General features: G+C 43.3%; 9 protein-coding genes and 1 long non-coding RNA gene across 31 annotated transcripts; 4 read left to right on the top strand and 6 right to left on the bottom strand.

The window, feature by feature from the left end:
- The first annotated feature begins 21,639 nt into the window (after window positions 1-21,639).
- On the top strand, window positions 21,640-26,177 carry gzf1 (GDNF-inducible zinc finger protein 1). 2 transcript variants are annotated; one of them, XM_037086212.1, is made up of 8 exons: window positions 21,640-21,783; window positions 22,347-23,383; window positions 23,503-23,686; window positions 23,823-23,992; window positions 24,192-24,286; window positions 24,454-24,621; window positions 24,789-24,946; window positions 25,118-26,177. In XM_037086212.1, exons 2-8 carry the CDS (start codon window positions 22,362-22,364, stop codon window positions 25,892-25,894), a joined length of 2,574 nt encoding a protein of 857 aa, XP_036942107.1. In that variant the 5' UTR covers window positions 21,640-21,783; window positions 22,347-22,361; the 3' UTR covers window positions 25,895-26,177. The 2 variants fall into 2 exon arrangements, with proteins under 2 accessions (XP_036942107.1, XP_036942108.1); XM_037086213.1 differs by lacking the exon at window positions 21,640-21,783 and adding an exon at window positions 21,814-22,259.
- A 1,284-nt stretch (window positions 26,178-27,461) lies between these two features.
- napbb (N-ethylmaleimide-sensitive factor attachment protein, beta b) lies at window positions 27,462-35,887 on the bottom strand. The gene is made up of 11 exons (XM_037086214.1): window positions 35,672-35,887; window positions 33,980-34,059; window positions 33,613-33,729; window positions 32,778-32,824; window positions 32,241-32,318; window positions 32,058-32,113; window positions 30,644-30,728; window positions 30,450-30,554; window positions 30,298-30,366; window positions 30,137-30,187; window positions 27,462-28,824 (listed from the first exon to the last, which is right to left on the bottom strand). Exons 1-11 carry the CDS (start codon window positions 35,770-35,772, stop codon window positions 28,723-28,725), a joined length of 891 nt encoding a protein of 296 aa, XP_036942109.1. The 5' UTR covers window positions 35,773-35,887; the 3' UTR covers window positions 27,462-28,722.
- A 2,515-nt stretch (window positions 35,888-38,402) lies between these two features.
- Window positions 38,403-43,663, top strand: LOC119012280. The gene is made up of 2 exons (XR_005072436.1): window positions 38,403-38,623; window positions 43,244-43,663. It is a non-coding gene; the product is annotated as an uncharacterized LOC119012280 (long non-coding RNA).
- Window positions 43,664-46,598: 2,935 nt separating this feature from the next.
- Window positions 46,599-60,522, bottom strand: gpcpd1 (glycerophosphocholine phosphodiesterase 1). 4 transcript variants are annotated; one of them, XM_037085932.1, is made up of 20 exons: window positions 60,455-60,522; window positions 58,686-58,775; window positions 58,328-58,418; window positions 58,086-58,170; window positions 56,273-56,348; window positions 55,436-55,477; window positions 54,979-55,102; window positions 54,517-54,754; window positions 54,214-54,376; window positions 53,981-54,110; window positions 53,843-53,897; window positions 53,664-53,756; window positions 53,391-53,468; window positions 53,159-53,198; window positions 52,926-52,984; window positions 52,716-52,781; window positions 52,464-52,600; window positions 51,937-52,072; window positions 51,137-51,297; window positions 46,599-48,082 (listed from the first exon to the last, which is right to left on the bottom strand). In XM_037085932.1, exons 2-20 carry the CDS (start codon window positions 58,732-58,734, stop codon window positions 47,896-47,898), a joined length of 2,010 nt encoding a protein of 669 aa, XP_036941827.1. In that variant the 5' UTR covers window positions 58,735-58,775; window positions 60,455-60,522; the 3' UTR covers window positions 46,599-47,895. The 4 variants fall into 4 exon arrangements, with proteins under 4 accessions (XP_036941827.1, XP_036941826.1, XP_036941828.1 ...); XM_037085931.1 differs by lacking the exon at window positions 60,455-60,522 and adding an exon at window positions 59,056-59,357; XM_037085933.1 differs by lacking the exon at window positions 60,455-60,522 and adding an exon at window positions 58,930-58,991.
- A 5,362-nt stretch (window positions 60,523-65,884) lies between these two features.
- LOC119011978 (solute carrier family 23 member 1-like) lies at window positions 65,885-72,164 on the bottom strand. The gene is made up of 12 exons (XM_037085412.1): window positions 72,031-72,164; window positions 71,075-71,221; window positions 70,627-70,784; window positions 69,843-70,002; window positions 69,456-69,637; window positions 69,096-69,216; window positions 68,824-68,980; window positions 68,090-68,343; window positions 67,781-67,945; window positions 67,588-67,696; window positions 67,298-67,393; window positions 65,885-67,090 (listed from the first exon to the last, which is right to left on the bottom strand). Exons 1-12 carry the CDS (start codon window positions 72,142-72,144, stop codon window positions 66,828-66,830), a joined length of 1,926 nt encoding a protein of 641 aa, XP_036941307.1. The 5' UTR covers window positions 72,145-72,164; the 3' UTR covers window positions 65,885-66,827.
- Window positions 72,165-82,958: 10,794 nt separating this feature from the next.
- On the top strand, window positions 82,959-89,031 carry chgb (chromogranin B). Of its 2 annotated transcripts, none has more exons than XM_037087119.1 (7): window positions 82,959-83,582; window positions 83,781-83,827; window positions 83,927-84,017; window positions 84,383-86,375; window positions 86,562-86,661; window positions 86,879-86,989; window positions 88,598-89,031. In XM_037087119.1, exons 1-7 carry the CDS (start codon window positions 83,537-83,539, stop codon window positions 88,676-88,678), a joined length of 2,469 nt encoding a protein of 822 aa, XP_036943014.1. In that variant the 5' UTR covers window positions 82,959-83,536; the 3' UTR covers window positions 88,679-89,031. The 2 variants fall into 2 exon arrangements, with proteins under 2 accessions (XP_036943014.1, XP_036943013.1); XM_037087118.1 differs by having other exon boundaries at window positions 82,961-83,582; window positions 83,778-83,827.
- A 61-nt stretch (window positions 89,032-89,092) lies between these two features.
- Window positions 89,093-95,471, bottom strand: trmt6 (tRNA methyltransferase 6). Its single transcript, XM_037087121.1, has 12 exons — window positions 95,158-95,471; window positions 94,738-94,865; window positions 94,441-94,550; window positions 93,800-93,891; window positions 93,611-93,694; window positions 93,393-93,517; window positions 93,123-93,293; window positions 92,640-92,812; window positions 92,397-92,482; window positions 91,592-91,694; window positions 91,136-91,222; window positions 89,093-89,752 (listed from the first exon to the last, which is right to left on the bottom strand). The coding sequence occupies exons 1-12, from the start codon at window positions 95,262-95,264 to the stop codon at window positions 89,591-89,593; spliced, it is 1,428 nt and encodes a 475-aa protein (XP_036943016.1). The 5' UTR covers window positions 95,265-95,471; the 3' UTR covers window positions 89,093-89,590.
- A 2,257-nt stretch (window positions 95,472-97,728) lies between these two features.
- fermt1 (fermitin family member 1) lies at window positions 97,729-107,912 on the bottom strand. 3 transcript variants are annotated; one of them, XM_037087393.1, is made up of 17 exons: window positions 107,774-107,910; window positions 106,936-107,017; window positions 105,810-105,965; window positions 104,933-105,030; window positions 104,138-104,273; window positions 103,863-103,997; window positions 101,942-102,125; window positions 101,720-101,822; window positions 101,476-101,583; window positions 100,207-100,338; window positions 100,004-100,053; window positions 99,577-99,701; window positions 99,169-99,275; window positions 98,835-99,059; window positions 98,598-98,722; window positions 98,338-98,479; window positions 98,066-98,239 (listed from the first exon to the last, which is right to left on the bottom strand). In XM_037087393.1, the coding sequence occupies exons 3-17, from the start codon at window positions 105,958-105,960 to the stop codon at window positions 98,066-98,068; spliced, it is 1,995 nt and encodes a 664-aa protein (XP_036943288.1). In that variant the 5' UTR covers window positions 105,961-105,965; window positions 106,936-107,017; window positions 107,774-107,910. The 3 variants fall into 3 exon arrangements, with proteins under 3 accessions (XP_036943291.1, XP_036943288.1, XP_036943290.1); XM_037087395.1 differs by lacking the exon at window positions 106,936-107,017 and having other exon boundaries at window positions 107,774-107,912; XM_037087396.1 differs by lacking the exons at window positions 106,936-107,017; window positions 107,774-107,910 and having other exon boundaries at window positions 97,729-98,239; window positions 105,810-105,960.
- On the top strand, window positions 107,488-283,740 carry LOC119013046 (1-phosphatidylinositol 4,5-bisphosphate phosphodiesterase beta-1). Of its 15 annotated transcripts, XM_037087387.1 has the most exons (39): window positions 107,910-108,048; window positions 109,649-109,743; window positions 110,921-110,965; window positions 113,600-113,742; window positions 159,343-159,740; window positions 159,838-159,880; window positions 171,955-172,032; window positions 205,094-205,162; window positions 235,387-235,527; window positions 236,069-236,148; window positions 238,484-238,537; window positions 241,086-241,161; window positions 242,844-242,944; window positions 243,664-243,830; window positions 249,113-249,259; window positions 250,550-250,707; window positions 253,648-253,730; window positions 253,971-254,055; window positions 257,738-257,912; window positions 259,456-259,542; window positions 259,980-260,050; window positions 260,353-260,449; window positions 260,620-260,704; window positions 261,318-261,442; window positions 261,637-261,791; window positions 261,904-262,068; window positions 262,918-263,017; window positions 263,213-263,317; window positions 263,424-263,539; window positions 265,832-265,970; window positions 266,509-266,562; window positions 267,036-267,255; window positions 267,950-268,118; window positions 269,639-269,715; window positions 269,815-269,904; window positions 270,044-270,101; window positions 270,285-270,371; window positions 271,180-271,269; window positions 283,285-283,740. In XM_037087387.1, the coding sequence occupies exons 6-39, from the start codon at window positions 159,878-159,880 to the stop codon at window positions 283,507-283,509; spliced, it is 3,732 nt and encodes a 1,243-aa protein (XP_036943282.1). In that variant the 5' UTR covers window positions 107,910-108,048; window positions 109,649-109,743; window positions 110,921-110,965; window positions 113,600-113,742; window positions 159,343-159,740; window positions 159,838-159,877; the 3' UTR covers window positions 283,510-283,740. The 15 variants fall into 15 exon arrangements, 14 of the variants coding, with proteins under 14 accessions (XP_036943280.1, XP_036943279.1, XP_036943277.1 ...); XM_037087390.1 differs by lacking the exons at window positions 159,343-159,740; window positions 159,838-159,880 and adding an exon at window positions 130,252-130,361; XM_037087392.1 differs by lacking the exons at window positions 113,600-113,742; window positions 159,343-159,740; window positions 159,838-159,880 and adding an exon at window positions 130,252-130,361.
- On the bottom strand, window positions 130,972-137,427 carry bmp2b (bone morphogenetic protein 2b). Its single transcript, XM_037087397.1, has 3 exons — window positions 136,924-137,427; window positions 135,546-135,913; window positions 130,972-132,295 (listed from the first exon to the last, which is right to left on the bottom strand). The coding sequence occupies exons 2-3, from the start codon at window positions 135,898-135,900 to the stop codon at window positions 131,376-131,378; spliced, it is 1,275 nt and encodes a 424-aa protein (XP_036943292.1). The 5' UTR covers window positions 135,901-135,913; window positions 136,924-137,427; the 3' UTR covers window positions 130,972-131,375.
- Window positions 283,741-288,358: the final 4,618 nt, after the last annotated feature.

Here is a 288,358-nt window from a genome sequence, read left to right as displayed (position 1 = left end):
GCTAACAGATAACAATCTGTGCACATGATTTATGGAAGTGTTTGCAAATTGAAATCCGAATCCTAAATATCAACCTCTAGCCATCGGCCTGCTCTCCTTCATCACTGCCATCTTATCAGCTTTGTCTTCCCCCTCCCGAGTTGAGTGACTGTGTTTTGCATACGGCCAGCAGGTTTTTGCATGTGGGCCACATTATTGTCACCTTGCTGAATTGCATTACGGAAAGTGAGTGAAGGAGACTCTAGAGAGCTGAGGAAAAAAAAAAAAAAAAGGAAAAGAAAAGGAGAGACGGGGCGACAATCTTCTCCAGGCAGGTGTGAATTCAATCTGCGCTCACTAAGGGGGGAGTTTCTGTCCTGCACTCCTGTGAATTAGCCTCCAGACTTGAGCGAGCTCGTGTCTCGCAGCGCAGAGTTCAGTGTGTGCAGAATGCGTCGCCCTTTAGCTTCATTTTTTTTTTTTTTTTTTTACCACAGCATAGATTAATCATAGTTCTATCTGATTCTCTGCTAATAAAGCCTCAGGGCAGAAGTGCGCTATTTCTTGAACTAATTAAGAGCAGAAGTTGCTGTTCTGGCTAAATTTTAGGAGATTGTAATGCTCAGTGAATCCTTGCTGAGAAAAACTACAATATGCGTGTGTGTGTGTTTTTTTGTTTTTTTTCCTCTCCAAGCCTCTGAAGTCATGTGGGATGTTGGCCTAGTTTGAGCAAAATCGAGTCAGCATATCAATGTGTGTGTGCAAGCGTAGACGTTTATTAGGACAAGGTCTCGTTTTGGAGAGTCAGGTGTCACATTTCAGGCACTGAGAGTTAAACTTCTCGGTGCTTTGTGGGCTGAGAGCATTAGAAATAACTTCAAATTGAATAACATATATTTTCTTATCTCTGGTGTTATCTAGCCATGCGGTTTTTGCTTTGTTTGTCGAGGTTTCTTGGAGGCAGGCCATTGTTTTTTGTGGGGCCCATTATCCTGATAGACTGGAAAAAGCCCATTTATCTGACTGCCCTTTACACCGAAAAACAAAACCTCACCGCGCCGAAGACACATTGTCCTGAAAACACAAGCACTTTCTTGAGGTTTTTTTTTTTTTTTGTAGTTTTCCTAAATATGTGTAATTGGGAGCGCAGGAAGAATACAAGTATGTGACAAGGTGATGGTAGGTTAGGTTTAAGCACCAATACTACTAAGTTGAACTGAAGTTGACCAAGGACCATCAGTCAGAACTCAACATCTTGGCACCAAAAATCCTGCCAAACCTTCTCTGTGTGTGTAGAATAGTTGTTACCATGCACAGATACTGTGAAGTCAAAGACCAAAGTTCTGCACTTAGGTAACGTGCTAACAATTAACTGAGTTTTGTTAAGTTCTGTTTGCTGACAAGTGCTAAAGAACATGCCTGAAAGCCCAGGAACAAGCTGACTATGCAAACCTTTTGATCGGGTTTTTTTTTCGAGTATCTTGTTACAGTTTTGAGGAACCGGTATGAGCTAGCTCGAAAACCGGGATACCTCAGCATCTGAGCACATTTCTGACAGGCTTCTGTAATGTCTCGGATGAGAGATGAGCGGCTCAGATGTCGAGCAATCAAGACACTCCACAGCGCAGATGATTAGAGGCACGTACACTGTAATGAGGGATATAAATAACCAGACACATCTGCATGGGTGAACACTCCTGGAGGTAAGGAAATAATATGTTTTCTTGTAAAACGGAGTAGATTTTACGATAGCCTGCTCCAGATTTCCATTAGCCAGATTCAGACCCCAGTTTTTAAGCCCGATTATGTGTGAAAAGTCCAAGTTAATAATAGTCCAAATGTGAAAGCGTGAAAGGGCAGCGAGTCTGCTTACAGTATGTGGATTTTGCTTGGGTGGCACTCCTCATATAGGCTGCAGGACCGGAGCACATATAATCAATAGGGCCCGGCTCAAATCGCCGTGATCCGAGCATGAAAGCTTTGAGTGGCAGAGAGCGAGGGAGACGTATGTGACAGCCCGCCCAGCTCCGGGAAGATGCTGAGGGAGAAATGGCAGCATCAGCAGTGGCATACAGAAAAGAAAACTGTACCCATCCGCCCGTCCACATCCACTGAAAAGCAGCTTCGAATGGACTGCGAGATCCATGTTTTGGGGGGGGGCAGAGGGACGGAGCGACGGGAGTTCGACTTGTAGACAAAGAGGAAGACGGTGAGACAGAAGTTGGACGGTAAAGAGAAAGACAGTCACCGCCGGTCTCAGCTGGAGTTATTGATGTTCAATTGACTTCGGAACATCTGCGAGCCCATTTGGCTGTGTTAATTACACACCACTAATTTAACTCACGCTCGGCGGCGGAGACGAGGGGAGGAGACGCTCGCTGAACTGCGGAACACTGTGTCCTGACTTCTACTTTATCTTCTGCTCAACCTGCCTGGCGATGACGCTCTCAGCCACTGTACGTCTCCATGGTAATTATGCAGCCTTGTTGCGTGGTTAACTGCTCCAAAGCCTGGAAATATTATCTACCTACTTAGGCAGAAATCCAGCACTAATATGTTGCCTTTCAGTGGAGATTACGCAGTGGGACTGTCACTGTAACTACAGCGAAGGTTGTGAGATAAGTTGCGAGGACCTTGGGTGACCTCTCCAGCCACGCCATGGTGCTTTTTCTTTTTTTAAATCCAAGCCCCAAAAGTACATTTACACATGATTGGCTCATTTAGTATTTCCTCCACGCTGGCGCTGCAAATACGTGAAGTTGTATTAAACATGGGGTTATTACATTTAATATTACCAAAATCTATTTTTAATGGGATTCCCAAAAAACCCCTCTCACATGTGTTAATCAATGAATTAAGTGCTGGCGCTGCCACAGCAACGAGAAGCGCAACCGCTCAGAGACAAAACACATCGGCAAAAAAAATCTCAACTACACAAACAGCCCCGAAACTGTGTGTTGAGTTGAATGATGAAATCTGAACCCCCGAACGAAACGGCATCCATAGAGAGAGACGTGTCGGGCATCCTGATTGGTTATATAAGAAGAGCATACAGGGAGAGCAAGTGCACACACACTCATACAGACCCTAGAGGCCTGTGTTTGCCTTTCCTGTAATCTGAGCTTCCGTTCTCTGAAGAATGATGTAACTGAACGCCAGCCCCAAACCGAGCGGGAGAGCCAGCCAGCCAGCCAGCCAGACACGCTGAAAGGTTGCGTGTCTGCATGTATGTGTTCACTCTTTATATCTCTTTACATCACTTGTGTCACCATTTCCTTTCTAATTGCAAAAGGGAGTGGTTAGACAGTGGAGTTATTTTCTTTCTCTTTCTTTTTTTTCTTCCTTTTGCCTCAGCAGATTTCGCTGCAGTAAACATGATCTTTTATTGCATCACGTTGCCCTGCAGATACTTTTACAAGGTCACCAAGATGTGGCAATGGACCAAGGCACACACACGGCTCCTGTAGCACTAAATCTTTGACTGGTTTGCAGGCTGTTAATGCGAGTATTTTGGAGCCGAGTAAACACTGACTTGTCCCTAATCTCCACTCCTTTTCTTCCCGCAACTCGCGTCCTGTGCTTTTTGTCTCCGGCGAGTGTTCCTTGCTAACCACTTATGAGTCACCGTGCAGGGCTCTCCTCGAGCAGGAGGGCCAAGTGCCTCTAAACCCTCTTCCTGCCTCCTGCTTCGGCATCACCAGCAGGAAGCGGGAGGCCGCCGCAGAGAGAAAGTGAATGTTAATTTCTTACAAATGCACTTCCGGACACTTTTCCTCTGCGTCCGGCCTCCAAATGGCTTTTCCATCTTCCAGACATGACAGCCACCTAAGATATTAATAAAAAATGATTTAAAAAGGGGGAATGTTTGAAAGGGAAAGAGGAAATGAACTGTCCAAAAAGTCCTGCACTCAGTCAGTGAAACATATGGCTCATGGCTTACACACACACTGTATGATATGTTGCAACATAAGCATGTTGTGCAAAAGAAAGGGGGCTCGTGTTTTTTCGTTTTTTGTTGTTTTTTTTCTTCTCCTCCTGATGTTGAAATAGGTCAGGGGTTCTTTTTGTACTTTGTAACGCCGCACATCATGCCGAGCGGGTTGCCACACAAGTTACAAGTATCTGTGTCTACATGAGTGCGTGTGCTTGTTTTCGCCTCCATGTGACCTATTTGCTGATCGACCACAGTGTTCCCCGCTCTGCCGGGGTTTCCATGCCAACGCAGCCAGTGGCAAGACAAAAGATGAGGACTCACTCGGTCCAAGAGACCACCGCTTCAGTCTGCTGCTCCTGTTATCTCGCATGTTTTCTGAAACTGATACTGTACACGGAGAGATATAAAAGAGAAGAGCTGGAAGGTATTTCATCAGATATACGCCAGCCGCCGCCACCGTCCTGTCATGTCATGTGAGCTAAAGTCACCTGACTGTTATGTTCCAGATATGGACATTATTTAACACTGTTAAAAGTGGATCATTACTGTTTTGTTTGAATGCAGCTTTCCAGTGTTAAATGTAATTTTTAGCAAGTTTACATTCATGCTACTACCAGTGAAAGTGGCAGGAGCTGGACGTTTAAAGCATTTTGTCATTTTAAGCAAACTATTTGAACAGATTACATCTACTCCTTTTAGCTATGGCAACTGTTCCTGAACCTGTGATAGAGTAAGACATCGAGAAGAAGATGCAAAGACAAGGATAAACTACCCTATGAAGGAATTGATTTCAACTGTTTTTTCGTACTTTTAGCCATACATTGGATGTAGCATTAAAACTTGTTTTTGCGTCTCTGCTGCCACCATCTTGCTCCAGAGTTAGCTGTTACTTTCAAATTAATTGAGAAAATTCTACATGAAATCACATCATGACAGTCATTTTACATGCAAAAAGAAGAAGGAAAGATTATGTAATTACGCTTTTACATTAAAATACACTTTTTTGATATTGCCTGTATCGAAAATACATACAGCATGCGCTTGTCTGTGTGAGCTAACATGGGTCAGCTGTCAAATATGGATGAAGGAAAATGCAGTAAAGCTTAAAGTGTAGTTTAATTAGTAAAGCTTTCCACTACTACACCCTGGTTGGGATCCTTCACTGTGTGGATATTGCTCCATTGCTGTGTATCTATCTGTCTATCTGTCGCTGTGCAATTAACACAGCTCCAGTTTCGTGGCAGATGTGGAGGTGTGTGAACTGATCAGGAGTGGAAACATGCAAAGTACAAAAAAAAAAATAAAAAATTAATTATGCTGATTAAAATTGAGTAAAGTGGGTAGAGAACAAATGATGAGTGAAAAGACAATTGATACACTGCACCAAGTCCACGTCTCAGGAAGAATACAAAATGCTGTATCGGGTAAACGTTAAAGTCCATAAGTTGTGTTTACGTGTTCATTCCTCAGTGTGTGTAATTAACACTCATCGTCAGGGATAAAGAAAGAGATACACTTTTTTTATTTACACACCTGATTGCTAACACACTCTCTCCATTTTGATATAGATGCACACGGACGTCAGGTGCAAAATGGTTCCTTGTTTTGGTTCCTGTCATTGTAACTCGTGGGAAAGTGATAGTGTCCGCTACTTTGGTGACACGGCAATATTGTTCTGCCTAAACGAAAGCACCTTGCCAAGCTCCTGCGTGTCAGCTGAGCAAACAGGCTCGTTCACCGCGACGGTAAGTAAGGCTGAAGTAATGCACTCACATAAAACAGCAGAGGGAGAATAACAGTTGAAAGGCGGAAACTGTATTTAACAGCCCTCTGAATGAATGAGTAAAGAAATGCCACAGCAGCTGCGTTTAGTGATACTGCGGGAGAGAACTTTCCACTTCATTCATCAGCAGTGAAAGAGGAAGAGCGAGTGAGTGAGTGTGTGAGTGAGTGAAGGAAAAAAGGGGGAAAGACAAAAATAAAACGAGAAAGAGATACGGGTTTGATGAATGAGAAGGGCGAGCAAAAGGGGAATTAGTAAGAAAAGGAGAAAAACAAGAGAGAGCACTGCGAAAACAGAAAGAAGGGGAGAGGAGGGGCTGGAGTGAAGGGAACAAAGGAGGGAGAGCGTGATGTTTGGAGAGACAGTCGGGAGAGTGAGTCGAGTTCAGACTTTCAAAGAGATGCAGTGCCTGACTAATTTGCCAGCGCTGAGACCTCAACCAACCAAAGCCAATTTACGCAGCTCAAGGTGACCCTAGGGAGAGCAAATCAGTGTGTGTGTGTGTGTGTGTGTGCGCGCGTGTGTCCTACAGAGACGGAGTGTTCCCCCCCTCCTTTACTTTTTTTTTTTGATAAATCCTAATCAGTGCCGCTGTGAACAAACAACTGCTGCCTTCACCTATCAAAATGCCACACGTGGGCATCCTGACACACACACACACACACACACACACACACACACACACACACACACACACACGCCTGCATCCTCATCACAGGGGGAAGATTAATGATCTCGCTGTTGTCTCTTCTTGATAACTGCCTCATCATCAGCCAAGCATCCCACCCCGCTGATCAATCATCTTAATGTAAAGAGAAAGACTCTGGCTGCTTTAACCACAGCCTCATTCATCTGGTGATCGCTCATTACGGCTCCTGTGAGGTCCCCCCGTGAATGCCACGATGTAGACCGCCTATCCACAACAGCTCGCTGATTGGCCTTTATTGACCTTTAATGATTCTTGGTGAACGTAATCAAACTCGAAAGTCGTTGCAATTTGTCCTGACGCTTAATTTGTAAGTCTTTTTATTGCCCCGTGTATCTTGTATTAAATGCACAGTATGTCACTTCTGCTGGACTCTCTGTCAGAACAAAAGACGTGAGCATCGTGTGATCATTGGAGTTATGTTTGTTGAATAGGTTTAATGATTTAACTCTCAAAAAAGACATCAACCTTCTCTCTGTTTCTGTTTTAGCTCCTGACTCTTTAAGACCCCTCCTCCCGAATGCCCAGTCTGCTCTGATTGGTCAGCTCACACACGCCTACATTAGCAAAACGGCAGCTGTGCTAAATCAATTATCAAGCGCCCAAACTAGCCGCTAGGCTTAAATTACGTAAGTGTGTGACACGATGACGCAATGCGATGTCACAAAGTCACGGTATTAAAGGCGGGGCTAGTGAGGAGGCGTTTTGGGAGCAGTGATTTCTGTGGGAAAGAGGAGCTTCTGTTAGTGTGAACCTAACTTTATAAATCTTTTAATGCACAAAAATTATTCATGTTACATTTGCACTTGTCTTCCTCCCTCACTGATGTAGCACCACCAGGCAGATTTCTATTGGATGAACATTGTTCAAAACATCAGATAATATTTAAGAAAACATCTCAACAAACCACATAACAAAGGTCCAGTCGTTCTAAAACATTCTAATCTTACATGTCATGTCTTTAATGCCTTCTGTACAGCACCCTGAACCGCCTCGTCTGAAGTTTTTATAGTCCGCTGTGCAAATCTCTCAGTTTATTGGGAACTTGCGTCTTCATCAGAAGCAGTTCCATGACAGCTGCAAAGCTGGGTGATCAAAATGAATCCCCTCACAATGCTAACTCCGTCAGAAAATCAAGGATGTTTCTCAGCAGACACAAAACACTTTTGAATAATAGACAAAGATGCAGATTTGGAGCCGCTGGAATATCCGTGTGGCCCTCCGAGCCTTCTGATGTCTTTGATTAAGTCCTCTCTGCTGCAGAATGTTGCACTCGCCCGCTTTGAAGGTACAGACATATCTGACAAGGAAATAATGAGATCACTTCAATCACATCTGTGCATAAACGCAGATGCTTGCATCCGTGTTGCATTACGCCTTTCATATTGTTTCAGCCGGGCTGATAAGAGTGTGAGTTCGGGGGGGCGTGTGGCGTGGAGCGAGGAACGCTCTCCAGCATGTTGGATTAATGGAGTCAACAATTCCCTGTGGCATCTCTCTGATTGTGCACACACTGACTCGCCCCACTCTACACGAAGATAAACAAAAACAGCTCAAAGCAAGACGTCTACATATAGCACACACACACACACACACACACACATATATATACTGTATACGTGCACACTTGCGTATGCTCGTATACACACTTGTAAACATAGCACGTGTGTCATTAGTTATTTGATTTGATTAATGCGTGCACGTCCATACACGTCCATATGGATGTGCACACACAAGATCTGTTGTGAAAGTGTATGCTTAGAGCAAGGGAGTGAAAGAGGGAGATACTGGCAATGCTGGCACACACACACACACACACACACACACACACACACACACACACACACACACACACACACACACACACTGTCTCTCACACACAGACACAGTTTTTTTTTCTTAATGCAGGGTGAATCACCAACCTGCCAGTCTTACTCGGGGTCTCCATCCGGATGAGTCATCCCTCATCAAACGGTGGCCCTGTAGGAAAATCAACACACTCCCATTCACACATCCACTCACACTGCCAATAGTATAAACAATACCAAACATAGACGCACATGCACGCACACATGCATGCACTCACACGCCGCACTCACACACAAAGGGCTTTCCCTTTTCTGTATGCTTGTCAGGGATTTCGTAACACATGTAATGCACTGTCGGGGAGGGAAGCCCCTTGCAGATGAATGTGACTGTACGTGTGTGTGCGTGTGTGCGTGTGTGTGTGTGCATTAAGAGAAAGATCACATGCTCCGTGTGATGACTCATACACAGGCTGGTTTGCCAGGGAGCGGCTGGCTGGTTGGAAGCAGTTAGGCAGGAAACTCATCAGCTATGCACCGCTGAGCTCAAGACTCCGCTGAGATTCATGCAAGACTCTCTGACTTTCTTGTTAAACTGATGTTTGATTTGCAGTTGGCCGCAAAATAGCCGCCTTAACATGTTACATGCTGTTCTGTTATGGGAGCCGCCCCACACTTTGCAATCAGTGACTTTAACAGCCAGTTTCACACCTCATTAGTTCATTTAATGCATTGGAAGATGGATACAGATGGTTTTGGAGAGACCCTGAATGCGTGCCACCACGCCGGCCCTTTTTCCATTAGGTCAAGGTCGTGAAGCCATTTTCATCCCTATTATTTTTTTTGCATCGTGGCTCTTTGATATAAACAGGTGCAAAGATAGGTTGGCTCGAAGATGAATGGAAAACCAAAGGAGTTCCCGTATCGAACCGTAACTATTAACGTTTTAGCCCTGAACACATTCTAACAACATCTTTGCTCCAGCAACAAATAAATAAATAAATCAGGCAAATTCAGACTTTTCAAGGTCACAACGACAGGTGCGTGCTAAGATTGCACACATGAAAGAGACAGGTGGCGTTCAGGCTTCGCAATTAAAGGCGCTACACCGAGATATTCACATGACTAATTTTCTCACCAGATTAATGTAAGAAAACAGGATGTTTACCTTGACTGAGGATGACGATTTCTGAGAAGAATTGGGTCACATGTGGCAATGAACCTTTTTTTAATCCTTTTTTTCTTTTCTTACTGTACTGAAAGGGGCTGCTGATCTTCCTGTACAAACAGCTTGAAAAGGCAGATAGTGAACCGAATAAAAGGCAGCTTGAAAAATCACAGCTAACATGTTTATCCCTGAGCATGCCACCATGAAGCAAAGCCAGGGAGACCAACCAGAGTCCAAGCAGCGGTGCTCTCTTCATCACAGAAACCAGGAGTTTAATAAGAACGGGTTGAAATTTGGATGCTTGCAAGACTGAGGATAGCATCTACATACTGCCTTATGTTACACCTAGTATACCTATAGAAGACTGCAAATGCGGCACACACAGGAGCCATTGAAGTCCTTGAGAATCATTATCATTGGAAGCGCATGATCTAAAAGTGAGGAGGAGGAGGAGGAGGAGGAGGAGGAGGAGGAGGAGGAGGAGGAGGAGGAGGAGGAGGAGGAGGAGGAGGTGGAGGGACGGTGCTGCAACAGAGGGATTGTAATGATTAAAGGCATCACATGTCTCAAACATGTTTTCATTCTCCATCTATCTATAGATCCATATGTGGAATGTAGAGTGTACCATGTGTAGTAAATGCCAGTTTAAAGAGGTGGGGGGGGAGAAACAAGGGAGAAGTGTGTGCTGGTGTGAGAGCACCATGACAAGGTGCCAGAAGAAAGGCTTTGATGAAACAGCCGTAGGAAATGGCAGGAGAGCGATAAGACAGCGGGTCACTCGTCACTTTGTTCTAACGTGCACCCCGGAGTGTGTGTGTGTGTGTGTGTGTGTGTGTGTGTGTGTGCGTGTGATTGTGTGTCCCTCACGGGCCCCCCTACCCTTAACTCAAATTGAAATCACCTGCCGTGCACCTGAAACATCTCTGGCACACACTCCCACATCTCGCCACTCCCCACAGATCCTCGCCTCCTTACAAAGTTTGGCATTCTCCTCCACATCAGTCATCTCTCCTCTCTCTCTCCCCGAGCAGCGCCGAGGATGCCGCTCTGACTTTCCATAAGGCTCCAGATTTTGACATCTGGTGGCCTAGATAAGCTGGAAAGGCACTGAGCACATCAGCTGATCTGTGAGACTAAAGGGCGATTAAAGCGCATAATCTACCTGGTACGTAATGAGGGGGAACGGCCCCGGATCACAAGGGCGGACGGACACAAAGATAACCACTCGGGAAACGAGGACTGCGTGGTGTGGTGGTGCACATCTGTCATGTTATGAAAAAGTCAGAAGAGCAAAAAAAAAAACCCTTTGTGTCCCCGGAACACTTCTGTGCATGCTTGCTATAAATACATGTGTGCATGTGTATGTGAAGTTGTGTGTGCCCAGCCTATCAGCCTGTGTGTGTGTGTGTGTGTGTGTGTGTGTGTGTGTGTGTGTATCATTTTGTTCCCTCCCCTTTTTTGTGCCAGATGCAACAACAACAAAAATAAATAAATAAATAAATAAATAAAAATGATGTGGATGAGTCATCGCCTCGTGGTGTAGAATATTAGTGATCTGTGTGGCCCTGATGAAGAGCGAATGTGGAGACAGACAGGCAGACACACGGACGAGAACCCCGTGGAAACAGTCTGCAACAATGCTGCTCGGTTGCCATGGCGACCCGGCTCTGCCACAGGATCGGCCGGGAACATAACGTTTTTTTTCTCTAATGAGGCAAACTAGATCATTCCGTCCATCTACCTGTGTACCTAGTAGTCTTTCTGCCGTGCCTCGTGCCTTTTATCACTCACGCAACACACAGGAAGGCAGAGGGGGGAGGAGGAGGAGGAGGAGGAGGGAGGGAGGGAGGCGAGGTTATGACTGCAGCTCGTGTATTTACTTTGTGCAGTGCTGAGGGGGTAAATTGCTTCTCTGTGCTCTGATGTGAGACTCGCTAGACAAATGTGAAAAAGATTGCCTTCCCTAACTTACTGATTTTTGCAGCGCCAATGTCAAGGTGACCCCGCACTTCTTCTGCCGCCGCTTTACAAACATGCGTGCCTGTGTACCGTGTACGACTAATGACGAGACTTCAGTAGTCTCTAAACATGATGATCTTTTTTTTTTTGTTTGGATACCAGACATCATATCAAACTACTTAAAAAGACATAATAAAACTATAAAAAATATAAATAGAGTGTGAAAAATTAGACAAAACAAAGTGCATCAGCACACCGAGGCAGCTGCGATGGCGCCGTCTTAGCGATTCCACATATCTGTAGCAGCGCAGCATAGTTTACATGTCGGTGTAAGCAGCTAATCTGTACAGCTCTGACAGTGCTGGTATCTGTGTTGTTAATATTATGGACAGTCTGTACTCGACTGGAGGCACACAGAGTGCACAGATGGCTTCTTAAGGGAGGTCAAGTACTTTCCTTGATCTTGTGTTTTTGTCGCAAGTCACTGCGACATTCTGTATCATGTCAATGTAATCTGTCATTAAACTGCAAGCAAAGTTATTTTGAAGGGTCATTTTCTTTTTTTTTTTTGTAACTGACTGGCTAAGTTGGATTGTGGGTAATGTAGGTGCCAGGTATTAGGCCTTAAAAGTACAAATATCATCAGTGGAGCCTCATCACTTAAACAAAAGCTACGTAAAACATTCAGGAGAAGGAAGATTTATTTGCCATGAGGAGTGCTAATGTGTTATATCTTCTGTGGTTCTGAAAGGAACAGTGTAAAGTCTGACAACATAGCTTGAACAAAACAAATCACATGTCCCTGTGTCCTGAATGCACCATCGAAGGGAAGTTAAAGTAACTTTGACAAGAAAATAAAGTCAAACAAATGTTCAGCGTGAATGATTTCTGTTTCAATGAAGTTTCAAGCTGCTGCTAAATGACTTTCACAGCGCTGGTGAAATGGAAACCAGTGACTTCCTGTAAGATGGGAGATCGAAATTCAGCAGTAAAATGAAGAATTCGCAAATCATAGTTAATAAGCTGAGACCCACAAAGCCGCCGGTGTGGTGCTTTAAACGTGTTTGTGCACAGCTCGGCTGTCCTCTCCGGGGCCTGAACGTCTAATGGTGGGAGATGATCTCACCATCATGCCTACGATGAATGGTGGATCATTCAATTACAGAGCAACACAATGAATCATTCTCCTCCTCTCTGACAATCTCCTCCACACTCCACTCATCTGACACTGCCAAACCGCAGAAGATGGCCCTGTTATCATCATAATGTGGATAAACAGTGACAGTTGTCTCAGACGGAAGGCCATTTAGATGGCAGCGGATCAAATGAGAGCTGATTATGGAATAAGTGACACATCAGTGTCTGTAGCGAGGCTTACAGTCAGGATATAAAGAGATTGCGGCCCTGATGAGATGCCAGAGCCCCCTGACAAAAAATTCCACGCCAGCCTGGACGGAATGAAATTAGTGAACTGGAGCTTGGGTCCCGTGACTTCACTCAGCTGACAGAAAGAGAGACGCTCCAACATTTCCGTTTGTGAGGGACGTTGTTCCCATCTCGTCCTCTCGCCCCCCAGTGTCTATCGCCCTCACACACTCGCATACTTGTCTTGTTCCACAGCAAATGTGTCAGTCATGGGTTTCATCGTCTGAGCCGCCTGTCAGATCCTCCCCTCCCCCCCAGTCCACCACCACCGCCACCACCAGCAGCGGCCTCTTCCCTCTCTCTTCTCTCCATTTTTGGGCATTTTCAAAAAGGATGTTGAAGGAAAGCGGAGCTCACACAAAAGGAAAGCAAAGCTGTGTTTCTTGGGATTATCGGGATTGTGTGGTGATCCACAAAGAGTCGAAAGCGGAGGGGGGTCAGCGCTCAAGATCTTACTTTAAAGGCTCGGATCCTCGGAAACTGTACCTCCCTCAGTTCCTCACTCAGCACGAGACAGCACGGAGACTTTCTCTGAAGCTAATAACGGTGTCTGCACAAACCAAACAAGCCTGTGTATTAGAATGTTATATAAAGAATTAAGCTGTGATGAGAATAATTAAAAGAAACAGTCCAGCCTCCTACTATACGTCTACAAGCGGGCTACATTACATGAGTGGAGCCAGTTGGCTGTATGGTTAGGCTTCATTTCACATAGGTATTTTCATGTCTGTGGTCTCCTCCACTTCTGGGACACCACCCAAAGAAAACGGACAAATCCAGTACGGGGAACACAGACCTTTGGGAGGCAACCCCGGAGTTAATTTGACACTGTATATTTGACAACCGGTTGCATATTTGAAAAACAATCTGTCTTGAGCCGTTGTGTCAACAAGCTGAAACCGAGCAGCAGGGTGCAGTGTTTCTCGAGAACTATTTGTGGTTTATTTTACTGGGAGAGTCTTTCTTCTTCTTCTTCTTCTTCCTCTTCTTCTCCTTCTTCTCTGCTGTTAAAGCGTCACTCCAAAGCACTGCTAAGAGAAACCCTGTCAAAAGCTCCTGTCGCAGCAAGTGATTGACTCAGTTCAAGGCCAGATGGACTAGCAGAGTGTTCGGCATGCCAAGAGGCCCCTATAAGTGTAAAGTGGTAATAAAATATAATAAGGAAAGTCCCACATGGCTGCACGAGGCATTTTAATTACACACAACGGCCATCGCGAGTCCCTTTACACTCGTATATTAACATTTCTTTAAGGAAGTTTAGATTCATGAAATCACTTCAGGCCTCCAGATAAACAGGGTTATTTTAAACAGACCCAAGGTCAGTATTTAGCTCAGGGTATGGATGTAGTGTAAGTTATAAGAGAATGAAAAAGTTAACTGTAAATTGTAATCGACATGGAGCCAATCACATGTTAAAATTTGGAATTCACCTGTAAAGAAGCATTGATTTCATTTTTTGTTTCTACACTTCTGATCCACATGTGATGATAGACATTTAAAGGTTCTCTGTAGAGTTTAAGTCCACTGAACTGGTCTGTGCTTTGTTTGTTCCTCACATATGCTTATTAGGACGAGGTAGGCGAGAAAGCCGCCAAGCCACTGACCTCAGTTCAGGACTGTGTTTCAACAATTGTAAGTGTGACACCGCTGGATATTTGTAAAGGAAACCTCTGTAAAATTTCCAGCCGCGTATGGGGGCAACCTTAACCGGATATTCTTGGAAGAGGAGTTGGGACGTGTCCTGCCAGGTTTGTGTCAACAAAAGAAGTTATTTTATCCCAACACATGATCTAACCAAGTTGTTTTTGTGCTTGAAAACCTAACCAGACCGTAAGCAAGTTTCAACAACAACAGTTACTTGGGTTGCTGAGAAGACCGTGAAAGATCAAGGTTTCAAAGTCAACAAAAAGTAAATGTTTTATGAGGAAATGTATTCAACAGTCTGTTCCACGTCAAGGACACACATAATGTGTCTTGGTGAGAAAATGAGTGTAAACTGAAGTTTCAAGAAAGCTCCACAGATACCTCGGTTTGCTGTTTCTTTCAAGTCAAGACGAGTGAAGTCAGATTTCTTTCATGAAGCCCGAAAACCCAAATAACAAATTTGCCTCAAAGGGCTTTAGAGTATATGAAACCTACCATCCCTAGACTGTCAGTTTAGATTACATACAATTCAAAAATAATGGGAGGAAAAGGAAGAAGCATGCTCCATTACAAGATCCAAAGTTTTTGAGCATCATTTTCCAACAAACTCTGTACGACTGTGACTGATGGTCAGACTCGTGAGACTCAGGATCGCGGCTTTAATTGGGCAAGACTTTGTTTTCCTCCATTAACTCACGGATATGAGAGGATGACTGGTCGCACTGGCGTCGTTTCAGCCAGCCAAGGCCTCTGTGATTACACAAGTGCTGGACCTCTGCCATGTTACACAACCGGGAGAATAGGTGAACCCAGAGGAGCAGGGTTAACCTGGCTGCAGCCGGTGCAGTCCCTTCAATATGAGAGTCAACTGACTGTGACTCACTCTGTGGGAGGGTGGGGATCAGTCTCTTTCATTTACTGTTACTGAACCATCTGATTTGAAATGGATCTTCAGTGATGACAACTTATTTTTCCTCCTGAATGTTACATGTTCAGATGGCCTGTTGACCCCTGGTGGGAGGGAACGTGTGTGTGTGTGCAGTTGCAAAGCACCCAGACACCGCCTATGCTGATCCCAGCATGTGTTTCCTGTATGGGAATACTCGGAGTAGTGCAGTATGCTTACAGTCAGTGTGTGTGTGTGTGTGTGTGTGTGTGTGTGTGTGTGTGCCTGGGCGAGCATGAGGGAGACAGAAAAGGAAGAGAGAGACAGAACGAGGGAGAGAGCGAAGGCATATCCAAGGGGATCAAACCTAAACCACAGGATATTTCTGACCTTGAGGGCGAGCGGGTACGGCGGGGAGGGGAGGGTGTGGAGGGGGGGGGAGAGGAAAGAGGGGAGGAAGAGAAAAAAAAAAGAGAGGAAAACTGAGGGGAAGGAACAAAGAGATGGAGCGAGAGGAGCGGAGTCTTTGGAGGGCAGCTGGAAATCCTCCAGAATCCTCTGCTCTAACCAACCATAAAATTCCAACCGAAGCCACGAAACCAGTATGAATCTGACGAGGGTGCCTGCTGCCCATAATGGCTGTGTGTGTGTGTGTTCGTGTGTCTCTGTGGTGTGCGCACATTTACTCTTGTGTGCGAGCGCCATATGTGATTAAAGGGTCCGAAGCAGAGGGGAGGCCAGGAGGCAGACGAGTGATGCAATCCTCGGGAAGCGAAAGGAGAGGACACGAGGGCGGCAGGAAGGAAGGGAGGGAAGAGAGGAAGGAGGAATTGTTGCTTCTGGGGATCCAGCTCTCCAGGAATGTGCTGACGGTCAAGTCCCACACAGTCGGGGAGAAAGAGCGTTGCATTCTGGGAGGATCTGCGGAGGTGACACCACCTGTTTTAGTGCGCTGCTGATTGCAAACGGATGACAAACTCACACGTTATAAAGGGATAGACTTTGTGAGTCATTGTTGTAATTTTTCGGAGGCACAACAATCCCTCTCCGTGTGCAAACGGGTCTCTCTCACTGCAGGCTGAAGGCCCGAATCCACCCGCACACAGCAGCCGTGGAGATCTATTTCGGTGCGAGCTACACAATGTCCACAAGCACCCACACAGGCTCAGTGGGTAAGGTGATTGGTAAGCCTGGGCAAATAGTCTATTTATGAGCATGGCAAGAGTGGGTGGCTGTCCTTGAGCTGGTTTGTCTGCCGTCTGAAGTGCTAAGTGCTGTATACAGTTACAATAGATAGAACATGCACAAGGACAAGTGAAGGTGGGGAAGGGGTGAGGGAGGGAGGGTGAGTGCGGGAGAGCAATGGGAATAGAGATGGTGAGTCAGAGGCCATTTGGAAAGTAATTTCATCGCTGAATGCTGTATATCTTTTCATCAATGAAAGGAAAGTATTTTCCGAACCAAGGAGAGGTAAACATCACCGTTCGGTGAAACGGAGCCTATCTGAGTGGGTGACGACAGATACCATTCAGAGGCTATTATTGCACTCTATTATTTCACGTAGGTGCAGTTATTTGTCAGGATACACTGCAGGGGAAGAAGTTTAAAACAAGACGAAGAGTCTGCAGCTCTGCTGGCTGCTGTGTGAGCCTCTGCTGGCTCATGCTGACGACGCTAACCTGCAGATACTTGGCGAGTATTATGTTTAGCATTGACACTGTCTTGTTTAGCATGTAAACATGCTAACATTTGCTGACTGGTTTTGCAAGTATTTGATCACAAACCAAATTATTGGACAAATTCCAAGTTTAAAAGGTGCAACATGTCAGAATTGGTCAAACTTCAAGCAAATAGGGGACATCATATCACCAGGGTAGCCTAAATGCTGCTAGCCATATGCTAAAAAAAAATGCTAAAAAGGAGTTTTGATGATGTTTACAACCAGATTAATGCTTTTTGAGGTACACAGTACGCTCAGAGCTAGCAGGGTAGCATGCTAACTTCAGTACAGATCCATCAACACACACTACAGAGACCTGACTGTTTTCTCCCTTCAGATTCTGTTTTTTAACTGAAATTGTTACATATTGCAGCTTTAACTTGATGCTAGTGCTGGAAGACATCCTCAGAGTCATTTGGATTCACCCCCTTGTCAACATGATATCAGTTACTATATTTCAGCCTGTGCCAAAGCAGGTAAACTGACGTGCCCAATCGTTACACAGAAACCCTCTGGACAGGTGCCCTCACAGGTGGCAGGTGACTGAAGCAACAGTCTATCTGTTACCATCTATCACAGGCTAATCAACAGCAGGTATATCAAACTCTTACAGGAGCCGGTCAAGAGAAGAGCAAAGACATCTCTTCCATCAAGAAAAAAAGCCCTCAGTGCCATTCTTTGCTCTTCTTCCAATGAAATACACTCGCTAGTTCTCATTTACCTGATGCTATAGCAGCTATGTTAACTTCTTGAGGAGCCGCCATGGTTGTTTTCCAACGAACAGTCACTTATTTCATTGGCTGTCATACTTAATCAGTCAAACTTTATTCGTAAAGCACTTTTCATACATCACAGTGACACAAAGTGCATCACACAATGAGAAAACACACACGTACACACATACACAGTAAGCAATAAGAAGAGGAACTTATGAACTGAGGAAGCGCTATCTTGGGCTAAACACATAAATAAAACACAGTCATTAATAAAATACAGAGACAACACATGATTAATACTTAATAAAAAAATAACCTGAGACCACCAGCCGGAACATCCCCACCCAGAAACCACTCCAAACATAACACCACCCGCTTCAACACAGACGACGACACAGGTCCAACAATCTGTACGAGAAGCCAAATCCCAGAAAAACTAAACATGAATCTCTGGGTATCCCAACATCCGGCACGCCCACCAAGCCATCACAGCCCCCACAAGTCAGCTCGAAACCCGCCGAGCCAGTGGCACCTCAGTATGACCAAAAAGGTGATTCTCCAAAACTCAGTCTTTTGGTTAATAAGATCTTAAGAGGGTCTTAAAAGCATTTAATTCGCAGATATCCTGTAAAGCGGTGGACCAACTGACCAGCAGAGCCATGTTGCTGACACGTTTCATCTTTAAACAATATATTGGACTCATATGCTCAAGCGTGAGGCTGCGTCCTTCTGCATACTGTAATTTCTCATCGGTCCTCGCCAAGAACCCCCAAGACTCAACATTACGGCACGAAGAGTCTTCTGCAATTACTGTGAATCATTGGTTTCTTATGTCTCGATGCTACATTGAGGTTTTAGGGGTTCCGCTGATATTCTGGACGGGCTGAATGTGGTGTGGCCTCCCGCCAGTGAAAAGGGGAAAGAAAAGGGCAAAGAAGGGAGAGAGCAGCCAGGCTGAAGTGTTTGGAGAGACTACCACAGACAGGTCTGGACTGCTGTGCGTACGCTGGCAAAGCAACCTTGGCCTCGACACGACTGCACAAACATGTACAATATTTGACTCCTGCCCAATTTCCTCCTTTAGATAAACACGGGTGGAGAGTCACATCCATTTGCTCAAACAACTAAAAACCAACTCCCACAAAACTCTCTGTGTGTCCCAGTGTCAAAGCAGAAACATGCCATTGATAAAAAAAAAAAAGAAAAAAGAAGAAATAAGTATGGATGTTGCAACACAATGAAGTAAATTCATGAAACATGTTTTGTGTTAAGGGAGTTCACTGACTGGAGGGGAAGAGACATGACCGCAGAGAACTGAGTCGGTCTGGTTTGCGATCGGTCTGGCATCAGCTGTGTGGTTAGACGGGCAAGCACAAAGAGAATGCTGCGGTTATTCTTGGACCACCGATGTCCGCACTTCCATGTAATGTTCTGGTGTTTACCAATCGCTGGTTCAGTTCATCTGCTGGGATTATGAGTCAGGCCTGTAAAGGAGCTGTGGAAGAGGTCCTGCAGGGACACCGTCTTACCCTCGCTGCATCCAAATTAAAGTGTTTGTACGACTCCAGCACACAAAAACCGAGGCCAGCGCACAGCCACCACCACCACCACCGAACTCCTGAATTCTCCTGTGTTTTTCTACGGTGTGTGTGTGTGTGTGTGCTCTGTAGCCTCAAATTAAAATCGTCCCCTTGGCTTTGAGGTTTTTTTTTTTTTTTTCCCCCTCTCACACAGTGCACACATTGTCGTGTTGTTTGTGCGCTGCGGAACGTCAGCGCAGATATTTTCGGTTGTGTGGAGGAGTCTGCGCCATAGCAGAGCAAACACGAGGCCAGAATGTTTTGTTTGCTGAGCCCCGTCACCTTTCAGCGAGCGTTTGCACCTCGTCTCCCGCACTGGCAACCTGACGATGTATCTGTGGGAATTTAATTTGTTACTCACCGGACAGCCCCGTGATGCAGCTGGCTATCGAGCACGCTCGGCGACATCTGAACCCTTGACTGCAGTTTTACATGACATCTGCTTTCTCTATCCCCAGCTCAACTGTGTGACCTTCGAATTATTCTGAGAAAAAGAAAAGCCCTGGAGCCACTTGAAAAGTCAGCCAGTATCACTGATGAGAGTAGATTAAAATGGCATGTTTCTGAAATGACTCTTTGACCTTTTGTTACATCAGCGATACAGCATGTGTTCTTCCCCTTGATTACACCACCAGTGATGAGATGTGGAAACCTCAAATGTCTGACAAAAGCATCCTATGACAACACCGAAAACCCACAGCTTTGGTTTAATATTTGCCATCAACGTGACTACAACCCGAAACTGCTAAACTCTGAAATATCATTTCAGTTTTTGTGAACGGCCAACTTGAAACAAAAAAAAAAAAAAAAAAACACCTCTCCACTAACTGCACAGTAGTCTCCATCCTTGTTAAAAGCTGCACTAATGGCGACATTCAGAGAATTAATTTGCACATTGTAATTCACTTCTCCATTAAACTCTAGGCTTATTGTCATGGTAATGCTTGGCACCATATTAATATCTATGCAAATACTTTTGATTCCCATGAGCACACGTACGGATCATTACATCTGAAGAAGTGGCGTGCCCTCAATATAGACATGAGTCAGGAAGGACCAGTTGTATGTAAAGTGACATCTATAAATTGGCAATGACTGTGTGTGTATGTGTGCATGTGTGTGTGTGTGTGTGTGTGTCTGTGTGGCAGAGTGGCAGTGTAACGTAATAGAAGCCAGATGAACACAGTGTTCCAGGTCAGAGCTGAAGTGAAGTCTGCACAGCTTTGCTCCAGAGCGGCATGAGTCACCGGAACAGAGCAGATTGCTAGCTTGCAGAATTCATTAAGACAAATGTAAGGTATATGGATTTCCTCTGGAAGAAAAAAGAAAAAGAAGAAGAAGAAAAAAAAAACCCTTGGCAGCTGCAGAACAGCACCCCAGTGAATCCTCAAGTAGCTTTCCATACACCTTTGGAATGACAGCACTCTTTCAGCACACCGTGCACATGATTTATGCCAGCTGGAATGTAAATGAATTAGCCGGAATCCTTCAGTGCGTTGGCCTATCTTGTATTATTTTTGGAGCCATTCTCACACAACTGCAACAGATTATTCCCTGGCTACTAAACATTTATGCTTTAAGCGGCTGGTTGGATACACAACGAGTGGATCTGCCGTGTAAAACTATATCTCAGAGTGAGAACAGGCTGTGTGGGAACTGATATGCTGGAGAAAATGCTAATGTGGCTGTTAAAGATGCAGACTGAACTGCTTTTTAATCAAACAGCAGCAGTTTGTATGATGTCACGTCTCTCTGTGCAATGGCGCCCCCGTGAGGTCAAGAGGCGGTAATGCACCAACAAACACCATGTTAAGTTACTACCAGTTTTTGAGTTACGGTAAACTCATAACTTCACTAAAACGCTGTTTAAAATTAAGCAATAATGTTGCTTTACATTCCACTTCATTTTGAGTTATTTTTACAAAGTTTAGTCACACTTATTTTGCAAGTTAACCGGAAATTAAGCATTTTAACCGTCAGTTAAAATCATATAACAGCAGAGACAGTGAATGCAACACGATATTACATTATCCTATAGAGGTTACTTCGGCACTTTGTTGAAAGTAACTAAAAAGTAATGTCATAAGTAATGCATAACTGGTTTAAATATATATATTTGTAATCCATATTTTAGAAAATGACAGTGGAACTTGCATTGATTTGGAGATCAGCTAACAGCTAACAGCTAGCTAAATTAGCTTTTACAGTAAAACTACAAACGCCTCAGGGGAACCGTTTAAAATGTACGAGCCGCTGTTTATCAGTTACAGTCAATAAAACTGCTAAACTGACCTCGGAGCAGCGGGTGCCGTGTCCACTTTCCACCGTTTAAGCGCCGCCATGGATGCAAAACCGATCCCGGATCAGCCATCTCGACACCGGATGTCGGCAAGTAAAAAGACAAGTGCCGTCTTCTACAGGAAATACCCTCCGCTGTACGGAGCATTTGTGAAGGGCTGCCATTTTAGCGACCTTACGGTAAGAAAACTTGCTCCGTGTTGATGTCTTGTTATCGGGCTGCCATACGTTCACTCACACACGGTGCTCGGTGCGCTGTAGGTTCAACGTATCGCCCAAATCAACCCCGTTTGTTTAGTGCGAACAGTTGATGTTAGCTAACGCAGCCATCGCGGCTGTGATGCTAGCGTGTTAGCCGTGAACATTACCGGGGCGAAAAGGCGCACAAATATAACGCTAGTGTTGTTGTAGTCGTGGCAGAAATACTTTATACAGGGCGTTGGGAGGGTTTCTGATTCACTTTATATCAAGAGGATAAGTTATTTTAATAAATTCACCCAGCTTTAGCTTAATATTAGCTATTTCAAGCAAATGTTATCAGGGTTAGCTCTTGTGCGACGTTCACTGACCTAGAATTAGCCCCAGTGATGATGAAGAAGAAGATGATGATGATGATGATGCTTAAGAGCCACAAACTGGGTCTTCTCCTAAATACAGTACGATCACTTTTAAGAGACAGCATGAGTGTGTTAATAAATTCAAGCAGAAGTCAATATTCCCCCATTTTTTTGTGTTTTTTACAGTAGCACAAATGAGTCATGGGGGTCCAAGTCATCCAGCTCACCTCTGATTCCCACCATGAAAACCTCCTGGCCTCTCTGCACAAGCTCAGGCTGCAGGGCCACCTCAGTGATGTCACGGTGCAGGTGGACTACCAGGGAGACATGCAGGAGTTTCAGGCCCACCAGGTGATGCTCGCAGCGTCCAGTGGTTATTTCAAGAAGATCCTTCTCTCCCAGGATGCCGCCCGAGACAAATTGTCGCTCTCAAATATGCCCTCCAATGATTTCTCCAGGTTTTTGGAATTTATCTACACTGGCAGGGTTGAAGTCGCCAGAGACAAGATTGGTGATGTCCTTCAGGCAGCACAGTTTCTGGACTGTGAGGACCTGGCGGAGGTGTGCGGTAGGGCCATGAGTGCCGGCATCCTACAAAATCCTGCAAAGAAAACGTCTGAATCGAAGGTTGTCAGTAAAGATGACTTGTACACTGCCACGAAAGAAAAAAGGACCAAAGGGAAGAAGCAGCCTAAAAGCCTAGTTCTTAAGAGGCAACTCTCTCCCCAGAGCTCTGATAAAGAAGTCATCTCAAAGAGATGTAAGACGAAGAACACTGTGAAGGATAAAAAGAGACAAGGGGGAAAGATGTTAAAACTGAGCCTGGCTGGCAGTAAAGTCCTCCAGCGGCGTCTGGATCCTAAAAAAGAGGATTTTAACAATGAAAACCAAGTTAGCAATGTAGACACAGATGAGAATGAGTGCAGGACTGAAGCTGAGGCTCAGCCAGAGAATCAGGAAGAGAAAGGAAGTGAGTCATTGACGGGAATGCTGATCTCTGATGATTGGGACGGTGAGGGGGATGAGCAGAGTAATGATGCCAGAGACGCCTTGTTGTTATCTCTGGACGAGGAGGAGGAGGATCGCGACAACGATGATGGAGATGAAGACGATGACGAGGGAGAGTCCAAGGACACAATGAAAAGGACATCCAGGGCCCAGTTCCAGTGTAATAAGTGCCAGCGGACCTTCCACTATGAGAGAAGCTACTTAAAGCACATCAGGTAGGAAACATAAGTGCTTCTGGGTTTAATGTATTGATTGATACCTGCAGGGGGGGGAGCACTTAGCGCCCTTAGCATGTTCTGATATTGCTGTAACCTGTCAATGCTCTCTCGGCCAGCACGTACCATGGAGTGAAAGCAGATGTCATCTATCGCTGCGAGACCTGCCAGCAGACCTTCGCTAACCGCAACAACCTGAAGATCCACGAGAAACACGTCCACAGTACTGAGAGGCTCTTCACCTGCGACTCCTGCACGAAGACCTTCAAACGGAAAAAGGATGTTGTCCGCCATCAAAGACAGGTGAGGAGGATTAACGAAATCCCACCCACCTCCATGTACAGTATCATTGCCACGATGAAATACACGAAACTATGCCTGAATAAACACCTCCTGGATGATTTTTCCTGACACGATGATTTGTGCTGCTGCTTCTCAGGTGCATGAACGTAACAATCTGCGACACGTCTGCTCTGATTGTGGAAAGTCACTCAGCTCTAAAACCGCGCTGTCATTGCATGAAAGGACGCACACGGGCGCTAAGCCTTTCGAGTGCACCGACTGTGGAGCCCGATTTACCCAGAACTCTGCCCTCAAGATGCACCGCAGGTAGGGAGCTCAGTGATGATGGCTGCTCAAATCATCCTGTTTTAGATGCTCGAGAAAAGCAGGATTGTAACCGAGAGGTGACTGGGTTTAATCTTTAATCCCGCTTTACTGTGACAAATACCTGGTTCTTAGCCTAACATACTAATAACATATGTTTATGTATGAACAGATGTAAACTAGTCTGCCTTACTATGTGTAGGACTCACACAGGAGAGAAGCCATTCGCATGTGACGAGTGCGACGCCCGGTTCACCCAGAAGCACATGTTGGCCTATCATAAGCGATCACACACAGGTAAAATATTAAAATGAAAACATAACTTTTTAGATTTCAGACCTCGTCCATCATGTCCCTGATGATAATAATGTTAAAAAAGAAGGTTTTATACAGCGGGCTTTGAAGATGAGCTTATCTACACATACCAGACCGAAAGCAACAATGTTGTTCCGTTGCTGTTTTAGGAGAAAAGCCGTTCATGTGTGAAGCGTGTGGGAAGAGCTTTGCATCCAAAGAATACCTGAGACACCACTCAAACATCCACACCGGGTCCAGGCCGTACAAGTGCGAACAATGTGGCCGAGGCTTCGCTCAGAGGAATTCCCTCCACCAGCATTTAAAAATACACACAGGTAATTCAGTAAATCATTGACATGATCGCTTCTGCTAATTCAGAGGTATCTTATAAACTTTTACAGCTGAGGAACCGCTTTTCTTCCCTTCAGTTCTCCTCTGTTCACGTCCAAATCGTACCTGTGTGTTATGCGGCGTTTCATTGTTTCCCCTCTGTGATTGTTAGGTGAGCGTCCGTACTGCTGTAAAGATTGCGACAAGCAGTTCACCCAGCTCAACGCCCTCCAGAGGCACCAGCGCATCCACACCGGGGAGAAACCCTACATGTGTGGCCTCTGCAGACGCACCTTCACAGACAAGTCCACCCTTCGTAGGCACACGATGGTGAGCAGTGCATATATGACTGTAGTGACAGTATCAGACAGGGTAGTTTCAGTTGCATGGGTACACTGTTGAGTTACGATATAAGCTTTTGGATAGTAAAGTTTAAAGTTTTTAATGTCTTTTGACACATTAGACTGCTGTGGAAATAACTTGAGCTCTTCTCACATTCAGATTCATGACTCAGACGCTCCCTGGAAAACCTATCTTGTGGTGTTGGAGGGAAATGTGGAGGACAAGAAACCTAAAACCCCCAACAAGGGAAAAAATGAAAAAACAGGAGCAGGGGAGAAAAAGAGCACTACGAGGAAAAGTGGTGGTTCTGCTGCTGCTGGTGGTGCTGCTGGTGCTGGTGGTGCTGCTGGTGCTGGTGGTACTGATGGTACTGATGGTACTGATGCTGCTGGCAGTCCTGCAGTCCTGTCGGGTGAGCCCGTCACTATCCCCTCTGAATGGGCCGCTCATGGGGCCATTGCTCTGGTCAGCCACGGCTCCCTTGGAGAGATTACTGTCATCCACACCGAGATGCCACCTGGTACCCAGATCCAGCCCATTGGGGCCAGTGTCATCTCCTTAGACGGCTCAGCCATCCCATTCTCCATTCCAGTGTCCATGGCTCAGCCTATCCCCTTGACCTCTGAAGCGTCCACCATCTCTCTGTCTGTACCCAGTCTCTCAGTTCCTGTTTCTGATGGCGCGCTGGCGTCAGTCTCGGCGATCCCAACGGTTTCTACATCATCCGTGCTGGAAGCTGCAGCCTCACAGACCATTTTGGCTCCAGTCTCAGAGACCAAAGCCACTTCTGAGACTGAGATTTTGCCGCCTGATATTAAGACTGTGATTGTCGGTGATGATGTTTCTAGAAAAGAAGGAACAGCTGCTGGACAGCAGAGAACAGAAGACAGCCCATTAGCTAAATCTGAAGGGGCTGAAGCTCCAGACGTTGTGTAGAAAATGCATGTGAACACATATCATTTCTTCTGAGTGTAGGAAATTTAAAATCACATCTGACTCATTTTATTTTGGCATTAGCAGTTTCTGAATGTGTTCTGACCATGTGGTGTTTCATCTTTATCATGATCTAAAGTCCAGTGTTTTATTAACAGACTTGGATTTGATGATGAGTGTTTGTCAGACTCGTTTCAAATGTCAAGGTATTTATTAAAAAATCCCAACAAATTGCTTGCGTTTTAGTCATATGCTTTTGAGACATAAGGCATTAATGAGATAGTAGGCATAGATAATTAATGAAATAATAATGTGAATGTCTGAAACGGCAAATTGCAGCACGTTATATTGATGCAAATGTAATTTGTGAGTTTGACTGTTGATTTGTTACATATAATGCCAAAGATCACATCAGGGTAAATAAATATCAGCCATCTGTTCCGCCTACATCACACAGTATACTGGAGGAGCTGCAGCTTTATGCTCTGTAGGTTGGTCTAGGAGCCTTGGCAGGACTCACTGGCAGCTGCAGAACAGCTCCCCAATAAATCCTCAAGTAGCTTTCCATTCACCTTTGTAATGGCAGCATATTTTTTTGCACACTGCGTCTAATGATTTACGGTGAGCTGAATGTAAATGCAGTAGCTTAAATCCTTCAAAATTCTGGCACATGTTCCCGCCTTGGAGCCGTTTCCACACCACAGATGTGTTTTAAACTGTGTTGTTGTTCTGCAGGTACTCGCATAGAATCATTTTATAAGGCTGCATCTCATCATAAAACTTAATTAAAATAATTGGGCTGTTCACATTTATCATGGCTGGTGAAAACAAAACTTAAATGTTGCCATCAAAACAATATTGTCATTTTGGACATTTGTTAATAGCTTGGCTGACTACATTGTGATAGTATATGTGAATGAGAAAGGAAATGCATACTAAACATTGTAGACACTTAAGTAATGTCAGGAGTAGGTTACTATACACTGTAACAGATGACTAATAAAGTTGATTTATTTTGACACATAAAATGAATGGAAAAGACAGATAAAGGTATATAAATTAATTTGATCGTATATCAATACATTGTATTCAGTAGTCTTATAAGTAAAACTCCCAAAATTGTATCTTCAGTGCATTTTGGTGCACAATGGTGTAACAACAAACTTATGATAAAAAGGTTCAGCTAGCCAACTTAGCTACCGATTTTTCACTTCTGGAATAATTAAGGTAACACATGTGATGGGCTAAAGAACATCTATGCACAGTCTTGCAGAGATACCTAATGAAGTTAGCATGCTATCTAGCTAGCTAGGGGACTACAGTCATGTATGTACAGCATACAGTTAGTAGTAAGTGGTGACATGCTGCCCCCTGTTTGTTTAAAGTATAAATTCAACAGGTGGCTAAATTTGCACCTTAATGTGGATGGGAATTCTCCACTACTGGGTAGATGAGCAGTACTGGAATATTACCCTTTGGAGGTGTGAATGTAATAAATGTTCGACCTAAAAGCCTAAAGCGGTTAGGCGGCAGGCTGGCTATCATGAAAATGTACGATTATGGACCAAAAAGAAGATTTAACGGCAGATGGATGAATATTAACTAAGGTCAATGGCAGGACGGCACAGCTGGGATATAACATCTTTATTATTGTCCATTCGCACAAGCATACAGATCATATCCAAGGTCCATTGTCATTCCACCTGGAAGAAGCTGGATACGCGGGGCGACTGACCCTTTTGTAAAAACTTTGGTCTGGCTCACACTAGTGAATGTAACACAACACTGAACTATTCACAATGACATGCTTAGCGACTGGCCATTAGGAAGGCGCACTGCGGCAGTTGACCTTCAATGATGGAGTTCACATCACGACACGGCACGAGATGAGCGACTAATGATGCACATTACCCTCAAAGATTACATCCCTGGAAATAAGGAGTAAGGGCCTCCATCTCAGTGCTTCTGATTCAAAAGTACGTTTCCCACAGGCAAACTATAAATCACAGCTTACAGATTCAAACATTCAAAGTATTATTACATCAACGAACCCTAAAGCAACAAATACTCCTAAAGTAAAGTCAGAATGAATGTGTACGTCTGCGATCAGATGCAAATGTTTAACAGTCTACACTTTGTTTGTGCATATCATTGCCCTTCTTCAAGAAGAGTCTCTCCCCGTTGGTGATGAAATGCAAACAAAATCACTTTTTTTTGTTGCTCTAATAACTTTAGTTTTAAGAACAATCATGACCTTGATCCGTTGCCTTCTCTTCTACTCCAACAGATAAAAAAAAAAAAAAAAAAAATCAAGATAATGTTACAATCCTGAAATCCATACACACCATGAAAATCGTATGTACAAGAGAAACCGAAACATTTAAATAATCTGAATAATTAATAATAAACTCAGATAAAAAAAACAAGCCGCAAATGACTAGGAACAAGCGTTGTACAAAACATGCAGTGCTTGTCGTCAATACTAACATCAGTTTCAATACAATATACCGCTCTGAAATCCCTCCAGGACAGATTTCAGCTGAAAAGGTATGCAGCAATCCTCTGGACAGAGGTGAGGGCGAGAGCATTTACATTCTGACTAGATCCAGATAGGCTCGTAAGGAAAGCAAAGATAGTACTCGGACAGTGTAGCAGTGAGCAGTGGAATATTCAAAATCGTCAGCGGACACTCATCTCCAGATGCTATACACAGTGAGAGGAGTGAAAGAGAGAGTGTGTGGGTGTGAGTGTGCGAGTGTGTGTGTGTGTGTGAAAGCATGCGTGATGGATTTGTCTCTCCGTTGCTGCACTTCCAGCCCTTTGGGTTTCTTTCATTTCAGATCCCCTTCATCACCCTGGATGGTCTTTTTGATGCGCAGCAGGAGGGTTGTGTGCCACTGGTCCAGGCGTGAGATGGAGTCGAACTCTTTTACCTGCAGGCGGGCGAAGGGACAAGAAGACGTGTATTTTTTTTTGTTTTTTTAATCCCCCAAATTACATTTTGAAGGTTATGCTCATTTATCTTAATTTGTTACACATTGCTGGTTATTCCCAGGGGGACTTTATACAACATACAGTTCCTTTCCTACCACCAGCATCAGTTAATATTGTGATTTATGCTTTGATTCCTGATCTCGCAAGACCTGCTGTAATAACATCTCTTCCCTCTTTAAACACTACAACTGACAAATGTGAAGAACTGGGACATTTAACTCATGATCGCCTCGATCAACCAGCATAAATCCAAAAAAAAGGATCAACAACAAGCTCTACTCTTTCAGCCTAATTCCTTTTGTTCACCTGATTCATTGACAGGCTCATGTACCCAGATGGGAACTTTCTAGCTGCTTCCCTGAGCTGATACACATCGTAAAACTGTTTGCTCTGGGATTTCCATTCTTGAGCTGTTTACACAAAGACAACACATCAGCTCAGAGTTCAGCATCCGCACTATAACCACAGAGACAAAAACAGTTTTTTAAAAAAAAAAAAAAAACCCTAAACATCCAATCTGTCGTTGCTCAGTAAGCAACTGTCACCAGAAACAACAAACACATTAAAATAAACCGTACTGGATCTGCAGAGCGTGATCTATGTGAGATGATCTCATTTCCCACCATCAGACCACTCTTCCTCTGATCCTGAAGCGATTCAGAAAAATGTTCTAACCACTCCACTAAAGATCATCTGACAAAATAAACCAAATCACTTTCCACCCTGTCCACCATCCTGCTGCTGTAACAAAGGACTGCAAACAGCCCAACCTATAATCACCAAATTTAAACAATATAAGCACAGAGAACTGGGAAGGAACTGAGAGAAACCAATTTTTTTTGGCAGTTTTCTCTGGGTAGTAGTTCTTGAAATATAAAGGAAAGCCATCATCTCAGACAATAAACTCTTCCACAACAATGAACCAACACCTTTGCTGTACAAAAAGCTACTGTGCAGCCACTCATGAGATAGAAAGACACACCAGTCTCTGTGCGCTCCTCTGACATAAAAACTGCAATGAGCACAAAAAAAGGAAACTCTTTCCTCTTAGCTGACTTTGAGTTAACTTTGAAAAATCTTTCAGGAGCTCAGCTAAATTTTCAGTTATGCATTCCAGTCTGTACCAGTGTGACACAAACAGACAGTCCTGAGAGACTGACTGGAAACCTGAGATCCAGCCTTCCACTTCCCTGAACACACGAGGGACCCAACAAAACTACAAGGGCTGAAGCAGTGAGACTCCTGACTTACTGCTTCTGTGAAAGCCTCGCTGTTCTGTTCCTCATGAGCCTCAAGAAGTTTCTGTTGAGACAAAACAAAACAAAAAAAAAGTGGGTTATTCATAGAGACTGAACAGATTAAAGTGGAAAAGTAAACCATCAGACTCCTCAGAGTTCTTCACATCGAGTTACCTTCAACAGCTTGCATTCTCGAGAGTCTGAGAAAGCCGGGAACATCTCCTCATATTTTTCAACTGCGATCTGTGGAGAGACGACGAGTTAAAATTCTACCGCCATTCCCACGACCCAAATCCTGGGACTGAACCACGGAGGTATAAACTTGCCTTAGCGTTGAGCTCGTCGACAATGAAGTGACAGAGGGAGGCTTTGAAGAAGTACTCCTTGGCGCTGTATTTCAGCAAGGGGTTGTCCATCGTGTTGGCTCCAACCTAAATGAATCATACGAAATGTATCAGAAATGTCAAGTGCTGATAGAGGAAAGGTAAGCATGGATGCACCACATACAGGTAGGACACACCTGCTCGTAGATCTCGATGGCCTTCTGGTACTGCTCCAGCTGAGCACAGTAAGCCCCCACCTTCAGCAGACACTTGTTGGCAGAACTAAGGACACAACAACACATTTAGTATAACAAACTATGAGAGCTACATATTTTGAGTGTTTTATATCCATTATTAATCAGTTCAGTTCACTAGAATGTGACATTAAATAATGAAATGGTGAATCAAGAATGGAGCAGAGATCTGAGCACAGCAGATGTTTAGACTTGTCATAGTAGGAAAAGCAAAGGGTGCAAAGCTAACAACATTAACAATGGCGCTCTTTTATACAGGAGTCCTGGTGAGTCATGAAGGTGTGGCCAGGATCCAGAAACTGAAACAGCCGCTGGAAATCTAAATCAGCCATCGTTAACTTTATTAGTTTCACCTGTGACATGTCAAAATGTCTTCTGTGAAAACTGACCTATTGTTCAGAGTACAACTCTTGAGTCACACTGAGGGTCTGCAGAGCTTTGTAAGAGTAAATTTCAAGAGCGTTTAAAGTACCTAATCCAGACATATATAAAATTAAACATTAAAGTTTTGTCAGGTCATGCATGACTTAACCTGCATATTAGTTTCTTAGCTGATGCCGCCTTGAACGCACAAGACAGAGATAACTACGACAAACTTATTTTCAAATAAATTCACATTCCAACTTAACATTAAAAAAATTCCCATCAAGGTTTGACTATTTTTTAAATGCCGCAACTCTGAGCTGCCATGAAAGACAAGGTCTCTGAAATCAATTCAAAAACCTGGTAAATGTCGCCTCGCTAATCAAGGCAGCACACTCGTGTAATTATCCAGACAGGCCTGTTTCCACTGCAGATATTTTGACATGTCATAGCAGGGAAACTCAGGTGTTATTAATAAACGATAATGAGCGCAATCCATGTTGTCAGTTATGGGCCCCAGGTGTTCTGCATGCTGGTGCATGTACATACACTTATTAGTGACAGCTGTGCTTTCCTTGTTATTAAAGTCAAAATAAAATAAAAAAAATAAAAAAAACAGCTTCTCTGACAAGAGCGTTTCTGATTGTGTTTTGTAAGAGCCATACTGAGATTGGAATAGAAGCTCTGCAACATTGTTGTCAAGTGTTAACATGACACAAGAACATTATCTACAAGAAGTAGAGAAGTACAAATCTGTGTACTGTAGTTAAACATGTATTTCACTGGAAGATAATTCCTCATATCAATAATACTATTGTGAGTGACTAATTTAAGGTACCAATCCATTCTTTCTCTTAAAATATGCAGTCTTAGAGCTATACAGTAAGGGTCAGGGTGCACACACACAACTTCACGCTTTGAAGATCACAGAGCTGAAAAAGACTGATAATAGTGGAGTATTTTATGACAGTAAAAGAAACCGTAAGAACAGTACCTGTTGGACTCTTCTCCTTTGTAGTAGTCTGCTGCTTGTTCATAATGTGCAATAGCCTTTACAAGAGAAAAACAACAAATACTGTTGTATGCAGCTCAAACAAACATACCCTGAAGTGTTCAAATTTATAATCGTTATTACTGGTGTTAGCAGACTGTGTGAGCTCTGAGCGTGTCATATTACCTTTTCGATATCCACCAGCTCAGCCTCGTAGATCTCTGCGATACTGATGTGGTGTTTGGCTGCGATGGTGAATCTTCCCTGGAGGAGTAGGAGGAGGAGGAGGAGAAATCATTACTAACTGGATCCATCCACAGATGCCTCTCAAGTCAATGACAGTGCTGTGCTACATCGTCAGTGCAGAGAGGCGAGGTCACGCTGCTGCCTGTGGCTTCACGTCTACAAGGTTTAAGCTTTTGAAATTAATCCTCGCCACAAGGAATAACAAATAGGCAATTTGATCAAAGGCTCAGCATTACATAGACAAACTTGTGGGCTACGAATATGTTGATATGGGCCTGAACATAAAATCTGGGTGAGTCTACATTAATGTGGATCAAGACTTTCCATTTATCTAGATGATGGGATATCCAGAGCTAATACTGTGAGTCAGAGGAAGCCACAACAAACACTTCTCCGCCAATAAACATGAAAAATGATACAGCCAAATGTGCTGTTGTGGATCAGAACACAGATGGACACGTTCTACGTTCATCTTACCATGTCTGTGTAAATATCGACGGCGGCATTTAAACACTTGATTGCCTCTTTTGGCAGCATGAAGGGAAGAGGATGGAATAGTTAGACACGTTAGCTCAAATCTAACAGAACCTCATTCTGCATCAGTCTACATGCTGAGTTATTTCAACAGGGTGAGACCAGATGAAGAATTCAATCGTACGTTGCATGCAGTCCGGCGTTAGTATGAGCAGTACAATACAACATGTAATAACAAACAAGCAAGACTCTCCTGTTTCTTGGCAAAAAAAACCAAAACACATGAGCAAGCTACCATCCCCCAGACCTATGTCAAAAATCTATATTTAGGAGAATATTAAATGAACCACAGAGAGGACAAAGAGCACCATAAATCAACTAAGGGTAAATGCCATGCAATTCAAGGGCAATAACAATAGCAGTACATTACAATGCACTACAACTCTTAAAAAAACAGGCTCAGAGAGGTAGAGACTCGGTTATAAACTGCCCTGATTTGCTGTAAAAAATAATTTGATTATGTTCTGATGAAAAATACTCTGGAATAAATATATATGAAGGTTGGACTAGTTTCCTGTTAGAGGACATGTCCCGTGTGTATTTCCACATTGCTAGATGTGGAAGTCAACTTTACTACAAACAGTGTTCATGAAAACTTTTGTAATCAAGTCGTGGAATGTGATAAATGACAACAATAACGCTCCTTTGAGTGCTACAGTGAAGTCAACATGTCACAACTTAAACAGTGCAAATATTGAGTTATAAAAGAGAAAGGCATGCACTACACTGTGAGGTTTGAGATTAGGTTTTAACTTAATTAGCTACCACACAGTCTTACCATTAGGGTCAGACTTCTTGTAGGCATTTCCTGCATCGATGAAGCTGGTGGCGCAGTCATGTTTGTTCTGCAGCTGCATATGGAGACGTGCTGCCTTGCAAAACGCACTTCCAGCAGCTGAAGACAGACAGGGGATAATAGAAGCACTGAAACCTACATTTACACACACATCCTCTACACTTTGCATTTAGCTTACACTCTGATTTATGCACATAATGGCACCTGTTTTTACCCACGGCACCCTCACAAGTGCTGCGCTGTGCAGTGATAGTGCCAAAAAAGAAAAAACGACACATAATCCTACAGCTGCTAAAGTGTGTTGAAATTGATATGTTTGTTATCTTTAGTAGAAAAGAGCTTATCGCACCGCTCCAGTTCTTGGCCATCTTGAACATGTTGGCAGCTCTGCAGTACATCTCACATGCTTCTTCCACTTTGTGATGTCCTCTAGCCAAAGCAGGGAAACAAAAAGACAACAGATGCACATAAATAAATATATTTTCAAACAGGCTCCATGACAAAAATCATAAGTCTGACCTACGTATCAAATACATTATGCCTCAATGGCACAACAGGGTTATAAACTGTGGTGCCAAGATGTTTGTTGATGAAGGTTCTCATCCCTCCAGGTTTTCCTAGATGTTTTTGCATTTCCCAGGGAGATGAAATGCAGGACTGGCTTATATAAATCCCTCTACACGGGCACTATAGATCTCCCTCCATGATTGACAAGTAGTGGACCCCTGGGAGCTCCCTGTAGTTGTAATAATACTCTGGCCATTCAATCATGGCAGAGGATTACATCACTGCCCGGTCACCTCAGAGTCAGTAGCATAAAGCCTGCCAAGAGTTATCGCACGCAAGAACTGCCGACTTGTAACATCTGGGGGTCACCTCGACAGAGCTGTGGGAAAAAAGACTGAGTCACTGCGACTGCTGATGGCTTTTTTTTGTATTTTGGGCCTATTCAAACACAGCCTTCCATGCTCTAACCCTAACCCGACCTTTTGTTTAGCTTTCATCATTATATTGCTCTGTATTATGTGGTTACTGTATCATTTCAGTTTCCGAAAGGCAGCAGCTGGCAAATAAAAACAAACAAACAAACAAGTGTTGTGGGGGCGATATAAGATAAAGCCTGGAAATATAAATGCTGGTGTTTTACTGCATATGTAGCCTTGTAAAATACATTAAGCGTTATAATCATAAAACTAGGATTTTTTTCCTGACTGTAATTGCACCATCATAATATATAATCGCCGCATCCTGAGTCTGTATTTCACAGCATTTAATCAGACTGTAGAGTCAATAAATATCTGAAATCTTAATTTGAAAGAAACTGAGGCTGGGTATGCCTGCTAAATCCTTCAGCGAGATTCTTAGCATAGAGGTTTTTCCTCATCCTTCATCCTCTCAGAGACTTCTGGTCTATTTGTTTTGGGGATTAACTCTGGTGTTGATGCGTGCACTGATGAAAGTTACCATGATTGCTGAACTAGGTCATAAACACGCCTGGGTTAAACGCGATAATGTCATGGTCAGTGCCCTGGGGATTATAACGTTATGTCTGAAGAGAGTGTATGTGTTGGGTGCTTTTTCACACAAACTGGTGGTTCTTTGGTGTAGAAATAAATTCCTGGAGATACAATGAGATGCCACCTGAAACAAACCAACTGTTCAGACAATATAGCAACACACATTGGCATATATGTCACCAAACAAAAGTAAACATCTTGAGTAGATAAGACAGTGCAGATATCTCCTTAGTTAGCTAAATACAATCTACTGCGTAGCTCTCAAGCTAACGCTAGGAGAGAGTCGTGATCTGCTGGCTTGTTTACAATGATAATGACAGCTAACTTAGCTAGCTGATATACAGGAATTAATACAGGTGATGTCACGTGTCGTCTCCCTCCGAGCTAACCAAACTTCAACAATGTCCCGCTAGTTCACATTAATAACAAACTGAATGGTCTACATGGAAACAGGCTGCGTGCCAACTTTGCTGCTGACAGTTACGCTTGCTAGCTGTTTGTTCTTTGGTGCAATGCTGTCTTACCCTCCAAACATCCCTCCCAAAAAGGAGCCAGAGGACTTGACTTTTTTGTCAGCGTCGGCCATTAGCTGAATGGCTTCCTTCTCTTTCCCAGAGTTGTCCATTGTTTCGCTTTATGTGTGAAGGGAATTCAAAGCAAGGCAGAAAATACCCGCAGAGGATTCCGCTGTGTACAGTGAGGATTACTGTCGATGGGTTTATTTAGCGTGGGCGTGCACCAGTTAGTGGCTTAGGCGAGCCCCGTTGCATGGCGGGAGTTTGAGTTCTGTAGGTAACAGATGCGGGGCGGCTTCGACCCAAAATAAACTACAACTCCCGGTGAGACGTGAAGCTTTTTTGTACGCCGTGTTACGTAATAACTGACGGAGACTCGCGAACACATATTTATATTTTCATTTATTTTCTGACATTACATTTTACATTGTGAAATCAATTTTTATGTTTGCTTCGCCATATAGAAAAAAAAACTATATATTTATATCATTAAAATCCCAAAGAAGCTACATAGTCAGTGTACTTTGTTTGTTTGTACAGCAGAGGGCGGTAAAACACCAACGTAACTGACCCGGAAGTCTCTTGCAGGGACCTGCTGCCTTCATTTTGGGGCCACGCTTTCCCTTCAATATTTAAATAAAAAATAGTTGAGCCAGCTTTAAATTGCATATTTCTTTTCACATCACTACGGGAATTGCGCAAAAGTTGTATAAAAAAACCCTTTTAAATAGTTATTCATTGTAAACACTTAAAGTAGCTTTAACAGGAGGAGCACTGGTGTCACTAAATACATTTTTGAGGAATTTGGCATATCATAGATGATGTGTATAATATTATTGTTTATAGTAGAGTTTGCTATATATATATATATATATATATATATATATATATATATATATATATATATATATATATATATATATATATATATATACAGTGTGTATATCTTACTTTCTATTTATGTTTTGTACAGAGTGTTTTTTTGCAGACCCACCACTGCTGTAACAAAATAATTTCACAGTCTGGGATCAATAAAGTGATTCTATTCTATTCTATTCTATACATATTGAAGAGAAAGATTCTCAACACTGTATAATACAGACTAAGATTATTATCATTATTTATAACTGATCAGATTATTATGTCACTGACCTCATGCAATTCCCATGATTGACTCAGAATCAGGATCAGAATGAAAACTACTTTGTGGTCCTTTGAACCAGCAAAATAGTCCCGCCCACATATTTTCTGACGAATCCAGGTGGTCCGCGCCAAAAGGGGCGGTTTCCCGCGTGAAATTAGGGCATTTCCCTCCAAAAATATAGTTGCCTATATTAATGGCAGACAGAGCTTCACTCAGAGCAGCCCTTCTCAGAGGACACGAACACGGTAAGTAAAATATTCTGTACGAATCTGCTTTATGTGCACAGTTGCCTGCTCAGTTCAGGTGTATTCATGTCTGTGTGGGAGCTAATCAGTTACTACCTACAGATCTCAGGTAATAAGCCCAGGTGATGTTCCTGCATATATCAGTGAGCTCCACATAGTAACTACCTTAATGCCTTAAGCCCTGTAAGTTCTACATATGTGCATGCTAAAATGGAGCCAGCCTCTCTCTCATGTAGATGAGATTTGTTTTTGCCTCAAATGTTTCTGAAATAACTCTGAATAGGAGGCTGAAAATGTCTAATTTAACTTTTAAGCATTAAGGTAAATTCAACTGGAACGTAATCCTCCTAACTACATGCAATTAAATCCGCGATGGACATTATGTTTTGCTAGGTGCACCAAACCTCCATTGTGATTGTGTCTGTTTTTTCTCTGCCGTGTTTATCAGATGAATAATGCACAGTTAATTCAACTTTGGTCACTATCTCAAAACAAGTCGGTATTTTTGGTAAAGTCGGCATGAAACTTTTAAACGTATGTATTCTTTAGAACGCAATGTAATCTTGTTAGCTAACCTCTGCTGATCAGTTCAAGTGAGTGCCATGCTATGTTATGTTAGCTAGCTTACTTTAGAGTTGTTGGAGATGCACTGCACGGTTTGGGGAACATGTTAGCAGCGGCTCAGCTGCCTTTATTAACGGGTTAGGACACATGAACCGGGTACTGACACTATAACGAGCTTATAAATCAGCCTGAGTCATTTAATCGTCGTGTTTTTACAGACAGGTTTGCATGTTAGCTAACGTGTGTGTCTGTTGGAGAGTGCTAGCATGACGCCATTATCGTGCTGTGTAATGTTAGCTTGTTAATACTAGCATCGTTACAGCTGAATAAATGACTACAGCACCGTTAGCTAGCAGGCCTCATGTGTTGTGTTTAATAATGTCTCAGTATGTTAGTATGTCAGCATCTAGAAGGTCATTTTAAGCAGCTAAAGTAGTTTATACACACAATATGCAGCCTCATTGCAGCCTGCACAGAATGTATGCAGTGTGTTTGTCTCAGTTCTTGTTTAATGTATTATTCAAATCACTGCACTGACTCTCTGTGTGTCAAAAGATAGACTTTAAAATCCTATTACTCGTGTGTAAAGCACTAAATGTTCTCAGGACTTAATACATTTGGTTTACTTTTGGTTTACTTTTAAAACGCACATTTATTAAAATCAGATTATAGTAGATTTTACAGTGCAGAGTGACGTGAAACTCCTGAAGTGATGCCATGCACGTTTACAGACTGCTATATCATTCTTTATTACGAAATGATAATCCTGTAAGAAATCCCCTTTTTGCCGGATGTGTCTGTGATCTGATTACATCTGTTTTTTTTTTCTGTTACAATCAGAATATATATGTATACACACACACACACACGCATGTAGTTGTCATGTCATACTAAAGTACTTCCTCCTCTCTCCAGGTGAACAGTGGGACTTGTCTTCAGCTTCAGGTGGATCAGCTCTGACCTGTATGGTGATCAGACCCGGAGAGGAGAGACACCTGGTCTAACAAGGTCAGTGCAATGGAGGTGCCAACATTAAAGGCAGAAAGTGTGAGATTTGTAAATTGCTGTTCATTAATATTCTGGGATCAGTAAATGTTTCTAGAGGTTAGTCGAGTCTCATTCTCAGGTCGTTGAATACCGACAGTTTGTGTTGGCAGAAGCCACTACAGTGTCACTGCTTGGACACTAGTCTCTCTCCCTCTTTTTCTGTTTGGCCTTTAAAAAAAACTAATTAAAAAGGCAAACAAATTTGCAAATAAGCGATGTACAGGTAACTTCAATTGGAAATAAAAAAGGAAGTAAAAGTAGTTTTTTAAATGTGTTTTACTAAGTGCTATATTGTAGGCAACAGGCCTTGTTTCAGTTCAACACGTTGAAGGTTTTGTTTACTGTGAGGAAATATAAACAGTATGTCTGTTTAGAATGCCTGCATTTATTTGATCACATTTATATATGATATAAATGATACATTTATATTTTATTTAACATGTATATCTACACTGTTCAGCCCCAACATTAAAACAACTGACAAGTGAAGTGAGCATTGATCATCTTGTTACAATCAAATGTTCTGCTGGGAAACTTTGAGTTCTGTCATTTCTGTGGATTCTCTTTGACAAACACCAGCCACCCAAACACCGTTGCAGACCAACAACACCCCCTCATGGCAAAGAACCCAAGGCTTCAAACTGGCCTCCTCATTCTCCAGATCCCAATCCAGTTGAGCATCTGTTGGATGCGCCAGAACCAACTACCATTCATGTTGGGGCCCCCATGGATGGTTCTTGGCTCAGACTGCATCCCATGGAAGCTCAATTGGATTGAGATCTGGGGAGTCTGGCGACCAGGTTGACACCTTGAGCTCTTTCCCAAGTTTCTCGGGTCGTTCCTGAGCAGTTTTTGCAGCAATGCATGCGCGTTGTCCTGCTGGGGGGGCACTGCCACCAAGGAGTGCTGCTGCCATGAGGGGGTGTACTTGTTCTGCAGCTGTGTTTGTGTGAATGTTGTTTGTCAAAGAGACATCCACATGAATGCTAGGACTCATGGCTTCACAACCGAACATGGCATTGGAACACAATGATCCATGTTATTTATTTCACCTGTCATTGGTTCTAATGTTGTGTCTCTCAGTGTATACACATGTTAAATACTTTATGAAAGTAAAACGAAATCTGTGTTAAATACTTCTACTTCCTTTGAACCCTGTGGGTTTTGAGCTGGGACTTACACATCTTAAATGAACAGCTTCATTTATGTAGATTCAACATTAACATTAGCCTCGGCCTATTCCTAGCAGGTCACGAATAAGGATCGTTTTCAGTTTCTGACGTGCAACTGTGCAGTTGCGAAGTTTTTGGTTTAGAAGCAGTTCTTGTTGTCTCATTCATGGTAGAGGTGCAGCAAACTGAGCTACAGACGCCAGCAGAGTGACCGGCGACATATTAATCACTGGTGGCCTGTGTAAGGTTTCTCTTGAGCGGTTGTTAGTTTGTCTACTTCCTTCTGAGTGTATAAACTATGTGGAGCAGAGCCTGGTGTTAACATTGGTGTTGTTATTCACAATAGAAGTGCAGCAAATTGAGAGCTAGCAGCAGAACTGAGCAGATACGTGTTGTTTTGGAGGCCTTGTTGTATAGACCTTTGTAGGGACAAAAGTTCAGTAATAGCAGTCCAGTTGTTAGTGGCCTGCCAGGCAATCCTGGTGTTATTATTGTAAGTTATAGGTTAACCTGACCGGACTTCAGCTATCTTCAATGGCAAATGCCCGAGTGCTGTCCATCGGAGCTGTAAGCAGTGGTTTCCATGAATGGCAGTAGTCAGGCCTTTGATCAGCCACTGGTATTGGTAATAGCGTATCTTACGAGCCCTTGTGCGATCCCGCCAACTTACAGGTCCCTCATGTTCAGACACCTATGGTTGGTAGAAGCGTGCCCAAAGTGTGCGTGTTTAGTTTGGGCCTCGGCCTGGCTAGGGACATGCTCAGGGCCACGGTAGAAGCTAGCCTGACGCCACTAAAGCGGCTTGGATCTCTGCCCTCATCTGTCCATGACGATTCCCCTCGCGAGTTCAGTGTGTATGGACGCGATGCCTTTGCTTGAAGATAATGTTGAACTCTGGTATAAAACAAAATTAAAACAATTGCAGGAATTCATTTTCATTGCAATTGTGTGAAACAGCATCCTGCTTGATAACACCAAGCAGAGATCATTACAAAGCTGTTACAGGGCCCTCGGCCTTACTGCCCAGTAGGCCACTAATAATGATCCAATTGTGCTGTGGTGAGGTTTTTCATTTGGAGGCAGTTGTTGTGGTCTTGTTCATGGTAAAAGTGCAGCGAACTGATAGCTAAAAACAGTTCGAGCGGTCGTTAGTTTGTCTGTGTCCTTCTGCTTGTATTGAAGGTTTGTTTTCAGTTCAGGTACATCTCCACTTGCGTGTGAAAATGTGCGTTCAGATAGTGCTTGATAAGTTTATGAAGCCTTTGGAGTTGTTGTCTTGCGAACTGATAGCTACAAACGATTCAAGCGTGCAAATGTGTGTTCAGAGAGTGCTTGATAAGCTTTATGAAGCCTTTGAGGTTGTTGTCTTGTGAACTGATAGTTACAAACAGCTTGAGTGGTTATTAGTTTGTCTGCATCCTTCTGAGTGTATTGAAGGTTTGTTTTCAGTTCAGGTACATCTCCACTCGTGTGTGCAAATGTGTGTTCAGTGAGTGCTTGATAAGCTGTATGAAGCCTTGGAAGTTGTTTTGCTGGAGAAACATTGTGGCATAAAGCTTTTCAGGCTAACAGTGTTAGCTAAACAATGTTGAGCGCAGTAAGCTACGGCAACCAGTTCACCACCGTAGAGTCGTCTGCTAGGCAAACCTTGTTAGACTCGTGTGAACCGACCAACCAGAGCAGACTTAGGCCCCAATTCAAAACCCAGAGGGATTCAAGGAGTATTTTTACAGCTAACAATATACGAAATGTATGTGAAAATCTAAGTCTTCTCACTGTGAACAACTCGACTCTCTGTGAGTCCTGTTAATAACCCACAAAGTGCGTTATTTGACAACCTGAGAATGAGACTCAAAAATCTGCTGTCTTTCTGCAGAATTGTTTTATGAGTATGTCAACATCACGCAGTAAATCAATTGATTAATAATTGTCCTCCATAATGCAGGACACTGGCTTGTCTCACATTTCCTCTCTAAGGTCTCAACTTTCTGCTTTTAATGCTGGATAACTTAATCTATAATAATACGTCATGTTTACTCAGCGAATATTTAATATTGATTATATGACTCTGCAAAGTAACTAGTAACTAAAGCTGTTAGACAAAGTGCAGTTAAGGTATGAATAATATAGTTAAAAACTCAATGTATTCAAAATATTAAAAGTATTTAACATGTATATCTACTCTGTTCAGCCAAAACATTAAAACAACTGACAAGTGAAGTGAGCATTGATCATCTTGTTACAATCAAATGTTCTGCTGGGAAACTTTGAGTTTTGTCATTTCTGTGGATTCTCTTTGACAAACACCAGCCACCCAAACACCGTTCAGACCAACAACACCCCCTCATGGCAAAGAACCCAAGGCTTCAAACTGGCCTCCTCATTCTCCAGATCCCAATCCAGTTGAGCATCTATGGGATGTGCCAGAACCAACTACCATTCATGTTGGGGCCCCCATGGATGGTTCTTGGCTCAGACTGCATCCCATGGAAGCTCAATTGGATTGAGATCTGGGGAGTCTGGAGGTCAGGTTGACACCTTGAGCTCTTTCCCAAGTTTCTCGGGTCGTTCCTGAGCAGTTTTTGCAGCAATGCATGCGCGTTGTCCTGCTGGGGGGGCACTGCCACCAAGGAGTGCTGCTGCCATGAGGGGGTGTACTTGTTCTGCAGCTGTGTTTGTGTGAATGTTGTTTGTCAAAGAGACATCCACATGAATGCTAGGACTCATGGCTTCACAGCCGAACATGACATTGGAACACAATGATCCATGTTATTTATTTCACCTGTCATTGGTTCCAATGTTGTGTCTCTCAGTGTATACACATGTTAAATGCTTTTTTACAGATAAACTCAAACCTCCACAATCACACAAAATCTCCACAAAGAGACTCAAACCTCCACAAATAGACACAAAATCTCCACAAATAGACACAAAATCTCCACAAAGAGACTCAAAACCTCCACAAATATACATAAACTTCCACAAATACACAAAAAACTTCCACAAATACACAAAAAACCTCCACAATGACACACAAAACCTCCACAAATACACACAAAACCTCCACAAATACACAAAAAACCTCCACAATGACACACAAAACCTCCACAAATACACACAAAATCTCCACAGAGACTAAAACCTCCACAAATATACACAAACCTCCACAATCACACACAAAACCTCCACAAATACACACAAAATCTCTTCAAAGCAACTCAAAACCTCCACAAATACACACAAACTTCCACAAATACACAAAAAACCTCCACAATGACACACACAATCTCTACAAACCTCCATAAATACACAAAACCTCCACAAATTCACAAAACACTTCCACAAAATCCCCACAAAACCTGCACAAAGAGGCGTGAAACTACCACTGCTCTTGTTTCTCATCTTGCAGGCGATGGACGGTTGAAAGGACGAATCACCGAGACGAACAAGACGAGCCAAACAACGGAGACGACGTGTGGGCGGAGGGAACAGTCTGCTGAGGACGAGCTGGACGATGGTTTCCTGAACTGAATCCTGATTTCCTGTAATCAAGTTTTGTGGACTGACATGTTGTCTGGCTGGTGCTCGGCCCAGGACAGGAAGGCTCTGCAGCAGGTGATCCATCCTTCCACAGAACATCACTGACAGAGGAGAGGAGGTGAGGTGTCTGCTCAGAGATCGAAGAATACTGAAAAAGACTAAAAGAACCAGAAGTAACTGCTGACGTAGCTTCTGCCCCTCAGACTGTGAGACTCTGAATATCCTCAACAATATAGACTGCTTTGGTTTCTGTCTGTCTGTGATGAAACATTAAATGAGTCAAACTTAATTTACAAGCCTGGTGTTGTCTAATGTTTTCTGTCAGATCGGTAGGAAATGTTGTGCTGCTCACAAACAGACTCACACTCTCAGCTGTATAGACTTCAAACACAAGAGCACAGACACGTGAAAAATAGTAATCAAGCATTGAACTAATTGTTCAATGAATATAGGCATTAATACAAGAAAGTATTAGTCTAAAATAGACTAAATTACAAAGTTTTCAGTATTATTATTATAAATGTATCATTATTTGATGTTTTATTGTGTATTAAAATGAAGAATTATAAATGAAAATATTACTCAGTTGATAAATATTCTACATTAAAAAGGGATTTACAGTTTAAAACATTATTTTTTTTAATTGCAGAAGACAAATAAATAGCTGGATTCACAAACTGAATGAAGAATACAGATTTTATTATTTGTGATGTATATTTATGTAAAGCAGTTAGAATGACCTCGTGTCTGAATGGTGCTACTGTACATCAGGAAACTTGCCTCAGGTTTTATTTGTTTGAAGATATTTAAATCTTCAGGGAGAAGAAGCTGGTCCTGACACTGTAATGTGTTTTTACAGACAGGTTTGCATGTTTGCTAACGTGTGTGTCTGTTGGATAGTGTTAGCATGACGTCATTATCATGTTCTCTTCCTGTCGGCTGTTCTCACTTCCACTGTCCTGGGAACTGCATCCTTCCTCCTGCTCCACTGATGGAGTCCTAGTGATTGTTGATGTTATAGGAAGTGACCACTGTGCGACCTCCCAGGCCTGTAGCTTTGGAGAGATTCATCTGACTGGCGATAAAGTGAGGTGCGTCTTTGCTGATGGAGCCATTACCAACAGGTTCTCTTAGCCAAGGCCCACTTTCTGTTTGGGGCAGCTGAAGGACACAAACAAGAGCAGGGATGGTTGAGGAAAAGCTGCCAGTGTAAACAAGACATTTTAGTGTTACTTTTGTGTCCCTTTTTTCCACAAATCCAAAGTGGCGACCCTATTTGTACAACAGAGGGCAGTAAAACAGTTCAACTGACCCGGAAGTCTCTTGTACGGCACCAGTGCCTTCATTTTGAGGCCAGACTTTCCCTTTGAAAGAATTGAGCCAGCTTTTTAGGTTGACACTCAACGCAAGTACATTGCACATATTTCACCGTTGTTAAAAAAGCCTTTATTAAATACAGTTATTCACTATAAACACTTAAACTATCATATTTCATTAAATATGATACATACTGAAGAGTAAGTTTCTCAACAATACAAACACACCAGTTAAAACAATTAAAATGTAATAATTGTGCAGTTCTTGCTTTTGATGTTTTTAAAGTTGCAGTATGTACAAAACGATCAGGTCACCAGGTAAGCAGCTAACTGCTGCTGTTAGCTAACTTGTTCACTTAGCCATGCAGCTAGCATTCAAGCTCAGAGTTTAGAGCACCAGGGAAGTGCTGGTGTTTACACCTGCTAGCACAGGAGTGTTGAACCCAGGCAGACTGGATCTAACTGGTTGGTCACACCTATTCCTGCCATGACAAGTCTGTGGTAAAACCAGTCTCTGCATACTTTTACCTGTTACAGTCTAATGGGCCAGGTGTAACTAAGAACAATAACATGGGGGCTTTCCTATTAGGTGTGCATGTGCCAGGGCATTCTATAACAAGTAAATGTATGGCAATGAAAAAGGTGTTTCCAACCTAACTTTAATCAGACATGGTCTCCAAATAGGCAGAGAGATCTTTAACCTAATTAATGATGTATAAACACTGGTGTAGTATGAACTTCATGTTATGTAATTTTGCAGGATCAGGTGTAATAAAAATAATTAAAAAGTGATAAGCTGGTTATTCATTAATGGTGATTCATCATTTCTTCAACCCTGCATCTGCCAAAGGTTTTCTTTGCTTTTCTTTGTCCTCAGCATACAATAACTCGGGCTAATGTAAATGAAGAGACTGATCACTGATTAATCCATTTCAAGATTCATGCTGATAAGAACTTCTCAGGACAATAACCATCAGATAAGATGGTGCCTGCTATTACTGAGTGTACGTATGTTATCTTATTAATCATTGACAGGTGGTTACACTGCTGTGCCAGCGGTGTTACATCGAATTCAGTGCATTTATATCTGCAGGGCAGAGCTGACTTAATTTATGCCATGTCACCTTATTTTACAGCCTTATGTAAGATGGGCACACACACACGTTTGAATGTAACCAAACATACTGTAGCTTGAACTCTACAACTATTATATTATTTTAACCAACATTAATTAAGCTGTCAGTTCTAATGTTTGATTCGTCGACAAAATCAGTCTCATAGGTCAAACTGGATTACCACAAAAGGCAAGGATTAAGAGAAAAATGTGCTTACATAATAAAATAACATCATAACAAAACAAGGCATCATCTGCTTGTGGCTACACCCTTAAGTCACTGACAAGTTTGTGTTGATTGTCTAACCGAATAGAAACACTTTGTACTAATTTCACACTGGCTCATCTTTGGTCATCTTGTTTAAAAAATACTACTACTACTACTTAAAGTAAACATAAAATGGCTCCTTACATCTTACCAGGTGTAATCCAAATCTCTGGAAACCCAGCGGTCAAATTGATTAGAAAAGACATTACTGACACACTTAACTGTGGCTGCCACGCTAAAAGTGTTCACATGCACCCCATACGAAGTATATACACACACTCGACTGTGCCTTGAGGTTGTAAATATTGCAGTTTCTATGGGCAACCTTCAGATACTTCTGTGTAACAGACTTTTATTTGAAAGGTCAGGTTTTGTCCAACAATGTACTGAAAAGCAAAACCTGTTGTGTTCACAGACTCCTCCCAAAACACTTGATAAGCTAGATGAGCCTGCAGCAAAACAAAATGTGGAAAGGGCAACTGAAACTCAAGTGATGTGAAATAGTAAAAAAAAATCCTCAACAAAATCAACAAATACAGGTTCTGATTTTATTTACATTTCAAATTTACACTCAGCTGAAACATTAGCTTATAATGCTCACTTGTTTCAGTCATTCTCCCTGGGTATTCATACAGACACATATACAGACCATGCATAACTCACGTCATAAGAGTTTGGAGTTCGGAGATTGTGCGATGAGACAGGCAGGTAGCATACTATAATCTGTTTTGCTGTGTTCAGAATGCAGCATTACCATTACATTAAGCTAAGCAGCACCTTTACAGACAAGTTTAAGTTTTGTGCCCAAAAATAGTCTGCGATGCGATAAAAGGTATCGGTGTTGTGAGGTTGAACAGGATTTACAGGAAGTATTTGTTCATTCTGTACAAACATCTCAAGTCAGTTCTATTCTAATAGATGATGAGTTAGGTCATGGCTATTCTGAGGCAAAAGGCAAGAAACACATCCATTCCCCCCTTTGAGGCTGTGATATATGTGTGCACTGTCGCAATAAAACATTCTTTTCCTTAAATCAAGTAGATAAAAAGGATCAATGTTACAGTACATCCAGTTTGCTGTATTTACTTTACAATAAAAAGCTAATAATACTTAAAAGGCAAAGAGCAGGTGGGGTTGGAGAGGAGCAGCGAGGGCTTTCAACAGTCCATTCTAGAGCAGATTAATCAGTCATGGAGTCCATTCACCTACAGCATTCATTATTGACAACCTGCACCACCACCGCAATACACATCTGCTTGTACTACATGTCGCATGTGCACCTGGTCCAATAATGGATAGGTTAGACGCTCTGCAATGGCTATGTGCACGAAAAGGACAGCGACAGAAACCGAAAAACATCTTAATCCTGCATCATCATAAACTATGACATTGTACAGTCACTTTCGCACCTGTATAATACAGCACGCATTAACATTTAGCACTTTGCACACATAATTTACCAATTTGACATTGTTCCACTATTATGTCACCTCTGTACAGCCTGTTCCGATCCCTAAATAGGGAGGAAAAATAAAAAACCTGTGTATGGCTGGCTTCATATTTTGGCAAAATGTCTATCTATTTCAACTAAATGCATAAATAACAAAACTTAAGTGAAGATACATGACAACTGACTAAACCTGTCATTGCGTAGAGTGGAGTGTAGTGAAGTGAAGATGGTTGTTAGTATTGTCACAGTTGTGGGACAATTTCAGAATATATACACAAACCTAAGATGACATTTTGGAGCAATGTTTCTGTTGAATGATCCATCACCTCGCTGATCCTATTGAGTGTACTGATGTCCACTGAAAGGTGGAAATTTATGAAGAGCTGAGGCCAGAGTCGGACTCAGCGCTTCCAGTGCGGGCTTTGTTGGCAAAGCAGGGAGTCATAGAGTAGCAGGAACAGGAGGAGCTCTTTAGGGTCTCCTCTGTAATAACCTCCCCCAGGGTGTGTTGCTCCTCTACCTGGAAGATGTTGGGCTGCTCTCCTTGGTCCTCACAGATACTGAGAGAAAAGGCAGACGTGCTTCAGTTAGATCAGTGACGGTAGTAAGTGTACACTGGTGCCTCAAGAGGTTCTTTACATGCCATCAGTCATTCAAAAACAAAAGTGATAGCAGAGTGGAATTTAAAAAAAAATGCTTACATATGATGTTACATGGCATATGTAAGACAGTCAAGTGTTCCACACTTATCACACTCTTCACACATGTATAACACAATCTCCAGCAACACATTCTGTAACATTAAATAAAAGTTTGCTTGGAATCAATGTTTGAGGCAACATATTAATGTCAATGACACCATAGGATGTGACGGTATGTTTGTATTACCAAAATACAATCCACCAAGGGTGCAAATTGATAAAACTGAATTACTACCCAACAGTACGGAGAAGTCCGATGGGACATCTGTCGTTTGTACTCACTTAAAAAGAAAACGTTTTCTGATACAAGTGAAACACAGATGGTATTACACCCACCAGGCAAAATGGAAACTACAAAGACTGCTCTGGTTCTGCTCTGAACTAATGAGCCGGAGGGTAATGTTACAATACTGTCGCTCCACACTCATCATTTCATGCACGCATGTTCACAAAAACAAAAACTTCCATTCTGGCTAAGGAGATGATTGTACTGAGTGCCACCTGGCAGTGAGAATGAGAACCCTTTCTAATTGGCTTTAATTAGTTAAAAGGATTTTGGACACCATCTATACATTAGCCTCACCTTCACCTGCCTGTCCTGTGCAGTGTTTTGTGAAGCGATGCCCAAGAGCCTGACTCATGAAATCAAATTAAAGGGTTAGCGTGTTAACTTTTTGTTCCGGACCCTGGCTTATCAGATCCTTTTTAACACAGCCTACTTTTTCCAACCTGCATCTAAACAGATTATGTTTGAATCATACGCAAGGCCGAAGTCCTCACCAGCCAAACAGGGAAAACAATGCCATCCTTATACTAACCTAAATCCTCTTTTCCATGGAGGTAAAGGAACATTTATCACAGCTATGCAGACTTTAGTTTAGGACATTCATGTGTTTCATGACACTGGTTGTTAAACAAGGTTCAGGTTTGGGTAAAGCCATGGGTGGAATTAGGGCCAGCCAATAATAACCACGGAAGTGGAACATTTGCTCAGATAGCTAGTACCATCTGTCTGCGATGAACTCTGACTGAACATAAGTTATCAACCCCATCTCTTGCAGTGAATACACACATAGCCAGCTTTGTGAGCATGGTAGTCTAAGATGGCAAATCATAATCTGATTAACTAATTTGATGCGGAAGGCCACGGTAACTCATTTTCAAGTCTGCAACAAAGCATCCGGTGCAATCACCCCTTTTGTAAATAAATGAAACTGGAGCACAAGCAGATGATCTGAACTTATATGCTGCTTATATGTGCAAATAATAGAAAACATACATGTGAAAAACATCATGTGACATCAGAAATAGCTGCACATTTGAGGCTTAAATGCAAGACTCTCTTGGATCAATGTTCATTGAGTTAAATCACCCCGTTCAGGTCATTACATCAACAGGCTACACATAGTGAGTAGGTGAGGCTGTCAAGGCAGTTTGGTGCCATGACAGTTGTATACATTCACCAAATTAGTTAAAAAGTTTAACACTCTTCAAACTGCAAATTATTATTTTTGTTGTTTAAACTGAAATCAATGTCAAGTAAGTGTGTCGTGCACGAGACAAGCCACAAGTTGAATATCACCGTCATACCAAGCATAGGATAAGGAGGCCTTTCAAATCATACACAACACCAGACACAGCCATAAAAAAGAAAAAGAAGTGACCTGACAATCACTCAGGGAAACTTGCCTCAAAAATGATAAACTTGGCAGTTGACCAATCAATTTTGAATGCAATCCAAAAATCAAGTACTGTACTATTGAGGTGTCTGGTATGAAAAGTCAACCATCTTGCATCATGCTGCATATTAATAATGAGTAGGATAGGAGCTCTCAGGCAGTGTTTGAGGGTGGAGTCATGACATATAGAGTGCGTAAAGTAAAAATAACACAGCCATGAAGCAGAGAGACATTACAGGAACCTGAAGACCTTGAATCAAAATATGGCACCAAGCATTCACAAATTCTGTAAGAAAGAGGCACAGTTATAACAACAACAACCTGGAGATTAAAAATCGTCTGATTTATGATGTATGAAGATACATCTGTAGACGGGTTGTACAGTTGAAAGCCTATAGAGTCTGTTTTCTATAGGGGTCTGTAGAAGTCTGGTCCAACAGGTGCAAACATGAATATAGAGCAAATGTCATTGTATAGTGACACAGAGGTGAAACAGCTGAACAAACAGGTCCTGCTGACCACTCAGCTTTGCTATGGCTGGTGGAAATTCTATTTCATACTGCAAACAACCTCATCTTTATGTTACAGCACTGGTACATGTTGTGTACCGATTTCACACTCACTCACGCCCTGTTCAGTGAATAATCAAGCAAATTTTATCGTCAGCTATGGCAGGTGCCAAGTGATTAGCATGCCTGCCAACACTTGATTACATTACATAATATTGAGCCCCCCCCCAAAAAAAACCTGTGCTGATGAAAAAGGCTGTTATCATTCAGCAGCATAACGAAAAAGCTAATGAGTAATCAAAAGTAGGACGCCCTGCTTATTAACTCATGGGTGGATTCAGGGTGAACAGAGTTTGCAGGGCGCAGTGTTGCATAACTGGCAGACAGTAGCTGGAAACACAATCATGGGAATGTTTTATCAGAACGAGAACGGCACAAAGATGAGTAAGCTTGTTTTTCAAAGCTGATGATGATTATTCAAAATCTGCATGTACTTTACCGGCACATATCTTTTCACATATCTCAAAGATATAAGCTGTGTCATAACCTTTGGCTCACCTTTGGCACACGGGGAAAACCTATTATATCCCCAATTATCAAGTCTTGCAGCTTCCTTTCCTTACTCCTTAGTTATCTTTCCATTTTCAAGATAATTTAACCTTTGGTTAACATTAACATCAGCAAGACCACATGGCAGCTACATAAGCCTGTTGCATTTAACTCACCTGTCATAGATGAGCCCATCAATTCCCTGCTCTCTCAGCTTCCTTCTGTTCTCGTGGTCGTTGTTGTCTTCTCCCCAGCTGAACACCACCAGGCCTTTAGACTGGGCATCTCCGATGTAGGAGAGGTTCTTAAGCAGCTCCTCGGTGTGGCCACTGATACCCTAAAAGAACAAGACAAGTGGTTTAATTTGGCTCACCTCAAAACTAAAATTAGCCCCAGACTTACTCGCTCTTTTGTTAGTTTAAAGACTAGTTGAGTTTGTCTACCAACATGACACGTAGCAAGTATGCTAATTCAGCTTCTTGTGTGTTTAACGTCAGATTATGCTGCGTAAGCTGTCTCGAGTCTATTTTGCACGTTAAAACCACTTAGACACGTCACTAAGACAGCTGACAGTGCTATACTTGCAGACTCGTGTGTTATTTAGACTGTTGTTTCAAGTGAAGGGCTTTTGATTCCTGCTATTTTTTTATTTTAAAGATTTGTTTTGAAAATAGAATTAAACATTAATCTGGTAATAGTATCCACAATTCTGCAGTATAACTATCACTGAACTGGTGACATTTTTGCTTTAACCATTCCTGTGCAAATTCCATTGTTTCAACTAGATTGTCAATACTGAAGCATCCACGTGCCCATGTTGTCTATTACATGTTGGGCTTACATATTTGAGGTATATGTGGCACTGTCATAAAACGTGAAAAAGTGTGAAGTTTGAAACTACCTTTTTGTTACAAGTTAGACAAAAATCTGGAAAATTTGGCCGATAATGATTTGACTTTCTGCAACAAATGCTTACCAGAATATTCTCACTCTGGGCGAAACTTATGGCTATCTGAGTGGTCTGGCAGCGTATGTCCATCAGCTCAGGATACCGGTCTGAAATTCCCTGAGTCAGGAAGAGAATTGGGTACTTGTTCTGCTTCTGACGCACCCTGAGGGAAAAGCATGAAAAAATACCAGCAGCAGTTATCATATACGATTATATACACATGCATTTTCTTATCAGTGATTCTTAGTCTAAATCTGAACTGACTGCAGTTGAATGAACACGCGATCTTTATAACAGCCTACAATGAGTATTTTCAGTTTATGTGTGCTATTGAGTGACTTTTCAGAATAACTGTACCAGTACATGGGATTTGTTAGACCTTTTGAGACAAGGCTTTCTATGGTTCTTTGTCTGCAACTTCTCAATGGAGATCCAGTTATGCAAGACAACAACTGCACTGCCCAGTGAAGGTATTGTGTTTATGGATAGTATGTCGTGACTACGGCCCAATATGATGTGGGCATTCTCTATCCTCCGTTGTTGACTGTGCTTACATTGTGCAGATATCTGGGTCAAAGCAGGAGAAGACAATGCGCCTTTTTCCACCTTTCTGCAGAACACAGGACAGGACAATGTCGAGGAAGGTGTTCATGTTGAAGTAGGTTGATAGGTTGCCGTCCCATGACCCGTCCTGTCAATAAAAAGCATTAATCTCATGAGTTTCTTAAGATATTATATAGACCCCCTTAACCCCATTTATTGATCAAATTATTAGATAATTGACCCTATTGACCAAGTTTACCCACCTTCATCTGACAGATCCATTTGAGCTCGATGTTGAAGCCCACATGCTCTGGAATAGCTTGGAAAATCTGTAGATAAGAATGAAAGATTCTGTTAATTTTAATGTTACTGTGTTAAGTGACAGAAAACGGTGAAAAGCTGGCTATAAATGTTTTATGTCATGCTGATTAGATAAGCTATTCAATAGTCATGAGTATCATAAAGTAACTGACCTGTGAGAGAGAGGGGAATGGCTGATGCTCATCGATTTCATCTTCATCGTCCAGCAGATCTGAACAACAAAACAAAACAGAGTGCTGTTAAATCATCACACAAATTACCTGTTGACCTGCTTGTACATTCAGTTTACATCACTTGGGGATACACACAAAGCAATCTTTGATCAAAACTTCATGTCCGTTTGTAAGTATACTGTACATTGTTGCCACCTGTCGTAAGGACATACCTTTGTCATCGTTTCCTTTTATCGCAGTGGCATGGGCCAGCTGTAAACAAAGTAAAGCATATGTTAACTTCTCTACAAATCAACAAATGATTTCATCAAAACACATTGTGTTATTTGTTTATTGAAGTAGGTCACAGGGAAAGAAGCTGTTAATAATTTCTGTCCCCTGTTTACACGGTTACAGTAGAGCATGACGGATGCAGTGATTCCAGGTGTTTGTGTTAGTTCTTACCTTCAGAAGCTGCAGCTGATCAAATGTCAAGTCTTTGACTGGCACCTCAATAAGCTCCAGAGATGTCTTGTCATTTTTCTGTCAAGACGATGGAAGGAATTACATTTTTTAAAATAGTGACATGCATTTGTTTTTTTTGTTCTTTATTCACTCATAATTAGTAAGTGGAAAATAAAAAAAACACCAACAGAGAAGTGTGACATTTCAGATATAAAATGCCATACAGGTTATCTTCATTTGTTTATTATGAAGTACAATGGGCCGTTATTTTACCTTCTTGGTGGATATGCAGCATGTTAGATCATGATACACAATGGGAACAGCATCCTTGGAGAGGTGGACATCAAACTCTACATAGGCTGCACCCTGCAAGAATTTAATTGACAATGATTAAGACAGAAGTAAATATAACGGTAAATTTTAACTTAAGCTTTAATCTTTGTGCAACTTACATGCTTAGCAGCACTTTTAAATGAGGCAATTGTGTTCTCCCTGACTCTGTGGTGCCTGTAAATCAAAAGTTAAAAAGAGTTTGTTGACAGTGATATGTCCTATAATAATCCTATAAAAGGACTGTTGTTAGGACTCACTTGGCTGCGTGTGTGCTGCCAGCTCCCCTGTGACCCACATCCAGAGCACTTCTTTTCTTCCAGTACCGGGTGAACGACGAGCTCATGTCGCACTGCAACCCCTTGATGGGTCGGATCACCAGATAATCCACTAAAACAAGAGTAACACTGTGTAAACTTATACGCACAGAAATACTTTTAAACAAGCCATTTCATTGTCAGCCAGCTTGGAATTCCTTTGTATGGTATCTTACCTCTGACTTTCCCGATGGTCTGTCTGGAATTACGGCCCATAATGGGAAGCGTGGCTACTCCGTTATCTTTACCACTCTCCGCGAAAGAAGAGGAGAGGAGGCAAGCGGTGCCCACGTGTCCTGAATGAGCATCACCCTGGACTACATGCTCACCCATATTCTCCTGTAAGCAAACACATGCAATCAGTACAAACCTGCTCAGATACACGTCATGAAGGTTTGCTCTTCCTTTTTACAATAACACAAATCGAATAGCTTATCATGACATGGGCTTATCAGAGGCGGTATTCCAATAGGTTTTACCTCAAAGAACTCAAAGGTGAGCTCTAGGTTGTCTGGATCCATGGTGTGGATGCTGTACTCGGTCCACTGGGAGGGCTCAAGTGCATACCCACATTCAGGCTGCGAGTGGCGTGACTTGTATCCATCGGCACTGATCATGCTGATCTCCAGAGTAGTTGTTTTGTGACATGATGTAGGACTGAGCGCATCTTCTTCATCGTCTCCCTCCTCCTCTACGCCCTCCAATGTCAGCTTGATTCTGTACAGATAAGTAAAATTTAAAAAATCGAGTAACAAGTAATTACAGAGATTTGATCATATTGAAAGCTTTGTGTATTTTTTTGTAAGTATCTATGCAAGATTTGTTACACTTAGCTAACAGGTCGTGTAATAGAAGCACTGTAATGATCCACAGATCATGTCGCTTTCAAGGTGAACTTTCTCTGGGTGGGGGGGGGGGGGATCAAATTCGACATTCCCTACCTGAAGCGAGACTTCTTGTATTTCTTCTTGGTGATGGACACCGGAGACGTCTTAGAATAGTGCAGACGCAGGCGAATCTCTGTCTGGCACGTCAGCCAGCCAGAGTCAACACATTTCACCTCATCTGTACCAAAAGAAAAAGGAGGACACAGACGGGAAGCGTGTGATGAAAACATGTAGCCACTTTGGCTCCCGTGACTGCTGACCAGAGAACTGTTGTCAGCGATACTAGCAGGAGGGAGGCAACTGTTTGTTTAGTTATAATGAATGACCTCGAAACCTCTGCTGTACAAAATAGAGGAAGTGACTACAATGTGGTCTACAGGGAGGTCAATTCCACTGACGGATTGAGCACATGAGTAAGCAAGTTACTTAAAGTACTGCTTTCTATTGGAGCTTTAGTGTAAACCTGCATACAGTATTTAATAAAGAGAGTTTTTTTTTTTTTATTACTTACTATGAATTCCAAATTCTCTGTCATCAATATTCTGGTGCGATGCTGTAATAAAGGAAAAGCGCATGAGAAACATGATAGAAGAATATTAACAATACAAGGTAGAGGTCAAATCAAACCAGAGCATTTCCTGAATACGAAGATGAAAGTCCCCGTTTTTATTCTTTAAACAAGATGCCGAATTCAAGCATTCATTGGATTGCTCTGTATCTGATTTGCCTCGACTTAAATAAATACATTTAACTACAAGGCTATGAGACATGAGCATGTCATCTAGGTTAAAGTCATGGGAAAGGGATGGTGTTTTGTAGGATTTCTTTAGAAGAAAGGGGGGAAAACAAACAAAACAAGGATGGGTTGACAGGCTGGGGTCACGAAGGTACATCAAGCAGGGTGCAGATATGGTTGCAACTACTATTCTAATCAAGATATATATGAATTAATTTGAATGAGCTTTGTCTGTGTTGGGCCAACACAATGGCGTTTTAACTAGAGAGGTCTACAATATTAGCTCATCTATTGCACTGTTCCTCTATGGCAATATAGATAACTCCAGCAAATGTTGTCCCTGATCTTTGCCAAATCATACAGACATTGGCAAATAAGACAGAAGCTCCAGAGGCTACCGATTAAATACAGTGTAAGGAGGAAACACTGTTATCAGGTGGCTGTAGGGAAATTCTGACAAACAAATGGTCAGATCCCTGAAGTCCAGGCCTCTTCCTCAGTGAGATTAGACATCTAACATTGCTATAGCTATGGCAGAGAGTGGGAGAATGGGGGTTTGAGTCTGACATACTTCTCCCAAACCCAACCAGTGTTTTTTTTGTTGTTCTATACCTGTGGGGCTCATCGTGCGGGGCTGATGATGGGTCTCCCACATATTGACTATCACTTGACAGGGGCCACCTGCACTCTGCAATTCCAATGTTTGGTACAATGTTAGGGTTTTCAAATCAGATACATTGAACTACTTTTCAGTCTTGGCATCCATGCTGTTTTGGGAGTGTGAGAAAAGAATTAGAGTCATCATAGTCACCAGTCCCCCCCCTCTAGGGCAGTCAGCCAACATGGGTTGAAATCTGAAAAGTGGGTTTGTTAGTGAAGAAAAGCAAACTTGGAAATGTTACTTCAGTTACACATTTGGTTGATCTCATTATCTGTAATAAAGCCATTGTTAATAATAGAAACAATACCTTTGTAGCACCACATTTTGGGAAATATAATATTACACAAGGGAAAGAGAATCCTTAAACTGCTCATTTCTACAATCATCATTCATTTTTATTGCTGCTACTGCTGCAGGAGTAACTTCAGTTTCTTAAATTTCAAGTATGACTTACAAAGCATGAATAAATTAGCACACAGGCAACTATTACCTCGCATGTAGGGCTGGCTTGTCCCCACTTATGCCTTGTGGCTACTTCTAAGGGTCTGAACACAAATATAGGGAAACTGATACACAAAATCTTGAGAGTGTTTAAGACACTCTTTCAGTGTTAGTGAAACAAAACAAACTATAGAACCTGTTAGTGATTTTCCTGCTGATGAGCTGAAATAGAAAGGTATCATGTGATAGATTATCTGAGATCACGACAACACAAAACGTTCAAAAAGACCGCAACACTGGCTTTTAATTTAGCAATATTTAACTTTCTATTAGAGTAAAAGCCACTATGGCTTTCACAAATATTATCTTACGCAGCTATGAGCAAATTAATCTCTGATTTTTTGGCAGGGTTCAAGTTGTAATATAAGCTTTGTGGGGGCTCTTTAAGATAAGTAACCCTGACCAACGTTAGGACAAAAATAAGATAATAATAATAATAATAAACAGCTAAACCGACATCAGTAGAACAAATGGATGTGAATTTTACGCAAATAAAAAATGTCATCATGTATATTTTTTGCTGAATTAACAATAGGCTCAAATAGTAAGAATGTGTTGTACACAGTGTTTCATAACTTTTATACAGTTTTTCTTAACGCAACAGGTTTCACAATTGAGGGTTTATGAAGAGAGACGGACGAAGAAGTAACAGGCTGCACCGCGAAGAAAGACACTTTTGTACATAGAAAGAAACATCTTTATATATTGCAGTTAATGCCGAATCTACAAGAGGGCACCAATGAGTAAAAATTTGTCATAGCCATTTCACAATTTGATTTAAGTTTTTCCTCATGATGCATCAACGCTTAAAATCACTTGATTTGTAAGGGAGTCTGGGATATTGTCAACGCTGAAGACATTCATCACTTCATCATGTGGTCCATGTTGATCAAGTTACACACACTCACACACAGACACAGCATCCCACTTCTTGCAACAATTGAGTAAAATAGATCAGAACAGTTATTCAGTTCAAAGAAGAAAAGGTAGGAGGGGCTCACCCCATAGAGAGAGAAATTTAAAGTATGTGTTGCATAGTTCTTCTGAGGGCAAAAATTACCCATTAAATTGGAGAAATTCATTATTTGTGATTAAAACAACCATTGTTGGTAATGTATTAGAGCCCCGCACAGATCTGAGTTTTTACTGTTTTAATGGAGGCCCATACCCTAACTTATGGGAGCACAGCTTGCATTGGCTCCCACTTAACTTGAACCCTGTTTTTAAGGTTATAGCACAATATAGACAAGAGTCTCTGCTCACCTTCGGTTCTAGAAAGAAGCCTTTGAAGTAGCGGTACTTGGAAATAACTCCTTTAGGCACAGTGATTGTTGTAGTCCACAGATTTCTGTTAGGAAATAAACAAACACATTCATGTTTTAGAGGAACAAAACTGTAAGAAAAACAGACCACCTTTGTAACCTTGCGGAGAAAACCAACACGCTGTCACATTTCGACAGTGTCTTTATAACGAGTGAGGCATTATACATTAAAAAGCAACTTACCCATCATCACCACCAGGATGTAAGATCACAGCTTTCTGGTGGTTCCAGTTTCCAAGGGCTTCACAGCTACCAACAACTGCAATCACCTCCCCTTAAAATGTTCAAAGTGGTGTGTTAGCTGATATAACAACATTTAAAAGACAAACATGACTGACAACTATAACACTATTCATTACAATATTTTTATGTCAACATGCATGAGATGTATTGCTAAATAATAAAAAATGATGACATGGCCAAAATCATTTAGGCCACGTTACTGAAAACCTTTTACAACGCTGAAACTTCAAATCCATACATTAAAGATGATGTCCTAACAGGTGCTGATCACTTTATCTTTCGTCAAGCCTTAACTTACCTGGGGAGGTTTCCCCTCTGACAGCCAAAGTCACCTGAGTGGTCTCCATGGTGGTCAACGGCACGGAGAAAAATTGGCGGCTGTATCAATCTGAAAGACATCGACATTTTATTTTAGAAGAATTGCCCTATTAGAGAATGTAGTCAGACACAAAGTGTGACACCGGCTGTTTTGATTACTTGCATTTGCGTTGCTAAAAATGAGCAAACTCGCCCAAATGGTCGCGAGCTAATTATAACATTACCGTTAGGCTGCTAACCTAGCTAACCGCCGGTAAAGTGCTCGTCTCAGAGCTAACGGACGCCCTGTGAATATCAACACAGGGACAAAAACAACCGAAGCGGAAGATAAACAGGGTCACAGCAGCTACCTTCTTGTTGCTGGCAGCTGTGCTCGGCTCGTTTTGGCAGCCCCGTTAAATGCGGAGTTCACAGAGTCCACGCCTCGCCGCACATAGCCATCGGTCAGAGCGAAAGCAGAACTAACCAGCGGAACCGGTTCTCATTTCTGCCCTTCTTGTTCACCGAACAACGAATAGAAAAGTTAGCTTTGTCTGAACTGTATTTAAAAAAGCTTTCAGCTGTAGACGAGTTAAAACAAAGAATCACCGCTGGGCTACTTGGACGGTTTGGTAAACAAAACGCACGCGCGTTAAGCTCCCCTAAAAGTAAAACACGGTTTCCGGTGAAAACCTTCAAAGTAAAGGGTTTAATGGCCAACGTGATTGGATGGTGGATTAAAAGATTCATTAAGAACGCGAATAGTTCGTGGAATATTTTTCCTTAATCAGTTCCCCTCAGTAAAACTGGCGGTCATAAATGTCTCCCCGTGAAACTAGTTCACGTTCATCAACACATTCTGTTGTGTCGGACTCTTCTGTACAAACACAGTAACTCTCCTCACAATTGTATCCTATGGAACAATGCTTTAATTCCGTATCGAGAAAAAAAAAAACTACAATTATACATAATTGGTTTGTTATGTTTGCAATTGTGTGGTTATGCAGCTTTTTTCCCTAGATGAATGGTAATATTTGACTTTTTTGATTTTTCAACTTGTATATTTTCTATGCATTTAAAGTTCTTAAATTTAAAAAAAATGTGCTTATTTGTCGCAGTGCGTTACTTTTTAGATTTACAGTATCAAACTTTCAGTTTTATTTTGAAATTATAATTCCGTGTCCTGCCCTGGCTTCCGCTGACGGCTCGTACCGGTTCATACCGCTCTGCTCTGGAACTTTGTCTGTGCTGTCAATGCTGCGTTAACGTACCATCGAAAATATCGCAACTTCGAGTTGAAGGTTGTAAACAAACGGTAAACACGGGCATTTTGAAAATATCTCCCTGACAACATATTAACTGGGACAGATGATGGGAAGAGTGTCATAAATACAAACGTTTTTTAGGATAACCTGGTTGCCGCATACATGAAATACGACGCTTATACAGTGTGTTACTGCGAATACATTATAGTTTCAGCCCACATAGATTTCTGAAGCAAAACGGCATCTATCAATTAAAATGGTTGTCTTACTAGTTCAACTTTGTTATGTCTTGCGACCAAGCGGGGTCGGTGGTAACAAAATAATGACGAAATAACGGTGCTGCCTCTAATTGCATCATGGCGTCGGGATTTCCGAGGTGTGTTCAATGCTGCGTCAGCTGGCTGCCGTGTATGTTTGTGTGTTTTACAGAAATTACATGGATAAATTAAATATTGGAATATGTACGTTAAAAATATGCATTCCATGACAACAAGTGTGAACATACCGTCAGCAGTAATTGAGAAGAATGGTCATTTCCAGTGAAAGAGAAAGTTGTTTTGACTTGAGGATGTGGCAATAGTACTCCCTTAAATAGGAGGGGGGTGGGGGGTGGACCGCTACGTCATGATAAACACCATGAAGTGGACTGCTTGTCCTGTCCTGTCTTGGCAAACGCCTGTTCAACGAAAGCGTGTGATAAAAGTGAATATTTGACTCAGTTGGCTGAATAGAAGAGGGCACGTGACTGTGTAGCTCACGTGTCTCGTGGCTTATAAGTACTGAAGAGTTCATCTGCTGACATCACCTTCAGTTCACCTTTCACCCACCCATGCGACCTGTTCCATAATAAGATCTGCATCAGTTTTGCAAGTCCTTATTTTATATAATGATTATAATATAAGAAAAGAGATTAGACTTATTACATACACAACACAATATGTCATAAAAGTTTATCACCTGAGGACACAGCAAAGAGAAGTTGATATCATTCACCTCTCATTAGGCTACTACATTATCCAGGCATGGTTAATTAATGGACGGTGTTGGTCCAGGCACTGATGCCTCTAATGAATTATGTGCCAGGATGATGTCAGGTGTCTTATGACATTATTTATTGAACAGCTGAGGCCACCGTTAACACAGTTTGGTCAGCCTACTTTTATCGCCTTGTCAACGACTGGTAATAAACATTATAGCTTAATTATTATATTTTAATTTAGGTCATCCCCACCCAGCTTTACTTGGCAACATTAAAAAAAGAATGGATCATCCAACAATAATATAAGATCCAAAATGTAACAATAATAAAAGAATAGAAAATCACAGTGCCTGTCATGTCAGCAATGGTAGAAAAGAGGATAAAAAAAAAATAAACAACAAGAACATACTGTTCTGTTTTCTGTTTGTTAGGGAACATTAAACAACAAGATACGCAGACTGACAGAAAACATGAGAAGTTATAAGGAGTGAGTAAGGAAATAATCAGGAACAATATAATAACCAATGAATTATTAAGTAATCCCTGAATAGCTGTCAGTTGATGATGAGTTACAATAGAAAAGCCCAGGACATACTATATTAATAAATTATCAGTTAGTGATCAGTTCATAAATATCTGTATATACTGACCACTTTCACAGCACAAATGACTGGTGACTCATTAACGACTATCGACTCAAACATTATTTATGATTACTGTCATTTGGTAATGTTATACATGATACTGGGTAGTTACCATAGTACATATCAGCTCCTTAATAACAAACCAGAGATAGCAGCATCATCAAATAACAAGTGTTATGTTTTACTTTAGGTGAATAAAAGAGCGACTGTTGATTCAATAACCAGGATTTAATGAGTGTCCTTAGTAACTACTCAGTTTTATGTTTCACTTGTGGTTCACGAAGAGTAACTAATGATTAAGTAATTAGTAATGAGTTGCCACTAGTTCATAGTTGATTATGAGCAACTCTTGAAGAAAGTGGACAGCAGGTAGATCAACATGATTTAATCATTACCTAATTATTCATTAATGTTTCTCCCATCAGTATCTGCGATGTAGTTCTCTAATCACAGCTGCTCATGAAGTGGTTCCTGATTCATTCCTCACTCACCCCTCAGCGTTTCCTTGTTCCTGGTTGTGAAGTGATACTGTTTTCTGTACTCATGACAGTGCTGTCGTTTACACTGAGACAGACTGAATAACCTGAGCCTCTGATAAAAGAGTCGTACACATTAATGGATTTGTAGAACTGACAGATTAGCAACACCGCTTTAATAGGAGGACATTCACACCGAATGTTGATGCTGTGAAGTTCTTGTTGACCCTGTTATGTTACTGTAGATAAAATCATATCATATCACCATCTGTAAATGGTGCTGCTCATTTACAGAATGGCTCTTTTTATTTTCGGTAGCTACAATCAATGTTGTAAAGCAAATACAAAAGAAAATATAGTTCTAGAAAGCACACAGATCAGAATCAGTGACTGTGTTATAAGAGGAATACCTTACCTTAATATCACCACAGCTCAAGTCGAATAAAAATAATATCAAGAACAGTTCAAGTTTCTGGATTAATGTGAAATAAGCGTGTGAGTTTCCTTTGTCAGGTGGGGTTTATGAGTCAGATTCACCTCGAGCTGGGAAGCAATAGTCACAACATCCCTGCCCAGAGTGATATCAGTTCATAAGAGCCTGTTCCACCTCAGTGTGCTGATTCATTCAGTATCTCTCAGGGGCAGATATATCTGCCGCTGAGCTCAGGAAATGAGTGGACCTGATTCTTATGGACCATTTTCTTGTAAACAAAAGATTTTGATCTGTGACTCTCAACCACTCCCGGGTTCTTTGAACACAGACTGAAAACTAAAGTTAAGCCTGTAGCACCCTCCAGTGTCCAAATGAAGATAATACACCACACCGTTGAAAGAAACATTGCATTGTAAATTAAACTAAATCAATCAGGACTTCCTCACAGTGCAATCCCTCATTTCTGACATGCAAACACACATGTGGAGACAAAGCAGTGTAAATGCTGCACCGAGGCCTGTTATTGAGCAGGGATTAATGAGTCCCTCTTGTTTTTGAGAAGGCCAACATTGCAAAGTATTAATGAGAAGGATGCATTTTTCATTTTGGGATGAGCAATCCCTTAAAGTACGCTGTCTCCACTTCTTGTCTGGCTTTGTTAATGAACACCGGTGGGATCCCACTGTGATGAGGCAGCGGCAAGCCTCAGGATGAGAGGAAATCATCCGACTGACCCGGGAAGAGGCTGAAAATCTCTGCTCTGGTTATTTCAAGCATGAAAAGTCTGGGAAAGTATTTTGCTGCCAGAGTGTAGTTTATGGGCCCCGATTACTCTGGAGTCCTATCTGCGGATCAATACTTAAAAGTGGTCTGAGATGGCAAGACGGGGAGGGAGAGAGAGGAATGTGAGGGCTCGATAAAAAGGAAACAGAAATCATGATGGGTGAAGAGAGACTGCAGCATAATGAATATTTCAGACTGGTTCTCAGCACCCAGCAGTGCTCTCATCACAGATCACTTTCACTAGTCACTACCTGCCAATTTATCTACATGTGAATTTATCTGTTTTCACGTCACTGTCGCTGCAGTAGGTTTATCATGCAGTGGCACAAATATACCAGAATATATACCAATAAAGTAATGCTGCTTTAATAAATCATAATCATATTAAATTATTTGCCAGTGATGAAAAAAATACTAAATATCATACATGTGCTATTCATCTGTAGAGGCTGGAAGTCTGCAACAGTCATCTCTCAGTGACACAACACTGCTTAGGGAAAGAACAGTTGGAGTCGAAGACGCAGTAGGCGAAGAACGTGACACTTAACTTTGTGTGTGGGTTGTTACTAGAAAACATTCGATCAATAAATCTATAGCGTCTTCTGCATTTAGAATCGTCTGTATACTTACACTTAGTGCATTTCCGCTATATACTGTAGAATCCCATTATCAATGTAAAGAAAATGAGAACAGTTAAATACTGGAGACAAACACGAGTCCAGTTAAAGGACAGATTCAGCCAAAAATGAAAATTTAGTCCTGATCTCCTCACCCTCATGCCAGTGGAAAGTTGTAGTGAACATGACAAGGTGTGTCCACAAATGTATAGTGCAATTAAAAGATCATCTTAAAGTAGAAATCTACACAATAGGTCTTTTTTTTAATAAAGTAGCATCACAAGAAGGTGCATAGTAAAATTAGAGCATGAGAAATTTAGTAATAATAACTTTAGGAGAGTTTTTTCCGATACGGCATGCAGATTCTACAATATAGTTTCAGATTTAGAATAAAGTGATTATGTTATCAGAGACTTACCAGAAAACCCTCCTCATAGTATTTCCACACATCCTGTTAAACAGTAATATCATGGTTGGTTCAAGCGTGAGGATTAATGTAAAGTCAGTGTGAGAGCTTCCTTCTCTCAGGCGGGGGGTTTATGAGTCAGACTCACCTCAACCTGGGAAGCACCAGTCACAATATTCTCCCTCAGATCGTGCTCGACTGTGAGAGCCATTTTCACCTCAGTGTGCTGATTCATCGAGTATTTCCGAGCACTGATGTATCCGATATATCCTCCACTGAGCTCGGGAAATGAACAGAACTTCATATTATGGCCCACTTAAAAAGCCCAAGGCTTAGCCTGACTCGTATTATGATAATCCTCCATTGTTATTGTCACATTTTGGTTGTGTAAGTGCATAAAACCCAAGTTTCTTACAGGATTTTGATATGACTCTTGTACAGAATGGCAATGGTGTGTGCAAAAATGTGACGTAAAGCTGTCAAGTACCTTACTGGTGTATTCACACATATTTCTTGGCATCAATTGCCTTAAGGGATTTGAGGTCAAAACTACAGCATAGTTTTTAATGAATCAGCAGGAGTGTGTAGAGCTCCTGCAGTGTCTCCCGCATCTGCCTGCATGTGACCCCCACCTACTGGTCATGAATACACAATCGCTCTGTCTCCCTTTCTGTCTCTCATGTTTTCTGTTCGTCACTTTTACCTGCTCCCCCACCTCCGTTAGCGATAATACATAAGCCAAAAAGATGAACTCGGCACAAGAGATCTCATCAGCTGCCTGAACGCTGGGAGGACGAGATAATATGATGTCAAATTCAAAAAGAGAGAATGAAAAGTAAATCCTCAAGGTTGAGGTCTCAGGCAGACAAAAAGAAAAAGAAAAAAAGGATATGGTGCTGATAAATTCAAGACTTGCCTTCCCTGATGAGCAGAGAACTGCTGAGTTATCGTGATCATTTCCAATTGAAATGCAGATTGCGGACACGACGTTACATAAAACCTTATTGTGAATGCGCAAAAAGCCTTCCCGGAACACCAACACACAAATTATAATATTCTGTAATGTGATCTCAGTGAGGTAAAAATAAGATATCCAAAGAGAGAGAAAAAAAAGGGGGGGAGGGATTTTCTTAAAGTGCAAATTACACTTGTGCTATTATACCATCCTGAAATCACATTAGAGCCGGCAGCCAACCGTTGACCGGTGGTCTAAATGGGCCCTGGGGAAAACCTCTGGCTCTACAGATCAAAGCATTTCACCATATCCCACCTGGCTGTCAGAGCTGGTTAGACAGAGGAAATGAATACAGAGAGAAAGAGATGAAGGCATGGAAGAGAGAGATTGAGGTAGATGTGTTATCTCTGTTTGTTTTTGCAGGGGGGGAACACAATAACAGCTAGAGGGTTGCTGCTGAGGGTTTTTTTAAGCAGCTGCAGTGTGAAGATAGGGCTGCATGATAATAAATGTATCCACAGGCTAAATTAAATTTCCTTAGAAAGGGGAGAACAGAGAGCACATTATTCTAGTTATTCTGTCCGTGAGTTATTGGAAGAGTTCTGAGTAGTGGTGGAACATGCAAACAGCTTAACACTCAGATCGTTTTGTATTTCTGTTTTAATTGGTGTAGGCAGCAGTGAGAGCTACAGCGTCAGATATCATTATTTCTCTCTGTGTGAAGTCGGGCTCAAATATTGAAAACATGTTTTAAACATCAAAATTAAACTCACTGCTGGCAGCCATGCTGCATGTAGGACGGTAAACATAGATAAACTATCATTTTAATTAGGAGGGATAAAACATTAATGAATTCACGAGGAACATCTCCAATTTGCATTTCAGCAGCACGGCAACTCAACAAGTGCAAAAGACGAATATGCGATACGAAACAATGTGATACGATACGATGCGATATGATGTGATGCAATGTGATACAATACAATACGAAAGAATACAATATGAAAGAAAATTTTGAAAATGCTAATCATAAATTATTGGAGCCCAAAGTGACTACTTCATATTCCATCAAACATTCCAAATCCAGAAGAATTTTCACTTACTATCATATATGACAAAAATAACAGCAAATCTTGACATTTAAGAAGCTGCAATGAGAAAATGTTTGACTTTTTTGCTTGAAAAATGACTTAAACAATTAAAGGAGATATATTATCCTAATTTTCAGGTTCACATTTTTATTATGGCTTACTAACAGAATAGGTTTACATGCTTAAATTCTCAAAAAGCACATCAGTTTTCTTATTCTGTCCAGTGCTGCAGCATGTTATTCCCCGTCTGTACGACATGTTCTGTTTGAGCTGCTGTCCCTTTAAGGCTTCCTCTCAAATACCCAGTCTCCTCTGACTGGTCAGCTCACACACGCCTGAGCCAGCACCGCTAACTACAACAGAGCAGCTTCACTAAATTAATCCTGAAGTGCCAAACAAGCTGCAAGGCATGAATAATGCAAATATGTGACATGGTGACGTAGTATGATGTCATGAAGTCAGAGAATGTTATCACACCACCTCTGTTTCAGACCTTACAGGTGTATGTCCTCAGTGACTCCTGTCCCATCAGGAAGATCATCATTCCACTTGCTCTGAGGCTTATTGTCCTCAGAGCTGTACTGAGTTCTGTTGCCCTTCCAGGGGCAGAAAGGTACGTAACGAACCCAAGACTGAGAAGAGAGGCAAGAGGTAATGCCCAAGGGCAAGTCATATATCTCCTCAGTTTCCAGGGTGGTGCTAGAGTCCTCAAGATGCACTTTGTCCCAAGCTAAGAGGCCACGCTCACGTTTAGTCCCTAAGACAGAAGAGAGCCATACAAAATCACTTAAATAACATAAACAGCTTATGTGCACAAAGTAGAAATCTGTGATGAACATAATGATTCAATAATAGGAGAGAAACAAAACGCAAAAAGCAAATTACATGCCCAGAACCGTTGTAAAGAGGCCATGTGCACTGCAATTGCAATTTGATGAAATTACACCTGTCCACTTTAGCTTACCAGGTATTGTGTTATCAAGGAAGAAGCCAAGAAACCCTCCCACAAACATATGGGTGGTCAACAATATGTGCACCACTTGGTCGACCTCTTTCACACCTGAGTTGCAAGAAAGGAGAGAGAATGTCAAAACACCTTCAGACTGATGTGCATCACTTGCTGCTCTCACCAAGATACAAGTCAGAAAGTTCAGCTTCTTTTTTTCACAAGGAGAACTTAATAGTCTCATGTCAGCTCGTAGCAGTCGAGGTGAAAGATGTTAAGAAATAATGACATTTCCTGGCAGGTTGTACCTGTTTTGAAGAAATCAGGATTTTTCAAGATCCAGTTCGGAATGACAAGCGCAGTAAACATGGAAAAACCAAAAACAAATATATTCCTGGAGGAATTCATATCTGTGGACTGAAAAATAAAGACACATTGAACTCTAAATAGTAGCAAAGCATTTGGAAAGAATATCAAACCAGATTTCGTGCTGCTGTTTACCTGCAGATTGGAAATGCCTGCTGCAGTTATGACTCCAAACATGATCAGGAACATCCCTCCAAGCACAGGGGTGGGGATGGTTGTGAAGATGGCTCCGATTTTACCCAACATCCCCATCAGAATCATGAAAACTCCACTCAGAAGAATCACCGTTCGGCTACCAACCTGTCACACAAACGGGCAGTTTGAAAAATAATTTGCAGTCTGTGCAGGTAGCGTGCGACAGCAGATTTGCCAGCACATATTTGCTGGAAACAGCCTCTTGAAAACTGCCTAGTTATGAAATCAAGCAGTATGAATGAATTTTACCTTGGTGATACCCAGGGCAGCCACGTTCTCACTAAACGAGGTGGTGCCATTGCCCGTGCCAAAGGCTCCTGCCAGCAAAGAGCCGACCCCTTCAACGCCAATGCCCCTGTTGATGGCGTGCTTCGGGGGAGGAGGGGCCCCTGACAGCTTGGCGCACGCATGGTAGTCGCCCACGGACTCTGCCATGGAGCATATTATTCCAGCCATAATGCCAAAAACGCCTGCCAGGCTCACCGTTGGCATGCCCCACTGACCTGAAAGAGGAGCCAAAACTATGATTATTGAATGGCCCATAAAAACACCCTGGTATTTTCAACAATATTGTCAATATTTGTTCCTTCTATACACCCAGTATACATCTTGCTTTCTCTTATCCCCCTGTAAGCACTAATAATATGACTTATGTATTAAAGAGGCAATATGTAAAAATAAGACAGAATGTGAAGAAATAGCAGTTTTGATATTATGATTATGACTGGGATACAGAGATATCTATTAGTTAGCATGCTAACCAGCTAGCCGTAGCCCACCCCCATCCAGAAACTCCCGCCAGTGGTGTAACCATAAACACTTCTCTTATCCCGCTCCCAGTCTGAATCGCTTACTGCATGGCTAACTGAGCTAACCAGCTAACTGTTTGTTTTGAGTATGAATTTGTCTGGTGTCCAATAATGTATATTACACCTTTTAAGATAAAAGCAGAGGTATGTTGATAGTACGCTTTCTGAATTTACCAGGATACGGTAACGTGAACCAGGAGGCCTCGTTCACCACATTTCCCTTCACGTCAGTGCGGGCCAGGTAGCCGTAATGGGCTGGATCGGATGGTAGGACATCATAGATGGTGAGGAGGTAGCAGACTAACCATGAGACCGCTATGCCCAGAAGGATCTAATCAACATCTAATATTAGTATCAGTGTCAGTATTTCCAGTTAACCATGATAAACAACAAAAAATGCTTTAAACAATATAAAAAAGTTGAGAGTATTACAGTGTAAAACACACAGGCATTATCTGGAAGATGTAGAACTTTGAAGTGTGAAGTTTCTTGGCTTTGCTATATGCAGGAACAGGGACTGGTATGAGACGGAGGTACTGGGAGAACAGGATGATCAGCGCCGTGGTCCTGTGTGTGTCAGAAGAACTGTAATTAGTATGATGAGACATAATTAGAGAGTGATTTTAGAGATTTGAAACAGGCCAGTGATGATCACACAAATCTAATTTTGCAAAGAGATTTGGCTACCGGCTCCGACATTACCAGGCAGAATTTAGTTTTGAATGTAATGTCAGACTGTTGCCTCCTCTGGTTCACCGTTCCAGCTTGGCACTATGAACCATTATTGGCGGCGAGCAGTTACGTACATAGCAGAGATGCCCCAGTGGCTGCCAACTTTGGTTCCGGCTGAATCGTACAGCGACAGGCCTATGAGAGAGACCGTGGGGGCAATGGTGAGGGGGCCAATGAAGCGCATGAGGAAGCCAATGAGACCAGAGAAACCGACGAGGACCTGAAGAAGAGAGGCCACCATGATCGAGCCCTGCAGCTGTGGACGGGAACACAATAGGCGATACAATCAACATCAACGTCACCGCCTTTTCTTTGTCTGATTACAACAATATGATTGGTTTCTTCCTCGAAAAACCTCAGTGAATTAATCATGAGCTCAACAGAAGTGTGTGTTTCACGTCTTTGTTGGCTCGCTTCTTTTGAAAAACGGTGAATGCAAAGCGTTTTTGCGTTTGGCTCACCGTTTGCATGCGGCTCTGCCACACTTCTATGAAGAGAGGCGAGGACGTGTTGACCAGACTGGCGTTCTGGGTCCACGCTGGGCACTTCCACTCTGGCATGGACAACATGGCCATGGCAGGGGTCAGCAGAGCAAATGTGCCCCCCTGTAGGATGGGAAGCCTACAGGTGTGCGAGGAGTGAAAACAGTTCTCTGTCAGACACACAGTTACTGAGATATGAGTCCAAGACAAAGAGGAAAAAGAATGCCACATGTTTTCTAATGTATAAGATCAGAAAACACCTCAATAATTCAGTTTAAGCTTGCTAACATTTGGTAATCAGCACTAAACAACCAGACAAAGATCAGATCACATCTTCAACCTTTAGCTCTGTTTTTGTTCTCCACCAACACCGATCTCATTGAATTTGCTCACCAGCTAAGTTTACCTGAGCTGTATGAAAGCAGGGAGACTAAAACGTAACTTAAATGTGGTGTAAAACAGAAACAATCAGCTCAAAGACGCTAAAAAGCTACATGGAGCTGTGAGCAAACTTTTGCAAATTAGGCCTAAATGGAGTCATTTGATTCATTGTTAATATAAATATCCTTCAAAGTTTCTATTGAGTTAAGTAATTCAGGAGGAAGAAAGTAAAAGTAGCAGCGAGTGCACCACTTTCCAACTTTTTAAAGGTGTCAGTTAGTGTCTAACTTGTGTGAACAGAGTTTTTCCCAGCTATCTTGCCAGTGAATCTCTTACAGGATGAGTGAGCGATGGAATACATCAGCGGCATATTTTTCCTCACCTGACGCCGAAGATGACCTGCAGCAGGGTGCACAGGCCAGAGACGAAGAAAATGGTATTAATGAGGCGACTCTGGACCAGGCTGTCGTGCTGCAGACACAGCCCCTCCGAGAGGATGAGAGGGATGGAGAGGATCCCACCGAACGCCGTCAGGTAATGCTGCACAGCAGAGGAGCAGTGAGGAGAATGAGGAATAGGTGGTTCTGAACGCACCACCGCAAACACGAAACACGTTTAGAAAGGCTGCACTATCCAGCAAAAATTATGTAGTCTTCTCTACGATGATTAGATAATAAACGTTTTTACATAGAAGCTTTATTGCCCCAATTACACCGGGGTTACACAGTGTCAGAAACCAGGAAATTCCCAACTCATTCAAAGAGATCACAGACTTTAAATTACACTAAATGCTAAAATCAGCTCACAGCACAAAGAGGGATTACACCCACCTGAATGGCCAGAAAAATACAAAGGTACCAAGGGGGAACGTCAGTCACACAATAGGTGGGTTTATTTCTGTCTTCCTCTTCCGTGCAGCTGCTGCCACACGTCTTTCCCTCCTTGCTTTTGGGTGGATCATTGACCTGGTCATCCATCTGCAGCAGCGTATAATAAACATAAATAGTTAAGTTAAGCTCACCTGAAGACGTACCAATGCATAACTTGTTCTCATGTTTATACATCTGGTTAATGTACACCACGCTGAATTATTCAAAACCATTTGGAATCATAGGCAGCTGCAACAGAGCTAATTTCATTCATTCCTCCTTTATATATATATATATATATAGAACTTTATATTTCCACAATGTTGCTCTGCTATGTTTCTACAGTAGCCAGGAGTGGACGAACTAAAGACACGTAGAAGCTGAGACAAGGTGTGTTTAGTTAGTTGCCATCTGCAACCACATCACTAGAGATTAATATCCTTAGTTTAATATCCTCAGCTTCCACCACTGTTTTTAACTGGAAATTTGGGGCCTTCAGACATTATGGACGACAGATAGACATCGTGGTAAAGTCTTAACAATAGTTCTGTCGTTGTGTTCATGTACATACTGGCTGCAAAATGTTGAAAGTTATAAAGCAACTATACTGGAAAAGATACAGATTTATGGATCTAATCCAAACGAAGTGAGATCTGTTGCTGTGTGGGCTCTCCCCTGTACGAGGGCTGTCAGAGCACAGAGATCATTTCAGCAGCAGTCGCACAACTTTCAAAAAACTTTCAACCTAAAAGGACTCCCACTCGTGTGAACCCTTGCCCACAGTGTCGCAGGATAAATCAAAACTCAGTGTTGCAAAATCCTCAGAAACCAAAAGCATTTTCCCTCTGAGCGTTTACAGGTGATGCTGAAAGAACAACTAAAGGTTTTTTTCTGCGTGAATAAGTCATCATACTTACATCAAATGCGAGGTTGTCAAGTCCAAAACCGCTTTCTTTCCCTGAAGCCATTGCAGCCTTGAGGTTGGATTTCTCCAGACAAGAGGTGAGCTGGCAAATAAAAGTGAACCACATCCTGAGGAGTCAAAGGAGGAGCACAGGATCATATTCAGGTCGAGTGGAAATCATTCACTCAGAGTTGTAAAGGTGCTTTAATGACAACACAAATTGACAACACCAGCTCTGCCTGACCTACTGAGGACAAAGTTTATCTCCTTGTTCACTCAATTATGTAACTAACTATTAATAGATAGTACATAACATTGGAAGTCCCCAAAAGAAAGTCCTTAAAAGTACACCTATTACTTTCCCCCTCACTCAAAATATGCAAATGCTTTCCACCTCACACCTTTGTATGCTGAATTTTAGACTGGCTTCCAAACTGTTTGTGGTGACACACATCACGCCTCTTAAAATCAGATTTTTCAGAGAGCACATTCATATTTTACTCTTTGGGCAATGCATGTGAACAACAGCCTCCTGGTGCAAAACACAGTGAATCTCAAATAGTCCACTATAGGAACTAGAAGAAAGACACTTTAGAGCAACACTGAGGGACACAAGTGTGGATGAATGGACTGGTGCATGAAAACAGGATGGACGAAGAGACCTTTTATGTAAATATCCGAATATTCCTTCATGACTAGACAGTAAAAAAGGAGGAAAACTTGAGAGGACGCTGACAGCCTCAGCTCGGCGCTTCGTTTGATCGTGTTTTGCGTTGACGTCAAACTGTCAAAACTTGTTGACGGGACAAAATTGGGAAGATAGTTAGATAAAGAGCTTTAGCGCCTTCAAAGAGGAAGCGTTTCCCACTCGCTCAGAGTTGAGGGGAAGAACCGATACGATCTCTCTGCGTGACGCTGATGAATGTGTCGAGGCAGGTGCAGCAGCACGTCTTGGGAAATTATCGAGTGGGGACGAGCTCCAAGTCTCCAGTTTTACAACGGAGGCAGTCTTAGAAATTACAGGACAGCTGTAGCGTCTGCCCTCGTCACTTTGTCTGTGGTTGTCTCTGGTGTCAGGTCATAGTCACCCAGACCTACTTGCTCTTCTAGGCCGTGTACATCTCTCGTATTCTCACTGTGTGGAGTTTAGTCATCTTCTATTCCTTTAACAGCTCTCAGACGACTTATCTGTTTTTAATTCCTACCTCAGGGTGTCTTTTTTCTTTCTTCTTCCTGTCCTTTCCTGCTTTTATTTTCTTGTTATTATCTATTTGTTGTCCCTTATTCATTTAACTGCTCCTAATCTTTTTTTTTTATTATTATTATCTGTTCTCAAATCCTTGGATGTGACATCATCATTTAATCGTCCTTTATTGTTTTATTCATTTAAACTTCCCTTTTCTTTCTTCTCCTTCCCTTTGCTTTTCTGTGATTGTGCCTGTTTTATTCCTTTTATTCCATCTATACTTGTAATAACATTTTGTGTATTCATATTTTATATTCAACTAGACTTCCTCGTGTTCGGCTCGACTGTTGAGTGTTTTTCTCTGTATTTATTGTCTTCCCGAGTTTCCTGCTTTTTTGCTCTGTTTTTAAAGGTGCTATGTAAAAAAAAAAGATTATTACTATCACCATTATGAACAGTATCACAGGATGACACCAGGTCAAACTGACACACGACTTAGCTGCCTCATTTTGAGGAGGAACTAATTGAAGGAGGACACGGCGGGAGAATCAGCAGCACCACAGGCGCTTTGAGATAATATTCTGCTTTTCTAATAATGTTAATATGTGCTGGTGTGTTAGTGCAGCCAGGCTCTGCACTCAGTCATTTATATTCTAAAGGACGCTCTTTGCAGAACAGCAAACTTTAATGTCATTGGCCACGATGTAGCGCATCATTACCTCCCTCCGACAACTTCTGAACAGATAACGCTGCTTTATCATTTTTGTGAGTTATAACCGGGTGGGTTTAATTTTTCATGTTTGGAGTTTAACGAAGCAGTTTGGCCCATTTGTGTGGAGACTGTGTTAGAAAAGTTTTTTAACTCAACTCTCTGCTCATTAAAAAAAAACCCAGACGTGTTCTCCTTAATGAGTTATTCTGTCTGTATTTAGGGCGGGAATCATCGATCAGGAAGCCGCTCCTGCTGCGAATGAAAACTATGCATGAGGAAAAACAGTGACACATCGCCTGTGAAACATTCATGTTTCAGTAGTATGACTCAGACTGTGACTTCCATTCTGCACGATAGCATGAACTAATTGTGACACATCCTGACAGGGAAAGGTAGGCTGCAGAGATGCGAAGACGAAGCAAAGAACATTCAGTCAGCAGACGTCGCGGCGCATGAAGTATTTGTCCATCCGACGGCAAACCGTCGTCTCCTCGTCAAGCCCGAGGGGACGAGTAGTAAAAAAGGAGCTCTTTGTTGGAGGTTTACTGTCGCCTGTGCATCTTTTCAGTCGTGTGTCAAATATTTGGGGAAGCTCGTTTCATAACTTGCGGAAAAGATACCTGGACGACACATTAACTGGTTCCAGTAAGGGGTTAGATCAGCAAGTTCCATTACCTGCTGACAAACACAATGGGACATCACATTAACTGGCTCCAGTAAGGAGGTCAAACATTAACATGCATGGGTGGAACACTTTTTAATCAGTTTTTAAAAGGGTGTATCCATGTTCATAGCTGTGGTGCCACCTTGTCGTTATCTTATCATAGACTTTGTGGTATTTTAATGCTGTGCTGTCATCTCATGTATCTCTGAAGGAATGAAAACAAGAGGTGAGATATTGTTTTTGTGCTCCGTCTGTCAGACCGACTCCACCTGAGGAGCATGTACAGGTTTTTACATCAAACATGCCTGTGCCTCGCGTCCAAAACTCCTCGAGCTGAGTAAAATCTGATTAATGGCTGAACGGCTAATACCCGTCTCCAGCAGACCTTTTCAAAGTAAACAGGTGCCAGCACCAATCTACTCAAACGTGAAGTCAGAGGAGAGGAAGGAATACACAGATTTATTCCCAACCTGCTGCTGATCCTGACGACGGTGTGAGTGTCCTCGCAGAGAGGCGGGCTCAGGGCCGATCGATCCAAAGAGCAACATGCCCGCTTTGATGAAAACTTGAATGGAGCAATTTGGACAAACTTAGATCGTTATAATAAAAACTTGACAGACATTTTAAACACAGCCCGGTTTCAGTACGTGTCATAGGCTTGTGACCACATTGACTTTTACATCGAGGGGGTGGAGGGGATGGTGGTGGAGTCACAGGTGACTTACAAGTTAGTTAACTCCAACATGCAAAGCTGAACCAATGTTCTCCCTCGTGTTGCTCCGCCTTCCGTCGATAACTGTAAAATAATGAATATACAATCATAATAATGTTTTTGAGGAAGTATTTCACGTTTCTACAAGCTGATTAGTAAGAGCACAGTGTTATTGATGTGACCTTTTAACTTATCTGTACTTATAGACATCTTTAGTTTTGCAACTGGGGTTGGCATTTAGCGATTGAGTTGTGGACAAACCTTTTCAACCTCGTCACGGAGAAGTTGTCCCTCAAGGCTCGGCCTGAGAGACAACCTTCAAACCTTCTGAACCTGATGAAGAATTAAAACAGAATAATCCAGTTTCTCTCCGCGTGCTGTCTCCATCCTGACTCCAAACCACTTGATGCTATCTGCCCTGTGAACAACGCTTAACATCAGTGTCAGGTTAACCACAGAGCTTGAAGGTCACAGCAGGGAAGATGCTTCAGGGCAGGTCAATTATCTTTTATATCATGGCAGTATGGGAGACTATTAAGACATGGTATCACTGTGTCGAGGGAGCACGATGAAGCGATAAATCACTCCTCCTTTGCAAACAGTGCATGTGCATATATTGTGCATGTCTTATTCAGAAACTAACACGACCTGCAGGTATTTTGTCAGGGTTTTCTTTTAAGGAACTTAATCCATAAATGCAGTCCTAATTATGCAAGACAAGACGTCCCCCAGTGTGGATCACAGGGCCAAACAAACCAAAAGCCTCTGAAGTGATTGCCTGTAAATTGCAGTGCTGCAGTGCACCGTGTCTTGGGTGTCTTTCCTGAGCGGTAATTAGTGGGGGTAAAAACAAAAAAAAAAAAGAAAAATCAATGACATGGAAAAGCCTACGCTAATTTGTGATTTAAGGGAGCTATTTAAAAAAAACGGTGTCTCGAACAGACTCGGGCCCGTCTGTGCAGTCAGGAAGTCGGAGAGCCTAGTTATAGGTTTCTGGTGCTGAATGTAATTTCCTCTGAAGAACAAACAGACTGAGAAACTGAAGGAGTCTTCTCTCTAGTGAGTGTTTTTCATGTGACATATTGAAGTCACATTGTCACAGCACAACTGCAGTAAGTCAGAGACAAAAGGCTTACTGACAAACGGGGAAGGAAAGACTTACATCCTTTTAAAACTGCCTGTACTGTCAGAAATAAGTGTTACATCCTTTGCTTTTGCTTCGACTGGGCGCAAACATGCAGTCGGCCATCAGGATGCCGAAACCGCACAATCAAACATATCACACAATGCAATTCAATAAAAAAGTAATTATAGTGTTAGAATTTCATTCATCAGCATTGTTAATAAACCGTGTGATGTTACCTGTGAGGCGTTTTCTATCAATCTCTCTCTTCCGCCCCAGCTGACAGAGCTGTGTGATAAGGCTCGTTTGCATTTTACACATCAAAATCAATTCTCCTGATGAAAAACCCAGGAGAGGAGAGAGCCCATGCTGCAAACCTGCCCCATTAAAATTTCATTTACTGCAGCGGTTCGGCACAAAAGGTCTGTAAACATCCTCGCTTGTGCAGGGCGGCCAGTCTTTTGTTATGTTTAGGCCGATGAAGTGCGAGCGATGAGCAGTAACGGGCGAGCGAGCGGCTTTGTGCCTGAAATCATTCATGTGAAAATGAGATTAATGCTTCACTGCTGTACCAGTTTATTAACTGCTTCAACAGTAATTAAAACAGGCATGTGCGTTAAAGGTGCAGTATGTACAAACTGTCCATCTGTTGAATTCACACTGAAATAAATAAGTGCTAACTGCTGCTAAATGTAGCTGCCCTTGGCCAGTTCGCCCTGTTAGCGGTGCAGTTTGCAGACTGGACCAGCTTGGTTAGCATGCTAACTTCTGCAAAACAATACACAACAAAAATAAATAGTGTTTGTACTTGGGAATCATGCAAGTTTATGCATTTCATAGGCTGTTTCTCTACTTAAGCAATTATTTTAGACAATTGTATATGCTCGAACTTAGTGTAAAGTAGGAAATAAGAAACAAGCAGGGGTATTTTGAGGTCACACAACAGCAGAATATTTCCTTGAAAACAAGTGTTGAATGTTCATTTTCAGCAATAGTGTCTAATTTGAACTTGGACCATGTAATACCTTGTGGACCCAGTGTGTTTTCCAGCTAATAGGCAGAGTTACAGCTCATATTCATGCTTATTTTTTGCATTAAACGATTTAGGCGAGTGCTCTGACAGCTTGGGGAAAAACATGCAGTTTATAACTTTTCAAAAGTGGCCAAAACCATGCCTGTACTGCAAACTGTTCAACAACAGCTTCGAGTTTACTTTGGTAGTTTGCTAGGAATCGTTGCTTGTAATGGTTCCTAAAAACAAAACAAAATATCACCTGAAACAACAATTTAAAATTGCAGGAGAAAAAACTCGAGCAACCGTTGTGCAAGAAAGTCTGCAGACATCAGCATCGGTTGGTTTTTCATATAGAAATCTCTCCATGTGTTTGTTCCTTCCCATCTGTGTGCAAACAGCACAAGTTTGAAAACCAAAATCAATATGGCCTGCACTCTCACATCATCTACGATAAAATACACCCTTACATCCTTCAGCAGACAAGCCCCGGAGCGTGTCGGCCCTGTCCGTGACTCACGCCTGGGCTGTCAAAGTGTCAGCCAGTGTGATGAAATCATCCAGAACTGATTTTCTGCTGCATACAGAGGTGTCACAAAAGTGAGGGGAAAAGTGTATGTAGCCATGATGATCATGTAATCATAGGCAGACTGGCCGTTGACTGTAAAACAGAAGAAATTGCACCAAAAACACTTTTAATCAACCCTTTAATTGTTAACATTTCACTGCACTGAGATCACACGTCTAATAGGAGCCATTTTAAGGCACCTAACAGTGCAGCTGGTGTGGCTGGTTTAACGGCCATTAGTCTTACGAGAGCGATTTTAGAGTTATGTTCATTAAGCTTTGCCTTTTCTGCCCCATTCATAATTTATTCACATTTATCCTTCCTCATCCTTTTCTTTCCCCCCCCAAAGACCTCATTACGATCTTCACCTTTACTTTTATTACTCAAACGGAACAATTTTACTAAAAACACTGCATTAATAGTAAAAAATGACTCATGGGTGACAGCGGAAGAGCTCGAGAATGTAATTCACACACACTCATGCAGGCAAGAACTCGCTTTCCAGCGCAGGAAGACTTACATGAGGTTCACTTTCACTTTTATTTTCCTTGGTTCACATCAGGAAACACTGTCCTGGATGTTTAATTAACGCCATTATTGTATTCTGATTCACGACCGAAGGAGCGTCGGAGCCAGAGGATTTGAGCAGGAAGCATGATAATTAAGTATTACACATTATAATTAGTCCTCACCTGCTAGTCTGGTAATAAAGAGGATCCTGTATTACACAATAAATCAGAGCTGAATGCTTTTCATGGGCCATTTCGGTCCTCCTCGGGCCCGTCGGGTCCTATCGAGGGTTGAATTGAGAAAGCGCCCTGCTGCGACAATAGTGATGCTAATAGCATCACAGCCCGGCGAAAAGAGAGCAAAGCCCGTTTCATGAGTGCATAAACAACGGGGATGCTTTATAATGACACCTGGGTGTCATCATGTGTAAACCACACTTTCCATTCTTTGCCGCCTGCTCTCCTCTCTTGTTCAACACTACTTCACACACAGTAGTGACACAGGAGGGTAGTACTTGCAGTGTTTATTGACAATCCAGCAGCTAATGGATGGGCAGAGTTGGGAAAAATGGGTAATGCAACAGAGCATCAGAGCAGCAGAGGCCCAAAGCTTCAAACGTGTAGTGCAGCAACAGTTTTTTGCTATTGAATATATGAAACTAAACATGGCTCCTGCTTTAGAACTTAATCTCAGCGGAGAGCGTCTCTGTTGTCAACTCAGCCGAGGGCAGAGACGTTTCCCGCGTTAAGTCCACAAACACCGCAGCCTCGAGCTGCACAAGATCAATTTCATGCATCGTCGTGTTCTGAAAAGTGTCACCTGAGAATCCTAATGCAACACAGGCTCAATCTGCAGTCGGGGCGTTGCAGCCTGTGGGCACTACGGCATGAAACGACAAGAGAAGGCCGACCTCTTCTGGTCGGGTTCACTTCCAATTCAGCCGACCGCGGCTTACCAGTTTGATGCAGCTCTAGCCGAACACGTCTGTACGCGTTTGCATATTTATGTCACTTTGTCACCTCTTCTCTTCTCTCCGTGTCTCTTTGTGTTTCTTTTCCCTCTGTGCAGTTTGAACACAGTCCTCCACTGATACCGTGTGTGTGAACATGAGGCCGCTCGTCCAGATAACAAACCTGGATGTGTACAAGAAACATCACTGACAACTTAACATCTCACTCTCACAGGACGATGTTCCCTCCTGCCTCAAGACCTCCACCATCGTCCCTGTGGACTGCTGTGTCTAGACTTCACGACTGCTGCCCTGTGGCACTCACCTCCAGCGCATCAGCGACAACATCCCTGACAGCCTGGACCCACACCTGTACGCTTTCAGAACCAGCAGATCCATAGAAGAACTGTGCCAGATCCACTGCCCATCCAGTACAATCCTAACCCCGATATGACATCGGCACCCTGAAGCTTCATCCTGAGTGTCTCTAGCAGATAAATGAGGCAGTGTGGATGGGATGGTAATTGATTTGACTCTATGAGATCTTCATATAAATACTGTGATGTTTATGTAGATTTTCATTCCTGTTTATTACCTCTATTTTCACAAATAGAACGGTGCACAAGGGGGTTGTTGTCGGCTGCATAAATCCGATTTTGCTTGATGGATGAAGCAGCAGTTGGTCAGCAGAGGCAGAAGAAGAGACATTGGACGAAGCTGCTTGGAAGACTGTGTTCCCAACAAAGTTCGATGTGAATTTATCCCTTTTTCAGTCCTTGTTAGTTGTTTTTTTTTTTTTTTTGGCAATTATACAAGACACACAGAGACAAGATAATATATTTCGAGTTAGGGATGGATGGATGTTTGCTAATTAGTGAGATCTTTTCCTTCAGATCCTGCATCAGATGATCAAAGTCTAATAATGCAAAAAAAAAAAAAAACCTTCCCAAAAGGAAAATAAAGCTGCCTCTTTTTTTTTCAACAAAATAATACATTAAAAATTGAAAGTTATTAGCACAAGTGAGTGCATTTGACCGCAGATGACCGCGCGCAGACAAACTCCACTATTGTTTCTCGGAGCATCATCAAAGTCCGTCAGAAGTTTGGAGCCAAACATGAAGCTCGTCCCCGCGGCGATCATCAAAGCCCGGCCGAGGCTTTCATGAGGGGACATTACGCAGCGCTCGTCGTGAGCCACTCGCCTTTTGTTCATACATGTTCGTGCCCGTGATGAAAGGGGTGGCGTTGCTTGCAGACAGGGACTGATCTGAGTCGTGCACCACCCACCACCACCACCCACCACCCCCTTTCACTGCCTGTAAGCTCCTGTATCTTCATGGCTCACTAAATTATTAATCAGGCCTCGAGCAACGGCACTAAGGCCACAAAACCACACAGCATCACATGTGGGTGCACACACACACACACATACACACACACATTGTTCAGAGCTTGGGACTTGTATAATTTAGTGCTTCAGTGCTTTTTGATATCTGGTGGCTTGATGGTTCATAGTGGAGAACTGAGCTGCAGTCGCAGACATGACTTCCTCCTCAGGGACTGTAAAAGGAAACTGCAGACTACAGTTTCTCTGCTGCTTACTGTACACACTGCAGGCGATCTATCACTCACACAAGGGACAGGGTCAGCGCGTCTTCCCCCTTGGGTGTTTCAATACGCTGTCGGACATCACAGTTTTATGGTCTGACCGGTAATTATTATCACAATGGAGGCTGTCTGCAGCAACAAAGATAGATCTCAGCACATGTAGGCACGAGAAGCACAGGAGAAAGAGAGAGAGAGAGCAGATTTATGGAGCATGATATTCTCATTTCGCTCGCAGCTGTTACACATTTCTGGGCTTGTGGTTTCCCAGACATGATTGAATTTGAATGTACACTGCCATACACAAAGGTCAGTGCTTGTTGTGGAAACATCTCATGTGAGCAGAGGCCCCTTATACAGACCTATAGAGGAAACAGTTCAGCTGATTGTACATTTATGGCACTCTGCTGGCTTCGTGTGTTCACGCGTCTGGATGAAAGAGTATGCACAACGAGAGAGGAACACATCGCTGGACAAGGAGGCAGAAAGAAAAAAAAAAATACCAAAAAAAAAATCAAGCAAAGTGCCAAAAAAGAAGATGCCAGCAGTTGTCGGTTTGGATGTTCTGAGCCGTGCTGAGCTGAGCCCACTAACTTCCAGCTCTGTCGCTGCACATGTCGGCTCATCCCAATCCAGGGGTTTTTTTTTATTTTGTCATGAGGACGGCAGCAGCTGGCAGATTAAGTGTAGTTTCACAGAGAGTTGGGAAGAAGTTTGAAATCACACAAATCCTCAGAACCTGCGGTGTCAATAGATGTATTTTCTTTGTGTGTTTTCTCTGCAGCTGTGTTCTTTTCAGGGGACTGTAATACATCAGCTCGAATGAGTGGAACAATAAATAATGTAGATATACTCTTTCTAATACATCCTAGAGTGTTAACCACAGCAGCTATTGATCCAGGTCTCCATTAACTAGTTTTCCTCTGCTGGTGCCGAAGTTTCCCACGGGGAAGCCGGACGGAATGTGCTAACGTAATGTGCTGGATGAATTATTGAGGAGGCAGCTGGGCTAAATTCTGACCCAGTAAACATGGCTGCACCTGACGACTGTAACGTCAAATATATTGTTCTTTAGCCCACATTGCAATGAGTAATTTCAGCACACAGAGACTGTCGGGCAGCATCTCAGCTGAGGATGAGGAGGTGTTACATAACTCGAGCCTGACTGGGAAAAGCCCCTTCTAAATCACAAAGAAAGGAAAAAGACGATGGACTTCAGACTCAAATGAACATAGAGCTTCCTCTGTAGTGGTAATATTAATAAAAACACACAAACAAACAGTACATACTGTAGAAAAACTTGACACACATTGCAGATATTATAAGAATATCATACAACGACTGATAATATCCTGCTGCCTCGAGCAACTTTAGTCAATATTATTTTAATATTTCTGCAGTCGAAGGCAAAACAGAACATTAGACTTTCTTACAGGATTAAAGAAACAAAATTATAATTTATCCACTAATTCAGATGCAGATGGAAAATTGAGTGGCGCTTCACTGATGACAAAACATTTCTGGAAGTTCACAGCAAAACTGAAGAAGCTGGGAACTTCTTTTAAAACATAAAAAGTGCCTGAAAAAAATATATAAATGGCTCTAAACAGTTTGTTGGGCTTCATTCAAGTTTATGGAGATCCCCAACTGATTTGAAAAGATGTTATTCATGCCCTCAGTGAGCAGTAGATTTTGGCTTTAGAAAGTGGGTAAACAACTGATTTCCAAATCAGCTTGGAAAATCTGGATTTCCGGAGACTTGGATTAATAAAAAATAAAAAATAAAAAAAAACTGTATGGAGCCATTTTATGCTTATTTGGGTAGATTTTTAAAAACGTTTTAAACAAGTCATCATTTACATCTAAAACAACAACTTGCATCTGACTTTCCATCAGCTTGAGGATGATGAAATAATGACTGAATTGTTTTTTGGGGGGGTGAACTTATCCTTTAACTTCAATGCTTCCATATATTCATTTTGCGTGGGGAGCAGCGCAGACACGGGCTGAATCATACAAACGTGAATCCTCACAAAGTATGTGAAGTGTCAGGAGATGTTCGTGATGTCGGGTCCGCCACCACCTGTCTGTCCTCGGGCACTTCCTGGCATTCAAACGCATAAAAACAACAACAACAACAACAATAATGCGTGTTGTTAATCCTCCACCCCGTCAATCTGTTTAATCGATCAGCCTCGGACGACCTGTGACACTAACGAGATTACCAATTCACACATCACTCGCTCCTCTGCAGGTCTAATGGGTCCTGACAGTCACAGAGCCCGGAGCCCTCCTCCCACGCTCCTTCTCCAGCCCACTCCTCTCTTTATCTGAGGCGCTCCTCCGCTCCGATCCTCAGAGCAGCAGGCGCCCCGGTCAGCGCAGCTCTCTCCTGCATCTGCGGAGAGGACGGGACTCGGTCGCCTTGTTGCACCGCCAGCAGTTTCCTCTTGGATTCTATCCCTCCCCGCCGCCAACATGAGACTTGTTTGGGTTTTTGTTGCGGTTGCGGCTTTGCTCACAGGTAAGGTGGAAGAGCGATGGAGCTTCTTCTTTCTTTTATTATTATTATTATTATTATTATTATTATTATTATTATTATTATTAATATTCCCTGCAAGAGTGCTGCAAGTTAGTGAGCGTCAGTTCAGGACCATGGACAGAGACATGAGCCTTAACATGAATTACTTTTTTTTTCTTCTTCTTCTTCTCTCTAAAGCAGAAAATCAAGCGCTTCCAGTGGCAAAAGAAGGACAGAGAGAAGATGTGGTAACCCTTTTTTAATGATGAAGTTTAAACACAGCAGCTGTGCAGCATGTGAGGGATCAGCTTCATATATCGTTTTTCTTTTTTATTTGCCTGTTGCAGGTAACACGATGCTTGGTTGAAGTCTTGTCCAAAGCACTCTCCAAACCGGACTCCCAGCTGGATCAGCAATGCAAAGAAATCCTCCAAGCAGGTTTGCAGCAGAAGCAGCTTTGTCAGTGTGCGTGGTCGTGATAGTGAGCGCTGAGGATGCTGTTGATGCAGCAGGACTATCTTGGCAACAAGCTGGTGGCTTAGAGCTGTTAAGCATACTCAGGAGACCCTTATCGTGCATTACAGTACAGTACAGCAACTTTTAATGAGACCTAAATATCAAACAAGTGTGTCACAGTTTTGATCTAGATGGGATTTTACCAAAAAGCTCAAGTCAAATAGGAAATCCATCATTAGCTGTCACTAAGAGATAGATTAAGTGGATCTTTAGCAACCTTTTGATCAAAAGAGCCACACAAAGTGGATCCTGACGCCTCTTTTGATCTCTCTTTTGTTCTGTCACAGGGGTTAAAAACGCTCCGCTGGACAAGAAGACTACAGAGGCGACCGATGGAGAGGCGGTCAGAGGTCACCCCGAGGGGACTGAGGCAAAGGGAGCAGACGTGAAAGACATCGAGGCGCTCCTGAAGTCCGTCGAGGAAAAACGAGAAATCCCGGAGGACGAGCGCAGCCAAGAGTCCTGGAGCCTGGGCGACGAGAAGGACAAGAGACACGAGGACGAGGCGGATGAAGCAGAGCGGGAGAAGAGGAGCGGCTGGAGGCCGGGACACCACCAACAACGGATGCACAAACGAGGGGAAGAGGAAGAAGAGGAAGACAACCAGCGCAGTCAGGAGAGCTGGGGGCTGGAGAAGAGGAGATTAGACGAAGAGGAAGAAGAGGAAGAAGACAAGGAGAAGAGGAACTGGAGACCCGGAAGATACCACCAAAGAAAAAACAAACGAGACGAGGAAACTTTGGGAGATGAGAGGGAGGAGCCAGAGGAAGAACGCAGCCAAGAGTCCTGGGACATAGCCAAGAGGCACGGGAATGAGGGAAAGACCACGCATCGCTACCCACACAAGACAAAGCTCCACAAACGTGGTGAGGAGGATGAAGACGGCGAGCGCAGCCAGGAATATTGGGGTCTTGACGATGAGAGGGACAAGAGGGACTGGAGGGCTGGAAGGTACCACCAGAGGAGACACAAACGTGATGAAGAGCTCGCAGATGAACCAAGAGAAGAACCAGAGGAAGAACGCAGCCAGGAATCATGGGACTTTGATAATGGAAGAGACAAAAGAGAGTGGAGGTCCGGTAGGCACCACCAGAGGAGACACAAGCGTGACAAAGAGCTCTCCGAGGAGGCCAGGGACGAACCCGATGAGGAACGCAGCCAAGAATATTGGGACTTCGATACTGGAAGGGACAAGAGAGACTGGAGGGCCGGCAGATTCCACCAGAGGAGACACAAGCGTGACGAAGAGCTCGCAGAGGAACCAAGAGAAGAACCAGATGAAGAACGCAGCCAGGAATCGTGGGACTTTGATACTGGAAAAAACAAGCGCGATTGGAGGGCTGGAAGGTACCACCAGAGGAGGCAAAAGCGTGATGATGAGCTCTCCGAGGAGGCCAGAGAAGAACCGGATGAAGAACGCAGCCAAGAATATTGGGACTTCGATACTGGAAGGGACAAGAGAGACTGGAGAGCCGGCAGATTCCACCAGAGGAGACACAAGCGTGATGAAGATCTCTCAGAGGAAGCCAGAGATGAACCCGATGAGGAACGCAGCCAAGAATATTGGGACTTCGATACTGGAAGGGACAAGAGAGACTGGAGGGCCGGCAGATTCCACCAGAGGAGACAAAAGCGTGATGAAGATCTCTCAGAGGAAGCCAGGGACGAACCTGATGAGGAACGCAGCCAGGAGTCATGGGACTTTGATACAGGAAGAGACAAAAGAGAATGGAGGGCCGGCAGATTCCACCAGAGGAGACAAAAGCGTGACGAAGAGCTCGCAGAAGGACCAAGAGAAGAACCAGATGAAGAACGCAGCCAGGAGTCATGGGACTTTGATACAGGAAGAGACAAAAGAGAATGGAGGGCCGGCAGATTCCACCAGAGGAGACAAAAGCGTGACGAAGAGCTCGCAGAAGGACCAAGAGAAGAACCAGATGAAGAACGCAGCCAGGAGTCATGGGACTTTGATACAGGAAGAGACAAAAGAGAATGGAGGGCCGGCAGATTCCACCAGAGGAGACAAAAGCGTGACGAAGAGCTCGCAGAGGAGGCCAGAGAAGAACCAGACGAGGAACGCAGCCAGGAATCCTGGGGACTGGACAAAAGAAACGGAAGAGAGGAGGAAGAAATAGAAAAGCGCGTATGGAAGCCGACACACAGATACCACCACAAAAAGAAATACCACAAGCGCAGCGGTGGCTCAGAAGAAGAGGAAGAACAGAGGGCCGATTCAGGGGAATACGAAGAGGCGGCAAAGGACAGGAGCGAAGCTCTGAGGTACTCCCATCCTTTATCATATCTAACAACTTCTATTCCTCACTACTTTTGTTTGTATTCTGACACCCTGGAGCACATCCCACAGTTCAGTAACAAAAAAGTATTCAGCAATTGAAGAAATCCTTTGTAGGTGTGCTGAAACAGAAACAACTGGTACAACAATGTCTTCCTGGGGCTGTTTTTCAGGTATCTGGCAGAGAAGCGCAATCCCTGGATTTTCAGAGGCTATTACCATCCTGCATGGTATAAGAGGGACTCAGATGAGAATGCTGCAACCTCAAATAAGGTAGGCAGTGTGATACACGTGGTGCTTCTAGCTGTAGACTAGAGATGGAAGATTCAACCTGAACATGCACATTAAGGAAATATGATCCTGAAATCTAATTTCTGATCTAATCACTTTGGGTAATTTTGCATATACCTTCTTAGCCTCTTTGCACATGTGTATGATGGATCAATAAGTACTGACCCGGCGCCCTGGTTCTACCTTTTAATGTGTTCAGATGGACCAACTGGCCAAGTTGCTGAGCTACAAGATAAACCAGCTGGCAAACCACTCGAATCCAGCGGAGGCAAAGAGCAGCACGCAACAGAAAACACTCACTGCACAGGAGGTAAAAACTGACGTCTCTAAATTCAGATTAGCTTCATGATTGACACGAGGATCTATTTGTCTGTTGAAACCTCTAACTAGACCACTGAACTGAATAGGCGAAATGAGGGGGAATGACCAAAATACATCCCCCTTGTTAACCTGTCCACCCCCTGGTAGCAGAGGCAGTGCAGGGGCAGAGCAGTTATTCAGTTAAATATGTTACTCTCATCTGCCTGACTCATACATCCTTTATCTGACCCAGGTTTGTGCAGATTGAATACATGGCGTCTAAAATATCAGTGGTCTCACGGTGCAGTCCAGTGATCAATCCTGTCCGTGATGCCGAAGTAACAGACAGATTTGTGATAGCACCTTTTTTCTCTCAGTCCTGCCCTCTAGTCATTTTTTTCCTAGATCTATAATAACCTCTAAATTAAATACTATAAATACTCAATTTCACACTATAATAATATTTATGCTCTGAGGCGTTGTATCATCTTTGCGATCAAAGTGACAAATAGCGAGGTGCAGTCACGGAAGAGCTGCAGGCAAAGAGACACACCGCTGCTGTTAGAGTTTCCTGTAATGTTCCTATAAAATGCTGCAGAAAATACACATCTAGACCCGGACGATAATGGAAATAATTAAAGTTAGGGTTACTATTAGGCCATCCCCTCTATTTGAATGACTAATCACTGACCGGTACTGTGACTCATGAACAGTGCACTCCAGGCTGAACAAAAAAACACATGCAAATGTTAAAAAATTACAGGCAGAATCCAAGAATCTGCCCTCAAAGATTCCTCAGAATAGATAAGTTTGTAAGTTTCATGTTTATTCCGCTGGTAAAATTATTCCTCCATATATTCAGCTGACCCAGTAAAGCCATGAGGCACATCAAGCACCTCCACCACACTGGGGGGGGAGAAAATATAAGCAGCGAGGCTCATTATGGAAATCTGTAGTCTGCATGAAGATGTCAGGATTTAGCCTTCAGAGCCACAGAGCAGGAGTGAATATGCATCAGTGCAAATGCACATCAAGAGCTGTCCCTCACGAGCATGTCCCTGATTACATGAAAACAAAATGGAACCCGTGTATTCATGGGCAGTGACTCGTTCCTCAACTCTGGCACACATAGTGACTTTTACTGTCTTGCTCGAATCAGTTCTCCTTCACAGCTCGTCTCTCCAGCTCTCATTCTCCTCGCTCGCTCGCTTGTTGTTTTTTTTATTTGCGCCCTCCGCATGAGCTTTTTTTATGGCTGCTGCAGTAATCACACCGAAGAACCTCATGATTATAGCCTCCCAGAGCAATCAAAGTCATAATATACCCATTGAAAGGAGAGCAACAGCCTGGAGAGACACACTCTGAAGCAGAAAAACAAACCAGGAGGGAGGAGGCGGAGTGATTTATCCGTCCTTAGGCTCCACAACTCAAGGAATAATACAGAAATGTTTAACCCCAGTTGCAAAATTCATCATATTTACTCAGATCTTTGGAGCAAGCATGGGAAAACAAGGCTAATCTATAATTTAATCCTACTTTCTATTCCACACGTAGGGAATAACAGACTGAAACTGTTGTAATTTAGTCGCTGATGTGTAAATATTTTCTGTTGTTTCAGGAGAAAGAGCTGCAGAACCTCGCAGCGATGGACATGGAGTTGCAGAAAATCGCTGCCAAACTGCATGACAACAGTGCGTAAGCCTGGACGGACAGCATTTCTTTTTGACTTATCAGTGGATAAAAAACTGCTGTCTTAACTGTATGTCTGCAAATTTTGTGTGCTTACAGTGTTAAAAAAGACAAAAAAATAAGAAAAAACCTTGGAGCCTTGCCAAAAACCTTTCATCAACTTGTTTATCATGGTATTTGTGGTATTTTGATGTTATCAAATTAATCCGCATGGGAATGGTTTTGATGTTTATATATATATATATACACTTTACGAGAAACTATGAAAAATAATATACATCTGAAACAAATTATTGAAATAATTGTGTTCTGAAGAGTTTGTTCAATCTGCACTCAATAAAAAGGAGTTATTCTGGGACCAAACAATTATCTTGTGAATTATTTCTTGATGGGTGGGAAAAAAAGAAAGTGTTCACACATCAGGTTCTTTAGTACTGTTATATTTTAATGTGCGGATACAGATGTAACACACAGTGAAGCTGCGTTAGCGACTCGATCATATGACAAATGGCACTTCCTGCAGGGATAATAACAAAAAACAAGTGAGAACTGGATTAACTGCAAACAAAAACAGAAATGTTTCCCTCACCTGGTCTTGAGGCATAAAAACACAAAACCTGTCTCTTACTCTCAACACATAAAAAGTTTATTTCCGCAGCTCCTTACATAACACGTACACCTAGGTCAAACAGCCCAACTTGGCTTACAGTTTACTCCTCGGCATCGCGCCTTCACTGATCTAAATACACAAGACGGGGAGAAAATGTTCTGATGAATGCAAACCAGACAGTCCGTCTCCCTTATTCCAGATGTGTCAGCTCAGGTTAACAGAAGGAGAAGTTGATGCTGGAGAGGAAAAAAAACAATCCCTATAAGCCACTGGTAATGTGCCCTCACAAGATTCGATGCTTCGAGTATTCATTCATCCTTCAGTGTCAGTCAGTTTCAGTCTCTTTGGTGCTGGTTCCTCGGCTCGCTGGGAGCCCGCAGGTTTGGCACGGTCCGTGGCAACCGTTGTTCCTGAGAGGAGGTAGCCCCCGCCCCCGCTCATCAGCAGCAGAGGATGTGTCCTGTTAGGCAACACCTACAGACATGACACAGAAATACAGTCAGGAGACATTAACTCTACAGGAAGCGCAGAGGGGGAAAATAACACATCGGTCCTGAGGGGAAGATCTCTCGGTACGCAAACACATTTTCAGTCGCTGCGCAGTACACAGCTGTGAGAGAAGATAGTGGGAGTCTCTGACGATGGATCGAGGCAGAGACAAGTATTTAACTGCAAAGAATCGAAGCTGCTCAGTGTGGAATACCGGCAACACGTTTCAGCCAATACAATGTGGACTTTAATTGACTTTCTTCTTCCAGCAGTAAATGAGGGAATCACTTGGGGCTGAAACAATTAGTGGATTGATTAATCAGCAACAACACCGATAATCTGTTTAATGGTTAAAGGCAAAGCAGAGACACCAAACATGAGCTGGTTTCAGCTTCTAAACTCTATTTGCTGTTTTATATTCCTGGTTAAACTACAGATGCTTGTCAGACACGGCAACTAATTCCATCATGTCACTTTGAGATGAGTGAGTTTGTCATGGCAATTCTTTAGACTGACATTTGATCGACCAAAAGACTGATAAATAAAGACAGACCAGATGCTAATAAAAAAATCTTTCAGAGCAGTTTGAAAATTACTTTGTGATTTATGCCATTCTTTACTTTGCATTAAACCCACATTGATTAATCTTTTTTGGCCGACTGACGTCGGTGTGCCGATACAGAGTCGCCTTATCAAGTTAATACAGCAAACGAGTCAGCAAAGAGTTGATAACAGAGAACGTATTTCTATGAGACTGTGTCCATGTTTAGTCTCCAACTCCTGAGGAAAAATATCTGGCTCGTTAGCTGCTAAGTGCTTCATTAAATTCACCTGCAGGTAGCAAAGAGTGGATTGTTTTGTTTTGACTGAAAACAAAACTGATGAAAACAAGGAAGACCGAGTCAACTCGTTCTCAGTCAACGAGCAGAAAGACACCAAAACGAGGAATGCAGACGTATGGGTTCACTGTAAACAACTGTTTTTTAGATGACAAACTGTCAATTTATCTTCAATTTGATGTGAAAATATTGATCAAAAACATGAAGTTGAATTAAACACAATATGAGGTTTCTGCCAAGCCATAGTTTGATGATGTCATGAAGTAGCGTGGCGTCGTGGGGGCCATTTTTCATTTGCTAAACCAAAACCACTGTGGATGAAACTCGGTCACATTTGTGCACTTCCTTTCAGAGTCCATCACGTATCATTTGGCAAATGAAACACACAGTTACCTTGAATAGTAAAATCACGGGTATTGTCTGAGTTGTCACTGGTGGAAACACAAATCGACAAAATATACGACACAGATCTATTTTGTTTTTGGAGTTTCTAATGCGGAAATGTTTATATTATACCTTTAAATCTTACCTGATAATGTCTGAGCCAGGTGTCTGTGAGCCTGAGGCTGACCGCGCCGCCGTGTTCCTTGAGTTTATTGTAGCACTCGATAAGAGGCTGCGGAAATCGAGGGGGAGCAGATGAGAAAAATAGTTGAGAGGAGGACTGCAGAGTCAACAAGCAGACGCACGCACGCACACACACACACACACACACACACACACCGAGCGCGATCCTTTTTGCAACATAAGCACAACGGAGGTAATAAGTGAGGGACGTGACAGGCATTGTAACTCCTTGGCAGTGACAGGGATGTCCGCGGCGGTAATGCAGTAGGGCCATTTCCCGCTGGACCTCCGAGCAATAAAAAGCTGTGGCAGCTAATGAGGTATCTTTCTACGACAACTAATAATGCTCATTCAGCGGGGGAACGTCACCAGTGAGGATGTTGCTCTGCTTCATACGGACCATCATCATTGATCTTACCTCTTTGTATTGGGAGTAGACCACAAAAGGCCTGGAAGGGGCGAGGAATGGGAGCAGGCCCATGAGGACTGGACACGGGTGAAAGCGACTGGCTATAACCAACCTGCACGTGGGAAACACAGAGACGATCAAACAAACCCGTCCGACAAATAATGCACAGTAAACATCACACTTTGTTGTTGGAAATGTGTTGGCTGGCAGGATTGTAATTTATTTAATCAGTGATGCGAGTTGTGAGCAGAAGGTTTCAGGATTTAGCACCTATTGTAGGCACCGATTTTATATTTTATACGGCTGGATGAGAGTCAGTAAAAGGAGGCTGATTTAGAGCAGTGAGGAAAAGCAGCTCTGAGGTGCTGTTTATTATATAGCTGCTATGATGTCGGAAAAGCCAATAGGCTAACCAGATCGATATTTGTGCTTCTGGCTCGGATGTCACCCTCACAACACCTCATCCATCAGTCATAACAAAAGCTATAAAGCGAGTTCTTCATTTTATACGATGGGGAAACTGCAAAGCAATCACTTTGTTCTCCTTGAAAAGGGCACCGCCGCGTGCTAATCATCATCTGTGATGTCAGAGGGAGGCAAAAAGATTTATTGTGACTTTTATGGACGGACTTATTATAGTTTAACCATTCATCAGTTTCTCATCCTTGTAGATCTATTTTAATTACTGTTGTTTACTATGTGGGGGCAATCCAGAGCTGAAGTGGAGGAGAAAAGAGGCGGATGCTGAAGGAGGGGGGCAGAGCTTTTGCACAGGAACAGAAATGTGAAAGCAGAAGCTGAATCTGACACCAACCCGTCGGCATTCCTGCCTTCCAGCAGGGCAGCGGCGGCTGCCAGCTTCTTTCGTTTCTCCTCCAGCTTCACCAGTCTTTCCTGAGCCTGAAGAACAAAAACACAAAATAATAAAAGAAATCTTTGAGTTTCCATTTTGATATATCAGGCTGGCTTCTTCCTGTTACAAATACAGTATGATGCCATGACCCCAAAACAAAAAAATGAAGATGACCTATGTGCAGTTAGTTAATAGTGGGCATACTTTGGCTTCTCTGCGTTTCTCCTTCTCTTCTTTCTCCCGGTCGTGGCCTCCATCAGCACCGCTGCTGGTCTCCATGCTCTTCTCCTGCGGGCTGTCCTGCTGCTCTGCCTCCGGCTGCTCTGCCTCGGGCTGCTGTCGCCCGTCTTCTGCAGCCATGTTGGACTGCTTTACATCTGTAATGTTGAAGGACAAGATCCATTTCAGAGGAAGGTGACAGAATACACATGCGTCATGGTAAATTATTCATCTTTGTACCTCTGAATAAAAACCTGTGCACCTTCATTTAAGGTAAAGAAACATGACAAAACAATGACCGTAGGAACACAAGCAAACATCTTGTGTGTGTAGAGTGATGTAACCGGGAAGTGTTTTGTTTTCTTTGGCCTTTCTGCACTGGCTTGTAACTACTCTGTTTCTTCTAGAAACAATAAAGCTATAAACATCTTGGAGCGTTTCAATAATTAAAAAAAAAGCTAGCTCTACCAGTGCTGGGATCTTTGGCAGTGGTGTCCAGAGTGCCTGCCAGCAGAGCATTGACACGGCAGATGGGAAACCCATGCAGCATATCATGAAAATGTGCAGGGAAGCCAAAGCTCTCCGTACCCGCCCGGACAGGCTCACCTCCTGGGTACATCTGGATCACTGAGCCGTAGCCTGGATGGGGAGGGAAGAGTGGGTGATTACACAAAGAGCTGAGGGAAAAAAAAGGACAGTAAAAAATACACTCTTCAACAGTTCACAGGACTGACGTACCCCCCATTCTCTCCATGATGGCTCCAAGCACGAGGCCAGCACAAGTATCGAACACCAGAACTTTGCTGCCTGCGTGGATGTTTGCCAGAGTCAACATCTGGGCAAGCGTGTCGTACCGCAGGTGGCTGCATCACACGAAAAACATACATATCGTCTCTTTCTACTCCATAAAAATACAACTTTCGCAGACATTCTGTTAAATCAGCATGCTGCCTCACCAGATCTTCCCCGGTTCCCGGCCGTGGTACATCATAGCTAGGATGCGACAGGACGGTCTTACAATCATCACAGTATTTTCATACCTGGAGCGCCACAAGATGGGAAACAACCGATAACATTAATTGCAGCGCGTTCAATTATTTTAATCCTGCAAAGAGATTGTGGCTGTATCATCAGGAGTGACTCACTTCTTCTTTTTCTTCTTGATGTACTTGTCCTGGGCGTATTCCGTCTTATCTTTGAAAGTTGAGCTGTTATCTATGAGATGCTGGATGATTTCCTGTGGAGCGCATTAAACACATGCTGTCACGAGTCTCTCATCTGTTATACTTAGTTTGCATTTTATCTGATGATTGAAAAAGATAAGGTTCCCATGACAGGACAAAAAAACAACAATGCACTGGCACATCTCTACTTTTAGACTTCCCTTGCCAGCATGTGGCCCAGTGGTTCCTGCTAACGAAGTAAATCTCTAACAAAGGGTCACTTAACAGGACTTAATGGTGTAATTCTAGAGACTGATTGCAGATGAGGATTACTAACACTCAGTATTATTAGCCCCAGGGTAATAAAGCAACGTAAGCTCCATGTTTCTAGGTCTCAATGGACATCTATGACACAGACCAATAACCTGCTGTGCACCAGGCTTTGCCTATACAGACAATACACGTCAGTAGCATCTATGCATTGTTGGATTTGCATGGAACTGGATGATAAACAATTAATCATAGACTACTGCCAATATTTCTCTCTCATAAACAGACCCAGCACCTGGCAGAACTGCGACACTTTCCCATGTGTGATTGTAATTGCAAGGTGACGTCTGTACCTGACCCTCCAGACCTTTCTCTTTGAGGTCCTCGATGTCATCCCTGGTCAGTTTCTGGGATTTGCCATCGTCTACAATGTTTCTGTTGTCTGTGCCCGCTTCTTTTGCATCTGGGGAAGGAAAGAGACGTGGAGAGATGACTCAAGGTGAAAATGAAAGCGCACCAGGCTGTCAGGAGCCTGTCTGAGGCTCACTGCATGCAGTCTGGAAATAAGAAAGAAATGCATCACAAATCTAAATCCCAGCTGGAGACACAGGAAGTGTCAGGTGTGTGAGATGAAACATGAAAACACACACCGGTGAAGCTGTCTGTGTTCTTGAGCTTCTGCAGCTGCAGGGCTCCAGACACGATCTCAAATGTGGTGCTGTAAAAGTGTCCCACTGCTCCATCCAGGAAGAACCACTGCTTCTCAAAAATCACCTTCCTGTGAGCAGACAAGACAGAAAGTGTCCGACTAATTGGTGGATTGACATCTTTAGGGCCCTTCATTGGCCTTTACAGGAGGTTCATTTGTATACGTACATTATGTTGACGTCAGTGCCCAGAAACAGTAATCAATTAACCAGGATATAGTTAATTATCCATCACTTGTGAGATGTCACTCATGGTGTAGCTAGCCCCAGTTTGCACGGGAAGTTATCATATACAAGAGGCATTCAGTGAGACCTGTGTGAAGCCAGTTAAAATGTATATTTGTGTGCAGTTTTTCGACTTACTTCTTCGGTTGAATCTGCACAGCTTTGAAGATGTTTTCTCGTTTCAACACAACGTAGTCGCCTTGTTTAATCCTGTACTGAGAGTCATCGTCTCCGTTGTCCGCCATTATAAAAAAGGATAAACCAGCTCGCCGGTTTGCTGGGAGCTAACTGTCGGCTCCAGAGGATCCCACGGACCCGTCGTTATCAAGGCACGGTTGAAAAAAAGGCACTTAACCACCCTGAAGTCCAAGCAAAACACACCAAATTGCTGTTCCCACGTGTTAGCTTTCGTTTCCCTAGCTTCCCAGGGCGACTAAACGATTGCAGACGCCCGGCTTCAACGTTGTCGTCTGTGATTGGTTGGACACGCGAACGCTGAGCTTGCGGGCCAATGAACGCGAAGTGCGATGACCGCGATGTAAAACTGTAGATTTCCGAATCATCGATTGAGGCGGACTCATCGGCAGCGGAGAGGGGGCGCTGAAACGAGGGAGCCAATGAATATACACTATATTACCAAAAGTATTCGCTCACCTGCCTTTACTCATTCTATGAACTGAAGTGCCATCCCATTCCTAACTCATAGAATTCAATATGATGTCGGTCCACCTTTTGCAGCTATTACAGCTTCAACTCTTCTGGGAAGACTGTCCACAAGGTTGAGGAGAGTGTTTATAGGAATTTTTGACCATTCTTCCAAAAGCGCATTGGTGAGGTCACACACTGATGTTGGTCGAGAAGGCCTGGCTCTCAGTCTCCGCTCTAATTCATCCCAAAGGTGTTCTATCGGGTTCAGGTCAGGACTCTGTGCAGGCCAGTCAAGTTCATCCACACCAGACTCTGTCATCCACGTCTTTATGGACCTTGCTTTGTGCACTGGTGCACAGTCATGTTGTAAGAGGAAGGGGCCCGCTCCAAACTGTTCCCACAAGGTTGGGAGCATGGCATTGTCCAAAATGTTTTGGTATCCTGAAGCATTCAATGTTCCTTTCACTGGAACTAAGGGGCCAAGCCCAGCTCCTGAAAAACAACCCCATACCATAATTCCTCCTCCACCAAATTTCACAGTTGGCACAATGCAATCTGAAATGTACCGTTCTCCTGGCAACCTCCAAACCCAGACTCGTCCATCAGATTGCCAGATGGAAAAGCGTGATTCATCACTCCAGAGAACGCGTCTCCACTGCTCTAGAGGCCAGTGACGGCGTGCTTTACACCATTGCATCCGACGCCTTGCATTGCACTTGGTGATGTGTGGCTTGGCTGCAGCTGCTCGGCCATGGAAACCCATTCCATGAAGCTCTCTGCGTACTGTACTTGGGCTAATCTGAAGGTCACATGAAGTTTGTAGCTCTCTAGCAATTGACTGTGCAGAAAGTCGGCGACCTCTTTGCACTATGCGCTTCAGCATCCGCTGACCCCTCTCCGTCACTTTACGTGGCCTACCACTTCGTGGCTGAGTTGCTGCTGTTCCCAAACGCTTCCATTTTGTTATAATAGAGCTGACAGTTGACTGTGGAATATTTAGGAGCGAGGAAATTTCACGACTGGATTTGTTGCACAAGTGGCATCCTATGACAGTTCCACGCTGGAATTCACTGAGCTCCTGAGAGCGGCCCATTCTTTCACAAATGTCTTGTTTCACAGTCTGCATGCCTGAGTGCTTGAATTTATACACCTGGGGCCAGGCCAAGTGATTAGAACACCTGATTCTGATCATTTGAATGGGTGAGCGAATACTTTTGGTAATATAGTGTATATTACTGTCTTATTATTTTACGCACATTTTATAGGCTCCTATGCTAAAACAAGGAAGTTGAGCTCTCGCTTATTTAATATATGTTTGTATTAAATGTGCAGAGTGTTCCCATTCTAGGTTTTTTGTGGCATTTAAACTCTTTTCTCAGCATATTTCAGCATGTTTGCACATTTAATATCACAGGATGACACAGAAGATTTATATGAACTGAAACAAATCAGTGCCACAGTTTTTGATAATGTGCATTTAATGTACACGTTACTGAGCACTGTATTGTATTGAAGCTGGATTTTATCATGTCTGTACAGTCTTAAAAATAATAAATGCACTGAGCCAGCCTGAAAACACAAACGCTGAAAATGCTGCTTTGCATTTTAACGCTGTTAAAAGTTTAAAAGGTGTGTGAGCACGTCAACACCCGGCCTGGGTGGGTGCATCTCATTTCCCACCATGGGGCCACAGCCTGGTCTGTTTTATAACTGCTTTTTAAATGGTGTGCCAGCTCCACCTGCCCACCACTAGTGTACAGCAGGGTGGCAGTGAGGCGGTAGAAAGAGCATCAGAGAGCATCCTACACTGCACAAGACACAGCAGGGTTTTGGTCAGATAGAAATGAATGATGCAACCTGGGAGAAATCTGGAATGGCTAGAAAGTCTCAAGTACATCAGACAGTAGGCCGCACTGTCTTCAGTCTTAAAAATGTTTGAAAATATCCTGTAAATGTCTGTAAATATTTATGTAATTACATTTCATCACCATGAGCAACAAAACAGATCAATTCAACAGTCAATGAAAACATTCAGCGGGTAAAAAAGTGTGAAACAAGGTGTCAAATATAAAACAAAAAAAACTTTATTGATTTTTTACAAACATTTGTTCTGTTGGAAAAATCTTTTCACCTAAAAAAAAAGCTTAATTCTTACAAATAGGTGATTGTTCCAAGTTTTCAAGAGAAAGGAAAATCTAGACTACATCGACGACATTAGTTTTTTTTAGTGCAGTGTACAATGCTGTAACTGTTTACAGCAGGAATATAGATGACAAAAATGATGCTACGGCTGTGGTTTGTGTTCAGGTTTATCACTGCTACGGTTGGTTCACGTTGTAACATGTATGTAGATAAACAACAGATGTCCTTTTTAAGAAGCACAGGTGTATATCTTCGTTCATTCTTGGCCTCCGGTGAGTTTATGGAACAGGTCTTCGTCTAGCGTCTGGTTCTGGTCTTTCGATCTCGTGGAGAGGAAGATGTAACCTCCGATGAACTCGTGGACCACCTTGCAGTCGCAGCTCAAGCAGCAGAAGGCTATCGACACGTTCTGGTCAAACTCTATGGTCACCTGTAATTGCATGAAAACGGTTCATGTCTGTGAGGTAATGCTGACTGAGGAGACACCTGAAAAATCCTTGACAAAATGTGGCTTAACTGTCACCTCACCTGTCTTATCTCCCAGTTCACGTTCCACTGCTTCATGTTGGCAAACCTCCACGTTGTGACAGGCAGGCCGGTCGACATGTCCAAGCGAATCAGACGGTTGTACGAAATTCCCAGAATCTCATCCTTCTTACCGCCCTTGAATCTGAAACACAAATAAAAGGACAAACACCAAAATTAAACATTGTGAAATGTAATTAAAAGTTCTAATCTCTATATTTAATTACTTGTATGTGTGTTATACCTCTTTCTTTTCACTGTACCTGACAATAAAGTAGTTCATACCAAACTCTGGGAGCGACTGCCAGGCCTGGATAAAGCGCATCTTGGCCTCCACTAGGGAGAGCCGTGCTATGTTCTGATGGGCCTCCAGGATACGTGCTGTTAGCTGGAAACAGTCACCAGAGGCAGATTTAGCAAACATATTTAGTCATAACAGTGACGTGACTCTGACGGATGTTGGCAAAGTCGAGCATGCTGCACGTAGCCCTTAAACAAACCTGTTTGGTCTTGTGCTTCTTGGCGTAGCGTGGGGAAACAAAACACTCGGCGTTCATATCCATGGCGTCGAGGTCGGGAGCTGCCTGACCAGGAGGGGGCGCCAGGCTCTTCATTTGCAGGAAGGACTGGATGCTCCTCACTTCTGACTTGTAAGAGCTGTAGGCCATCGTTTTGCCTTTGGAGGCCAGGATGCACGCAGCTTTCCACTTAGCGTATTGTGTCTCCTGCAGCAAAGGAGATTCCAGGACACAGTTAGAGTAACATCCTTACTCTTGCACAGGGATATTTGAAAAGAGGCGGGATTGCTGGGGACAAGAACGTAAGTCTTCTTACATTGTCACACCGGATGTACACCTCGTTCATCCCGTCAGCGACAGGAAGCAGGAGCTTGATGCCGAACTTCTTGTCTGTCACGTTGACATCGGGGACTACCTCACAACCTGAAGAGGAAGACAAAGTGTTGGTTTTAACCAAAGAATCATACACAACAGGAATGAAACTGCAGTTATTGTGCCAGCTTCAAGATTTTTCCCATCGACTAATAGTAATTTCTATTTTCTGTTATGTCCACAACATTAGTTTTATTAGCAAACAAAGACATTAATCCAGGTTCTTTGTTTTCTAGCCTTTGTCGAGGATTGTCAGAGATATTATCCCATATCAAGGGAATGCTTAAATTGAGGGTTATCAATCTTCAGCAACACAGAACACAACTAGAAGTGCTTCTTTTTTGTCACCGACCTCGGAGGTGAAATTGCTCTATGGGTTCTCCGTTGGACGTCTCCTTGTTCTTGTAGTAGGAGATGGTGGTGTCCTTGAAAACAAACCAGTACTCTTTGTACGGCCGCAGTGTTAGTCTCTTCGGCCTGATTAAAGAGGAAAAAAAAGAGAAAATCATGTCTTTGTTTTTGTCTGGAGTAAAAGACTGGAAGGTTTTCCCTGTAATCAGTTCTCAGATGACCTAGAGGCCATTATACGACTAAAAGTAAGATAAATACACATAAAAATCTACATAGAGAAGATATTTCGCCTGTCCCGTAAATCACCTTCGAGGCTGCAACAAAATTACCTTGCAAGCCACTAAAATAGGCTGATTTAAAGACATTTTACTCCAGTTATCTGTGATCCTCATGAGATGAAATTACAGCTTGAATAAAGGTGGGTTTACCTAAACAGACGGAGGGAATCTGCCAGCTCTGGAATGTCTGTAATGTCTTCCTGGGGGCGGGACAAACAACTGTCAATTATCCAGTGTCTTCTCCTGACATCACCATGTTAAGACATGCAATCATCGGAGGCCCACCTTTAAAAACAGGTGTTCCACTGTAACAGACGTTTTAACATCCAGTCCAGTCTAAAAAATATGTTTACCAGAATTCTGTCCGTGAGTCCGCCTTCGAGTGTCACCTCCAAGTTGGACAGGGCGGCCTCTACTTCATCTATTTCGGGCTCGTTGGAGTGGTCCAGTGGCTCGTTCGACACAGTCAGTTTACAAATGTGATACTGGGTGAGGGGGTGAGAAAGGAAGCCATTAGTATACATCAACGTGTCTTTCATTATCGCGATGATTAACAGATCCGCTTTTCGCAAGGGAAAAGCACGAGTCGCTATGGAGTTCTCCGACATGACTTAAGAGGTTATGCAAGGCTGGCGTGAGTCAGAGGGAAAGGTTTGAGCACAGCCGTGTGTGTCGGCCGTCGCACCAGTGTGTAGGTGAGCTGAGCGCAACACTGATCTGAATCACCGTCCCAACACTTTGCACAACACCAGCTGAGCGGATCAGACTGAAATTTAAACACAGAGATGTGTCACAGCTGAAACGTCCCCACACACATCAGGGTAATCATTAGATCCTTAGAGTGAATCTGTCAGCTGAGGAGCTCTACTTCCTTCCATGCTACTTCTCCTGCTATTCAGTCTCTCTTCCTATTCCTGTTCCTTCTCCGTGTGTCCCTCCGAGCCTCCCCTTCCAGTTCCCTCATGTCCCGACACGTCCTCCTTGCACTGGATTTAAGCCACCAAACCCCCCTCTCCCGAATGGATAATATTCCCAGCTCCACAAGACACACACAACCTGTACTTAAAACTAATTTTGGCCACATTAAACAGCCACTTTGGAGAAGTGTGGTCGACGGTTGCCAGCCATTTTAAATCTTGATAATATACAATGAGTGCCATGAGTTAGCTTATTTAAAACAATTCTTGCAAGTGTTAAAGATATGGCTTTCAGCTCAATATCTAACAGCTTTGAAAGATGGAGTTTTATCATGCAGAGGATGCCGCTGTGAGCACAGCTCCAGAGATTACCAGTTACATTCATAATGGACTTTGGTAATGTTATGATTAGGTGATACGGCGGCTTAGAGGTAAGCAGGGAAGTCTTACCGGGTTTTGAAAGTCAGTCGTGCCTGACTGAGCTGATTAGACGATATTTCAAAGCTATTTTTATTCATAGTTTATGTTCTGCACCGGTGGAAGAAATACACACAATGAAAATGCTTCACTGAAAGTAAAAGGTTGAGTTAATTTATCTGAGCATTAGAGCTTCTTACCCTGAGAGTGATGTCAATGGAGAATGGCTGCCGTATGAACGTACTATAGACCCTCTGAGTGCCATGCTAGATCTAGAATAACGCTCACCTGTAACGAAGCAAACATCAGCATCTCCTCCTCCGTGCAGTCTATCTCCTCCAGCAGGATGGACCAGCGCGCTTGTTCGTACAGTTGGGTTATTCTGACAGCGTCGTACTGAAACACAGGTACAGACACAACACTCAGATTTAATTCAAACCAAACTCTGCCCTGATGTTGTTTCCAGGGCGCTACAGGGAAAAAAAAAAAAAAAGATACCTCCGAGGGTCTCTCACTTTTTTGGGTCTCTTACTTTAGGATTGATGTCAAAGAAGACATTGTACTTGAAGCGCAGCAGCAGCTTGTCTTCTTGCTGGATGTCCTGCTCCATGAGGGAATGAGACGAGTCCAACCACCTGTCAATCAGAGCAACAACCGATCAGATGAGCTGTGGGTGGAGATATCGTCCGAATGATACAACACTGTGAGTTAAACCGGCACCAGTGGATTTACAAGAGTCTACATTTAGATCTACCCTGCATTGTTGATTGCTTTGTCGATGAGTGAGAGCGGCTGGTACATCTTGGCTAACTCGGCAGGCGGCAGGTTTGGTAGGCAGTCAGCCAGGGGGTTCTCTCCGAACCACAGGCTCGTGGCGGACACGGGCATCCCGTTCTCTGGGTCATAGGTGGCCGTCATGGTCTTGCTGTACATCGGGCCTTGTGTGCGGAGAAAGTAAGACAAAATAATCAGATTTGTCAAAAAGATGTCATGTAGAATAGGTTGAAACACATAAAAACAAAATAACACGTGGTGAAACTTGAAAAAGTTGATAACTGGGACGACATTAAAGGCAGAGATCTTAAATTGGAGTGATTTTCAGATCGGTGTGGGATCCAAACTGGGCGCTCAGTGTAAGAGCGAGAGGAGGAGTGTTGGGGAAGCCTTGAAGAACACGACAGCATACTGAACAATTCTTTCAGATCTCCCTGATGAAAACCGCGGCTCGTCAGATCTCAGCAGCACCGGAATTAGATACATCTCATTTATTCCCCTCCTCCAGCAGAGGTAACGACGAAGCAATCCTTTCTAGGCTTTGCACATTTTCTACCTGCCTAAATCTGGTCAAAGCACTTAAAAAGGACTTCATCATCAACTCTCGAAACATCAAAACAAGTCCTGTTCTTGTCTGGTGACAAAGTGAAGCGGCGCCGGAAGTAACAAAATATGAACACAAGCCGTCATCTGGACACCTTGTAGATGCATGACAGACATAAACAGATGTGTGTCTTATCTGCTCACTTGTGTTCAGATTAAGGGATTTAATAATTGCTCATTAATCGATCTATCATGGTTAAGAATTAACCAATTAAAAAATGTATCAACCGACAATCAGAGACACAAATACATCAGAAAGCAAGCTGTTACATATTACAAATACCTGCTTATCAAATGTACCAAAACAAAATACTGACATGTATTTAATATAAAAACAAGTAATTCATCATCTATGAAAATAAAATATAAACTAAGATTTTTATGTTTTGGCCATTTTGTAGCCTCAGTGTTGGCTGGATTTTGTTGGGCTAATTATTACATCTTATGTAGTTTATCATTCAAATTAATAGATGTCTAATTTAACCGTTTGGAGTTTTAACTCCTGATGTAGGCTGCTCTGATTTTGCAATCAAACATAGACATTGTCAGTGGTAAAAACAGATTTCTAAATTAAAAATTACCAATTTATTCCATGTGTTACTATTGATTAATTGACTGTTGACATAGAAGACTATCAATTCAAGAATATTGCTTAAAATTTCCGTCCCCAGTTCTGATCACTGAGAAACATTTAAATAAAAATGTAAATTGTCTGGTTTCCATCTTGGCTTGTGGGAAAAAGCACAGATGGAGCAAACAGCAGCTGTGTCTGAGCAATTGTCTGAGGTAAAAAAGGTCTATTCAACTTTAGTTTTAATCTACATTTCCCCCCTGATCATGTGCTTCCCCTCACTGTTCCCTCGGTTGGAGGAGGCCTGCTCCTCTAGTGTCGAAGCCAGTGTTAAAAAACAAAAACAAAATGTCATTCATCAAATATTGTTCATAAAAGCATCAAATAAATTCAATATATTTTCAATATACTTTAACCCGTCAACTTCAACTAATTGATCTTCACTCATCTTCCAGCTAAATATGAATAATATTGAATCATTAACTGTGATTAGACATCTTACTCTGAAATACGTCATTAGCAAGCACTCCAAACACAAAGCATCAATATTGCACTCAACAAATGTTATTATGGAGGCAGGAATAGTAACACATCATTAATAACACTTTCTTTCATTGTGTGACTGTTGGCCTCAATATTCTGAGAGATGCTGCAGATTGCTTCCAACACAGAATGAGGTGCTTCTGTGTGGTGAAATTTGATCGTTAGCTTGATTATTTCAACGTACCTGTGCCTCCTGGTCCCCCGCTGAGTAAATCGATGTCCCAGATGTCGTCCTGCGGCGAGTTCTTGCTCCTCTTCTTCTTCTTGGAGGGATCGTCCGGAGGCTTCAGCAGGGACAGCTCCTCTGATCTTCTGATGTCTGGTGGAGCGAGCAGGAGATGGTTTGACAGTTCAGGGACAATATGGAGGGAAGGTGAAGTTGAATCTTTTAGACACACTAAATCAGAACAAAAGCAAGGATGAACAAAAAGAAACACCGCACTCAGAAAAGGGACTCACTGAGTACTTGACAGATCTCCGCCACTGTCTTGAAGACCACGCTGGAGAAGCTGACGGTCATTTTGACGGTTTTCATGTTGGGGAGCTGCAGCAGCAGGGGTTTGTGCTGGGGTGTGTAGCGCAGTTCAGCGTCAGCCTGTGTGAGACATTAAGGGGTAAGTTCACCCATTAATGAAAAGTCAGTCATTATCTATGCAGTCCTGCGCTGATGGAAAGTTGGGTGAATTCATGCAGAGCTTGTGCACCAACTTTAGACACTTTCAGCTGAGCAGCTTAAAAAAGGTTGTAAGTAACATCTTTCTAAATCGATTTGGGAGCTTGGGGAGTGTGGAGACTTTATTTTTTTCGATATAAAACAAGTCTATAATTTCTGCAATTGCTGTAGTACTCTGTTATTGTTATTAAATCATATGAACCATACCTCTGTTCCTTTCTTAGCCTATTACATTGATGTAGGTTATGACTTTTGTAACCTTAGCCAGGCTAGGAGAACCTCCTCGTCCCTTTATGGCAGCTATATGCACATTTAGTACAACATATTAAATGCAAAAATGACACATGAAACGTAGATGATGGGTGCAAAAATAGACAATTTGCCTTTTTTTGAAGAGGGGAAATTTGCCACATATGATCGCACTCCTTTCATAACCACTTTCCTGATCTTTTCCAACATGAATGTGGTCGTTATTGCTCTGTTAGCTGTAGAATATTTATTACACTTCTATAGTTCTTCGGGCTTGATGATGAATTACAGACCCAAACAATAATTTTCTGTAAATCGCCTCTACATTTTACCTGGATTCCATACTTGTCCAACGTCCAGTGGGTCTTGAGCAGCCAGCATTTCCTCTGTTCCCACCACAGGGCATGATCTGACCAGTCCTGAGGAGCCTCTGCAGACAGACAGGTGAAGCAAATCATACTACAACCTATATTTACTACCATGTTATCATCAGATATCAATGTTTAAAGGGTATTTCAACAACCACTACACACACACTTCCTGTTCCCACAGGTGTGGGGGCGGCTCAGCGTGATTAAAGTGGGGTTTTATGAGTCTACCTGACATCATGTTTTGGTGCTGGGCGGGAATCCGCCTGTTGATGACCAGCGACTTAGTCATCTTACTTAGTCATCTTTACCTTTGCTAAAGTCACCTTCGCATTATATCAGCTCTTCTGTCTTTTTATGGGGATCAGTAAAGAGATATCAGATGAGATCCCGGCTGAACTTTGGCCCCCCTCGGGCTACGCGAGCTGGTGCATTGTGACAAAACAATGGGCCCTGCAGTGTGGAAAAATGCAGGGCAAACAAGGGTGTGGCTTGACTAACAGACCTGTAGTGACGGCAGGGGGAGGCGGATGCACCGCACTTAAAAGAAAATGAAACGGATGTGCGCTTTAATCAGGTAAACAAACCAAAACGGAGCATTTTTAATTGGTAGAGGAAGAGAAAAGCAGCTGCAATGTGCAGAGGCAGCTGACATTTATACTTTCTCATGGTTCTCTCCTTCAGAGGGGGAACTACTCAGGGGCAGCCATCATGCAGCCCCCCCCCCGGGAGACATGATGGCTAAACTGAGGTTTAATGCCTTGCCCAAGGGTACTGAAATAAGATGCTGCATGCTTTAAATGCAGTGCAGATTACGGTCTGACAGTTCGGTGAAACTTACTGATCTTCTCCACCATCTTAAGCATGAGGCCTCCGATGTGCAAGTCCCCCTTTACCCTCAGCTTGAATTTCATGGACTCTTCTAAATGCTTCTGATCCACGTGCACCGACAGCTCCCACGATGTTTCTCCATACTCCGCGGCTGTGATCATGGCCCCTGTAGGAAAAAAGGGGCAGAGGGGATTAGAGATTACAGAGAGGATGCTCCAAAGATCACCATCGCAGAGACCAGAGACCGACTGCGATCTCTAATAAGCGACACTGTGTGGGGGGGAATTCCACTAACATACATCCTTGCTCCCTTTTGTTTGGAGGATTAGGAAAACATCTGGGATGAAAAGACGAGTCAGGGCGGATTAAGTATTTCTCAACATCCTGTGGGAACATCCAAATCATCTTGGCCCCGGTAGTTCACAAACAAGGATCTCTCTGTGTTTATGTTCTGTGCGGCCACCAATAGAGAGGATTTTTTTTTTTTTTTTTTTTTAACTCTGCGTTTTCTGCAGTCACTCTGCAATGATACTGTGGCCCCCTGAAGTTATTCCTCTCAAGCCTATACATTTTTAAACAAGATACCAGCGAACACACAGACTGGCAGATGTACCGGCTGCTGCCAGCAGAGAGAGAGGGAGAGAAAAAAAAAAAAGAGTTTCGACTGCAGTCATAACACAGATTTACAGCGAGAGGCACAGATATGGTGGTGTGTGGGGGGGGTCTGCTGGATGGATTTAATCATGAAAAAAAGAGTGGATGGATGAAAGACATTAGGCAGGTATGAAAGGGGAGAAGAGAGGAGGAGGAGGAGGAGGAGGAGGAGGAGGAGGAGGAGGAGGAGCAGGGAGGGGTACAGCTGAGGAATGTGTGACGAGCAGGGACACGACTCTGGTGCTGGAGGAGTCCACGCAAAACAACAGTAGTCTCCACACACACACACACACACACACACACACACTGCAGCAGTCTTCACTTCAATCGTATCTCAACTCTGGAAAATGTTGCTGCACAAAGACACACACACACACACACACACACACACAAGCAACACACACAACACTTGTCTAGACTGGGGTGATCAATAAAGATGCGTGTTTCGTTCGTCCCGGGCAGCCCAGTGGAAGTGTACACACCTCGTGAAACTGCGTTGCCGCAAGGCTCGGTTTAATGAACAGCACTCTGCTTTTTCTTTTGTGCTGCTCCCTCCCTGAGCAGCTGTAGGGTACAGATAAAAAAAAAAGAAAAAAGTTTGAGCTTGCATTTCTGCTGGCTTGTTGAGATGTGTTTTTTTTTCTTTAGAGAGAGAGAGAGACATGAATTCACTCCCAATAATGTAACACTTACACCGCACAAAAATGTGATGGGAGGAGTGACGTGATGTGATTTGGATCAAAATGAAACAGGAGACATATTTTCAAACAAAATATGCAATATTTAAAAAAAGACCTCTCATATTTCAGACCCTTGCATTTGGGAATTTTCATTCTAAATGTACAGTTTAGCTTTACGATGTTTAATTTCCAACCAAAACTGCACGAAAAGAGTGTATTTATCACTGGAGCGCTGAGAAAAGGCATCGACACTTGATGAAAAACACATCTACACACATAAGACACAATGTCTAATAACACTATTCATCTGCTCTTATTTATAGAGTCATTCTGATGAGCAAAAAAAAGGGATATAATGAGTGATCCATGTGACAAGATTACAGTATCAGAGCCATACACAGCACTGTAAATCTTTATTATTAAGAGAGTACAGTAGAGTTTCACCCCCACAGCTTTGGAACAAAACAATAAATCCAAACAAATCAAACATTAACTGTGTGGCTGGGCCTCCAGTGAACACAGTACAGACACACACCAGGTCCCAACTGGACTCTCAAATCAAAACCCAAACCCAGCTGAAGCTAATGACCCGTGAAACCGACAGTAACGTCAAAGTAAAGGTATCTAAAGGCAGCCTTACCTTTAGTTCAAAGTTTCCTGTAGTTGAGCTATTCCTAGGGATTTCTTGTGCAGCGGAATGAACCCGGAATGAGACTCCCTCGGGAATAAAACACGCCCAGTTGAGAGACACAGGTACGGAGGAGGTGAGGAGGTGGGACCGTTAGAGGAAGTGGACAAGTTAAGCTAGCTAACGCGACCCCGCTCTGGAATGCTACCAGGCTAACGTGAGCTGTGTCACAACCTCGCATTAGTACAAACGTTTTGTGTCTTTATTTATCACATTTCATAATGCTGGTAAGTTGGAGTGAATTGTATTCAAGTGACGACATCACAGCACTCAGAGAATACCTGTGGTAGCCTCAGGAGTACCTCAAAACGAGCTAAAATAGCATAAACATCAGCTTATGCTAACTTTCCTGAAGTGTTGTAAAGTTATGCTAACTTAATGTAACATAGCAGCTAGCTTAGTTAACTTGGGAGGCATTACTTTATATTGAGATACTAAATACGATGTATATATGTTTATATACACATATAACTAACTATATAACTAAATAAAGTATATTTAACTATATATAAATAGACAGTAATTAATTGTTACCAAGTTACTTAAAGTACATGAAGTTAGCATAACCTTACAACAGTTCAGGAGTGTTAGCATAAGCTAATGTGTATGCTATCACTCCTGTGTTGTGATATATGTATATATTATAATTGTACCTGGATTTAAAACAAATAGTCCAAAAGAAAATAGCAGCCTATGTTACATTTTCCCTACATTCATGCCTTCACTGAAAGAACTACAACTAAAAGAAATAAAATGATAAAATCACTCCGTTGATAATGATGATAGTCATAATATAATATACTTTTATTTTGTTAAGTATGTTACTGACTTGCTAGATGGGACTGCCTAACCATTCATTAATGTACTGAAAGAAATTTGAAGACGTATACAGCATTTAAACCTTGACGTTTAATTAAACATATTGATGGAGGCAGTCCAGCAACTGTGCACATAACGGTGGGTTTATCAGTCAGCCTGTGGAAATAATACAGGTGTGTCTGGAGTTGATGGGGGTCAAAAACAACAACCCTGTGTCATCATTATCAAGGATATAGAGATGCCAGTGGGACCTCATTAAAACAATGTCTGGTTGCTAATGGAAAGGGACAACTCATTTTTGATCCCTTTTTAATTGTGCTGTGAATTAAGGTAAACACATACAACAGAAAGTTGCACTTTCTTTTCAAGATAGTAACGTACAATTGGATCAAAACTTGTTTGTCCCATGGTGGTCCCCAGTAAGCAGAGGGTCTTCACCTCTCTGTGATGGAAGTGATAGATCAAGAGATTTGTTGTTTTTTTGTTTTTTTATTGACCCATACTGAGAATGAAGTGCTTTACTAAATTCCTGGAATTCCCTTTAAGAAAGTAATCAACCTTATACAAGCAGAAAAAAAACTTACCCTGCCCCGACACAAGATGGCTCTGTATGTCAAAATACAAAGTAACAATCGTTCAGATTAACTTTGGATACTTTCAAAGAAGGTGTAGTTCCTTTGAAACCAGCATATCAGGGCTGTTACTCCACTTAAAGTGGATGTAAAAAGACTGGCCTGCGACATGATGAATAATGGTTTACCTCAGATGAATCAGCCCACCTTCTTGAATGCCCACATCTTGCCCAATGAGTAAATCAAGATGAATCACTTGAGCTTGTCTTTTTTCACATGATACTGCCAGCTTATGAAACTACAATAACACATCAGTAAAATTGATGGCTAGCATTTTTATTGTCTGTACAGATGGTGTTCTCCTGACAAGCAGCCAGACACTCTGAAGTGTGGCCAGTTTTGTATCTTTTTTAACATGTAGGTGTCTTTTCTTCAGCAGCTTGTGCATGACGTGGACTTTATCTTCTGTCACCGCCACTTGGTCATGGGGTGAGCCCGTGTGGGAAGCCTGCCACCCTCTGGTTTGTGACGGTAAGATCATACAGTATCTTGTTCTCTTGGCTGGTGTGTCAAGAGTCGGATGTATTGAAATGGAAAACATGTATTGACATTTCAGGGGTTTATTAAACAACATAATGCAGACAGAAAGTAAAGACTGAGTTACATTTTTAAGATAACCTGTTTTTTTTTAAATAAATGACATCCTCCATGTTGTGAAGGATATTAACTTCTGCACACATTCAACTTTGAGTTTACTTAAAATGCAAAGTATCAGTCATAAACGTTTGTCAGGCATCAAGTGCCTAAATTACGTGATTTGCTTTCCTTTCACATGATTTAATTTTTATGATGCACACATCCACCGGGTGTGAATTAGCTCACACTCAATTTAATCTCCAATTTTGTATTAAAAGGAAAAATGGAGAGCGAAAAGAAGGTTTGGACTCTTTGAAATGTCCCATGATATTATGGCTGCCACCTCCAAGTCAAATAGTCCAGAAGTCTGTTATTTAAGTCTTGGTAGACAAACACATTTTTGGTTGATTAGTCATTTTAAGGTCGGTTAATGGGCAATAAGCTATTAGTTATTAGTCATACTGGAAGTGGAAAATTATGTCATATCTCAGGCATCTCAGTAATATTCACTAATTCTTTACTCTTTGTTCTGTCTGTGTTAAAGAGATCCCTCTGCATGATTGCAATTACCTGCAGAGACACATTATTAAACAATTTGTTGTACTTTTCAGATAAACCAACCAACTGATATATATATATATATATATATAAAGGAACTCCTCCGACTGTTAGTGACGGTTTTACTCTCACAGAGCCCTGTTGCTGCCACATAGTGGCGCCATTAGACCATACTGCAGCTGGAGGATAGAAAAAAAACCCTATGCTTGTGAACCAGTTTTGAGAGAAAGGTGCTTCATGTCTTTGGCATAGAAACGGGCCACTGTTTGCTGTAACTCTGTAGTTCTTTACATGTGTGTTTGGCATGGCACTGAACCGTAAAGGGGCTGTAATGGACACATGGAAGCAAGCAGGAGCTGGAAAGTAAAGCAAACACAACATCAAAATGCCCTTTAGAATAGCACGATGATACCATCTCAGGAAATGTCTGGAGTGGTGTCTCCTCTTTGGATTAGGATGATGTCATACTTTATTGATTAAGTGGGAAACTTGTGTCTTTATTTGTCCCATCCAGGGAAGCCAGATGCCAGTCAGCTGCAGAAGATCAGCCCTAGAAATGGTAAGAAGTCTCAGCTGGGCTCTCCAGTTGAAGGACAGTTTCTTTGATCACTCGATCATTTTGACCACGCCCTATAGATTAAATGTAATGAACATGCCTGCGAGCCTGTTGAAGCTCTCTGTTTGTAGTGAGTGTTTAGTGCTGGCACAAGAGGTCGTCTTGGGTCCTTGTGTAAGAGAGGAAATGTAAATTCCATGACAAAAACAAACAAATAAACCCTGGCCCTCATAAACTGTGTCATTGGTGGACAGAGACATGGAAAATAACATCATCTGGACCTGTCAGGCCTGGATGTAGTACAGACAAAGTAACACCATGTCCATGTCATGACACCTGTGGTTCTAATGGCAGCATAGTCCACACAGTCCAAGCTGAAGGAAGGGACAAATATCATCATAGCTGCACTGCAGAGCCTGGGAGAATGATAAAATGTAGTCTTTGAGGAGTGATGAGGAGAGAGAAGGAAAAATTTTGGACTGTGGTTTTAGACACAATAAATTACATCGACTGCCTGAAGCGGGTCCGAACCTACTTGGAAGCGGGTGGGAAACAACATCTGTAGAAGCCTTCGCCGGCTTTCTGTATTTATGGAAAGAGAAACCTCCTGGTGACCTGGGAACACGCTTACCCAATTAGCAGCCTCGCCGACGGATCAAATGGAAGTGAAAACATTCACTGCCGTGACGGAGACGCATCACAATGCCCCATTCATGCTGCCGAGCCCCATGCTTTTGGGGTGAAGTGGTGTGTGTGGGGGGGGGTGTTCTTCGAGGGATGTAGAGGGAGAACTGAATGCAACAAGAAACTAACTTACCTCACCACCTTCTTTGACGTGTCGATGGAGGCCTCATTCATGACTTAATACGGCTTCGGAGGTAAACACTGTTCAAAGGTGTTGTTTTCATAAGGTTACCGACCACTGCTCACTTCGGCGTTCCACATCCCCTTCACCTCAGCCTCCTACATCCCCTCGGACGCTCCCACCGCTACAACCCAACGAAACCTCGGCTCTTATCCAGGGGGACTCGGACTGAAGGGGGTCAGGAGGCCTGAGAAACAGCAGCTGAAGCTCTGGGGAACAAAAGCTACCCTGCCTTATGACCTGTAACGTGTTACAGCTCTGATTGATTGTAACGCTTTGAGGTCATGCTTCAACAAATGATTATTTTCATTATGGATTAATCTGCAGATCAGTTATATGATTCATCGATTAATCATGTAGTCTATGCAATGTCAAAAAATACTGAAAAATTCTCACCACAGTTTCTCAGACCCTAAATTGATGTCTTGAAAGTCATTATTTTGTCCAGCCAGCAGTCCCGAACCCAAAAGAATCTCATTTACTATCATAAAAGACAAAGAAAAGCAGCAAATCCTTGTGTTTCTTATTTTCTTTTCGGAAAAGAACAGATTTATTCTTAGGCCACTGACCTCCATAGCTGCCATGAAATTCCTCACCAGTTTCAGATAGAAAAATAAAAGTCAAGAAAGGACATACTGCACCTGGCAGGTTATTTGTTTTACAAATGTCAGTATAACATGAAATTTGGCTGTGATGACAGTCAAGTAACCCAGGTGTGATGGTCAGAAGAGGATGTATGACTTTGGGGAAAGTGATTGACTAAACACGGGCTGTTTGTGTTGATAACAGTGCCCATATTTCTCTAAGTATTACCAACCTTGCCTCAGATAGACTGTGTAGTTCTTGCAGTGCAGTGAAGGCTCAGTATAAAGACTCTTTTATTTCTAAAATTAATTGTTTATTTATATGGGTGGAGCCATTGGTGCTTCAGTAAATGCCGTCTTACGTCCTTGCTTGTGGATGTTTCCATTGAAGCTTATAAAAATGCTACCAAGCCAGGGCTGATGCAATAAAAGTTCTCAATACAAAAAATGAAAAGTTAAAACATGCAACAAAGTTCATGCATTTTCAATTAGATTTAAACTTTCCACACAACACAGCCAATACTGATATTCCCTTTTTTTTCTGTTCACCTCTGCCTGCATGGAAACATCTGATGGAAATAAAACTTTTCATGGTGTCAGGTCAGATAGCCATAAATACAGGTTGTCAGCGCAGTGTGACCCTCACATCTAGAGGAGAGGCTGTTCTGAACTGCGGTTTGGAACAGGATATCACATGTTTAAATATTGCACTTCTTTCTGAAAAGTGGCTACTGTAAAACAACTTCCATTGCAGAGTATCGCTTTACCTGTCACCGGCAGTATTTCATCCCTTCGCTACCCGGAGACATAAAAGATATAGATGAACACAGCCATATGGATAGATGGTGATCATTCACCTCAGGCAGATACCCCTGCTAGTTCAAAATTGAAAGGAAGAAAAGACAGATTTCAAACATTAAGCCTGATAAGTTCACTGTTCTTTTTGTTGGCAGAAGTTACAATGAAATGCTGTTTCTCAAATCGAACTGTCTTCAGCTTTCCTTGTCAGTTTTAACAGGTGTGCATGAGTGTTTGAAGCAGCTGCCACTTTTGTTCCTGTGTGAATATCAACGTGTTGAACAAAGCCATATGCATCGCTGTGACTTTTATTAGTTTTGTCAGAGCACACAGAGACACAGCGGGAACACTGCCCATGTTCTGTTCAAGATGCAACACCGTTTCTTGCAGGTCCTATATGCAGAGAATGTCGGGGCTGGATGTGGCCACATGTAGGTGTTTAGACGCCATCTAGCCACGTCCTGTGCTGCAGAGCAACATGGAAGAAACAGCCCTTGACAGTGGCCTTGAAGTTGCCGTGACTAATCTCACAGGTAAAGCGTAGGAGGAAGCGGGGCGTTGTGTTCCTTTCCTCCCCACATCAATTTGCCAACTGGTTGTGAATGGGTGCCATTTTGAAACATGCAAATGTGGGTAGCCTCTGCCTGTATCAGCTGATGCAGGTCAGTGTTGTTTTTGGCTGGGCCTTAAAGGCCTGAGGGGAGAAAGACGTACTGAGAGTTAGAAAAGGTCGCATAAACTCTAGCGGGATTACTTTACCAACACTTTCCATGGCTGAGATCCTGTGAATGGATCCATTGTGGGGTGGGTCTCTGCTCGCGGAAAGCAAACCCTGTCAGGATCCAGTTCATTAGCACCTAGTTTACTGTTTGAAGTTAGTTATTTATCCGGTGTCTAAAGGGGAACCCCGTTCAGACATATGCGTGTGTGTGTGTGTGTGTGTGTGTGTGTGTGTGTGTGTGTGTCCATGCGCAGGCATGTAATGTGTACTTGTACAAACGTACAGTACTCATAGGATCTACAGGGGGTTTCCAGAGCAAATTGCTCAAGAGCAAATAAAACTTTCCATGGCGCAATAAAATGTATGGAGAACGAACAGGAGGGACATTGGTGCCGCTCTGAAGGTGGGAAACAACCTTGAGAATTTGTTGAAAAAATATATACATAAGGGTTTGATATATATATGTTCTGACAGCCACAAGAGACCTTGACTCTAAAAAATAGTATCACAAGCATAGGAAGTTAGAAATGTTAAACCGAGTACATCTATATGACATAGTTATATTTTCCAAGAGTCACGCTTTTCTGAGAAATGATCAATGAGATTAGATTACATAATTGTAGCTCTTGAATATGAGATGGAATTGGTGTTAGTAAACAGTGCTTGAAACGCTGTTTACTTGTGGAATAACACTGAAGCAGCAGTGGTCCGTCCTCCTCTGAGTTATTCTACTGTATTTCAAACTATCAAGTTTGCCTGTGTGTGTGTGTTTTCTTTTTTCTTTTGTGATGTGTTTGTTCTTTGGAAGGCGTCCCTGGGCCTCTGGTCAGACAAAAGTGCCGCGTTGAGCAAAACCTCCACTCCACTTTTATGGTCTGTGTGGGCCGTCCTATTTGTACATGCTTAGAGCAAATTAGACCAGCAGCTGCGCATGGCCGTCCCATTCCATGTTGGCTTTTCATGATAAAAATATGCTTCGGTAAACCTCGCAGCTTGGATCCAGAAATACGCAGCCCGCTTCTTCTGGCACTGACACCTCTCCCTATTTACAATCAGCACTTCCCCTTTTCCGGCACGAAAAGAGAAAGACATAAAGAGACGGAGAGACAGAATAGAGGGGTGGGAGTAAATGAGAGGGGTGGAGAGAGAAAAAGAGAGGGAGGGGGTGCAGGAAAAAAAAAGAGAGGGACCACCTATGCAGATGTTTTCCACATGTAGAAGGAAAACAAGCTACAGCAAGATGAGTATAAGGGGAGAGGGAAGAGAGAAGGCTGCACCTGTTGTGGGGTGATGATCTGGCCACGGGTGACATCAGCCCTCGTAACGTGTCATGCTGCTTGAGTCATTAACCAACTACAAGCCAGTGAAGGCTCTTTGTACTTTTTTCAGAATGATATGTTCTCTATTTAAAGAAAAAAACAAAATATTGACAGTATATTTTTAACATAGACTGATTAAAGATCTTACATTGTAAACTAGTAGTTTTGGTCTAATTATAATCCGTATGTTTCTCTAAAATCTTTCCTCCCTACATCTTGAAGTACGCTGAATTGAGATCACCTCTGTGTATCTGGACAGGACATTTACCGACATGAGGTGCACACAGGTCAATATTACACACCTGCCTGCTTTCCACAGATCAGTCAAGTCTCCCTTTATGTCTTGGGACAGTTGGGAAAAGTGGTGGGTAAATATAATTTCAGACACTGTGACAGGAATAAGGAATAGTCCCCGCACGGAATTGAGTTCTTAGGCTAATCATCCATGATTACGGCCTTGGAAGCCAAAACACACTCGATGTGAAAGAGGTTGTTTTCATCTGCGTGCTACAGCAGCACGACCGGCTGACAGAGTTACCTATTCTCCCGAGGGCTCTCACTCTCCTTCTGCCTCTATTGGACCGGGCCCGCAGCAGGTCTCGTGGCCCTCGGGGACTGTCCTGGGAGACCTGGACAACATTGGCAGCATGCAGCTTAGAGGTGTCATTTCGCCGCGGTAAGCTATGGACAAAAGCATCTCTTGTTGTCGCAAGCTGTATGTGGTGCTGCTTTCCCAGCCCTGTGGAAAGGAAAGGACAGCCAATGACCAATGCCAAACAAACCTGCTCCAGCTCACCTGTGCAGGGAGTGTGGAACTGAGTGACCCAGATCTGGATGGAAACCATTGCAAATATTTCCCAGCAAGGTCTGTGGAAGAAGCATTTAGCAGGGCCTCTCAGCAGGGAATTTAACTAACTGTAAATGACTCTGACTCCCTCCAGTTTGTGTCATCTGTTCCTGAGAAGTAGTAAACAGTCGGTTTGCCATCAAACCATCAGTGCATACCTCAACACGATGCAAGGTGTGGATTGAGTTGTAATGAAAATTCAATGCATGCCACGATTTTGTGTTTATCTCACCGCCCGCTGGAGAATTTATTGCACAACAGAGTAAATAATGAGGATGACAATGTGATTAGAAGCAGAGTTGTTGTTGATGAGCAGTGAATCTGTTTATTGCCTTGTCTGTGCAGTGCTGCTGGCAAGTCAGACCTCTTTAGCCCAAACTACAGCTCAGTTTAGAAGCGTAAGCCATGCTGCAAATATTTGGCTTGGCCACAGAAATTGAATTATATTGGCACAGAAAGCCTAGAAATAAAAAACAGCAACCTTGGGAACAATTATGCAGAGTGAAACGTGGTTAAACCAAGTGCTACTGGTTTTCTTTTCCATCCAAGAGGGAAAAAAAGGAAAGGTCTAAGTAAAGTTTATCTCCCTTAATAAATATGTTGAGACATATGTCCTGGCAACGGAAGTAGAAGCCATAGCTCATTTTTGTAGTGTTGTATAGCTTCTTGGTGCTACATGCAACCTTATAAAAATGAGCATATCTTCCAGGGAGTGAACCCGAAGCTGTGGTGACTTGATGGTCCATTTCAACCACTGATAAAAACCCAATAACAAACAGCAATTAATAGAGGTTTTGTCTGTTTTCTCAGAACATACTCTGACAGTACAATAAATAGAATTTGAGATAAACAGCAATTAGTCCTGCATCCACAAATAAATGATTAGGGGATGATTTATGCATCTGTTTAGGTAGTCATTTCTTTTTCTCTACTCACATTTATTGTGCTGCGATAAAAGAGAGGCCAGCAGATAACACAGATTACATTGCTATTACCCTGTGTAATGGAATCATTCATTGTTGTTGCACATTACTGCAATCTTGCATGTGGCAACTTTGTCGTGGCTCTGTAATGTTTTGGGCTGTTGAGTGTCCAGTTGGATTAAATCATCACCATCTCTAACAGCCAACTGGCAAACAAGTACGTACCTTCTTTATTTGGAAAAACTCTGGACAGGATGCACAGACTTAGTTGGCAAAATAAAGGATACACAGCTATACAAATCAAATATAATGTACGGTATGTTTTTATGATGAACTTAAGTGTGGTCACTTGTGAATCTCCAAATACGAAAGGATAGATGCTAAACCCTTGTACAAAGATTTTAGGAGTATTATTCAGCTTGCCCCACTTTTTCAGTCCATTACTTTTGCATTTTCTAATAGCAGTCTTGTCTGTAAACAACTGTTTGAACCTGCCAACTCCACTGGTAATGCTGTCCAATGAGAGACCAGAATTTATCTTCAATATTATCTAACCATGGATTACATGAAATTGAAACGTCTAGAGTTAGATGTTTTTGGAAGGCTGATCTGCTGGCATTGAACATTAAGAATAATCCCAAGGACCGCTAAAGCATTGAGTGTTTCATTTGGATCACGTTATGAATCCTTGAGCTCCACTCCCTCCTAACCACAGAAAATGGGGTTATTGGTTTTTATGATGGCCTCATCAGTCGGGCATTGACTGGGTCTTCTCTCATTAGCCATTGAAGCCCCACCTGCAGAACACAAGAAACACAAACTCCATTGCTCTCATTGACACAAACACTAATGTGGCTAGCCAGCTAACTAGCTAACCATCATGCAAACCTTTAAGCCAGCTTTGTTTGCTCACAGCTGAGGCTCAAAAGAAAAGCAGGACCGGTGCAGAAAAGGGCCAGCTTTGACAATTTTCACACAAAGGGAGCACTGTTGGCTAACAGTGAGCGGCCTGTTTCTGGGAGGTTTGCACTGTTCCTGGGGCCCATTTCATGGAACAGTTAGCAAGGCCAAAGGCAACCCGTGGACTGGAGTGATAGTTAAGGCCTTCGGGGCCAAACCTGGGTCTGGCCCTCTGGCTCTACCCTCTGTCCCCCACCCAGTTCAGAGGCTTTAACAAAGCCGCCCGGGGACGCTGGGTGCTGCAGGTGTCCGCTCATAAAGACCCACATCACATGGGCTGGTGGGCTGACTGACTGAGTTGGCATGTGTGGGTTATTTTTTTCCTCCTCACAGGTGTTGGGAAAATCAAGACAATAATGAAGGGACATACGCTCAGTATAGACTAATTTTCTTAGTTGTAAAATGATTTTGTATTTTCACTTTTCACTTTGTTTGATTAAGCAGTGAGTGCTGTATCATTTAGTCAGGTCAATGCTGTTGATGTTTTTGTAGTGCTTTTACATGTCACAGGTCTGTGTGTGGATTTATGAGGAATATGGTCAGCATCAGTGATCTTAAGTATCAGGGAAGGGGTGGTTGACTTATTCACGTTAGAGCAACAGTCCAGGCAGTTATTAATTACCATTAAATAACAGCCCTCAGCTTATACTGCTGGTACTTTCCATCGCTTGGAACTGGGCTTTGGCCAGATCATTAATTCCTTTCTACCGCCCCTCCACATTGTCATTCTTTGACTGGATACTTCCTCCAGCTGCAATGGCAATTGCAACAGCAATCGAAGTGAACAGTCTCTGCCTTCGTTTGATTTAGTCTTAATGGGACGGACAGCCCAGAAATATGGCTTGCGTGGTGAGAAGGGGAAAGAGGAAGAAAGCTTGCGAGTAAAGACGAGAGAGAGATTAATATCCAGGCTTCTCTCCTCCTGACCACAGAGTGGGCATAAAGAGCCCGGCGCCTCATTGATGTCAACCCTAGCTGTGCCTGTCCTGTAGTTTTCAGTTTGGTTTGGACAGAACAGGCGGCCTGGCCTACAGGGGTTGGGAGGACAGGGCCCAGGGTTTCCCACATCACTCAAGGGCCTCTGATAGGCGGTCACACAGGCTGGTAATGACAGGGGGAGAGATTTAGTATTAAAGTCTCCTCTGCTGCCTCCTCTGCTCCTGTCTGACGTCAGGCTGTTAAATACGGGGATGAGAGCATGGCATGGTGTATGGGGAAGGGAGTTAGACCTGTCTTAAGTATATGGCTTTGTGTGAGAGAAGCCTGGCTTCCCTTGGATTGTTGCTAAGGACACAAGCTGTACACAGCACAGGGGGAATTTAGGATCACAGTCAATCATTTAAGGGATTTGCATCTGCCATAAATATGAATTCAGTCAAGGTAAATGGTGATAAGTTTGAAGGAAGAGGGAGTTCCATATACCAACACAGTGACTCATTCTAAGTGGTTTGTAATTCACTGGGTGGACTCTGGGTTAGCAATACAATAATGCCGGCCAAGACTACCAGTAAAATTATTCTTTGTAGTCCTGAGTTGTACGGAAGTCCTGGCTCGCCATTTTTTCATATTTTTAACCACTATCCACATACAACACTGAGGGTTTTTCCCTGGTTATTTGTAGAGCATTTGAGTTCATGACTAATTAACTTGGAAAGGCAACTAGATGCCTGGATACTGTTTTGAAAATGTCATATACTCACAAGTAAAAGACCTCATTGTCTTTGCCAGTTTGCAACTCAACCATACAACCAATACTCAAAGCAGCGCACCAACATTAAAGCAGCCGATTGCTGCACCTGCATCCACAGATCATCACACCATTGTGGCATTTAAAGACAAGGCCTCAGTCAAACACGCCCCCTGACCTTCTCCAGCTAACATAAACTAATTAGGCTGGCTCTGAAAGGAATGGCCCGCCATTGGATTAATCAGCCTCCACAGATCTGGACCATGCAATTCTCCTCCGGCCAGCTCTCCCCACTAGAACCTCATTATCTCACGTTTTCAAAGGAGCGCCATGGCGAATAGCAGAAGGGACTGAAGGGATGGAGAAACGGAGGAGGTGGTGGTGCAGGAAGGGGCTTCCCCAGTTCCTCTCTTCTCACATCGGACTCAGAAAGGAAATGTCAAGCGTGAAGCTCTGAGAGTGGTCAGTACCGCTCAGTCCAGCAGGCAGCACAGAGGGGGCCTTTGTCCACCATCACTTAGCGCCAATTACAGCCCGTCAAAATAGTTTTTCTGCTGTGGGGCGACGTGTTAATGGGCCCGGAGTTGGGTGTGAGGAGCGACCTTGTCCACACACACCAACCAGGGGTCAGGGGTTAATAGGGCCCCTCTGATGTGGCGGATGAGATTTCTGCAACCTTTAGCTGGCGAGGGAAAGCCAGGACAAAGCCTGTAGAATGTGATACAATTAGGCGGACAGCTACCCATCTTGAATGGAGTTGGTCTGTACGAAGTGGGAAGGCTGCATTAGCCAGGAGCAGATGGGCAGCCGGACGCCAGCCAAACAGGTGCTGCGGAAGGTCAAAACCCCTCCCAAACGTGAAAGAGGGCCCAGGTGAGGACACAAACGCCAGTCAAACTCAGGGCTTTATTTGAAGTGAGCAGCAATTAAAAATCCTGTTGAACAAATGACTCCTCTGGACACAATGAAGGTCCCTTTGTACTTGTGAAAGGGTCAGAGACCTTCCAGTCTTCTGAAGCATTTCCCGTCTCAATCCTGAACCCATGGAGCTGAAGCTTGGTTTAAACGGAGAACAGGGCCAATAAGCCTGTGGACCGCCCTCAGCCAAACTTGGAAGCCGTCTACTCTCCCATATGAGAAAGTGTACTTGGCACAGTTGTCGTCTGACCTATAGTGTGTTTCCTGAGTAATCAGTGATTATCTGATATAAAATGAAAAAATGTCCTGGCAACATTAAATGTTCATAACATTGAATAGTGCTACGTGTGCCTGGTCTGGGATGTGAGCACAAAGCCAGGCCTCCGTTTACACCATAAGTGTGGGAACAGAACAAATGCCAAACTACCCATGGGCCCACAACACTCTGCCAGAGAGAGCTGGAGTTTTTAAAAAAAATACCCTACACCACACTGAGCAAATCCAACCACATGCAAGCCTGTGGGAACTAGCGGATGACATCTATCCGCATATAAATACTCTCAGAATACTTTCTGGACTTTCTGGTGTACAGATCGTTCCCCCCGAACCAATCCTCTTGGAAATAGTAGTGATGATCTGGACCCCAGCTTCATCTACTTAATGTTGAAATGAAGGAGGTGATTGAACTCAGCCTCCAAATTGGATTTGTTTAATCTGCATCAAGTTTGAACATCCTGTGTAAACACAAGCGTGTGCAGATGCCGGAAACGCCACGGCTGGAAACGTAAATGCCCGTGGTTGACTTTGGCAGGGACTCAGAAGACCAGAAGGGGGAATGGGGCCTGAACAGAGGCTGGAGGACGTCCATTGTTACTAGTGGGTCAAAGGCTACTTCTTCAAGTGAAATGGTATGGATTAATTATGGGTGACATGGTAACAAAGTTTAAATAGAATTTTTATCATTTTTAATCATTAAAGATAAGCAAAAATTCCTCAAATGGTTGTTGTTATTGTATAAAGTATATCTAGAGTGAGAGTCCTATTAGACTCTGGGAACATAATCTGAAACTTCTCCCTATAACCTTTACAAAAAACTCTGCTTTGGCAAATGATGTGGAAGCAAAATTGAATAAACACAAACATAATTAAGAGTTGATGTGTTCCAGTCAAACAACCCTTTGGTTAGACTCTCATTTCCTTAATAGCTTTGCAGCTGTATTTCACCCCCGCGTTAAGTCACAAATCATTGGCAACCAACGTTGTTTCTTTTGCCTTGTTTACCTCAGAGATAAGTGAGAATATGACTTTGCCTTGATAGGATTTATTTCCCTTGCAGGGAAAGGCTGCACCCCTTCAAGCCCAACTCATTAGGGAGTGTGTTTTGGGGAAGGGGGGAGGAGAAGTGAAGGTCACGAGAGGTTAATTCCAATCGCAATGCCTCCTTGAAGCAGCATGACAGCATGTCTCCTCTGCTCACAGATTGGATGAGTTCTTGGTGATCAGACTGGCCTGATTACAACGTGTGGAAGATTGAGTCGCTCTCTAACACACACGCACACACACACACACACACACACACACACACACACACACACACACACACACACTTTTCCTCCTCTTCCTGCATATGTGTTGTCTTCATTATTTATGGGATTTGAACTATGTGCGCATGTTTGTTTACAGTAAGTTTATTCTGTATAGCGTCGGCTGTAACTAAAGGATTTGTGGTATTATCTCTCCCACAACAAAGACTTTTACAATAAACCCAATTCTAAACCCAATTTGGATGTTTTGACAGTTTCACTGTTTTATGTGATTTATTGTGTTAGATGTCTGGCAGGGATGATATGTGATTGTGCTGCCCTTGTTCTTGCTGTTGTCTTTTATTGTTTTCATCAGCTCAAGCTGACGTTTTATGAGTTATCAAAGTACTACACCTTGATCTTGACAGAGGCAAAGAGAGCAAAGGGGAAGAATGAAAGAAAATCAGAAGAGATGAGGGAGACAAAAGGAGTGACCACAGAGCGGTGAAGACATAACAGCAAAGAAAAGAAAGAACGCTGGTGAAAAAGAGAGAAAGACTGTGAGACAAAATGAAAAATAAGAATGAAAGGAAGAAAAGGGGAAACAAAAGACAGGCGAGAAAGAGTGAGATGTGGGCCATTCATAAGCAGACTTCTCCAAGGGATCTCAGGCCAGCACACCTGCTACTATTCACTTCAGAGGAAATAGACACTCTGTGGAAGAGAGGCTCTTGGCCTCGGGACAAAACCGCTGCAGCGCCAAATTAGAAACAGGAAGGACTGTGGGTAAGGCTCAGATTAAAAACGCACTCCCCACATGGACTCAATATACTGCAGCCCTGATCCCGCTCTGGAAACCCAAAACCCAACTGCACTATTTTATGTCCCAGTCAACAGAACGCCCGCAGTTTGCACAGTGACAGTACAGAGATTCAGTCCAATGTCAACCCCTGAATGTTGGTAAACTGTGGCCATCTAAATGCTACCCATTCTAATGAGGAAAATAAGTTTTATGTATACTTGATCAATTTCCGCAGTCTGTGGATACTTAATGATTGTGCATATTTCACCAAGACTGCTTTGTCCTAAAGACGTGACGGTATACTTTGTGTGAGTCAGTCATGAGGATTATGTGGCCTTCCTTTTCTCTTGCATTGGCCCCTTTTTCTGGTCTACACCATCCATCAGCACCAGAACCAGATGAATGTGACGCACAAGCTCACACTAAAAGAGAGAACGTTTCCCACAGAGAACCATTAGAACTGCTAATGTTGTCAACAGGCAGCGAGCGAGACCTAATGATCCATAACACACTCTTTAAAGGAGGAAAACTAGCAAGCGGTGTGTGAATGTACCAGAAAAGGAAATTAATATTGATATATACGTCTGCTGCCTTCCTCGTGTGACCCTGCATTTCCCGCCTGTTCACGTGCACACACATTCAATCTGAGGGAGAAGAGAGTAAAAAAAATAAAAGGTTGGTTTAGTAAAAAAAAAAAAAAAAAAACATCTTACGGGCCAGGATAAAGGAAAAAAGTGTGCACTCATTCTCATACAATATTTCCATTTACTCATGGGCCTGTCCAAGTAATGTGTTCCCCTCAATCTATCATTTTCACTGCGGTCACTGATGGTAGAAAGGCCGACTGTAATTATTCCTACAGATATTGAGGACATCTAGAGGTTGTTTCTCCTCACTGGAAAACAGAACTACTCCTTTCTCATAAAGGTCAAGCTTTCATTACGTGTAGCTCAGTAAGGATACGCAGAAGGATTCCTACCAGTAATTGAATGCACAGACACAAGGAGGCAACAAAAGGACATATTTATATCTAAGAAGGAGGCAAAGGAGGAAAAAAAAAATCACAATAATCCATCTTTGGGACTGAGTCCATGTTCCATCTACCACTGTCCTCTTCCTCCCCCGTCTGTTTGATGTGCCTTTCCACTCAGAGCGAAACTTTTGCCTCACGGAAGAGGTCATCACGAAAGCTATGAAGGGCGGCATTCACCGCAGGTCCTCTGACTGATGCTAGAGCCAGGCATGCTGATGGATGTACACGCGTAAACACACACGCATGCATTACGCGCATTATGCCAGACGGGGAGTGTGCTTAGCAGCTCGGCTCCAAGAGGAAAACCTGCCATGACATCACCCAGGGGAGTGCAGGTGCAGGGCTGTGACAGGAAGTGAGTCACAGGAAGCTTGGTGAGGCAGACTTTGCCATGCCACTGACAGGCTGTGGGAGAGCGGGGTGAGGGAGTGTGACTTACACCTCCTCGCTGAGCTGGCTGGAGCCCTCCGGTTGTGGACCTGCTCTTTATATAAACATGCTTCTCTCATCTCCCTGTGCAATCAGGTTGATGAAGCGTGCTTTTAAAATAACTGACGGGTACGGAAAAAGATTTTTTCCAATTGCCACTGGAGAAGCAGTGTTATAAAACAATATATAATATTCTCGGCTACTTTTTAACGATTGCACAATATTCCACATGGTTATTACTCACTTTGGTGTTAAGCGTTTGTACACAAGGCATCTGGTCAACAGGTTGTAATTGAGCATAGAGAATATTATTACCATCCAGCTGGTAATGTTTTCAGTTTGTGAGTCTGTGTGTGTCATTATTGCAAAATGTGCTTCTGATGATACCTTTTGTAGCAGAAACTAACACAGAAGCAGTTCTGAGTATTTTGCCAGGTTTTTATATTTGGGGTTGACCGATATGGCTTTTTTCAGTGCTGATTCCGAAACTGATTGTTATAAATCAAGGAGACTGGAAAATTAACATCTTCATCTCCACTATATTTGTTTGATACATTCAGTTACTGGTTATTGTGCAGACTCAGATTATTCAGTGTTTTATAAGCTATTAATTTGTTAAGTGTTACCAGTCAGATAGTGTTGTGGGTCGTACATAGTGTGAGAGGATGATGCATCGGAGCCAAAGTTGCACATTTTTAAGTTAGTTTATTTTATCGGCAATCTGAAAGGAAAATCCCTGACAGAATCTCAGAATATTATATGCAACAGAAATAAAAAAAAACAACAGTGCATGCTCAGTAGCTTGAGACTGTATGTATATAGATTTGATGATGAGCAAAAAAGTGTTTGCAGGCAGTTAATCTGAATATTTCACAGAGGATGGATGGATGGATGGGTGAATGGATTGATGGATGCATGGCTGGAGAAGCTGGGTAGATGGAGGAGATAGATGGTTGGAGGAGATGGGAAGTTGGAGGCGAGTTGTAAGATGGATGACGTGAGTGGATGGAGGAGATGGTGCATGTGTCCTTGACAATGGCAGTCCAGTGGTTTATACAAAGCTTATTACGCTAATAAGAAAAGTGTGGGGAGTGGATTTGTCCCATACCACCCAGGCAAAGAGAGCCTGTTTCTCCTCTGGTGCACTGCATCTGGAAGTGGCCTCCTGGTAATCTGCTCTAAGTACAAAAGGTTCAGCACCAGCTTGTTCTCATAGACCACCAAGTGAGGCCCCCGAACTCCATAACAGGTCTCCTTTCATAGCTGGGGATCAACTGATGCTTGGTGGACTGGGTCCCAGGCCTGGAGCTCCCCAAGGTGCCGCATCGACACTTTGCAACTCGGGACACTGATATTAGTGTAAGCATTCTGTAATCCCAAACCATGGAGACGTGTACCATGGTCATAAAGAAGTCAAACCTTCCTTTATCTGTCTTATCTACACTGAAACCAGGAAGTGGGGGGGTAGGACGCTATGTTGTGTCACCCAGACAGCTTAGCAGATGGGTTGTTGCCATCTTCTGGTTCAGGTCAAATGAAAGGTCATACGTTCATACATACAAAACATATTTGGAGACTACATGAAAGTTGGGTTGAAAAATACATGTGTTGTGTTCAAATGTGAAAATAGGAGAAAAATAGGTTTTAAAACTAAAAAGAAATTTGACTCTCAAAGCCAATTCTCCACATCTCTGTGTCAGCACTTCCAACCATCGTCTAGAATGGGATTAAGCCCAAGGTGCAGCAAAATAGTATTGGAGAAACACATTTTGCATGTGGGTGTGAGATGAACTCATTAAAATTGCTAAATCACCGCAAAGGGAAAGGTATCGGCTGCTAGCTTGTTTAGGTTCATACCATTTGCGACCAGTTTAGTGTTAGGATAACTTATGAATTACAGCTTGTAGGTTGCTAAGTCGGACATTCCTGTCGCTGTTTTCCTGTGTAGATTTTAAACATTGCAATATACAGATAGTGGAAGGGAGGAGAATTCTGCATGAAACAGGCACCCTACATCCTACATCTGGTGAGCCAGACAGAATAATATAGACAGTGGTCAACGATTTCAAGACAAACATGTATTATGTTTTCTATTACAGGTGATTAAGTAGAGTGATCAATATCCAGGCCGTATGTGTGATACAGTATCTATATTTGTTTATTTCTACGTGTGTACGCGAATGAGAGAGAGGGTGTGTGTGTGTGTGTGTGTGTGTGTGTGTGTGTGTTTTCGTTTCACACTGTAGCTATTTGGCATTATTCACCATAAGCTTTTCACGTACTATCTGTCATCAGTTTTGAGTTTCCTTTTCTTGGTCAGCTACGCGCAAGAACATCACCGATTTGAAGTTATATGCGTGGTAATGGACGAGATTTACTGTGCCTGAGATTGACATTTATTTAACAGGCATGCTGGGGGATGTCATGTAGCTCTCTTTGATTGATCTCTTCACTTCCTGCTACAAAGATGGAGACCGCTCCCGTAACCACACAACCCCTTTCAAGCTCGGGGTGTAGGAGACGCCCTTCGGCAAGGTTCCAGGATCAGTCAGGTTCACCCCTCCCCCCAAACCTAACTGTAACCATCAGAGGAGTAAACACGACACTGACCTTAGATCAGTGTCTAGAGGCAAATCCATCGTAGAGCCTCTTTTAGAAGCCCATATGTGGTCCATATGGAACTGCTTCCTGTTTCCTCCGTGGAAAGTGCAAGGTACACATCCTGAAGTCCATTCCTATTTGATTACAGTATAAACGTGTAAAATGAAATGGAAAATGTATTATCTTATCGATGATTTGCCCAAATCATGAAGTATTTTCTCTCACTCCATTTCATATTATTTAGTCTAATCAAAACAGTGAGAGAGAACAGGCAGGAGTATTGCACACCGTGTCCAGATATCACAAGAAATGTGCAAGTTATTTACAGTCCTTGGATAAGAGATGAACAGCTCTGATGTTACAAGGTCATTGCTCCTGCTGCTGCCCCCCATCGGCCATCGATAAAAAGTGTGTGGCTTGAGGTCTCGTCCATCCTCTAAGGTTTCATTACCTTGTTCTCGAGAGTATCATAATGACAGACAAGGCTTTTAACTCTACTATAGCTTAGCTGCGAAACTATTCTGCTGTGAGTGTAAGGCTATATAATGGTCTCTTCCATTGAATCGCAGCCAGAGGTAATGATTTCAACATGTCACTCCAGGCAAACTGCACTGTGATTGCATGGATGATTAGCTCTTACAGTAATGGTAGTAGCAGAACATATTTCGGGAGCAAGTAAGTGATTTTTTTTCTTTTTTAGCAGTGTTGCTGTCATTTCCTACATGCCTTTTGCAGTGGGAATGTACAAACACATTTGACAGTCAAGACCAGTGCTTTTGTTCACAGGCTCACAGGTATGTTTTAATCCATGTTTGTTTGCATGTGTATTCATGTGCAAGCGGAGAAATGAAAGGCTAAGGTTGTATATATGTAAACGTACTATCATGCGTGCAATCATGGAAAAAGTAATTTCCATATTTGCTCTGCTCCTGAATCTGTGGACGCCCGTCTGTTTGATGTGTTCAGAGCTGCAGCACAGATGCCACAGTCTTAGCTATGCTGGACGTCATCTCACTGGCTGTTCTCAGAATTGAAAAAAAAAAACAAAAAAAACACGATGTGCACCACCTCTAAAATTAGTGTGTGCAGCACATGAAGGAGAGAAGATCCAAAGTTAGAAAAAGACTCTTAAGTGGCCACTGTCTCTCTTCACTTCTCTACATTTTCGTGTCCCACCTTGGTACAGAGCCAGTTAAGATCTCGCATAGTGACTGAACCCTCTGTTTCATCAAAGATACACGGCACGCCACATACTTTCCAATTCTGGGCCAGCCAGAAATCTGGAAATCTGATTTTAAAACCCTTATGATTTGGGTTGTTTGGAGCTGCAGATAGTTTTGGTGTGGTTTTGCTGTGCACCAAACAAAACGAATGAGCCCTGCCACGCTAGTCGGTCCCAGCTTCCACTGTAATGCTCGTCAGTTGTGCGGCTGCTCTGTTGTGTGTTTGTGCGTAAACAAAGATGGCGAAGGACACCTTTAACAGATTTACCAGATGTTCATGGAGAAGGAAGGGGAAAATCTGTTTTTCGGAGAGTGACTTTGCAGAGGTCTGTGTAGCAGGTGAAGGGAATCCGTAGCCAAGAACACATATCTCACAGTTGTGCTTTTTATAACTAAATCATGGAATACGCAGTCACACACAGACTAAATTTTGAGCAATTCTTTCATGCCATAAAATAGATGGTTGAAGAGTCCATGTTCTGCACGAGCTGGATGAAAATAATGGATCCTGTACTCAGTCCCATCCAGTGGCTGACCACATTTGAAGCTGCTCGTCCACGATGACGTGATGAGCCTGGAAGTCAGTCCGTAATAGCAGAGATAATAGGTCCTTATTACTTTGACCCCTGACCCTGTTCTTAGTGAGATGTTTAGGAGTGGTCCCCGAGGAGCTGTCCGATACTAACGTGCCTCTAAAATGAGAAGCCCTAGAAGTCTGAGAAACAGTGGCCAACTCACAGTACAACTGGAAACCAATTCAGCTGGGATGGGGTGCAGGAGGGGAGTTTCAGCAGTGCTACCCATGTGTCACCCACCCTGGGAGCAGTATTTCCACCCAACCCAACGAAAGGTTTATGGACTTGAACTTTAAAGGCAAACCACTAAATCTAACACTGTTTTAACACAGAAATTCCCCCAAAACTTTTTTTTTTGGGTTAGGCCTTTAGTGTTGATTTTGATCAAATGTTCATTAAGTGTGCCAGCAAAGTGACTTCCTCCTAAAGTCCATTAAAATTCTACTGCTACTGGCAGAGGTATGTGCAGCCCATGTGCGGGGTTGTGGTGTGGTGGGGTCCACGGAGGAGAAATGGACACCAGATGGGACGGAGGGGGGTGGAGATGCGAGGTAAAATAAAATAACACATGCTGAAGATTGAAACTGAAATGTGGAAGGAGGGGGAGGAGAAACATGTGTGCGTGTGTGTGTGTCGGAAGGGTATAAAATAATTGGATAGTTGCATCATCCCGAGTAGACGGGTGCTGTACACCCTCAGAGGATAAGAATAGGTAAACAGATATGATCTGAGGCACATGAAAAAAGATGTGACATTTCAATGTTTTTTACTGCCTGTGAATAAAGTCTCACGGCTCCCTCTAAATGTTTTGATTTACACTTCCTATATAAGTAACAAGCGTATCTTTGTTCGATGCACATTTGTTTTTGAAGAGAGCCCACCAGGAAACCCTTGAATAGATGATTGAAAAAACAACCACGTTGGTTTTCCATGCAAGCGTACGCATGTGTCTGAGATTGAAAACCAACATTCCACGGTCCCAATGTGCGCTCACATAAAAAACATTCTATTTAGAGCATTTTGAGCTGCCTTGTGATCCCTCCAAACCCTTTCTAATGCAAACACAGCAGAAAACGCAGTCAGTCAAACTCCACAAAAACTCTCCCTCTCTGTTTCTCTTCTCCCTCTCATTATCTGATCTGCTATTGTGGCTACACTATAAATTTTCATCCGTGTCTTTCTGGAGGAGCTCTAGTCATTTCAGTTTGGTCTAGATATCACGTTGTTTCCATTGAAAACACTGCATTATGAGGATATTGACTCAGGTGTTCGTCCTTCCAACTGTCTTTCTGCAACACATGATATATTTTTTTCCCAGCCAGCCACCCCCACTGTCTTTGTGAATAAAACATGACTCTTAAGCTGTTTTTGGTGTCAGTGTTCAGGTATTGTATGTTGCTGTTCACTATCTGCTGCTGCTGCTGCTGCTGCTGAGTAGTTTTGTGAAACATTCCTGTATTTTCTTTTTTTTTGTACTTCAGTGCTGAAGACGTATCAGAGCCTTATGACTCAGAGACGACAAAGAAAGGCAGCCAAAAGCTGAAGTGGGGGCGAATCTGTCTGAGCATGTGCAGTATGTGGACAGGTGCAGGTGTGTGTTTGTTTGTCTTTATTAATTAAAGTGCCAGTGGGCTCTTTTTTCTTGCGAGTCTACTGGTGTGTCTGTCTGACACAGATTGCAGTCTTTCAGTTTCAAAACTCATTATAAACCTTGTGCCCTGTCAGAGAGTTCTTTGATGCCCTGCAGATCAATGTCTTTTTTTCTCTAATAATATCTGTAAGGAACAAGAAAAACAGGAGTTAGCATGTAGACGAGCCTTCCCAGGGATCTTTGCAATAACATGTAATGCATGAAAACATGCTCTGGTGTTTTTCTAATCCTCCCATGGGAGTCTATCACATTTGTGGGCTTGTAACTTGTCACTCCCGTCCTATGACCCTACAGCCTCGACTGCAGTTCATTACACCAGCAGCACCCTGACCCGGCTCTGTCACTTTCCTCTCTACGCTTCTGTTGTTGTTGGTTTCTAGTTACATTTACCAAAAGTGCTTGGTTTGCTCATCAGATCAGTGTGAGCTTCTTGTCATGTGCTCTATTTTCGCAGCTAATTTCTGTCAGAATTCGAAACTTTGTTATTCGTGCCCGCCACACACGTTGACCCCCCTCACAAAAACACATCAGCATTGGCTTGTTCACTGGAGTTGACCTTGGAAAACTAGACCGACCACGTTTTTTTTTTCACGATAAATACACATTATTTATTTACAAATAAAGTGGTTATAATAGAAATAAATACAAAATAAAAATCTGAGCATTATACTTCATGTGGTATTGCACCCATTTTTCAAAATGTACATCAGAAATACATTTTTAAAACCAGTAAAGGAATATTCCTCTGATTAAAATATTTATTTTTCCCAACTTTACGTAGACATAAATATATTCATATATAGTTTTTTTTTCTTCTTCCACAATAGCTCTGTTTTGTCTTTCTTTCATATAAATAAACGTCTTCATTGGGAAACCGGGTGTCCATAATAACCTCTGATGTCTTTCAGTCTCTCTTGCCCACTCTCTCCTTCTATCAACAGCAATGTCAGTTTCTCACCGGCAGCCACATCCTTCCACCACCATATCCTGGTAGTTTTTCAGGATGACCTTCTCATATTCATCCAGGTAGAGCAGGGAGATGGGGCTGAGGTCAGTGGGCACGCAACAGGCTCTGGGGATGTTTGAGTTGACTGAGTTGACCAGCGTCTGCACAATGGCATGATTGGTAGAATTGAGGTGGTCTGCTAGGGGGAACGGACATTCCCCATGGCAATAAAAGGCGTGGTAGCCAGGGGGCGCCACTATCCACTCGTTCCACCCCACATCACTGAAGTCCACATACAGGGCATGCCTCTTGCAGCTGGCCTTGTGCTGGTGCTTCCTGCGTTGTTTGCGGAGCGCCGCCTGACGTTTTTCTCTTGTGTGGAGTACTGAGTCCCCACGGCCGTCATGGCCATACGTCACCAGCAAAGGCCGAGCCTGAGGCCACGAGTCCTGGTCCTGGTGCAGGGACCGACTTACCCTGACGTGCCTACTTCTTCTCTGGGTATGCTCCTCAGCCTTCTCCCCCTCCTCTGGATGAAGCACCTCCACCATGAAGCCATGGTTGTTGCCTTTCCCAGAGGTCCACTGAGATACAGCGGGGCTGACATCAAAGCTCTCCCAGCGGCTCAAAGAGTCCTGCACTAGCCGTGTGTCCAGGAGACGTGCCAGAGGCTCCCCGCCATGAGTGGCAGGAGCTCCAAATAACTCAAAAATGTTGATACGATGGAAGCCACCAACATGAGCACTATCGCTATCGGTTCTGTTGTTTCTGGAGCTGTTGTTGTTGGGGGTTGCAGCTCCCATGACCTGATCCCTGTAGATACGAAGCTCTGCAGAGGTGATGAGCTCCTCATCGGGGATGGAAGTGAGGTTGAAGTAGAACTGCTGGGTTGTCTTGCCTTTCAGACTGGCCAGGGCCTCCATAGACTCTACGAGAGATAACACAGAGACAAAGTGTTAGAAGATTCGGGGTGAAATGCATGCCAAACAAAAACAGTTTGTGCATGGTACAAGAATGAGACACAACATATATGATTGAAGTCTAGTTGGCTTCATTGGTTCGCTGTGAGCATAGAAACAATAGCCAGGGATGGTTTCTCACATGCTTTCTCCAGCTCTCTTTCTCTCGCTCACACACGGTAAACCACAGACTTCTTTCTGTGCAGCCAGCCAAGCTGCCACGTGGTTATATGGGGCGGGTGTTTGCCATTGTCACACAGCCATAACATACTCATCAACACAGCACGACTATTACTCAATAGGCAAATTCTCACTAACTACGTCATACTGTCATTATTGACATGCTCATAAATTTACCTGCTGAAATTTCAGAAGATGAAAGCGGAGCGCCGCCATCTATTGATAAGATCATTCACACTAGATTAGCAGCCTTTGAATGGCACGCTTGCCCTGAGAGGATTTGCTGCAGAGCACAATTCCCACAAGGGGTGTACATGAAGAAAAGTTGTACCATATATTGAAATATCATCAGTATGAACAAAGAGCAACATGGAAATCAATAGAAAATTGATTACCCAAAAGCTACCAAAATGCCAACTGTTACATTAACATTTAAAGAGTCGGCAAGCTCTGATATATCACTTGTTAGTGTTGCAATCTGAGAAATAATCATTCTTTCTTAAATTCATTACCAAGAACAGAAAAAGGACACTATTTATATCTTAAGTGCACAATGTTTTACATTGTCTTATAACATTAAAAAGTCTGGAGTCTGAAGATGCCGTCCTCTCTAAAACTGCTTTGAAACATCTATTAAATTTGTCCTGAGGCATAAAAAAGTCATCTATACAATACCAATGATCTTATATATATTTAAGATCATTGGTATTTGCCTCTAAAGTGTAAAGTAAATGACAGAAATGTTAGCAAAAGCTGCAATTTTCTTTGAGGCAGCCCCACTTTGAACTCTTACTTTATGAAGTTCACAGATGATGTATAGACACACGTTTTAATCTGTTTGGTGTGGTAAAATAAACACAAACTTTGAACTCTGCGCTGTTTCAAAGGAGGCATTTAGGAAATTCCACCATCTCATCCTAAACCTCCCTCCAGAGGCACAAAGACCTCAATTAGGCCTATCACTCCTCATTTGATGTGGGAAAGCCCCCTGTCTCTCGTTCCCTCTCCTCTGTCCCCAATCCCTTTTTCTTTCTTTCCTTCCTCAGCTCCCAAATCCCCTTCTCCCTCTGTTCTCTCAGCCTCAAATCCTCTTTTCTTTTCTTTTTTTCCCCCTCTCCTTCTCTGTCACTCCTCCTCTGTTTCTTTTTTTCGCAGCAGCGTTCTCACTCTCTCTGTCTTTCTCTCCTCCAGGAACGGCTGTGTGAACAAGTTGAGGCTTGTCAAAAACGTGTGAACCACAGATATGAGTGTATCAACATTCCTAATGTCTTTTTGCGCCGCATGCCAAAACGTAAGATAAAGGCTAATGCCGGGTCATTCATCACGGACCTGTCTCTGGCAGCCACTTCCTGTGTAATAGTGGAAATGTTCTATTTGGCATGGAAAATGGTTATTTCTGAAAACTGATAGCAGTGAAACTAATTATCTTAGTGAAATTAATATCAGCAGGCAGATGTGATGAATGATTGGAGCTGTTTGCTTTGATGTCCTGCACTTACATCTGTAGATACATGCTTATTGTATGGAGTAGCCATCAATTGCACGTCTCCTGACATGGGAAGACTAACAACCCGGCAGCTCTGTTAGCATAGGATGAAAGAGCCAGGGGAGCGTATGTAAACACAGTCTGAACACATTCGTAATGGCCGGTGGTGTCAAGGTGTGTGCTGGCCGGGTGCAGAGGTTTCCAGTAGTGGGCAGGAGGCAGTCACTCAGCTTGGCTGCCCAGGCCAGGCTTGTTTGTAGTGTGTCAGAGTAGCCACTGGGTGTCATTGCACTAGGCCTCTGGAGAGCACCCAAGCAACCACTCAACCACCCCTCTGACTCACCCCTGATGGAAACTTCCCCACTCAAACACTTAGGACTCTGTATAAGGACTCTGTGTAGAGCCCCTATGGACTCAGTCGCTTGTATGTTGTAAAAACTGGAACATGGGCCAGAGGAACGTGAACGCTAGATACAAGAATTGCCATGTGTTTGAGAGTAAAAGTAACTTTTTTTTTTTTTTTTTTGGTCATGCATAAATCATTTTAAAACCCTGGCCAAATGCACCACTCTGTTGCCCAGCAGTCTAACCTCGTATAAAAATAAAGTTATTTTTAAAATTCCACCTGTTAGATTATTTTAGACGGTTTAAAATAACCCACAGTAACATCGTAACATCGTATAAACACAAAGTGTACGACTGGTGAACTCGTGCCCCCTTTTTTCCAGGGTCTACGGACCTTCAGTGGAGTGAGCCTTATTCATCTCAGCGGCACAAATGTTGCTTGGCAGTAAAGTGAAATTAAACTGAAACACTGAATTCAACAATAAGCGCGTATCCAGCATATAAACTAAGTGAGCAATTATGGTGTTATTGGAATGTGCGTAATGGCGCACAGCACGGAGAGAGAGAGGGGTTGATTTGGAAAGAATAAGGAGCGCGGCCCCTCCTCTCCCCCCGTGTACCAAGCACTAATTTCAGTCCTGTTAAAAATGACTCAGAATTCAGTCTGACACGATGACTTTGTCATAATGCGTGTTAGTCTAATGTCATGTCGTGTGTTATTGAAGTAACAGGGCGATGACTATCACCTGCGCAAAGGCACACCGCCCTTTATCCTGCTCCTGTGGTGCGTGTCTGGAAAAACTGTTTTCAGAGCCCACGCAAACACCATCAATTATTAAGAAACAAATTACCCCAGGGATACCACCGCCCCTTGATGTTTTTTGAAGCCTGTGACAGCTGCGCCAGGGGCATGTTTGGTTAAAGGTTGCATCACTACTTGTACGAGAGCTGATTTAATCGTGCATGAGATGCTTGTTTGTAATTGTCTCACTGACTTTTTGAAAAAAAAAAAAAAATCCCAAACGCAATAAAGCATTACAAATAACTTGGACGCGTGTCACCTGTAAATGACGAACGCTCCGTAAAACAGCGAAGACTCTGAAGTTCAGTCTTGACACTCTGAGTCATGTTTAAATATAGGTTTGGGTTGTCTGAGGGAGCCCAGGAGCTCTCCGGCTGACAGGTAAAGGTATGTCACTAATACATACCTTCATGGTGAAAGCTTCTAATCGTGTTGGCCTTGCTGGCGGCTCTCTCTGCGTGCTTCCCCATGCTCTTGGGTCGTTTAGTGCTGTGGTCTCCGTTCGCTGAGTGCATGCGGTAAAGGTCCACCATGTACTGCGGCACCACGGCTTGCTTGCTCGGGGTCGGCCTGCGCCTCAGTCCAAACATATTGAGAAGCCGAAGCTCGAACTCGTTGAGGAAGCTCTCCGACTGCTGTGGGGTTTGCTTCCCAGATTCGCTGTACTTCCTCCGGCCGACCTCAGGGATAAGTCCCGTGGCACCTTCCAGCAACACCTGAGCGAGCAGCAGTACCATGAGAGAGCGGACCACGGCGACCATGATCAGTCAGTCCCTGTGGAGAAAGTTGGTTCTTCTGTCAATACACTGGTGCTGAGGTATTGACATGTGGCAGACACAGCAGGGGGGGATTTCACTGCAGCATTCCCCAAGCTGTGTGTGTGATCCCCCCCATACAGTAGGAATGATTGAAGGAGAGCAGGTTAAAAAAGAGAAGACACCTCTTCACTTTGAAGTCAAACAAAAAAAAAAGAAGAAGGGAGGAGGAGGGGGGGGGGCTGTGAGTAACAACCCTCCTGGCAATATAGCGTGTCTAAATGTAACAGAAGATTGATCTTAACATGAAGAGAAACATGAAGATATCAAGGTGAGGAAGTTGTGAAAGAGAAGCAAAAAAAAAAAAAAGGAGAAGAAGAAGAAGAAGAAGAAGAAGGGGGAAGGAAGACAAATCAAAGACAGTTGTGGGGGAAGGCTGCAGACATTAAGTCTCCAATTAGAAGAGATAAGAAATCATGTTTGGTTGAAGTGATATGAGGAAGACGTGCAAGTCTACATGGGGCGAAAGATCACAAGGAGCATGAAAGAATGTCAGGGAGAAAGAAGAAGAAGGAGAAGAGGAGTTGGGGAAAACGCAGAGCGAAGCGGCAGGAGAGGCAGTCAGACGCTGCTACAAGCGTCTATTTGCAGAGGCTTTGACGGTCATGTATAATCATAAGGGATAGAGTTACTTCAAGAGGCTCGCAGGTGTTAGATCTGACGTGCGTACCAGGAGCCAGATGTAGCCCGGGACAAGACATCAAAAACATCAAGACAAACCTAAATATCATCGGAGCAGCACAGCCCTCCAAAGAAACAACTTTTTTTTTCTAAACAGCATTTTGTCTTTCCTCGAGGTTCAAATGGGAACTTTTACGCACACACCCTGTTAACATATACGGTGTCTGTCGTTCACGTTTCCCCTCACGAAAAGTTCATTTCTCTACCTGTCGTTTTGGCTCCTTTGTTAAAACATAAAACACTCTGTAAAACAAACATGCATCAGTTCTTTCTTTTTCTTTCTTTTACCTGACGAGGAGGCGCTGTGTCCGGTCGTCGTTCCACCTTTGTGCTCCGATAAATTCCACATTAATTCGTGTTTAATCCACGCTGCTTCTCCTTGGGGGACCAAAGACAGCCCATGCCCTTCGCCGATCGCCTCTCGCACATATTCTCACCAGCTGCAAATTTCGGGTTAAGTCTTGGTCAGCGCGGAAACGAAGAGAGAAGAAGAAGAAGGAGAAGAAGGAGGAAAAAAAATATGTTAAGTCTACGAGGAAGCGGGCTCGCGTAGGCAGGACCGATCTAAGTATAAAGCATCTTGGTTGAACATCTTTCAGGAAAAAAAAGAAAGAAAGAAAAGAAAACGAGAGAGAGCGGTTCGCCGAGACACAAAGTTGAGCGGAGCTGACGTGAAGAGGGAGATAAGCGCACTCCAAGTGTCGCTCCTTTGGACCTTGTTGCTTCGAGTTGGGGAGCGCGTCGCCTCTCTCCTCTGTGCGCCACAGCGTAGTGGTTGAATTGATTGGTGCCTTCTCTTCTCAGCAGCCACTCTTTTTGTCGTACAGTGATGTCACCAAGGGGCTGTCAATCATTTGTCCGCGATAAAGCACCTCCTGCGGGACCTCTAACCCGGAGGCTCCAAAAAAAAGCCTTTTCATGTCAAACACACATTAGGAGCCACGGACTCGCTTTTCGATAAGATTTTTAGGTCTCACAGGTAGGTATTTTTTTTTGCAGGAGTTAAAACTATGAGAAAAAAACACGCATGTTTGCACAGTTTCCAATGTGAGAATCACTAATTTTAATCATACTGAAAATGAAATTATATCTGGAGATCCCCTCCTGAATGTTCTTCAAAACCATCAGCATATATTTTTGTCCCCCCCCAAAAAAAAAAGTCTGTATCCCCCTATTACAAACAACTTTTTTTCTCTCTCTCTTTGCATCTTTACACATCCTGGAAACTCACACCATTAAAATAGCTGAAAAAGTCAACATTTAAAAAACCACACTGTTGCTTTTTAGTTGTTGATTTTCCATACATAGGAATAGCAAATCGTCCGTTTACTTTAAAGTTTTTAAATAACATTAAAAAAAAAAGAAAAAAAATATGGCTTGTGTAATGTTTCCCTGTGAGCGCAAAACGAGCAGAAGACACGTCAACTCTCGCTATTAATTGATCGAGGCGTTAATAGCCGGCTCAAACGCTGTTTAGCATTTGGATTAAGGGGGGCTGATAGATAATGGAATGACAATGTGTTGCTTTTGCGGTTTTAAAGGATTAGACCCTGTACATGTGTGTCTGACAGCGCCGCTGATTTATCCGCGCTTCATCCTGGATCAATCTTTTCATTTCATTCCAGTTCACAGCAGTTGATCAATATATGAGAGGCAGATCCAGGCTGCACACATTGCTCTCTCATATCTGTCATACTGTGAGAGCCAAGCGAGAGAGTCTCATGAGACGTCCATTTATCAAGACGGCCATATTTTTTCACTTAGTTCAGCTAAAACTGTCCAAAGCTTCTCTTTAAGAGGTCGCTTCGGTCTGAAATGAAATGTGCACTCAATCTTAATGTATGTTGAATATTATACATTTATGTTTGCAGAGTACCGGCTGTACGTGCTCTCAGTGGCACAAAAAGTGTGAGAAAAACTTTTGCTGTTTTGTTTTGTTTTTTGTAGCCTGTGGGGTGTCGTCAGCATCATTAATGTTTGGGTCATCTCCATAAGAAAAGCCCCCATTGATTCCCTCTAGTGACTTCCATTAGGTGATGATGGTGGGGCAGGCGGCTGTGTTTTGGCCAAAGCGCCGGACCTGTTTTCCTCGCAGAGATGGCAATAGATTAAATCCCACAAGAGATCACAAGATATCTTTGTCTCCTTCCAGGACAATAACATTTCATGAGGGATAATCCCAGATCATCCACTTAGCAATTAAAATACAGAGAGAGGCCCGTGGGTGCATGCCGTTACCTGAGTGGCGGTGTGTGCTGTTCCTTGGCCTTCCCCTCGCTGGATCCAAGCGCTCATGATTTTACACTTTTTCGGTGGTAAATCTCTTTGTCTAATCTTTTTTTTTTTTCCCAATGAAGTTCTTCCAGTCGAGTTCTTTCATTCGTTTGTTCTTCCATTCACTCGTAAAGTCAAAGTGCGGAGAGAACATGTGCACTCATTCATAACACTTAAATCTGCTCTATTGTCATGTTAATCTGTTGGCAGTGACAGTTAGGTCTTTTTTTTTTTTTTTTCGCCAAAACACCACTTGGTGAGCGGAGTGCTCTAAAACCCAAACCAAGGTAAAAGCTGCTCGGCATTTAGATGCTTTAGATTTTGGGGATAAGGCCTCGCACAGTAAGCCGTGAGCATCTTTAATTACCCGAGTGAGAGGATTAGAAAGAGAGGGCTTTATCTGATGTTTTCTCCCTTTTTTTTTTTCCTTTTTCTTCTCTGTGTATATAAGTGTGTGCGGCGCGTATGAGTGGGCATATGAAGGTGTGTGTTCTGAGTGCACACACACACACACACACATCTTGTACTTGCCTTGGCGCAGCTTGTGTCAGGAATGTGTCTAGCCAAGGCTGTTGAGGGACTTCATCAGAGCGGTTTGAGATGATCATGCAGCTCTGATAACCGCGCATATCATTGTTTTGGGCCAGATACATCGCGCTTATCTAATCGCTCGCCGCTGATCCAATTACCTTGCTGATTGAAAGGACAGCACCACAGAGCGATACGCTGGCAGCCAGAGAGGGCAGGTAGAGAGATATGCTATCTGCAGGCACAAATGAACGACCTATAGGGGAGGGCTCCGAGAGGTTAAACTGTGACTCAGCCAGACAGCGACCACCACCATCACTGCGCTCATTATTTCCTTCCAGCAGGCGTTTTGTTTGTTCATGATAGCAGTAAATAGTCTCTGAATGTTAAAGCATAAAAACCTCAAGGTCAAGACGGAGGCACTTCGCTGTACTTTAACGTCACGCAGCCCATTAGGACGGCGGTTTGCTAACTCCTCTCACAGGCAGTATTTTCTAGATGTTCTCCTCTCTCAAACAACAGCTTATAGGAAGGGGAAATATTATTCAAGTTGGAAATGCAGTTGTCAAAACAAGAGCATATGCTGCGCAAGGGTTCCCACACTTATGTTTAAGCTCAGCTCCATGATATTTCTGTAAGATGTGCCATGCTCATTTTTTATGGTTGTGCAGCAGTGATTGAGTTTTCACAGATGCAGTCGCTACAGGAACTTCATGTGAGTAGTTTACCACAAAATAACAGCTTCAGAATCATTTCGATGGTACACTGTCTTTCCCGTTCCTCATCCTAAATGCCTGTTCTTGCCCTAGAAGACGCAGTCTCCTGCAAGAGGTACGCAAAGACCCACGTCACTCGCTATCAGCTTCTGATCTTCAGCTGAGAGGAAGCTAGCGCGGTATTCTTTGTAGACGCTTATCATTTTCCCAACATGCTGCGCAATCAAGTGAAAATATGACAGCTACAGTAGCCTGAACGGCAACAAACAGGACTGAATTTGATGAATTTAATGTTTATCATACCACAAATTAAACAGGAATTAAGGGGTGAAGACATTTTAATCAGAAAGATCTTCATTGACTGATTAATTATGCCCTTTGTTGTAATGACTGAATAAACTGAAAACAGAATTACCTTGGCGGACCCTGCCACCTTTCTAGCTTCAAACAGTGTTCTGTGGATTTTATTTCCATCTAAGAACAGTTAGTTTATTCAGCTTATATTCAATAAAACCTGACAAGGTTTGTTTTATCATGTAACAAAGATTCTCGCCTGTGTGTTATATATTTTTGTAATCATTTTAAAAACAGCAGATACCTTCACTGGTATGTTCCATTCATCCTTCACCTCTGGGGGAAATCATCCTCAGCAACCAAAAGAATAATATACAGTAAAACCACCATCATGTACTTTCCTTCAGCTAATAGATGTATCTTTTTCTCGTACGGAAACCCCCTTAAGGGAGAACAATGTGTAATACATAACACTTATACTTACAAAAGTAGGGGGGGGAAATACTTGAGGTTATTTGAGGGAAATTAGGACAGAATGTGTTTTGTTGTTTTAATACGTAAATCCTGAGGAAGAGGAGAAGACACGGTTTATTGTCTTCTTGTACATGCTCATTTCTTTGCATGCCACAGTGTGTGTGTGTGTGTGTGTGTGTGTGTGTGTGTGTGTGTGTGTGTGTGTGTGTGTGCGCGCATTTTGTGCTGGATGTGGACGCCGCGGCCTTCTCTTGTCATCACGTACATTCCAGGAGTCAGGGGGCAGACGAAGCCCTGAGATGACACTGCAGATCCAACTATTAGCCTTTCACCTGCTGTTAACAGCAACTTGGCTAGACACAGGGCCTGCATTCCTCCGCTTTGAGCCAGATGTAGTCTTAACACACAGTAACATACCTACAAGGAGATAATCCTCGGAGATGCGTGCTCGAAAACGAGGAGCGATCTGTCGCTGTTGTTCGCCTCTAATTCGACGCTTCGAGCGAGGCTGTCTTTTTAATTTGGAAAACCAGTAAAAACTTCATCAATCCACATGTGTTTGACAGCAGAAGCACGACTGGCGGGCCATGCCGAGCACGTGCACATGGTGCATGAAAGAGATTGCGGGGAAACGGGACACATTTCATATAGGTTGGTCCCGAAATGGAAACCCACCAAGGTCAGAGACGGCCAGCTAGAAAGCCAGAGTCAATATTTATGGATACTGAACATGTGGCACACTTCTCAACCCACTAATTTGAGCAACAAGTCCACCTCCAGATTATATGGCCTCGCTGAGATCACAAAAGAGAGCTCCAAACCTCTGCTCGCATGTTTCAAATATTGAGAAGCACGTTGAGGTTGGTCACTGACTAGAAGCTGTGCATAATTTGGCAAATTGGCACACTGTTTATTTGTTTGTGTTTTAATTTCCTGTGTAAACAGGGGAAAAGGCAGCTTTGATCAGTCAGTGAGGGCTGTCCCTTTATCCAGAGCTGTAGTTTGTAATTATCAGTATCATTGGTGTGTGTATATACTGTATATATATATATATATATATATATATATATATCACTGTAATTATCATATTGTGAAATGACTTTTGGTCGACTTTTTATGAAAACCAAAAAGGGCAGAGTTCCATATTTAGATTTTGAAATCATCTTGTTTTGTGTCAGGGAAAAAAAAAAAGGGTCACACATTGTCTTTTATTTATGAGGCACGTGTCGTTTGAAGTCGAAACCCATGTTGTTGTTGTTTATCCTCGCACATGCTAAAACAGGGCGACGAGCGATGCCTTCGCGCTCTGGCTTTATCACAGCGATAACACCGCATGGCCGTAAAATCAGTAAACCAGTACGGAACATTTAGCTCCGCGCGGACCTCACACTTTAACAACTCACAATAGGAATCACATAAACACATGCTTCGTTTAGTGAACCAGTCGGGATGAGAGGCAACGACTTCCATTTCAGAGGGCGAGAGAGAGAGAGAGAGAGAGAAAGAAGGAGACATAAATACAGGGATCTGCCCTTTGAATGCAGTTCCACTCATAAAGACACCATGCGTCACTCAATTATACGTCTGCATGATTAGAAGCTTGGGCTACATAAACAGCCAGCGTCAAGATTTACATTTTACCGCTTAAGCACAAGCAGCTGTTTACCGGCCAAGGAAGGGAGGCAAACACTTAGCAAGTATCTATACGTGAGCCGGGATCGAGAGCTCGCACATCTCCAGCTAAAGATGGTTCCAATTAATAGTTGTTTATGGAGATCTAATGCAATACTTGCAGGAAGAGCTGATTGCTTTTTATGCTCTCATTTGCTACTGCTTCTGGGTTTTAAACATGTTAATTAATATGTGTATGCAGCAGAGTTAAACAGTGTGGCAGTGTAAATTGAAGCCCCCTTCCCCCCCCCCTGTGCAGTCCTTTAAAAGGTTCAGGAAGCCAAAAAGACAAATAGCAACATCCTGATAGAAGTGTTGTGACCTTCACAGGCAAATACAAACTGACAGCGTTTTCAATCACCGGCTGGATAAAATGAAAGAGCAACATTCTTCGTGCGCTTCATCCGCAGTGTCACGCCACAAGCAATAAAAGGGCACTGTAGCTTCAGACACTCCATTGCAACCATTTCAGCAACACCCGATGAGATTAGACCTTTAGCATGACGTCAGAAATGGTTTGAATCTAGAGGTTTTTTTATCATATGTGAGATACTGAGAAGGTTAGACAGAGCACATCATGTCAGGTCGGTATATTATGGCTAAGTAATGAGGGTTGTTTGTATCACAGTTGGAGAAGATGTGTTTCTCTTCTCCTTCTCCTCGTTACTGCTAATGAAGTGAAAATGTCTCCAATACACCCAGTATTGGATAGAGTAATCACATTTCCTTTCTTAATTCAGGTTCTGACTGCTGAGACATTTCTTCAATCGCTATTTCCTTGACACACTTCTTTTACAGGCACCATTTGTACCAAAACAATGTATAATATGACTACGCACAAACTTGTGTGGTTGAAATCAGCTCTAATCAGCAGTTTCAATATTATTTTCTATTATTAGAACTGTGTGTAATGTCCACGACTGTCATAGTGACACACTCAGAGAGAATTATTACCTTTTCTTGTAGCTCCCCTCAGGTCGGGGAAGAGTTTTACCATCTTTTAGCCTATTGTTTGGTTTATTTTACTGCCTACACCTTTCCTGTTTTGATTCATTTTAATGGCTCTCCTCAGTGTTGATTTCAGTCATTGCAGGCAGCTTTTTCTCTGAGACGAATTTCTGATGAACCCAGTGTAGCCTCCCTTCTTGGCTCTAACCAGCCACCAGACAAAATCGACAACTAGCTAGTAAGCACAGTTGAGCATTTTGCTGCAAAAAGCAGGATATTACACTAAGAAGCTGGAGGAGACCAAAACAGAGAGTGTATTTTCTACTTTTGTCAGAAATACAGCTGAAATTGAATGTTAATATTGTCTGAAAACTGCAGCATGTATTTGAAGGATATGTTCATCCAAAAATGACAATTTGGTCAGTATACACTCACTTGCAAGCCAGTGGAAAGTATAAGGTTGAAGTTTCGTAGTTCACAAAACAATTTTGGGGCTTTACAGCAAAACAGTGATGTAGCGTTCTCCTAAACATGTGTTTTAAAATGTTAATAAAACAACAGAAAAAAAACATGAAATGGCTCTATACAGCTCAGCCAGCATAGTTCAAGTTTCTGGAAGTCCCTAATATCCCAAATTGATTTGAAAAAACATTATTCACACCTTCAACACGTAGCTATGGTAAAGATTTTGCCTTTAAAACGGGAATGAATAACATCTTTTCAATATCTATTCAATTTTGAGACACATTTTTTGGTTTCCCCATCTGCTTCAGTTGTTTAGAAGAATACTGCAACTCTGTTTTGCTGTAAAGCTCCAGAAACATTTTGTGGGTGACCAAACTTTCCATCTGCATGAGTGTGAGTAGATAGTGATGTAATTTTTGGCTGAACTTATCCTTTAAAGTACCATTCGCTAGCTGGATCGGCTTATATCAACTTAGAGGCGATGATGTGTCAGAGTTGTGTTCAAAGATGTTTTTTGTTTTTTTTTTCTGCTCACCCCAACTGACCAACGACATCAGTTAATGCAGGTTTAAAGGTGAGATGAAAGAAAACAGGAGCTGATTGAAAGCTAAGCTACGCTGGTGTTGTTCGCAGATATAAAAGCAGTAAATCACACGCTATCACCTGTTTGCTGTGCCACTGTGACTTTCATTCAGTCATGAATGCTGTGTTTTCTCTTTAAAGGATATACAGCAGAATAAATGTCATCCATATTTGCTGACAAGGTGTGGTGAGCGAAAAAAGTATTCACCTTTCAGTCTTATTCTTTTCTTGCCTCCACACAGTTATTAGTTGCTCGTTGCATTGCAGCTGCGGCGAACATTAAAAAAAAAGCAACCTATGAAACACCTTTATGCAAATACATACAGCTGTAGCAAAATGCACAACGACCAGCGTTGGCGTTTGTTGAAGTTGGTCCGGAACAAACCTGTATCATTGTCACGTTTCATTATTGTGGTGTCGTGCTGAGTCTGATCCCGGCCGTGCAGCCTGGAGCGAGCAGAACAGCAGGGTTGTCTGACAAGAGGGGGGAGAGAGAAGGCTAGCAGGCTATAGGGAGGACCTGATTGTACTCTGGCATCCACAGAATGACATTATAGCTGTGTGGTTTCATGATAATAATAATCTTCAGAGCAGCTGTATAAACATTTAACTGACATCCACTCCCTGGGCATGCAGTATGTATCTTTAACTTCTACTAGGGCCAGTCTGATGCAACTATTCATATCTCCGCCCATCTTCTTCTCCCCCCCTTCTCTCTCTCTCTCTCTCTCTCTCTCTGTCTCTCTCTCTCTGTCTGCCTGAGATACATGATCCATGTTAGTATTTGCTGTAAATGTCAATGGAAAAATGAATGTTCACATCACATTAAGCTTTCAACGTTTGAAGGGGGAAAGCACATCATGTTACGAGGAACGAGCTCGGCCGGGCTGATTTACTGTGCCGACTCGCACGGAGCTGTGACAGTTGTCTCGTTTCATTCACTTTTTTAAAAAAGAAAAAAAAAAAACAACAAAAAACTGGGAAGCTGTTTTCAAAAAAAAATTGGGACTCAACAGAGGCCAATAAATTTAGACAAACCCTTGCACTGGCCCCTCACAATGTAGCCTATTTCCTGGTAACATTTGTCTTAATTCGTGGCAGTTTGTGTAAATATTTATGTCACTAAACTAACTGTTCTGTATACAGTAAGCCCCCCAATCTTCCCTGGAATGTGATTTAATTGGCGGTTTCCTCTGTTTATCCTGTTTCATACGGTTATGGGCAAGTTTACTGTAATGAATAATCAGGTAGATAAAATGTGGCCTTAAATTAAAAGTCCTCCTTAAAGGAAATCAAATGAAGGTTAATACCCGTTTCATGCCCCCTGTCTGTAATTCACGTTCTCTCATCACATGCCAGATTACCATTATGTGTCATTTGTAATACAATAAACAGACTCCAGATGGCTTGGATTCTCTTGAATATACACAGAGCAACAGAAGCTATGGGGAGAGCTGCTGTATTTTCACTGTGTAGTCAGACAGCCAGGCCGGCTCTCTTACAGAAGCTGGCATATCGTCTCCTGAAAACATGCTTACGCTCATAATGTGAGACAGGGAAATGAGGACAATGATTAAAAAAAGGTTCAAGGGTCTGAGATTAGTGTCGATAAGTGTAGATGACTTAGCCTGAAAGAATGTAACCATATTGAGTAGCTTCTTTTCTGCACGGTTCTTCCTTGATATTTAAATGCTTCCCAGCGGCAGTGTAGTGAGCAATATCAAAGTAGTTTCCTTGTTCCTCACACATCTTTGACATTTCCCAGTGGAGCAGGCAAAGTAAACAAAAGGCAAGAAATGAGCGTTTTCTGATCTCCCAATTCATCTTGGCTCCCGCCTTGTCATTGCACGCTGCGCTTTTTATATCCATACCGCAGCCAGACGTGTGTGAGGGCTGGTTCTTTTCCGAAACACACTTTATAACATATGCATGACATACGAGATGTCAGCTGCAGACTTACTTAAACACCTCTGTTATGATGGCTATCTCACATCCGACAGTGATTTATCCGTGATTATTTGGCCTCTGTGTTTGGGGCAGAGGAGGAGGAAAACAGCACGCGTTCGGTTTGTGCACGGATCATCGAGGAACACTGGGCCTCTTGTCAGTGTGTCGAATTTTACCCCAGAATGAAACATTATGTTTTTCTAACCTGGTTAAGTAATCACATTACCTAAGACTCCATAAAGTGGAACAAACAGTAGCATATAACCCTGACTTCGTTTTATGTGCGGTGAGTGACAGATTGGCTTTCATCAAAGAGGCAACCAAAGAAGTTATATGGTCATTTTGCTATGCTAAGAATACTAAATTGATCCTCATATGTAGAACATCTGGTGAAAAGCAATTTCCACCCAAGTGTTTTAGTATTTCCTCCTAATTAATTTCACATGTACATGACAAGAGTGGGCGGCCTCCCAGAACCCAGGCACAAAAGCCAGCTTTGTTTCACCTTTTGAAAATTCATCTACGGTTGCCGGTTAAGAACTTGCTGCCGCTTTGACGCTTGAAATCAATTCTTAAAGCAGCATTTTGGAGAGAAAAAATTCATCTCGCGCCTCAGTGGCATGGGGGGGCTAAAGGTTTACATTCATGGTGACTTGTGGATCAGGCGGCGCATGTCAGGCACAGTTGCGTGAAACAGGCGTAGATGAGAGAGAGCAGGCACAGAGCCTGAAGAAGAGTGAGTGAGAAGTAAGTACTAAGCCACCAATCCAAGCCATAATGAAGGAGTGTGTGATAAAAATGTAGAGTATTAGAGGCAGTTTTTGGATCCGTGGATGAAATTCTTGAAGCTGCCTGTCTTGACTCGGAGCACCTTAAAGTAACAACTCTGTCAAAGTGGTTGACAGAAAAAAGAAAAAAAAAAACATTAAAAAAAAACACTTTTTTATTGATCTTCCAGGTTTGAATCAGCTTTACAAGCAGTGCTGCCAAATATAACAGCGTTTCTTGGGAGATGATCTCGAGGTAGATCAAGCAGTTTATATCATGAACATAAATGACTGTCTGAGCGACGGGCGTCTCGGCTTGTGAAGGTGATTCTGTGAGACACAACACTTCTTGTTATTACTTGTCCGGATGACAAGTCAAAAGAGCTCCTTGAACATTGGTGTCGACAGATGAAAAGTTGGCTTGATCAGATTAATCATTAAAGTGAGAGATATGAGCATACCGCAGCATTGTTTTTGACACCATCTCGATGCAGCTCGATCTGAGATGTCTGTTTGGATAGGGCGTCTGGGACCACCTGGATGAATCCAACTTTTGTTTGTCAAAACCGCACATTTCTCACCTGAAAGGTCTCGTCTTTACAGCGGGTTTCCCCCCCCTAGAGAGTCAGAGAGTCTGCTTTTCATCTACCCGAGCTCTTCATCTTGAGAGGGAGATGTGATGCATGGCTACAGAAGAAATAACTGTCCAGAGGTTGCTCGCGGAGGTCTTGTCTGTACATAGGCGAACAAGAATGGGCGGTATTTACCCACACAGATGCAGAGGTGAGATACAAGCAGGTGTTTACAGGAATGTTTGAAGTTAAAGGGAGATGGTGTGTTGCGATTAGAGCCCCGAGTGAGTCGGACACTGTAGGTGTTTCTGCTTACAAGAGACCTCATCCCTCCTTATCTTTTCATTTCTTCTCCCCATCTGCTCCGTGTTTTGATAGCTAAGCTTGACTTTCAACTCAATTTTGCACCGGGGAAGCATGACATATTGCCATTCCGGACATATTCCTACTATTTCATACGACCGGTGACAGCAGAATAGCCGCTGTTTGCCTCCCGGGAAAGAATCCATCACACAAACCTCTCGATTCCTTGCTGTGTTTCTGTTCGTAGGATAAAGAGTTCAAGGATTTCTATTGTTCAGTAAGATTGCTATTACCTCTACTGTTTGCGGAGTTCAGCTGCTGCACCCAAGCGCTGCGCCGGCCGCAGTGAAGAAGCCCTCCTTTCTATCGCAGCTTCAAAGCATTTTTCCCTGGGCGGCAGAGTTACAGGTTCTTTGTGGCATGGGTTATTTGTCAGAGGGTTTGGAGAGTGACTTGTTTCACTCTGTTCTCTGAAAAAAAAAGGCCCGTGCGTGAGTGCTTGAGCAGTCTAAAGTTACAGCCATGAGCCCCAGTATTACAACCCGATGACTGACAGGAAAAATGGGGTGAGCTCTTTTCCTGGGTTCTAACAAAAACACCAATAAGAAGGAGAGGGAAACAACAGATTAGACTACTGATCTCAATCTGCTCTCCTTTGGTTATTGGGAAATAATAGCTCTGAAAAGGAAGTCATTTAAAAGGGCCTTTAATCAATTCCCCCTTTGACGAGCAAGCGGCATGAAAGGCTTGAGCGAAAGGGAGAGCGTGCTTCTATAGCCCGAGCGTTTCGGTGTGGGGGAAGTACGGGAGAGATGGGCTCTAATTTGTGTGCTCATGGTGTCCAGGCATCTCCAAAGCATTCGATCACCACCACAGCAGGCCTTGATGCCATGTGTGAGTGCAAATGCTTCCAAGGCTCCCTGGTGGTAAAATCACATTGCCAAAATGACCACCAACTCTAAATGAAACACTACCCCCTTTTTAAAAGGTCCCATTCAAAACCCAGTGGTTTTTTTTTTTTTTAAAGGCGCATAAGGTAGCAATTTCCCTCAAATATGGCGTAGCCCAATAACCGTTGAAGTAACTGACACCACGTCAGGGCGAACGAGAGAATTTTTTTTCTTTATGCGTGGAGGAATTAGCTGGATCTAAGAGAGTAAAAAATGGTGGTAAGGAATGCTGTAATTGTTGCACGGATCTACATTCTTGCCATCACTGTAATTCTTCACCTCTTCTTGTTTCATAGAGTAGAAAGGTCCGTGCACAGAGTGAGCACTTTGTTCATTCCAAAGCATGCACAAATCTGTTTTAAGTTCAAGAGAGGAGGAACCCTTTAATTTAAACCCTAAAAATGAAGTCATTCATTCCCTGCTAAACTGCTCTGTGACCCATAAGGTTAGGTAAACAAGTGTCCCTTGCATTACTGTCAGAAAGACCCAGCCCCTCACTCTGCCGTGATGTAAACTCCCACTATCCTGTTATAGCTGCAAGAGGAGAAACTGGAGGGATTGGCAAGAAAGAACGAAGAAATGTATTCATGTGGGCTTTTTTTTTTTTTTTTTTTTTTGGATGACAGAGGGAGGGAAAGTCGGTACCTGAGGCTGTTCTCAGGAAGGTGTCCTACAAGGAAAAACGTTGTCTACTTCCAAAGCTGAAAAACCGAGGGAAGGGAGGACAGGCCACAATGCGCAGAGCCCAGCAGGCCTGCTCAGATCTATTACCAGCTCCAGCTCCAGCATGGGCTGGAATGTGAGGAATCCTACTGGGCTGGGGTTCTAGTGCAGGGGTCCAAACCTCACACTCATTTTCCCTTCACTTTTTAGTATTGTATTTGGATAGGTGATTGTAATGCAGCACGAACTATTACTATGGAGCGATAGTTCTGGGGGGATGGCTGCAGACCGAGCTGAGATGTTAGTTACACAAGAAACCTGCACTGAAACTTCCTGAATATTGTATTTTAAAGATTAAATAAAGAGACAAAGCAGCTGTTTATTTAAACAAAAAAAAAAAAAGAGAGAGGGAAAAAAAAAAGTGAATGAACAGCAGCAGCTTTGGCATGACGAAGAATTCTACTCTGGATATCGCTAATGTGACACTAATTGCTTCTTAGCCTGTCAGTAGACAAGAGAGAGAAGAGACAGAAAGACAGAGGATGAGAGAAAAGGGGGAGAGAGAGTACCGGGTGCTGACTGAGGGTAGTAATGACTGCCAATGGAATGCCTATACCCATAATCCTCTCTGTCACCGCTGACAGATCCTCTTGACCTCTGAACTCCTGATGTAAGGAAGGGAAAAAAAGGAAGTCACAACTTAATAAAATTACCCGATGGTTAGCGCTTGTTTCGGTGCGGCAGTTGTCGACTGTTTACGGAGGTAGAAATGTGTCCGTGCGTCTCAACAGTCAATCTGAGGAGCTACGAGGTAGAGTTGAACCATCCGCTGTTTTGGATATGCCCTTTGATTGTTGCTCTGCGCATGTGTGCACTCCAACACGTTAGGTCAAAGGGCAAGACATTTGTGACAAAACCAGTGAGTGTGAACGCGGTGATACCCAGAGGTGCCGTATCACGTATTCTAGCACTTTGAATCCAGATATTTCAGATAGCCATTTCTTCTCTGACATTAGCACCGCAGTGCTTTCCTGTGGTTTGCCTGCCAAATCACTCACACATTACACAAGTATCTGACAGTGTATGTGTGTGTGTGTGTGTGTGTGTGTCGGAGGCACACTGCGATCTATATTTCAGCAGGCGGGCTCGGTCTGAAGACGTGGGCCAAAGCTGTCAAAAGTTTGTCATCGATTCTCTCTGCCTTGTCATCAGTCTTATCTGATCGCACTGTGCTTCTCGCTCCGTGCTCTCCTCCCTCGTGGCTAATGCAAACACAGAATCCCTGTGCTCAGGAAATTCTAGGGAGGGCCTACAGAGGGCCTCTTAAACAATTTGTGGGTGTCTGCGTGGTAGATGTGTGAATATATATATATGTTCCCTGTGCTCGGCATACCAAGTTATAGTCATTTAATGTGATGTAGGGCTGAAGGGAATGATTGTTTTCATTGTTGATTAAACTGTAGGTTGCTTTCTCGGTTTTTTGATAGATGTTTGGTCTATAAATTCTCATAAAAAATGTGGATCAGTGCCTCCCAGAGACTAAGATGACGTCTCAAACGTTCCAAACCCAAAAATATTCAGATTGTTGTCATAGAGGAGTGTAGAAACCAAAAAATAACCCACAGATTTAAGAAGCTGAATTCAGAGAATGTTGACTTTTATTCTCTTAAAAAAGTTACCTCAGCTGTCTATTATCCTAACAGGTGGTGATTTATTTAATAGTTGACAACTAATTAATTAATCCTTGCAGCTCTAAATGTATTAAAGTATTTGTTATGCAGCAGAATGGCCCCCACAGTATCATATTAGAAGTTTTTTATTACTTTACTATGCTCCCATATGCTATCAAACGTGCAATAAGCATAATTAATGTTAATGAGACACGATTAAATGTGGCTTTTGTCTATATTTAAAATCTTGGAAAAACTTGTCTACAAAAGAGATAATCTCACTAAACAGAATCATAGACAGACAGACCAAATTATCTACATGAATATGCTGAAATTACATTAACACACACAGCACAAACTGTTTTTTCTTGGGCTGAATGTAAAATTTATATTAATATGTTCCTCCTCCTCTCTTTACCGATGACTGATGATGATATTCTTACAGTTAATAGTTGCAGCTCTTACGTGATTTCATGCAATTCTAAAAATATAACTTGAACAGTAAAAGAAATATGTCATCTCATTGCAGAATATATACATATACTGCATTTCATCACCTGTTTGCCGAGTCATATAGTTTTAACCAGCAACATTAAGTCTAGCCACTCTTTATATTACATGTACTGTACTAATATAATAGCTTCGCATTCTTCTTCTACACGTTTGACACTCGGTAGCATTACTCCACCAAGTGACTTTTCTTCTTTATTCTGTAAACTCCTGTAAACAGCTCCCATCTGCTGGCCTGTAACATTTTGCATGCAGGCTTTTGGTATTATACTTGTGCATTCATTGATGAGGCCAGTCGTGTCTTTATCATTCTTCTATGTTCATCCTACAGATCATACGTGACTATAGGATGTGCACGGTTCTGTGTGTAAGCGTGTCATCATCATGTTTCTGCTCCTACTCTCTTCCTCCTCCTGAGTCTGCTGCACTGACAATTCGTTTGACAAACATGCAATCACCGTAGTTACAGACAGCCCCTTTAGTTAGGGTAGAGCTCAGTGTGAATTATGGTCGAGATGGAAACCTTTGAATTATGGGTAAGCTCTGAAGTGCCTCTTGTCCAGGGAAAGAAGAAGAGGAGGAGGAGGAGGAGGAGGAGGGATCTTTACAGACTTGCGACACAGAAGAGTGCTGACAGAGGCCTGGCCCGGCAAACTGCAGCAGAACCAGAACAACAAGAGGCTAACCCAAACACGGACCAGCAGAACCGGAGAAAACCCAGCCTGGGCAGGGTCAGACGGTGCATCTCACCGCGGACACAGTGAAGGAGGTTGACGGCGCGTAACCTCTCACCAGTCGATCCGCCATTTGCTCAAGCCAGCTCTGCGAACACACGCTTGGAAAACAGCATTGCCGGCATTCCTGCCTAATTGTACATTTGTCCTCTTTCAAAGGGAAGAAGTGTTAGGCCAGTTACAAAGAATCTTGGGATAGGGCGATAGGGCCAGCATCCGTCCCTAGCCTCCTGAGGGCTATTTAAAGGTACAGTAGGCTGTATTTTCCGCCGCACAGTGAGGCACCCACCCTTCCGCCTGGCTCCATATTGGAACCAGATGCTGCTGGATGCGAGGCCCCACTAATTTAAGTGGACAGGGCAGATGGAAGCGACTCGCCCTGCATGCATACCACCCCCTGTTGGCTTTCATGTGATGAAAAATCTCTGCAGTATGGCGGGGGAGGTCCACTCAGTGAAACACACATGCACTACACACACACACACACACACACACACACACACACACATTAATACAGCATGAACACACATTGACGGACGCACATGCTCTTTTTCTTTCAGTAACTGCTGTACACAACCACAGAGACACAGAATCATAGCAACAAAACACACACACACACACACACGCATGCACTCTGGAAGATACGTTGGGACTTTTTCAGAGAAAAGGGGATTATACGCCATGAAATAGAGTAATCCCGGAAATAATTCTGATGAAACTGAGCTCCTTACAAATGTCTATTGACAAAAACACAGTCTGTGTCATAATTGAAAGCACAGAGAAGATACGTATTACGATGAAATTATTTTCCTAGATTTGATAAATATGAAATGAATGTAAAACACAAAAACAAACAAAACAATATCTGTGCACTGCGAGCAAAGTTTTGACAGTCTCAGAAAATATGTGATATTGTTGGCACCGCACTTGATGTTTGGCAGCTTCCTCCGTGAAATTTATATTAAATTTCTTTCAAAAGCTGACCAGGTCCAGAAAATTTGGGGCTAGCCTCAATAGAAAAACACCACCCACTAACTTACTTATTTCTCTTTCTTGTTTATACTCCAAACATTCAGCAAGTGCCGCAGCCTCCTCTCTCGGCCGTGTGTTACGCTGAATATCCCCACGAGTTAGAGGAGAAGGACTAAAGCCCTGTCAGAGAAAACGCTCATCACCTGGTAGGAAGACACTGATGCGACGCTAAGCCTGCAACCCTATCCCATCATAAATTACAACAGCACCTAGCAACCGTAAGAACTATTGTATCGTTCCTCGGCATGTGCGTCCACATTGGTGTGTGTGTGTGCATGTGGCGTGAGTACATGCATATACGTACGTGTATGTCTGCATAAGAAATAGCCCTCCATAGTGTGTCCTTTGTCTGCCGAGGTGACAGGTAATTGAGTCAAAGAGGATGGAGGAATTATGGCTGGGAAGCAATTTGAAACGTTGCAAGGCTTTAGAGCCAAACCCTCACTGGTGGTTAATTGCTGTGTGACACAGACGCATGCAGCCCTTTTGCTGCGTGAAAGGAAAATGTAGGGCTTTTTTAAAAAAAAAATGACATAGAAAACCTCAAATCTTTTTCGTTTATATGAATAGTTTATCCAAGAATAGTTTATCTGGTTTACTCTCTTATAAAAAAAGACTTTTTGATTCTCTGTGCTCTTTTCTGTCATATATGACCTGGAATAACCATGGCATATGCATTTAGGTGACCAATAAACAACGTTCCTCAGTTCTGGCAGCCACTTGCACACACCCATTGTCTCATCCCTCGGGATCATCTGGTGAATGTACACTAACTGTGAAGAGAAAACTTGCAGATTGGACAGGAAATTTCCTCTTTGATAGCACGTGTTTGTTTAGCTGGACTCGGTTGACCTGTGTTGACCTATCTCCTCAAGCTCTGCGGTCCGCAGCCAGAACCCTGCCTTGCACCCACAGCCATCCAGCAACAAAACAGCATTTACTACGCTGCTTTATAACCCACAAAACGAAAGCATATAACAAAGGTCTGTACATCGCATAGACTGACCTTCAGAACTAAAAGAGGGCTTGGTTGCTCTGACTTCAGGGAAGTGATTATACAGCATCTCCCAAGTGCTCTTCAATCAGTGCTTTACTTGAAGTTGATCTCCTAGTAATTCATCTATTTTTGGTATGTAGTATGACTAAGTTTTGTCAGAAGATGGGGCAAAACTCGTCAGAATTTTGAAATACACCAGAGTAACGTGTTACAGCTGTCTTGGTCTTGCTGATCTTGGCTCTCTGAGTTCTTGGCCATTGCCTGACCTTCGGGGCATTTTGATTTTTTTTGACAACTCTGTTTGTTCAGTGCATATTAGATAAACATGTGTTGGGAATCCCCGCTCCAGGTGTACAGTGAATACTCCTATTCTGTGTGGAATTACGCGTGATTATGCAAAAACAGGATTCCTGCCCGAGCCCAACGCTGAGAAAATTAAGAAGGTGACTCATTCAGAATTTAATGTGCTGTGGCTGCTGAATCCCCGTGTTAAGGATAAGGGCACCTTTCGATCCAAGAAATCCGAGCGCAGCAACGACACACAAACACACACACACACACACACACACACACACACACACACACACACACACATACATGCATTAAGGAACACACAAACACAGAGGGGTTAAGGGGTTGCTTTGTTATCATGGAGGTGCCCTGTGGCTGTGATTAAGCGTTGTTTTCACTATCCCCCTGGTGTCCTAAAGCTTAGCTAGATGTCACAGCTATGGTAGGAATGCTCGAGCAGAGAGGCCATGAAGGGGTCACAGCTAGGATGTAAACATCAACATTTTCTTTCTTGAAAGGATTTAGGCCCACTTGAAGGGAAAAAGCTCTACCACAGCACAAAGCCTGATCCCTAACGCCACACCTGGCCTTAGGCACAGACCTATGACCAGCTTACCTCCACCTAATCCTCCATTTAAAACCATTTGTGGGGCACAAGACTGACCTAAGATCAGCATCTTAGTGCGGCCTAAGCTTAGTCAGCACTGGGTTGTTGCTGCGTGTAGGGATTGGAAGAAGGGCTTTAGCTCCAGATCGCTATCAGAGCAGACAGGAGTTTTACGCACTCTCTGGAACTGTGCCATAGCGGGCCGTGCACAATAGACCCTTTGTGCGTCGCCTGATTGGCAGATCTACTCATAACAAACACACTAAATGGTAAAGTCACAGTGGGAGGTGCGGGGGTCTGATAAATCCTGGTTTTCATTTAGGCACAATGATGCCTTTTGCTTTGTCTCAAGATGACAGTTGTTAAAGGACAATTGGACAGTGTGTAACTTAAAATTGATTTGGGGAATGCCATATAGGCGAGCTGCGACTCTGAAAACAATAAATGGCTGAAGAGACATAAAACATGTTTCTCTCTGTTTTATTTCCCTCCGGAAGAGAGCCCACTTCTCTCTTCCAGCTGTGTGTACATGGTTTGAATTAGCCCCACCGTCTCCCCAGAGGATGAGCTGTAATGATGCAAATTTAGGGCCCTCCTGACAAGACCTTGACACCTGATATGTTGGTTAACTCCCCGTTCCATGTTGGTCTTACCGATCCATAAATATTGAGTCCACAGGGACGGGTGTAAAGAAAAGAAACAAAGAAAGACAGAAACTCAGTTCTGTTGTAGTGTTACAGATCTGCAGCCCCATCTACTGTTGCGCCAGACAATAGGAGCAAAAGATGCCCAGAGGCACAGATGTCTGGGGTGAGTCTGTCTCTTAACTAAAGAAATACCCAGCTGCGAGGGAAGTGGTCAAAGGGAATGGCAATCGATTTTGGCCAGACATTTTCTGACTTGTTTGTCATGTGTTGTTATTGTTCAGAGCTGCGCTGTAAAAACTCGATTTCAGTAGCTACATCTCTCTTTCTGTTTCTCCCTCATTTTCTTAGTCTCTCCCTCAAACATGTGACCGTGGTTATGCTAACACAGCATGGGATGTGAACCATTTTTAGGCTGCGGCCACAACCGTGGCATCTGCAACCCTTCCACCCGGCCTCATCTGGAAGTTGCAAAATCTGGATCCGTGTGGCGGATGGACATATTTAAGTAAATATTAAGAAAAGCAGGAGTTTTGTTTGCAAACCAAACGTCTGATATTCCGTGGCAACTTCAGTGAGTGTGTATTTAGTTTCTTCTTTGCTTGCAAGCACAATTATATAAATAAAACAACACCGTGACAGCTGCTACCATACAGACACCCTCACGCCTAACAGTGTGGCTGCCCTACAAACAAAAACCCAAACGTTACTCTATATCTGCATCGGCGTAAACTGCACAATTACTAGTATTTGTCAGCTGTTTTTAAGTGGCTGTGTTGTCCTGCTCTGATCACTCTGACACGCGGGTAATGAGTTCTTTCTGACAGAGTGAAACTGGCCCAGCTGCGGCTCTGCAGGTGAATGATGTCTCCTACTTCCTGGCTGTGAAAGGGCTCTGTGTGGTCCAAGTTTCTTTACATCATACCAAAAGGTGCATGCATCGGGGACCTGTCATCCGTGTTGCCATTTGATATTCAAGAATACTTAGTTGATTGTTGACATTACCAACTGACCTTTTTTTTTGTTTTTAGTAGTGTGTGCATGTGTGTGTGTGTGACTGCATGTTTAAGAGTGTGTGTGTAAGGGCTTCTGTAGAGGTGTATAGTATCCACAGCTGTGAGGTAACTGCGCCCATAATCTGTCTCACCAGAACTGTGTAACCTGAGTTAGAGTGAGGTTAAGGGTCAGTTATTGAACTTGAATTACACTGGGAGAGGCCTCCCCCCCGGCCCCTCACCACCCCTCTCAGCCACCCTGTGGGGTTTGTTTGTTTTCTCTCCCAGTCTCTCCCAGAGCTTACCCAGTCCTCTGTAATGAGTCTTTAATACACACCCTCAGACATGTTTACACTGCATGTAACAGCGCTGGCCGTGTGATCTTGCAACACACTCAGACATGTGTGTCAAAGTATATGCTTGTGCATGTGTGTGTATGTATACATGCATGCATGCGTGTTCCCTTTCATTCCAACTCCCACCCTCTATTTTCCTCATTTCTGAAGTCTTTAGCCTGAGGGGAAGAACACCTGCCAGTTTTTTTTTTCCCCTCTTCAATCTCAGATAAGACAATAGAAGTAGTAGAGGTGTTTGGTTACACACGGCGAGGAATGAGACATATTAAAGCCTACGCTGTCTCGCCCACAAGGTCGCTGCAACTCTCCAGGTGTGAATAATGTCAAAAAAACACATTTTTGTGTCAGCGGAGTCAGGCCGGGGAGCAAAAGAGCTTCAGCGTTATGCTTTAAACTCATAATTTGACCTGAACCACAGGCCCTGGGCCCCCTCTGCAAGCTGTTAAGTTTTTAACATATCGTTTTTCACTGCACATGTTCCGTGTTATGTTAGTTACCAGGAATTTGGATTGAATGGACAATGAAGTTCCTGAACCTTGAGAGAAGGATTATTCTTAATCGTAAGCAGAGGAGAGCCACCAGGGGAAAACGTAAAAGTTATGCCACAGCACTCTCTGTTGGTGAGCGCCGTGCACTGTCCCATTAGAGATCCTTGGAAGTCCCAGCATGGCTTTGGTCTTTTTATAGGCAAGAAACCACATCCCTGGTGTCTTTGAAGAGCTCGTATTCACTAAGTAGTAGTTAGGCCTGCCAGTACTTACTCACTATTTTATAAGTATGAGTGGTAGAGGAACTCTTTGAACTGAACCCATTTAGAATCCCAAGGCTGATGGTTTCATAATACAGAAGTAAATAGACTATAGTCACATAATTAGCAGGGATGCCCATGAATTACTGTTGAGGGTTTTCCCTTGCACAGGTGGATAATGATCACAGGATTTAATAACTGTCCCTGCAGTTTGTGCTTTAAGTCGTTTTTTTGCACACATTCACACCTGGCTATAAACACACATCAGAATTCTTATTGTGACACACACACATATGGTCAGAGTCAGTGTGCACCAGAGGCTGTCGACACATACGCTGTCCAATTAATTATCAGGGGGGAATTTTTTTTTACGCTGCGCCATGCTGAAGTCGGGTCTTTAAAACCACATCAAGAACACACAGGAAAGAATTATATTCTGCCTATAAAATCTTCAATTATAGGCCAATTATAACCACATAAGTGTGAGTTGAGCAGCGTCCAGGATTACAGAATATGAGGCTGCCACGTTAGACACTTCACAAGGTTCATATCAGAATGGGCAACATTTTTTCTGTCTATACTTCATGATTACATTTTGATATTGTGTGTCTTTGATAATTATGAATATGGAATAATAAAGTTATGTAATGTTATAGATTAAGTTAGCACTTAATCCAGGGGGGAAATTCACAAGCTACACAGCACATGAATAAAGAAGTTAAACCAACTTTACCAACTGTATTTATGTGATGCACATATTAATGAAGCCATAATATTATTTCCAACAACTGATACTTTATTCTGAAATTAAGAACAAGATGTGTGAACGTCTTCCAGCTCTGCCCTCGACTTATTCCTTCATAGATTTGAGTTGATAAAAAAGGAGACGTGTGAGTATGTGTGTGTTTTGACAGACTTTTTCCAATTTCCTTTCTGATCTTTGATGTTAACTATTAATCTTTGAAAAAGGAAAGATTCCTGGGCTCCGTCCAGTATTTGTGTGATGACATGGATTTAAAGAAACACGACCACCTCTCTCCGGACGGTCCTGCACTGAGCTCCAGGTCTCTGCTGTTTTCATAATGGAAGTGATCGGCAGCAGCTCAGGTGATGGAGAAAGATAAGAGAGAGGAGAGAAAGAGATCATTGTTAGCTGGATGAATGATCTCCGGATTACGCAAATAATGAATCTTATATGCACAAAGATAAGCTTTAATTATTAAATTAGTGATAACATATAGCAGAACAGGATTATCTCGTGTAGTAGATAATTTTCAATTCAAGTCAGAAGCTCTTACTCGTGTTTTTAATTCACAGTGAACAGCTGCAGCTCAGGTGATGAAGAGAGATAAGATAGAAAATAAAAGGTCAGTAATATGATAATTCAGTGTGCAGCTAGTTTAAACTATATTTTATGTCACTTTCTCAACAACACAAGCTCACACTCACCTTGTTCGTCCACAGAGAACAGCAGCAGCTCAGGTGGTGGAGAGAGAGATAAATAATGGTTGGTAAGACGGACAGATATTTTAATTACTAAATTAGTGATACAAGAAGACAATTGATTTGTCACTGGAATGATACAGGCGTCCTCTGATCTGACCAACTGTTACCTTGTTGGTGAATGAATGCTACTCTACTAAAGCACCAACCAGCTGACACGACAGGGCTTTTAACGAGGTGCTTCATAATCTTTCTCCTTTATCAGAGTCTTCACAGTTTTAACACTTTTATTCCCTCATCTGATAATGTGCCAACATATTAGTGAGTGTGTTTCCTCAGGGTGTCCTCACAGGTTAATCTTTTCACACCCACTCCTATCTTCATTTCTTATTTTCAGGCTCTCTCATGGAGTTGAGGCATGAAACACTGATTGCTTTGTCTGCAGTAGAAAACTCAGCAGGTACCACAATGTCAACATGTGAAAAACTAGCTGCCTTCCTTTCTCTTTTAAATCTGCCAACCTACCAACTGCAACCCAAGTGATTTGCAAAATTGCGTCTTCGTAATCAAATTTCTGACATTTCCACTCAGTTTTTTTTTTAGGTTTTAATTAAAAACATGCATAAAAGCAATTGGAAGGAAATGGGAGTTTGGTTGTTTGTGTTGAAAGTGCAATTAAAGGAAGAATAAAGAAGTGAAGTGCTGCCGTCATGCTGATGTTTTAAGATCAGGGCTGCCAAATGTGGAGGACAGACTTAAATACATTTTGATTTGGCTCACCAGATGTCTCTGGAGAAAGAAAACGATTTTAAAACATTACATGAACTGTCGTTTACGCTTTTTTGTCAGGGAAAATTACTTTTTGAATATGTATCATCCGTGATAACTTTTTACGATATTAGCACAGCAGGCAGAGTGACTGCCAAGGTTTAACAACAGATAAACCAAACAGGGGAAGGACCATTTACGTTTTTTTGTGTTTTTATCGGCCACTGCAGTGAGAGAGGGCGTTTCATTGGTTGCAGTCTGCAGTCACACCACTAGATGCCACTAAATCCTAGTCACTGGACTGTTAGTAAAATAAAAAGTTGGAGACCCCTGTTTTAGATCGATATCAGGCACCAAACTTTCTGTTTCTTCTGAAGTATCCTATTAACTCCCACAACAGCGAGTTTCCGTTAAAATTAGGGATAAAATTGTAATGTATATTTAAAATCTTAGCAAAACTGAGAACTAAACAGGGGAACACACTGACAGCAGTCTGTGTTTGAGCTTGAGTTAGGTGAAACCTTTGAGAGGAGAAACTTTTTTTGTTTTATATAACATGTTCATACCTGTGGCACCACCCTCAGGCTGAACAAAGAATCACAGTGTTTTTCATTAACTTCCATCCCTCTGATATTTATTGTGAAAAATGATCATTACATCCTCCATCCCTTTGTTTGTCTTTTCAATCTAAAATGATGCTGAAATTGTTTTTTCTCACAAAACAAATAAACTGTTGAATGATAAATCATATCTACAGTAGGTATTAATAAATTATATGTCTAGGTTTCCTGTCAGCCTGACATCATGTACTGTACACCGCTGTGAAAACAAATGGCATCACAGATTGCACTGGCAGGGGAGATCCAGAAGGTGCTGCTCATGTATTTCCTTTGTAGTTGGTGGTTCTGTTTGGGTTCACTGAGAGGACAGTGCAGGCATCAACTTAAACAGACCCTTTGCCTTTCCCAGAGGCTTTGTTTATATATTCATATACTGTAGTCCTCAATGTCACATCACACAGGCCTGATTCCAAAACAATTGCATTTTAAAATCATCAAAGGAGGGTTAGAAAGGGAGAAATGTGTGTCATATCCTGTCAGACCCAGAAAGCTCATTGGGAAAACAACAGTGAATTGTTCTCACAGTGAGCTGTGCCAACATCTGAATTCAGGGAGAAATGATCCTCATTTCAGCCACCAATCTTAATAATGGTTAGTTGGTTTAAACTTGAATAGCTCAGACTATTTCTTAAACAGACATCTGGCCAAACTTGGTTTTATATAAATATATACCCTGTACTCATCAAGACTGCCTCGGCATCTTGAGCTGAATGACGGAAGTGAAATGAACACAGTTAATGGCGTGCTGAATGTGCAGCTTCAGAGAGATCTTGAGTTAATATCGATAATGAAAGCTCCAGCAGGCAGTCATTTGAGAACACCTGTTCCTCATCTCGTGCATGTAGAAACACTGACACGCTGCTGCACTGCTGTTCGTTCTCTCTTGTCGCTGCATATGAAGCAGATCACCCGTCTCACCTCCTCGCCAGTATCAGTTTAAAAGGGCCCGTTCATGGGGAGAGTGTTCTGCAACCTTCACTGGTCGACGGTCAGGATCAAGGTCAGTGAAGCATGCTTGGATATTCAGCGTGCGGATGACAACGTCGCTGACCTCAAACTAATCTTGAATGCTACACAGCCTGCGGGTCTTGTCTGGAATACGAAAAAGCTCATCAGCAAGTAGTCGGCCGGCCGGTGACACTTCCTGCCATAAAAGTGGATTTTGAATTTTGAACATGAGGATTTTTTTAGCTCGGCTGTCTTTTCTCATATAGACATAAATTCAGAGATCCATCATCATGTGCCGTCATCTGGAAGCTGCGCAGTTTTCGCTAAATTACTGTGAGATATTTTAAGTATTCATGAAAGCGATCTCAGCTGTGACACTGTAAGCACCAGCCTGGCAGCCCACCACATCTGTCTGTGATCGTCTCTGAGAGGAAACCTCTACCATCAGATAGATGAGGGCGGGAGAGTCCCTGACATATAGTGCTCAGTAAAAACTGAAATGGTGAGGACCTATAAATCTCCAGGTCCTTTCTCATAGAGATACCCAACGTCAGATTCACATTAATGTGGCAGTTTTACATTTTAACTCATTTCACGCTGCACAAAAAACTACCAACATTTGGATTTTGTCTTGATGGGGATAGGGTGCAATCAGCAGTCATTCCCGGGTCAGATCACTCTATAGTTGGCAGCTTTGATCAGCATGAATGGAAACATGTCAACCGAGTAGACACGCTAATTTTTGCCCCTTTTCCAGCACAATGATGGCTATTTATGCACCGGACTTCGGTGGGTAAATCGCCAGGAAAAATGTTATTGTTTTATCGGTCTCTGGGGACAATGTGAGTCATCTGGTTGGCGTTGAGTTTAAAGTCAAGAAAGATATTTTAAAAAGTTAAACAACCTAAGCTTTCAAGCTGATTTCTTCTGTTCCATGTTTTCCGGCACATACCTGACATCAAACGAGCCACACCAGGAAAAAAAAAAAAAAAAAAAAGATTTAATTTTGTTGTTAAAATGATTCATGTCTAAAGGAGACAGAAGCATCTTGTCACTCAATTTCCATATCGAATCGCATAATAAATTCTTGTACATAAACGTACAAAATATATTTCTCACTATAATAATGATTTATTAATGGTTGACTACAGAATGCACATTTGTGACAAGTTTACTCCGTCACTGGGTAACTTGTCACATTATATTTTTCAACTAATAATAACATGTACATACATTTATCGCAGTCTGATTTATTTCGACAGATGTTCCGAATTCCAGGGCTTCATCTGCGCCCGTGCATGAAGGTGAATAAATGAACACATAATGAATAAACTAATAGTCTTCTGTGGGTAAGAAAGATGGATCAGTCTGTGCATACCAAATGCAATCTTACTAGAAAAACAAGTGTAGATAAATAGCATATTACAAAAAGCATATTTTTCAGCTCCAATTCAAAAACCTCAGCTCAGGAGAGGTTACACTTTGTCACTGACACAGACTGCATAACCTAATCAGAGTCATCGGCGTAGTTACAGTGCTGACACGAAGAATATGTGACCTCTGTGGGACAAGCATCTGGATCTTACTTTGCATATTGTCTATTGTGAAGATTTGGCCTGAAAGCACCGAGACAACCTGCACCGGAATGACGTGTTCTGTTTCTAGCTACAAGACGGGCTAGATTTCCTGCAGGACTTTGGTTTATGTATCAAAACAAACCTTTTCTCTCCTTATTTTCACTTGTATAGTCTTATAGTCTGTCAGTTTTAAAGGAGCTTTCTGTCGGAAATGAAATAAATCTCTAGCCTTCTCTACTCGTCCTCTTCCAGGCGACAAACAGTAGCTCCAAAAGTCCTCCCTCCTCTGTCTAGGCTACTGCCGTCCAAGAACATCGTAAACCATAAATTATGGTGTGTGTGTGTGTGTGTGTGTGTTGCTTTTGGTCTCCTAACAGAGGCGCATTCTGCTTATTGATTAAATGCCTTCTTAAATCTAATCTCCGCCTCGAATCGTCCTGACGCATCGCTGATTGCATTTTCTGTGGCAGCTTAAACATTTTATTCATTTCAACAAAAAAAAAAGGGGGGGAGAAAACACTCCGGCGCAGTCGGATGAATTCATTTGAAAAGCTCAGTGTGCGTCTGAATGAAGGTGTTGGGAAAGTGCTTTCATACACTGACAATCCAATTATATCTCCTTACTGTGGGCCTTTTGTCTTTCATGCGAGATAGCTGTGTCTGATTTTTGGAGTTGGAACCTCAAGGCTGATACGAAGATGGATGACGGATACCGAAGTCTGAGGCTTGAGGGACAACAGTGAGTCATTCGCGGTATAAAAACATTCGTGTCTCCACATTCGTATGAGATTATTTTGTGGTTCTTGCTTGAATAAGTGCCTCTGCTTTTGAAATTTGACTCATCAGAAAATATTTTTCTTTTAACGTGAAGGCTGATTTATTTTTGTTCCTTCCTCTCATGCCTTTGTATCTTTCCTCTCTCTATTCTCACTCTCATGTATCCCTCTCTCACTCTCCGGAGCTGTCACCCAACTATGACTCTATTCAGGGCCTGGTCCCCAAACTGTCACTGTTAATCAATCATTAATGACAGGAGGCAAAACTCAAACAAACTGCTATTACAACTGACATGAAAAGTGCCAGTCAGACTTTGACAGCTTTGACTAGTTTGACATGTGTGACGGTCAGCGCCGGCCAGCGACTGACCACAAAGAGCCGCTGAGGGAAAACTGCTTGGAGGACTCTGAACAGTCTGGAGTCCCTTTTTTTGGCAGTGGCAGAAAATAAACAGTGTGGGTTGTACAAAGCCCAGAGGGACGCTATGTTTTATTTAATAAGAAAGTTGAATTCCAAAAAAGTCCTGAAGGCGATGACACACGCTTGACTCACAGAAACTTTGAGGAAGTTTAGTCATGAAGAAGTAAAGAAGGCCCACAGCCACGTGTGGGCACTGAACTGGAAATCATTGTCCATTCTGGTTGATGGGTGTCGGCTGATTTCTCAAATTAAAGATGCACCTGTTACCCTCCGTACAATTCTGAATATAACAGAGCTAATTTACCTTCTGATGAGGACGGATAGTTTACCTCAACATGGTGCCAAGATCACTCAGGACTGAGTAGAACACAAGGTTGTGTTTGCAAATTTAGCCACACTCCAGTGTCTTTATTTTCAGTTTATACGCCCTTTATGATAGCGGGAACATTTCAGAGCCACCTGGGAACACCAGCTGAAGAATACAGTTCTGGAGGGCAAAATATTAAAGGGCATCTCCACCAACTTTGTCTCTCCCCACAAGAATGTACCCATCGTGGAGCAGCAGGGAGTTGGGAGTGACAGCGGCACAGTTTTCAGGTAAACTGTGTGGCAGGTGGTATTCAGGTGTGTAAGAATGACGAACACGCAGAATAAAAAAAAAAGGTGATATCTCTGGTTTTGCTGTAGAGATTTTGATCATTTGTTCTTGAACAGTCCATTTTGAGTCCAGCGGACTGTTTTTCAAAACCTGGCGCCGAGATTACCCACAATGCAAATTAGCCACAGAGTGACATCACTAGAGGCAGGACTCTGTAAAATTCCCTTAATTTTACTTCAATCAAATCGAGTCTGCTGCTGTAATAATCTCACTGCAGTATCTAACGCACCCTTTGGATTATGGCTGACCATTCTTGGCTGCATGGCTCCTGCCACACGTCTAATCTGTGACATCACTTGTGGCTGCTGTCACTCCTAAACCCCCCAGAAACGTGCCAGGCTCTTTTCTTAGTGGCCAAACTGTGTAATTACAACGTTACGTGTTGCACTGCGGCCACAAAACAACTTTATTTTTTTTCTACTTTTTTACATCATGAAAGAAATGGATGTAAAACATCAGATCAGTTTTCTTTTAGGCATCAAAACCCCAATAAAATAATGTTGTTTTTACTGTTACCATTTGAGCCATATACAGTATTGATTGAACAATATGGATGCAGGATTATGTCATTCAATCTCTGTTTAAATCAGCAGGGCGCTAAAACGGAAGTTAGCCAGCTCAGTTGGCGGAAGTGTCCAGTGCACCCGCTCTGTGGGTGACTCGGCTGGTCACTCCCTGCTCCCTCCTGGGTTAAACTAAGTGCCTTTCCTGTGTTGAGTGATGATGGTATGACCGAGGAGCAAAATATGAAATGTTTTACTTCTTCTGCATTCACCTGATAATCCATCCCATGTGAGCCGGCTGAGTGAAATGCCTATATTTGATTTTAATAATTAGTTTTTGACCAAAAGCCGCCATTTCGAAAGATTTTTAGTCTTAAATGTATCTGAATCACCCTTACAGTCCCAACACGTGGCTCTTTTGGCTTGTGGTCTGCTGCACACAAAGGAAAAAACATGATGAGATGTGTGTGTATGTCACAATTCAGACTTGAGGGTAGCATTTTAGATTCTCCAATAACAACCCCCCCAAAGCACAAAATTATATTGTTCATCTCCCGAAAGAGAAAAACATCACCTTTTTGCAGAATGCATAAATAATAATTTCCCAAACCTGCAATGAAGGAAACGTCACTGTAGCGCACATGCACCTGCTCTGAATGTATTATCACTCCAAACTTTGTCACTGCCTTAATGCCGCCATAGTCGCTCGGACGCACGGCGGCGCTAGATCACTGTATCGATCCTGTCCCTGCATTGACTCGTCCAATATGAAACCAGACTGCAACTCATTCAACACCCCTCCTTTCTCTCCCCCCACCTCTCTCTGTGTCTCTCTCTCTCCCTGTCTTCGCTTTTAGCTGCATGTCTTTCGCTCAGTCAGTCAGCCAGTTGTTAGTGGCCCCGGTTCGCTGCGCCTGCGTCCGCCTTCCACAGCTCTCCAAAGCCGAGACGCGCCACCGCCGCCGTCAGTGCGGGCATGACATACTGGCAGCAGTAGTGGGGCTTCCGTCAGCCTGCTTTTAAGCAGATTACAAGAAGGAGCGGACGAGAAATAAAGAGAGTGAAGTGACTCATTTCTGCCGCTGCCGTGCGTCGAGAAGAGTACATGAGTCAATGGCAGGGGCACAGCCTGGAGTTCATGCGCTGCAGCTCAAGCCGGTGTCCGTCCCCGAGAGCCTGAGAAAGGGCAACAAATTTATGAAATGGGATGATGTAAGTAGCGGCTTGAGAGACCGGCTGCGAATCTTCTTTCTCTATTATTATTATTATTATTATTATTATTTGTTCCTTCCACTGGCTGGATGATTTCTGCACGCTTTGTTTGCATGCATGCACCAGTAGGATGGCATTACACAGTCTATAGGCTTCTAATGCAACAGTAGCCCCTGGATTTAATTGTCAGCGGTGGAGAGCAGCTGGCTGCATATGTCTGGGTTAATGCTATGAAGAAATGCAGCAGCTATATATACATGCGTGTGTGTGTGTGTGTGTGTGTGTGTGTGTATCGACAGGTGCTTTGTTTACATTCCCTAATTTAGTGTGTGTCCGTGCGCGGCGGCTGGCAGCTCCTGTGTGAGAGCGCTGCTCATTAAATCAAAGTAAACATTTGAATTAAGCTCGCCCCTCCCCCTTAACTGCAAAGATCTATTTATCTATCTATCTATTTATTTATTTATTTATTTACAATTAACTACAATTAATTGGCGTATCGGGCTCTTTCAGGGTCACCAGCAGGATGAAGCTAAATAACGATTTTGCGTTTTTTTGTTTTTTTCCTGTTTTGTGATCATCCATGTCTGGCTATAGTGAATTGACCTTGATTAAAATTGATCGCATGCTGCTGTGAAAACATAACAGTAGTAGCCTTTTTTTTTTTTTTTAAACAGGCTGTTCTGGCGCACTGCACCTCCCCACAAACAACAAATCACCACATGCCTGTGTAGAGAGAGAGAGAGACCATAAAGCTGTTGCATTTAAAATTGACTCTCAGCTGAGTGACCTTATTTAACTTAATGGGTTATTTTCATCTCCTGTGTCGTCACCATAGGCTCTGTCTGTATCCTGACAGGGACTTTCTCTGCTATTTGTTTCACGCCTCTCTTTCCGCAGCCCGCCTCATTTGAATAGCTGCATGCACGCCTCTGGTTTTCTCCAAACGTTTTATTGTGTGAGCATTTGAATATGAGCGCAGTCATGATTACTCTCATCCAGGGAATGGGGTTGCTTTTTTTCTCCCCCTCCGCAGTGAAAATGTCACGATGAGTGTATTGTGTGAAAGTGTTGATAGAAGAAGAATTGGAACCTGATTAAAGGTGCAATATGTAGAAACAAAGAATGGAAAGAAACAAACTCTCTCTGTTGTCAAGACTGAACAAGCTTCTAGCCTTATTTTCCTCTGAGAACAGCTTGTTTATCTGGTTATGGAACAGATAAATATGTCCTAGTTTGTATTATTACCTCATTAAAATTGTAAACCTCTCCAAAACTGCACAGTGCCCCTTTTAAGATCACATTTTATGTAAATCTTATATTAGCAGAGGCTCTAAACCGAACTCTTCTGCCAGTTTTATATAAGTGACATTTCTTTTTAAAAAAAACACACGTCACATGCACACTGTGAATTCATGGTGTTCGCTGTGCTCAGGTGATTCAAGCACAGCACAGATGGCATCCGCGGCTGATGGTTATGAGAGTGTGAATGTGGTCACTACAGATGGCACGGAGGAAATTATGCACCCTTGCAGACCCACCGCTCTGTCAATCATCAATCTCGCGCTTAAATAAGGGAGCTTTGACTATTTCCTTAGCTAGTTATTACTAATGAGCGCTCACCCCTCCAGCTCTCTGGCTGGTATGTTGTGAGAGGGGGCAGTGCGAGGTCTGTTTCCCCTAACAGCCGTGTTTGTGTACTGTAGTTTGTACATGTGGGCCTTTCTCCAGAAACCGAATGCCCACCAGGCCTTTCCTGTGAAAACACACACCCTGGAACACACTGACGTATGCCCAGATACTTTCTCTGTTTCGTTTCCCGTGCACTCCTTCCTTCCTCTTTCCTCTCCGTATCATTCGAGGACAGAATCACAGAGGAGCGCAGAGAGATAGTCAGAGGATTGTCATGGACGCCACTCTCAACACCAATTTGAATTGTATATGAGCAGACGAGATTTTGGTCTCACTGCCGAACATTCAGTGCAGACGGATAAATGTGTAAAGTTTTGTTTACTGTGTTAGGATGCTGTATGAACAGCAGCCAAGAGGTTTCTGGAGCAGACGGTCTGAAGTGGTGAGAAGAAGCGCTGAACACTTCAGCACAGCGCGCGCTTGGTGGTTGACTGGTAGAAAAAGAATAGAATAGCAGTCCGAAAAAAAAAAAAAACTCTTGAAATGTTAAAATCCTCCAAAGTTCCAGACCTCCTCTGCACCGACGAGCACACACACACACACACACACACACACACACCTTTCTACTTTTGTTGCAGACAAGCAACTGCTGCGCTGGCTCACAAAAAAAAAGCCTTTTTGTGGTTTAAAACATTGCGTGGGTTGTGTCATTCTTCATCAGTCGGTTCAAATGGCACATTCAGCACCCAGGAGGTGTCATGATGCCGCTTTCTGTTAATAGAGAGTGGAGGATAGGCAAGCATCCAGATCCTCTAGGAAACTGACCCTCCTTCTTAAAGATCACTGACAGCAATTGGCAAGATATGAAATATGTGAAAGATGATGCCGTATCCTTGTAAACAGAGATTTTTTTATAAACCTATGCTTGTATCGGGCCCTTCCGGTGCGATGTCGGCTGAATAAGATATTATCAGGCTCCACGGGGAGGCTGGAATCCCTTAAAAGTAGTCGAATATGTCATTAGCATACAGAACAGTAAAATGTTGAGCTCCTCTCTAACACACCCCCTCCGGTAATAGCTCATGGTACAAACTCCTCACAAAAGAAAATGGCAACTTCTCCCGCCTGAGATCTGTTCCCTCGGGGTGTTTGCACTATCGCGAGTCAGTCACTAATCTCGTCTTAATTCGGCAAAAAGCAGGTCGTGCCGCCTAATGTCCTCCCCGCAAATAGTCAAATGACAATAAAAAGCACAAGCAGTAGCACTCAGAGAATCGCTGAGCTCTAATCCACGGTGTCCTACTGTAAGTACTTATGTTTTTCGAAAATGTGCCAGACCCAGGAGGAAATCTTCGCTGAGAGTCCATAATGGCTTAATGTGTTTGTAGTGGTTGCCGCGGAGAGTGCGGACATTAAGGAAGACGCTGGTGAAAATGACTGCTCTCACATCATTAGGCAGATCTCAACTGCTCCCAAGCCACCGTTCGTTCTTTCTTTCTTTCTTTCTTTCTTTCTTTCTTTCTTTTTGATTCATCTTATTGGCGACACAATCAACTTACTGTCAAATGATTCATCCAGATCACTTATCCTTTTCAAGTATCAAGGTTTTCGAGGGGCTAACTGATGTCTTTGTGAAGGGCGAGAAAGAGATATTAATATTAAAACAACTAAATTGGAGGAATTGGATTGCGGATTGTAACTTGAGTGGGGATCAGAGATGTGGGGCTGCAGTCGGTTTGAGATGATATATATAAGCATGAGGCTTTTATCCTGCCTGCAGGCTGTAACTCCTGTGTGTGTGTGCATGGGTGTGTGTGTGTGTGTGTGTGTTTATGCTGCATGCGTTCGTTGGTATGAGCTGCGTCTTTTGTCATTCAATCAAGCCTGCGCAGATTGTGCAATCATATGTGTAGAACCCAAACGATTCCTCTAGTGTCTCTAATAGATTTCATGGGAATGGCAGGTTGCCATAGCAAAGGTTACTATTGCGAATGCTTCTGATGTGACATCGAACGAATCGGTCGCTCACTTTCCCGCTCACCTCCCTTTTCTCCGTCTCTCTCTTTCTTTGTCTGTCTTTTCAATTTCTCTTCGGGGGTTCACGAAGGGCAGGAGCTCAGTATTGGTCTCTAATGGAGCAGGTGGGCCAGGTTCCATAAACTGTGATTGACTTTTTTTTAAGACAGTATGATCTCAGAGTGCGAGCTACCCACGGCTCCCTGCAGACGCCTCCGCCACCCTTTTCTTTGACACCCTATACTGGAAGTCACACGGGGTCGCGCTCAAAAATGACAGGCGTGCAGCAGATGCAGACCATTAGCTCGGTCTCCCACTGCAGTGATGGGACATCATTAGAAGCCTCACGAAGACACTTTGAAGATTTTCTTGCTCTGCGCAGCAAATGCGGTTTCCATCTCTCTGATCTCGCAGCCATGGCTGATTGAGGAGGACAATATGCTACTGTTCGGCTCAACCACGGCCACTGTGGACACAAAGCAAAGGCTCTTTCTTTTTATAGAAGCATCCAATAATATCTGCCGTTGCCATGTATGCCTCAGGGTCAAACTATGTGTGTCTGTGCGTGTGTGTGTGTGTGTGTGAGGCTCGGAGCCGTCTGTATGTGGGAACTGTGGGAAAGCATTTGTCTGTTACACGAGGGGGGAAAATGAAAACATCAGCTGTGAATCAACCTGCAGTCATTTCAAATACACACACCAGGCTGCTTGGTCATTTGTGGTGATGCCAGTTCATGGTGGGGAAAGTACCTTAGAAGGAAAGGATTGTGTGCACGCTCACAACACAAACAGCCCTTTTAATGTCATTTTGGATTCCGGCATGCATGCATGTATTACAAAAACTGGGCTTTGATCCCAAGAAATGAATTAATTGGTTTTTTCCCAGAGCAAATTGTGCCGTCCACACAGAAACACACACTGGTGTAAGTACACGGACTCAGACGGGGATAGGCAGACGTAAGCAGACACACACATTGACTCCAGATGTCTTTTTGTTCTGTTTCCCTCCAGGACTCTACCACTGTGACCCCGGTGACTCTTACAGTCGACCCCAAAGGTTACTTCCTGTATTGGACCGACCAGAACAAGGTGAGTTACCGCATACCAACTCAGCTATTTTAGTGGCAGGAAGCCTTTGAAGCCTGTGCTCGAAAAAGCTCACCTGAAACTCTTATTGCGCTCCTAACCTTTTAATTCTTAGGATGAAACATTAAACACAAACCAGGTAGCCCAATTTTTAAAGCTTATTAAGCAGCATGACACCACGCAGCGGTTTACACTCCTTTGAGCCCATCACATTAGCAGTAATCCATCCCAGTTTTGAATTGTGGAAAACAAATTAGCACAATGATATGAGGAAGAGGACACACGCTCTTCCATCTGGACAGTGTGGTTAAGCATGAGGTATTTGATTGTTCAACGCGGTGCATTAGCATTTAGTTTGCATTGTACTCTCGTAAAAAGTCTCGGCGTATTTCCCTCAGACCCCTTTGTGCTCCTGACATGCTAATGCAGTAGCCTCATTGGAACAAACGAGGAAGCATTATCTTTTACGCAGTGCCGTCGTCAGGCTGAATGCTCTTAGTGAATCGGGAAGGAAGTCGAACCACATTGATGTCAATCAACAGCACCAATGACTGTCTGTGTCATCGGCGTCCATAGTGAATTCGTTTTGTCTGGCGTGAATCCGAGCAGCAGAAAATGGAGCATCATCTGAGTGTGCATCTGTAGACACAATTGACAAAATTGGAACGGGGCCGTTGTGTTTACAAGCTTCATACAATTTAATCTTGCATCACAATGCGGGCCGTCTGTTGGAGAATTGATTTCTGTTATATTTGTATTGCGTCGCTATGGAATGGCTCAGTGCTCCAGGCATATAAAACACTGATATATTGCCACTGCACAGGTATCATTTGTCCACACATTTCACAGACAGTTGCTTGAAGCTATCCAACTTAATCATGCAAGTGTATGAGCCAGTACTCATTACCATTGCAGACCATCACCATTATAATGCTGCGGCGACCATAATCATCATAGAACACCAGTGAGTTTTAATGAAGGCCCAGAAGCTCTGTGGGGAGTTGGACATTTCCTCAAATGTTCTGTCTGTGTTTTGCTGTTTCTGACATGTCTTGAGTTTTACATGTTTTCAGATGTTTTGCATTGCAGCTAACATTTTGGCTAACCCCTGATATGTTCATATTTGTACCTGTCACGTGCTACATACCTGGAGTTACAAGCAATAAAGCTGCCAAGTCAGTTGAGACGGTGCACATTCATAAATGTTGCGCCACTGGATATTTTTATGGAGACGTCACGACAATTTCCAGCTGCGTTAGTGGCGACAAAACTGGGCTTTTATTTACGAAGACCTCGGGACATCTCCAGCCTGGTTGTGGTAGCCAAAGCAGGTATTTCAAGCCAAAACATGATATCTCCATAACTCTGACCAGGTGTTTTTTTGTTTTTTTTTTGTGCCTAAGTCTAACCAGATCATAAGCACAACCTTGTCACAATGTAAAGTAGAAAACTGAACCTAACAAAAAGTAAAGTTGTAACAATTGCATGATAATAAGCTTCACAGAGTCAGTAATCAAATGACAGTAGGTAGATGCACGTGTATGTTATTTAAATGAGATTGTCTACGTGTCCTTGGTAGACGTGGCCACGGACACATCTCTCCGTTGTGATCTCAGTAGCACACCGGGGAGCCAGATTCTGAATTAAGCCAGTGAAAGAGCAGCGCTGGAAAGAGAGTGAGAAATCTGAACTGCTGCACCTGCAGTGCTTAACTTGACACCTGTGAGAATATTCCATAGTGCATTGTGCTGTTGTTCTCCTCCCCAGTTATGGCAAAGACTTTCATAACATCCCGGAAACAAGGTTGTGAAATTAAGAGTCTAGATGCTATCAGAGTCACTAACCTTGTCGAGCATGTGACTTCGTCTCAAGCTAACCTTGAAAGTATGTACATAATTTACAGAGCCTGATGCTGTTTGGTGAAGTTGTTGTTTGCTTTTTTTTTTTTTTTTTTTTTTCTTTTGTACCCACAGCTTCAGTGCAAGTCAGCCTGTCCAGCCCCTCTATCCGTTAAAATCCAATCCAGCTCGAAACAGCTCGACAGGCGTAATGTGTTCCTGTTCTATTTGTGTGTATAACTGTATCAGCAAAGGCAGTCAGAGGTAGACTAATTAATAGCTGCTATTGATTTTATGTTTGCCTAGATGAGGGTATTTCACTGCAGCCATAGCAGAGCACGGGCAGGAGTGCTGACCGAGACTTTACCTCTGTGCACACACCTCGATACACACACAAGTACACATACAGGCTCATTTAGCAGCGTACCGCCACTCCTGTTCGGTAAGAGAGACGGAGATTATGTTGGCAACCTGCTGCAAATTAATACACTGTTGGTGTGGAAAGCGGAGATGTAGAGTCCTACTGAACAATCAATGAGATAAGAGACAGACGGACAGTAAAAAACAGAGAACCACCTCTAATATCTGTCTGGCTCCTGTGTGTGTGTGTGTGTGTGTGTGTGGAAAGGTGTATGTCTGTGGTCAGCGATAACAAGCGCCGAGTGTGATTCACCAGTAAGAGAATTGAGAGAGGCTCTTTGGCATCAATTCGTCATTATTTCCTGCCTTTGTCATGAGGCGAGGATTTTGAATGATGAGACCGTTGTGCGTGCGTGTGTGTGTGTGTGTGTGTGTGTTTACGTGTGTGGGTGTCTGCTCTGTCTCTCTGCATTGAGAGCAGTCCCGCCGCACACATAATAACTCAGACTGATACCGAGCACTGCCCGGACGAAACTCTATTAGGGCATGAAAAGACCGGCACCCGCCATATTCCTCAGCGCCACTGTCAACACAGATGTGTGTTCGCATGTGTTTATAAAGACGTCTCGTGCCATGTGCACATCTGTTCACCAGATCCAATTTAAACATGCCACGATGCTTTGTCCAGTTGTTAGGCGTGTTTGTGAGAGACTCGGCCTGATGGCCTGCAGAGTAAAAGCATTCCTCAGATTCTTCAGGAGCGCAGCAGAACTGTACTGCGTGTGCCCGCTGCGCTCACTTTCAAACACACATCATCACTGCTGAATACAGTTTTGTACTGTTTACTGGTAGCCTTGACACACGTTAACAGCACAGAGTCCCGATTTTATCTTCATGAAGTTTTTCCTCTAAGTCTATTCAATAAAAAGCCTACATTTTTCGTAAAATGACTTACTGGCTCTGTTGAATACCGTTTTGAAGCTCTTTAACGTGTCAGAGTTCTTTTGGTTTTGCTTCAAAAATCAAAAAAGGACTTTCAGCTCAACAACCAATGAATTGTGCATTATGTTTATTTTTTCCCCTCCTTTCCTTTGGTGTCTTATGTAGGTTCTTGTGCATGTAAAAGCTCTCGAAAGTTAACAAAGGTCAAAGTTCGCATCAACAGAAGCTCCTCTCTCCCACAAAAAACACTGCTCCTGAACGCCTCATCAGTAGTCAGTAACTTTATGACATTCCGGCAGCTAGTTTTGCACGTTGCAAGTGTAGATTTAGCAAAGCTGCTATGTTGTTGTTAGGGGTGCTGGCTCAGGCACGTGTGAGCTGACCAATCAGAGAAGACTGAGTCTCTGAGGGGGGGTACAGTGCTGCAGCATGAGAAAACTGAACTTAATATGTAAACATATTCTAGTAGTAACTCACAATAAAATTATGACCCTAAAAATGAGCATGTCTCCTTTAAAGTGAGGAGCAAACCTGAAGACTTGACTTGATGCTAACTTGCAATGTGCAAATCAGTGACTTTGTGTACATTTTATTGGCGAGCGTGAGCGAGACGCTGAGACGAAGAGCGATAGGAGGACATTTCTGTTAATCCTGCGGTTTGGCTTGTCCATCCAGTCATGAGTTCTTCCTCTGGATTTCGGCCATGTTTTAAGCTCATAAAGCCGGAGTTAAGTTTTGACAGCAGCAAAAAGTCAATGTCAGCTCTGTTTAGGCCTGATGTTTCTTCACCTCCTCTTTATAGTTGGCCTTTTAGTCGATGACTCAAGACTCAAGGATTCCCCTTGTTTAATCTTGATGACTTTGCTTTAGTCACAGTTAGTTTTCCTGACAGTACGGCCTCAACTTCAGTAACATAGTATTCTGTGGAAGAACTTTAAAAAAGCACTTTTATTGATTCGTGATCGAGCCTGTCGGGGTCATCGAGGGGACTTAACAACCACGGCGGTTCATGAGACGAGCTGAGACGCCGAGGATCAAGAGATAAACTTAATTTGATTTTTTTTTTTTCGCTTCCCTCCTCCTTCCACAGCTGGATGCTTGCCAAAACAGAAGTTTGAACAACACCACTCTTGTTGAAGGTGGTTAGTATGTTTTGATATCGTTGAAAGGCGTCGCACAATCTCACCTTTTTTTTTTTTCCTCGTCGGACAGACACAGATGCAAACTGCGATGCTCCGTCTCCATCGCTGCACGTTGCTGTATTTTTAAACAGGCGGCTGATATGTAAACTCCTGCACTCATAAATCTTCTGTGTTTGTATGTGTTTGGTTCAGAGTCCATTTGGCCGGCTTTTTTTTTTTTTTTTTTTCTGTGTCCACGAGCTCCTTCTCCTTCACCTTGAAAGACCCGCTGTTTTGAATACACACATAAACACACACGTTTAAACACAATGCGCACTTTCACATGCGGAGAACTGACAACAGCAGTGATAGCGGTCGTAAAACAGAAGCCAACGTAAATAAATGCCACCTGATGCTAACATATTACCATCCTACAATACATAAACAGCTGTCTCATAAATGATGTTGGAGGAAAGCGCCACATCTCTCAGGAGTATCACTGTGAGTCAGCGAAAGTTGGACACACAGCCGTGAAATAACACCTCTCTGGTGGTAAACGTACAGGTGAGGCGCTTTCCCTGCGGAGGAAAAGGACACACAGGTAAGACAAATTTGAATACATGGATCGGTTCCTCGTTCAGAGCTTTGAAATAACAAACAGACACGAGAGGATATGAACGTTTCTTGTCACGTTAGTCCTGGCCAAAGTGATTGTGATGATTCCGATAAAGAACAAAAACAAGCTGAAAACTCTTCAGACGCTTGTCTTTTTCTGCATCACAGATTGGACACACATCTTTGTTTACTGAAAATCCTTTTTAGAGGAAAACAGATTTAACAATCTTAAATAATGTGATCACAAATCACACTGTCCTCTAAACAGTCACGGGTCGACTCTTAATTACAACAAGGTAATTTTATTCGTTTCTGGAGATCATAAGTTATTTATGGGTTTGTGTTGTTTTCCTGCGATAACGAGATAATTTAGCTTGTGATGTGGAGAAAACATGCGTTGTTTGAGGTAAAGATATAAATGAATCCATTATCACAAGAAAACGACAGATTGTTTTGTTTTTATTCCTCAAAGCGTGATGTTTGTTAGATCAGCGTGCACACACGACCTCTTAACAAGTGCAGCAACTGATTTAAGCTGAAAATGTCAGATAACCAAAGTTAACTTGGGTTGAAACTCTAAAACCCATCACTCAGAGCAGTGTGTCTGTAATGGTCCACTCTTATGAGTCTTAACAAGTCATTTTCTCACGATTATTCATCTCGTTATTTTTGGAAAACAGTATTTGTCGTCTCATGATAGTGACATAAACTAAGTTCGTTTTCTCAAGATTGCAAGAAGATTATCTTGTTGTCCAGGATAATTGATGATCTAGAGAAAATAAATAAAATTCAACTTGTTATATGGAAAATAACATGTTCAACCCATGAATGTTTAGTGCTTTCCCCAGATTAACCCCCTGCATAAATAAAGGATAAATAAATGGTTTGAACCCCATTTCCCTGTACTTGTTCACACTGAAATCCACAGTATTTTACTTAACTTTTCTCTAGGTGAGGCCAAGGTGACATGTGGCCATTCAGAATAAATCACAAAGTCAATATAGGACGATACTTTAACGAGCCAGATTCATGATTATACTGATCATGGATTTATCAGTGTTTCATCCTAATTCACTGAACTTAAAATACGGAATAACATAGTTTTTGTAAATAATTTCCAACAATTTTGACGACAGTTTGATCTCCTACTCACTAAGATTTATCTTAGAAATGAGGAAATAGGAAATAAATAGGACGAAATCAACACCAGTGTGTCTCTTAGTAACTTGAAACAGAACAACATTGTTGTGACATTACTCAACATTTCCACCCGACACTATGGTCGACTACTTTACATATGACAGTAAACGGCGCCATGGTCGACCCAACTCATTTGAGTGTGCACGTCATGCTCCGACTAGCTACATGCATGAGCACACCTAGCTCAACACACACACTGTTACATGTGTGGGCAACATTCCTGTAATGTCCAACCAGGAACAGGTGCGTCTTTAGCAGGTTAAAAATAATTTATACTCCGGTTGGTCGAGGCTGCTTTCAGTGGGAGGAGCTACCGAACACTGCGAGGTGGACTGACTCAGTCAAATTAACAGCCTTTTTGGTTTAGTTGCCATGCGACAGCACACACCTTGGAAATGTCACATTCTCTCTCAGCCCCCGCTCATATTCTGGAGAATGTTGCCGCTTTGAAACTGATATCATTGTTTCCGTGTGTGTGTGTGTGTGTGTGTGTGTGTGTGTTCTCCTGAGCCGACTGGTTATAACAAAAGGTTAAACACACTCTCTCAGGAGATTTATGTTTCAGCAGTGTGCCAATTTCAGGACATTCACTGGACAAGCCCTCAGCATATGGCAGTGAATGATGTTCAGAGGTGAAAGGCAGTTCACCCCGGGCCAAAACCAGACTCACGTTGTTGGCAGCTGGTGTGTGTGTGTGTGTGTGTGGGACCTTTTCTGAATGAGGCTCGAAAGTGACCTAATCCAGAGCATGAGTAAGGCTGTTTTGGGTTCATGTTAAACCCAATACACACTTGATGCCTCGAACACAAACACACACACACACACCCTCCTTCCTCCGTTCACACGTCTGTTTCCCCCAACGCAGCAATTTTCTGTGATTACCAAGGGCCGCTGCTCCTCCACCTCCGTCAGCGATATGTGGTGGTGAGAGACGAGGCATAAATCTGCAGCCAATCTACTGAAAGTGAATTGTGACCTCTGCCAAGTTATAGCCTGGCACACAGAGGCTGTATTTCATCTGGACCGGTACTGAGAGAAACAGACAGAGGAGGGGGAGAACAAGGAGAAGAAGATGATGATGGTGATGATGATGATCGCGGTGAAGAAAATTATTTATTTCATGTCCTCTTTGTTAGCCGTGGAATGGCATTAGTTCATTTACATAATGAGTAGCTGTCACGCCACATTAGCATTTTTGGTGACATAATTTCATCCGACATTTCATTTTGATTGGTTTTTCAGAGACGAGACGGTTGCCGATGCGAAATTGCCGCACCATTGTTCAAAATAGCCAGCCGTGCTTCCAAACCACCCAACATGTGTGACTTCACAATAATGATGGATATGCAAAATGTGTTATTTAAAAAAAATCCATGAAAAGGCAGAGCTTGTGGCTTTGTTTTCTGATTTTGATGCATAGTATTACAACAGTGGATGTTATATTCCATTATGTGTGCAGTTCATCTTTTGTCGCTTTTCTTTCTTTACGAACTGTCGAGCCTTTCAGTCAGCTGTTTTCTTCATTATGCCTTTACATTGTTGAATATCTATTAGACTACTTTACCATGATTTAGCTGCTCCCCAGTGAGACACTACCTTTGTCAAGTACGCTTTTAACAAGAACTGACAGTGCAATATTGAATCCAGAAAGTCAGATTCTGTATCAGATTGCCTGAGTTTCACAGGAAGTTGTAAAATCAAGCGGTCTCCAAGTTTTTTGGTTTTTTTTCTTTTTTACAGAAATATAGTTTCAGAGCTGCAGCTAACAGATGATCTGGTCAAGATCTGTGCTGCAGCCAAATAAACTGACAAAGTCTTGTAGCTTTACAGATCCGCCTTTGCAGCTGTCATGTTGCATCAACATGAAAGGCTGAATTTAGGTCACATACACCATGTTCCCACTGCATGGTGGCTGTTGACTGTACCTGGTACCTGCTGGTTTGTAGGTGTAGCCTTGGTCGAGATTCCGAGCGAGCTGAGTGAAGTGGAAACAGCGGAGACCGCTGACTGGTCGGAGAGAATCGTCACTTCTGCGGTGTAGAGATCCTGCACGCTGACCACCATCTTTCTACTCGGTCGACCCAGATTTTAAAAAATGGCCGCCCATAAAACCATGCTGACAAAGCAGCCGCGGACAAAGTGCAGACGTTCCTCTGTTTGGCTGCCATTAAAAGGAAAAGATATCCATCATTGTTCCTGTCTGTTTATGCTGGGATGGAGGCAGCTTTACCCGACATCGCTGTAACGATCGGCTGAGGTTCACCTGCCTACATTTAAGGTAGTTATCCGTAGTTAGCTAACATCTGAACATTGCTAAACTTGCTGAAAGATTGAACCGAGTGACTTACAAACGCAGCACGCCACCTGTCAGTTTGTCAGATTAATTATCTGAACCATAACCAAAACCTGTCACACCAGCTGAAATTTCCAGTGTGTGTCTTCGAAGCAGATACCAATCATTTCACAAGCAAAACGCAAATTAATAGTAACAGATGCCCCTATTTGCTGCATTGGTCTGTCAAATAACGACATCCAGGTTCTTTTTCTAATGTTCTGCAAGCTGTGTGCTTCTTTTCCACATGAAATCTTTCCACTGAGGGTGAAATTGCTCAGATAAGGTGTTCAGACAGTCCCATTACCTTCAGCCGCCCAGAGAGGGCTAGGCTGTGCAATCAACACTGAACTGCTCCAGTGAAAGGTCACGGCAGGGTTATTGATATCGCCCTCAGATGCTGCTGTACTGAATCTTTATAGATGTTATATATTGGTTTTCAGGAGCTGAACAAAAAATTGCTGCCACTGTTGTCACTGCAACACTTAAATATTATGACATTTAATCCAGCCACTCCATGACATTTTATTCGGGCACGGCATGTTCCCCGACAACGACATGTGAAACGAGGATAACTTTAAGTCTTCCGGTTTTTATTAGGTGACATGAACAGCCTGGCTCGGAACACGCAGCCTAAAATGTAAACTGTTGACCTGTCTGCAGAACGGTTATGTAGAAAAACTTCTCCCCTAAGAGAGAATCGCTCTTTATCTGAGCTGAGAGTCAAAAGGTGGTAAAAAAAAAAAAAGAAAGAAAAGAAAAGTGGTAAAAGAAGGAAAGCGTTGCCAAACTCTTTTGGATTAGGAGTCCCTCGGTGACTTCATGCAGCTTTGTTTGCGCTTGAGTTAGCCCTGCTTTCCACTTTGAATTCTGATTAAGACTCCTTTTCCACTGCACTGTGCTGGTTCACAGGCAGACAAATACGAGCTCAAGCAGGCGAGCACATAACACCGAGGAGGAGGAGGAGGAGGAGGGACATAGTTCTGTTCATTTCCTCTCCTGAACGACCAGAGTCTGCTCACAAAACATGGAGCCACAGATCCGGAAAGAGGGGCTTTTTGTCTGTTTAGAGCCCTTTGGCTGATTGAAGGCTCCGCTGGTGCCAAAACTGTTCAGTGTGAATCTCGGCGCCTCTGCCGAGTCTGCCAGGGTAACGGAGGCGACTTCAGGGATGGCAGCAGCTCTGACTGGCCAGCTCAGCCACCCTGGATTCCACTGATAAGCTTAATCAATCACACGGTTTATAGATATTGTTGATGATGCAGCAGCAGCGGCAGAAGGATAACAGTTACGGCCTGCAGTCAGGAATAACATTAGTTGGACAAAAAGCAACAGGGACAGCTCAGAAGTAATGAAATCCTGTGCAATAACCCTGCAATAACTACTTCCTTCACAAGACTGCGTTAAGATGGTGCTGATTTTGCGTCAGAGCTCATCGTACAAGACATTTCTCTTATTTTATCCAGTTTCTCTGGTTTTACTCTTTCAGTGTGGCAAGCAACGCCTCTAAACTAAATGCTGACTTTGATCACTGAGAGTGACGTTTAAAGGATAACGCTGGTGTGATTTTACTGCTCTCTTATCACCGTTATTATCTGCACATGAAGAGTAAACCTGCTCTTGAAGCTACAGCTCGTCTTGTCTCCCTCACATGTGTACTAGAGGTCAGAGACTCAGAGTTATTCCCTCCAGTGTTGAAAAAACAACCATAGCTGATGAAATTCTATCTGCGATATCAATATTTCCTGGTTTTAAAGGGTTGCATTACAGTAAAGTGTTGTCTTTTTTCTGAACTTCCTGTTACATGACTTGTCTTTTCCCTCGTTGTCCGTAAATTCACATTCCTGCTGATTATTTATCTTATTGTGTTAATACTTTATCAAAGTGCCAATACTCATCCTCAAAATACTTTAATATTATCAAGGTATTTGGTCAGAAATATTGTGATGTGGGATTTTAGCTGCCCGGTCAGAGCGTATATGAAAGATTTTAGAGGAGATGTTATGAAATATTGCGATATGCCTCTGGTCCTAATCTGATATGACTCAGGCAGAAATATTCATGGGTGAGATAATATATTAAAGTTTTAATCATGTTATATTTTTCTTCGCATTCACCGACTTCCTTCCCCTCTCTCTCTGACTCATCATCTGATATTTCCGAGCAACGGAAACACACCCTTACCTTGACTAGAGTTAACGATTACTCTGGCTTTGAAGGTTCATTGTCTGAAACATTTTGGCATCACAGAATATATAACAAAGGTTATTTTTAGACATTTTAATGTGGAAATGTTACATGTTACTGTATGTCTGTAAAGGCTCTTATGTCCAACAGCATGTAAACTGGCATTCAAGATTAATTTGGCACATTCTGATCGTTTCTTGTGCTACTGTGACTGAAGGAAGTGTTAGTGTAATTCATTATGTAGTAGATCTGAAGTTTGTAGTAGTTGTAGATGACGTGATGACTTCTGAATAACAAAACATGTCTTATTAAATACTCACTGCGAGGCTAAGTGCTTTCTGTACAGTGTGACTTGCTGCCAACAGACAACAGCTCATATTTGCCCAATCAAGGGTTCTCTGTCCAACTGGCTGTTTAAAAATATGACAGCAGAGTGAAGAGGATGATTAAGCTTCTCAGCGTCTCATGGGTCCAGGTATTTATAACATTTATGCCGGCCTATTTCCGGGGCTGCTTATTCAGAAATCTCTATTATGTCTCGATGGCTTTCATCTGACACGGTTCACACAGAGCGCCGTCGACGCCGGGCGCTCGGTATTTTGTGCGACGGCAGGGGTTGCACGCAGTCACGGGAGTGAGAAAAAAAAAAAAAAAAAAAGCAGAGCGGCGGAGGAAGCGGAGACTTACCTTGGATGAGGATGACTCAAATAATTACACCGCCTTTTCTCTTCAGCCGCCTTGTTCCATTCACTTGAGCACTGTCAAAAGAGAAAAAAGAAAACCCCTCTCCTCTTTCAAGCGCAAAAAAAAAAAAAAAAAAATGCGAGGATGTCTGTCAAAGAAAGAGCCCTAATGAAATGTAGATGTATGGTTAACAGCGATGGCGGTAAATTGACTTTTATCTGTGCTCAGTAGACTGCTGTCAGCTAAAAGGTCTGCTTCCCATCTCCTTGTTTATGTTCATTTCTGTCTCCGTCACCGCACTGTCTGTCTTGGTGCACTGTGTCATCACCGTCATTGGACATGCTGATTACCCTCTTCATTATTAACCGCTCAGTTTGTATATTGGTTTCGGTGCTATAATAAGAGGCGGGGCTCTCAGTGTAACCTCTATTTCACACCGGTTAATTTTCTTTCTTGATGACATTTTCTGCATTTTAATATTTACAGCCGATGTTAAAAAATTAACTAAAATAAGAAGGAATCTCTGTCGGTCTGCATGTATTTATGTCTGTCCTACATTTTTCTCAACGAACTGTTCATCCACTTGACATCAAGCTTGGGTGGGGGCAGTTTGAGCGCATGAGATCGTTATTTAATCCCCCAACACTCAGACGAGGTCGGTGCTGACAATAGCATAGAGCTGATTTTGGCAGATCTCAGGGCTTCTGGAGACTTAGACCGGATGATCTGTGTCTTGTTTTCAGATGGTCACTGGTTCGATTCCCCTAGTTTGATCCTGGTCCTGATGTGCTGGTTGCTGCCCTCCATGGCTTCCACCACCATCAGTGTATAAATCTATGTATGAAGTACTTTAAGCATCTGATAAGTGCACGATAATATAAAATGTACGGAGACATTTTCATAGAAGAAGTCCCTGTTTACTCCGGTTGTTACTGAGACAGCTGCTTTCCCCACGTTACCATCCACTTGGGGGTGAGTAGATAATTACTGAATTTTCAGTTTCGACTGAACTCATCCTTTGATAGCAAATCTTTTCCAGCTCCCACCAGATTGTTTCTGTCATTTTCTGATGCTGCATGCAAAGAATGAAACAAAAATATTCATATATTCCTTACACTTAGTTACACTATTCTCCATGGCAACTGTGCGTAACTTGATCACAGGCGGCTGATAAGCGGAACCAAACGAGAACCTCGAACATTTAAACCTTTAGCATGAAATGTCAGAAATGAGGCTCTGTGGCTTACAGGCCCCCGGGCTCAAGTGTGGAGTTGTCAGTCTGACACAGCCCATGATTTGAATAGATTTAAATGTGCAGCGGAGGCCAGGCTGCTGTTGTAGCTGTCAGTTAGATATTTGCATGGCAGCGACAGAACGGAGCTGTTGGTTGAGCTCTGCATCACAACACAGCTGAATCAGTCAGTGTCAGCTTGTTTGTGCTTGTTTTTCTCCCCCTCAGCACCGGTCTGGCAGTGCCACCAGGCTGAACCAGTAAAGGGGCTGCATGTAAGGAAAAGAATCAAGTCAGATTAAGACTAACCACTGTAACCAAATAACAGCAGTGTTTGTGTTCTTCTGACCATATTTGTAGACAAAAGTGTCTGAGTGACTGCGCTCGAAGGCTGGGCCAGAAGTCTGACGTCATAGAGGGGGGAGAAGATGCAGCGAATTACACAAGCGGGTGCTGAAGCACAAACTTCTGGACAGATTCTCCTCGAGGAGAGGATTGTGTTGCAGTCATTTAAAGCGTGCCGCTTTCACAACTCTGCACAGCTGACCAATCACTGTGAGAAAACATGGAGGGAATCAGTGCCCCCCTTTTGAAAACAAATGCTGTAAACCTTTGATTTCAATGCTTTTATGTTTTGGCAGGATTTCTGTTTATGCCTGTTCCTTTTATTCATTGTATTGTCTTTATATGTATTTGTAATTGTCAGTACTGTCACGGTTAAACAATGAGGGACTCAAACACAAGACACACAGGTTAAAAAAAAAATCCAAACCCCAAAATGAAACACAGGTAGGCAGTGGGAATCCAGGCGGGAACTCGAGGAGCGCAGAAGACACCCAGTACTGTGTTTTTACTTCAGAGTTGCACTAATATTCTGGAAAATGTAGATTAACCTAACTCACCATCTACCACTGCACAGGAGCACATATTTACTACTTACCTTTATGTAATTCTTGAACAAGAAAGAGATCATTTGTCTAAATTTTGATTGAAATGATCTCTAGGCACCCTATGGTAAAAACAAAAAGAAAATTCTTGCCCCTTTGTGCCACAGTGAACGATTTTGCCTGACCCACTCATGCGTTTCTTAATCAGATGATGGTCGGTCATCGACTGTTCTGGTGACTGCCAATAAAATGTGTAGATCAGTGGAGAGCGGTGGGTTGTATGTCGCCGTGAAATGACCTGACATTTTGATCATGCGGTGGGGGTGGGGGGTCAGAAATCAGAGGTTACAGTCGGTCGCACTGGTCCACAGATCCCCGTTAACTGTTTCTCGGGGGAAGACAGAGTGCAGTTATCACGGGTCAGACGGGATTAATTTGATCTCTCCGTCATCGATTTGCTCTATTAGTTTTAATCACGCCGAATCGATTACAGCAGAGAATTTATCGTGCGGACATTTAAACACTGATGCTTCAAGTAAACTGACATTTAGAATTTGTGAGGGCTGCGTTTTTATGAGTCAACCGGTGCGCGGAGAGACAGGCCGACTCTCTCCTTCTCGTTTCTTCTGCCGTTCCTTTCCATCCACTTCAAGCGCTTTCTAACCCAGCCCAGTTGCCATGACAATCCAATCCATGCAGCTTGTTTTCTGATGCTGCAAAGTACTCAAAAACCCCCCTGCTGCTGTGATTTGACTGCCATCGCTGTACCAAGCCAGGTGGCTGCTTTCCTCAGGGAGCCCTTTCAAATAAAGGCATTCAGCCAAAAGACTTTGAAGTCCCACTGTAGACAAGCTCTCAATAAGAGAACACACTTCCTTCCTGTTTCATCCCGGGCTTTGACGAGGGTAGGCTTAGAGGGAGCGCAACCTCGTGTTTGGTTTGTTGTGCTGCAGAAAAAGGAGGGGGGGAGAAAAAAAAAATGACCGTGACGTGTAATCCTCAGTCCAGCATCGTCCTCGTCACCTCACCAAAATCAATTTTGGTTGCCAGATTTGAGGGGATAAAATGTAATGTTCGAATTGTATGACCAAATGGCATCACAGCAGGGCAGATCATTCTCAATAGCAGGTTTTAAGAAGAGCGAGAGATACACAACTTCTCTCCAGTGACAGACTTGGACAGAAAATAGGACTCAGTTGCAGATTGGGCGAAAGTACAATCAAATTTTATTAATCTGATTTTGTTATTCTCCAGGATGAATGAAAACAAAATGATTATGAAAATCTTCATCAGACAAACAAGACAAACAACAAGGAACATGAAATAACAAAAGGCGCTCCCGAAGGAGGAATCTACTCTATTCTAGAATTTCTAAGAAATTAACGATTACAAAATAAAACTCTCCGAAGAGGAAAAGACAGGCTATGAAATGCACTGCTCTAAGTTATCAAAATTAATCAACAAAAAATCACTCACAAGGAGGACAAACAAAAGGCTATGAAAATTCAAACTTCAAACTCAAAACTTCTAACCAGAAAATTTACAAAGAAAAATCACTCTCCTAGAGAGGCAAAATACAGATGAATAAAACAAGATAATACTTAACACGACGAGGTTCAAGGCTGTGGTTCAAGGCTTTAGTATGCGACATGGAAGACGAAATACTTAGGCAACGAAGACAGGGGAAGACAGAGACTATATACACATGAGGAAGGGGAACACAGGTGGAAACAATCAGGAATCAGGGATGACGTCAGACCAGGGACACAGAAGGAAGGGCAAGTGACCTGAAACGAAAGGAGAGTTAATTTCAAAATAAAACAGGAAGTTCACAAGACAGATCCCAAGACAAGACAACCTCACCGCGATGTGACAGTACCCCCCCCTCTAGGGCCGACTCCTGACGGCCCAGGCTGATCGAGATTGTCCTTATGGAAGTCCGTTATCAACTGTGGGTCTACGATATGTCGAGATGGCACCCATTGCCGTTCCTCCGGGCCATATCCTTCCCAGTCCACCAGGTACTGTCTGCCTCGGCCCCGGTTCCGGACTGCTAGTAGACGCTTGACCTTATAAACTGGACCTCCTTCGATGACCTCGGGTGGTGGTGGGGGCGTGGTGGTAGGCACCAACCTACTTTCCTTTACCGGCTTGACCTGGCTGACGTGGAATGTGGGATGTACACGCAGGGACCGAGGCAAACGTAGACGAACTGCTGCAGGTCCAACCTTCCTGGTGACTGGGAATGGTCCTACGAAACGAGGTGCCAGTTTCTTAGAAGGCACATTGAGGTTGAGGTCCTTGGCCGATAACCAAACCCTTTGCCCGGGCTGGTATTCAGGAGCTGGGCGTCTTCTCCGATCTGCATACTTCTTTACACGATCTCCCTGCCGAATGAGAACCTGTCTGGCAGCTGCCCAGATGCGGCGACATCGTTGAATCATGGCATATGCTGAGGGAACCGAGACTTCCTTTTCATTGTCTGGAAAGAGAGGTGGTGCATAACCGAAAGCACAATGAAATGGAGAGAGACCAGTAGCAGAAGTTGGTAGTGAATTATGGGCATACTCAACCCAGACCAGGTGTTTGCTCCATGTCGAGGGGTTCTGGTGGACCACGCATCGGAGGCCGGTTTCCAACTGTTGATTCAGTCGTTCGGTCTGGCCGTTAGCCTCTGGATGGTAACCTGATGTCAGGCTTGCTGTGGCCCCAATCAGCTTGCAGAACTCCTTCCAGAATTTGGATATGAATTGGGGCCCCCGGTCTGATACAATGTCCTTAGGGAATCCGTGGACTCGAAAAACTTGCGTCATCATGAGTTCTGCTGTTTCTTTGGCTGATGGTAGTTTCGGGAGTGCAATGAAACGTACCATCTTAGAGAATCGATCCACCACTGTGAGAACAGTGGTGTTTCCTTGAGAGACCGGGAGCCCAGTGACGAAGTCCAGGGAGATATCCGACCAGGGTCTGGATGGGATGGGTAGAGGCTGTAAGAGTCCTGGTCGGGCCTTGGACGACGATTTGTTGCGAGCACAGACCGAACACGCCTCTATGTACTCCCGGACCTCCGACTCCATTGCTGGCCACCAGAATCTCCGGGAGATGACGTACATGGTTCGTTTAACCCCCGGATGGCATGAAAGCAGCGAGGTGTGAGCCCAATGAATCACCTGTGACCGTAGCTCTGCTGGAACAAATAGGCGATTGTCTGGACAGCCACGAGGCGATGGGGCTCCACCATTAGCCTGCTTTACCTCGTTTTCTATAGGCCAGCTCACCGCTCCTACCACACAGTTCAGTGGCAGGATAGGTTCGGTCTGCTTGGCCCTTGGCTCGGGATCAAAGAGTCTGGAAAGCACATCGGGTTTCACGTTTTTGGATCCCGGCCTGTAAGACAAAGTAAAAGAGAAGCGGTTAAAGAACAGCGCCCACCTGGCCTGGCGAGAATTCAATCTTTTGGCCTTCTTAATAAATTCCAGATTTTTATGATCAGTCCAGACAATGAAAGGTATCTCAGCCCCCTCTAGCCAATGTCGCCATTCCTCCAACGCTAGTTTCACAGCCAGCAATTCCCGATTACCCACGTCGTAGTTCCGCTCTGCTGCAGATAGTCGTCGGGACAGGAACGCGCAGGGGTGCATCTTACCGTCCCTCTCAGATCTTTGGGACAGGACTGCTCCAACTCCGTCGTTAGAGGCGTCCACCTCCACCACGAATTGTCTCTGGGGGTCCGGCAGGGTGAGGATAGGGGCTGTGGTGAAGCGATGTTTTAGCTCCTGGAATGCCTTTTCAGCCGCCGAATTCCAAGCAAATGGGACCTGGGTGGAGGTAAGAGCATGGAGAGGAGCAGCTGTTGCGCTAAAACCTCTGACAAACCGCCTGTAAAAGTTAGCAAAACCAAGGAATTGCTGCACCTTTTTGCGGCTGTCTGGGGTAGGCCATTCGGCTACAGCGCTAACTTTAGCCGGATCCATCTGAACTCTTCCAGGAGCTACAATGAAGCCCAGGAACGAGACAGTCTCGGCATGAAAAACACTCTTTTCTGCTTTAACGTACAAATCGTGTTGAAGCAATCTTTCGAGGACTTGTGTTACATGGATCTGATGGGAAGCAAGATCGGGTGAGTATATCAGAATGTCATCCAGATAGACATAGACAAACTGGTCAAGAAAGTCTCTGAGTACGTCATTTATCATGGCTTGAAAAACAGCGGGTGCATTAGTCAGCCCGAAAGGCATAACACAATATTCGTAATGTCCACTCGGTGTGTTGAAACCTGTCTTCCACTCGTCTCCCTCCCGGATTCTGATCAGGTGATAGGCGTTACGAAGATCTAATTTGGTGAATATTTTGGCTTGTTGCAACTGGTCGAAGACAGAAGTCATCAGAGGAAGCGGGTATCGATTCTTGACAGTGATATCGTTCAAAGAACTATAGTCAATACAGGGGCGGAGCGAGCCATCCTTCTTTCCCACGAAAAAGAAGCCGGCTCCTGCTGGTGAAGATGAGGGGCGAATGAGTCCGGCTTTCAGAGATGCGGTGATGTATTCGTTCATTGCCTTCCTCTCGGGTCCGGATATGGAGTAAAGTCGCCCCTTCGGTATGGTGGATCCTGGAATCAGTTCGATGGTGCAGTCATATGGGCGATGAGGAGGCAGAGACAACGCTTTAGCTTTGTTAAAAACTTCTTTTAGATGGTGATAACAGCTTGGAACGGCGGTCAGGTCCGGATATTCTGCTTCTGGAACGGGATTGGTGGAGAATAAATTAATTTCTGCAACTGGGTCTGAAGTGCAGTGTTCGGTGCAATCCTCCCCCCACCCTCTGATCTGGCCACTCTTCCAGTCTATGTGAGGATTATGAAGGAAAAGCCAAGGCTGCCCCAGAATTAGAGAGTGAGAGGTGGAAGTGAATAAATGGAATTGGATATTCTCATGATGATGACCTATGGACAATTTAACCGGATTGCTTATGTGCGTGATGACAAAAATATCAGTTCCGTTCAGGGATCGTGCACGAATAGGCCTGGCTAGAGGCTGGTAGTCAATGTTTAGCTTCTTGGCAAGGTTATAGTCCATTAAACTTTCATCCGCTCCTGAGTCAATCATAACATTCATGTCTATGTACGAATTAATGGTAGCTGGAGTGAGAACACGAACAGCAGACTTAGCAACTTGATTGGAACTCACCCCCTGGATCCTTTTGACTAGACAAGAGTTGACGAGGTGACCCATTTCTCCGCAATAAAAGCATCTACCCTCTTGTCTTCTTCTCTGCCTTTCCTCCGAGGATATGCGAGCTCTTCCCAATTGCATGGGTTCCTCTTCGGTGTGGGGAGAAGACTTCTCTGGAGACGCGCGGTGCGGCGTCGGCCATTTTGAATCCATAGACGCCGTTCGGGGTTCCCTGTTGCCTCGTCTACCTTCACGGTGCCTTCTTAGTTGAGTGCGTCGGTTGTCCGTGCGAATGGCGAGAGCGATGAGTCCGTCCAGATCGGTGGGTAAATCCAAGGGAACAAGCAGATCTTGAATTTCCATCGATAACCCTTTTAGAAAGGTATCATACAGAGCAGCATCGTTCCACCCACTTTCCGCAGCCAAAGTGCGAAAATGAATGGCGTAATCACAAGCCGAGTCTTTACCTTGCTTCAGGGTACTTAATTCTTGCGCCTTCTCTCTGCTAGAACTCACGGGGTCAAAAGTCTTTTTCAGCGCCGTCTGGAAGCTCTCAATGGTCTCGCATATCGTTGAATTTCGACTCCATTCGGCCGAAGCCCAAGCTTTAGCTCTCCCGTCAAGATGTGACATCATGAACGCCACCTTAGCTCGGTCGGTCAAAAAGGCTTGTGGCGTAAATTCATAATGTATTGAGCAGTCTATTAGAAATGATTGACAACGTCCAGGCTCACCGGCGTACTTAGTGGGAGCAGCTAGTTTGCATGGAGCTCCTCCAGTTGCCGCTTGTACTTCCGGGATGGCTGGAGGAGGCGGAGTCGGAGTGACGGGGCTTTGGCGAGAGAGCTGTCCCAGCATTTCCTGGATCTGAGACGAGAGTTGCCCCATGTTAACAGCCATGGCGGTCTGGAACTCTTCCTGGCGAGTTAGACGAGCTTCCTGGATCCGCAACAGTTCTGAGAGTCGCCCCGCTTCTGCTGAGTCCATAGCTGGCCTAAGTATACTGACAGACTTGGACAGAAAATAGGACTCAGTTGCAGATTGGGCGAAAGTACAATCAAATTTTATTAATCTGATTTTGTTATTCTCCAGGATGAATGAAAACAAAATGATTATGAAAATCTTCATCAGACAAACAAGACAAACAACAAGGAACATGAAATAACAAAAGGCGCTCCCGAAGGAGGAATCTACTCTATTCTAGAATTTCTAAGAAATTAACGATTACAAAATAAAACTCTCCGAAGAGGAAAAGACAGGCTATGAAATGCACTGCTCTAAGTTATCAAAATTAATCAACAAAAAATCACTCACAAGGAGGACAAACAAAAGGCTATGAAAATTCAAACTTCAAACTCAAAACTTCTAACCAGAAAATTTACAAAGAAAAATCACTCTCCTAGAGAGGCAAAATACAGATGAATAAAACAAGATAATACTTAACACGACGAGGTTCAAGGCTGTGGTTCAAGGCTTTAGTATGCGACATGGAAGACGAAATACTTAGGCAACGAAGACAGGGGAAGACAGAGACTATATACACATGAGGAAGGGGAACACAGGTGGAAACAATCAGGAATCAGGGATGACGTCAGACCAGGGACACAGAAGGAAGGGCAAGTGACCTGAAACGAAAGGAGAGTTAATTTCAAAATAAAACAGGAAGTTCACAAGACAGATCCCAAGACAAGACAACCTCACCGCGATGTGACATCCAGTGAGTAAGTTATAAAGGCTTAGCTCCACTGCTGCCCCTCCATTCAACAATCAATCGTTTAAACGCAGAAGACCATTTTAATTTATCAGTCCCACTATAACTCATTGGTGATCTTAGGTACAATTTTCAGTTACTTTACTTGAGCTTTTTAGTCTCATAACACTTTCCGTTTCTACTCCACTGCAGTACACATTAACATTTTAAATGCAGGACGTTTTACTTTAACACTAAATGATCTGTGCACCTCCTCCACCACTGCTCAACGCGCACAGTTTGATTCTTACTTTACTGTTCTAAGTGCTGTATCGTAGGCAGCTGGACTCGTTTCAGTTCCTTGAAGACGTTTCACCTCTCGCCCAGGAGGCTTCTTCACTTCTAATTAACTGGAGGAGGAGTTGCAGACTTGTAAACTCTGTGTGGGAGTGTCCTTGCAGAGTGGTTAAGGACACTTGTGAGCTCAGAGGTTCAGGGTCGTTAGGGCCGCTCGTGGGTCGTTGACCCAACCGGCCTTCATGTGGGCTGCTAAAGCTAGATGAGCTCAGGTGTGAATGGCTGTTGAGCTGTCTGGGGATGGAACTCCGTACTGCACTGTAGCTGGGTGATGAGTAATGTCGTAGGCCTCCTCCTCCAGTTAGTGAACATGAACATCTTGCAAACTACAAACTAAGCAAGATGAAACAGGACTTCACGTGAGTTCGTGCAGTTTGATTCAAAGGCTTAAAAGCGAGAGAATACACCTCTCTTTTGTCAAACAGTTTGGCTTCTCTTAAATTTATGGCTCTCTAATCTTTGACTGTCATGCACGGGTCAGAAGTTGAAGCGGTAATGAAGTTCTCTCATTCTCTTTTTCTCTCCTCTTTCATCTGCGTTGTCGCTGAGAACTGAAGGATGAGAGCTGAAATTAAAAGAATATTGAAGTCAGAGTCGCGCGTCTTCAATTATTCCTCTCTTCCCTCCTCTGAGAAATGCTGCAAAATCCACAAAAGGCACGAAGTTAGCTTTGATGGCAGATCCGCGGATCATTCTTTTTGTTATTTAAGAGTGGGAGCTCAATGCGCTTTTGCTCTTTCATGTCAACACTGGCAAAAATTGCTATTTTTCATCTTCACATTGGGGCAGGCTGATGTTAAAAGTTAAAGAAAACATCCTTTTAACAAGTCATTAACAGACAACACAAAGGAGCAGAATATTGCATCGAGAAACAACCATGAAACACTTTGAATAGAGAGGTGAATTAACTAAAAGCACTTTCTCCTTTTCGGGCTTCAAAGTGAGAGAAAACAGAACGTTAAGATCTCAAAGTAAAAAGCACACAAATGCACCGAGTTTGACAGACCTCCAGGCAATCAGCGTTATCAAGATGCTTTGCTTTCGTCATGCTGCATTCTTGCCAAATACAGGAAATATAGAACATTTTATCAGCGTGTAGATTGTCGAGCAGTCAACAAGATTATCAGTTTCCTGTTCAGGAATGCAGAAAGAGACTTCAAGTGGCCCGCTAGTATCGCAAACGCTAATGAGGAAACCACATGACAGGCTTCTTAAAGCGTCCATTTTTTTTTCATGCTTATTCACTCTCATAACACTGCACACAAGCACTCTGCATTCATTTATTAGCCCAGTTAATATATAAAGAGCCGTCATTTGTCTTCCCCCCCCCCCACACACACACACTCTCTTCCTCTTTTTTCCCCCTTGCCTCTCTAATGTTTCAAGCTTTTCTTTTTTTTTTTTCTCCATATTCACTGAAAGCCCTCGATAAATTTTGTTTAATTCATTTTGCTGGAGGAATCAGGGCAGTGGATGGCTTACTCTCAAGTCCCATTTGCTAATAAGGCAATTACAGGCATTTTTGCTTTCCAATAATTTCCAGTGCTTCCTGCACATAAACCAATGACCAATTGCTCAGAAGAGGGCTTTAACTTCATTTCAAAGAGACAGATGTAGAGTGGTCAATGGGGCAGATAATCACAGAGACCAAAGAGTACTTTTTTTCCCTTTTTTTCCCGATAGACTGGTGTTGTTAATCATTTACAAGCCTGTTAGGAAGGGCTGCATATCTTGTGTTCACTCTCAGAAACTCCAACTTACGCTTGTCTTGTATTCAGGCGGCTCTCTCGGACCGACTCTGTCTTATTGATTGCTTTGATACGGACTAATTGTAATAAATAAATTAGATCTGATGCTTCAGAGCCATGTAATTCCCACCGGCTAGTGGTTTCTTGGTTTTCATGCCACCCTGCTGCTTTTCATTTTAAGCCGAATTTCTTTGTACTGTTGCAGTTATCTGGCTGCTGTCTGTAGCTACGAATGGTCCCGTCAGAAAGCTTATTAACAACACACTGAGGGACTCATTTTGGCCTTTACTGTGGATTAGTAACATCTCTACATAGACACATGTGCAAACTGAGGAAGAGGTTTAAAAGAAATCCTTTAAAAAAACAAATAAAGTGCAAGAAATGACATTCGTCACAACAGAAGGAACTCCATTTTGAGCCACGACCTTCTTTGAGAGACTCTGTAAATGCTTTACTGGTCCATTTTGTTCACCGCGGCAGCATTTTACATTGCAGACACGACCCCAGTGTTTATTTCACCGGTAAATATTGCTTTTTCTGCCAAGCAATCACTCTGTTGTCCATCCCCCGAATTTCCCTCCGACGCCCCTCGTCCTGTCGCTGTTCCATTTCCGCTCGAGCAACTAAGTGTGTCACAGATGTGGGTCAGTCGCCCTTCTTTCCCCAACTAAAGTCAATTCAATTTGGTGGAATGATAAGAAGCTATCAAATTTAAACTGCTTGGAGGTGCTCTGGGGCAAGTCAAGAAGTGCAGAAGGCTGCCATACTTAGAATACCAGCTCGTCTCCAGGAGCCTTCCTCGAGAGAGTTTCCTGACGAGGAACAACACCAATCGCCCGTTAGAGGAGAGGAAGAGTGGGACATGGAGAATTAGTTTCATCGGTACATTAGCAGACGAGTCGAAGTGAGAGTGAAGGTGAAACCTTTTACGCTGGTTTTCCCCGCCGGCTCATTACGCTCTCCCGATGCTCATATTTTCTTTGCGTCTGTATCAAACGCTTCTACGACCTGCCGACACACAACACACAGAATTCCCGGTGGTTTCTGTGATACAGAGGAGAATAAAAAGTCATTTGGCTTCTGATTGGATTGTGAGAAGAGCCTGACAGATACATTGGCATGACTGATAGACTAATTCTCTGGCTGATTTATGTGTTTTGTTCTCGACGCGATGCCGCCACCACTGAGGTGGAACAGCTGATCTGGATGCAGTCTGACTGACAGTGGAAGCAGAGATGTTGGTGTTGACCAGTTGGCACTTCTCTCCTCTGAGCCTGTGCTAATGCGAAAGTTATCACATCGACGGACGAGACGACTTGTGTGACAGTCGTCACCGTCAAATCACAGGTGGCACTTGTTAAATGTCTTTGTTCTTCTTGCTTTGGAGGATGTAATTACAGCTAAGCCTTTTCTTTCTTTTATTCATTTGATAGGGACAAAGCATATGAACATGTTGGTAACATTTTGATTAAACTAATTACAAACCAGGCTAACACGAGGACACAGGCAGTGAACATGGGTAAAAACACAAGGAGAAAACAGGATCCGGGAACAGAAGACAACTCACAGAAGAGAGAGAGAGAGAGGGGAATACACAGACGTAAACACACTGTGGAAGGAAGGGACAGGTGAAACTAATAGAGCAATCAGAAAATGCAGCAAGACAGGAAGTCTGAACCAGGAAACGACTTCAATAAATCCCCAAACATAAATGAATAAAGAGAAATACATGATACTGCGAATGCCTTTGTTTGCCTGGCAACCAGTCAAAAATGAAAACCTGTAGTTATGTCATTTGTGATTGGTGGTTTCTTTGTTTGCGAGCACGTGAAATACATAATCTGATAAAGATAGTTTCGTTTTGTGACTCTGCGTCTCACCGTCAGCCCTGTGTTTGCAGGCTGAACCGTCTTTTTAGATGATTCGACTGAGTTTGCATCGTGTCTCAGGTTGTCCACGACTTCTCCCACATTTTTTCTGGCACAGTTGGTTAAAATGAAATCCTGACGTAATTTTAAAGGCTTACAAGTAGGATAATTTATGGCCAGGGTTCGTCTAGACTAACTGAAGTTCATCATGTTGTGTTGGTAAGAGCGTGTGGTGTGTGTGTGGTTTGCGGTGATCAAGAAGTCGCAGTACAGAAACGTTAAAGATTATTTTTGTCTCATTTACAAGCAGTGTTTAGTTTCCTCTCCCTCAGCCTCCCTTCACTGTATTCAGTGTTTACTTGCACTATTCAAACTGCTCCAGTTAGAGACGGCACTGTGTGGAAGGAGAAGGAAGCATAACCAGAGTGTTTAAAGAGGGATCTTGGAAGAAGAAGAAGAAGAAGAGATGCAGACAGAGAGAGAGGGAGAGACAGAGAGCTTTGCCTGCAGAAAGAAAAGTGAAAAACGCATTTCTCTTAGCCGCCCGCTTTGTCCTGACTTCAAAGAGCCCCACGGATTGCACTTAGGAGGTGTCCAAATGAGGTGATGTGAAAGATGAGAGCCAGGGCTGCGCTGTATCTGCCACTGGCAGTGATTCTCAAAGGACTTCAGTGGAGAGCACACACAGGCACGCTGATCACTTTCAGCCTATAGACTTCGATGCGGAGAAACGTTTGAATGTACCTTTCGGCTGCTGCTTCAGTGCCGAGAATTCAATTTGTATTATAACACTCAAAGACATGGCGAGTTGAGGAAGAATAGAGGGATATTTTCACACAGATACCCGGAGGAAACTCTATTTTTAAATTTTTTTTTGTAATCGAATGAAAACAATATTTGACTTTGAAAAGTGGTGTGTGTGTGTGTGTGTGTGTGTGTGTGTGTGTGTGTGTGTGTGTGTGTATGCACTGCAGTGTCTTGTGTTTGTGTCTTGTATGGCCTTTTAATTACTTTCATTCATCCTTTCTGGGGATTTTACGCATTTGAGCCAGTGTTTATTCATCCCTGCGCTGCGTGCAAGTGTGTGTCGCTCGCAGCAGGCCTCTGAAGGGGATCTCAGATGTTCCACTGTTGCAGATAAGAGCCATCCATGGAGTGCCTGGAGGGAGCCACGCAGATAGAGGAGCAGACTTAAATGCTTTGGAGAAGTGAGGGTGGGAGATGACGGAGACGGGGATGGGGGGTTGGTTTTGCACGTGTGTGTGTGTGTGTGTGTGTGTGCTGGTGGGGGATCAGACAAGACAAGATGTGAACCGTCATCCATCGACACGAGAGCTGCTGTCGAGAAGACAGAGGGAGGGAGCGAGGATGAGGAGGAGGAACGGAGGGAGGGAGGCATAATCCAGGGAGGGGATAGGTGAGACAGAGAGGCGCATGTCCGAGACAAGACGGACAAGAGAGGACAGAGTTAGCGAGGAGAGGAGGAGGAAGAGGTGGGGGAGCGAGAGAATCCGGCCAGAAGCGTAACAAAGACGGAGTGAGAGAGAACAACAGAGGATGATGGACAGATGAGGGAAGCAGCTCTGCTTTCTCTGTCATCCCACTCAGTTCTGCTATCTATCAGAGAGGAGTACACTCCCTCCAGTATCCCTCACTGCACTCCATCCGTCACTGTGCCAGCGAGCGTGCATGTGTGTGTGCGCGTGTGTGTGTGTGTGTCCGGGCTTTGATTGGTCTAGCACGCCCTGAGGAATATGGCGACTGGCGTGAGCCAAAGAGCCGGTCATCACATCATCACTCTCAGTCCTCGAGTGTTTATAATGACTGAGCACAGCAGACGCTGCAGATTGATGATAGGAGAGGAGTTGGAGTTTCTGCCTATGGAAGTGTGTTTATGACTGTGTGTGTATGTGTGTCACCTGGTGTGTGTGAAAGCAAGAATGTGCGCGCTGATGTATAGAACAAAGCTTCCTGCAGCCTTTATCTCAGCAGTGGTTGTTTTGCAGAGCGTGTCGGCTGCTGATAGCCACTATCAGCCACAGCCACCGTCCTCCTCGCTCGGCCTCAGTGCTTTCTCTGCTCCCTCACTCCTTCCTTGCCCCCTTTCCTCCTTTTTTCCCCTCGTTTCCTCCGACCTTTAATCCCTGCGCCCTCTCTCCATCTGTCTGACCATAAACTCAAACTGTCACTTATTTACAGCTCATGTTTTTATGACTTAAGTATACCCGGTGCACTATAGCCTCATTCAACCCTCTGAAATAATAACAAGCGTTTAGTGGAATCAGAGCAGCCGCAATATAAATCTTATCGCATTTTGAGGCATGCCGATGAATAAACTCATCCTGATTGTGAGCTGACAGAATAATTAAATTCCCTTTAAGGTGTAAAAAAAAAATCCTACATTTCGTAAGAGGATCCGTCCACAATCTCTCCAGCTTGTTTACACACAATCCTCCCCTGCATTACGTTACATGCTATAGGATCTGAGGAAGTCTGCAGCTGCATTTCAAAAACCAACATTAAGTCTGTGGAAACTTGGCTCAGCAGCCTGTGTTGTAATTGGTGTTTAAGAGGATTGAAATGGCAACCCACAACCAATACGATTTCACAGTAAAGCACATGGGACATGACTTGAAGGTTGCAACAGGGGAAGGTGTGTATATTTAGTGATATTTAGTTGCAGTGAGCAAGTTATTAAGGGACCAATGCAGCAGCTATTTACAGTATGAAGCGTACAGAGTGACAGGCTGCACGATAAAGAAGAGAAATGGGTCTCTTTGGTGATTAGATCCTATCATGGCGTCCTCGTATTTTAAGGGGGTAATGGAGCCGTGCGTGGTTTATGAAGAATTCAGAAGTTCAGAATGCATTTTTACAGATCTGCGGTCTCCCTTTGTACCACCAGAAGCCATTTAGGGGAAAATACACAACAGCGGTGAGGCGGATGCTCTCTCAGTTCATTTCATTCACATTGTGAAGAGAAAATATCCTTTGCTGGTCACTTTTGACAGAGCATTGATTTTTCTGGAGATTATATTTCCTTTTTTTTTTTTTTTTTTTTTTAATATGCTGCAGAGAATGACGGGGGAGAGCCGGAGACATGGAACAGGGTGGATGGATGAGAGAAACAGAGTGAATTAGCTGCTCAGTTTAAATAGGCCCTCAGGCAGCCTCGCGGCAACGCCAGACTCCAATTTGGCTCAAGGCTTTTTGTCGCATGCCATACCTCATTTCTCTCCCACTTTTGCCATCACTCTACACTTTTTTTTGTCTGCCTAATAAAGCGTTTAATCGATGGAGATGACTTGAAACCTAATGGGGCCGCCTCCGAGTTTTTAGGAAACCACAGTGCGAGGTCTGCAAGCATGTGCAACATGCCCACAAAGTCATTTTCCTCCCACATACAAGCTTTCTCCTCTTTTGTCTGACTGTCAGCATCTCTCTCTCTCTCTCTCTCTCTCTTCAGTCATCCACTTCAGGTGAGGAGGTTTGTGACTTTATCACAGTGGGGCTGTTACAGTTGCTCTATAGGAGCCCAAGAGTGGCGCAGCAGAGTGGATGTGACACTCCAGCGACTTCAAGCACAGCTCTCCAAGCAGCGTTTTCGTCCATAACGGTACATGTTCCCTGGCGGCGGAGTGGCGCTTGAAAGGCCACTTACAGGGACAGGCACAGCAGCTGCGTGGCTTCAGTGCGTTTTGTTCAACATAAGTATTGGCTGTGTGTGGAACACATCCAAGCCCAGACTGCTCCCGACGCGGAGTCAGTGGGCCTTTAAAAACACTTGTTCGTTGAGAATGCAGCAGTCTAATTTGTTGCGCAGCACTTTCTTGCATCACATAAAACCCCACATTTCTCATCTATTTCATCTTTTTTTGTACTTCTTTTGCATTCTAAGTTATGCAGAGTTCAAAGAATCCTGGGATACATATTAATCCTTTTTTGGTCAGTGGGTTAGAGGCAGTCTGACACGTTATACCAGTATAGTCTGCGTGTGCATAGCCTGTCAGGACTCCGTACTCCTTCTGCAGCTCTGCAAACAGCTCAGTCTTCTAGCCTCCGTGCTGTGTGGAGGAAAAAAACATCTGCAGCAGAATTAATGGGACTTCCTTTTTGTGAGGAATTTATAGGAAATTAAATGTTTTTTTCACCCTAAACTTACTTGATGCTTTTGCACATTATCGACTCAAGACAAGCACGTCATCAGTTAAAGACACTTTTCATGCGAGAAGACCTGTTCTAATGGAGATGCAAAGTCAAACTGAGTCAAGCTGATGTAGTTAATCTTTATGGGGAAGCCCCACTGTGAACAAACAATGACCCGAAGGGTTGCATATGAAAAATCACACGATGGAATTCAAACTGCTTGTTAATGGACTGCTGCAACACAATAATCAGAGTAAATGTTGGAAATGTTCATACTGTATCTGCAAACCACAGATAAACTTGTCATTGATTAAGTTTCCGTCTTTTATTTTGTCTTGTGACAACGCTCTGCTTACCCTCCGGGTAATTTTAGCCACAAAATCCACTTGGTTGTGGTTGAGAAAAGATCACATTGTGGCTTGAAATACCAAGTTTTGATGCAATAAAGAGTCTGGAGACATCCCGAGGTCTTCTTGAAAATATAATGAACTGCAGTCTCAAACTGTGTCCTCTGGCTTGACAACCTTCTAACCTAGCTGAAACTGATCATGTGATTGTGGAAACGCGGCCTGTGACATGTGCAAAGATGAACACATCCGCGGCTTCCAAGAGCGTCAACTGCCAACATTTTGTCCTGGCGAGTGCGCTGATTAATGATCAGTTTCATCTATTCTGTTTAGCTTTTTATTATTCCGAAAAAATAACACTGTTGTACTGTTGGACATGGCTATTGTTGTCATGATGGAGCACTGCTTAAAATTCTGTCCTCCACAAAATGAAGGTGTGAACGTGCCGGCTCTGTTCAACAGACAAAACCGTCTCAAACGTCTCCCCACGTTCATCAGCTCTCTCCTCCCTCCTGCCTCCCTTCACTTTCTCGGTTGCTCAGCAGAGGCCCTGAGTCCTGCGGTGTGCGTATCCATTTTGAAGCCAGAGGTTGACAAGCGCGCTCCTGGTAAATGAGCAAGCTAACCTGTGGCTTTCAGTCTCTCCACTTGCACTTATCCTTTTTCTCCGTCCCTCCCGCCCATTCCGTGTTTCCTTAACATCCTCTCGCCTTTTCTCTCACCCCCTCCCCCGCTTGTACCACTAAAGCTGTGAAACATTGTTGCTTCAAAGGGCAACAGAACACTCTGTTAGGAAAACCATCCAACCTGCCCAGATTCTGCAACAAAAAAGCAACTCCACTGTAGATACTCTGTAATTTATTCAAAGCACATCGTAACTGATGTTTTTCCCCGGTTAGCCTCAAGTCAATTTGTATATCACATTTCACAAGCTAGTAAACGCATTGTTCTTCAGAATTAATATATATTGGGTGTACAGAGTGCCTGAGGCACGATGCACATTTGACAACAACATGACTCACGGGTCAATGATGAATTTTTCTTGCAAAGTTTCTTTCAAACACCACCATCCTAGCTAGCTGCCTTGGAAAAAGGAATGGCTTTAATTTAAAGAGGAAGGCAGCGTGTTGCAGATGTCGCATGAACGGCGACAAGACAGCAGAGACATAGACAAACAGAAAACACAGCCCAGGGCCAGCGCATGTTAAGCATGTTCATTAATATCTGTAGTTTCTCTCCTGCTGGCCCTGCTTGCATCCTGGACGTGCCGTGGGTCTCAATAGGCTCGGGATCGCTGTGCGCTGTTATGATGCACACAACGCCCTGAGAGAGGGAGGGAAAATAAAAGAGAGGAAGACAGAGCGAGGGCCAGCGTGATGAATAAAGAGGGATGGCAGAAATGAAGAGATAAAGAACATGTGTCATAGGGAAATAAACGAGAGAAGTTATGGCCGGTCTGCTGGACAGAAAGAAAGTGCTCTGATTAACAAACTGTGCAGCGTCTGCAATTCTAAGTCCAAGTCGATATTAATAAAACGTCACTGACATCAAGTCTTATTTACATCTGCACGACGAGCAAGTCCCCGCACACAGCAGAGGATGCTGACGCGGTTCTTTGGAGGTCGCGGTAATGGCTACACGTGTAACGTCTGAGTCGCACACTGTTTTAACGGCTCGTCACCCATGCAGGCAGTTGGCTTTACCTTTAATGAGCCGACTCTGTAGGTTAACACTTAACCAGTGACGCTGGACCAGCTCAGAGCTGTGTTAACGGCGCCGGGCGAGAGGGCAAAGAAAAGTAGCCCATCACAGAGCTGCTTCCTGGAGCCCCACTGTTCCACCAGGCCCCCATGCGGAGCTCCATCCCTCTAAAGAGACTTCAAAGGCAGGCATTTGCTGAGCCGATGTAGGCGTTAACCTTTGACTCAGAGGCTCTCTCTGTGCAAACAGGGACAGACTAATTGATGCTACGCACTGCAGAAAGGGAATAACTTGTCCTTGCGGATTACTGCCATACAATAGAGTGCTTTAATTTCCGCCTCTTACATGGAGACAGACAGTGACTGTGCATCAGCTGAAGCGAAGTGGCAACAATTCTTTAAGACCTATAGTGACCAGCGGTTTGGATCCAGTGTGTTGGATTTGCTGTAGGGGCAAAGATTGAAAATAACATCCGTAATTCTGTTTTCATTAGTGTATAATCGTCTGAAACTAATCCCATTTTACACCAGAATTACCGCTTATACGCAGGTTCTTTAGCCCGAGTAAACCCTCTACAAATAGGCAAATTGACTGCTTTCCCATTTCCCCCTGATGAGTTCACCTTTATGTTTTTTTTTTATTTTCTGGTGTGTCACATTCTTTATCACAGGCGAGCTGGAAAAAAAACAGGTAAAAAAACAGTAAAAAGCAGCAGATCAGATAGCTCAGCCGATTACATCCAGAAGACAATACACATCATCATCAATAGCAATCTGAATTAGACACGTCATTTTCTCCAGGGATGATAACAGAAGTTCAGGAGAAGTGAGACGTCTTGCAGCTGGAGCCGACCTAATACACATTTAGGATTAGATGATCTGACAGTTTAAGATTGTAATCGATCGATCCATGCCACGTGAACTTATTCATAAGTGATGCGGTCAGCTAGATGGCTATGCTGATTAGAAGTAGAATACTTTAACACCTGAATGCATTTCTACCGTGGCTTGCATCTTGTAAACAATGCAACATGAGTTATAGCTATTATCATAGCGGGTGAAGAGTTTGTACCAAAAAAAACATAGTAGTTTCGATCGTGATCTCGATTAGATAGAACGTGATGTTATACATGGCCAGATCCGCCCCGATATAACCCTATACAGGCATCATATTTAGTAGTTAGACTAAGAAATAATCTCGCTAACGCTGAGGTGGGCATGGATTTGTAGATAAGCAAGACTGGCCGGGTGCAATTTTCCACAGACCTCATGGCCTTGAGATGGACAGATACCGGCATTGTGGCTGGAGATTGAGTCTGGCCCCCGCCGGTCCTTGTCTCCCCAGATAATGCTGAGTGGACACACAGTTCGCTCTGGTTAATTTTCCACCTCATGTCCTGGCTCCCTCTCAGGAAGATGGAGAGAGCGATAATCCGGGCTGATAAAGGCGTGTGGTGACTGAAGTAAGGCAGCAGGGGCCCTCGGTACAAAAGCATTTTGTGTGTATTCACCACCAACCGCATTACTGGCTGTTTAACGGACAATGGGCTTGCAAATAAGCATGAAACATTTAATCGATATGCCGGTGGAAGTATAGTTAGACGGACGGATAAGTAGATGGGATGCACATCCGTGATGGATATAGTGCCAAGTTCAGATGGTTTGAAATCTGAAATTGGAATCTAGTGGGAAGGTTTCCATGTGAACATTTCTTCACAACATCTATACTTAATCTTGAATTCTGTCCACCCTTATCTCTGCATCACAATAGCGGGATAAGAAAGGCTGGAGATGGACCGAGACGCTCTGACATGGCTTCCCACACGGCCATATCAATAATGAATCACCGGTGGAGCCGACGTTTCCGTTGACTTAACGTGCTGTTAGAGGGAGCCGTGCTTAACTTTTTTTTTTCTTTTTTCGGTTTGAATCATAATGTTGACATTCATGGCGTTTTCACGGCTGTCTTCATTAGGGTGCCATGTTATTTCTCCGTGCCAGTTGGATACCACTCACACAGCTGACTCAAGCCAAGCTGCGGCAGGCAGGACATGGTGTATGAGTGGAGTGTTTTGCATCCAAGGAGTGTTGTTTTCCCCTGCCAGAAGTGACTCCAGTGGTGTGTGTGTGCTGCAGCCGAGGATCCGCCATGAAACACAATCTACACCCTGTTTTTTTTTTTCTTCTTCTTCTCTTGTTTATGGCGTGTAACACCAGACCGGTGTCAGATTTTATTAGAAAATCCCCCAAAAACCTATTTCGAGCACATGTGCTTGTAAAATGCTCATTTACAGAGGACATCGGTCAACACGGGACATTCACACGTTTGTTCTAATTTGTGCAGGACACGTCAGTGACGCTCATTAAGGTCGCATCTATCGGCAATGAATGACTCCCACATGGCATCCGGTATTGAGGCTAATGCGTGTCAGTTGGTCAAACACAAACACACCAGGCTGTCGGTCACAGGTGGCACGTCTGGATGTGGGAAAGCATTCCTGAAATGTTTCGCCGTCAATCCCGAACAGCACCCATGGGCACAGAATGTCTTTGTGTCCGAAACTGACTTTGAAGCCTTTGAGTTAGCGCTTGTTTTGACATTGACACTGATTTAGCTTTGCTTTTTCTTGTCTACAGGATACAGACCTTCTGGATATAGCGTACATAAAAGACGCAAGAAATGGAAAGTGCACCAAAACCCCAAAGGTAAGCCCACAATTAAATGATTTAGGTTTCCTTTCCCAGCCCATGAGCTTAGATATACATTTAAAAAGACATTCATTTGGATGCCTTAGCCTGTTTTTTTGTCAGTTTGATATACAGCATTGAATTGTGAACAATAGTCTGAGTATTGTTCTTGATTTTGTCTGTTGAGGCTCTGGAGACACGATGAACAATGTACTGAAAGGACAGAGGAAGGCTTTTTTTTTTTGGCGATGATATGATTTGTCAGTGTTTATTTTTGCACAGAAACAAAAGTCATGAGTGGGTGTAAGCCCAGCCATGAATCAGACACTGTCTGCGTCCTTCCTGCCAAGAGCTCTGTTATTACGGACAGGATTAAAATCGATTCAGGTGGTTGTAATGATAGGCATCAACCTGCGAGATTTGTACATGCTGACATGGGTGCAGATGTTCGTATGGGAGGTGTAATTCTCTCTTATAGGACATTCAGAACATTGTGTTTTTAGTTATTTTGTGGTGTGTCAAATTTGATGTCAAGAATGCGTCAGACAACAGGAACTTCAGAAAGCAGCACTGAAGCCAGTGATACTGTTACACTGGTTTATGTTTTTAATATCTTTTACCTGAGTCTCCCTTTCAAACTAAACGCTGCCTGAACGATGATCGAGTGCTGCCTGAACAGAACTATTTACACCTCAACCTCCAGACTTCCAGTCCTTGCCGTGACTGCACTAGAGGGATGCTTCAAGAATTGACACTGGAGGGTTACCTGCACCGCTAGATTCTGAATTGTAGGGCCACCGACCAGGTTGTGTCACAGCAACGAGCTGGAAAACCGGGTAGAAAAGCAGTGTGTCCACCCTGGTGTCGTGTTTCCATCACTGCCACTTAGAGCTGAACCTGATTTATACCTGAGACGACTGACTTGTTTGACCGGGGAACGAATGTCAGTTGTACCCTTGAAGACAAAAGCCAGATGTTTGTGGGTGTTATAGTTTTTTTGTCTTGTGTGAAATTATGTGACTGTATCAATGTGTGCTCACAACTCATCATGTAATTTTTAGGCAGCGATGTGACGACAGAAGCGAGAAAGTTCAGAATCAAATGATCCTCCACGTTGACAAACATGATTGGAATTCAAACCCTTGCAGTAACAGTGCATGGATGATTTCCCAGGAAGGCAAGCAGGTCCAGGGTATCCAAATCGCATTTTCACAGCCAATTAAAATGCTGTTGATTGTGAACGACGGGAGAAGAATTTGCACGCACATTCCTCAATCTGGCGCGCTGCAACTGTCGAGGACTTGGCTCAATCTTGGGGCGGTTGCGAAGCCAAAACTCAGTTATCAGAGTTAAATTCCTATTTACCGAGCAATGAGTGGAGCGGTAACCCCTGCGTTCTTACCCGCTTTCTCATTATAAACCCCGTATTATGACTCGATTTCATACACCTCTTGGATCTACTCCGTCTCTGTGATGAGCTGCTGTTACACAGCAGCGGCAGTCTTCATCCGTTTGACTCGGTGCAGCAGGGGAGGCGAGTGGGGGTCGCGCACCGCTGCTCCGTCTGGGGAGTGAGTAATGACGGAATGAGCACAACAATAACACGGAAGAGGGTTCATGCATTTCTAAACAGCTAACAGAGTGATGCCGACCGGGGGAGGAGACGCGACCACGTGACAGGTAAGACGGTCGAAGCATTGGAAATCCATTACTGGGAGATGGAGCGGTGATGCACCTTGGGCACTGTAATGGGAGCACCGGTCAGACACAGTGTCTGAAGAGTTGATGAGGAGAGGAAGGGAAGGGAAGGGAAGAGGAGAGAGGAAGGGTGGGAGTGATGAAGAGGCTGTGAGGAGAGAGGGGAGAAGGAAAAGCAACGAGGAGGGGGAGTATTTTTTTATGTAAGGTCGGCTAAAGGCGAGAGAAAGGATGAGGGGAAGGGCAGAAGGACGCAGAGATGACGCGAGGTCAGAGGAAGATGTCAGGCGAGAAGCACAGATCACAACCAGACAGCGGTTTCTGAGAGGGGACAGCTCTTTTCACGGAGTGCTTCTCCCTCACACTTCTTGGGGATCTTGTCAGAATGGTGGATCACTGTGCTGTTAACCTCATCATGAGGGAGAAGATTTGTTTTCCCTCCAGTCAGACAGAAACGCCTGCTGAAGATGATGGCATTGCTTTTGCAGAAGACAAAGTTTAGGTTTAGACATGAGTGGATACATGTGAGATTCTTGTTTGCTGTTTTGAGGCACGCTAAGTAGTTTTGGGGGAGTGATTTTAATCAAGAGACTATTTTTCATCGGCTGTTTTTTTTCAATGCCAAAATAAACTAAATTATTAAACTCTCTTTATTTTCATGGCTGAAAAAACAAACTGACCTTAAAGGAAAACATAATTTTATGCTGTTTGACACTGCATCAAGCTTCAACTACAGTACGTAGTGCCCCTTTAATCGCTGCGATCCATTCTCGAGCTTAGGTGTCAAATATTTGCTGGTTTGCAAAAGAAGGGATGTGCTGCTCTCCTTTGTCATTAAAGATAGTAAATGAAGCTTTGTTGGTTTTTGAGCTGTTGATTCAAGACGTCACTTTGAGCTCCAGAGACGAAACAATTAATCGATTCTTCTTCTTGAAATTAATTTCTGACGGAAAATAATTAATTTCAGGCCTTGACTAACTACCAAACCAGTGTACAGTATGTGCTCAAATATACACCATACTGACTGTCACAGCAACTAACACTTAAAATAGATTATAATAAATTATTGAAACCAAAACCAATCAATACATCCTATCAGATCTCTCTGTCCAGCGGTTGCATCTAAGTACACGAGAGGGCAGAAGGAAACAGAATCGACAGAGGAGTTCCTTTATTTCCCATCAACGCTCGTTCAAGTCACACTCTTGTTTTTTTATTGTCTCGTTGTTGCTGCTGTTTATTTTATATTTATACGCTCTCTGCTCTTTAAAGCTCGTGCCGCTCCTTCTGCTCTCACTCAAGAGCTCCCTGAGCAGCGTTCGTTCATTCATGCAAATTGCAGGAAACCAACACACTTAACCGACAAGACGAGATGTTGGACTCGGGCGACATGTCTGTAAAAAGCTTCAGAAGTGCTTTCGTTGTGCCACTCAACCAAGAGCGCTGCGTCTCAGCCCAATATTGTCAAACCTAGATACAAACATTCTCAACAGACTAGCTCGCAAACGGGCTCCAGATGGTAAAGGGTGGTTTTCGATTCGCTCTGTTTCGAGCTCTTCTTCCCGCTTCAGTTGAGTTACTTCATATTGTCTTTGAGCAGCATCTGTCGGAGCGTCGTTAAGATTTGGAGCACGCCGCTGTGATCATGGGCTCGTCTGCACTAGGTGAACTTATGTCACCCGGGCCCTTGGGCTCCACACGCTCAGTTGTGATTCATACATTTTCCCTGTGAACACACACATACACACACACACACACACACACACACACACACACACACACACACACAAACAAAACAGGAATACATCTGATGGAAAGGAGCGCTTACTATCATTTGTACATCGCGTACCCTTACAACACGAGTCCCACACGGGAGCACAAACAACCTTGCCGCCGTGGAGGATAACAAAGCATGACAAAGGCAATGTCCTTTGTTCCACCGCGCTCAGGATGATGATGATAATTAGCATGTGTCTACCCCATCATCATTCAGACTGATTAGATTGGCCGCTTGTCAGAATGACAAGAGGCAACCTTTTGTTTGACGGGTGGCTCCAGAAATAAATCACACACCCTTGGGTCTGTTTGAGCAAAGCACAGTGCTAATAATCAATCCACTTGATATACTCGCAAATAGCTCGTGGGTTCCCCATATTCAACGCAGAGAGAACAGAGAGCACGAAGCTCCCGAAAGCAGTTTTCTAAATTTGTTCTTTTAACACGCTTCTATAGTTACCAAGGTTCAAACTGTTGTGGCAATAAAAAAATGGAGTCTTTCATTTTGGCAGCGGCATCAACAACTCCATCGCGAGCTGGAAGAACATGGATTTATTTTTTGTTTGTTTTTGCTGTCTATGGTTATGTTTTTATTGTTTCCAACAGCAGCATTTTTATCATCCTCGCGGTTTTGAAGCTAGAGTTTGTAATTTTATTTTAGAGGCAATTTTTGTTATGTTTGTAGAAAGTAAATCAAAGTCTCGGGCAAAAACTAAATAAAGAGGGACAAAAAAAAATCTGGTGTGTGTAGCTCTCACAGGCTTGTGAGCCCATCCAATCTTTTATTTTATCAAATTATTGAATGGCCCGTCTACCTTCACACCACCTGCCCACACACACTGAGCAGAGTCTTCCACAAAGTTTGGTGGATATATTGCCAAAACTATCAGCGAGCTAGTGCCACGAGATTGCCGATGAAAGTGCAGCTGAAATGTCCAAATACTAACATGCTGGCTGGATAGCAATGTGAGTGAGACGTGAGGTAGCTGGATATGGTCAGCAATGACAACAATGATCCGCATTTACAGCACGTGGCCTCCGATCTGAAGAACGAGCTGCTGCAGCAACGACAGCTGACGTCACAGTGGCTTTGGAGGGAGACCTGAAGGGAAGTGGTGGAATTTTATTTTAGGTTTGATACACTCAAAATTTAGCTTGCTTCTGCTGGTTTCCCTAATGTAGCCAACCCCAGTTTTAAATGTGACAGGTACAATTAACAGACTCCCATCAAGTCTCACAAAACGTCTACATCTGTGGAGAGACACGTAGAGAAGATTACTCATTCGAGAGCCGCCTGACATTTCATGGAAATTGGCCTTCCGTTGATATCGGTAGCCAACGTAATACCGCGTTTCATTTATTGGAGCCTATTCCAATTAAATGAGATGTAGTGTGTATGCATTTATTCATACCTTCTATGCGGTATGGTAAAAAAAAAAAAAAAAAAAATGGAGATTGTAGATAAATCAACCCAGACGACTGAGCCTACACTGACACCAATTCATTCTCCTTTGAATATGTTTATTGTTTTACAGGCGTTAAGGCCCCTGGTCAGATCCTGCTGTTCCCAAACCATCCATTTATTTCGTCTCTTTATTAAATCAGCAGATTAGCTTGTTCCTGCACAGCATGTTCTCTCTGCCAAACAGCCAAACCCGACCACATCTGCGACCCCTCGTGTGCACTTTACCTCGCAGCTCACTTCCATGTAACTGTGTTCGGATGCTCCTCCATTCTGCCTCCTTCCTCTCTGCGAGGGGTATATTGTCAGGATGTCCCTCTGCTTTCTGGAAGCGCTCTGTCTGAATTGTTCTTTCCTAGCAGTACTGGCAAGAGGAAAATGTAATCAGCCTCTCACCATGCTGCTTACTGTAGGTGACTGACGGACAGAGCTACATGCTCTTTCCGTCCGTCTCTTTGACGACTGAGCTGTCTGTAAAATGTTCTGCTCGCGCTTCTGTGTAATTCAGTCTTGTAATATACATTTTTAAAAATGAGAAAACCTTGAAGATCCAGTGTTTTTTTATATCGTTCCATTTTTAATGTGGAGGTAAGACATCAAGCGGAGAGGCTGTTGAGCTGCGGGAGGCCAGAATGTGCAGACAGAGGGATGTCTGATAATTCAGATATCCTTATCTTACCCCAGCGTGAGTCCGACATGTGCTCTGTGTTTATTTTGCTGTGTACATGTGAAACAAGACACGAGGATCATGTAGCTTATCCATCTGTACATGCATGACATGTACTGACTGACTCTCATATCGCCACACACAGGCAGAGGAGTTATGCTCACAATAGCATTATTATATTGGTTGCAGTATGGGATGTGAATACCTGTCGAGGACGTCATGTTGGGCGTAACGGAGACACTGACATTTTTCACCATTTTCTGACATTATAATGACAACAAATAATTGATTAATTGGTGAAAATATCCACCAGACTGGTCAGCAATGAAAATAATGGGTGGTTTCAGCCCTGGAACAAATTGGTTTCTGGAGTGTCATCAAAGAGGAGAGTCTACAAAGATCTGGACCGTCTGGACTGATGCAGCCACTGTTATCAGCAGAGAAACACATTGAAATTACTGGAAAACAACCATAATCATGCTGCTACAGTGTGCAGTTGAAATATCAAAAGAATGATGGTGCTAATTTTAAAAGACGGATAGTTTATTCTAGGCGCTGTAAATCAACATGCCTCATTTAAAAAAAGGGAAGCAGGTTCCTTTGCTGCTTTCTGTTCTCCATGTTGTCTTCATAGTGAATAAATAAAGTAATAAACGGACTGAAGTCGGCAGCAGAATCAAGGCTTGAATGTTTTTTTTCCTCCTGGGCTATTTGCTCCTTCAGACTTTTATTGTGAGGCGAGAGGAAGTGGCCGCGAGCTCCGTTACAGTCCGAGCTCACAGAAGAGAGGGCTGCTGCTAAATACAGAGCAGCTTGTGTGTCCCCAGCAGTGTAACAGGATCCGGGAGAGGCCAGCAGGCCATTATCACCACCGCTCTGTCTGGCCAACAAAGTCGGCTAAAGCTCCATCTCCCTCAGCAGTTAGTGCTAAACAGCTCCTCCGAGTACGCAGCAGGCTACTGTGGGCTTTAGATCTGCCCTCGTTCAACGCATATTCAAAGCAGCTGTGTTATGGTTGTGTTTGAGGCAGTGATTACTTGGTTAAAAGAGTAATCATAAAACAGGCACACAGCAGTGATGTTCCTGGCATTTATTTTGGGAAAATGCGGCGCAGCACACAACCAAACTCCTGTTTTTTTTGTTCTAACCGAAATTCAGAGCCAGATCCCGAGTCGACATTGTTTGATGCCATAACACTAAACTAAAGCCGACATCAAAAGAAAATGAGCCACCACAGAAGTGAGGAATGCTGTTTTCTGAGGGCGCTCGAGGGTCCCTGGGCCCTCGCTGTGCGCGGTGTTTATTTCCATCGTCGGTGCAGTCTGGTGCGTATCGATGAAGGCCGGGGTCACAGTGTGCGCTCCAGCCGCAACAATCACAGCCCTTCAGATCTATCGACGTGCGAGCGGGCAAGGCCTTTTTTGTGACCCTGGACACAGCCACAAGCACACTCCCCGCATGACAAGATGAATAGCTGTGAAAGGAATGGAAACAGGAGGTAACACGAGTTCACCGACAGTGTGAGGCTGGAATATACACTGTAGACTCGTTACTAGTGCCCGCAGTTAAGTTCAAGTTAATATCTCACCCTAAATACAGTCTATTAACATCTATGATGAGGATCCTGGTGCATCCAGCTGCATATTGTACATTGTGATGCCCGACATTTATAGCCATCGAAGTACATCCGAGCTGTGTGTGAGCTTATGTAGAGTCATTTTCAGTGATGTAACGACGCATTCGTGAGCTCGGCGTGTAGACGTAACAACCTAGCATATGCCAACAGCATCCCAGAGAGACTTAATTGCGATTCAAACGCCGCTGTCTCCTGCCACAGACCTACACAGTCCCCCCCCTGTAGTCAAAGAGAAAAAATATTTGATCCCCGCTTACAGGCTGACATGCAGGGATCAGTGCTAACCTACGAGATTTACGATATTCAGATGGATGTTGGCAGCGCTCCGTGCCCTCACTGATAGGCTGGTAGATTAGTGTCTCCTGGCACTGTGTTGAAATAGTGGACTTGAGGCCGTTGGTGTTTTTGCAGCGCATTAATGAACTAATCCTCAAGAATGGCAATTGCACAAATGAGCACTGATGGTTTGAGAGATGAGCAGCTTAATGTAAAGGGAGACTTTAGGAGGACAATCAATTATAATGAGTCCCTCTGAAGGCATTTGTAAGAGAGGCAGAGAGACAGACAGAGAGAGGGAACGAGTGTGAGGAGCAGAGAGATTGAAGGCGTCATGTTTTGCTTTGGTACCAGTAGTACGAAGCTGTGAAGGTTCAAGTATACAACACAATGTCGGATACTTGCTGTCCACACTGAAGCCATTTGAAGTCGCATCCGTTTACCTCTCAGCTGTGTGCTGGAGATCGGAGGGGCGACTTAACCACTCGAGAAAAAGATGTGAGAGTGTTATACAGTTGTATTTAAACGAGACACAAAACAGACAACAGAAGGGAGAGACTGTGTGTTTCTCGTACCAGAAACTTCCCACCATCTGGCACCTTATTTAGATTTTTGCGGTAAAAGGAGATGCTATTGCGCAAATTGCTTCCAGGACGGCGAATACAAGAACACATCTGCAGACAAGGAAATCTAGTTAAAAAATGTGAAAACACAACAGCAAAACATAAAAAACCACAACCGCAAAGCAGAAAACAGGACAACGTTCACTTAACAACAAGCAAATGGAACCTTTCCTTCCTATTAGGAATACGGACTGTGTATCTGTCTGATCAGCAACACTTCTTGCTGATAGAAGGTTCATCGTGTACCTGGGCAGTGAAATCAAGTTGATTATGTCGCTGACTTTGGGTCGTGCTGCAGGAAGTTAAGACACAGTATGAAGAAAAAAAAATATTCTGTGGTTGTAGCATCTTTTTGTTGTCTTGGTTTTATGTCATAAGTGAATACTTTATGGTTTAAAAGTGCTAAATCTATCTATAGATGATTATTAATTACAAATTGGTGTCTTTGATTAAGCCATCAATTGTTCTTCCTTTGGTAGTAAAAACTCTTTTTGTTTTTCTTACATGATCCTTTATACTGATGGCCATTTTTTGCAATTTTTTTCTAAAATGCCTACATTAAAATGCAGTCTGAAATTAGCAAAGTATTGAATTAAATTAGAACTCATCTGATCAAAAATTAAACACAAATACGAATCTGTATGGACACTGATGCCGGCTCTCTGTACTTTACAGCACACCGGAGCAAATGATTATTTTCATCATCAAGTAATCTGCCAGTTTTTCTATCACTTCATCAGTTGTTTGTGGTGTAATATAATATGAGGGCTGCAGATCATGTGCTTCTTCAAAGGAAAGTCTCCACTGAGTTAATGTAATATAATGTAATCGAGTCATAGTTTTCCAGAGTCTTGTGAGACTTCAGATGTTTTGTCCGACCAGCAGCAACAGAGCCGGTCACAGAGTTAGCTATTAGAGACGACTAACACAAACTACTACTCTTCACATTTGATAATCTAGAATCAATAGCCGTTTTTGTACTGGGCAGCAAGCCGCCAATTTTGCCTTCCTTTTTGCAGCTAGGTCCGCGGATTTAGACAGAAGGCGGTAAATTGGGGTCTGTTTTGGTCCGCCAAAGGGTCCACTTTTTTCCGCCTCCATTGCTCTGTAAATACGAGCTGTCGATGTGCCTGCAGTTTCGTGAGATGGGCGGAGGTGTCGATGACCTGCACTGTTGTGCGACCCACAGCTGGGGAGTTTTAAAACCAGGAAACAGCTGATCACAGCAGTCAGTCCATCACTTCATCCATGGACGTCAGCCGGGAGATGCTAGCGTCTCCTCGGTCTCTGTAGCTGTCTTCATTGTCCACTTGTTGTTGTAGCGAAAAGCTGCCAACGGTCGCTACTTTCAAATTGAAAGCCCCCCGCTAAGAGCCCAGTTCTAACTCCAGTGGGAAGCTATGTAAATCTCCTATTTTGAAGACAAATTCGACCCGCTTCACTATTCACGCCCAACTTCGTGCTTCACATCACGTCACATGTTTACATCTACCCCTGTGGGGGCTTTTTGGAAAAGAAGGAATATTACATCTCCCTTTTAGATCGACAAGGCCGCACATTACCGTGCTGCAAATGTGCCACCTTTTCTATCTAAAAGGGGCTAATGAGTCCAGAGAAAGGACTTAAACTCTTTTCAGCTTGCACACAAAAGTACTGAGGTTTATAACCAAGCCATAGTCGTGGTTAGCAGCTGTTATTTTTTCAATTTCAAAGCGTAAAACACACGATATCAAGACCTTCTGAAAATGTCATGCTGAAAACGAATGTGACACTTTTATATTTCCTTTCCCCGTGGAAGAATGAGGGAGCTGTGTCAGAATGCCTGTGGGGTGCAGTTGAATAGACCCATACAGCACAATTAATTGAATCAAAGAAAAAGGGGCTTGGTGGGAGAGAATTGTTTGCGGTAAATGTGAATGAATGTGCGGCTCGTCCTTCCTCCCCCCCTCCAGCGGGCTCTGCTCAGAGACGTTTTAGTGCACGGAGGCATGAAACTGTCTGTCAGTTGACAGCGTCTGGAGAGAGAACTCCCACACACTCCCGTTTTAGACATGGTTCACGCGCACATACACACAAGCGCACACGCCACCACACACACGGCACTTGGCGCGGTATGGTGGTCACTGAAATAAACATGACATCACTCTACCCGAGCTTGTATCGCTCCCTCTTCTTAGTCAGTCTGGCTCTCTCTATCAGACAGTCAATCCAGTCAATATGTCGATGCCAATATGTGAGAAAGAGATTGGATCGCCGATAGTATTGCTCCTCACGCCTGCTCTCATCAAGGGGATTGGCCGCGCGGCAAACGGCGGGTGATTAAAGTGAATAGGTATATGGACTCATTGATTTTCATAAAATAAATTGCAGCACCAGTTGTCATCCGTCAGAGGCAAGCAATTGATCACCGTCACGCATCGATGCAACAGCAGCAGTCGGGGAATGAGGAAGGGGCAGGGTTAAGAAAACGAAGAAGAGAAAAGGTCAGCATAATGGACCCAGATGGATTTGGGTTTGATTCCTCAGTCAATTACTTAGGTGATCCCTGCACACAGATGAATTCCCCCTCGGTTCTGAAGCCGGCCATCTCATTACCGCTGTCGGAGAAATCGAAGGTGATGTTCGCTCGCTCTTCGGAGTGCCCTCAAAAGCTGTCGCCGGTCCCTGGCTAACGTGAGACAGAGCTGCTGGACCAGGATGAACGAGGAAAAGGAATGACTGAATGAATGAACAGATGAAATAGAGACCGTAATGACGAACAGAGCGGCCTGTGTTAGCACCGAGGGAGAGTTACCCAGAGATGACTATCTCGGTGAAAAAGGCCAGAAGGAGCACAATGGGGCACCTGTGCAGGTAAAGTTTCCACCTTGTGCAGAACCTCACCTGGAATGTCTGAAAGAAATGTACTCCTCTGTCGTGAATTTGTGCAGAATCTTTCTTTTCTTTGTGTTGTTTTAGCTCGGCAATGCAGAAAACAGAGAAGAGAACAGGGGATATATGAGGTTTTGTTTGTTTGCTTCATGCATCAGCCAAAACAGATAAGAATCATTTTTCACCCTAAGCTCCACAAACAAGCTGCACCATCCAATAATGTGAGACATTCACAGTCTTGCATTTGTTTCCTCGGTCGTCCCTGTTATTGAATTTAGTTAAGTAAACTCCGTGTGCTGCACATTGTATCAAAGAAAATTCAAACAGAAGACCATTGGTTAGATGCAATCACAAAGTCTCATTAAATTACAAAGCTGTTCAGACACACAGCAGCAGGAGAGGGAAACAAAAACAAAAGCAGAGCAAATAAGTGGACTAAGCACACGATGCAAAATGACCCAAAGGCATCGAAAACCTGACAAAACAAAATAATGTTTGTGTACAAAAATGATAGCTGCATCGATGGAGGTTTGATTTGGTTTAGTTATGACTGTTGCAGCCAGCCGTGTGTCCTTAAAGGCAAAAGTATTAAAAAGTAAACAAATGAACTGCTGCACTGCTGACTCGTGATGACCCTTCTCTTAAGTCTACTGTACTGGTGTCAGTCTATTCCTGTGGAACTTGGCGCACGTCTCCAAGTCACTTGATGCCTGCAGTGAAATCAGCAGTGACATTTTGTTAACCCCGCAAAGGGTCGTCCCAGTGGAAGTGGAGCTGATCAAATAAGAGCCGGTCTGAGGCGAGAACTCTCAGGCTGGAGCTGCTGCCAGCAGAACGTTAGCGTTTTAGTTGCTGAAGAAAAATCGGTGTTCTCACAGACACCCATTTGTCTTTCATTTTACTTAGTACAGGCAGGGCCGGCCAATCCACACTTAGAGTCAAGATAGATAGATCATCCTGGTCAGAGGAGCTCACGTACACCTGTGTGAACACCTCCTGTCACAACTGGCTTTAAAATGGATGTTAAGTAAGGCTACAAAAAGTGGATATTGTTATGATGATATTTTTCACACAAATTAATTATTTGGGGAACGTTGGTTAAGTTTGCATTCCTTCTGCTACCATGTTGAGTAGCGGAGGCTTGATCTTTAAACGATTTATCCTCTAGTCTTAGGTAACTACTTCAAACATTTGTCCATGGCTAATATTTAATCATTACCTGTAAGTAACTGTTTCAGCTCAAAACAAATTGGGGGGAGCATATCACCATGATAACTGATGCCTGTAGCTGCAAATAGCAAGTTAGCTCAGTTAGCCGTGTGGCTAGCAGTTTGGACTGCGAGCTCGGGCTTGTGCTAGCTGGTTAGCATGCTAAATTCCAATAGACATCACAGTGTCACCACTACAATTTATTTACATTCTGTTGATCATTTTAGTCATTATGTCTGCATTTTTTTATGTTTTCTTACACACAGGTTCTTACATATTGCCCCTCTAAAGGTTTTTAAGTATTTTGAATATTTATCAATTACTTACTTACTCACTATTTCAATAGGTTCCTTTAGAATAAGCTGAGCTACTCCACAATCTCTCCATGTATCTGATGAAGATTGCAGACTTACCACCAGGGATACAGGAACCTTTGGCTGGTAATCAGTGTTGTCAAGTTCAGCGACCATCACTCTTAAAGGTAACTCATTAAGCCTGCCTTGACAGCTGACTTCCTATACAATCAGTGGCTCATAGCGGTCTGACTATCGACTGATCTTGGTCTCCATTTAGCTGTTCTTCCATGCGGGACAATCAGTGTGCCAGTGTCAATATATTGAGCCAGTAGCACCTTTTCAGCCATCAGGTAGGGATCTTGATGGTTATTTTGCATGCTGAGGTTTTACTACATCAGGGAGCCGGACCGTGCACCTCATTAGGTTTATGTCACAGGTGAGCCATTCGTTTGATATAGGCTCCAAGATTCTAAAATTAGATTGTAATTGGAGGTGAAAAAACACGCAATTAAAAGCCACTGACCGGTGGAGAGTGTTTCAGTTCCCCTCCCACCCACACCGTCTGTGGACACATAAGTTAACATACGCACATACCGCACACCGATATCCAGTGCCCACCCTGCAGGTGAGTGTGAAACGTGAGGCGTGATGACCAGTCAGATAGGTCTGTTACCATGGAAACCATAAGGAGCAGAGGACGAACATGGAGCTAACAAGGCAGGAAGGGCTCCCTGACACACGGTAGCTCCGCGTTTGACAGGAGAGCGTAGGAACAATCACGTCACCACTAATTAAGCCTCCTCTCATCTAGAAACATTCACACCTCATCTCTTGGCTTCTCTTCCGCTCGCTTCTCTTATCAGTCTATTTTGGCTGAAAAAGCATACAGCATGTCTCTCCGTCAGTCTTGGGAGTTTGTTTTAACTGCAGTAATTGGAGCAACATTTGCTGAGATCTGTTAGCTGTTCCAGACTTGTGATTTCTCGAAGTGATTGAGGGACAAGAGTGAAAAACAACTTTTTCCTGCTCGGATGAACACTTGATTTTGTCTCATTATGTATCAGACTTCACCAAAAACACAAGTCCATTGGTGGCATCTGCTCTTCAGATAGAACCCAGGAAACGTGACGCTCAAGGCTCACTCTGCTGTGGTTCATGAACCAATTTCATGTTAATTTCTCCGGAAGATTTTCAAAATAATCTACCTTTAAAAAGTTTTTGAATTAAACATTTCATAACTTTAATCTAAAGCCCTAATCTGCCTCATTTTGCTAACGATCACAAAGGCTAATGAAGCAGCACTAATGAAGCACTGTTAATGATCATTGATCATTTTAAACCGTAGATATCTCATTTTGGAAACAGACTGCAATTGCATAGTTAAATAAACATCCAGACAAGCCTGCGGGCAGAGGAGAGTTTCTCCTCTTTCCTCTCTAATTTGTTCGGATTTAATTGGGGTGATCAATATCTCCTCTGAGTTTTCCACCATACCGCTATCATCCATCTATGCACAACAGATATGTGGTGAGCAGATCGTGGAGGACGGATGGCAGCGGTTCTTGGGAACTATCATGATTGCCGCCTTGGTCACATTAGTCAGGTCCTCGCACCATTAATCACACAGGTGAGACCGGTGGACGTAGCGCACATCAGATGTGCTTGTGTGATCGTTTTGTTGCTTATTTATGTATTAATGCATGAGTTTGTTGTATCTGTGCTTATGTTTATTTAAGGGACTTCTCCAGTGCCGAGACATAAAGAGACGGGTGACCTTTCTCACCCCCTCCAACAATCTCTTCCAAGCACACAAGCACGCCAAAGATTTAATTGGTTTTCGATAGTAAATCTCAGGAGGGTTTGTAAAGAAAATGCCAGATCCGTAAAGCTGCTGCTCCAGAGACCACAGGGCTTTCTTAAACTATTTCCTGTCCATTGGAATAAACCAAATGGAGACAGAAGACACGTCCACTTTTTTTTTTTTTTTTCTTCTCTCTCGGTTGTTTTTCTCCGTTGAATGATGAGCCAAGTTTGGATCCGCCAAGTGTGATTTTTCTTGAATGATTTCGCTCTCCGTGCATTTTTTCCTTTCCACAGGAAGTTGTAGAACATTCGCTGCAGCCATTTGTTTGGCCCAACAACGTCCCCCCCCACATCCATTCTGGACACCACATGGTTTGGTGGCTGACAGACTGCAGGTTCAGTTTCACAAGCGTAACACTCACCAGAGATGCTGACAACACTCTCTGGAAAAACATGTCAGATTCAAAAAGTATTGCTGCCTCGTGTGAAGATTTAAAATAAAATGTGAGCTCCTTTTGTTATTCTTATTAACTTCTTTACACCTTTGGCTACACTTCATTACCTTTCAAACAGTATCCTTTGTTCAACCTCCACTGCTGTAACAGGCGGATCTTTCCATTAACATCAAGGAAAAATGATTCAGAAATATGTTCAGATAAAAGCACTCTGCATAAAAACAGGTGGAATTATTCTGAACCCCCGCAAAACATAATGTACAGCAATTATTGAAACATTTCTCCGAGCCAAGCTGTGCAACTCAAAGACCATTTCTTCCATGCTGCACAGTGGGAACTATTACTATCTAAAGCAACTGGCAGGCATTCAGCTTGAGGAGGATATAATGAGTCCCCGCCAGTGAAGACGGTCATGTCTCTCTCTGCCGTTCTGTCCTGTGTGTTGTATATTGATGACATTTCCCTCCAGGACATTCATCCATATGCACTCACACTATTGCGAGGCAGTTGTAATTATGTTGGCCGACCATGATGACAGTTTTCATATGCACCACTTCGGGGGGGGGGGGAGAGAGTGCGGATGTCTGATTTGATTCACCGTAAATGTTTTGGCTCGGCGCAGTTGGCTGACAATATTAGATCCTCACTAACTAAGCTTGCAAATTCTTATTTTTGTCATGTTTCTGCTAACATTACATGTGATGAGTGTGTGTGTGTGTGTGTGTGTTTGTGTGTACCCAAAGGGTTGATATGAATGTCAGTTGTCAAGTTTCTGGAGTGGATAAGCACGTTGACAAAGACACTGTTTATACCCTTCTAGCTTGTTTCTATAATTTGCTCTGTTTCCAATCCTGAAGGACGGCCAAGAAACAAAGGCAGCAGACAGTGTCTCAAGTGAAAGCTGAGGATTTTAATGTTTCTCTCTCTATATGTCTCATATCGAAAAAAAAACAATACTTCTAAGCAGTGTTAGAAGTCAAAGGTCTGTCAGATAATCAGCTATTTTTGATTGTCTGTCTTGTTTCCAGGTGGCAGTTTGTCCAGACAAGCCTCCCGGTCTGCCATTAGGAAACCGAGACCATCTAATTAAACTTGGAGGTGCCATAGGTGTCTGTTGTCGGGTACAGAACAAGCGTGCGCTGATAATCATCTTTTATCAGAGATCGGTCGCACAGAATCAAAGCCAATCAGATACGGAGGCTCGTTCCGCATTGGAGTGTTGATTTCGCCCATCATGCGTGTCATTAACACGGTGGCATCTTGAAATGGGGTGTCCCCGGATCACTGTCAACGCCAACACAGACCATAGGATTAGGTGGCCGTTTGAATATTGTTAAATAATCCAAGAGCTTGTTTAAACATTCAGTAATCCTTTGTTGGCAGATCAGTGGATCACACAGATGCCATACCAAATGGGGCGTTATGCGATGGTGGTAGGCGACTGCTTGGTTGGTGGCTGGCATGGCCTTGCCCGGCAGATGGTCTGGGGATGTCGGGACAGCAGGCTCTCTGTGTGACGGTGTAGCTAATGATGGCAAAAGGCTAAATGATGACTAGAGACGGAGGATAAATCACAATTATCACTGCACGATGCTTACCGAGGATCGTCAAATGTTTGCAGAGGGATTTCGGGGCCCAATTAGGGTTGTTTATGCACCTAATTATGTCGACCAGTTACTTTTGCTCTCTGTGTGTGCAACAGTGGTATGTGAACTGGTCTGACAGCGTGGCGCTAAACAACTGTGTCCTCAGACTTTATTTTGTGAAGGCCTGATTGACCCAGCATACCGTGCTGTCTGAAGCGTGCAAAATAATGAGCTGTGATTTGAGGAACGCTCTGTTCCAGTCAAGATCTGCACTGAGAATACAGTGCTGTAGATTTAATGATGGATTTTTTTTTTAGCCTTTGAGACTGATGCTAATGGCAGGCCTGTCTCATAAGTGTAACTTTTATTTTTGTGTAGAACAGAGTAGAAGTTGAGTTCAAGCTTGAGCACTGAGGTGGTTTAAAGTCAAAGTAAAAAGAAAGGTCCATCTGAATTCCTGTATTATTTCAAGGGGCGTGTGTCGCACATCTCCAATCAGTCATATTCAATCAAAAATCCTCGGCAATCATAAAACTGCGCTTGACCATCAGCTTGTCTGTTGTTTCCAGTAGCTAGCGAGCTGATATCATGGGGCAGAGGTGTGCTTTTCAATTGGGAATCACTTCCAAGGATGGTCCAAAGAATATGATTGAGGTCTGATGAACCATTTCTCCCTCATCCTTCACCTCCTGATTGAACAATAGGGGTGAATGATGCACAGATAGAAGCCAACAGTCCACTGCAGCTCCATATCTCGCTACAGGCCGTATATTTGCAAAGCCACCCATCTTTTGACTGAGCCGATCAAATCAGAAATATCTGATATAAGTCTCCCTCCAAACATCATCTTATAGTAGAGAGAAAAAAAAAAAACTCCCATAACTTCAAATCACAGCAAAGAAACTTGTTATGAAAAAAATATGAAAAAGCTTTTTAACTAACAAGGACATGCCCTTTCTTTTCTTCATTCAAGATTCAAGATATATTCATTACACACCACCAGGCTTTAAATTAGAATTACAGTTAATCCCTCAGAAAGAGATGAAAGTTATATTAATGAATAAATTAATTAACAAGTCAGAGGAATAAAACCATTTTGTGAGGATGAGTTTGCGAGTATTACAGCCTGCTCTGTAGTCTGGTGGTATGGCAGTGGTTACCTGTGTATTGCTTGCCAGACAACCACTTCTTTTAAGCCTTATTTTATTTGTTTGTTTTCCTGCATTGCGCAGTAATTATATTTTGTTGCGTAGTAGCCATATCATTACCCTGGCTGGCGGTGATTAAACCTAATTATCAGACAGTGTAAAAACAAAAATTGCTCATAATGCGTGGGGTTAAGCTTCCTGTTTCTGTACATCATCGTAATTAAGAGGCTGGTACACTTAAGAGTTGTAGGTCATTTACTGTGTTGTTGTTCAACCCGTGTGCGTCATTCATAGTAGCACCAACAGTTCCGGAAACAAGCCATGTGTTTGGGATGAATAAAGCCAGGTCTCTGCGTACGTCTCCATCAGCAGAAAGACGAAGCACAGCCCCTTCTCTTCAGCTTCACTATTACTTTATACAGCATGTCGACTACTTCTGATGCTACGCAGCACTCCCCCCCCCACTCCCCCTCCTCCCCCCCTTTAGTCCTGCAGGAATGTCCTCCAATAAACCTGATTGGTTCTGGTCGGAATTATTAAAGATGTCATTGGGGTTGGAATCTGCTTAGTGTCCTGTGTGCAGCGAGGAGCCCGGCATATTGGATAGTTTTGTCAAGAAGGGAAAGGAAGGGGGGTATAAGTAAAAGATGGCGAGAATGGAAACAGCTAGAGGGGGAGGACATATGCTGCCTCCTTGCAGCAGCAGCGGTAGCAGAGCATCTCCTGCCCGAAGGCTGCACCATGCCAACAGGGACTCGTATAAATTATTTACTCTTGGACCCCGTTGTGGACATTTCCCCTGCGGGGCCTCCCTCCATGGGGCTTCTGGCTCTTGGAGGGCGGGAGCAGGGTGCCAGAGGGAGGCCTGGAAACGGCCCTTTTTTTTTTTAGACACACAAGACTGATTTTGAATATTAAGTTGGTTTAGTTTTTGGGTGGATCTCTGGCTTTGAAAGTTCTTATATCGATTTATGGTGCTAGCTTGCAACGTGATCCCCTCCTGACATGCTACTGTCACATGGACGTAAGACTTCATGGTATACAGCAGGTGGAAATTCCGTGTTGAGCTCAGGGATGCATGAAAAATGTGACAACTTCTGCTCCATCTGTTTGAGCACCACCTAGGTTTATTAGTCTTTGCGTAGGTGCACATGCATCTGTGCCCTCTTAGATGCCAGCTTGCATGCTATTGTTGCTTCCATGTATGTTTGGACAGTATGTAGCGGTTGCTGTTAGCAGCTTTCAGCATTTTCCCTTCATTTTTTTCCAGTCTGCCAAAGTCTGCCCCACGCTAAATTAGAGCCTCTGTATGACGACAGGATAATTACTGTAGTTATGTACCTGCCAGTTTTCCTGTGCCCTGGAGCTGTTTTTAGTGCCACTGAAACATTGTGACTTGATGGACAGCTTGAACAGAATGGGGTTCATCCACCTCAAACTGATGAGAGTGACTCATGGAGAGTGGGTGGGAGTAATGACCAGAATACCTGGGGCACGCTGAGATGGAGGAAGTGCGTTTAAGTGCCAGAGAAAAAAAAAAAAACTGTCGGAATAACAAACTTAGTGCAAGTTTTTGCTTTTACACCATTTCATGATGAAGAAAATGGTGTCAAAATGATTTTTTACCTTCATCCTTCATCATATTTACAGCCTTTCACTTCCGAATTCCTCTTCCAGCCGCAACTGAATTTCATTTATTGGGATTAAATGTGTCTTATTTGCCAGTGAACAATGTCACACTCGAAACCCTTGAAAAAAGCATGCGAGCCAAATTTTTGACATTTGCCAGCTTTATCTTTGGCAGCTTAGCATTTTCTTACATAACTTGCTGCGTGTTAGATTTTGCCGCCTGTTCTAATGAGAAGTGCCGCGCTGGTGAGTCACAGCGGTTGATTATTTTTCTCCTGCTGGAGTTCATGCGGTGTATCTGAGGTCAGCTCCTTCCTGTCTGTGCCTCTGCCTTCCTGTCTGCCCAATGTGAGCTCAGCCAGCGAGGGGAAGAGGGCACGCCAGGTAGACTACTTCCACCTCATCAAACTTGCCCCTTGCCCCTCTCCGTCTCTCCATCTTTCCTTCCCAATGATTCACACACAGCGTGAGTCGTCCTGTTGCCTCTTTTTTTTTTTTCTCTTCTTCTTCTTCTGTTTATTCTCTCACTCCTTCGCACTATCTCACCCTCAGACACCGACTCACTCTTAGACGCACGTATGTGTGCAAAGACGCAATTACGCAGACGCATGTAAAATTTACAACCTCATTCGACTAGTGCATCCAGAGCGTGTGTCCTTGTAACAGATTATTATGGTGGTTACATTCTCATGAATTGAGGTGCAAAGGGACTCTCTGTCACAGCGACGGGGCTGGTCTCCTCTGGATAATTATCCTTATGTCCTGCCCTCCAAGCTTTTATGCTCCCTCCTAATCCACACTGGCAGTCTGCTTCCCCTGCGGGTCTGTTATTCCCTGTTTTACTCAGGCATCTGCTCTGAAAGTCTGTTTTGTTTTTGTTTTTTTTTTGCCATTAATGGTGGTTTAATCGTGCATTCTCTGGTGTCTTGTCCAGGTGTTGGTGTGAGTTATAGTTGGGTTTCTGTGAACATGAACATCAAGACTCTAAAAATAATATTCTCCTGGAGGTTCAGTGCAAATCGGTTGTTTTCTTTATAGTTTCCATTTCTTCTGTCTGTGTCTTCCACTTCAAATTAAAAGACAGTTAGATCTTGGATGCACCTGGAAGAGTTGGCCAACCAGCAAAATTCACAGAACACAGGATTAAAACCTGAATGACATCACTCAAATGTCTAAGAACAACCAGACTTTTGTTATACACTGTATTTTGTTTGAGTAAGTATACTTACATTCTCCAGTATGTTTCCAACGATCTTCAAACCCAAGTTTACTTAAGACAACAGCACATTTCACGAGGTCACCTGTCAGTTTAACTTCCAGGATTCAGAGATTGATAAAGGAAATTTGCCAGCGAGACTAAACATAACATGAACAAAACACTTCGTCGAACATTGTGGCTGAGTCACATCAGATAGATATTCATCCTCACTGATGGCTGTTTTTAGTGCTACTCTAGTTTTTATTCGACCCAAACAGACACAATTTGAGGGTGAGTCTGAATTCCAGTCAACTCTCACTGAACTAAGCACTCAACACAGACTCCGGTTCTGCCCCTTCCTTCTCGCCTCTTCTCTCCGTAACGTTACATTCATGAAGTAAAGCACTTTTCCCCTCCGGATCCGTTCAGCAGTCAACGTTACAGAGCACAAACACACTTGGAGGTCACCTTCACGAGTCGCTGCTGCACTCAGGTTGATAAACAAGAGTGAAAAATTTAAAAAAGTATTTTCTGAGCCCTCCTCTTGCCCTCCGTATCTCTCATCCTGTATTTATACTTCTATTCAGCTCTTCATTATGATGTTTATTGTTCAAATTCTCACAGTCTCATGTGTCTTTAAAAAACAAATGAGTTCTTAAGCGATGTAATTGTCCATAATCATCCAGCAGGAACACATTGAAGGAACTGTTTGTATCCGTGAACAAACAATTACAAACTGTGGTTTGGAAGCGAGGAGACGCCCTCTGTGTCTCGTTTGCTTATTTAGAACTCGACAGTGGCAGTTTTCCCACCACTCATTTTGTTTTGTTTGCTATTAATATATGACTTTGAGATATCAGCATGGGAGGGAATGACTGTCATGGGGAGGGGTCCAAAGAAAAGATAAAATAAGACTAGGGGACGTTTTTTTTTTTTTTTTTTTTTTTAGAAATAAGATATACACTTCACCTCCCTCCCCAAAGCAATCATCTCTGCACCGTCTCCAAGTGTCATTTCTCATATGCTTTTCATGTTACCTTGATGCCAGAGCAAAGCAGATTTCTCAGCAAGATTGTCCAATTTCCTTTTCGCATTTCAGGAGCATTATTCTCTTCAAAGCCCTGCGGTCATCATGTGCAGTCAATAGAGGTTCTTTTTCTTGTTTCTTTTCTTTTTTTTTAAGAGGTCATGTTGACCGTACAATGAGAAACTTTTGTTGAGCGCGCTGGATTATCAGAGATGTTGATCTGAAGAAATAAGGAAGTGGTCTTGATCTCGATTCAGCAATTATTAAGCGCTGTTGTGCTGTTGTGTTGTAATTGATGAGATATTTTCTTGTGGGAGGTGCAAACACAAAAGCAGACACACTTGTTCCGGATGAGGAGATGAGTTACTGAAAGAAATCGCAGTGAATGAAACGTCAGAAGCAGCGAAAACTCCTTTGTGGGCCATTCTGTGTGACAGTGTCTGTCTGGTGACAGTTAAATCAGATGATTTAGTTATCGAGGGGGAACGCAGTCAGATGCTGTCAAAAATTCCCTGTGTTTCCAATGAAGACTCCTTCTTCATAGGAGACTAAATGTGTTTCCTCTCACTGACACAGCAGCCTGAATGAGATGCCGGAGGTTTTCAAATGCGTGGTGGCAGACTGAATATTAGGAGTTTCTGCCATTTTCTGGCCTGGGCTGCAGTCACAGCTGTCAACATCTGTCAGACATCTGCAGTTGTATTCTACTTAAACACTGTGACAGAGTGCAGGTGGCTTTTGTTTTCCTTTAAGAAGTTCAGAATCTGTTCATATAAGCTGTAGGTGGATGTCTCTGGTGTTTTAAGCCCAACAATCGTTGTTCTTAGATTTATAATTCAAGATCCCTTCAGAAAAACCTTATTTATTATCATCTTATCGTTGCATTGGAAATAAATGTGACGAAGACAAATGGCCCATTTATGCAAAACGTTGATACATAACAGCGAGCTGCAGATATATATGTATATTATATTGTCCAGTTGTACGGAATGGTTACTGCCCCAGGCGTGAAAATTCAATAAATTGTTTTAGTGAGCACGCTGAGTGGAATTAAGAGTAGTGCTCTGAAACTGCAAAAGTTTCTGGGCCGATACATCAAACACACCTCATTTTGTGAATTTCTTTCATATACATTTTTTTCCCTGGAGTGGAGAGTCCAGCTGCCCTGCAGGCAAACTGAAGCTCCGAGAGAAGTCTTGCTGTGCTGCAGAATGAAGTCTGATCAGTAAGAGGAATTACTGCAATAAGTTGCTCGTGATAAAATGAGAAATAAGGTCGTTTTGTAACTGCTCTCGCGCTTTCCGCATTCCCTTAAAGTCTGTGATGCTCTCTTCCACTGTGCGTCACGGGATGATTACCATCGGGTGTGAATGTTAGCCCACTTCCCTAAGAAATGGAAATGGGTGCCTGTCAGCACAAGTTATTGCTGATGTGCTGGCATTTTAGAAAATGGCGTGATATGCGCTCTCCGTCTCCCCTCTGTCCACCTCTCCGTCTTCTCGTTTCATGTCTCACCGCATCGGGGGTTAATGAAATGCCCCTATTGAAGAGCGAGTACGAGGGATTGTTAAGTTCGCGTGAGCTTTCGGCCGTCCTCCCACGCATTTTTTTTTTTCCTCAACCTGTGCTTCGATGCGTGAGCAGCATCGACACATCACCACTGACAACTGTAATGCTGCGGAGAGCTAATGATGATTTAAAGCGGTGCTCTAATCATGTTGTCTAATCCACTTCTTAACCATTAAACCCTTAAATCAAACACATGCAATTTAAAGGGAAAGAGGGAAATGATTTCTCTTTGCAGGGTTAGCGTTCTCCTCTTGAAAAAAAAAATACACTTTACAGTACAGGCTCCTCACACGCTGTGCTTACTGATGCTTCATTTATGGACAGTAGCCACAACAGCTGAATAAAAGCCAGAAGGCTTCAAGGGGAAAAAGTAGTATTTTATTAAATTAGCATCGTTTTAGAACCCTTGACCCGTAGCAAAGCAGTTCCCTAGCTTTGAGAAGGTCTTTTTTGGCTTGTGATTGCAGGGGTAAACACACACGGTGCCAAATGTGCGCACGCTGGGTTCCATACTGTGGTCAGTGATGCATCGCCTGACAGCTGACTGATGAAGCGCTGACCTTTTCCTCCAGGCCTTGTGGGCAGTTCTCCGCCTCGTGAAACTGTGGTGGTCTTGCTTCCACTGACACTTGAGTGCTCCGATGAATTATGACCATGTGGGAGAATAATAAAAAGAAGCAGGGACACACACACAGGCGAAGGGGATGAGAGCAGGATGCAGATAGCGGCGTGGGGGGATGGATGGCTCAGAATCAAAGACTCCCTCATGATCCCTCTCTCTGATTCCCTCGCACCTTCCGTCTCATCCTCCCCTGTTCCCATGTACGTTCTTTCATCGCGTGCAGTTGTTTGTGAGGGGGTTTAACCGTAGCGTATCCTCACCGTGCGCTGTGTTGGTGGCTGAGTTTCACCACAAGCCAGAAAAAAATTAGTGAGGCAGTTTCCAAGCGTTCGGAAGTTTAATATATGAAGCTGCAGAGCTGCAATGGGAGCAGACAGCTCTCCCATCTGTATATGAAAGGCTGCAGCTATTGAGGCTGAATCAAACAGGCCCGTTTGATCAGCAGAAACGCTTTAAAGCTGAACTACATAGTGTCCCCCCCGTAGCACTAATGCTCCATACTGTAGTTTCCCACTGTGAGGGTGTAAAGTGTGATTTCTTTTCTCTCTATAATAAAAGTCGTTGGTTCTTTCATTTGTATTTCTCTTTGTGTGTGTGTGGATACAGGGTTAGGGTTTAGCAGCAGGAGTATTTAATTTGTAAAAAAAAAGTGTGGCATGTGCAGAATGTCATATGCAAGTAAATGGAAGTGTGAGGATAGATAAAAAGCATCCCTCACCTCCACAATCAGTACATACCTGTGTGTCTGCTGGTGTCTGTGTGGATGATTACTATGGTAATTTCCGGGAAACAGCTTTCGGCTTGATGAGAAAGATGGGGCTCCTTCTTCCAATGCGATCAATGTTTCAGCGCTTTCTGTCTGTGTAAGTTATGATGCGGCTAATGTTTTAAACATGCTCTGCAGATGCGGCGTGACCCTCTTAAATAAATGACTGCATCGCCAGGAGAGGGAGTCGTCTTTAGGATTTAGCTTTGCTGCAGGTGAAACTGGCAGATGGACACAAAAGCAAACAGACACACTTCAACACACAGCAGCAGGTAGTTGACTTAAAGGGAAATTGCACACCAAACTCAGAGAAACACATATTTTTCCTGTTACCTGAAGTCCTTTTTATCCATCTAGAGTGTTTAAGTTTGAGTTGGCGAGAGATATTGTCCACAGGGACGTCTGCCTTCTCTTGAATGTAATGGAACTCGATGGCACTCGGCCTCTCTGGAGCTCAAGGTGCCAAAAAGATACATCAGAAAAACTCAAGAGCGATGTCTTTTCACAGAAATCATGACCTTTTTTTACTCAACATAATCCACAGACCTTGACTCCCCGGTGTAATTTCTTTCTCCTGAATCACTGTGTAGAAAGAGGCATCCATCTACTCGTGGATGAGAGGCTCATACTCCTGACGGTGCACAATGTAAACATTAAAGGCGTCCTCATCGGCCCGAGGTGTAACAACAGTGAACTTTGTTCGCTAGCCTAGCCTAGTCTCGTACATGAGTAGATGAAGAGGTTTTCTGTGCGACGACACATCTACTCCCTCACATGGGTGCAAGTAAACAACAAAAAACGCGTCTGCACAGTGTCTCTGTGGCAGAATGAGCGCATCCTCCCCAGCTTGATATCCCATAATTTCCTTCCAAAGGCCCGAGGCATTTTTTTTTCTGCCCCACCAGCAGCATCGTGCCGCTCTGTTAGTTAACAAGGCTATCCAGCAGCAGGAGGACTGGTGCCCTGCTCCTAACCTGCACTTCTGCTCCACAGTGTCACAGCTCCATACGTTAAAACACACTCCTCTGAATACTGACATTTAAGCCTGGTAACTTTCACTCCCCCGCTCGTGCGAGGTTATATTTATCGCTACCTGCGGTTCTCTGGGGTCGAGGGGATCGAAAGTTGGGTGTTTTGTCAGATGGAGGCATTAGGAATTCATGAGGACTGTGTGAAAGTGTGAGGTCAGTAGAGGAAACACACAGCAGACGATGATAATATCTGACTGCATACACCAAGTTTCAAATTCCACATGATATAAACCATGTAATATTTAAGATTTGTGTCCAGAAACTCTGAAAATAATCTCTTAAACTCTGTGTTTTAAACATCCTTTCGTTTTTTTTTTCACAAACGCAGACACTTTAAAAATGTAGTGTGAACTGCAACAAACTGCACAACCTGGCAGGGTCACCCAAAGTGCATACCGAAACCAAACTTGGAATCGCTGTGCTGTGAACTGTGTGTCTGTGTGCGAGTTGGTGCAGTACACAGAAAGAAAAAGGTACCTTTGAAGGAACTATAACATCAATTTGTACACCAGCAGCGCCTTTCTTGAACGAGGCAGTGTTCACTTATTAAAGCAGCTATCCGTGACACTTAATCAATTATTTCAACCGCCCCAGCCTAGTCGTTTTATGGGAAACACTTCATAAAGACAGTGAAATATTACCACTGCTGCTTGTCAACAATGCAAATGAGATGAGGCGACATCTGCTCTGCTTCTTTTTAAGGTGGATCTTAAAACATCTGGCACCGTCGCAGCCTGTGAAGTGTTGAGTGGCATTTGTGTAGGCAGTCGGGTCGTCATCAATCATTCATACTGACATTTCCTTTGATCTAGTGTCCCCTGATCTGGTGTGTACATGTGGCCATGTGTGCATTCACACGTGTGTGTCTTGATTTGTTTCCTACCTGTGCACCGTATAATTCATGCCTGCTCTCGAGTGGATGTGTGTGCTTAGTCGTGAGAGTCTAGACAGGTGCCATGCTTCAGGTTTAATGACCTGAGGTGTGCCTGACTTCCCTTTGCCAATCTGAATCCTTTCCCTGGTGCGCAGCAGAGTGTGACACAGTTTGAGTGCATGGCTGGTGACAGGTAGGGGCCTCGTGACAAACTAATACAGGAAGGGGAAGTCTGTTTATTTCCTCAGGCCGCAGCTCCACCTGAATGCTAAGCGACTGAGAAAAGTTACCGTGCCGGCACGCCGCAGCCGCTAACATGCAACTGCGTATGCCTGAATGAACACGTGCAATCATGAGCATGGATACACGGATACATGACAGACATCGACACGCAGGCGCTGTTTGAACAGTAGATATTCACATCAGAGAACAGTGAATGTTTTCTACAGAAGCCCTCAGGGAAATTTCTCAGGGAGTAATGCATCGATCATGGCTGAAAGAAATCTGCGTATTTAGGTGGCTGGTATGGATTCAGATGTTAGCGGGCCTTAGCGGATATGCAATCAGACTTCCTTCCTTATTCTCTGACTCTCTCCTGGAAGTTACAGTGATGGGCTACCAAATGAAATGCACCACGACCTTGAAAAACAAAAAAATCTGGATGGTTTTAGATACAGTCAGAAACACTTGGGAGGAGATAAACAATTCAGTAAGATATGTAACAAACGTCTAGTTGTTTTTAAACATTTCAAATATGTAACCTACTAAAATAACATATTCTGATGTCACCGCTCTGTTATCACATTTTGATCAGTAATTGTATTGTTTTTTTGTTTTATTTCATTATGTAATGCTGTTACGTGTAACTACTTACTCTTCAACAGTAGTTGCATCATTAAACCTCCCATCAACCCAGACTCCTACCAGCCCCCACCCTCGGCTGGTTTGGCTCTAAATCTCCCATCTTCGTGGTAACTGGGACCTCCGGCATCCCTCCAGTGGCTCCCACAATGCACCAGCACAAATTACATTTACTCACATGGCTGAGCCCAACCCCTCTCCTCTTCCGTTCTTCTCTTTTCATAGCTTTACTTCTCTTTCCCTCCTCCTCCTCCTCCTCCTCCTCTTCCTCCCGTCCGGCAGGGCTCGCCTCCCTGACATCAGTTCGTTTCTCTTTGACTCCGTCTTTTCCCGACAGAACTGCTGACGCCTCTTCCAGCTGATAAGATGTGAGCGCCTGCAGCTCGGCTCTGCGCCGACTGTTTACAAAGAGATGAGCTGTGTGTTCAGCTAATGGCTACAAGTGGCATCAAAACAGTATCAAATTGTATTGACGTCCAAGCGCTGTAATGTATGAAATATGCATCTTACTGTCGTCTCGTCTGTTCTCAGAAGCCTTTCATCTTCGCCGCACTGCCAAAGCGCTCCCCTCAAAAAGGGCGCTCGGTCTCGGTGTGTTTTAGCAAATTGAAAGTGGCTTTTTATGGTTTGATTGATGGAGCTGGTGGTGTTCAGAATACATAACTTGGACAGTGATGGATTCGCATTCAAATCAGCACTTTATGTTCAATTGATTGGTGGTCGAGCCCAGGATCGTGTCCCTCTAACCTGCTGAGTGATCTGCTAATCACGCTACATTGGAAACATGTTATTTCTATATGAGCAGTACAGTTAGTTATATATATAAATCTCCTTTTTCTACGCTGGATATTATATTTTTTCCACACAAGAGCTGCGAATGCTCATGTGAGAGGCAGACAGACAGACAGACAGGCGGGCTGTCACAGCGGGCAGATTCCACAATGGAGAAAATGTACTGCCTCAGAAAAACTTCGGCATGATAATAACGGGCGCCACTAAGCCACACAATTTGATTTGGGGGTGTGAGGGACGTGTAGAGGACATTTATCAGCGTGACACAGGACACAATGCTCTTTGTTTGATTGGTTAAATTAGTGGGAGCTCATTTGCTTTCACTGCAAAATCCTTTACAGGGTTTTTTTGTTGTGTTAATTAAGCTGGAGCAACCATTTTGTATGCGGCTCGCGCACTGGGCCTCAAAGGAGAGAAAAAGATCATTGTTATTCCCGTCTTGCATCTCAGAGACACTGTAGTTTGTTTTTATACATGATTTGAACCAGAGATGAGTGGCCTAAAGGTATATTTGCTTAAATTGGTTTGGTTTAGTTTTCCTCCGACAGTTACCCCCAATGAACACGAATCCTTAAGAGTTTTCACTTTCTGTGTGAACTGAACGGTTGCCAGCACCCAGTGTTTTATCACGGCAGGCAACAGACTCATGTAACTTAATTTCTTCTCATGAATTCGCAGTATTTGTGAAAGCATTTATTAAAAATCCCACTATAAAACAGTAAACTCACAGGATCTCCTCTGCTAAGAAAATCCACTGAGGGGTTTTTAATGAAACATTTTGCCCTGTGATGTTATGCATGCTGCAGCACGCTGGCTGCTTTTCTTTGTACCATCTTACACGCTTAAGCTGAAAATGTGATGAGACGGGAGGATGTTCTCTGAGCTGAACACAAGCTGGAAAGAAAGGTCTGAAAAGCATTAAGCTTTTAGGAGTTGGAGAGTCGTCGGCGGGTCGTTGGTGGTAAATAAAAATCATGAATCCCCTGCAGATATTTTGTGGTCTTTTGTGCTTTGTAACAGTAAAAGTCTACATACTGGACCGGTGAGTTAACCCGTGTCATCCTTTGAATATCAGTTCAATGCCCCTTCAACTGGTTTACACTTTAAAATGTCTCCTATAATAGGGCTGCTAAACCCACCTTGTTCCGCTGCTTTTGTAGCTTGTAATACGGAATCTGCAAGTCACACTGGGACCCCACAGGGGCTGAAGCGTCTCACCTCGCCGCTCACACCCCGACCCAAGACAGCTGACCTCTCATTAATCACACAAATCGGCCATCAGTCGCTGCGCAAGCAGAAATATCGCTCACTTCCTCAACAAAACAAAAGCGTCCCTTGTCCTTCTCCACGGCTGTTTCGTGTCATTTGCCTTCCCACCGATGAAATAGTTGTTATGGTTTGCTGTGTTTTGAATGTGGGTCGGGCTGAACTGTAGCCCGCTGTTGTAAAGGTGTGGTGTTTACAGTGCGTATGCAGGTTACAGGCTGGCAGAGGATAAGCAGAAGGCGACATGCACACCACTTGCTTTGCTTTGGTGTTTGTGGAGCAGGGAATCAAGTGCCCTGGAAAAAAAAAATCCTGTTCTAAAGATAGAAAAATCAATTCCTGCATTGATTTATGAAAAAAAGCTGACATCGCGGTCGAGTAAAAAGTGACACAGCGTTTAAATAAAGCCCATAATTGCATGATGGTCCACAGCTGTGTTGGAGGTATGTCCAGTGTTGGGAGGACCGGCCCACCAAAAACAACAAAGGAAAACCAACAAATTGCTCTTAGAAATGCAAACAAACAGAGACCAGATGCACATTAAACAACCCCTGACCACATTTGAGTGGACTGGTACTGAGAGGGCTGCGATTTCGAGAAATGTGAGGAACATTGGATTATTCAGTTAGAGAGTTTGAGCCTTTCAAAAGGGCGACGCGTGTCAGAGCCAGATATAACATGCACATTTTCTCTTTCTTCTTCTGTTTTACCTTGTTGTTGTTGTTTTTTAGTTTTTTTTGGATGGGCCTGTCTGTTTTGGAAATATTTTGTCAGTGTGTACTTGAATGGATTCAGAGTTGCAGCACCGGATGGGGCCGTGACATGCTGTGGACTTGAAAAAATGCTTCCCTTTTTACTGACATTAGAGGGATTACAGATATTATGTTGTGTGACAGTTGTGAGCTGCTGCATTTGGACTACGACACTGTGAACTATCATGCATTTACAAGCACTGCGTCACTTTACGATCGGTTCGTCTTATGAATGCGACTTTTTAATTAATCAATGCAGGCATGGTAAGTGTATGCGTGAATTGATTTTTTGACTTGATGACTTTGATTGTTTGGTGATGAGATTTTTTTTCTCTCTCTCTCTCTTCAGGAAGCAAAGCTGCGGGAGCTTCTGGATGTCAGCACCCTGGCGGGGAAGATGGAGAACAGGATGCTGACGGTGGTGAGCGGCCCTGACATGGTCAACATCACCTATTTGAACTTCATGGCCTTCCAGGAGGAGACGGCAAAGGTAAGCATCGATAAGTCTGTATGGAGATACAACGAGCGGCTGTCAAACGCTTTAACCACTTGGTGTTTTAATTGAGGTGTTCCATTCGTATCCGTGAGGTCAGTGTTCATGAAAGGATTCCCTGTGGGAGAGGTGGAAAAAAAATGAATAAAAGGCAAACAATAAAATCGTTTATTTGTCAAGACTGCGGAAGTGAAATCTAGAAAGAGCCGGTTGATCTCATGACACACGGGTTAATTAAAATGATGAAGAGGCTGCGCAACAATAATTTGATCAGTATCTCAGTTCCCTTTTCTTTTTCTTTTTTTTTTTTGTTGCCGATAAATAGAAGGAATTAAAACAGTTATCACGAAAGCAATATTCCCCGGTATGTGTAAGGTCAGGCAACAGTGTGTCTTCTGAATTCAAATGGACCTGACCATTATGAAGTCATGTCAACATTTATTTCAAACACATGGCAGCAAACTGCACCTGACTCTGTGTGTGTGTGTGTGTGTGTGTGTGTGTGTGTGTGTGTGTGTGCTTGTTTTATATTCTGCAGGAATGGGCGGAAGAGCTGTTCAAGCTTGCGTCGAACCTTTTGGTACAGAACATGTCCAGAGAAGACTGCCTTGAGAAAGCGTACGTCAACCTACACCACCCCTCACACACACACACACACACACACACAAGCAGCACACACTCACACACACAAAAAAACATGTAAATCCACCAACCCTGAGATAAATATGAAAATCAAGTCTGGCAGGAACAAAAAATGTCAGTCATCACAGGCATCGCATCGGGTGCAAACTGTATTTTACATAAACAGAAACACGAGGAAACAGCAAATGAGGCGTCTTCTCTTGAAAGAGGATTCAATGCCAAACAAGTGCAACAAGGGGGTTATACTTACAAATGAGGCAACAACTCATTTGCAACGTGCACAGAACTGCACCGAGTAATGCAGTAAACCACGAGGAGACATCTGCACGCGTACGCCAGGGTGAATATCAGCTGCGCTCTGCTTCCAAACACACATAATCAGGAGGTACGGAGTTGCTTTTCACAGCTCCACGAGGCAGCCTGAGGGCCTGAGCTTATAAAGGTCACTTCACCCCACATGGGTGGAGAGAAAAAAAACAGGACAGGAAAGAAGCAGGAGGATAAATTAAACAGCTGGAAATATGTATCAGTTCATGAACCTGAATCTGCTTCTGGGTGTTCACTCGGCGTGCATGTTGGTGTGCGTATGGTGCTGCGCTGGTGACATTATGGCGGACCGGTGTCTACTTAAATGGGTCGGGGTGGGTTTGCTGACCTGAACCAGTTAAAGAGGTCGCCGTTTCATTCCAGCCTATTACATGAATCATCCCTGGGCCTCATCAATACATCAGGCCTCTGTGTCCGGTAAAAGAGTTTTTATCATCAATCGGCCTCGCAGCACGTCTGATCCTGTGTAATAACTGTGTCTAACAGCTCGCGGCACCACGTTTCCATTGATCCGAATGGAGCCCACACACTGATCTATGGATCGCCACTGATTTATGTGTGCGGCGACCGGGCGAGGCGAGCTCATGCAGAGCGGGCCTAAATATGAATCTGCCCTATTGTATCAAGAGAGAATACGCTGGGGCTCGGCTTGGTGACAACTCCCAGCTGTCTGATGTTTATCAGTGAGCAGAAGCCATTATCTCGCACCCCTGAGGAGGCTAATTGACTTATGAGACAATAAAAGTGGCCATCGACCACACGGTACACAGAGCGTTGAATACAATTGAACAGAGCAGGTTTCGCACTCACGCTGGTCGGCCGCAGTGGCAGTTGTTGTGCACCGCTCGGTGACAAATAAGTCGATTCTTTGCCATACTTGCTTCGTGATGGTCGTCTGCATGTGGTTCTCGTTGCTTCAGACTGTGATATAGATATATATTTTTTTAAGCGTAGAAGGGCAGCAACAGGAAACAAAACAGAAGCCAGCATGTCCTCAAACGGCTGCTCAATGCAATATGTTCTCTTCAGATCGGTGCAACAGAGCCGAGGCCACTCCCTACATTATGTCTCCTTTTGTGCGCCAGTGATTCGAGTTAGAAGGGCTTGTTTTACAATGTGATGACCTGTGATTATGCTGAAAGCTGCGAATTTACCAGGTGTTGCTTTGCATCTCATCCCGTGCCAGAAAAAAAAAGTGAGTGAGTGGATGTGCAGAAGTAAGTGGGCAAAATGGAAAACTGAGCTCCTCGCTTTGCCAGAGAGGGAGGACGGGAGACAGAGAAAGAGAAAGTGAATTTACTCGTCTAAATGAATAATACAGGCAGGTGTAAGGCAGACGACGGCATCAAGAAACACCTAGCCGTCCCCTCCTCCTCTCCTTTTCGACCTTCTGTAGCTCCAGTGACGTCAACTGTTGTCAACTCGCTCGTTTTTTCACTACACATTCTCTTCTTTATTAGAGACAAAAAAGGAACACCTCAGACAAAACCCAGTTTGGCCCCCCCTCAACCATTACAGTCATTTGTGACTTTGCCCGTGGCGGCCGGCTTGCCCTACGAAGTGGACACCGTAATGGATATTAATTATTAGCCAGCAGCCACTTAAAGCCCAGCCTTGTAATGATGGCTCCTGTTGCAGCTGAGCTATTTATAGCCCAGGCTGCGCTGCCTGTGCTGCTGCTGCTGCTGCTGCATGGCCCCGTGCTGCCGATGCAAGACTTCCAGGGATTAGCCACGACCCAAACCTGCCATTCAAACACAGCCAAATATTCACAGAGTGCTCAGAGACTTCTACACATGCAGTCGACGCTGTGAGACACTAATGTGTATTTCACCACACTCGCTCATAGACATAGAATTGAATTTGGTACTCTCATATGTACATCAAGCAGATGCACACACACACACACACAATTCAAATTCAAGACAACCAAACATGAACTGTATTACATGTTGTGTAAGGTGTTGTGCTCTGTCCAATGCAGATACACTCGGCTGAAGCTGCAGCTCAACCCTGAGGGGCGAATCCCTGTCAAGAAGTAAGTCTCTCTGACTCACTCAGCTCTCCCTCGCCACCCCTCCGCTCTTTTGATCAGCTTCCTCTCCCTTCTCCCCGTTACTCTGAGCATGGATGTGCTTCAGCGAGCACACATGCTCCGAGTACACATGTGTGCGTTTCTTCCTCCCGTCTGTCGCCACAACACTCCCTTATACCCTGACACGACTCGAGCTCTGCGGTAAAATGAGCTCCATTAATTCTACCACTGTCCTTTCCTCTGTCTGTGAAGAGCCCACCCTTATTTGTTTGTGAAAGAAATAGCATGTCCTGACCCAGCCCCTTTTTACATCTGTCACACTGTGTGATGTTTGTGAGAATTTTTTTTTGTGTGTGTGTGTGAATTACAGTTACAATATCGCCCATCTGGGAGTTTGTCATCTACTCAGTTAAAAAAAAAAAAAACTCTCTCTACTGCCATTAGTCAAGTTGAGCTTTGAGGCAGCCGCCGGTGAACTTCTGCGATAACCTCCCTCAGAGCCGCAGAGGAAAACAGTGGGTGTCAATGCAGAGAGGCAGAGAGACACTCCTTGCCGTTTAGGGAATTAACCTCCTAGCTGGGAGGACATGTCAGCTTGACTAATGTCAGCTTGACTCCGCTCTCCCACGGAGCATACAGTATGCGCTCATGGATGTGCACGGGCATACCTCTGCATGTAATTAAACCAGGCGACGGCCTACGGGAACAGAACTAAACAGCCAGCGGCAGCTTTGACGACGCCGGAGTTCATCGCAGTAAATCTCAGTTATTGTCTATATACACTGGAATAAAAACAGAGGACGGGAGCCCAACCACACACAGACACTGTGTCACTCTGCACTCGAATAACTGATGAAGCAGGGAAGCAGAGAAAGTAATGTTATCTGAAGCTAAAAATAAAAAACTAAAAGCATTGGAATATGTGAACTACGTGACACAAAACTAAAAGGGATGTTTTTCTCCACTCATGAAAACATTTTGGCAGAGATGTGGACCAGAGTCATTGCGACTTGGGGTCGACTCATGTCACGGTTTTAATGTATTCCAGCTTGACTTCATTCTGTAAAATAGTTTGTTTTGTTTTTATGTGATGACGCATAAAGGGACTGAAACTCAGTTTTGTGACCCTGGTGTTGTAAAAAAGATAAATGAACCTCGAGTTTTGACTTTACAGGGAAAAAAATGACCTGCAACTTCACTTGGACTCTGAAGTTACAGATTCATAATGTGACATGTTTTTAAGTTATTTATTTATTCTGGCTGCCAGTCTCACTGTCTGAGAGTGAAGGGGAGGTAATATTTATCGACTTAGATTTAGAAATAAATACGCTTTCATAACATTATTTGTTTTCTTGCTTATTTAAATTTGTTTCAATCAATGATTATGATGCATTTTCAATTAATGGTTCTCAACTGTCCTCACTCTCATCGTTACTGTTCATATAAACCAGATGCTGTAGATGAGACTCTTACATCATGGTGGGAGAAAGTCGCGTCTAAATTACCTTAATGACTGAATTGACTCGACTTGTCTAGGAAAAAAATAACTCACTCAAGACTTGAAACAAGCGACTGGAGTCACATGAGTCACTCTGCATTCGGAGAAAGTAATAACACCACAAGTACAAACTGCCTGGACTTGTGACCGGTGATGTGTGCAGCAGCAAGGAGCGCTAAGAAATGAAATGATAGCGATGATTGGATAGATAATCACGGCAACGATAAAGATAACGATAATGACGTCGGAAATGATAGTGGTGGTTGTGATGGTGGTGAGAATGATAATGATGTTTGTGGTTGTTTCATCTTTATGAAGACTTCTAAACATTTTCTCATTATTTATGCACATATGGTCTTTACCATCTGGAGTGAGACAGTGTGAGCTGCAGTGTGTTTTGTTTTAAGGTTTTTGTACATAAGCAGCGTTCATTAAGTTAAATCTAACATGCATTTTACAGCGTGTACACATGTTGCACCTTTCTAGATGCACAGTATTTGTCCGTATGCTCCTTTAAAGCAGTGAGGGTGGACAAAAAAATAGAAAACATCTCTATTATAAAATCTATACAGCCTGTAAAATGCACAGAATGTTGAATCAACAGCTCTAACAGAATAGTTTCAGCAAAATATTATAACCTCCATGAATACAAAATTTATTTCAAGGCTTTTTTTTTTTTACTAGGGTTGATTAGTTTTAGCTAGGTGTGCCATCTCTCTCTCTCTCTCTCTCTATTTTCCCTTAATCTGCATCTATTATATTTTTCATCTTGCCGTTTTGTTTGTCTCATGTGTGTCTTTTGATCCACGAGTTTCCCTGCAAGTTTGTTGTTACGTTCCTCTAAACTCCCTCCTCAGTTTCCGTTTCATCTTGCTGTCCTTTTCACCGTTTGCTGCCGCTACAACAGAACTTTTCGTCGTGCAGGATGTCTTCGTAAAGACATATAAGTACGAACTGAAAGCGGTGATCCCTCTAATTGAAGTGGAGGATCGAGAGTGAAAACGTGTCATTTTCTGGGATTACTCATCAGGGTGTGTTTTTGTGTCCCCGCAGTATCTTCAGGATGTTCTCGTCAGACAGGAAGCGAGTGGAGACGGCCCTGGAAAACTGTAACCTCCCTTCTGGCAGAGTGAGACACCAGAACACTGAGGCTTCCCTCTTTCTTCTGTCACACTGTCTCCTCATATTTCCCCCTTTGTCTCTGAACCTGCTGTCCCTTCTTCTTCTCTTCATCTCTGAGCTCTTTCCTCTTCTTCTTCTTCATCCATCCTGCAGTCTGTCCTCTCACCGTTCGGCCTTTATTCTCCTGTAACAGCAGCTGATTGACGCTTTACTCATTTGTGTGGAGTCGTATTTTTCTGGGTGTCTTGCATGACTTCCCACTCAGAACTGATTTAGCCTTGGTCGTAATGAAACAAATAGACCCAGTGGGAGCAATAGAGATGACAAAAAAGCTGCTTTATCTTTACCTCTCATCGGATATCTCTGGAGAGAAAGCGGCCCCCTCATGCATTGAGGTGTAAACACTCCCCCCAAACACAGCAAACAAGTTCTGCACTCCTGCAGTGGCAAGCAATTTGCATGTTAGGAAGTGGGGGAAAAAAGGCCATTTAACGCAGTCCTGAGCATATGCTGAAACATATGCACATACAGACACATCGTAGAGCAAACACACACAGAAATACACACAGACACGCACACTGAACAAACTATACGTAATTAGCACAGGGAGCGGGAGCGGGAGGTAAGAATGTGTTGCCGTTTGAAGGTCTGGTGGGATTTGCTGTTGTTCCAGCACGCAAGTAATTACAGCTAAACGATAGTGCTGTTAATCCCTCAAACACACACTCTTCACACACACAAAAGCGCATTCACTACGTAGCTCTCGCACACCAAGGTCTTCGGAATGAGTCACCGAGTTTTTTTTGTTTTTTTTTCGGCTGGGCTTGACCTGCATCCCCCTCCCTCGTGCATCCTTCCTCATCTTCTTTTTCCCCCCTCGCTGTTTGGTTCTGCTCTGTTTCTCGCTGGCGCGGTGCTGCTGCCTTCTGCTCGGCGCTGTGTCTTTATCAGACCTGTTTGGCTCTGATAGCTCTATAAGGAGCCCTCGTGGCCACAGCTCCTTTTTTTTTTTTTTTTTTTTGTTAAAGTCTAGGTGCAAATTGCAGGCAGTCATCTTTTGTTAATTATTTCCTTGTGAAATGTATGCTTGTGTGTAATCGCATCCAGAGGGAGATTAGAAGTCGGGATCAGCTATAGAATGATGAGGAGCATGAAAGACGCTGTTGCTCATGTGCACATCAGCACAACTTTTACCAATTTTTAAGAGTTTTCTGGAGGTGCAGGCTTGCTGTGTTAGTCACAGGATGGAGTGTCACATGCTGCACAGATTACAAAGCACTTTATGTCAGCTTGATGACTTGAGAACTTTACAAATTAATTGGACTTAGCTTGTGCACATAAGTAGATAAAAGATGTGCAGGTATGACGATTTGCTTATCCAGCTTAAAAAGTAGGACTCATACTGCAGTGAAGGCATCACCCACAGATGAGAGACAGCCTATATGTGATATGTATCATGATATATATATAATTCTGCACTGGTTTAAACCCCACCATAGACATTGCTTTGCAATTCAGGATGATACATCAAAATGTTTTTTGCATGATACTCTACATATGAGTTGTCAAAAATAGCTGATGATAACCTGAAGCTGCTTCAGATCTTTCCACAGTGTCTCCCACCTGCTGCCCCATAATTTGTACCCACAGTGAGTTTACATGTGACCGTGTTGCTGTTCTCTGCCGCAGAATGACTCCATCCCCCAGGAAGATTTCACTCCGGAGGTCTACAACATGTTTCTGAACAACATCTGCGCCCGATCTGAGCTGGACCACATCTTCTCCGACGTGTAAGAAACCGTGTTCCCCTCAAGTGTGTTTGCCTATCATGAAGGAAATCATCTTTTCAAACCACAAACAACACAGTAATTCACAGTTTGGAAAAAATGTTGAAACAATGTGAGAGCTTTTTTTTTTTTTTTTTCCTAGCCATCTGTTGCTCGCTTCAGTCAGGCAGCTTGATAATGGCTGCCATCCTCGAGAGAGCAGTATGGCTTTGTAGGTTCAAGACACCTGCTTTTTACCCATTTGGGTCATCATAATTACATAATTAGTGCAGGAATGTGTGTAATGGTTGTGACTCCTCGATCCCGGCTGTGTGGCTCCTGCTGCTGCCGCCCGTCGGCCCCCAGAGGAACTCAGGCCATCAGCCGAGGCAACGCGGCAGCATGACCGAGGCCACACCAAGTCATAGATCTTAATCACAGTTAAGTGAGATGGCACGAGAGCCAGGAGGATATGGAGATGATAATTCAGCAGAACAGGCTTAGATATGAAAGGCGTTTTAATCAAATCTCGTAATTTACTCAACACAACATTTAATCCTCTGCTCCTTTGCGCTTCTGTTTCTCTCCCTCTCCACATCTCTTTGCCGGCGCTTTAATTACCGCTCCTCCTCCTCTTCCCCTTCAACATCTCCCCCTTTAGTTTTCATTTTCTATATTTAAATTTTTGAATTCCGTTCTCATGCCCACATCTCGCTCTTGTGTTTCTCCTGCTCTCTCCTCAGGGGGGCTAAGAGTCGTCCATACCTGACGGTGGAGCAGATGACGGAGTTTATAAACAGTAAACAGCGAGACCCTCGCCTGAACGAGATACTCTACCCTCCTCTCAAACCAGAACAGGTCCAGTTGCTGGTGGACAAATATGAACCCAATGCTTCGCTGGCACAGAAAGGTCAGTGGCTCAAATGTCTGCGAGTACAAGCGCAGGTACACCGTCCCGCTTTTATGTACGCATAAACACACGCACAAGGAACATTCGAGCTTGACAGATGAGCTTTTCATACATTAAATAAGACGACCAGACGTGCAGTGTTGTGTTTTGTCAGTAAAACCTTGTGGAAACGACAAAAAACACTTTGTCAGAACTGACCCAGACGTACCCTGCTAACCCTCCACTCCAGCCCCCGCCACCAGTACATTTGGCAGGGCTGTTGTCATGGCATTGCTCAGAAAGTGAGGGGACATGGTGGGGTGCCAGGGAGAGGAATGTTAGAAGTCTGTAAATAACACACACACACACACACACACACACACACACATACAAGTTTCACCCACTCCAAACACTGCCAAGCTTAACGGATATTCCCTGCCATTTTATTTACAAGAATGGGATTACTGAGAAGAATCCTTGAGTGGAGAGCGAAAGAGAGGAAGTTAAAAAGACGGAGCGAGAGAAAAGGTTGCGTGTGTGTGTTTGTGCTTCAGGAGAGCTTGAACAAATAGCAAGTGGCAAGTGGACTGCAGCAGAGATCTTATGTGGTGGCTGCTCACGCGAAAGCTGCTCTTTCAGGAAAATTTTTAAAAAAACCTTCCTTTTCTCTTTTACCGGAGGGTTTATTACTCGTGCCTATCTGTTTGTTTTCTTCCCTTGTGTGTCACATTATTCATCAAAAAATGCGCTGGAAAAACAGGGAACAGTAGAAAGCAGCAGATGGTTCACCTCATCAGACAACATCCAGAAGACATTAAAACATGTTTTCAAAAAGTCTGAATAACAATCTGAATTGGACACATCATTTTTTCTGGCGCTGATAACAGAGGTCTCTCTCTATTGAATTCAACGCCGACTGAAGGATCTTCAAGCGCTGCTCAGAACGACTTGAATTTAAAAGCATAAACAAGCCAGCGTCCTTAACCTCAACGCGCTGCGTGGCATAGCGCCTGAAGAGGGACGGGTGTTGGCGTGTCCACCTGGAAGTGCACACGTGTAAAAGTTAATAAACAGGCAGTTTTAGGTGGAGTTGGAGTAGCACACCATAAAGTCAATAACAGCCAAGGTGGATGAGTGTAGGAGAGCCAACACTCCTGGACGTGTTCAGCTTTCATGTGGTCTGAAGTGTCAGCGGACGCAGAGCTGCCAAAACGTCCCACTTCAGATATCAGGCATCGAGGTCGGGCATGTGCCAATTCAGATATCTCTGCTGGAAAGCATTTGTTACAGGGCTGCCAAAATGGGTGACTTTCCTTATGTCATGTTCTGTCTAATCTCAAACTATTTTGATAACCTCATAAAAGAATGTTAGAGGCACTTCACTCCATGTATAATTGAGTAGCTTATATCAGAGGCGCGAATGTTCACGGGCCACACGATCCGAGCTTTCTGACACATAGCTTTAAGACAGGGAACATCCTGAATCTGGCAAACATAGCGGCAAACAGCATGACTCGACTGTGCACAGATGTCTCAGAGCTGGACGGCAACGGCTCAATTCATGACCGGTTAGCTGTGTTCTTTGTGGTTTTAGGTGTCAGCACAGGGTTAAAACTGCTACATGTGTTGTTATACAAAAGTATTTATTTGTAGTGGGACAGATTGTGTCTTTTCCAGTTTTTGGTGCGTAAGAATTTTAGTGGCCTCCCTCAACCGTATATCCTAACTTATTAATGTGATGTTCACTCATATTTTAATGCAGGAGAGGGATGTTGCAGCGGTGAATTAACTCTTTAACTAATAATTTTGTGTTCGCTGCAGCCTCTGATGTCTCACTGCTGCAGAATCCTTCATTTCCACATTGCGATGCATCTAAGAATCGAGTCATTTCCACACCTTGAGTTTATATTTACCCGAGTTAAAGACGAAATCTGTGTGGACTAATATTTTATCAAATCAGACTTACTGATTACATGACACGTCTTCAGCTCTCCAGTCAATATTACATTTGAGTTTAATATGCCACATGTATTTTATTCAATGTTTCTTAGGCATCAACAACAAACTGATCTTTAGATTTTAAATCTGCATGCAGCTGTTTATCAAACACTTTTAATTCTCAAAGATGTGTACTAAAGAAGTGAAGTACGTGGGTGAATATATTTAAAAGGTATTTTGAGAAAAACATTCGGTCTTCGGGCTGTTATTAAATAGAGAGCCTGTTTTAAAATTAAAAAATGCTAATCTATGGGGCCAGAAGCAGCTGTTTATCTGAAAACGTATTCAGTGTAGCATTATTATGCCGATCACATTTGCAGGTTTATTGCTAATCACATTGAACTAAATTGACCTCAGCTGACTGAAGCATGAGTGCCTCGACAATAAACCCTCCTGAGCAGAGTACTTTCTGCTTTTTCTCCCAAATGTGGAGTAAAATTAATGATAGGTGCCCAAATAATTCTCTGAAGCACTTCGTGACATCCCGTTCGACCCCCTTGTGTTTGACTCTGATCACAGCGATGTGCTCGTAGTGTGTTGTGGTGGTTTCAGCCTGTCCCCAGCTCTCTGGAAGCGTGCCCTTCTCCGTCCCAGTGACAGATTTCCCCATGTGAAGTATTTATCTAGCCGGAGGAAGTGTTGCCATCTGCTCTGCAGAGGGGTCCAGAGCTCCACATGCTACCTTCACACACACACACACACACACACACACTTTTTGCTCTCTCAAGGACACTCAAATGTGCACAGGGAAATCAACATTGGTTGGTTTTGTGCATGACAAGCATGTGCTTTTACTGTAGCTTGCACTGGATAAAAGCATCATGTGGATGCTTGTACACAGTCAGCCTGCATAAATGCACACGCTTTAATTGGAGACAGTGGATAGGGTGCCTCAGGTCTGCCTCAAAATAGCCTGTGTAATCTAGTTACTTTCATTTTCTTCTCTGCTTACTCTCTTTGTGGCACGCTCCCTTCCTCTGCCTCCAGTGCGTCGTACCTCTCGTTCATCTCTTCGGTGCTCTGTCATTGTCTTTGACTACTTCAGTCTGCGCTCACTCAAACGGTCCCACATTGTTTGAATGCAGATGAATGAAATGCTAAATGAAACAAGACACTTACAGTCTCTTACATCCAGAGTGGGCGGTGGTGTATCATCGCATATTCATCTTCTGTGATTGTAGAGAGGAAGCTCCTTGTCAGATTCAGCCGGTTTGTGTCCACCCTCGTCTCACAGGTTATCATTAAATTGAGAATACATTTACACTGCCATTTCCTCCCAGCTCAACAGAGTCCTTGAGGTTTTTTTTTTTTTCTTTTACAGCCTTTTATACTTTCATACTAGAGCTTCCTTTACTTTCAGATTGAACTTCGCCCTTCAAGCTTCACCTTTTGAATAACACCTGTAGGCTCTCGCTCAAGTGCACCTCTAATCCCGGCCATGTTAACACCGTTTCTCCCTGTTTGACCTACAAATGTCTCGGGAACTGGGGAAACTCTGCGTCCGTGTCTGTGCGAGTGTGTGATCGGGCACCTAGCCTGGCACAGGGAGGTCCTGGCAGTCAGTGGGGAGTAAGACGCTGAGTGCGACTGGGCTCACATGTCACAGACAGCAGCCAGCCTTAATTAGTCCAGCAACTCTGCAGAGGGCGGCACCGCATTAATTAGCATAAAGTGGCCGGAGGGACCTGCTGCACCCGTCGAGCTTGCATCATTTAGCATATTTAGCATAACCTGAAGTGAGTGTGTGAGTGTGTGTGTGTGTGTGTGTGTGTGTGTGGGTGGAGGAGGTAGTGAGCGTTTTGGTTGTGCCTTGGGCGCTTGTTATACGTTGTACAAAATTGAATCCATGCAGGTGAGGTGTGTGATGCGTATGGTAATGTGTATGGAAATTTTTAATCTCGTGTCTGGATGACTGGAGATGTGAGCATTTTTTTTTTTTTTTTTTTTTTTTCCCCTGCTGACTTATTTATTATTCGGGATCTCGAGCACGTTCAGTGAAGACATGAGCTCGGTGATGACAGCTAAAAGGCAGAAGCTTACCGCAAGTGACCTTGACAAACAATCAAAAACACGGATAGAACGACGTCAGCGGCGGCTACACTGTGGCGGATCTCTGTGTGACTTATTAGGTCTTATAAGATGGAAGGAAATCACTTGTGCGTTGTGGAGTATACGAGAACAGGGGAGATTTTCCATGCATTCATCCACCTAGACACCTTTAATATTTCTAATGAAGGCTAATCACTGACGGTATACACCCACAGTAAAGCACAAGACAGTGAAACACTGAAGCTCGGGCTTTAAGGATTAACTACAAAGGCTCTCAGCAAACAGTGAATCAGGATTCTGGTTAAATTAAACTACTAATGTAATCTCAATGCTATTTAGTGATTATGGACATTTTTGTCCTCCCACTGCCGGTTTGAAGACACCTGCGGTATAGTAAACACAGACATACACTAACAAGGCAGTCATTAGTGATAACAGATTATATTGTTATTATTTTCACAGATTTGGTGATTGCAAAATTATTCACGGTTAGCGGGAATGATTATTTGCATAATTTTGCATGCATCACAATTTCAATTTTTACCCTGAAAAAACTGTTAAAACCATGATGATGTGACATTTGTTGGGCCTGCACAAACAAACACGTTTTCAATTATCATTATGTGGCCCGTAGTCATGCAGAACAATATGCTATACACCGTGTTTTGATTCAAGTTTGTTGTTGTCAACAAACTGTCAGCCTCATCTGTGAAAAGATCACTGTAAAATCTGACAAAGGCTCTTTGCTTGAAAAATTTGAGGAAACTGATTATCTAAAAATTACCAAACTGGCCTTTCTGTGGAGTTTTTCACGTTCTCCCTGCATCTGCATGTTAGCTAAATTATCCAACTGGAAGCTCGCTGAAAACACTTTGGATCAAGACAGGCCGGGGCTATCTGGTTAGCATGTCTGTGCTTCAAACTGTCATTTCTGTTGATGTTGTCAGTTTTTACACACTGCACCAAAGACTGTTGATAATCTCTGAAAACAGCAGAGCTCTGTCGTTCCTAGAAGACATCAGGTGCATAGGGAGAATTTGCAGCAGTAGGAAGTATATGGGATCAATTCAAATTCAAATTTTATATAGATTTTAGTCAAAAAAAAGCACAGAGGAATGACCTGTCAGGCTTTGGCTACAGAGATGGCACATGTCATTGGATGAATTCATCATTGGTTCTAATCATTTCTGTCAGGACTGAAAAAAAAAAAAAAGTTTTCAATAATGATGGAGAAATTCCGTGTTGTGTTTGTGCAGGTCAGATCTCGGTGGAAGGCTTTGCCAGGTACCTGAGCGGAGAAGAGAACAGCATCATCCCACCTGAGAAGCTGGACCAGAGTGAAGACATGACCTTTCCCCTCTCCCACTATTTCATCAACTCCTCGCACAACACATACCTCACAGGTACGCACACACATCGAGGCAGCGTGTCCACGTCGCTCGATTTGACTCCTGACTGATAGCGCACACACATCCTTTCTTCTTTTACACATGACCAGATCACTCGTTCATTTAGGAATATGATTATGGTTGCACCGCTGAGCACAACCTGGTTCATACCTCGCGGGTCAGTCAATCAAATGCGCCGGTGCGTGTGAGGCCCCCTTTGCTTGCTGTTGCCTCTTCAAGAGGTTATCCAATCAAGTCGTGCCATGAAACTCTATTCATTGATATTCATGAGTTAAATATTTCTTTAGACTGGTAGTCACAGTAACTGGCTCCTGGCAGTGCACAAGCATGGCAGGCACAATACAGAGGCCATTTTCTCTTCAATGGTTATTAGAATTCATCTATTCAAATCTATTCCGGGGGGAACTGGAGAGCATTGAATCTTTCAAGTAGATCAAATTTCTCCAGCGATGGGAAAACAAAGCAAAAAAAACTAAAAAAATGGAATTTCTGTAATAGGTCAAACTCACAGCCTGAGAAATGAAGAAAATGAGAAAAACAAACAACAGGTCCTCGATTCTCTCCTCATGGACGCTGGTTTTCTTTATGTGTTTTCTGAGTGACACGCTGTGATATTATTACAGGAAACAGAGAGGCGCTACAGCAGAAGCCAATTTTTGTTTCACAACTTCGCCCAAACGATCCGCACGAGATCATCACACTGACAGCAGGTCGCACAAGTTTTTAAAATTTTTTTTATTTCGTGTTGATGTATTTCCATCCTGTGGATACAGGATGAATTAATGCGGCGTTTTACACAACACAACACATGAATTCACATCAGTGCAGAGAGTGTTTGGTTCACAAAATCAAAATAAGAAAGCAAAAAAAAAAAAAAGAGTGTGAGGAAGAATGAGAAGTGGCATGAAAAGAAGGGAAGAAGTGAACGATTCCACCTGAAGCGAGAACACAGATCTGCCTCTCACTTTGACACAGTTCCCACTGTGTTACGGGAAAAAAGCGTGCTGCTAATGTGAAGAGATAATTGCTTCGCTAATGGTGACAGGGCGATGAGATTTGCCTGCTTCAGATAACGACATTTCTATTGTTTTCACTGCATGCTAGCAACTAATGCGGTTAATGAGCTCTCGAAACGTGGGAGGACATGCTTTCATTGGTTTTTTTGTGGCACTTTTGGGATCAACGTAACACTTACATGAAGTGGTGTTTGTTTGTTTGTGTGTGTGTGTGTGTGTGTGTGTGTGTGTGTGTGTGTGTGTGTGTGTGTGTGTGTGTTTGCTGCAGCCGGCCAGCTCGCGGGGAACTCTTCCGTCGAGATGTACAAGCAGGTTCTCCTGTCAGGGTGCCGCTGCATTGAACTGGACTGCTGGAAGGGTCGCACCACAGAAGAAGAGCCTGTCATCACTCACGGCTTCACCATGACGACTGAAATCTCTTTCAAGGTAACACAAGGAGAGCGTAGTGACAGGGATGTAGGCTAGGAGGGTGCGGGGTGGGGGTCGGGGGGGTGGATGGGGAGTGTGTTTTAATGGCTTTGTCTGCAGACACAAAGAGGGGGGTTCTGGGTAAACAGACCTCTCCGACAGATGATGTAATCCACATGTTGTGCAGGCGATACGCTCACTGCATCCAACACTGATTGGTATTTGGGTAGGGCCGACACCCGACACGAGCCTGTTTCAGCTACTGTGTGTTTTCAGACAGCTTTATATTTCTGGGCCTCGTCTTTATTCACAGTTAATCCTATTTGGTAAACATGATATTGAGGTAGTGCACGCTTTAGCAGCCACCTATGTGAACATCTGCATCTTCAAACGCATGCAGTCTTGCACCAAAATGTTCATTTCCGGCTTGATTAAAAAAAAGCAATGATGCAAAGTGAAAGAGAAAGGTCCTGTATCTTCGATGCACTGACCTTCAGTTTAATCTTTTCTTGCATGTATTGTTTGTAATCCTTAAGATTCCTCCTCTTGGTTGCTTTGATGACACTGGTACGTTACTCCTCGAGCAGCTAATGTGTCTCAAATGCAATAAAAGAACAAGTGACATGTGTTTACAGTGCAGCCTAACAAAGTCCGGTTGTTTTAATAAAGAAGTCACTCGGTGTGTTTGCAACCACAAATGAGTTCATGCTGCACACCGAACAGCAGCGCACAGTAAAGTAGCATTTTGTGTAATGTTTCACACAAAAAGCCACCCAGTGTTTCGTTGTTAAGTGCTTTTAATGTGAAGCAGCGGTAGAAGATGAGGTTTCTTTTGCATTAGCAGTGTCTTAAAGTGTATTCACGCTCCTCAGGTGGCCTCTTATCTGGAGCTTTTAAGTCCTCCAACTTTTAATTTTTAACACGGACGCCTCCAGTGATTTTGTCCAAGACTTGTAGAGTACATTCCCTTAAAGCACTAAAATATTGCTTTGTGCAAGGGCAAAAGCTAATAAATAACTAATCTGGGTTAATCTGAGCAAAAAATGTATGTGCATTACCTCAGATGATAAAAAAGCAAACATTTGCTTTTTGTCTGCCATGTTTCTGCATATATAACACCAGAATCGGCAAGTCTTGTGCCAAAATCTTCACTGTCTTCCTGATTGTTAAGGATTAAGCAAACTGTATCAGTGAATCTGTTATCAATTATGTACAATATGCGCTGGATTACATACATGCGTCATTTTGCTGTGAATCCCTTCTGCTTTGCACTCTGCCGTCACCAATATGAACAGCTACATAGAGGAGTAATAACTGAATGTAAATACAGTGACTGACTGCAAGAAACATGTATCAGAAATTAGGTTTTAATTTCATAGAGATTTTAAGGATTATAACTTGAATCGATTTATACAGCAGGGAATAAAAAACACAGATGGAAAAACAGTCAGACGCAGAAGATAAAAGTAAGTGGAGGAAAAATCGAGTTGGATAAGACGGGAAAATGGGAAACACAAAAAGTGGGGCATGCATGCGGCAGATGGCAAATCGTAAGAGACAGGGACACACTGAATGGCCTTAAACTGAAGCGCTGAGGGGCGCTTAATTGAAGTCTCTAAAGATGACAAGACAAAGAGAAAAAAAAACACATTTATTGGACGAGAAGGGTGTGAAAGGACAGAATAGGTGTCAGGAGAGAGAGAGAGAGAGAGAGAGAGAGAGAAAAGACAGAGGAGGGCCGACTGATTGATAGAGGGAATTTAGATCCAATGAGAGCAACAAAAGAAGTGGAACAAGCTTGATTGAATCAGCTGGAGAGCGGAACACAAAAAGAGAAGAGTCGTGAAAGAGAGCGGGCTGCAGATGGAGAGGGTTGAGTTACAGATAAAGATTTTTTCTAGAGGGAGATGGGAGCAAATGGAAATGAAGGCATTAACGGAGCCGTCGTTCAGTCGTCAATGACGCTGTAATTTGCTCAGGCGGTCGGTGGTTAGAAATCTGATATCAGAAGTTGAGCTTTCATCACTTAAGTTGAGCGGTGACACCACTTCCTGCCTCAGCTCTGTATGCATATCCACAATTTGTGAGGCATTAATGGCCGAGCATGTACACATATACATTTATATTACACTGATAATAGCATCGGATATACAGCCACATAATTCTCCCAGGATCGGTAGACTCCATTCACCAGAATGCCAGACAACATCTTGGAGTCAGGCAGAGTGTAATTTATTTTTTTCTGCGCTACTGAGACACTATCTTTCTATCTTATCACTCTTGCTTTCTCCTGCGGTTTTTGATTTCAACAGGTTCGGGCATGTTCGCAGGCGTTCTAGGGAAATGTAGACAATGTCATGTCATTGTAAAAGGATCCTGATCCTGCTATATGAGCCGGAGTTGGTTTTGAAATGCTTTACTCTCCCAGTGACGACAAATTATCACATAAAACCAATGCCGACTTTCATTGTTAGCCGTCCCCAGTTGTGTGTATTCAACATGATTAGGGCTGCAACTAATAATTACTCCCATAATAAATCATTCAGGGTATAAAATGTGAAATAAATGTGAAATAATGCGCATTATAATTTCCCGGGGCCCAAAGTGACGTCTTCAAATTGCTTAAGATAGTAACAAAAGTTGGCTATTAAAGGTGCAATATGTAAGAATTCAAAAACTACCTGAAATTGTCGACAGAATGTGGAGCAACAAGAGTTTTCATGTTATGTCATAGACATCTATGTATTGTGTTACAAGGATATCTACTGAAGTTAGCATGTTAGCCAGATAGCAACTAGCCACATTCTTCCTGGTGATCTGTTGCCCCTAATTGTTTCACTGTGACAGGTAGTCAATCTGCAAATACTGCACCTTTTATTGTCTTCCAATCGGCAAATCTATTAATCGACTGCTGGTTGCAGCTCCAAACGTGATTCTTGTTCTTTTTTGTGTTTCTAGGAGGTGATCGAGGCCATAGCGGAGAGTGCCTTCAAGACCTCGCCCTTCCCCATCATCCTGTCTTTTGAGAACCACGTGGACTCGTAAGTTATTTCAAATCGAGACTGCAAAGCTCGCAGTCCGACTGTCGACCTTATCGATCAGTAGTCACGCCAATAGGCTCCACCAATCAGCCATACTGAAAGCTCCCATTGGTCGTTTTGTCCTTTAATGGCTCAGAGGGGGCTTCCCAGGAGAAAAAAAGTGTTTATTGATGACAGAGAATACTTTTACGATGTGTGTGCGTGTCTGTGTTTGTTTTTTGTGTGTGCGACCACTCCCAGACCGAAGCAGCAGGCCAAGATGGCAGAGTACTGCCGGTCAATATTTGGAGACGCATTACTGACAGAACCTCTGGAAAAATATCTTGTGAGTACATAACACACACACACACACACACACACACGTGCTCACACACACACACACACACTCACACTCTCTCTGGCTCTCTCACTTTCTAATGCGCGCACACACACACACACACAGATTTGTGTGACACGGCCTGCAGCGAGGGATTCAGCAGATATTATCACACAGATGAGTGCACCATGAGGAGTGTCCTTGAACGCTGCTGCCCAGCACGCTGCCCATACAGATGTACATTCAGGAGGCAAAAAAGCCAAGACTTAGTGGAGTCAAAATAGATATTCTGTCTTTTGTGCACATAAACCGCTCTTCCTCTTTATTAATGTCACTTTTTGTTCGCTCTCCATCTGTCTCGCAAACGGCAACTTATCGACATGCCCTCTCGCACTTGGAAAACGTTGTCACTGTTTTCCTCTTCCTGTCACTTCAGGCTCTCTCTGAAAATGGCCTCCTCATTCTGGTTTTTAGTCACCTTTTCAATCACAGACACACACATACCTGTGGCCATTTAAGTGCCATGGAAGACAACTTTTAATGATCTCCCCCCCCCCACTAGTCATTTTTCATTCCCCTGCATCACCTCCCTGTTATCATGGGAGAGACGGCGAGCGACAGCCGTGTAAGATTAAACCGAAGTGTTTTACGCTGTAATCTAAACGCAGCTTTTCTTGGCAGCCCTTTATCTGTCTCTCCTCTGTTGCCATGGCTACCAGTCAAAAGCTTGCTTTGTCTCTTTGTGGCCAAACTCTGTGTTTTTTATTTTTTATTTTCCCCCCAAGGCGTCTTTGTGTGTAATGACGCAGGCAAATGTCGACACTTGTCGCAACAAACTCTCACACTCTCAGCCACCTCTCGTAGTCCCACTCATGAAGAACATGGCCCGTGAACGATCCTGCACACATATGTACTTTTAACACGGCACTTACTCCTTGTGTGTTATTCTCCCGGGATGTCTGGTCCCCTGTTGGTATAACACCACAGAGCAGCTCAAGTTCCCAGCAGCTTTCTGACTGGATTTGACATTGAAGTATTATCAGCCTTTTTTTCGAATGGAGTGGCAGTGGGATGGAGAAGGAGAGAGATATGAGGAGACAGACACCAAGGGAGAAGTTAGAGAGAGAGAGGGGGAGAAAGAGCCGGTAAGGAATCAGATTTCTACCACTGAGCATGTAATAACTGGGAAAGGTGAGCGCAATGACAACCACTCCCCTCTGGCTCGGAGACAGCCGTGTATACAGCGCATCGAATGGGATATCAGCCCCGTCAGTCCATAGGGACAGGGCCAGATAGGCTAATATAGATAGATTGGTTCCAGCTGAGCCTAAGGTGAGAATAAAGAGGATTACAGTTTTCTCAGAAATATAAGCTCCCCTTGCTTCTCCACTCCATGGAAGTGTCATTCATGGTGAATAGAAGAGCTGGTTACAATGTTTGTTTTTAGTTTTTAGTTTTTTTTCCCAAATTAAACTGTTAACAGTCTGCTCTGTGACATGAATAGATAGCTTAAATTACTTTAGAATTGGATTCAACATGTTTTCATGTTTTTTTTTTAATGGCTCTCATCATTGCCCTCATTATGCTGACGGAGGCTGTACTGCCAAAACATTTTCATTAAAACTACAGTTAAAAAAAACAAAAAAAAAAACAGATCTGAAATGTCGAGAAAAAAAAAAGCATATTTTCTTGCAGTTTTTTCTTAAATCTTGTTGAGGCTTAGTTTTAAGCTGCGGACGGAGCAGAATTGGCGAAGCGAGATGTACTCGCAGGCGGGATTGAGAGTTATGTGGGCAGGAGAGCAAACATAAGCTGTTGGAGCTAGTGTGGCTAGCAGGCTAACAGCAACATCCCACCGATTCAAGATGATACACATCCGACCACAGGCTCGTCGCTCGATTACCTCGCAACATCCATCTGATATAAACGATACGTACAGGAAAGATGTATCCTCCTTTTCTAAAAAGGGTTTGATAGTCTCTCATTGGGCTCATTTCACCAGTTTAAAGTTTAATAAAGAAAACACATAGTTGACCTCAGATCACTTAAACACAGTACATTGTTTCTGCCACTAGCGGTCTCTCAATCAAAACAAAACAGAAGACGTATGTAGCAGGGGATCATGGGAGTTTCTGTCTCCATTGTTAAACAGCCACTATCGCCGATGAAAATCACAAAATACCATGAATCAGGCAGAAATGTATTCGTCTTATATTTCGTCATGTTCACCCATTTCTTTCACTCTCTTACACTCTGTTCCATAAGTTATAACAGCACAGGTGACCGAATGAAACGCACCCTTACCTTGAATAATTACAGATAACACATGTGTATAAAACTCAGCAAAATATATAACAAAGAGAGTTTTCAAGACGTTTTAATGCAGAAATGTTACATGTACATACTGTCCTGCTTTCAAAATAGTGCTTCTGTATAAGTTCAGTCTTATTTATAGGAAATCATTATGCACAATAGACTCCTGTGAGTGTTAAAGCAACATTATGTAGAAATTGGCATTTTGTGTGTGATTTGGCACCCCCCACAGTTGCACAGAGTGTAGCACCGCTGTTGTCAATTTTTTTTCTTTCCCCTAAACCGACCTAACAGTCGCAGAAAACTGGAAAGAAATTAAAAAAATTGTCACTCAGTGTCGAAATAATAAGTGAACAGCATTTTATTTCCCAAGGGGGGGACATAAAAACCTCAGTCATCAGCGTAAGAGACCTGAACACTTCCCATTCAGCCCTGATCAGTCATATTCTAAGGTGAAGTGATGTTCCCGGAGTAACGTTAATTATGATGTTCAACATCAGAATCACCAGAGAGAATAAACCTTGAGCTTTTTGTGCCTCTTCTTGTTCTGCTGTGCCCTCGTCTTACTCCCTTATTACAACCGAGAAGAACGAGGTTGGGTAATTTGGGAATAAAAGCTTAATTGAATCCATCCAGGTAAACTGCGGTTTAATCAGTGCTGTGCTTCTGAGCGCAGTTTCCAGCTCCACATCCAGTGTAGAACTGGTAGTGGAACTGTTTGAGTGAAACCAAGGCCAGCAGGACATCTAATCTTCATCTTATCTCTTCCCAACAACAACACCAGCAGGCAGGTGTAGATGGACGTGTGTGGCAGTAAACACAGGAAACATTGGCTGAGGTTGAGCTGTATATTTTCCTCTCTGTTGAGAGAAGTCAAGTAAAAATAAGAAAGTTTTAAAGTTTGGTTATTTTATAGCGGATAGGATGTACGCTCCGTGGTAGTGTGTGTGTGTGTGTGTGTGTGTGTGTATACTCAACATCACTGCTGACTTTCTCAGCAATACATTATTAATATCCCTAAACACAGTCACCCAAAAGCAGTGTACCCCATAAATAAATCAGAAATCTGCCTACTTTCAGCCGACACCCTTGAGAGGGTGAATGTTTTTTGTCTAATGCTCAGATTCCCCCCAGGAAGCTGATTTTGATGTAGAAAGTGTAAACTTTTGGGCTGTTACATCAACAGAGTTTTCTAACGCTGAGTGCCGATCACCGACAGGATCCACTCAGCCAAATTTTTCAGCCATACAGCAACATTTAGGAACTTTAAAGTTGAAACCCACATTTCTCCCTCCATCAACAGATCTTCCTCACTTCCTGTGTCTTCTTTTTATAATTTAACTTCTCCGTGTTGACTACTTTCCTCCCCCTCGTGCAGCTGGAGGCTGGCGTACCACTGCCCAGCCCGATGGAGCTGATGGGGAAGATCCTGGTGAAGAACAAGAAGAAACACCACAAGACGGACGGCAGCACCAAGAAGAAGCTGTCGGAGCAGGTTTCCAACACCTACAGCGATTCTTCCAGTGTGTGTGAGCCGTCCTCCCCAAGTGCAGGTACACAGCACACACACACACCCACATTTACATCCTATAGACGGAACCATCGAGTCGCACTGGAACCGCTGAGTTATGATGTTTCAGATGTTAAATGTAGCCAAACCGTTTGGGTCCATCTGCAACAAGGACCCACGACTCTGTGCCGTCCAAGAAACCGAACCACTGGAGCAAAACAGTGCTATTGTTTATCGTTCATCATTTTCATGGCCCTCTCCATCAGCTGGAGGGATTATTGGCTGTTGCGTACTCTCCCTGTCAGACGCACACACTGCTCGTCACTGGGGCGTCTTAAACACGGGCCAGTAGTGGCCTTCAGTGTGTTATGCTGGGTGTGTGCATGTGTCTGTGTGTAGATTATACTGGTGAACTTTTATACATCTGGATTTATGGACTTTTATATTTTCACAGCTGCTTTCTGCTTTCAGTTTTCCCCAATCAGCCGTATGTGCTTTAGGTTTGACCACACTTGATATGTGTCCTCTATACGTGCGTGTATGTTTTCCCCTTTTTTTTTTCTCTTGTTATTGTACAAGTTCATGCATTCAGTATATCACTCGGCTGTAAATTATAATAAACATTACGATCAATTTACACATAATTCCAATAACTCCAGTTGCTCGGTGGCAAGCTTCACTCTCACCCTGACACACACTGCCCCCTGGTGGGAGAAAATAAATCGTACAAGTGTTTGACACGAACAGCCAACGATCATAGAGGCAATCCCTGATCAGTGAGGGGGTGGAGGTTTGGTTTTTGGTGCCGGCACAGTGGAGTTTGTCCCTCCACAAACAGATAAACAGATACAAAGGAAACCAACTCATTATCGGCTCATTAAGGCATGGTAAATAAATCAAATCAAAAACGGTGATTGTGTCATGTGTAGCCACACGTCTTTACAGTTTCTGCAGCACATGTGTTTTTTCATCTCTCACAGAAAAAAGAAAATCTGCTTCTCCAGCTTCTGTGTTGCGCTGGAAGCCGGTCATAAGTCTGTGTTAACGTTTTCCATTTCTAAACTTACTCACAGTTACTGTCGCTCTCTGTATCTTGTCACATCCCTTGGACAGTTGCAGCATCCTTCACAATTGACACATGACACAATAACAAAGTGATTTATACATGTAAATGGCTACAAATTGTTACAGCACCCCTTTAACTTACGCACAGTATAATTATTAGTCATTAATTAGACAATTCTACATGCTGTAGCAACACATGGTGGTGTCGTTTTTGTCTCGAGTCTGCAGAGCTGTCAGTCAGGCGAGTTCAACAAGCTGCAGTAACTTTAGGATCTGCCTCTGTGTGGCCTGCAAGACAAACCTCAGGGCAAACAGAGATAACAGGGCAAGCTCATCTTGCTTCTGCCATCTAAGCTTCATGTCACTGTGCGAGCTCAGTAACACATGAAGGGATGAAGGAGAATAAAAGATGCTACTTTTCACTGACGTATATAGTCTTATAGTCTCACCTGGTCATTGATGGTAGTTTGGCCTTGCAAAGCAACTCTGTCACTGATGATGTCTGTTTTTCTTCCACACAGGTTCAACCAAAGAGGAGATGGCAGACTCCTCGCAGCCTTCCGAGGGTGCCGAGCTCAGCCTGAGACCGCAGGGCAGAAAGTCCATCGGTGAGTCATACATAGTGCATGACCTCAGATTCTGAGGAAAATCATTAGCAGCGCTCTCATCAGGCCGGCCGCAGAAGCTGTAGGTCACCTCGGCCATTACTCTGCTAAAATGAAGCTCCCCAGCCGGCCTGACCTCAGATTCAGTGGGAAATCTTTAGGAGATAGCTCATTATGTGGGCGCGGAGGATGGGTCAGCTCGACCAAAACAATATTAAAATTAATTTCCCCGGTCCATAAGCTCTGTGGGTTTGGACCTGTAAGTGTAAACCTCATTTGTGTCCCTGCTTTTAGATGTAATTGCGGCTACAGATCCTCGATAAATATCTGTTCAAAGGCTTTTAGCTTTCAGACCAGTCCTTGCCTGGAAATGTCAATTAGATTGATTGAACTTTCATCATCATATTTAACTGTAACTGTATTTGTGACTCATGTTTCAGGCGAGGTGGAGGCAGAAAGTGAGGACGAAGACGATGACGACGACGACTGTAAAAAGGGCTCGATGGATGAGGTGTGTATCTCGCAAGTGACACAGTTCAAACAACAGAAATAATGAAGATCTACAGCTCAATATGCCACTTGACTGTCATGTCGTGATGCTACCCCCTAGTGTGCACTTGTGGTAATGCACTTTATTCATACTCAGTCTCAACATTCCTGAACAATAAGGCTTTTGAGATTTTTTTACGCTCATGAAACTCGTGAAACAATCTTCTCATTGCTTTCAAGGGATGTAACAGAGCTTTTTTTCAAGACATCTTGCTGTGTTAAATTTGGATATTTGCAATTGCATGTGTGTGTTTTCATGAACAGGGCACAGCAGGCAGTGAGGCGTTTGCCACAGAAGAAATGTCCAACCTGGTCATCTACATCCAGCCAGTCAAGTTTAACAGCTTCGAAGCCTCTAAAAGTACGTACAGGCTTCACAAGGGTGCTGCAAATCCTTTAAAACACTCGAATGTGGTTGTCTGTTTTGAAACTCCTTGAAAATAAGTTCTAAGTTAAATGCAGAGATGATGTCTTGAGTCTGTCCGGTCCACTGGATCACTGTGATCCAAATATCACCATATGTGCCCACAGAGATCAATCGCAGCTACCAGATGTCGTCCTTCGTGGAGACCAAAGCTTTGGAGCAGCTGACCAAGTGTCCTGTAGAGTTTGTGGAGTATCCTTCTCACTCTTACTGACGCATGTTTGCACTTAATGTGACTCATGTTTTTTTGCTTTTTCAGTACTTCGCTCGCATGTCAAGATATCAGCAGTAATGATATTATCAAACTGGGGATTTTATCGTCGGTAATTCTCCTTTTGATGTTTTGTACATTGAATAGTTGAACAGCCACTTCACTCAGAGTCGTGGTTGTTTCCCAGCACTGTTATTCGGACGATAAACAGATCAAGGTCCCTCTTAAATCTAGTAACTCGTGCACTTTAGATAACCCTCCTCTGCGGTATTAAATGTTAGAAGTCACAAAACTTTCTAAAACTGTTCTAAAATCCCAGCTTGTGACTTAAAATGTCCAGGCCGTCATTAGCTTCTGTTAAATCTCCTCCCTAAAACCTTCTTTTACAGGAAGGCATTCATGAATTCTTTAAATAAGCTCTTGGTTTCTTCCGTCTGCTGTTCTTCATCCATGCTGCTTTTTATCTGCTGTTGCTTCTCTCTTTTTCCTTTTCCGTGAAGCACTTTGCAACTTTGTTGAGAAAAGTTACTGGTGTTGGTCATAACGAGACCATCTGTACTTGATCAGAAAAGATCCTCAACCAGCTCTGCTCAGGTACAACAAACTGCAGCTGAGCCGGATCTATCCTAAAGGTACCCGAGTGGATTCGTCCAACTACAACCCTCAGCTCTTCTGGAACGCCGGCTGTCAGCTGGTGGCTCTCAACTTCCAAACCATTGGTGAGGATACTGAATAACATTTATTTTAACCTAGATGTTATTTAATCAACTAAAGAAGTTAACTGAAGGAGTAAATAAACTGATAAATGAAAATCTGAATGATAAGATGTGTATTTGTCTGTGTGTGTCTGTTTGATTTCGGTGTTGTCGACTCATTTAAATGAAACTTTTCTTCATCTGTCCTCCCTCCACAGACTTGTCCATGCAGTTGAACCTGGGCATGTATGAATACAACGGGAAATGTGGCTACAGACTCAAACCAGAGTTCATGAGGCGGCCGGACAAACACTTCGACCCCTTCACTGAGAGCACAGTGGACGGGATAGTCGCCAACACGCTGTCTGTAAAGGTGTGTGTTGGTCTTTTTTGTGTCTGTGAAGCTCATGTCTCTGTCTCGCTCTCTGTGTTTTATCTTTTTCTTTTTTTTCCCTTTCTGTCTCGCTCTGCTTCCTTCCTTCCAGATCATCTCGGGCCAGTTCCTGTCAGATAAGAAAGTGGGCACGTACGTGGAGATCGACATGTTCGGCTTGCCGGTTGACACCAAGAGGAAAGCGTTCAAGACCAAGACATCTCAGGGCAACGCCATCAACCCCGTCTGGGAGGAGGAGGCCATTGTGTTCAAGAAGGTCAGACTATCGCTTTTGTGCCAGAACACAGTGGTTTCATTTGTATTTGAACTCTTTCTTCACAATCGATTTTACCAGCAGCGTGTAGATACATAAAAGTAAAAATTGTCTGCAGTTCACTTCAGCTTTTATTACAATTTTACACAGTGCAGAGAACAAATGAGCACTCAAATAATTTGTAATGTCTGAGTGTCATAAAGCCTGAAATGAAAAGAGACTGTTTCAATAAGGTTTACGATCAATTTCACTTCATTTTGAGACACGTTTCTCTCAGTTGATTGCCGACAGTGTTGTAAAGAGTCCCCAAAAGTCATACTTGAGTAGAAGTAAAGATATCATGTTAAAGCAACATTATGCAACTTTCTAACTTAAATTTAACAACCTCAAAATCATGTTAATGGTTCCGTGTCTTGTCACGGTGTGAATGGTGTCTCTGTCTCAGCCACTCGGTCCCCCATCACTTGTTTCTGCACTGTGTAACACACCCATGTTTATTTCAACATACAAGCTTTAACACACCAGTTTTAACAGTGCCACCCTCTACATAATGTTACTTTACAATGTTACTTTGCTGAAAGTGAAAGTCTAGGGAGGGAGGGAGTCGTACTGTGTGGGGTCGAGGTGAAGTCTGAACAAGTGAGTCTTGAGTCTTTTGCAGAAAACTAATAACTTTTGCAAAAAGAAGGTGAGAATTCACAGTGATTAATAAGTAAACTACGCATACAAAGTGACAGCTAAAAAGCTTTCTTGGAACATAAATATTAAACAGTTTCTGTAATAAATGTGGTAAAACAGTGATGTGATGCCACTCTGACGTGATAATGAGTGCCTTTAATACATTTTCCTCAGGTTGTTCTGCCCACACTCGCTTCATTAAGGATAGCCGTGTATGAAGACGGAGGGAAGTTCATCGGGCACCGTATCATTCCTGTGTCAGCCATCCGTCCAGGTGACAGCTCCCATCATCCACCGTGATGTCAAACATCTTCAATTCTGATGATTAGTTCACATTTCTTTATAATACATCATCAGAAATCATGAAAACATCAGGTTATTTGGAAAGAGGGCAGAGACAGCATAAAACAGAAGATTTGTGTTGATGTTTCTGAACTGATGGACCCTCGATCTGACTCTCGCCCTGCAGGCTATCACTACATCAGTCTAAGGAATGAGAAGAACCAGGCACTGACTTTGCCTGCTCTGTTTGTGTATGTAGAAGTAAAGGACTACGTCCCAGACACGTTTGCAGGTAAGTTGCATTTGAACATGTTCAAAAAGTAGAAGAGAAACACTGCAGATTCAGAGACGTGCTTCTGTTACAAAAAAGGCTGCTCTGTTTTCTGCCTGCTCCTCAGACGTCATCGAAGCCTTGTCAAATCCCATCCGTTATGTCAACCTGATGGAGCAGAGAGCCAATCAGCTGGCTGCTCTCACTTTGGAGGAGGGAGGAGAGGAGGAGGGCGACAAAGAGGTGTGTGTGTGTGTGTGTGTGTGTGTGTGTGTGTGTGTGCTCTTCTCTCCATCATGTTTGTGTTTATTTGTGGAAAGCTAATCAGTTTCTAATTTAGATGAGTGGTCCCTCAACCAGCTGGCTGTTCTCGTCAGCGTCAGGAAGCAAGCGGTTTCCAAATTCAAAACATACGCCAGAGAGAATGAGAAGCTGCAGGGAGACGTTCCAAAAATCTATTAAGATGCAATTTAGAAATAAGCAGCATGAGGAGGGTTTAATTTTAATGTTCCCAAAAAGTAGTTTCAAACACACACAGCCGTCTCACAGCACTGTTGTAGTGAGAAGAGTGATTATGAGCCACAGCTTGAGTCCAGCACAGATCCCCACAGACGTCAACACCGTTTGTTTTGGCCACTTTTCATTCTGAGTCACTCCATGACAAACCGCACTGCACCTCACAGCTGTAGCACTGTTGTTGCTGTATTTTATCAAGGCTCCTCCAGCTTCCACCTGCAGGCTCTGATTATAGGTTTCCTCTGGGAGGAGGGAGGTCTGTCATTGTGACTCAGTGAACTTCCATTCTGCTGTGCTTCAAGGTGTATGCTTGAAGGGAGCGAGTTTTATAAGCGAGATTTTAATAAATCAACACTTATCCCCACCACGCATGCATGCAGTCATGTGTCAGATGCTCTAATGTGTGGCTGACAGGGTTTGTGTTTTAAAAGACAGTGTAAAATTTTGCCTAAAATCCTTGAAAAATGGCTATTACCACTTCTCCCTCACTAAAAATTCCCAAATATATGAATATGCAAATATTTGTCAGCTTCTACTTTGTTGTCTGACGGCAGCTGGTGGATTTCTTTAAGGTGTATTACCGCCACCTTCTGGATCAGGAGGTTAAATTTCACAACATAATGTCTCAGAAACAGGCGATAGAATGACAATCCCACTCCGGCGCTGAGGACACATTTTAAGATCCAGTCACTCAGACAACACGTTGAACTTGTAATGGCAGCATCCCAGACACCCTTGTTTTTAAGAGCTGCTACATGGGGAGAAATTTAACAAAGTATGGTTGTGACAAATTCTTAATCTATGGTGCCTTCTTGTAAATCGGAATACAAGAGGTAACTCAAAATGCATGTCAGGATGCATTTCATGCCAGGTGTGATTTGACGGGCTAAAAGCTGTCCACGGACAGTAAAACCAAAACTGAACAGCCTCGCTGTCTCACAGCCCTGCTGCTAACTGCCACGATGGCTGATTTGGTCTTCATAAAGCCTTAAACAGGTTTGTTGGTAGTGAAGGATAAACAAAATGCAATGTTCACAAAAACTCCACAGGGTGCCTTAAACTCTAACTCTGTCTGAGGCACTGAACATCTCCTCTAACTGCTTTCACACTGAGAGCAGGGGGCTTCAGTTTGAGCGAAATATAACTTCCAAGCAGCTCAGACTGTTATAACAAGTCGTGGCAGCTTAAGAGGATGTGACTGTCTGCATCTCACGCTAATGGGCCATCGGCATCACAATAATAGCAGGAGAATGGTAACCTCATAAGTGGTGCGTGCGGGGAAAAGCAGCAGCATCTAGTCACTTAAAATGCACTAGAATACGGTGAGCCAGAGATTATTGAAGACATAATTCATCAGGGAACTGACAGAGCATGATATCTGAGGGGAGATGTGGAAGAAATGTAAGGTGCGAGGCAAGGCAGGACACGGGGTTATCTGGGGTTGTGAGGAGAAGGGACTGGAAAGAAACGTTGTCCCCGAGGGGCTTCTTTTATCTGATTTGCCAGCTGATACGATTGCCCTCGAGGATGGCCGACGGGGGAGCTGCTTCATGCTGTGACCATGGCAACAGTCGCCAAAAGTGGTAGAGCAGAGAAAGGCAGAGGACAGTGTGGGGAGATGAATGCTTGAAGGAGGGAGAGATCTGGATACCGTGACTAGAGTCGAGATTATTTAAAATTACATTAACATTTCAGAGATAAGAGAGACTCAGCGGAGCCGAAGGGGAAATTAAGATCTGCTGGATCAGGAAGGGGATGTTGAGAGTGGGTTACCAACACTATGTCTACAAACTATCATGCAGGACTCAGGTACAACAAGAGAAAACAGATACCACAGCTGTAGAATCGAATAAATCCTTTGTGAACGTGTTTTTTATTTAGGTTTTGGAGGTGAGGTGAAGAAGAAAAGCCTTTGCTGCAAATTTGATTAGCTGAAAGTAGTTGTCAGTAGTTAGCGTTGCGTTTACAGATGTGCTGTGGTGATTTATCTTAATGTTGAATCTTTGATGTGATGGACAGGTGGAGGCAGGAAGTGATGCCCCCTCAGAATCTAAGGTGGACCAGAGGGTGACGCTGCCTGCAGAGAACGGACTGAGCCACACGCCCATTATCGCCCCGAAACCCCCGTCACTGGTCGGCCACCAGCCGCAGTCTGCAGGTACTGAACCAGCAGCACAGGTTCACTAGTGAAATGTCACATGGTAAACAAACTGAAAGTTAGATGATTATGTTCAAGCATCATGTTCACTTCAGGTGATGTTTAGCTTTAAGTGTGTTGTTAAACATCATAATTTCTCAGTATGACACATGCCTTCATTCTTAGATGTAAAAATACAGTTTAGTTTGTCTAACACTGTTTTAATGTGTTTCAATGAATCATCTGTTATCTAGCACAGCGTATCTGCCAAAGACACATATCAGCAGTTGAAGGTTAGGTATGAAAACCATAACTGAAAATATTCAAATCGTCCTCTAAGTTTTTATTGGTAATATCTGAAAATATGTGCTTCCCTGTATCTTGTTTAAAAGAGCTGCTTTTTATTTATTTCTTGGAGGGATCAGCAAGGTTTATCTATATCAAAAAAACATGTGGACGCACTTATTTTGCAGTAAATCAGTAAATAGCTTCAAGATGTTTTTATTGATTTGTACAGTTGACCTGCAACTTAACATGTGAACTTGTCTTTGGTGACCAGGCTCATTGAAACCATCAGTGAAGACTGAGGACATCATTCAGAGCGTCCTCACTGGTGAGATTGAGTTTTCTTCGTGAACACTCGGACAGACTGACTTTGGTGGTCTTGTGTCAAGAATATTGAGTAATCTGACTTTTAATCAATTAACTTTGTGTATGCATTAATAGTTTGTGACATTTTATTGATTTTAAATGTGCAGGATGTTGAGACTTTATAATTAAGAGTTTTTACAGCTTTAATGACTTATAAATTGGTATAATATCAATGAATTGTTAATTTGCAGATTTTTACCAGATATTTATAAAGTTTTTCTGTAGTACTTTTTTATGAAGTGCTTATGACATTGTCTAGATATAAGGTGACAGTTGTGTTGTTATATTCTTTACTCATAGGGTTGAAATATATGGCTTTAACATAATGTGGGAATATTTCTAGGCTATATCGCTACACCCAGTATTCATCTCAACATGTTTTAAAATCCTGCCCTCGCTCACCTGTGTTTACTTTGTCCTCCATCCTTACTTTAGAGTTAGAGGCTCAGACGCTGGAGGAGCTGAAGCAACAGAAAGGTTTCGTCCGAGAGCAGAGGAAGCAGTACAAGGAGATGAAGGAGCTGGTCCGGAAACACCACCGCAAGACCAGCGAGCTGATCAAGGAGCACACGGCTCGCGTGTCCGAGCTGCAGAGCCAGCATCAGCGGCGGCGCTCCGCCCTGCAGAAGAGCCACAAACGAGACGGTAAGAAAAGGTAGGTAGCCCTCGTCTTCTCCGCTTCAGAGTGTCCACCAGTTCATCTCATACCCATTAAATCTATCCTGACTGCTCTGTCGACTGTCAAAGGAAATCCAACAAACACACACAGAGAACAGTTGTTTATGTGTCACTTTGTCAAGCTGCTGAACTTATCCAACTTAGATCACTGAAAGTAACTCTGGGAAATGAAGCAAATTGCTGATTGAAGCAATAATATTTCAGGCAACCTCAGGGAAAGTGAATTCCATAGAAGTTTAATTTTACAGCACTACATCACAAGGACACATACAGGCGTATATAAATAGGATGGATGTGGAAGTGGAAGAGAAAGGCACTATGTGTAGAATAACAAATAGTGGATAAGGCTTCCTCCAAGCCTCAGGGACCCTTTCAGGGCCCTCAGGAGTCCATCACACGCTGAAGAATCAGAACTCAGCAAAGATTACAGTCCTCTCAGCCAGTGTGGACCACAGAGGAGCACAGATAGCACAATTCCACCAAGTTACGTCAAGGTGCAAGATAAGAGGTTGAAATAACTTCAAACGTTAACATCAGGTGTTTTATTTAAAGAGTAAGGACCGCTGTGCTGAAAAAAGTAAGCGATGTCTCATTTTGCGGATGTTCCCTTTGTGTGTGTGTGTGTGTGTGTGTGTGTGTGTGTGTGTGTGTGTGTGTGCGTGTGTCTGCAGTCGGTCCGAACACTCTCTGTCGGCCCTGGACCAGGAGCTGTGTGAGCTGGATCAGGAGAGCAGCCAGAGGCTCGCAGAGCTGAAGGAACAGCAGCAGCAACAGCTCCTCACGCTGCGCCAGGAGCAGTACTACAGCGAAAAGTACCAGAAACGAGAACACATCAAGCAGGTGCTCACACAAACACACACACAACAGACTCACACGTGTAGGCGTGAGGGCAGACTGCAAACTTTGATCGCAACAAATCTGTCTCGTAATGTCTGTTTCTTCACACTTTCAAGAGCCAGCATGTGAACAGTTTGTGAGGTGCACTTGAACACATCATGACTTCCCTGTTGCCATATGAAGCAGTGTGGATTTCAGAGTGTAAGACATGCACCTGAATGCACCATGAAGTCCCTCTGAGTGTGTCAAACTCCAACAATAGAGGGGAGACATGAACATTTGGATCTGGGCCGACACTGTTTCTGACTCAGATATACTCTTTGAACTACATTAATTGTCGAAGCTGTACAGTAGAGAAAACCTGGCACATTGTGTATCTGTGATTTAGGAATTTAGGAATAAAAATGCACAAAGTCAGCAGTAACAGCGCACAATGTACTCTCTACTCTCTCTCGCAGTTAGCTCGCCAACAATACAATTATAGGATTGCTGTAAATGATCTCCAGCTACACTGTGTCAGTGTCACTAACAATATGCTGATCACTGGGAAATGTAATTAAAAATAGAAATCATAAAGTTTTAATGTATTGAAGCCTGTGGTGATGTGGGCTCGGTCCAGATTGGATTGGCGAGTCCAGACTTGAAAAAATACCACTTGCATGAGCTGAAATATCGTTATATAACTCTTTTGCATTTTGTAGTGAAATTGCCTAATAATTGGCAAATTTGTGGGAATAGATATTTTTAGCAGAAACCACGCTGTTCCCCTAAGGTCCATAAAGTATTTTATAATAATTATTGTTGGGTACATGCTGCACATATATGGCTGACATACCTAAAGTTATAGTTCTCATGTAGATCAGATTTCTCATCATCTCTCTACATCTGTGTGTCTATTTATGGTCACAGGACTTGTGATAACAGTGAGCTCTCTTTGAGTGCCTGATTGATTACTGCGTAAAACCTTTCATTAAGTAATTTCCTTGCATGCATATTCTCTGAATTTACAGTTCGAGTTGGGACAGTCAGTGTTCCCACACAAACAACAAGTAGAAACATACATGATAAAGATAAACACACACCGGATGTAGCCGTCACACACACATGTAGGAGCCTGCCCTGATGTGTGTTGGGCTGGATAAAGTGCTGACTGTCTGCCGTTGTCCCGAAGCTCAGAAACGCTAACGCAGACTAATCATATTAGACAAGTGAATGTGTGAACGCTGCTATAAGCTCACCAGGTAGAATATTACATCACCGTGCTGCCTGCGCACGTGTTCTGTCGTACGGTGTGGAAAAATAAATGACTTCTGCTCCAGTTCGCCTGCACAGCTGAGGCGTCAGAGAGGTTCAGTCAGGCAAAAGAAAGCGAGCATAATGGTGATTGTGTTTGTCCTTTGCTCTGAATGTCGTTTGATTATGAACAAAATCTCAACGAGTCAGACTGAGAGAATGAAAGATTTGAAGCGGATGTTTCCTGTCTCGGTCACTTTGCCCTGAACTCTCTCTCTCTGTGTCTCTAGCTGGTTGAGAAGCTGACCACCATCGCAGAGGAGTGCCAGAGTGCTCAGCTCAAAAAGCTCAGAGACATCTGTGAGAAGTAAGACTGGTGCTCAGTATACAGCGCTGCACACACGCTCAACAAACACAGAAAGTTCCTGTGTTTTCATCCTCTCTATCTCCGTCTCATGACCTGTAGGGAAAAGAAGGATATCAAGAAGAAAATGGACAAGAAACGGCAAGAGAAGATCAACGAAGCCAAATCTAAAGACAAGAACGTGACAGAAGAGTGAGCATCTGTATTTAAACATTGATAACCAACAGTAAATGTAGATGTGATGTGTTATATTTGTGTGACCACTAGATGTCACTAAATACTGAAGATTTAGCTCTGCTGGGATTGACTGTGGATAAAATTCTCCCCACAGAGAGAAGCTGGAGATCAACAGATCGTTTGTCAATGAGGTGGTGCAGTACATCAAACGGGTAAGAGAGTTCATGACTGTGGAGAAGATGTAATCGCAAATGACTAAATTTAATTTAAAAATCATTCAGATTTGCATGATTTCACTGCTACCTGCACTAGTAAACATTTATGGGTGCAGCATTAATATCGATGACATGCTCAGACCTCAGAGTATCTGTGTGTGTGTGTGTGTGTGTGTGCAGTTGGAAGACGCTCAGAGTAAAAGACACGAGAGACTACTGGAGAAGCACAAGGACATCCGCCAGCAGATCCTGGATGAAAGGCCGAAGGTAAGACAAGAAGATTTAAGAAAAATGTTAAACTCACATGTGAAGTTATGGAATTCTGAGTTTGGATTTCTTCTCCAAAACTGCATAGTGCCCCTTTAAGACCTTTTATTTGGTTTATAGAAAGCAAATGTGTAGATTTCACACAGATTTTGGGTCAGTATTATGCTCTTTACATCATAGATGATTCATAAGCAGAGACCTGAAACATAGCTTCAGTTAAATGTAAACAAATTACCTTGAACTAAACTGTATCTCTAATTGAACACTGGATGTTCTTGTACACTGGAAAAAAAGCCAGTTACACTGCAAACTAACAAAAACAAGATATTTCTGGCTTGTTAGACGTTAAGAATCTTCCAATGGAACAAGTAAAAAAAGTCCATCTTGTATGAAGTGTACTGAGATAGTTTGAATAGATATTAGACAAATATACTTGGTAAGATTCAGAGTTTCTTCAGTGACACCACTGGGGGGCGACCTGGTCCAGGTTTAGTCAGCTGCCGCTCTGACACTCTTGTTGAAAACTATAAGATGACCTCTTCATACCAACATTTTTGTTAGGTTTTTTTTTTCCCACTTGCTGATATGTAAATATGTTGCCTTTGCTTTGAAAACCAACATCTGCAGTATAACCAGTTTCACCATGTAAGAGTAGTTTGGATTTATAGTCATGATAACTATCAAACCGCCTCATAACACAGAGCTTCTTTGCTGCTGTTGTTTTTTTGCTTCCTGGAGTCAGAACATCATCCCATCATTCCACTCTTCTCATTGCTACATACACATGTTTTTTTTTTGTTTTTTTTAGCATGACAGCTTCTTTCTGTATGAGTTGCACACCTCCCAACCTTTTCATTGTGACTGTCATTGTAGGACGATTGTGCAGCTGAAGAGCATGGTAAGACCATCGTTCGCATCCCAGCACTCAGTATTAACACAGCACCAGCGTGGCCGCATTAATATGCAAGCTTTTATACACTTGGGCCGCTGACTGGCAACAAGTGAATGTGCATTGAATCAGTAATAGCTGAGACCTGCTGAGCATTACTACTACGCCGAATGCTGTATGATTTATTGCAAATTTGTTGTGGATTTTTCTGCAGAGAACGACAAATGCCGTGCGGGTGTGTTACTGTATTATAAGGTGTAGTTGGCGTAACACGGCACCATATGAGCGGCAGCAGATTGGCCTGTGTATGTCGAGATCACAGCTCAGTTGGAGTGCTCAGATTTGATCCCACGTGTCATCCTTGAGCAAATTCCTTTATACCAGCCAGAGAGTGAAAGGAAGAGCTACTAATGTGGTTTATTAAATCAACTCGATAAGATAATAAAGCATGAATGTATCAGCACTACAGTAACACGTGGTTTTGCGTAAGGATCTCCAGGCTGTATCAGGAGAAGTACTGTAGCTGTCTCATATATTTGTAATAAGGAATCCTTTTTAGAGCCTGACTGATGACCAACATCACAAATATATCAGTAATATATCATATATGACGTCTTCTGTGTGTTGATATGAAACATATTTATTTTTAGAGATTACAATGCTTAAAGCTACAATATGTAGGGACTCTTCATCTGTCAAAATCATACTCAAAACAACTCATAACACATCACTAACACATCGCTAAAGTAACAGCTAACTGCTGCTAACTATAACTCTCATCAGCTAGTTAGCTCAGCTAGCCGTCCAGCTAGCAGTCCAGACTGGGAGCCTCAGAGAAGTGTTGGTATTTTTTCTTCTAGCGTGGTAGCTTTGGACTGGGACAAGCTGAGGCTAGCTGGTTAGCATGCTAAATACAGTTGATGAATGATTTTTGAATGGTTTCAACTAAAATTCTTGCATATTGCACCTTTTAAAAAAGATCTTTGGGTAACCTTAAAATCATTAAATTCCTAATAAAGCATAATGTTACAGTGCACTGATGTCTTTTTAGACAAAAATCTTATTATTAAACTGAAAAATATCCTGTGCACTTATCTTTGTCACAAGTGTTTGATGTGAGTATACCGTGATGATCATGTCACAAATACAGTGTTATGTTGTACAAGTAAATCCACTTAACACAAAGGCAGTAACAGTCTATTTCTCTTGTTACAATTTTCTCTTCCATTTCTTACTTTGACAAGATATTTTAATCTCGTCAAAACAGACGAGATTAATGCAGCGCAGACCATATAACAGCACGCTGCCGGCATAATCAAGATTACCCCTGCTGGCCTCAGAGACACTCTGATATGAGCGTGTTTTCCTCTCGTCGTCAATAAAAAGAGCACAGTGTACGTTTACCATATCTCATGAGGTGCTGTTTTTTTTTTTTTAAAGACAGGCATAAATCAGACGGCTGCATAGCCGCCCACTCTCATAGTGACAGCTCCTTGTTCCTTTGAAACAACCTGTATCCAGTGTGGGAGGGTGCAGTATAGATATCCACCCCGACACCTCACGTACAGCAGGTCTGTCACATCCTCGCTCGAAACCGCAGTACAGAGAAATGAAGAAGTGACAGTGAAATGCTGCTGACAGTCGTCTGCTTGTCATGTGAAGCCATCAGGTTATTGCACTGCTTCTAATCCAGTCCTGTGGTGATCCTCATCATTTTTTAATAGCTGTTCGAGCATTCTTGTCAATAACACCAGAATTACAATGATTTCATAAGCCAGTAATTACTCAATATGAGCTGTACGAAACGGGATCATCAGGGTCTAATTAACATTAAATTAAGATGGTTTTCTCTGATGAGAGAAAGACACGCTGCTGTTTCCTTTCACTGATCACTTCTTCACGTCTTCCAATCAGATCTCATCCTGTTAGCAGTCGTCGTTTCCCCCACGAAATCCCAGCTGATTATCCGTCAGCTGACCCCGCTGTCGCAATCACTTCTCCAAATCGACATCCGGACAGCGGCAAATTTGATTCGCCCGAGGAAGGCCATTACATAGTAATCAACCATCTCAGCAATATCTGTTCCAATGCAAAAAAAAAACAAAAAAACACTCATCTGTATGCAAATTATGCGAAGAGATGTTAGAGGACACAACTCTGGAGACAGCTAACAGAGAATGCCTGCCAGCCTTGCGTATGTTTGTTAAAAAGACGCAGGACGCTTCCCTCCATGTTTGCAGCAGCAACCGTAATTAAAGTCTTCTGTTGTCTTCTCGTCCCTACAGTTGAATGTTTGAGTTTCGCTGTGTCGAAAGACATAGACGTGTGCTTTTAAACTCACTGCTCTGAGAATGCAAATAATGTAAAGCCCAAGCTGTCAAATACATTCAAGAAAGACGGCAAACAGGCTGTAATCAGCAGCCGCCTCGGGGTGTCTGTCTTTGTCAGTAGTTCATCCTCTAAAGCACAGAGGCCACGACCGTCCCCTACCAGCCTCCGTCATCGTTGTTTTTTAATCTTTTATTGTGGCAGGTTTTGGCTGCCCTGATTTCACGTTTCACTTCTTTTGTACTCTGTGTGACCTCGTCAGGTAGTCGTCCCCGGATGGCCTTTTCTTTTAAAAGCATCTGAAGAGGGTTTATATAAGCCACGAGCGCCCGGAGTTTAAACTGAGTATTAATGATCCCTCGCAGGCTGAGGGGCAAACACCAGATGTATCAGTAACATTTTATAATAACTATCATTAACTTTAGTTCACAGTTATTTCACTGTTGCAACTGGTGTTTTTCATAGTTTGTAAGTGATTAATACATGATGTGTTTTTCTATTAAATGAAATGGATGAAATGTTTAATAAACCATTTATCAACAGTGAAATAACTGTCAATTAACTATAATTCTACTATTTATTAAAGGGATATTCCGGTGTAAGTTTAATCCATGGTCTAACACACTGTGACATCGAGTAAGACCCCTCGAGAGATCAAGTTTGCTGACGGCTAGCTTACGTTGTTTTAGCAACCTCAGAAATGACCGCACGATAACAATACATTGTTGATTGCTATTGTAGAGTGAACACAACTCACCACTCTCCTGCCGCAGCTTCCTGTTGTTGGGAAGTCCCTGCGAGTCGACTAGTGGTCTGCAAACTTGATCTCTCGAGGGGGTGTCTTACTCAGTGTCACGGTGTGTTAGACCATGGATTAAATTTACACCGGAATATCCCTTTAATGATGGTCATTACAAAGCTGTGACCATCAGGTTCATCAGTATCATAACCAAGTATTTGATCATCTAATCAATATGACTCTGGTTACACTTCCCGGTCAGTTTAGTCAATATAGCCTTAGAGATCAAGCTAACACAAGCCCAGTTCTGTACATCATCGCACTCCTCAAGCAGCGTCGACACGTCGGGTACATACAGTTGTGTGAAGTCTATTTCCATCCAGCTCGTTTCTAATAGCATGTGGAACTGTCCTTGAGCAAAACACTGAACCCAAAAACTGCTACCAATGAGCGGATCATTGACCTTGCATGGCAGCTCTAATCTGTGTGTGTGTGTGTGTGTGTGTGTGTGTGTGTGAGCGAGCGATGAATATGAAGCATTGTGACGAACTTGGCTCCCTGCAATTAAAGCGCTTTGTGAATGCAGTACATTCATCAAGGTTAAAAGTGGCTATATCTGAGGCAGAAGGGGGGGATATTGTTGAATTTGCTGGAAGGAAACACTTGACTATGATTGAGTCCGTGGACGAATGTAAACAGCAACAGGCCGACACATAAACATAGTAAGGACTAAAGGACAGGAAGTGGACGGCTCCAAAGGGGGCTAATGGATGAGGGCGTAGAATAACCAGGGCAGGGCCAATATAAAAATACTTCTGTTGTGTGTGTGTTTGGTGTGTGTGTGTATATGTGTGTGTTGGTCTTTATGAATCAGGGAGAGGAAGATACAACATACTTTCTCTCTCATGCAGTTCTGACCCAGTTTCTCCTTTGGGCTCAGAGCTGCCACTAATGGACAGCTATAACTATCCCTGGTTAGGACCCCGAGAGCTCAGCAGCCTGCTACCACGGAAGCTGTGTGTGAGTGTGAGTGTGTGCGTATGTGTGAGTGTATGTGTGTGTGTGCATACATGCATGTGATATATCAACCTATATACTGATGCAGTATCTCTGCTATGCAAATAACAGCTTCATTCCCAAACAATTTGAAGACGAAGGGATGTGAAATGTGAGCAATGTGTTTCTTTAAGCTTTGACTTCAACCGTCGGAAGTCTGAGCTTGTGATAGCGGGAGGATCACGTAATACATCGATCGGGAAGGTGTGAGAGAAAAAGAGAGACGTGGCGAGGTTTGTCGTCACTCGCAGCATGTGCACTCAGGTGTCACTGTCCTGCTAACGATCCAATCAGAAAGCCCCCCAGGAGTCAGCAGTGGGATGGCGAGCGCCACCCTATATCCTGGCATGTCGCTTCCTTTCATCTGCCACCTGGTCACATTGCCATATGTTCGACTTTAATTATTCACACCGCGTGTTGATTGTGATGATATTTATATCGATTGTCAAAGCGCATTCCTCCTCTGAGATGTTAAATTTGAGATAACAAGAACTAGTGTTTGCTTTTTCACCAGAATTTGACCTGAGCTGAATGTCCTGACTACTCAGAGTGAGTGAGTTAAATGAGATTAGTGGAAAAAAGCTTTTGCTTGATTCATAGAGAGGCTGTTCTGAAACATTTTTCTTTGTCAAGGATGTTTTGGTCTCTGTGTAGTTTTGGCTTTAAGCTCTGGACATTTAACCTGTTCAAACGGAGTCAGATTTTAAACCAAAAACAACAGATAAGATGGACAGCGAGGGAAAAAAATGGACTCCAGCTCAGCCTCCCTGAAGATTTCATGATTGGAGGATTACTACGCCATGTTGTAATTCCTTCCCTTCACACACACCTTGTTTGGCTGTGAAATAGAGTATGAAGGAGTGATATGGCAATATGTTTCACAACAGTGTGCGTTGGTGTATGTGCGAGTTGTGTGAATGTGCGTAACGTCGTGGCTGATTCTTACTTTGATGAAAAAAATGTGACGGTGTCTCCCCACTGCGAGCCTTGAACCATCACACACACACACACACACATTTGTTCGTTCCACAAACAGGAGTCCTGTGCGGTCGTCATGGAAACTCGGGTCCCCCTCCTCTCTCCACACCCTCCCCACCTCTCATATCCTCCTCTACCCTTCATGACTCTCCGCAATCTGTTAATTTGGAACTGAGCACTTGTGACGCAATCCCAGGGACGGCTACTGGAGGTGGAGGAGAGGAGCAGGAGGGTGGGAGGGATGAAGAGAGGGTGAAGCAAACAGGTTGGAGGAGACGTGGAGGTCTGGAGATGAAGAGAGGAGGAGGCCACTCTCTCTCTCTCTCTCTCTCTCTCCCTCTCTCTGGTGGATGTAGGGGTGGCCACTATGTTCCCTCATCACAGACTTTGATCTGCATCATCTCTGCCTGCCGGGTTTGCATCAATAATGCACTTATGCCGATACACGCACACACACACACTCTCACACACACACACACACACACACACACACAGTACCCACAGGGCACACAGAGACAGTGCAGTAAAATCCATTGTGTGTGTGTGTGTGAGAGTGCGCGTACATGTTGCACGCTTGGTTACTCTTCTCCTCTATTATGCTAGCTGCTATTTCAGATCAGTGCACGAGTGTTCATTATGTATGCCCACATGTGCTAATGAAGCTCTCCAGGGTTATGCTCTGTCTAAGGATATGCTCTGTCTACACTCCTCTGGAGAGGGCACTCTCTATAGTGTGGCTTTGAGGTTTTCCGGCTACAGCAGAAGCCACCTTTTTTAATAAGAGGTGGGAACAGCACAGAGACGGTGGCACCTGATTATGTGAGGCAAAGAGAGCAGAAGGAAATGTTTTCTGTTTTCAACGCCATTGAAGCTGCTCTGAATCGACCAAAGTGAGGCTGAATATGAAAAGTGTTGCAGTACACTATGGTAGCCGGTACATATGCAAAGTTTGTTGCAGGATTTTAAGCGCACGCAAAGCATAAAATTAAAATATTGAAGCTGACTGTCGACACAGACTTTCAGGCTATCCAAGTTTTAAAGGATACGATCATCTAAGAAGGAAAACTCAGTTATTATCTACTCATCTGATGGAAAGTCGGGGGAGAAGTTTTGTTGTCCGCAAAACATTTCTGGAGCCTCACAGGAAAATGTTCTAAACATTCTCATCAACAGCTCAACTAATCGCATTACAGCAGTTGGGTGTTGTTTTGATAGACTGGAAGAAGAGAAATGTCAGGGGAATATGTATTTTTTTAAATGTTTATGTTAACTTTTAGGTTTAAAGCCTGCACTAACCAACACTTATATATTTATAATAGATCAAAAGACTGTGTGGGATGTGAAAGAGATCACTCACTTGTGTAACTCTACGCAGCATCTTTCAGCTCATTTTATTGTTTTTGTAGCCGACACCTTCACGGTTTTGGTTCGCTCTCATATCAACCTTATTTCCAGTCGTTCCCGGCAGGTGTTTTGAGAGGATAAGCTCTTTCAAACCCTCTGTACGCTCCCTGCTCCGTACCAAATGGCAGAGACACAAATTTAAAAAATGAGCTGGAGATCACGGCGGAGCATTTTGCCGCTAAAGAATCGGATATTTCACTCAGGAGGTGATTGAACTCGAAACAGTACAAAAACGAGAGTGCATATTGGATTTAAATTCAACACGCTTGCCAGGAACATGACTCGGAGTGAATACTAATATTGTTCCCCGGTGATAATAAATCCAGAAATGCAGTAAAAAAAGAAAAACAACAACCTAGCAGAAATGATACGGAGTTATCACATTCCATTCACAATGAAGCACAAAATGTTCAAAAACACTACCTGTTGCATCTCTTAGTTAGCGTCCATCGAGCACATTTCACAGCTAACCTTCCTTTTTGAACCGATCCTTTTAAGGGGAAACACTCGTTACCGTACATGCATGGCAGAGGTATGCAGGAGGGGTGTTTTTTTAAAATTCCTGGACCTGAAGACGGGAATCCAAGAAAAATGACTGCAGAGCAACAGATGATTTATTCGATAGGAGTCAGGAGAGGGCACTGACACACACACACACACACACACACAATACAAACAAAAAGGAGAATGCAGCTTCTCGAGCGTGGTGGCCATTGCTCCCTCTCTCTTTTCGTTCCCCCTCTTGTTCCTTCTCCTGCGTTGGGCTGCCGCAGTTCATTTTCATACTTACGACCAATACAGTGGAAAGAATGTAAATGAAGGAATGGCGCTGTCTGTCCGCGCTGCTTCTGCTCTCTCTCTCTTTCACACGGACACACACACACAAACTTACATGCATTGCTCGGCGAAGCTTCCCCCTTTTTTTCTTCAGAAAGCCTGCAGTGCTGACAGGGTGGTGACCCTGTCTCATATCTTGGACATGGGTTCTTTGGTTTCGCCTAATTGGGCTGTGTTCGGATATGCAGTGTTTCTCAAGGTCGCGACACACACCTAAACAACCGCACAGTCTTTGGCTCTGCCTTGCCGGTTTTGAAGGAAGTCAGAAAAAAGGCACATATTTCCCTCACACCTCTTGATCAGGCGCAGCTGACGCAGCCACACGCTGTAGATGCGGAGCGGTGTGTTGCCGGTCGGAGGCTCGTTCGCGGTGCTGCGGCAGGCGTTATGTCACGGCTCAAAGCAAAGAATTAATTTGGCTCTTCGGAGGCCTTCTCTGCTTCCCTTGATAGCTCCTCAAAATGAGGACAGCTGGTGAAGAAGGTCACTGAGTGCTGTATTTTAAGAAAGGCAGAAATGTGTGTGTGTGTGTGTGCGTGCGTGTGGTTTGTTGACAGATGACAGGTCTTCAGAGATGAGAGACAGATTTAAAAGCTGGCTGGATAACTGCTGCTCTTGGTTGTTGTCCAGACGGGAACTGGACCGCACACACACAAATACTGTAAACATGCAACACGCACAGGGGAAGTACACACAGGCAAAAGTTGTTTCTTGGACTTTTATTTGTCTTGGTTGTTAGAGCTGATGTCATTTAGCATCACAGCCGGCCTAATAACGGTTTGAAAATTTCAAGAACATTTACAAAAACTTGACTCCACCAGCTCCAGGAAGCCTGAGGACTAAGTTTCACCGACGCCTTTGCTCTATTATTTCCTCTCCTCTCATCTTTTCACTGCCAAACTGATAAGATGTCAGATGGAAGCTGGCGATCACAAAGCCACAGATCAGGGAAAGCTCTCAAAAGACTGCGGCACTAGCTGTCTGCTCTCAAATCCATCCATCTCTCAGTCGTTCCTTCAGATTTTTCATAACTCAGACTGTCCCCTCGGTGAAGACAAACTGCTGTCGTCATCGCTCAGCACCGAAAAACTCCGACAGACAGCCGTTGGTGTTCACTCCTGAGCTGTTGATTACACGCAGAGGACACACGGGCACACGCGCGCAGATAGACACGTGCGCAAGTCTTTTCTGAGAAGCTGCCTGGTGCCCCTGAGATTCCTCTGCCCCCTGCTCCCACCTCCTTCACATGTGCCAGGGTGCCATCAGATGGGAGAGAGATGACAGCTTTAATCAGAGGGTGTTTGTGCCTCAGCAGGCAGGGTAAAGGCAGGCTGCTGCACACACACACGCACACACACACACACACACACACAAGCACACACGCCGTGCAGACTGTCCCACCCCTAAGTAGGTCATGCGCAGTGCAGAGCAGGGAAAAAGAGAGAGAGAGCGAGACTGAGAGCTGTGGTGCATCTTTAGCCATCTGGTTATGATGGGCTGGATGTCCGCTCGGTGAGACCCACCGAGAGAGTGAGAGTGAAAGAAAGAAAGGAAGAGGAAAAAGGAGGGGAGAGGGAGAAAGAGAGAAGGTGACCTTCTCTGGATGCTGTGCGTGGTGGGGGCTCTGCTGTAACTCGCACAACATGAAACAGACACGAGTCAAGAGCTCCTTCATTCCCAACAAAGACAGACAGCGTCAAGTGCGGCAGCTTTTAGTGTTGTCTGGCCGGAGTGAGTCTGATCCTCGCTCGTGTTTGAATTTTTAAGAGCACACGCTTTCAGTTTCACAACATAGTTAAAGTTTCATATTGAGATTTTGATATAAAGATTGGAGTGAGTGTTGAATACAGGTGGCAAAATGGAAAAAGAACCTGTGGATGTGATAAGAGAGCATGAACTGCAACGGAGATACGTATTCACCAGGCTTTGACACAACACTAACCACTTGACCTGTAGTCTCATAAGAACTAGACGTATCCCAAAGACATAATATGACTTATTTTGAAATGAGGATGCGTAAAAACAACTCCCTTTTTATTCTGCGTACTTTATCCAAAATTTTTCAGTGATGTTCAAAAACGCTCAAACAGTAGCGTAAGCTAGGAAGTGAATGAATGAATGCCAGCGTTATGTTGTTCTGTACTGAAATATGAAACCCTGATGTTCCGTCATATTCACGCTGTTATTGTCATCAGCTGACGATCAGTCGGAAAAGCGATATAAATAATAATTTGTCTCCAAGCATTCAGGCTTCCAACTTAGAGTCTGATGCCTGAGGAAAATGGCCGCCTTGTGAAAAGGTCTATGGTGGTATTTGTTTTGATTGAGGGACTCCAGTTGGCAGAAATGACCTACTGTGTGTTTAAGTAGGAGAACTCTACTTTTACCAACAGTTTGGTGTTAAATTAACAGTACTTTTTCAGTGCCTTAGTTTTACAGACACGTTTTCAGCTGCTATTTTAACAAAATATGCCAAACTAATGAAATAATAAGCAAACAAGCCTAAGAATCTCAATGCCACACTGGGATACTTGACATTTTCAACACTCAGCCCATTTCAGTTAGTATTCAATGGCTGTTGAGGTTTGATACCCAGCTCGTACTCATACGTGATCTAACCTCCATCTAATTTCCTGTATAGCAATGCATCAAAGTGCTGCGAAGGCAAGTACTCCGTAACAATCAGGGTTTCTCATTTTGCTGTGCAGTGCTCTCAAATTAAATGGCTGTGCCATCTCATGGAGTGAAGTGGGGAGGGCAGAGCGTGGCAGTCCTTGACCTTCATTCCATCTCCTCTGCCCTCGCTCCCTTCTTGAACGTGCTCGTGATTGTTTCTCGAAAGGGCTTCTCACGGCCGGCTGCGATTTTCATGGCCGCCGTGTTAATTGGAGGTTTAGATGTAGATGGATTCATCCAGGAGAATCCAGCTTTGTGTTCAGAAGCTTTGTCTAGCTGAAGTGCGTATCAAACTTTATGCTGATGAATAGCATCAATGTTGACCTTGGGTTTTGCCGAGTGAGTCCGTATTGATGATTTTTCTTCTGCTTGGTTTTGAGCAAGAAGTTGGGTGACAGTCTGAAGTAGTCCTGTATTCGATTAGCAAAGGCCTCTCAGATAAAATATTGATCCCAGGTAAATTGCCCTCAGAACTCGCAGGTATTTTCGATCTCTCATAATGCTGACGTGACTGTATTGAGCTGCGAGACTCTGATGACACCATTCATCTTAGCAGCTTTTCTTTTAATTACTGCTCTCCCGTGGGATCCGGGCGGGTAGTTAAACAGAGAAATCAGCATTACAGCAATTATTGGCTCACAATGAAATGAATACAATCTTGTCATCTGTAATCATTGGGGGCGTCTATGCCTGGGAGAAAACAGCTTCTCCTTTCTATTTCTCTGTGAGGGGAGGGGGGGATGTGTCGCACTGACTGAGTTACCTATTCAGCCTCTGTAAAGCAGAGTTCCTGTGAAATAATCTTTAGATAACAGTCATGTGGGGGGAAAGCAAGTGCAAAACACTGTCTTTAAAGCTGTTGTAATCAATATTTTGACTGTGAAGGTTGCTCAAAGTGAAGAACCAACAGAGATTTATCATGTGTCACGTGCCTCCGGAGCGTTTTAGCATCTTTCAGCCTTGTTTTGGTTATAGACAACAACAAAAATAACTGTCACTGCCACAGTTCTCATCGGCACTGTTTCCAAACTCTGCAGCCGGCTGTTTTTCAGCCAGAGAGCTCAGTTGGACCCACTGTACGCGTCGCTACCCATCTAGCATCAAACATCAAACAGGCACAGTTAGAGTCAGTTAAAGTTTATGCAAATAAGAGAAACTGGTTGTTCAACTTTCAAATCCGTGTTCCATTTCAAAGCCTTGATGCACACCTCCTGCACTCCTACAGTCCTGCACAGCCAGCCCTGAGTGCTTCTAAGCACTAATAGTTAAGTGATAGTTAAGAGTCTTGCTCAAGGGAACATTGGCAGTTCTGTGGCTTGTGAAACCGGAGAAAGGATTACTTATTTGGTCTCGCCGACCTATGATGAATGAAACATTAGCTGTGTGACCATATTGACACAATCCGCCAAATTCCTTTTTTTAACTGGGGCTGCAACTAATGATTATCTTCACATTGATTCCATCTGTATGAAAAAAGAAAAGAAAAAAAAAAAAGAAATGCTCGTCACATTTCCCCAGAGACCGGTCTGACTTCTTCAAATCGCTTCCTTTGTCCAACCAGCAGTCTAAATCCCAGTCCATCAAAATAAGCAGCACACTTAGAACTTTGAGAATCAAAAACCTTGAACCAGCAAGCGTTTGACATTTTTGCTTTATGAATGACTGAAACGATTGATCACTTATCAAAACAGCTGGCAATTGCTTTTCTTAAATGGTGCAGTTCTGGGGAGAGGATTGTTGTTTGTTCGTCAAATTCCGACGCTCTGGGTTGTTTCTCAGGTCAAAGCCATCAGCGTTGGTATTTGGCGACTTGGGGATGAAACAAACAACTATCTCTCCCATTGCTTGCTGCAGCTTTCAATCGACTAATCGATTTAATGTCTAATCATGCAGCTCATTGTTAACATCATCAGAAGTACAAATTTTAAAGGAGATTTAATTATATAGTTGTATCTCTGTTCCTCATGTTGGAATTCTTGGCTGATGTGCGTCTTCTTCCTCCGCAGCTACAGAGCGATCTGGACCAGGAGTACCAGGACAAGTTTCGGCGGCTTCCCGTGGAGATCCAAGAGTTTGTTCAGGACAGCAGCAAGGCCAAGCTTAGCGATGACGGAGTCCACGGGAACCTTGTTTCCTCCTCGACGACGGAAAAGCTGAACCACAAGGCGTCACAGTCAGAGGACGACACGGAGGAGGGCTCGTCGGAACGGGTCTACGACACGCCCCTTTAGAGATTTAACCTCGGCGCTTCTTTGCTTCACACTGGGACACTGATTGGTGGATGAGTTTGTGACCACAGATCTAGGATGAGACTGCCCCAACTTTGCTCCTAATTTTAACCAGTGGGAGGATTAGATCAAATCTGAGCCTGAATTGGTGAGTAGAGGTCCTCTCTGCGTAGAGTGCAGTCTTGTCTGGAAAAAAACAAAACAAAACAAAAAAAAGTTTCATGTAAATATTGACTTTTTTGTGTATTTATATGTTCCCTTTATGTTGTCGTCTCTTTCGGTACGGCCACAGGATGTGTAACAAGGCACTAACTACTTGCAGGAAATAACTTACTTGAACTATTGCACAGAGAGAGTAGTTTCTTTTTATTGTTTTTTATGATCATGATGTTGACAGTCGTGGTGGTCAGTGAGGTGTGTGTGGTGCCAAGGTGTTGAATTCACTGACAGTGGACATTGTCATTTAAGTGGAATCAACTCGGTAACTGTAAAGAAAACCACTGCATATTCAGCCGTTGAAGCTTCCATCTTTATACGATTTAGACTCACCCTTACGTATTTGCACTGAAGGCTCACGATGTAACTCTTTTACTTTAACCCAGAGGCACTGGTGGCTTGCTGGTTCTTCGATTTTGTTCTCACAGAACTAAGCCTATGTGTTGCTGCTACTTTTGTTTTAAAACCCGTCTTTTTTTTTTTTTTTAACCATTATTTGGTTTGTATGATATTTGGCACGGTAATATTATGCAGTGTTCTGTCATTCTTTCTTTTTTTTTTTGTTTTTCTTTTTAACAAGTTTGCGTTGTTTGTTCTCTGAGAGAGGGAGTGAAGGGAAAGTGTGTTGTACAGTATCTGCATGTATTTGAACAACTGTAAATGTTACAGTAGCTCTGTAGCAAAGATGTTAATTAAATGTAAATCTATTTTCTCTGAAACATTTAAACTAAACCTGCAAAACGGTGTTGACCCGGCGTGGCTCGATTACGTCGCTGTGGCGCAAGCTGAGCGAGACTAAAACGAGTAACAACACACCCCGTTTTTTTAATGGCTGGCTTAATTTAACAGGTCAAACATCGTATTCTTTACCTTTGTTTAAGGTAAAAAGTCAAACCAGGATATTCAAATAGAAGAAGAGGATCCTGCTGTAGTTTTATAGAAGTGACCTTCCTCTTAACTGGTTCATTGTGTACCTACAGTTCCCCAAGTACACCGAGCAGATGCCACAGGATGTACATCAACCCACTGGCATTATTCTCAATATTCACCCACAGCTGGTAGATTAAAGTGGGGAAACAGTTCAGTGAGACAGACCCCAGGCGCTCAGTTTAAACATTAACATGATCTAATGAATAACTGGACCATTTTCTCTCTAACTGTGCCCATTTGGTCACCACAAAGGAAGTGTTTTTGACTTCCTCGCTGTCCAGTGCCATTTTAACTCAACGGGTCATTTGATATCAAATCATGTTTCAGCTGAAAAAAAAATTAAAAAATAAACGAGTTGAAAGTGAAGGATTACCTGACATGTAAGTACAAACTACTTTTAAAAAAAACAGACGATATTGATGTGAGAGTCCTGTGCCTTTGAATAGGTTTGCCTTGTTTGATGTTGAATGTGTGAAATTGCATCATTGTTTAAAGAAAAAAAAATTGCCATTATATTATATTCTATGAAGCTGTCTGATATTGAATAGGCCGTGTGCACTTTTTAAGTACAGTACCACTACTGAGTAATGCTTGTGATGAGCAGTATTTGACATGTGTCTCATAAGAAATGCGAGACATCCTTCCCTTTTTTTTTTTTGTCTTGAACCACTTTATTTACACCCCCTCCCTCCTCCTCCTCCTCCTCCTCCTCCTCCTCCTCCTCCTCCTCCTCCTCATCATCATCAACTTACGTGTATGCACTCTGGAAATGTAAATGTATGTATGACCTAAAGGATAAAACATGAAGTTGCTAAAAAAAAAATATATAGTGTAAAGGGAAATTTGCCTGTAATTAAAATAAATGTGGCTATTATTGTACATTGCTGGCGTGAAGTTGTGTGTCTTTTCATTTGATACTGACAGTGTTTGTTGTGTCGTGTTCATTGTCACATCACAAACTTGCCTGTGTACGTGATGTGTGTAAGAATTACTGCTGTTCATACATTTATACATTTATTATCTGTACTTTCTTGGCGTTTCCATCTCCCTCTTGTGTTGTCTCATCATTTTTTTTTTTTTATTACCCAGTCCTTAATTGCAGGTTGTGTTTATTATGTCTGCCTTCAAATGTGTCACATGTCATCGTCTCGTCACGCTTATTATTTTACTCGAAATAGAGACTGTAATGACGGTCTTCGTGACACAGCAAAGGCTGATAATAATGGTGTGTGTCGAAAGATGCGATGGAGAGGGAGATGTGAAACGATGATTCAAACCCCCTGCTATGGAGAGTGTGTTTGGCAGCATCTGTGGGGCAAATGGGCATGTATGTACTCTTATGTATGTAGGTGAGTGTGTATGTATGTTATGTCAGGGGGAAAGCCTTGATGACCTACTTCCTATCATCTCCTAGGTAACAGTATCTTTGAAATAACTCCTGAGAGGAACATGAATTCAAGCACTTCCGTGGCAGGATAACTCATCAGCAACTGAAATCACACAGAGTTGTGACTTTGTCCGAGTGAGAATATACAGTATGTGCGTGTATCTGTTGGTGGGTGTGTTTGTATCACACCTCCTGTTGCCTTAAAGTCAAATTAATCCCTTTAATTAGGCACCGGACTGTGTGAACGTCGTGCACAGAATGTCTGCAGCGACTTTTTTTTTTTTTTTCCTTTGAGCGTGACCAGTGATAACACATTTTTAATCTTCAGCACATTTTCCCAAACAAAGCCTGCTGCCTCATTGTGTGAGTGCTGGTGGCGTGTGTGTGTGTGTTGTTTTCTGTGTAAAAGTGTGTGTGTGTGTCCTTGCAGCTTGCGTCCATGTGCTTCAGAGTGTGATTTTTTTTAAAGCTGTGAGCTGCTGCTGCTGGTGGTGGTGGTGTGTCTGTTTGTGTGTTCGTGTGTATGTGGGACAGCATGTGTGTGTGTGTGTGTGTGTGTGTGTGTGTGTGTGTGTGTGTGTGTGTTTTCCAGACTACATAAACACTGTGTCCTTCTCAGTCTCAGCTCCTCAGCAGAATCCCAACAGGCAACAGGAGATAAGACAAGCCCGGTCGCCCATAACAACCACCGTGACCATTCAGAGGCCTCCATGCATACCGGCAACTCGGAAGTGAGCTAATTAACCTCGAGTTCAGGACGGAAGGAGGGCGGCTTTTTAATAAGATTCTCTGGGTTATATAAACAGTGACGCCCTTCCAAACTCCCAGGAATATTATCACCCTGCGCCTGTCCATCTGCTGTGGGTATGAGGAAGAGGAGGAGGAGGTGTCCTGTAACTGGGCTTTAATGAGGCACACCAGGACAGCAGCAGAGGAGAGGACCACAGGGTGCTGCTCGGAAAGGTACAGTAAGCACACGCATGCACATGCACAGATGGACACATGGAGACACATGGACAGACATGCTGGAGTGCGGGTAGAAAGAGTCTCCACTCCTCGGCCTTTAATCTAATCCTAGCCCCTCTCCACTTGGCCTTAAATATATAATGTAAATCTCATCCGGTCTTAATCCTAAACCCAGGACATAACTTTAACGTAATGCCAACGTTTAACCCCAGCACCTTGATCTATTCTCAATCCAAGTCGGATTGTAATTCTAACATCATTCGTAAGACGGTGACCTAAAACCTTATAATGTCCTCTTTAAAGGGACGAGGAAGAGGACCACATCTGTTTTAGACTGTTTGGTCCTCCTATGCACCGTAATGCATATTTTAGGATGCATTTTCCTTCTCATGTTACAACAGGTTTGGTCTACCGTGTAGTCTGTGGCAGGAAGAGGGAAACAAAAATCTCATAAATGCTCTAATTCACATTTAAAGGGTTATTCCACTGTTGTTTTCACATCAGTTTGGCCGTCATTGGAGGTACAACAGCTGTATCATTTCTTCAGCGGCTCCAGAGGAACTCTCTTAAATCTGAGCAAATAACCTTGATGATGTCATGAGGGTTACTTTGCCCTGATGATGTCATCAGGGTTATTTTAAGTTGGTGTCGGAGACTGCAAATTGTGTTTCAAACTACAGACAGTGAGTTTGAAAAGGTTTGGCTTTGACGTGGCAGTGAGGCTGTATTAAATCACTAATGAGTTGCATTATGGGAATTGTAGGAGCCTCTGTTTTCAAGATGAGAAACGTACTTACTTACTTAATGTACTTTTACTATTCTTTAAAATATTGTTTTTTTTTGTCCCTTAACTTTATAGACAAGCAATACTAAATTGTTGGAATAGCCCTTTAAAGGGTAACTCCACCCATTTTACACATTACAGTGTGTTTTGTGGAGTGCTAACTGAATACTGAGTGGTAGTAAAAAGGCTTTTGTGGCTCCAGAGGAAGCTGCATGTAATTGATTAATTGCCTCCAGTGATTTCACTGAGTGGCTAAGTTGCATTGTGGGTAATGTAGGCACCAGGTTTTCAATTAAAAAGGCGATATCTCTGTGTCTGCTGTAACGATTTTAATAATTTCTTTTCAAATCGTCCATAATGAGTCAAATAACGTTACAGGTGTGCAGTGATAGACCAGAGGACTGCGTTTCAAACCTCGGTGCCTGCATTACCCACAAGGCAACTTGGCAACTGAGTGACATCACTGAGTAGTTTATCGGATAACAAGCAGCTTCCTCTGGAGACACAAAACGCTTTATACCGCTTATTTATACAGTTCTCTCCAAGACCTTACACAGGAGTTATCCTTT

The sequence above is a fragment of the Acanthopagrus latus genome, chromosome 22, assembly GCF_904848185.1.
Source record: "Acanthopagrus latus isolate v.2019 chromosome 22, fAcaLat1.1, whole genome shotgun sequence".
Taxonomy (NCBI): domain Eukaryota; kingdom Metazoa; phylum Chordata; class Actinopteri; order Spariformes; family Sparidae; genus Acanthopagrus; species Acanthopagrus latus.
This window is presented reverse-complemented; position numbering and strand designations above follow the sequence as displayed.

Excerpts from the sequence above, each read along its gene's own strand:
- trmt6 (XM_037087121.1), bottom strand. The coding sequence starts at position 95,264 with ATGGCGGACAACGGAGACGATGACTCTCAGTACAGGATTAAACAAGGC. Across the intron at positions 94,866-95,157 it reads GTGCAGATTCAACCGAAGAA|GAAGGTGATTTTTGAGAAGC; the intron begins GTAAGTCGAAAA and ends GTCTGCTCACAG. Across the intron at positions 93,518-93,610 it reads CGGGAACCGGGGAAGATCTG|CCACCTGCGGTACGACACGC; the intron begins GTGAGGCAGCAT and ends CGTGTGATGCAG.
- fermt1 (XM_037087395.1), bottom strand. The coding sequence starts at position 105,960 with ATGATCACAGCCGCGGAGTATGGAGAAACATCGTGGGAGCTGTCGGTG. Across the intron at positions 101,584-101,719 it reads TCTTTGACATCAATCCTAAA|TACGACGCTGTCAGAATAAC; the intron begins GTAAGAGACCCA and ends CCTGTGTTTCAG. Across the intron at positions 100,054-100,206 it reads GACTCACGGACAGAATTCTG|GAAGACATTACAGACATTCC; the intron begins GTAAACATATTT and ends TCCCGCCCCCAG.
- gpcpd1 (XM_037085932.1), bottom strand. The coding sequence starts at position 58,734 with ATGGAGACCACTCAGGTGACTTTGGCTGTCAGAGGGGAAACCTCCCCA. Across the intron at positions 58,419-58,685 it reads CAGAGGGGAAACCTCCCCAG|GGGAGGTGATTGCAGTTGTT; the intron begins GTAAGTTAAGGC and ends GAACATTTTAAG. Across the intron at positions 52,073-52,463 it reads GACCCAGATATCTGCACAAT|GGTGCGTCAGAAGCAGAACA; the intron begins GTAAGCACAGTC and ends CTTTTCCCTCAG.
- LOC119013046 (XM_037087378.1), top strand. The coding sequence starts at position 167,201 with ATGGCAGGGGCACAGCCTGGAGTTCATGCGCTGCAGCTCAAGCCGGTG. Across the intron at positions 243,831-249,112 it reads TGCTTCGCTGGCACAGAAAG|GTCAGATCTCGGTGGAAGGC; the intron begins GTCAGTGGCTCA and ends GTGTTTGTGCAG. Across the intron at positions 265,971-266,508 it reads CCACCAGCCGCAGTCTGCAG|GCTCATTGAAACCATCAGTG; the intron begins GTACTGAACCAG and ends TTTGGTGACCAG.
- LOC119011978 (XM_037085412.1), bottom strand. The coding sequence starts at position 72,144 with ATGTGGTTCACTTTTATTTGCCAGCTCACCTCTTGTCTGGAGAAATCC. Across the intron at positions 71,222-72,030 it reads TTGACAACCTCGCATTTGAT|ATGGATGACCAGGTCAATGA; the intron begins GTAAGTATGATG and ends ACGCTGCTGCAG. Across the intron at positions 69,638-69,842 it reads GGCAGAGCCGCATGCAAACG|CTGCAGGGCTCGATCATGGT; the intron begins GTGAGCCAAACG and ends TCCCGTCCACAG.
- gzf1 (XM_037086212.1), top strand. The coding sequence starts at position 22,362 with ATGGGGGTCCAAGTCATCCAGCTCACCTCTGATTCCCACCATGAAAAC. Across the intron at positions 23,384-23,502 it reads AGCTACTTAAAGCACATCAG|CACGTACCATGGAGTGAAAG; the intron begins GTAGGAAACATA and ends TCTCTCGGCCAG. Across the intron at positions 23,993-24,191 it reads GCCCTCAAGATGCACCGCAG|GACTCACACAGGAGAGAAGC; the intron begins GTAGGGAGCTCA and ends TACTATGTGTAG.
- chgb (XM_037087118.1), top strand. The coding sequence starts at position 83,537 with ATGAGACTTGTTTGGGTTTTTGTTGCGGTTGCGGCTTTGCTCACAG. Across the intron at positions 83,828-83,926 it reads AAGGACAGAGAGAAGATGTG|GTAACACGATGCTTGGTTGA; the intron begins GTAACCCTTTTT and ends TGCCTGTTGCAG. Across the intron at positions 84,018-84,382 it reads CAAAGAAATCCTCCAAGCAG|GGGTTAAAAACGCTCCGCTG; the intron begins GTTTGCAGCAGA and ends GTTCTGTCACAG.
- napbb (XM_037086214.1), bottom strand. The coding sequence starts at position 35,772 with ATGGACAACTCTGGGAAAGAGAAGGAAGCCATTCAGCTAATGGCCGAC. Across the intron at positions 33,730-33,979 it reads GATGGCCAAGAACTGGAGCG|CTGCTGGAAGTGCGTTTTGC; the intron begins GTGCGATAAGCT and ends GTCTGTCTTCAG. Across the intron at positions 32,319-32,777 it reads TCGATATTTACACAGACATG|GGAAGATTCACCATCGCAGC; the intron begins GTAAGATGAACG and ends CTACTCCTCCAG.
- bmp2b (XM_037087397.1), bottom strand. The coding sequence starts at position 135,900 with ATGGTCGCCGTGGTCCGCTCTCTCATGGTACTGCTGCTCGCTCAGGTG. Across the intron at positions 132,296-135,545 it reads TAGAAGCTTTCACCATGAAG|AGTCTATGGAGGCCCTGGCC; the intron begins GTATGTATTAGT and ends TATCTCTCGTAG.